This window comes from Chiloscyllium plagiosum, unplaced genomic scaffold (genome assembly GCF_037043375.1).
Source record: "Chiloscyllium plagiosum isolate Xiang-an unplaced genomic scaffold, Cpla_swu_hap1 HiC_scaffold_21, whole genome shotgun sequence".
Classification (NCBI taxonomy): Eukaryota; Metazoa; Chordata; class Chondrichthyes; order Orectolobiformes; family Hemiscylliidae; genus Chiloscyllium; species Chiloscyllium plagiosum.
This window is the reverse complement of record NW_028270159.1, coordinates 6,577,775-6,789,905: the sequence shown is the minus strand read 5'-3', so window position 1 is coordinate 6,789,905 and position 212,131 is coordinate 6,577,775. Positions and strand designations below refer to the sequence as shown.

The 212,131-nt window shown below is 46.3% G+C and overlaps 6 protein-coding genes across 13 annotated transcripts in view; 3 read left to right on the top strand and 3 right to left on the bottom strand.

The window, feature by feature from the left end:
• Window positions 1–6,610: 6,610 nt before the first annotated feature.
• On the bottom strand, window positions 6,611–35,343 carry zer1 (zyg-11 related, cell cycle regulator). Of its 3 annotated transcripts, none has more exons than XM_087998193.1 (16): window positions 35,232–35,343; window positions 28,471–28,704; window positions 26,956–27,115; window positions 23,360–23,802; window positions 21,782–21,958; window positions 20,686–20,800; window positions 20,239–20,385; window positions 18,448–18,621; window positions 17,576–17,791; window positions 14,315–14,356; window positions 13,190–13,309; window positions 12,849–12,964; window positions 10,405–10,593; window positions 10,048–10,145; window positions 8,218–8,320; window positions 6,611–7,261 (listed from the first exon to the last, which is right to left on the bottom strand). In XM_087998193.1, exons 2-16 carry the CDS (start codon window positions 28,626–28,628, stop codon window positions 7,204–7,206), a joined length of 2,316 nt encoding a protein of 771 aa, XP_087854319.1. In that variant the 5' UTR covers window positions 28,629–28,704; window positions 35,232–35,343; the 3' UTR covers window positions 6,611–7,203. The 3 variants fall into 3 exon arrangements, 2 of the variants coding, with proteins under 2 accessions (XP_087854319.1, XP_043576533.1); XM_043720598.2 differs by lacking the exon at window positions 35,232–35,343 and adding an exon at window positions 33,251–33,510; XR_015760675.1 differs by lacking the exon at window positions 10,048–10,145 and having other exon boundaries at window positions 7,245–7,261.
• Window positions 35,344–35,763: 420 nt separating this feature from the next.
• tbc1d13 (TBC1 domain family, member 13) lies at window positions 35,764–82,750 on the top strand. 3 transcript variants are annotated; one of them, XM_087998192.1, is made up of 13 exons: window positions 35,764–35,805; window positions 38,694–38,767; window positions 40,071–40,111; window positions 44,351–44,412; window positions 45,325–45,424; window positions 48,029–48,111; window positions 50,912–51,071; window positions 52,205–52,406; window positions 53,381–53,544; window positions 55,394–55,554; window positions 58,126–58,183; window positions 68,513–68,614; window positions 76,760–82,750. In XM_087998192.1, the coding sequence occupies exons 1-13, from the start codon at window positions 35,783–35,785 to the stop codon at window positions 76,823–76,825; spliced, it is 1,296 nt and encodes a 431-aa protein (XP_087854318.1). In that variant the 5' UTR covers window positions 35,764–35,782; the 3' UTR covers window positions 76,826–82,750. The 3 variants fall into 3 exon arrangements, with proteins under 3 accessions (XP_087854318.1, XP_087854316.1, XP_087854317.1); XM_087998190.1 differs by lacking the exon at window positions 68,513–68,614; XM_087998191.1 differs by lacking the exons at window positions 35,764–35,805; window positions 68,513–68,614 and adding an exon at window positions 38,457–38,496.
• A 6,925-nt stretch (window positions 82,751–89,675) lies between these two features.
• endog (endonuclease G) lies at window positions 89,676–96,074 on the top strand. Its single transcript, XM_043720599.2, has 3 exons — window positions 89,676–90,269; window positions 92,419–92,528; window positions 93,919–96,074. Exons 1-3 carry the CDS (start codon window positions 89,778–89,780, stop codon window positions 94,199–94,201), a joined length of 885 nt encoding a protein of 294 aa, XP_043576534.2. The 5' UTR covers window positions 89,676–89,777; the 3' UTR covers window positions 94,202–96,074.
• Window positions 96,075–97,051: 977 nt separating this feature from the next.
• Window positions 97,052–136,788, top strand: spout1 (SPOUT domain containing methyltransferase 1). 3 transcript variants are annotated; one of them, XM_043720603.2, is made up of 12 exons: window positions 97,052–97,093; window positions 100,880–100,922; window positions 104,438–104,551; window positions 106,168–106,327; window positions 107,644–107,733; window positions 109,537–109,586; window positions 111,005–111,135; window positions 111,518–111,590; window positions 116,369–116,467; window positions 116,591–116,693; window positions 121,393–121,540; window positions 136,576–136,788. In XM_043720603.2, the coding sequence occupies exons 1-12, from the start codon at window positions 97,058–97,060 to the stop codon at window positions 136,633–136,635; spliced, it is 1,107 nt and encodes a 368-aa protein (XP_043576538.2). In that variant the 5' UTR covers window positions 97,052–97,057; the 3' UTR covers window positions 136,636–136,788. The 3 variants fall into 3 exon arrangements, with proteins under 3 accessions (XP_043576538.2, XP_087854314.1, XP_043576537.1); XM_087998188.1 differs by lacking the exon at window positions 136,576–136,788 and adding an exon at window positions 124,123–124,203; XM_043720602.2 differs by lacking the exon at window positions 136,576–136,788 and adding an exon at window positions 123,267–124,203.
• On the bottom strand, window positions 127,075–154,291 carry LOC122564997 (bile salt-activated lipase-like). 2 transcript variants are annotated; one of them, XM_043720604.2, is made up of 11 exons: window positions 154,136–154,291; window positions 152,713–152,860; window positions 150,256–150,375; window positions 142,491–142,688; window positions 141,987–142,117; window positions 140,729–140,836; window positions 138,805–138,922; window positions 135,713–135,902; window positions 132,829–133,032; window positions 130,924–131,121; window positions 127,075–127,315 (listed from the first exon to the last, which is right to left on the bottom strand). In XM_043720604.2, exons 1-11 carry the CDS (start codon window positions 154,202–154,204, stop codon window positions 127,144–127,146), a joined length of 1,656 nt encoding a protein of 551 aa, XP_043576539.2. In that variant the 5' UTR covers window positions 154,205–154,291; the 3' UTR covers window positions 127,075–127,143. The 2 variants fall into 2 exon arrangements, with proteins under 2 accessions (XP_043576539.2, XP_087854313.1); XM_087998187.1 differs by having other exon boundaries at window positions 154,026–154,160.
• An 11,933-nt stretch (window positions 154,292–166,224) lies between these two features.
• Window positions 166,225–212,131, bottom strand: part of gtf3c5 (general transcription factor IIIC, polypeptide 5) — a 50,332-nt gene continuing 4,425 nt past the window's right edge. The window contains exons 2-11 of the mRNA XM_043720600.2: window positions 187,632–187,860; window positions 186,080–186,278; window positions 179,527–179,722; window positions 178,802–178,906; window positions 175,374–175,488; window positions 173,810–173,890; window positions 172,298–172,395; window positions 171,856–171,938; window positions 169,569–169,711; window positions 166,225–168,901 (exon numbers count right to left, since the gene is read on the bottom strand). Coding sequence (XP_043576535.2) covers window positions 168,753–168,901; window positions 169,569–169,711; window positions 171,856–171,938; window positions 172,298–172,395; window positions 173,810–173,890; window positions 175,374–175,488; window positions 178,802–178,906; window positions 179,527–179,722; window positions 186,080–186,278; window positions 187,632–187,860 — 1,398 coding nt within the window. The 3' untranslated portion in view covers window positions 166,225–168,752. The remainder of the gene's footprint in view (window positions 168,902–169,568; window positions 169,712–171,855; window positions 171,939–172,297; window positions 172,396–173,809; window positions 173,891–175,373; window positions 175,489–178,801; window positions 178,907–179,526; window positions 179,723–186,079; window positions 186,279–187,631; window positions 187,861–212,131) is intronic.

The window sequence follows — 212,131 nt, the reverse complement described above, 5'->3', positions numbered from 1 at the left end:
TCCCTTACATTCTTTCCTCTGCAGTCTGGACACAAATAAACTGAAAATGCTTGTACCTTTAGAACAAAAACTCTTCTGTTGTAATTATTTCCTTCATCAACTCAGAAATGTTTCAGTTTGAGCACTTCCCACAGCTGCTAGATGACCCAGTGAATTATGGCATTGCCCAATGTGTCAAGTTACACAAGTTGGCATTCTCTTTAATAGGTTTCAGTTCGTCTGGGTGAGGAGTGGAGAGGCAAGAAAGTAAATGAGATAAAATGGAAGGAAAGAGGGGAGGGACAGAGAATACAAAGAGGGAATTAAGCCATGGTTCAAGTCTATGGAAAGCTTCCTCTTGTAGAGTAAGTGACAACAATTAGGCCATTAGGTTCTCCACAGCTAAACATCCGGCAGACTTCCACTCTTAATTGAAGATTGGCCATCAGGTATGTTGGGGTACAATGGTGTTAACATCCCCATAAGTCTATCAAGTAAGAGCCAGAGTCTCCAGAGGAGTAGAGAAGTGATATTACATGTCACTTTTTTGTCCAATGCATGCAGGAGGGTTTCCTGACACAGGCCAACAAGGGGCGAGGCCACATTAGATTTGGTACTGAGTTATGAACCCAGCCAGGTGTTAGATTTGGAGGGAGATGAGCACTTTGGTGATAGTGGCCACGATTCAGTTATATTTAGTGATGAAAAGGGATAGGTATATGCTGCAGGGCAAAAGTTATAACTGGGGGAAAGGCAATTACAATGTGATTAGACAAGATTTAGGATGCATAGGATGAGGGAGGAAACTGCAGGGCATGGGCACAATTTAAATGTGGAGCTTATTCAAGGAACGGCTACCATGGGTCCTTGGTAAGTCTGTACCAGTCAGGCAGGGAGGAAGTTGTCGAGCACAGGAGCCATGGTTTACAAAGCAAGTTGAATCTCTTGTCAAGAGGAATAAGAAGGCTTATGTTAAGATAAGATGTGAAGGCTCAGTTAGGGCACTTGAGAGTTACAAGGTAGCCAGCAAAGATCTAAAGAGAGAGCTGAGAAGAGCCAGGAGGGAACATGAGAAGTCATTGCCAGATAGGATCAAGGTAAACCCTAAGGCTCTCTATAAGTATATCAGGAATAAAAGAATAACTAGAGTAAGATTAGGGCCAATCAAATATAGTAGTGGGAAGTTGTGCGTGGAGTCAGAGGAGATGAGGAAGTGCTAAATGAATACTTTTTGTCAGTATTCACACTAGAAAAAGATAATTTGGTTGAGGAGAATACTGAGATACAGGCTACTAGACTACAAGGGATTGAGGTGCATAAGGAGGAGGTGTTAGCAATTCTGGAAAGTGTAAAAATAGATAAGTGCCCTGGGCCAGATGGGATTTATCCCAGGATTCTGTGGGAAGCCAGGGAGGAGATTGCTAAGCCTCTGGCTTTGACCTTTATGTCATAATTGTCTACGGGAACAGTGCCAAAAGACTGGAGGATAGCAAATGTTGTCCCATTGTTCAAGAAGGGGAATAGAGACAATCAGTGACCCTTACTTCGGTTGTGGGAAAAGTGTTGGAAAAGGTTATAAGAAGTAGAATTTATAATCAACTTGATAGGAATAAGTTGATTAGGGATAGTCAACATGGTTTTATGAAGGGTATGTTGTGCCTCACAAACCTTATTGAGTTTTTTGAGAAGGTGACCAAATAGGTGGATGAATGTAAAGCAGTTGATGTGGTGTATATGGATTTCAGTAAAGCATTTGATAAGGTTCCCCATGGTAGGCTACTGCACAAAATATGGAGGCATGGTATTGAGGGTGGTTTAGCGGTTTGAATCAGGAATTGGCCAGTTGAAAGAAGACAGAGGGTGGTGGTTGATGGGATATATTAATCCTGGAGTTCAGTTACTAGTGGTGTACTGCAAGGACCTGTTTTGGGTCCACTGCTGTTTGTCATTTTTATAAACGACCTGGATGAGGGCGTAGAAGGATGGGTTAGTAAATTTGCAGACAACACTAAGGTCGGTACAGTTTTGGATTGTGCCGAAGGATGTTGTAGTTTACAGAGGGACACAGATAAGCTGCAGAGCTGGGCTGAGAGGTGGCAAATGGAGTTTAATGCGTAAAGGTGTGAAGTGATTCACTTTGGAAGGAGTAACAGGAATGCAGAGTACTGGGCGAATGGAAAGATTTTTGTTAGTGTAGATGAGCAGAGAGATCTCAGTGTCCATGTACATAGATACCTGAAAGTTGCCACCCAGGTTGATAGGGCTGTTAAGAAGGCACACGGTGTGTTAGCTTTTATTGGTAGAGAGATTGATTTTCGGAATCATGAGGTCATGCTACAGCTGTACAAAACTCTGGTGTGGCCGCAATTGGAGTATTGTGTACAGTTCTGGTCACCGTATTATAGGAAGGATGTGGAAGCTCTGGAAATGGTTCAGTGGAGATTTACTGGGATGTTGCCTGGTCTGGAGGGAAGGTCTTAGGAGGAAAAGCTAAGGGACTTGAGGCTGCTTTTGTTAGAGAAAAGGTTGAGAGGTGACTTAATTGAGTCATATAAGATAATCAGAGGGTTAGATAGGTTGGACAGTGAGAGCCTTTTTCCCTAGATGGTGATGCTAACATGAGGGAACATAGCATTAAATTGAGGGGTGATAGATATAGGACAGATATCAGAGATAGTTTCTTTACTCAGAGAGTATAAGGGGCGTGGAACGCACTGCTTGCAACAGTAGTAGCCTTGCCAACTTTAAGGGTATTTAAATGATCATTGGATAGGCATACAGACAATGGAATAGTGCAGGTTAGATGGGCTTCAGATTGGCTCCCCAGGTCAGTGCAACATCAAGGGCTGAAGGGCTTGTACTGCATTGTAATGTTCTGTGTGTTATAATTGCAAGATTCTTTGTCACAAAACACTTTCAAACCTTTTTGTCTTCAACCACTATCATGCTTGACACTGACAGTAACCCTCCTATTCCTGGAGCCTCATTTTATTAACTAGCTTTTTGTGTGGCACTTATAAATGGCTTTCTTAAAACCATGTGGACAAAATCCATTCCTTCCTTTCATCTATCTGAACCGTGGCATTGAGCCCCTTCACATTGTCCATGAACTGTACCCCATAGATTTCTGCTCTACAGCCCTGACTTCCCAATGACCACATTATCAAGGCATTCTGATCCATTTCATTCTCATGTCATTTCTTTGCCTATGACGGAAGAACTGTATTGCAGTATGTTTCCGAAACTCAGGGTTTCCCAGAGTGCTTCATTATTAATGAAGTAGATAATGTTATAGTCAAGGCACTAAGGTTCTAGGTACCCACAACGCTCCCTTCACCCTGGGGAATTTAACAAGATGGGTTAGAGGGCTGAGTACTAGTCAAATTCCCCATTCATTTCCCCAGGCCTCCAATCTAACTGAAAGCCATGACAATGGTCTATCCTGTCAGCCTAAGTTCTGGTCTGGAAATGGTCCATTGCATTTGTTACTTCAGCAAATGGAATTTGAATAGGATTTCTTCACTTTAAAAAAGGGGTGCCTGGGACCTGCCATTAGTGTGAGGTGCCCAAATCCCTCAGTGCGGTGTGACTACCATTCTGACAACAGCAGTCTCCATCAGTGGGACACTGGTTCCCCCCAGAATTTGAAGGCGGTCAGTCAGTAGTTTCATGCCTGGATCCTCAGACTGCAACAGTTCGTCTCTTCCCTGTGGACAATAGCCTTCTCAGTGTGCTTAGAACTTGTTATCAAAGGATGCAGTTCACAGAAACCAAGCAAGCCTTAGATAAGAAACTAGGAGAAAGTGAGGAAGAAACTAGGCAATGATTGGTGAATTCCTGATGAAGGGCTCTTGCCCAAAACATCAATTCCCCTGCTCCTCGGATGCTGCCTGACCTGCTGTGCTTTTTCAGCACCCCACTCTCAACTTAGATAAGAAACTGCCAGGCCACTCAGTTAGAAAATGTATTGCTGACTTAATGACTTGGCACTGAAAAAGTGTACAAGAAGGGCCGTTTTGAGGTTGGTATCTGGCTGATATAAACAGGAACCATAACAAGGGGCACAGGCTCTGTACCAACCATGACCTCATGAATGGTGCCACAGATGTGATGGACTAAATAGCTTATTTCTGCTTTTCTTGTGATCTTATGGTCTCTACTTGGTGGACAATGTACAAAACACAGAAGTGATGACTCTGGAGTGGGTGAAGTAGCACTGCAGCAGGAACACCTGCCCAAGCAAGTGAAGGAAACACAAGCCCTACTCAGGCTGAACCTACCCTTGTGTTGTCAGACTTAACAACTGGTTGATCAAACAGGTACAGTATAATAGAACATAAAACATTACAGCGCAGTTCAAACCCTTCAGCCCTCAATGTTGCGCCCCCCTGTGAAATCAATTTGAAGCCCATCTAACCTACACTATTCCATTCTCATCCATATGCCTATCCAATGACCATTTAAATGCCCATAAAGTTGGCAAGTGTACTACTGTTACAGGCCTCAACCCTTGTTGGCCTGCTACATACTGTGTCAGAAAACCCTCCTACACACAGTGGACAAAAACTGACCCATCTAAAGTACCTGAACTATAATATTCCCAGTCAATATTTGGAAAGTTGAAGCCCCCATAACAACTACCCTGTCACTCTCGCTCCTATCGAGAATCATCTTTTCTATCCTTTTCTCTAAATCTCTGGAACTATTTGGAGGCCTATAGAAAACTGCCAACAAGGTGACCTCTCCTTTCCTGTTTCTAATCACAGCCCATACTACCTCAGCTAACAAGTCCTCAAATGTCCTTTCTGCAGCCGTGACATTGTCCTTGAGTAACAATGCCACACTCCCACCTCTTTTATCATCTTATCTGTTCTAAACTCCAGAACCTGCAACACCTATTCCCATCCCTGCTCTACCCATGTCTCTGAAATGGCCACAACATCAAAATCCCAGTTACTGACCCATGCTGCAAGTTCACCCACCTTATTCTGGATGCTCCTGGCGTTGAAGTAGACACACTTCAAACCAACGTCTTGCTTGCCGGTGCCCTCTTGCAACCCTGAAATCTTATTTTGGACCTCCCTACTCTCAACCTCCTCTAAACTTGAACTACAATTTAGGTTCCCATGCCTCTGCTGAATTAGTTTAAACCCACATGAAGAGCATTAGCAAATTTCCCCCTCCAGGATCCTGGTACCCCTCTAGTTCAGGTGAAGACCATTCTGTTTGTAAAAGTCCCACCTACCCACAAAGAACCCCAATTATCCAGGAATCCGTCCTGCACCGTCTGTGTAGCCACGTTTTCAACTCCTCTCTCTCCCTATTCCTCGCCTTGCTAGCACATGGCGCGGGCAACAAACCAGCAATAACAACTCTGTTTGTCCTAGCTCTAAGCTTCCACCCTAGCTCCCTGAATTTCTGCCTTACATCCCTGAGGAAGGGATTTAATGAAAAACTCTCAGGACGTGTAGAGGATAGAGAAATTGTGCGTTGTGGCGAGGGTAAAGTAGGTGGTTAGGGTCAGACATAAAGCATAAAATAGCAAAAATAAACATTTTCTTAGGTCATTTAGCTATGTATTGGCAGAACCTGAGTCAGTAAATTACAAATCTAAACCAGGTCATTGACTATTAAATGTCATAGCATCAACCAACACTGCCTGAACCCACAGCAGTGAGATGATCACGGTATGGGCAGTTCTTTAATTCTTATGCCGAATTACTCAGCTCCTTTTAGGCTGTGCCAATGTATTATTTCTGAAATCAAATATATTGAATCAATTTAGCAGAAAATTTTAGAGTCGGGGTGCTTTCATTGAGGTGTTGGTCTAGGTAGTAAGTTTGCTCCGAGATGGAAGGTTTGTTTTCAGACGTTTCATCACCATGCTAGCTAACATCATCATTGAGCCTCTGGTGAAACACTGGTATTATGTCCCACTTCCTATGAAAAAGCAGCTGATGAACCTAAAGGAGCCTGTACAAACAACCATCAAAACGAATGTCATTTACAAAATACCATGCTAGTACTGTAACAAACACTACATCAGACAAACAGGCAGAAAACTAGCCACCAGGATACACGAACACCAACTATCATGGTCCACTATCACTAGTATCCTTACATACAGACAAGGAAGGACACCACATCCATCCTAGGACAGGCTAAACAGAGACACGCATGGGAATTCCTAGAAGCCTGGCATTCAAACTGGAACCGCATCAATAAATACATCAATCTGGACCCCATTTACCAACCTCTGAGAAAAAGAATCAGGAATGATATCACCCACCTTAAGAGACCAAGACACAAATAGAAAGCGAGACATAACACCAGCACTTCACCAGAGGCTCACTGATGATATTACCCAGCATGGTGATGAAATGTCTGGAAACAAACCTACCAGTTCAGCGAGCAAACTTACAACCTGAACCTCAACCTGAGCTACAAATCTCAAAAATCGCAGATGTTGATCTGTAATTAACATACATTCTAACCAAGGAATCAGACACTTCATATATCTTCAGCTGCTCTGCAAATGGAGACCACTTGCTGGGCTTGTTATCTCATCACCAACAGCACGTCAAGAACTAAATTACCAACACCCCTTCCCCAGTATGTGTACAGTAACAAGTGCCTCAACAACAAGTAATTTATTATTCTGTTTGTTTTTTTCCCTAAAAGTTTATAACCGTTGACATTTGAGTAACTGGCACAGCCCGAGGGGTTTCACAATCAAAAAGATTCAAGACAAATCATGGAAGCACAATTTACAGAGAGATAAGATGATGGGAAGGAGATCATAGAAAGGGGAGAGAGAGAGAGAGAGAGAGAGACATAACAATAACAGAGGTGGTGAGAACACCACAGAGTGCAATCAAACACAAAGTGGGGAAAGTGAGAAAAGAAGAAAGAGATTTGAGAAAGCATGGAGGGAATAAGAATACAATAGAGAATGAGGGACAGAGGAAATGAGAGAAAAAAAAGGAGTATGAGAGAAAACGCTAATGTCTCATTCTATAAAAATGATGTGAATTAACATTTTCTTGTGCAACACCAAATGTTTCCCCTGCGTGTCATCTGAAACAGTGTGTCATGCACAGAGGCTCCTCCCTACAATGCATTTGATGCATTGTTGTGTAGCGGAACAGAAGATTCCTCAGTATTTACACTGATGCCACGCATGACAGGAAGTAGTGAGGGTAAGTGACAACTTGTCCTCAGCCTTTATCTGGATGTGTCCATCCGCTCCTCTTTAAAAATCTCGCAGAAACAGATGACCTCGCTGTTGGAAGAAACAGAAATAATGCTTGGCTTAAAAGGATTTAGGAAACAGCATTCACTGTGCATTGATTTTCTTTTGTGTTCTGCGAATATATAAAAAGCTGAATAATGTTCGGCAAGCATGTTAGAATCTGAAACTCAATGGGAATTTCAGACCCTTTCCACTTACAGTGAGCATTAACCAGGAACTGTTTTTTGCTGATTCAACTTTAGAAGAGCTCCCCTGACTCATAGGCAACTTTCCCTTTTTTCTCATCAGTTATCAATTCCAATGATATTAAGGCTTAACAAGTATATATGATGGAGCTTTTGATTGGGGGCAAACGGTGGTGCACACCTTTAAATCTAAATCCTTGACTCTATTAATCTGCAGGTAACTCAAACGATAACGTTCACACATTTGTGTGTTCGGATGTAGGTTTCAGCTGATAATAGGTCAACAATAATAAATGCAGCCCATTTCCAAATTCAAACATCCAGTAAACCCAATCGTTCACGCTAGTGAGTGATGAAACATTAAACACAAACTGAACGGAGTTGCCTGGGCAGCAAAGGTAGGATTTCTAGGAATGGGGAGGCTGCTGTAGGATGCAGCTTCAACTGATTTTTAGTGTAAATTGAACTATCAATTTGGAGACAATTTATGAACTTCTTCCCACAATAGGTTGGATGTGATTCAAACTCATTTGAGTTAGATGTGATTTGTCTTGCGAATCAGGGTTGGCTTGAAACCCAGGCACCAGCAGTTAAGGGGCTGGACTGAACCACATTTGTCTTACATCTGGCTTAACATTTCTTAGATGGAACAGATATACAAAGTTCGGAAGAAAATTCAAATTATATTTGATATGTAAACAATATTTCGCTCTCCACAGATGCTGTTAGACCTGCTTCATTTCTCCAGCATTTTCTGTTTTCATCATGTATGCACAGTCATGGTGTAAGTCCTTCATGTACCTTGCCATCGCTTTGGTCTCTGGTCTAGCTGCATCACTCTCAATCACTCCCTTCAGCAGTTCAATTCCATTCTCTTTGATCAGCAATGGACAGTACTTCTCAGCTAAGGATTTAAACCATTAAACAGCAGCTTCAGCTCACAAGTAACACGTAGCATTGAACTTTAAAATGCGATATTTTATCCCCATCCGCAATTTCATTCATTCTGCAAACCTGGTGCTTGAAATTCAATACTGTGCAATGAAATATTTTCTCCTCTTTCTCACAGGGACATATCATTGAAACAGAGATGCTGTACAGCACAACAGGAGGTGTTCTAGTCATTGTGTCAATGTCAGGATTGGCCAAAATGTCGACTGAAATTCCCCTGCACAGTGTAATCTAGTGCTAGTGGTTGTACTGCAGAGCATATGATCCAAAGGTTAAGAGTTTAAAGCAAGTTACATAACTGTCATGAAAACCCAATTAATTCAAGAATGCAAACACAGGCACAATGGGCCGAATAACCTCCTTCAGTGCTGTTTCATTCTACGAATGACTTTTAGGGTAGGGCTTCTGCCAACCAAACTTGGTTTAGCTTGATTGAAAAACACAGAGAATGCTAGAGAAACTCAGTAGGTCTAGTAGCATCTGTGGAGAGAGAAACAGACTTAACATATTGAGTTCAGTATAAGTTGTCTTCAGACCTCTTCAGAACTCAAAATGTTAACTCTATTTCTCTCTCCACAGATGCTGCCAGACTTGCTGAGTTTCTCCAGCATTCTCTGTTTGTTTCAGATTTCCAGCATCCACAGTATTTTGCTTTTACAGCTTGTGTTACTGTTGTCCAGACTGTATGGTGAAGTCTGAAACAACAACTTGCATTTATTTAATGCTTTTAAAACACCAAAATGTCTCTTATTGGTTTGTAGGAGCACAAATCAGACAAAATTTCACACTAAGCTCTATAAGATGTTGAGACAGTTGACCCAATGTTTGGTCAAAGAGTTAGGGTTTAAAGGTTTATCCGAGAGTACGAATGTGAAAGGAAATTTCAGAGTGCAGAGTCCAGGCAGGTGAAGGCATCGCTGCCAATAGCAGAGCAATCAAGGATGTGGGAGAGACCAGAATTGGAGGATTTTAGCCATATCACAACAGTAGGGCCAGAGAAAGTTGCAGCAAATGGGAAGTGGGGTGAGGAGACCACAAAGTTTTCAAAAGCAAAGATGTGAATTTATGCTGTCTGAGGTGAATTTCCTAAACTAGTAACCCATAGGCCTGTAAAAACAGTGCCAAAAATATACTTTAAATCCAACCAAGACTGAGTGTTTAAGGAGATGAATTCTGTGAAAAAATTGGAAATAAACAAACAGCGATCAATGAAAGTGAATAACTGTCTGCTTTTCCAGCAGGGTCAGGTGTGGGAATTGTGGCTGCATGTTTCCACCATTACCCAGCCTAAAGGTACTGACACCAATTATACAGCCCTTAACACAACCTGGACGAAAGACAGAGCCAATTCGGCCCCAGTAGGGGCACTGAATCTGTGATCATCCATGTTCATACGACTCCTAAACACTCAATTAGCCCCTGGAAAACTGTTAGTTAGACACTCATGAAGTGATACACAGGTTTAATAAGCAGAGAGGGAAATCAAGAAAATTGAAATGGCAAACTTTGAAGGCACTGGGATTGGGCTAAAGGCTGATATAATCGAATAGGGTGAGCAGAATGATGTGCTGCCCTGTCAGTCACAGAAACACACAAACATTGACAGGCTTGGCCAATCTGTCCTCTATGTGCCATGACTCAATGCTACAGATTAAGAGGTACATCACTATCAGTACTTACGATAAACAGATGTAAGGTTAAACAGAGCCCATGTTGCCCAATGCTGGCTGACTGGAGCCACTTGCTGAGGGAGAAGGCGTAGGATTGGCTCAAAAGACCTGCAAGGAGGAAGGAATCTGCAGCTCACAACTGTCCTTAGTGTTCAGAATACTCTATCCTGGCCAAAACACCCTTGCACTGGACTACACATGCTCCTCCACTTGAAAAGATACACATATTCCCCTGGACAAGAGACCCCCCCCCCACGCTCCACTGGCCTTCTCTCTCCACCAGCCCTGGATAATCTCCCCACCACTGGCCAAATCAAATTTCAAGACCCAAACTAAACCTCTCACAGAACATTATGCCTGTTCCCACCTGTAATTTATGTTTCTTCTTGAATTTTCATCCCAGCTAGAGATTGCTCGCCACATTCTATCCATCACTTCCACGCGCCGCGGTTCTGTGATAGTCCAGGCCTCATCTCCATCGAATATGATGTGAGACAGAACTCCGCATGCATTATACGACACCTCAATTCCATCTGCGTTACTTTCTAAGAGACGGCTGCAATGGAAATGAGAGATAAAAATGAGATATGAGGTGGGGTTGGTGTGAGACCGGCGAATTCTCCAGTATAAATCTGGGCATATTACTTCACTAATGATTGCAAAAATATAGTCAAAAAGAGATGACATTTGCAGATTCATGATCAAATGTAAGAGAGAGCATTTTCACTGTATTTTATAATGGAAGAAAATGTTGCAGAACCCATCCAAAAGCTAACAGATGGGGATTGGATTGGCAATAGGAAGTCAAATGGGGCATAGTATGAAATGGGAGAGTAAATTCCTCCCTTGATTGCTCGCAAAACACTGAAAAGGTATTAGGCTGATTATAACTTTCTCTGCATATTTTACAAAATGAGGCCATTTACATAGAATAAAAGACCCAGGGTGAAGGGTCAGAGCACTTACATCACTGCAGTACTGAATGGGTAGGGCAAGGCCCATTCCTAACTATTTCTACGGATACCAGATCCAGGAACATGTCACTGGTTGTGCGAAGTATCAATTCCAACACCTCTCACGCCAAAGATGAATTTGAATGTATGTTGTCCGAAGCAATTGTCCGGAGTCCGTTCTCTTTAGAGCAGAGAAAGTGAACTAATAGAGGGGTTAAAACTTATGAAAGATTTTGATAGAATAAATGAAGAGAAGCTGGCAGGAGAGTTGGTAAGCAGCAGAATTAAAGAGATGGCAGATAAAACCAGAGGGGGAGAAGAGAATTTGTTTATGCAGTGCACTATTATGGTCTGAAATGTGCTTCATTAAAAGGGCCATGGTAGCAAATTCATTAGTATCTTTTAAAGGGAATTGACTAAATATTTGAACAGGAAAACTTTCAGGTCTAAAGGGAATCAGCAGGAAACGGGAACTAAATAAAAATAAAAACCAGGTCAAAAACTCAGCAGGTCTGGCAGCATCTGTGGAGAGGGAAACAGCTGACATTTCAAATCACTATGACTCTTCTTCCAAACAGTCATTTTGAACTTGAAACGCTAACTCCTTTTCTGTCTCCACAGACACAATTTAGAAATTTGGCCCCTCAATCTTGCTGCAACATTCAGTAAGATAACGGTTGACCCATTTGTATTTCAAATCCACTTTCCCATCTACACTTGATAACCTTTGATTCCCTTCCCTAACCAGAAGCTATCTTCCTCTATCCTAAAAAATATTTAAAGTTCCAGTCACACGATCCTCAAGAAAAACTCCCTTAATCTCTGTCCCAAAAGGATGAAATCTCATTTTTAAGCAGTGCTCCTAGTTCTGGATTCACCCACAACAGGAAACATCTTTTCCTCATCCACCTTGTCAAAACCACCTTATACGCTTTGATCAAATAATTCCTCACTCCTTAACAATCCAGTGGAAACAGTCTGCCCAACCTTTCCTCATGAGACAACTCACTCATTCCAGGCGTCAATCTAGTAAATCTCATTTAATATCTCCATTAAACAAGGAGACCAAATCTGAACACACAATTCAAGATTTGGTCTCACCAATGCTCTGTATAACTGAAGCATTACCTTCCTTTTATGTTCAGTTCCCCTCATAATAATGGATAGCATTCCATTAGCCTTCTTAATTATTTGTTTACCTGTCTACAGCACCTTTGACAACCTCTGCTGTTGAAATGTAGTCACTGTTGCAGTACAGATAAACATGGCAATAAGTCCACTTTCAGCACTTTATTTCTAATGCAGATTTCAAGCATCAGCAGTAGTCTGATTTTATTATATACAAAAGTGGATCTAATTGGACAGAGATAAAGCACAAGCACAATGGATCAAATGGCCTCCCTTGGGCTTTAATATTTTGTCACTTAGCTAGAAGTAGACTAGTTGAGAGTTTCATTGTGTGGGGACTGATGTGTGGAATGTGCAGGGGTGAAGAAGAAACTATGTTTAATGCAACTGGATACAATATAATGAAATCAATAGTTTGATGATAATCTGACTCCAATATAAACAGTGATCGGAACAGTGTGAGGGGGTAGTGTGGGATAAAAGGCCAAATCATTATATAACCTTTTATATCAATGACAGGTAAATTACAGGTAAAACACAACAGCAACGTTTAAGAGGTATCCTGACAAATACCTGAGTGGGCAGGGAATACAGGGATATGGACCACGTGGAGGCAAAGTAGTTTTAGTTTAGAAAGGTATCATGTGTCGGCGCAGGTTTGGTGTTCCTGTGCTGTATTGTTCTTTGATCTTGTTCTAGATTGTTCCAGTAGGATTTTAAAAACACCAACCTGAAGACACTGATGAACTGTGTGGTCATCAGGTGCGGTCGCAGATGTTTGACCTCAGCGACGTTTCCCAGCAGACCCAACATGTTCCTGTGTAATTCTTGTTTTCCTTGGAACTCCTAAAATTAAAGAATGATTTTAAAAAAATGTTAGGAGCAAACTGAAAAACAGTATGTAAAATACAGGGCCTCACAGTTAATCATGTCTGGGCTCCTACAGCTGTGCTAACATATCCTGCACCAATCATTGAAGTGGCCAGGACAAAACAGAGACAACGATTAATATTTTTCATGCCCCATTTATACATGTAAAATCAGGGTCACTTTCTCCAGAGAGAAACTTACATTCAAACATTCGAGGAACAGCTTCATTCCATTGCAGTTCAGGAACATCTCACAGTTATCAGGAGTCTCGTCGGTAATATTCCATAGTGCACTCCATGAAAACTCCATTACTTGGTCACACTGTCCAAAGAAAGAAAGAAGGCGACAGGGAAAATGTTAGAAATGTTTCTCAATCAAGCTCTATCACACTGATGCCCTGAATGTGTTAGATGGACTGACCTAAAGCAGGAATGAAAGCAAAATACTCAGTGGATACTGGAAATCTTCAAAAAGAATGTGGGATACTGGAAACAATATGCATGTTAGGTAGCATCTATGGAGAGAGAAATAAAGTTAATATTCCAGGCCGATGACTTTTCATTAGAGCCACAGTTGAAACATTAACTCTGTTTCTCTCTGTATGGACACTATCAGACCGACTCAAGCTCAGATCAGCTGACACCTTACAATCTGAGGAATGAACCTACAGCATTCAGGCTGCCTGGCTTCCAGCTGAGCTTAATGAAGCATTTAACTGTGTGCTCAGCACTGGGTAAGCTGCCCACATACAGACGCACAACCGCTGGGCTCTCAGCTGAAGTAAAGCCACTTGGATGCAAGATAGTGAAGGAGTAGCACCACACACAGAATGCCAAGTTAATTAGCAGCACCTTCAGGAGAGAAAGTGGGAGGTGGGAACATAGTGGGGAAAGGAAACACAACTTTCAGCCATCACTCAGGGGATAACACTCTCTGGCCTTACCAGTCAGATGGTCGTGGGTTCAAACCTTACTCCAGATACAAAGCACAAAATCCAGACTGACATTTCAATACAGTAATGGGGAGGACTGCATTGTAAGAGGTAATTTTTGCAGATGAAACAATAAAGCAAGATTGACATTAAAAATTCTATGGTCATTATTGCAAAGAGCAGAGGTGTTCCCTCTAGTGTTCTGTCCAATACCGATCCTGGAGGTAATATGTTGGCGTGACCTTCCTAATGTGCAAGGTGATGTCTGTATTTCCTACTTTTACAGCATTGGTTAGTTTTATGTTTCATAAATGCTCATTAACAGTGAAGTGCTTCAAAATAGCCTGAGGTTATAAAAGGCGCTACATAAAGGCAGGTTCTTTTCTTTAACTTACCACTTTGTCCGTCAATTTTTTCTGAATCAACTTCAACATTGTCTGAAAGAAGATACAGATTAAACAGGTCAGCAGTAAAGACCAGGTCATCTCTTGAAAGCAGGCCCATTTCATTTCATCAAGGGAGCACTTATAATACAATACAGCACAGGAACAAGCCCTTTGGTCCACCAAGCCTGCACTGATTTCTAATCCTTATTTCGACCCACTACTCATTGCCCATATATGATTTCTAACCCTCTGTTTGCCTCCTGTCCGTGTGTCACCAAGATATGCCGTAAATGTTACTAATGTGTCTGCTTCCACCACCTCCACTAGCAGTGTATTCCAGGCACCCATCACCCTCTGTGTGAAAGTTTCTCCCCACACTTGTGCTCTAAATCTTCCCCCTCTCACCTTGAACCTGTACCCTCTTGTAGTCAACCTTTCCACCCTGGGAAGAAGCCTCTGACTATCCACCCTAACTATCCCTCTCATAATTTTGTAGCTCTCTTACAGATCACCCCTCAGCCTCAGTCTTTCTAGTGAAAACAATCTGAGTTTATCCAAACTCTTCTCATAACTAAAACCCTCCAGATCAGGCAATATCCTGGTAAACCTTCTCTGCACCCTCTCTAAATCTGGTAATGTGGCAGACAGAACTGCACACAATATTCCAAATGTGGTCTAAATAAAGTTTTGTACAGATGTAATATAACTTGCCAACTTTTATATTCAATGCCTCGGCCGATGAAGGCAAGTATGCTATGTGCCTACTTGACTAGTGTATCCTCCTGTGTGGACCTGTACGCCCAGATCCTTCTATATGTCAATGCTCCTAAGGGTTCTGCAATTTATTTATTAATTCGCACCTGCATTTGATTTTCCAAAATGAACCATCTCGCATTTGTCCAAATTAACCTCCATCTGCCATTTCTCTGCCCAAATCCATGATCCATCTATATCCTACTGTATCCTTTGACAATCGTCATCACAATCTGCAAATCTGCCAACTTTGGTGTCATCCACAAACTTATTAATCAGACCGTTTACATTTCCCCCCAGATCATTTATATATATTATAAACAAAAGAGGTCCCAGCACTGATCCCTGCAGAACACCACTAATTACTGATCTCCATTCTGAAAAGCACTCTTTTACTGCTACTTGCTGTTTTCTATGACCAAACTGGATATTTATCCATTAAGCATACCCCGGGTCTACCTATTGTACCAGCATGCCATAAAGTACCTTTCAAATGTCTTACTAAAGTCTACATATACAACATCCACTACCCTTCCCTCATCAAACATTCTTGTTGCCTCCTCAAAAAACACAATCAAGTTGGTGAGACATGACCTTCCCTACAGAAAGCCATGCTGCTTAACACTAACAAGCCCATTTGCTTTCAAGTGTGGATAAATTCTGTCTCTCAGTATCTTCTTCAACAGCTTCCCCACCACTTCAGGTCTGCAAAGATTCTACAATAAAACCTACTATGCATGTACCCAACACTTACCACCACGCTCTTCCCAACTTTTCAACAAATCTGACTACTGGCAGCAGCCAGTAAAATTACTGCGCAAACAGTGTGAGGATGAAAGACAGAAAATGATGAAATGCTGCTTCTAAGCAGGTTGATCCTTAATGAGTGAGACATAGAGATGTATGGAAAATCTACTAATGTTCATGGCTATTTCAAACAACAAACATACAAAAAGAGAGGGGAGAAGAAACCAACATAGCCATCCACATTTGCCCTTGCATTAAGGTTAATGGGTACATTTAAAAAAAATTTGTTTATGGGATATGGGTGCCATTGGCTAAGCCACATTTATTGCCCATCCTAATTGCACAGACGATAATTAAGAGTCAACCGTATTCCTATGAGTCTGAAGTCACATGCAGGTAAGGGTATAAAATTTCCTTCCTTAAAGGACATTCATTAGATTTTTTTAAAAATGAGAATCAACAGTGGTTACACAGTCATCATTAGCTTTTAAATTCCAGTTTTTACATGAATACAGTACTGAATCCCACGGTAGGATTTGAACTGATGTCCCCAGAACATTAGCCTTCGGTTCTGGATTCCAGTCTGATGACACTATCAGTATGCCACCACATCCCCAGCCATTAGCAATATTAAGTAAGCTCCAACAAGGGACATCAGGGAAGACATGTAAGGGAGTACTTAACACTACACATCAGTTAAATTGTGATTGCATGTCCTCCTTCAGAAGAGGATACAAGTTGAGAATTGTAAAAGACAAAAGCACGTTTCATGTCAGAAGAGTGATCATCATGCAGGACAGACTCTGGACAGGAGGCTGAGTGAAAAACAACTTGACCTCATTTCTGGGACAGTTGAGTGATGTGTAATCTTTCAGAATGAATGGACTAGGATTGGCCAATTAACTTTCTTATCCAGGTCGAGATTCATCTCACACAGGGTCTTGAACACAAAATCCATATTCCATTGAGAGGGCTATGTGCTGTCAGAGGTCACACTCTTCGAAGGAGATGTTCAACAAGGCTCCATTTTCCCACTTGTAAAATATCCTATCCAGTTGCAGAACTGGAGCAGGCGTGTTATCCCTTATCTGGCAGCCAAGATTTAACCTCCAACTGGTCTTATTAATCTCTATATCTGAACTGCAATGCTATGTATGACATTGCTGTTGGTAAATTAGCTGCTGCAGTTCCTAATACAGTAACTACAGTTCATAGCTGTAATTTTTAAAATTCATTCATGGGATGTAAGCATTACTGGCAAGGCTGGCATTTATTGCCCATCGCTAATTGCCCAGAGGGCAGTTCAGAGTCAACCACATTGCTATGGGTCTGGAGTCATGTATAGATCAGGCAAGAACAGCAGATTTCCTTCCATAAAAGACATTAGTGAACTAATGGATGGATTTTTACAGCAATTGGCAGTGGTTACATGGTCATCATCAGGCCATCATTTTGCTCAACATTTGACTCAATTTAAGTTTCACCATCTGCCCTGGAGGGACTTGAACCCATGTCCACAGAACATTAGATTGGTATTTACCGATTGACGTAACCACCACACCACCAGAATCTCCCCTTGAGCTTTGGAAGGTCAAGAGGTGATTACATGTCCTCCTTCAGAAGATAATTGAGTGAATTAATGAAGAAACCACTTTGGAATGTGCTACTTGGATTTATGTTTCCACATTAACTTCATGACAGGTGTTTGAAGGAATGACAACAATATAATAGTAGAACGATCTGCCCAGTCCTCAGCAACACAACACTTACCGTGACGAAGCCCATTTTCCCCACTGCTTCCTTGTGATCATTGTCAACTTGGCAGACCAGCGCATTGCAAAGGTGCACAGCTATACGTTGAATAGACTCATCTTGTCGAGTCTGGTTCAGGATACTGAGAAGCAGCTCATTGACCCGCCGGTACTGGAACTCCAACTCCTCCGGAATACTGAAGTTGCAGAGTGTCAAGCAGCAATTCCGTTGTACCTATGTTGCCAGGAAGCAAACGAGAGCGAGATTTGTGGTAAGTGCATACTAAGCACACAAGGAAAATCAAATGATGCAAAATAATCAGCAAAAGTGAAAAGCTGGGAGTAAGGGGGATGAGTGAGCACGAGAGAGAGAAAGAGTGCATGGGGAAAGGAAGAGGGGAGGGTGAAAGAACAGGCTGGGGGGAGGGGAGGTGAGAGAGAGTGAGGTGGTGTTGGATGGGGCAAGAGTAAGGAAATGCATTGGGAATGGGGGTTGAAGAGTGAGCGAGGAGGAGGATCATGTTGGAAGGTGTGAAGCAAGAGATCATTGATGTATGGTAATCAGGAAACAGACAAGAATATTGATTTTGTTGGTTTTGTGTTGCGAGGACATGGCAATCGGATGTAGTGAGGATAATCCTGAATGCAGCTTGAAACAGCAGAAGCTGAAGAGTGTGGGAGTGGGGTGGATGCAGCAGGGAAGAGGTGCTGAGGCAGGGATCTCAATAGAAAAACAGCCACCAATCTGCCCTATAAGCCTTACATAAACCAAAACATGTAAATGTACTTATGGTGAATACAGTAGAGATATCTGGCTTTTAATAAACTAACTGTTGAAACAGACCACGGTTTTAAGGCAGACACTTATGGATTGAAAGGGTAAGTTCATACCGTCACCTCCTGATAGGACTCCATACCATTCAGCACCACCTGAATGACCTGGCGGCGAAGTTTGATGTTCTGTTCGTGCCGGTAATCCGAGCCAGTCAGATAGAAGAGAGCTGCACTTCCTGTCACCTGAACACTTTTATCAAATTTGTGGTACTTCAATGCAGAGATCACCAGCTGCAATGAAGAAACAGGAAAGTTTTTAAAGACTCTCCCTCTGCCTTTTTTATCAATATATGTTATGGTCAGAAAATCTGAAAGCACTACTTTTTGCAAATTACCATCCCTTTACCTCTTCCTCCCTCGACCATATTAATCCACCCATTATCATTCTTCTCTTTATGCTATTATGCTATGTCTGTGCAAAGATCCAGCCTTAGCATATTATCCTTAATGTCTCTTGGAGTCTGTCAGGGTTGTGAGTGTGTGTGTGTAAATAATTCTCTCTCTAGATTTCAAACACCGATAATACTTTACTTTCCTTCCTCCATCCTTCCTGTATCCACCTACATCTTCTATAGCATCTTTAACAGAGTAAAATTTGTTCAGTGCTTCACTGGCTGATTACTAAATAAAAATGGACACACTTTAGGGCAGGTAACACAAAAGGAAGGAGGAGAGGGCTATGGAGAAATTTAGGGAGGGAATTTCAGAATATTTTAATTCATACAAATATAATTTGCTTCATGACTTCTGAGATCAATTCATATATTTTCAGGCCAATAATCTTTGACATTTGGAAACCATTTCATTAATTAAGTCAAATTACGGGTGGTCTCAAGCTTCGCTGTGTTTCACCCATTCACTCCTTCCCCATTCATTACACTTTATCTTCTTTCTATTTTCAAGGGGAGGCAAAGGCGTAACAATAATGTCACTGGACTGGTAATTCTGAGCCCCAGGCTAATGTTTTAAGGACGTGTTCAAATCCTACCACAGCAGAGAGTGAAATTTGAATTAAATTAAAAGAAAGCCTAACTTTAAAATTCAAAAACAAAGCTAGTTTGCAGTGAGTGACCTTACAATGATATCACAAAAATCTATCTGGTTCACTAATGCCCTTTAGAAATGGATCCTGGTTGTCCTACATATGACTCCTGGCCTAAAGAGCCTACCTCTTCTTGGGCAATTAGGAAAGGCCAACAAATGCTGGACTCACAAGCAACATTCACATCCCACAAAAGAATAAAGAAAAAGCTTGATAAATCCAGGCAGTTATGGTATCAACAAAAAACTACTTTCTTTATAAGGCGATCATAAAGCTGGAAGATTTGTTCACTTCCTTCCAGAACCTTCATTATACTGAATTCCCATTAACCATCAGCTTCTTTTTTAATTTGATCTTTCTTGTATTTTCTTTCAGAATGGGGTGAGTTTTCACTTGTTTACTATTATTGCTTCATCTGACTAAGGTTTTCTTTGCAACCAGCTTGTGTTTTATTGGAAACCATGTAGATGTAATAGTAGCTCATTTAAGGAAGTATCTAAAACATAAATTATAAAATTATAATGTAAAGAAGTCAACGTTCTCATTATTTGCACAAACAGCTGGTTCCGAGGAGGCCCAAGTTGGACAGGGCAATGGCAGCATATACTGAAATCATTGCACAAAGGAAAGTTCGCAATGACCTTGGTGCTAAAAAAGGAAATGTCATAAAGTGGATCCAGTAACAGGGTTTAGTACTGCGCCTGGAGGAGCAGTGACTACTTTACATTGGCACTATTAAAGCAGCGTTTGGTACCATTCTAAAATTGTCAGATCCCAGTCAACTGGACTTAATGTTCAAAGCTTACCTGTAGAGCACGCAATGGTTGGTCACACTGTTCAATCCGTGCGATATCAAAGAGATGGTTTATTGCACGCGATGCAATCTCTGGCCGGTATTCAGTGTAAGCTTCTATGGCATTCAGGATTTGATCCTCATTTGCTTCACCAGTTATCTAGAAACAGAAACACAATCTGGAGTTCAATCTGCAGGTCAACCAGTTACAACCCAAACCCTGAATGCAAACTCTAAGATTCTTACTGTGGTCCTCTTCTAGTTTCAAGCAATTACAGCAGATCACAAATACATGGACATGTGTGCATCGGAACCACTAGCAGAGATGCACATGTGTGTAAGACATATTCACATATGGAAACAGGCACACATTCATGCACAAGCACAGACACATATGTGTATCCCAAAATGACTTTTTAAAAAAAAAGAGTAACCATGAGAACTAGCTTGCTTTGCTTACCTTGTGGGCAGGAATATGAGTTAGGTTACAAAGTGTGGTGTCAAACAGTCCCAAAAACTGAAAGGATCTCCTCAGTGCACGGAATGGTTCAATGCTGCTCTTCTGTGGCTCATTGCTGAAAACAAAAGTGTGAAGCAAATTAGTTTAGTAACTGGTCCAGAGTCCTATCACATTTCTCAGAAACATTTCCAGGCACTTGCCACACAATGATGTACTTTGTCCCATGATCAGTAGCCATGTCTTCAGCCTTCTAGGTCTTCAACTCTGAAATTCCTTCCTTAAAACTGCTCTTTAACCTCTCTCCTGCATTAAGACCCACCTCCAAACCTATCTTCAGTCATCTGTCCTAATATCCCTTTCATTGGGGTGATGTCAATTTGTCTTTGAATATCACATCTGTGAAATGCTTTGAGACAGTTTATAAGGTAAAGGTGCTATATAATGTAAATTATTGTCTTAAATTCCCAGAGAGATGGATGATTGGTTAATTGGTTTTATTGATTAGAAGATTAATATTGTCTGCAAAACGGACTGAAATTCCCTTGCTTTTCTTTCAAGACTACCATGGAATCTTAAATATCTACCTAAACCACTATACAAGGCTATTACAGCTTCAGTTGAACCTTGCATCCAAAGGGCAGCATTTCTATTAATAAAACAATGTCTCAGAACCAGACTAGAATGCAATCCTAGATTAAGTACTCACATTCTGGAATGGCCTTGAACCCAGGACCTTCTGATTCAGAGATGGGAGTGTTTGTATATTTTATTCAAAGAGAAGCTGGGAGTTTGTCCTGGGCCAAATGACTCCCTAAACAAACGACACTAAAAGCCAATCAACTGATCAATCACCTCAATGCTGTCTGAGGGACATGGCATTGCATACAATGGCCAATAGGCTGTGACTACATCATCGCAGTGATTGCATACAATTTCAAATGATTCAAAGACTGGGAAACATTCTGAATATCTGATCAAAACACAAAATGAATGAAAGCAACATTATTTTGTCAAAGATTTGAAAACGGCCTGGGAAAATATTATCAGTAACAGTACTTTGATATTTAAATATTTGGCTGTATGCTTCAGGCCTTACCTCGCAGGGCCCAGCGCCTCATCATGGCATGAGATTGCAGAGTTATCCAGCATCAGGTGTCCTGAGATGTCCAATGAGACAAGGTTTTTAAGGCTCTGTGCGAAGGCAGTGAGAACTTTCCGGGTCAGCTTGAATTTGTAAAAACTAGACGTTCTGTCACGAGAAATGTCCAAATGTCTATAGAACAGAAACAACATATGGTGTACAAGATTTTGAGCTGGATGCATTCAGGTTACAATTAAAACAACAGTAAATTTGTTCATTCACCACTACCCATTCTGGGACATGGTTTTTTCCACCTTGCTAGGACTTTCCCTGGTGTCCCACTAAAATGTATCCCCATCCACAAAAGATATCACAAAACAGTTTGAGCTATGAACACATTGGTTGCTCTGTTTCACTCTATCCATTGTAGAAGCACAATAAATGTGGGAAGTTCTGAAATTGTGCAACAGAATGCAAGTCTTTATTTCTCTCAAAAACATATACTTACTTAAACTGCGAGCATTTGATAGTCATGTTATAAATCCTATTACCATGAGGAACAAATTACCTCCATCTCTAATAATCCTTTACAAGGGAGTGTAGAAGCTCCTGGCGATGTCATTGTTACAGCGAACCTGGAACTTTCTGAGGGAATGTTTCTTTTTTATCCGCTCATGGGATGTGGGTGTCGCTGGCTAGCCTGACGAAGGAGCAGCGCTCTGAAAGCTTGAGCTTCCAAATAAACCTAGGAGAAAGTGAGGACTGCAGATGCTGGAGATCAGAGCTGAAAATGTGTTGCTGGAAAAGCGCAGCAGGTCAGGCAGCATCCAAGGAGCAGGAGAATCGACGTTTCTCTTCCTGAAGAAGGGCTCATGCCCAAAACGTCGATTCTCCTGCTCCTTGGATGCTGCCTGACCTGCTGCACCTTTCAAGCAACACATTTTCAGTTCCTGTTGGACTATAACCTGGGGTTGTGTGATTTTAACTTTGGACACCCCAGTCCAACACCAGCACCTCCAAATCACAGGCCTGCATTCTCATCCTTGGTCTCAAATCCCTCCACGGCCTTATCCCTTCCTATCTCTGTAATCTGTGCTTCTCTGAGCTCTCTGTCTTCCTCCAGTTGTGGCTCTTTGAGCATCCCCTGCTGTTAAACAATCTATCATTAGTATCCTGGCCATCAGCTGCCTAGCTCTTAAGCTCAGAAATTCCCTCCATAAACATTTCTTGCATTTAAGATGCTCCTTATAACTGACCTCCTTGACTAAGCTCTTGGTCAATAAAAATAAAAACAGAAAATGCTGGAGAAACACAGCAAGTCTGGCAGCTTCTGTGGAGAGAGAAACAGAATTAATATTTTGAGTCTAGTACAACTCTTCTTTAGAACGTTTGGTATCTTGTCTCAGTGGCAAATGTTGTCTGATAATGCTCCTGAGAAGCATGGATGGATGCTTAACTATGTTAAAAGATGCTATACAAGCTATTCCACTGTCATACGGTGCTGAGAGTGGGAATGAGCTTGGGGAAGGAGGAATTAAGATTCAGAACCTCAATTTGCCACTTGACCCTGACCCAGAAGCATATTCCTCTTACCTGAGGTTAGTGAGTTGCAAGAGGACCCAGATGTGCTCCTCAGAGAGGTCCATGTTGTACAGAACCAGCGATGCCAGCCGCTTCTGCCACTGAAGCAGAAACTGGATGTCATTGAGTTGAATGCCAGAGAGGTCAAGCGAGGTGAGGGAGGTCAGCGGCCGCAGGAGTCGGTCCACGTCCACTCCATCTGTCAGGTGACCCAGGTTGAGGAAGCAGAGCCTGTGGAAACCAGCGAAGGTGAAGTCTCTGACCAGGACCTGCCGTGTGGGGTTCACCAGGCTTTCGTTATCTCCCTCGCAGCCACCAGGGTTCTCCTCCTCGTAAAAAATGTTCTTGCAGCCAAACAGGCTGAGGGAAACCAATGTGCTACGAAAGTTATTTAGAGTCTGCAGGCTCTTGGCTGACAGCTTCTCACAGTTAACCAGGCGGAGTTCAACCAGGTCCTGACGAATAAAAGCAGAACTGGTCATCACCTTAGAAACAGTATTAAAGGTTTGCTGATTATGTTACTAAAGATAGAGAGGTGATGGAAATGGTTTGATAAAGGACTGGGGTGCCTACTGTTTCTCAGTAAATGTAAACCACATTAGGGCAGAGGGAAAGGTGGCAAAGGCAAAGCCTGAGTGAAACGGAACCACAAAAACTCTCATGATAATAGCTAGGGTATCACTAAGCTGCATGGCTTGCTATGAGGGAATTAAACACACCTCCAGCACCACGTAATTCTGAAAGCCTTTTTCCCCTAGTAGGGAATCGATCACTGATACTGAGCACAAGATCATAACAGCTGTGGAGTGCATGGTTGAAGTACCAGAGACGGACACAGTATACATTTGGTGGTTTAAGATCATTTCTACAATGTCTGCCTCTGACAATCAGTTTGTGGTTATATTTGCGCTCAGTGATCCCTGAGGCCTTCCACAACCAGGGGCTGGAGTGGAAATCAATCCTAGAAATAACATTTTAATTTAACTTAATAACTTTCCTTTAAAATTTTGTTTTGCAACAATGCTCCTTTAAGGTGGTTGTTTATTAGTTCATTTGTTTAGGCATTTGTCTTCAAAAGGAATAAGAGGAAAGTCAGACTACTCCAGGTGTTATTCTACAGGACTAGATTGCGAGTCATAAACCAATGAATGGTCACTGTATTGTAGGACTTTGATCTCTCACTTGCAGCTTGTAACTAAGATAAAGAAAATGCTCATTGTCATATTCTAGGACAAAAGGTAGCATTTGGTCACTGCTGAAAAATAGAGTAATTTAACATAGTTGCCACACCTTTGCAATTGAAAACATTCAAAGACAAGTATTTTTGGAAGTACCTAACAAGATAAATGATATAGAAGTGAAGCTGAGGAAATTAAACAAATGTTGCTGGATTAAATGATATGTCAAGGGTATTGTGATTCTCAGTTAGATCAGTCTTTCTGAAAGTAAACTTCTATACATGAGATTACCTCCACCTGCAAGTACACCTTGAAGCCACATCCAGCCTGTTTTGGTGCTGCAGAGTCAAAGTCCTGGAACTTGCTTCCTAACATTATTGTGGGTATGCCTACACCACATGGACTGTAGCAGTTTAAGACAGCTCACCATTCTCTTTTAACAGGAAATTAGGTTTTGGTAATAAATGCTGGCTCAGCCAGAGATACTCACGTTCCGTGAAGGAATAAAAAAGACAAAAATACTTACTTGAGGAAATTATTGGATGTCTTAGAGGATTATGATTATGATTGTGTTATGATTAGTTCATAAGAATTATGAAAATCATATTTTTCCTTTAATTACTTTATATGTTAACTTTATTTTGTCATGACATCGTTTCTTAAATAGAATGAGCAAAAGGAATCTGTTAATAGTTTGTTAATTACATTGTTAAAAGATACCCAGGTGATGGGCATTGTTTTATTAAGGACAGAGTGTCTCATAAGGCTCTTGTGGCATGGTGGTAGCGACCCTACCTCTACAACAGAAGACCTGGGTTCCAATCTTACCTATTCCAGAGGTCTATAATAACATCCCTGAACAGGCTGATTAGAAATATCCAGGAGACCACATTGTATTAAAGGCTGTTGTATGCAGTGGTACTGTCCCTGCCTCTGAGCCTGAAGACCTGAAAGTCCCACCTACCTAGAGATGATAACATCTCTGAACAGATTGATTAAGAATAATCAGGCTTTGAATTTGAAGGAAAAGGCTATTGTGGGGAAGGTTGGGGAAGAGTAGGAAAGTTGGGGAGAAGGAGGGGGTTTGGGGAGGAGTGAAGTTGTGAGAGAGGGAGGAACAATTGGAAGATGAGAGGGGAATTGAGGTAGGGTGTAGGGGTTAGAGGAGGGTGACTGTCAAACATTGCATTTCAGATCTAAACAAAGACGTGAAGGTAGATTCAATTATGGCTTTTAAGAAACACAGAAATGTAGAAAACAGGTGCAGGAGTAGGCCATTCAGCCCTTCAAGCCTGCCTCACCATTCATGGCTGATCATGCAATCTCAGTATCCCATTCACATTTTCTCTGAATACCCCTTGATCCCTTTAGCTGCAAAGGCATGTCCAGCTCCCTCTTGAATATATATTCATCTAAGATAAATATCAATTGCACTATTATGACAAAGGACAGGATAATGCAGAGTAACTCTTGCAGAGGCTCCCAGATATGACATGTTGAATGACTACCTTTTATGCTGTAATTATCTGTGATTCTATGAGTGGAGAAAGCGTGGATATTGTTGCCACATGGAGTGTGTGAAGCAGACAGTATTGATGCGGACATAAGGGGTTAAATATTATAGAAAGATATTGCAGACAGAGTGTTTTGCTAGTACATGATCATTCACATCCAAAACCTACTCCATTCTCAGCTTCCTATTTACAATGTTGAAACTTTATTGCTGGAACAGCACAGCAGGTCAGGCAGCATCCAGGGAACAGGAGATTCGACGTTTCGGGCACAGGCCCTTCTTCAGGAAACGTCGAATCTCCTGTTCCCTGGATGCTGCCTGACCTGCTGTGCTGTTCCAGCAATAAAGTTTCAACTTTGATCTCCAGCATCTGCAGACCTCACTTTCTCCTTCCTATTTACAATTACTTACAACGGCCTGTCTCAAGCAGAGCCATCAAAACAGGAATGTGACAGGTTTGATATTTGCTCAGTGCTGGTCTCAAACAAAGATACATGAGGAATATAATAGTTGGCCCCAGTGACTCTTAGGGAGAGGAGAGTTGGAAACAGTCCTGACTGCACTGGGAAATGAGATTAGTAGAGTTGTGAGTTCTCACTCCCATTGCTGAATAGCTTGTCAGCATTCACCGTCCAGCTACTGAGGCTGCAGAACAGCTCAGTGAGCAGGATTACAGGGACCTGGTTAAATCGTACCCTCAACAAGGGATCAGTATCTTCAGGAGGGGGGAAGCTGACTGATGAAAGAAAACATGCCCAGTTTATCCTGCTCTGATGCCAACTCATGGTCTCTCAGTTCACACTTACTAGTTCAAGCATCAGACTTCAACAGAACGTACTGGGAAATAGAAATCCAGGGAGTAAGCTTCACAATGAAACAATGGAAGGCTGTTTAAAAAATGTAAAAGGCGCTCATACCTGCTTAGAAAAGGCCACCAAGTCCTGATCCTGCACAATGTCCTCCTGAATGCCCCTCAGGTGTATGTGAGTTAGTCGAGTACTCCGATGGTCTGAGAACAAGCTGAAGAAGCTTTCGTGTGGCTGGAAGTTATTGTCTGTGTTTACCAGGTCCATGTACCTAGAGTATGCACACAAGGATCTACTTAAACTGACATTGATTGAGAGTGTGTGGCCAAGGTGGATGGGGGGTAACAGAAAAACATGAAAACAAAGACTTTCAGATTTCCACCACCTTTTGGGTAAGTAACTGCTTTCTGATTATACTTCCTGAATGCATAAGTTCTTTGTTTCTGGACTCCCTGCACTAAAGGAAATAGTACTTTCTACTTCCCTATCAAATTATTACATAATTTCAAAAAAGCCTGATCAGATCACTCCCCGTTCTTTCAAAACTTGAAGGAATACAAACCAACTACAGCCCTCCGTTTCTATCATTATCCTGTGTACCCTCAGTCAATTGAACCGTTGAACCATTTGCAATAACTGAAGCTATTTTAACATAGACACAAAGAAACTCGGAGCTGGAGTAGGCCACTCGGCCCTTTTGAGTCTGCTCTATCATTCAATATGATCATGACTGATCGTCCAACTCAGTCCCCAGTTCCCGCTTTTGCACCACCTCTTTGATCTCTGTAGCCCTAAAAACTGTATCAATCCCCTTCTTAGAAAAACTCAATGTTTTAGTCTCAACAATTTTCTGTGGCAGAGAATTCCACAGGTTCACTACTCTCTGGGTGAAGAAATGTCTCCTTATCTCTGTCTGAAATGGCCTCTGTGTCCTTAAAATGTGACCCTTTATTCTGTAGGAGGACATTATTCAGCCCCTCAATTCTGTTCTGTTAACATTCAGGTAGATTGTGGCTCCCTTGAGCTGTCTTGGTTCCTTTACTCTTTATGTCCTTTCCTAAACAAATTCTACAAATCTTCAGTTTTATAACTAACAATTGACCCCTCACATCAACAGCTTTTTGGAAAGAAAGGCTTGCAATTATACAGCACTTTTAACAACTTCAAGACATCCCAAGATATTTGACAGCCTGTGAAGTGGTTTTGAAGTGCCAAGACTGTTTCAAGGTGGAAACGGCCAATTTACACATTGCAAGCTTCCTGTGCATGAAGAAATGCTTTTTCACGTCATCATCTGAAGGACCTTTCTATCATTGTCGAAGTTTGTGGTGCTGGAAAAGCACAGCTGGTCAGGCAGCATCCGAGGAGCAGTAGAGTTGACCTTTCGAGCATAAGCTCTTCATCCTGACGACAGGCTTATGCTCAAAACATCGACTCGCCTTTTCCTTGGATGCTGCCTGACCAGCTGTGCTTTTCCAGCATCACAATGTTTGACTCTGATCTCCAACATATGCAGTCCTCATTTTCTCCTTTCTGTCATTGTGCCTTCCACTCCTTCTCCTGCACATCCCCTGTCCGATATACACGTATGTACGTACTTACACACACACACAGCTTGGGACTCACATGTTGACGAGGCGGTCACAGATCTCACTGGGCAGGAAGACGTCAGGGTGGAGTCTCAGCGTCTCATTGTCTTGCATGTAGCACAGGGTTCCCTCCAGGTTATGCAGACAGTACTTAGTGCATAGAGTCATCAATGATTCGGGACTGTATGACGCCATGTCTGGCAGTCCCCTTTGCTTCCTTCACAGCTGGCTGTGAGACGCCACCTGGAGCTACATGGATATTGGGAGAGAGCTGCGAAAATGAGGTGAAACTAGGAGTCAGCCGAAAGTTTCAGTACAGTGGATACAGGTGCAATTTGCCTAACTTTTCCTCATAAGACAACCCCTTCAATCCAGGAATCAGCCAACTGATTGTTGTTCTCTGCGCAACATCCAAGGCTATGGGAACCTTTTTTTGTTAAAATCAGGAAACCAAAACTGTACGTATTACTCCAGGTGTTATCAGGATAATGCCTTATAATTCTCTATTTTTATACTCCAACCTCTTGCTAAAAGCAATAAAGAATCCTGTGTATAAAAAAAAATTGTCCTAATCTCTCCACTGATCTTTTAGGAATTATTTTAAACCTATGTAACATACAGTCCACCCGCAGTCAGTGGAAAGTTTCTCCTTAACTGATCCAGCATAATTTTGTACTGCTACTACATCAGCCCTTGAACACCTATGCTGTAAAGTGAACAATCTCAGTATATCTAGCAGTATTTATCAAAATATGGCTCCAATATGTAGCAAGTGTTGTTGAGAGACACTTAGTATTGGACAGTACTGGGCAGCACAGTGTGTCCTGGAACCTGGAGTTTTTGCTTGCTCAGTTTGTCCGTTACAGCTCAAATAGTGGTTTGAAGTTGTTCTAAATGTAAATAACAAAACACAATTAAACCAAAACCATCTAAATGAATAACTGGTAAATGAATACCCAGAACAAACATATTAAATGTTGCAAATAATTACTCAATATTCTCCATATTGTTTCAATGAATGAATTCAATTGACCAAGCATGGATTCAGATTGAGAGAGGCAGGGCAGCGGCAGTTCAGAAAACCGAAAGAACTATAGATGTGGAAATCAGAAACAAAAACAGAAATTGCTCATAAAACTCAGCAGCTCTGGCATCTGTGGAGAGAAAGCAGAGTTAAACTTTTTGATCCAGTGATCCATCTTAAGAACTGATGCTAGCTAGGAAAAAGTTGGTATTTATGCAGAAGATGGGATTTTTTGGGGGGGGTGGGGGGAGGGTAGGAGTAAACGATAAGTGGTGATAGAGCCCAAAGACACAGTAAACCAGTTGGACAGATAAATGACTGGGTAAAGGTCTGCCTGGGTTCAAAAAAAGTGCAGAAAAGTTTTGTTTTATTATTTTATTGGATGCAATACATTGTTGATAAGGCCAATATTTGTTGTCCATCCCTAATTGCCTTTGATTGCTAGATCATTTCAGAGGGCTTTAAAAGTCACATTTCTGTGACTCTGGATTCACAGGTAGGTAGGTAGTTAGGTAGGTAAGAACATTTGCTTTCCTACCTATAGGACATTAGTGAACTAGGTAGATTTTATGACAACTGACAAAGGCTTCATGGTCACTGTCACTGAAACTAGTTGCTTACTAAATTTAAATTCCATCAGACGCTGTGGTTGGATTTGAAATTATGGGCTTTGGGTTACTTGTCCAGTGACATTAAGTTTTTTTTAAAATTCAGTCACAAGGTGTGAATGTCACTGGCTAAGCAAATACTGTATTTATTGTCCAAACCTAATAACATTCAAGAGGGTGGTGGTGAATTGCATTCTTGAAACTCTGCAATCCACATGGTATGCCCACAGTCATGGTGCTTTTCAGGCAGGAGTTCCAGGATCTTAACCCGGCAGCATAGAAGAAACAACAATATATTTCCATATCAGGATAGTGTGAGACTTGGAAAGGAGCTTGCAGATGGTGGTATTCATGTGCATCTGCCGCCTTTCTGAAAGGTGGATTTGAGCTATAGGGAGAGGTTGAATAGGTTGGGGCAGTTTTCCCTGGAGTGTCGGAGACTGAAGAGTGACTTTATAGAGGTTTAGAAAATCATGAGTGGCATGGATAGGGTAAATAGACAAGGTCTTTTCCCTGGGGTGGGGGAGTCCAGAACTAGAGAGCATACGTTTAGGGTGAGAGGGGAAAGATATAAAAGAGACTTTTTCACGCAGAGGGTGGTATGTGTATGGAATGAGCTGCCAGAGGAAATGGTGGAGGCTGGTACAATTGCAACATTTAAAAGGCATCTGGACGGGTATATGAATAGGAAGAGTTTGGAGGGATATGGCCGGGTGCTGGCAAGTGGGACTAGATTAGGTTGAGATATCTAGTTGGCATGGACGAGCTGGACCAAAGGGTCTGTTTCCGTGCTATACATCTCTATGATTCTATGACCTTCTGTGGTGTATATTGTAGACAGTATATATTGCTGCCAGTATGTGTTAGTGACAGAGGGAGCTGCTGTTGAATGTGATGGATGTGGTGGCAAACAAATGGCCTACTTTTTCCTGTACGGTATCACAGTTATTATATTTCACATGTGGAACGAACTTCCTGATGAAGTGGTGGATGCAGATACAATTACAATGTTTAAATGACATTTGGATGGTACATGAATAGGAAAGGTTTGCAGAGATACAGGCAGGAGCAGGCAGGTGGGAATATGTTCAACATGGACTAGTTGGACTGAAGGGAGTCAAGATTAGAGTGGTGCTGGAAAAGCACAGCAGGTCAGGCAGCATCCGAGGAGCAGGGAAATCAACATTTCAGGCAAAAGCCCTTCATCAGGAACCGGTTGGACTAAAGGGTCTATTTCAGTGCTGTATGACTCTATGACTCTAAGAGCAGTTGTACAGACAAAGAAGTGAATAATAAACTGGTTAGAACCGAGAATAGCTATTAATTAGATTAGATTAGATTACATTACAGTGTGGAAACAGGCCCTTCGGCCCAACAAGTCCACACCGACCCGCCGAAGCGAAACCCACCCATACCCCTACATTTACCCCTTACCTAACACTACGGGCAATTTAGCATGGCCAATTCACCTGACCCTGCACATCTTTTGGACTGTGGGAGGAAACCGGAGCACCCGGAGGAAACCCACGCAGACACGGGGAGAACGTGCAAACTCCACACAGTCAGTCGCCTGAGGCGGGAATTGAACCTGGGTCTCAGGCGCTGTGAGGCAGCAGTGCTAACCACTATGCCACCGTGCCGCCCACTAATGGGGACTATTAGTGGCTAACAATGGGTGGTGTGTAATAGCAGACAATTTGATAACAAGACCTGGTTCGTGGGCTGGCATGATGGCTCAGTGGTGAGCACTGCTGCCCCACAGTGCCAGGGACCTGGGTTCGATTCCATCCTTGGGTGACTGTCTGTGTGGAGTTTCCTCTGGGTGACCCAGTTTACTCCCACACTCCAAGAAGTGTGTAGGTTAAACTGCTCTTAGTGTCCAGGGATGTGGAGGCAAGGTGGTTTAGCCATGGGAAATGCAACATTACCGGATTGGGTAGGGGATTGGGTTGCTCTTCAAAGAGTCGGTTTGGGCTCAAATGGCCTGCTTCCAGACTGTAGGGATTCTATGAATCACAACTATCTTCCTTTGTGAGATATGCCTCTGACCAGAGGACAGATTTCATACCGTTGGCTCCTTGATGCCACACTTGGTCATTTCTGCAGGAGCTCCTCAGGATAGTGCCCTAGATTTGCCCATCTTCAGCTGCTTCTTCAATGACCTTCCCTCCATCATAAGAATATCGGGTCAGCATGGACGAGTTGGACCGAAGGGCCTGATTCTGTGCTGTACATCCCTATGACCCTAAGTGGGGACGTTCGCTGACGATTGCACAACGTTGAGTACCATTCATGGCTCCTCAGCTACTGAAGCAGTCCATGTTCGCAACAAGATCCGGACAATATCCAGGGTTGGGCTGACGAGTGGCAAGCAATAATCGCACCACACAAATGCCAGACAATGACCATCACCAATAAGAGACAACCTAACCAGGACATTCAATGGTGTTACCATCATTGAATCCCCCACTATCAACATCCTGGGGTCACCAGTGATCAGAAATTCAAACGGATTCGCTATATAAACATAGTGGCTACAAGAGCAGGTCAGAGGCTGGGAAACTGCAGCAAGTAAGTCACCTCCTGGCCCTCACCCAAAAACCTGTCCACCATCTACAAAGCACAAGTCAGGAGTGTGATGGATTATTGGCCACTTGCCTGGATTGTGCAGTTTCAACAACAGTCAAGAAGCTTGACACCATCTGATGGAGGAGGGGTGATGGTGTCAGCCCGCTTGATTGGCACCACATCCACAAGCATCCACTCCTTCTACCACCGACACTCAGTGTATACTATCTGCAAGGTGCTCCACAGAGATTCTCAAACCAAGGATCCTCAAACAGACCTTCCAAACCCATAACTGCTTCCTTCTAGAAGGACAAGGGCAACAGAGCCCTGGGAACACCACCCTCTTCAAGTTCCCCTCCTAGACACGTATCAACCTGACTTGGACATATATCGCTGTTCCTTCACTGTCACTGGGTCAAAATCTTGTAATTTAATTCCTATGGCTTTGTGGGTAAATACACAGCACAAAGACTGCAGTGGTTCAAAGAAGGCAGCTCACCACCACCTTCTCAAAGGCAACTAGGGATGAGCAATACATGCTGGCCAGCCAGGAACATCCACAAAAATACATTTTTAAAAATGCAGCCTTGATGTAAATAAAGGGCAGTCACTCTCACCTCATGTCTGGAACTCAGCTCTTTTGTCCATGTTTGGATCAAGACTGTAATGAGGTCAGGAGCTGAGTGGCCCTGGCAGAATCCAAATATTAGGTAAACACACAAGGCAGAGAAGACTCAAAGGTAAGAGTTGAAAAATGTGTTGCTGGAAAAGCGCAGCATCCAAGGAGCAGGAGAATCGACGTTTTGGGGATAAGCCCTTCTTCAGGTAAGAATGTTAGGATAAAACAGGGTAGAAGAGGCCCATGCAGAACATGTCCAGGTCAGTTGGACAGAGCCCATGCTGTATGCTCTGTTAATTCTTAAGATCTGAGGTGTGCTGCCTAAAAGTGCAGTGGAAGCAAATCCATTATGAACAAGGAGCTTGTAAATCTATACAAAAAGGAAACTTTACAGAGTTATGTGGAAAGGGAGGGATGAAGGTAGAATAATTGGAAACCTGAATAATTTCAAAAAGCCAGCACGGGTATGAGGAGATGAATACCGTGTTTCTGTGCTGTTTAATTCTATGTTAAACCAAAATCAAAGGCTAGCCTTGCCTTCTTGCTGGTTCAATTCTCCAGCCAGCACTGTAACCACAGCTGCTCTAACAACAGGAGGGGACACAACATAGAGAGAGACAGTCATCTGGCAGGTGGGAAGAGGAAATGGGGGTAAGGGAGGAGGACAGGGATAAGGGAAGGGGGGGAGATGGGGGTAAAGGAGTAGGGGAGATAGGGTAAGGTAGGGGTAATGGGGGAAAATGGGGGTAAGGGGTGGGGTGATGGAGATGGGTGTGTGGGGGGAGGGGAAAATAATAGGGGTAAGAGGGGATGGGGCAGTTAGGGGTGGTGGGGGGGATGGGGATAAGGGAGGAGGGGGGATGGGGATAAGGGAGGAGGGGGTGTGTGGGGGTGAGTGGGGATGGGGGAGGGGTGATGGGGGAGGGGTGATGGGGGAGGGGTGTGTGGGGATGGGGAGGGGGGATGGGGGAGGGGTGATGGAGGAGGGGTGTGTGGGGATGGGGGAGGGGGGATGGGGGAGGGGTGTGTGGGGATGGGGGAGGGGGGATGGGGGAGGGGTGATGGGGGAGGGGTGTGTGGGGATGGGGGAGGGGTGATGGGGGAGGGGTGATGGAGGAGGGGTGAGTGGGGATGGGGGAGGGGTGATGGAGGAGGGGTGAGTGGGGATGGGGGAGGGGGGATGGGGGAGGGGTGTGTGGGGATGGGGGAGGGGTGATGGGGGAGGGGTGATGGAGGAGGGGTGATGGAGGAGGGGTGAGTGGGGATGGGGGAGGGGTGATGGGGGAGGGGTGTGTGGGGATGGGGGAGGGGTGATGGGGGAGGGGTGATGGGGGAGGGGTGATGGAGGAGGGGTGAGTGGGGATGGGGGAGGGGTGATGGAGGAGGGGTGAGTGGGGATGGGGGAGGGGGGATGGGGGAGGGGTGATGGGGGAGGGGTGTGTGGGGATGGGGGAGGGGTGATGGGGGAGGGGTGATGGAGGAGGGGTGAGTGGGGATGGGGGAGGGGTGATGGAGGAGGGGTGAGTGGGGATGGGGGAGGGGTGATGGAGGAGGGGTGAGTGGGGATGGGGGAGGGGTGATGGAGGAGGGGTGAGTGGGGATGGGGGAGGGGTGATGGGGGAGGGGTGTGTGGGGATGGGGGAGGGGTGATGGGGGAGGGGTGATGGAGGAGGGGTGAGTGGGGATGGGGGAGGGGTGATGGAGGAGGGGTGTGTGGGGATGGGGGAGGGGTGATGGGGGAGGGGTGTGTGGGGATGGGGGAGGGGTGATGGGGGAGGGGTGAGTGGGGATGGGGGAGGGGTGATGGGGGAGGGGTGTGTGGGGATGGGGTGTGTGGGGGGGATGTGGTAATTAGGGATGTAATGGGTGAAGGGGGGGGAATGGGATCAGGTGCTGATGGTCCCCACAGGCCAATGTGCCTTTGACACACACGGTGTTCCCCCTCTCCCTCCACCCGGGGAGGTGCCAACAGCCCCCACCTGATCCTCCGGATCCCGCCGCCGACCCGATTCTTTCAAAATTAAAATTTTCCCGAAAATGGAACTCGCTCGCGGCTGTCAACAAACCACAACTCCACATCCGGGTCAGTGCAGCCGGACTGTCAATCAACAACTACTTCCGGGGGTGAACTCGGTCCGACCACTAGACAACATCCGGGAGAAACACAAACCTATAGGAAATATAAATTAATAGCCGCAACACAGTCCCTCTGATTAATGGTTTATCCGCGTAATTAGTAAATATTGTGATTTATTCAAACTTTTATTGTGCTTATCTGTGACTAATATTGACAGCGCTGATCAAGATTTAAATTCACAAAAGTCACTCCCATTCAGTCAGATGAATTGCTCTAATAAAAAGACATACATAATATAATGAAAATCAGGACATAAGTACTAATTTATTTTTAAAAGGTGACTTCGGTACACTGAGGTTGGCCAATAATTTGAAACGGAGCTTCCGGTCGGATTCAAATCCCGTCGCATCTGTTTCCGGTGGCGCGCGGTTCGCCGGGAAATAGGAAGTCAACATGTCGACTCTTTACAAGAACAGGTGAGGGCTTCCCCCTCAAAAAACCCACCACCCAAACGACCCCACCCCCACCCTCACCCCCGTCCACTACACGGACAGTTCCCTAGAGAGAGACAGGCACAGGCAGAGGATGGGAGATGAGTGGGCACTGAGGGAGACGGGCAGAGGGTGGGAGATGAGTGGGCACTGAGGGAGACGGGCGGAGGATGGGAGATGAGTGGGCACTGAGGGAGACGGGCAGAGGATGGGAGATGAGTGGGCACTGAGGGAGACGGACAGAGGATGGGAGATGAGTGGGCACTGAGGGAGACGGGCAGAGGATGGGAGATGAGTGGGCACTGAGGGAGATGGGCAGAGGATGGGAGATGAGTGGCACTGAGGGAGACGGGCAGAGGATGGGAGATGAGTGGGCACTGAGGGAGACGGGCAGAGGATGGGAGATGAGTGGGCACTGAGGGAGACGGGCAGAGGGTGGGAGATGAGTGGGCACTGAGGGAGACGGGCAGAGGGTGGGAGATGAGTGGGCACTGAGGGAGACGGGCAGAGGATGGGAGATGAGTGGGCACTGAGGGAGACGGGCAGAGGATGGGAGATGAGTGGCACTGAGGGAGACGGGCAGAGGATGGGAGATGAGTGGGCACTGAGGGAGACGGGCAGAGGATGGGAGATGAGTGGGCACTGAGGGAGATGGACAGAGGATGGGAGATGATTGGGCACTGAGGGAGACGGGCAGAGGATGGGAGATGAGTGGGCACTGAGGGAGACGGGCAGAGGATGGGAGATGAGTGGGCACTGAGGGGGACGGGCAGAGGATGGGAGATGAGTGGCACTGAGGGAGACGGGCAAAGGATGGGAGATGAGTGGGCACTGAGGGAGACGGGCAGAGGATGGGAGATGAGTGGGCACTGAGGGAGACGGGCAGAGGGTGGGAGATGAGTGGGCATTGAGGGAGACGGGCAGAGGATGGGAGATGAGTGGCACTGAGGGAGACGGGCAGAGGATGGGAGATGAGTGGGCACTGAGGGAGACGGGCAGAGGATGGGAGATGAGTGGCACTGAGGGAGACGGGCAGAGGATGGGAGATGAGTGGGCACTGAGGGAGACGGGCAAAGGATGGGAGATGAGTGGGCACTGAGGGAGACGGGCAGAGGATGGGAGATGAGTGGGCACTGAGGGAGACGGGCAGAGGATGGGAGATGAGTGGGCACTGAGGGAGACGGGCAGAGGATGGGAGATGAGTGGGCACTGAGGGAGACGGGCAGAGGATGGGAGATGAGTGGGCACTGAGGGAGACGGGCAGAGGATGGGAGATGAGTGGGCACTGAGGGAGACGGGCAGAGGATGGGAGATGAGTGGGCACTGAGGGAGACGGGCAGAGGATGGGAGATGAGTTGGTACTGAGGGAGACGGGCAGAGGATGGGAGATGAGTGGGCACTGAGGGAGACGGGCAGAGGATGGGAGATGAGTGGGCACTGAGGGAGACGGGCAGAGGATGGGAGATGAGTGGGCACTGAGGGAGATGGGCAGAGGATGGGAGATGAGTTGGTACTGAGGGAGACGGGCAGAGGATGGGAGATGAGTGGGCACTGAGGGAGACGGGCAGAGAGTGGGAGATGATTGGGCACTGAGGGAGACGGACAGAGGGTGGGAGATGAGTGGGCACTGAGGGAGACGGGCAGAGGATGGGAGATGATTGGGCACTGAGGGAGACGGGCAGAGGATGGGAGATGAGTGGGCACTGAGGGAGACGGGCAGAGGATGGGAGATGAGTTGGTACTGAGGGAGACGGGCAGAGGATGGGAGATGAGTGGGCACTGAGGGAGACGGGCAGAGTATGGGAGATGAGTGGGCACTGAGGGAGACGGGCAGAGGATGGGAGATGAGTGGGCACTGAGGGAGATGGGCAGAGGATGGGAGATGAGTGGGCACTGAGGGAGACGGGCAGAGGATGGGAGATGAGTGGGCACTGAGGGAGACGGGCAGAGGATGGGAGATGAGTGGGCACTGAGGGAGACGGGCAGAGGATGGGAGATGAGTGGGCACTGAGGGAGACGGGCAGAGGATGGGAGATGAGTTGGTACTGAGGGAGATGGGCAGAGGATGGGAGATGAGTGGGCACTGAGGGAGATGGGCAGAGGATGGGAGATGAGTGGGCACTGAGGGAGATGGGCAGAGGATGGGAGGTGAGTGGGCACTGAGGGTGATGGGCAGAGGATGGGAGATGAGTGGGCACTGAGGGAGACGGGCAGAGGATGGGAGATGAGTGGGCACTGAGGGAGACGGGCAGAGGATGGGAGATTAGTGGCACTGAGGGAGACAGGCAGAGGATGGGAGGTGAGTGGGCACTGAGGGAGACGGGCAGAGGATGGGAGATGAGTGGGCACTGAGGGAGACGGGCAAAGGATGGGAGAAGAGTGGCACTGAGGGAGATGGGCAGAGGATGGGAGGTGAGTGGGCACTGAGGGAGACGGGCAGAGGATGGGAGATGAGTGGGCACTGAGGGAGACGGGCAGAGGCTGGGAGATGAGTGGCACTGAGGGAGACGGGCAGAGGATGGGAGATGAGTGGCACTGGGAGAGACAACCTGGCAGGCGGAAAGTAGGAGATAGAGAGTAGAGTTCTGATGTCGGGGTCAGAAGGTGAATTTGGGAGTTAGTCGGACATGGAAAACTTTGCCAGCAATGTTGTGTGATTTGGAAGATTCCTCCACTGTGAGTTAAGCAGCTGTTTCAGATGTTGAACTTTATCCTTTTGTGCTCGTTTTTCATGAGCTAGATGCAAAGTACTGTCTGTCCATTGAGAATATGTTTTTAATCAGCTGAGTGGTTTTGGTCTTAAACTCCATGTGAATCACAGTGCAGACAGTACTAAATAGAGCTTTCTTATAGAATGTAGTCTTTTGTTGCAGGATTGCAGAGTTCAGAGTTGCTCTGACTGAACCAAAGATCAGCCTCCCCAAACTACAGGAACTTTGCTTCAATGGTAAGGAGAACCTTCCCTTGTTCTGATATCAGATTTTGTAAAGTGGGTAGCAAGTTCCACAAACACATGTGTATCATGTTCCTGCTGCAGACATGGGACCAACAGTTACGAATTGGTATGCATTTTGAAATTGAACTCCTTTCAATTCCTGACATTTCTGATGCTGTAAGGGGTTGAGTCATGTTGAATCGTGAAAAATCTCAATGACTGTTAGAGTGTAGCAGGAGGCCGTTCAGCACATCACTGACTGCACCAGCTCCCTGCTTGAGCATTTCATTTGGTTCCTTTCTCCTGCCTTCTTGCTGTAACTCTTGCATTTCTTATATTTTAAATAAAACACCTTACTCCCTTTTGAAAACTTCTACCACATTCTGCAGTGCATTCTAGACTTACTGTGTGAGGATGCAAACATAAAGCTCCCCAACTCCCTCACTACTGGTCATCCATTTACAATATGTGTACATTTTTTTCTGTCTTGGAGGGAAATTAATCTCTGGCATACTTCCTGAAAAGATGGCTAAAGCAGAGTCCTTGAATTAAGGCAGAGGTAGTTAGATTCTTATTAAGTGAAGGGTGGGAAAGTTATTAGAGGTCACATGAACATGAATTTGATGTTGCGATCAGCTTAGTATGACCTTATAAAATGCCTGAGCAGGCTTGGGAGGCTGAATGACGTACTCCTCCTTATCTATGTGTTCATATGACCTTGTCTGATCTTCCTGTAATTAGATAGCAATAAAAATAACTTTTATTGGAAACTACTGTCTCTAACAGTCGATCAAGTGCACAATGGATTAGACATCACCTGAAAGAAATTGGGATCTTAACAGGAATGTTTTATCTCTTGTGTAATTTTTAATGTGTTTTGTTTTATGTTTCGCATTGCAATTTGATCCCCACTCAAGATTAAAGGTGTTATGTGTCTGCCTGAGAATTGTCATATTGGAAGGTCTGTAATTTCTGGAATGTAGAGGACATGGGAGGGTGTATGATCTGTAACAAACCCATTGTGTATACAGACAATTCATCAGGCTGAATATCAAGGCAAATGCCATGGTGTGATCATGGAATAAAAGTAGCAATTATTTTTGTGGTTCATAAATATATGCCTTGCAAGTCTGATACTCGGAGTGCTGAAGAAGAGTCATGTCAGACTCAAAATATTAACTCTGTTTTTGTCTCTATCTCTGTCTCCTTTCATTTTCTGTCGCTCTCTCCTTTCTTCTTTCTCTGTCTCTGTCTCTGTCTCTCTCTCACTTCACAGTACTTTGCTTTTATCTGATATTCTCATTTCTACCCACAGGGATCCCATTTGAAGGGGGACTGCGTTCACTTTGTTGGAAGGTGGGTTTTCATATGAGTTGCCAACTCTGGGCATTGCCCTGGAAGCTTCATCACATGATCCGACATTGAATAGATCAAATTCTTTTGATTTCTTGATATTTTTGTAACTGTATAGGCTGGAGGCTTCAAATTAAATAAATAAATAAAACATTTAGTGATTTCTCTGCCAAATATTATTCACAACAGTTTCTGAGAGATTAATCCTTCACTGGAGGCTCCAGGACAATCCCGGAGGGTTGACAGCTTGAGACTAAATTGAGTTCCCTGCTGTAATACCATTACTGAGTTCTGAGTGTGGAAAAGCTGTATCAGCAAGAACGGAACTGTGTATAACCCGTTTCTCAGGAATTTGACATGTTTTGGCAGCGTTCTGAGCTGTAGAGAGTCTTGCCAGTTTACCTGGGTCAGACACCTGTGATGTGAAACCAGGTGACTATCTTGAAGTAATGTTTTATACAACCCCTTTCTAAAATACATGGTACATTTTAAATTGTTTTCTTTTTATTCATTCATGAGATGAGACCACCGCCAGCAAGGCCAACATTTATCGTCCGTTCCCCCAGAGGGCAATTATATGTGGAATAGGGACCTAGGCATTTAAAGAAACACATTTCGTGGCTGTAGAAGTTAAGAAGATTGTTTTTTTAAAAAAAAAGGCAGGTATGATCCTTTTCACTTGAGAGTCGAGACAAAGTGTACCAAAACAAAGAAATGATTTTCAATCGTTTGTAGGTCACTGGCTAGGTCTTGGCTCTGTGTGGTTGAGGGGACCTGAAGCAGAGTCATGAGTTGTGAGGGAGACATGGCAGCTGTGGAGCTCTGACCTGCTCTGTCTGTGTTCCCAGGCTAACAAACGAGCCTTCCCTCTCCCAGTTCCTCTTCTGCTTCTCCCCCGGCCCCACCAACCCATTCCAGAGGAAACTAAATGCATCCTCTGCTCATTTGGAGCTATTGCAAAGCTGGGCTGGAGGGTGAGCTGTGAACCGAATGCAGAGATGCTTTGGTGTGCTTCGTGGAATCATTGAATCCCTACAGTGTGGAAACAGGCCTTTCAGCCCAACAATCCACACTGACCAACCGAAGAGTAACCCACTCAGACCCATTCTCCTAACCTATTACTCTACATTTACCCCTGAAGAATGCACTTCACCTACATATCCCTGAACACAATGGGCAATTTAGCTTGGCCAACCCACCTAAACTACACATCTTTGGACTTTGGAAGGAAACAGGAACACCCGGTCAAAACCTATGCAGACACGAGGAGAATGTACAAACTCCACACAGCCCGAGACTGGAAGTGAACCCAGGCCCCTGGCACTGTGAGGCAGCAGTGCTAACCACTGAGCCACTCTGCCACTCCAGATTTAGACAAGATGAGTGTGTGGGCAGATGCATGGGAGATGCAGTTTAATGTGGATAAATGAGTAGTGTAAACAAAAGGAAGATTATCATCTTGCTATCAATAGAGAGAGAGAGAAATGCCCAATGAGACCTGGGTTCCTTGTGCACCAGTCACTGAAGTTAAGCATGCAGGCAGTGAAGAAGGCAAATGGTATATTGGCCTTCATAGCAAAAGGATTTGAGTGCAGGAGCAGGGACATCTTGCTGCAATTTTCAGGGCCTTGGTGAGGCCGCACCTGGGATTATTGTGGTTGTTTACCTGAGGAAGGATGTTCTTCTATAGATCGAGTACATTGAAGGTTTACCAGCCTGATTCCTGGGATGGATGTGCTGACATGAGGAGAAGTTGAATTGGGTAAGATTATAGAGCATAGAAGCAGACATTTTGGTCCAACTAATCCAAGCCAACTATAAACCCAAACTAAACTGGCTAAGGGTTCAGAAGAAATGAGGGCTACAGAAGTTAGATCATACCATAGAAGTGCATCAGGGTAACAGACCAGAATGCAAGATACAATGCGACAGCTGCCAAGAAGGTGCAGAGAGAAATCAACATTAAAGAGGTTGGTTCAAAAGTCTGATAATAGCTGAGAAGAAACTGTTCTTGAATATTGGAAAAAGGTGAATTGCAAAGGTCTTTTCCCAAAGGTGGGGATTTTAAAACTAGAGGGCATATCTTTAAGGTGAGAGGAGAAAGATTTAGAAAGGACATGAAGAGCAACTTTTTTTTAAAAAGAGTGGTTTGTGTGTGGGATGAACTGCAGAGGCAATGGTGGATGCAGGTAAAATTACAACATTTGGATGTTTGACAAGGTTCCCCACGGGAGACTGGTTAGCAAGGTTAGATCTCATGGAATACAGGGAGAACTAGCCATTTGGATACAGAACTGGCTCAAAGGTAGAAGACAGAGGGTGGTGGTGGAGGGTTGTTTTCAGACTGGAGGCCTGTGACCAGTGAAGGATTGGCACTGGGTCCACTACTTTTCATCGTTTATATAAATGATTTTGTTGTGAACATAGGAGATATAGTTAGTAAGTTTGCAGTTGACACCAAAATTGGAGGTGTAGTGGACAGCGAAGAAAGTTACCTCTAATTACAATGAGATCTTGATCAGATGGGCCAATGGGCTGAGGAGTGGCAGATGGAGTTTAATTTGGATAAGTATGAGGTGTTGTGTTTTGGAAAAGCAAATATTAGCAAGACTTCTACACTTAATGGTAAGGTCCTATGGAGTGTTGCTGAACAAAGAGACCTTGGAGTGCAGGTACATAACTCCTTGAAAGTAGAGTTGCAGGTGGATAGGATAGTAAAGAAGGCATTTGGTATGCTTTCCTTTATTGGTCAGAGTATTGAGTACAGGAGTTGGGAGATCATATTGCGGTTGAACAGGACATTGGTTAGGCCACTGTTGGAATATTGCATGCAATTCTGGTCTCCTTCCTATTGGAAGATGTTGTGAAACTTGAAAGGGTTCAGAAAAGATTTACAAGAACGTTGCCAGTGTTGGAGGATTTGAGCTATAGGGAGAGGCTGAACAGGCTGGAGTTTTCCCTGGAGTGTCGGAGGCTGAGGTGTGACCTTATAGAGGTTTACAAAATCATGAGGGGCATGGATAGGGTAAATAGACATGGTCTTTTTTGCCTGGCGTGGAGGAATCCAGAACTAGAGGGCATAGATTTAAGGTGAGAGGGGAAAGATATAAAAGAGACCTAAGGGGCAACGTTTTCACACAGAGGGTGGTGCATATATGGAATGAGCTGCCAGAGGAAGTGGTGGAGGCTAGTACAATTGTAACATTTAAAAGGCATCTGGATGAGTATATGAATAGTTTGGGTTTGGAGGGATATGGACTAAGCTCAGGCAGGGGGGGGGGGGGGGACCAGTTTAGTTTGGGATTACAGTTGGTGTGGATTGGTTGGACGGAAAAGCCTGCTTCCATGCTGTATGACTCTATAAACCTATAAACTTCTAACATGACTGGACAGGGTAGATGAATCTTCCTGATGGTGGTGGAGTCCACACCTGGATCACAGTGTAAATAATGGGGTAAGTCATTTAGGACAGATGAGAAATTTCTTCACCCAGAGGGTGGTGAGCCTGTGGACCACAGAAAGCAATTGAGGCCAAGATGTCTGACCTCGAGGAGGAGTTGGATATAGCATTTGAGACTAAAGAGATCAAAGGATATAATTGGAGAGCAACAGCAGATAATCAATGATAAAAGTTACAAGGATACCAGAGTTTCGGGTCTACAGCTGTAATGTAAAACTGAACAGCATGGTGATTACTCTACTAAAGAGAAAGCTGAGGGGCAGTGTGGGAGAGACTTTTAATTATGAAGGGAGTTGATAGGATTAAAAGATATTTCCACTTTTGGGAAAAATTAAAACATGGATCATTGATATGAGATGGTTGGGAATCAATCCAGTAGGAAGTATCTTTACCTAGGCAGTAGTGAGAATGTGGAGGAGAAAGTGAGGTCTGCAGATGCTGGAAATCAAAGTTGAAACTTTATTGCTGGAACAGCACAGCAGGTCAGGCAGCATCCAGGGAACAGGAGGTTCGACGTTTCGGGCACAGGCCCTTCTGGAATGTGGACCTTGCTACCAAAGGAAGTAGTTAAGTGAACGCTGTAAACGTATTGAAGGGTGTGCAGCATAAATGTGGATGAAAGGATGAGATGAAGAAGATTGGGATTTGGCTGGTGTGGGATGTAAACACTCCATGGGATGGTTAGGCCTGATGATTTGTTGACAGTGCATTAGGCAGTAATGAGTCATTGCTTTGCTCTGTTTCAACTTTTTTAAAATCCACGGTTTCTTGTCTTCTCCCAGATCCTTCTCAATTACCTTCCTGTTGAACAGGCCCAGTGGAGCTCTTTCCTGAAGAAGCAGAGGTAAGGAACCAAATCTGTCAGTGTCTGTGAGTGACTTCATTGTTTGGGCCAACCGTATGATTTGGTGATGGGGACACGGGGAGATTAACAGCCTAAAGGCTGAACTTTTCAGAGGTTTCGTTCTGTCGTGTAAGGGCGACGAAGAGTGCAAGAAACTTAAACCCTCTTCCAAAAGCCACATGCAACTCTGCACCCACTTTCATCATCTCCACCCCAACTGTTATTAGACTTTCCACAACACATGACCCAAATGGGTTGGTGTCCACACTAGGATTTTTTTTAAACATCTTGTTATGACGCACCTCTGGAATTGGTGAGAAATGAACCCAGCCTTCTGGTTCAGTGGTAGGGCTGCTACCACTGCACCACAAGACCCCCAAATATTATTAGAGATTTTCACTTTATTCCCAATGTATATCAGTGTCAGTGTACTAATCTCCATAGTTCCCTATAAGACCGACACTGTCTCACAGTGAAGCAGATTACTTTTTGAGGAGTCTGCTTGCATGTACTATAAGAATATAAAATATTGGTTCCTAATTATTCATCATCTAGTAAAAAGGTCGTTTGAGCTTTTGTCTGCCAATTCCTAGATATTTGCAATGAGCCTTTGACTAATTGAGCAAGATTTATTAAATAGACTGATTGGGTTGTGAGACCTCCTTCCATGTTGTAGGTATGGTGGGTAGAACACAGTATTAAAGTGCAAATTCTGACCTATATTACAATTTTCTCTATGTACCTTCTCCACAGAATGAAGCAGGATGGGAGGCAGAGTGGCCATTGGGTTTTTTTTTGTTGGTGTCAGGACTCTCTAGGAAGTGTGTTCTGTCAGAGCTCCTAGACTTTGGACCTGCCTGGGCTTGACATTCCTGGGCTTAACTTGACCCCAAGTGGTTTATTTCCTTGCAGGGAGATATACGCACAATTCTTGAAGGAGATGATTATTCAGCCTGGAATTGCCAAAGCAAATCTGGGCTTTATCCGAGAGGATGTCACGCTAGAAGATCATGTGAGTTTCCTTCCTCCTTTCTGTCTCTCAATTTCAGTAGCGACAAGCTTTAGACATATTGGCTGAAAGTGCTGAACCTGTTGTGTTAGTTTCAGTTGGATTGCCAGGATTACTTAAAATTCCGGCCGAACATCCATCCCACATTTCGTAAATTTATCTTCCCCATTCCTTCCTTTCCACATTCAGGCCCAGTAACAGGGTGGATAGCGACATGTACTTATTGCTCAAAGTGTGATCCCACCAGCAGTGGTGATTTAATACACTGGATGACATTCCTGAATAAATCCATCTTTTTAAAGTGCCTTTCACAGTGGTTAAAACAAAAGCAAGATCCTGGAAATCTGACACAAAACCAGCCAGCTCTGGGATGGACTCAGCAGCATCTGTAGAAGAAGCCAGTATTTTAAGGTTCCAGGGCTTAGACCTTTTAACGACAAAGGCCTTGCCAATCATCAAGCACCTTCTTTTTTAATCCCATTCTCCAGCACGTGGCCTGTAGCCTTGTATGCTCGTTTAAATATTGTGATGATTCCTGCTCTAAAATCCTTTCAGACAGAGTTTCAGATACCCACATCCATCTGGTTGAACGCATTCTTTCTTAATCTCCTCTAAAACTCCCTTTACCTAAAACTATGCATTTTGCTTATGGATCTCTCTCCTAAGATGAAAGGTTTGTGTCAACTATCCAACCTGTGCCCTTCAAACTTTGAACACCACAGTCAGCACCACCTTCACCCTGCCCTTCTGCTGTAAGGATAAGAGCCCCAGCCAACCTGGCTATACTGAATTACCCCAGTCTGAGCAACATCCTGGTAAATGAGGAGGCACTGGCCTAGTAGTATTGTTGCTGGACTATTAATCCAGAGATCCAGATAATGTTCTGGGTACCCTGGTGTAAGCTGTCCTTACAAGTCTGACCTACATGTGACTCTGGACCCACAGAATTGGGATGACTTTTGGGCAATTAGGGATGGGCAATAAATGCGGCCTAGTCAGTGACGTCTTCATCCCATGAATGATTAATTTTTAAAAATCCTCTGCAGCCTCTCAAGTGCAAAATCTCCTCTGTACTCTATCTAGCATGATCTTTGCTTGGAGCTCAATAAATGTCTGGAATTAAGAGTTTAATGATACCATGAAACCCTTGTGAATTGTTGTTTTAAAAAAAACCATCTAGTTCACTAATGTCTCTTAGGAAAGGAAGCTGTTGTCCTTATCTGGTCTGACTCCAGATCCACAGCAACGTGGCTGACTCTCAACTGCCCTCTGGGCAATTAGGGATAGGCAATAAATGCTGGGCCTAGCCAGTGATTCCACGTTCTGCAAGTGAATTTTAAAAAGAAAAACTGAAAAATATCAGATATTTAGTATACACAACCAGGGGAAAATGAGTCTTCAGGATACAAGGGAGGGAAAAGACCTGTGATGGGTGGAGGGCAGGTGATCGAAAGTAAGAAGGGAAGCAGAAAGTAATAAATGTGAATAATATGTCACTAAAACTTTATTGTGCAATCATCCTAACTCCAGTCCTAAATCCTGTTCACTCTCTGACCACCACTGACGTTCAGTCTAATGATAATTCAATAACTGAGGTTGTGTCTTTGTTTTTAAAGGTTTACATGACCTTGGTGCACGTCCAGCAGCATCTGAGTTCTCTGCACTGAAATATCAGCGTCTTCTGGCTGTTTGTGTATTTATGCATTTGTTTTGTATTCTTTTGAGACATGTCACTGGCAAAGTCGGTGATCTGTTGCTCTTCAGTAATTAGCCTTTAACTGAGGGGATTGCTTGGCCATTTCAGAGGATGTGTGTATCAGTCCCTTTGCTGCAGGTCTGGAGGGGCGGGTAAGGTTGATTCCCTAAAGGACATTAGTGAACAGAGACTGGCTTTTAATTCCAGATTTATTGGTTAATCATATTTAAATATCACCAGTTGCTGTGGTGGATTTGAGCCCAAGTCCCCATAGCATTAGCCTTTCCCACTTCTCCTTAAAAGTCAGAAGTCACACGCCACCACGTTATAGTCCCAACAGGTTTATTTGAGCAGCGCTCCAAAAGCTTGTGATTTCAGAGAAACCAGTTGGACTATGATGGTGGTGTGACTTCGGACTTTGTCCATCCCAGTCTAACACCACCACATCATACTTCTCCTTAAAACCTAGCTTTCTGACCAAATTCTCTTCAGTCACCATTCTAATACAATACTTCCTTATGTGTCTGTCATGGTTTGCTTGAAGTTGCTCTGTCAAAGCACTCTAAACACTATAAAATGCCCCAAGGTGCCTGGCAAATGCAGGTTGTTATTATTTTGGGTGGATTATTAATCATAGGGACAGGAGGAGGCCATTTAACCCTTCAAGTCTTGACTGTAATCAGTGACATCATAGCTGATCTGTGTCTTAACGTCATGTACCCATATTCCTTAATATTTTTTGTTAATAAAAATATATCAATCTTTGTTTTAAAATTAGTAATTGATCTAGCTCGATTGAGTAGTGGAAATTGCTTCTATGAGAATGGTGATTAATTTCTGGCAAAGGTTCCCTTGTACCCTTTCCACTGTGTATTTCCTTTGCAATGTAAACTCTGCTTTTCCCCGAATAGCCATTGAATCCAAACCCTGACAGTCGATGGAACACGTACTTCAAGGACAACGAGGTTCTCCTGCAGGTGGATAAAGACGTCCGGTAAGCAGAATGACGTGACAAAAGCAAATAATTACGTAACATCTTTCATGTGCATGGGACATCCTCCAAAGCATCTTCGCAGCTGTTAAGTCACTTTAGCGTTTGTGTGTTTGTTGGTATAACTTTGTAGTCCGTTTGTGTAGAGCAAGGTCACTCATTTAACAATTGTTGTGGAATGTGGGATGAGGATGGAGCCTGTTCCACAATAGTTTATATCCTGGCTTCTCTGTGCCTCCACTGTGTCTGAACCGCTGCTGCCTAATCCTTCTGACCTTTACCAGTGAAACAAAGTATGATGATTCCAGCTGATGTTACTACTGGACAAATTGGTTTCCAGAATAAAGTTTGGCTTGATATATCATATTTTGGATTTTTAAAAAGTTAACATTGGCTTTTTCCTGAAACATAAGCAGATGAGGCTGCAGATTTTTAACAATAAAATAGAAGTTGATTACACAAAAGAAGAAATAAAATAAACCAGACAAAGGTATCTAAATACAGTATCATTTGAAAGATTTCAAAATACAGGCAAAACAATATCTCCTCTGCTCCCAGCACCTTACATTTGATCAAAATGAGAAATTTGTGTTTCCTGTCTTCCAGTATATAACCTGATGGAATGGTTTCCTGTGAGCTGAAAAACCTATTCTTTGAATTTTATTTGAAATTTGAACAAAGAAGTTAGCCCTTAGACTTTCTCAGCTTGAATAACCAATGCAAGTTTCAAACGAACACTCCTGATCTGAAGATTTTCCAAACTGCTCTTTTTCATGGAGGTAACTTACCTTCGTAACTGCTCTGAACAATCCCTTTTCTCTTTCTAGTAGAGATTATACTTGCATCTGACCTCAGTCAGGTCCCTTTTGAACTGAACCCAAAGGTTTTTGAACTAAATTTATTTTTTTTTTAAAACTTGCTAATCCTAGATTTTGCTAAAGTTAATGGTCTAAAGCTTATTCTCTTGTGTTGTAAAACACGGTGGTATCAGCAAACATTCATTAACGCTCCAGAGTTTAGCTCTCAAGTGTTATCTAATACATACTAGTTTAAAACGTCATGGTTTGAAATGACTGACCTAATTAATATTTAAATCTCTTCACAAATGTAAACCAGCACCCATATGCCACTGGTTTGAAATCCAAAATTTTAAAGATTTTATTTTTATCTGTACATGTATAGATCTCTCACCATTAATCACAATATTAACTTCCATCTTGATGGCTGCAATTGTCTCCCAGTATTCACAACTTTTTGCAGAAGAGAATTTCGCATTTTTTTAAATGTGAGAAAGTTTGCTTTCCAATTTTCCTTCTAAATGATTAAGCTCTAATTTAAAACTCCCTTCATTCTTGATTTCTCACCACACACCCCCAATATGTACCTGCATGCACCCACCCCACCCGAACCAGAGCAAATCACTTCTCTATATTGACCCTGTTGGATCCTTCAAACATTATAACTATCTTTTTCTGTTATTGGGATGTGGGCATTGACTTCTCCAACATTTGAGATAAGGGCCTGGGAAAGAGTGAAGCATTTGCTTGTAAGATTTGTCCTTGTTTTAGTTATTCATTATCTGGATGTGGGTGGCATTATCAATGCTGATATTTCCTGGTTTACCCAGGAAAGTGATGGAAATGCACCTTGAGCCATTGCAGGCTGTGGTAACTTGCCAAAGGAGGGGTTGTGATATCTTGAGTTACAGAATTGTACAATGCAGAAGGAGGTGATTGGACTCCATACTTAGGCTAACCAGTTCAGTTCCTCTGTACTTGCTACAGAGTCGATGATTTTTTCCTGTCATGTCCTGCATGTACATTTCTTATGTATTCATAATTATTGCTCCTTACTTCATGGGATCTGGGCATCACCTGACTAGACCAACATTTATTGCCCATCCCTAATCTCCTAGATGGAAGCTGTACTGGGTCTGGAGTTGCATGTAGGTCAGACTGGTAAGGATGGCAGATTTACATCCCTGAATTTGTTAACCAGGCTGGGTTTTTGACTGTGGTTACATGGTCACTGTTAGGCTGGGTTTTTATTGAATTCAGATTTCACAATTTACCCGTGACGGGATCCAAACCTGTGTCCCCAGAACTTTAGCCTGAGTTCTCCAATTATTAGTCCAGTGACGTTGCCATTACGCCACTGCTCCCCATTCACACTGCCAATACTAGACCCGGAGCCATCAGTACCTCACCCAAGTGTTACCTCGCCAGTTTTGGATGGTTGGAAGCATATGCTCCCCGACGCATGGGAACAGAGTCTGTAAAATTCAATCTGTTTGTCATTTGATATTAAGGAAATTACATTGAAGAGCTGCAAGTCTTGAAATAGCTGGATTTTATTGAAATGCCAGTGACAACTCCAAATAACCTCCTTATTCTGATAAACATTGAGTTTTGCTTGGAGGAAAGGGAGGATAGTGAAAATAAATAGGGGGTAAAATTGAAAATTTCTATCTCTCATAACTGCCCTCTTGTCTATTGTCGACAGGCAGGGGGCTGAAAGAACACCGTTAAGCCAGACAGCATCAGGAGGCGGACAAGTCGACGTTTTGGGTGGAACCCTTCTTCAGGACTCCACCCCCAGTCCTGAAGAAGGGTTGCACCCGAAAAGTCGACTTCACCTTGATGCTGCCTGGCTTGCTGTGTTCTTCCAGCCTCCTGCCTGTCTACTTTGATTCCAGCATCTGCAGTGTTTTTGTTTCCTGTCTGTTGTCCCTGCATTGTGCTCCAATTTGTACATGGTTAGCTGTACCCTTACCTGCAACCCTAACTTGTTTTCTCTCTCCTAGACGCCTATACCCAGACATGGCATTTTTTCAGCGTCCCACTGATTACCCGTGCCTTTTGATCATGGACCCTCAGAATGAGTTTGAAACACTTCGCAGGCGGGTAGAGCAGACCACCCTGAAGTCTCAGACTGTTGCGCACAATCGGAGCGGCGTTACAAACGTAAGGTCCTCATTGTAGGGCAATCCTACTTTTAATAACCAAATAGCAACAATTTGCCTGTCTCCCTCCTCCCCTATTTGCATGTCTATGCTACTGACCTCAGAGGCTCCATGTGAAAGGAAGTTCACTTTCTCACTGATTTCTGGGAAAAAACATTTCCCCTCATTCCCTTTTGGATTAATTGGTGTCTATTTTATAATTATGCCCCTTCCAAATTTTGGTTTCCTTTTCAGTGAAAGCACTTTGTCCACATCTAATCTGTCTTAACTTTTAAAGCCTTTGGGTTATCCCGCCACCTTTAATGGAGACAAAACAAGGCTTAACCTGTTTAGTGCCCTTGTTAATTATACCTTCTTAGTATTTATATCAAACTTGTAAATCTTTTTGCCTCTTCATCGGTATTTCTGTAACCATTTTAGTCATATGGAGGTCAGAACTTTTCCAAGTGCTTTCTAGTGTGGTCTAACTAAAGTTTTACAAAGTTTAACATAACTTCTGAGCTTTTGTAATCCCTCTGGAAAACAATCAAAGTGCTAAATTTCTTTTTATTGCCCAATTTATTTGTGTTCCTACCTAGTTTCTTGTGTATCTATATCCCCAGATCCCTCCACTCATTTCATTGGCCTCTGGATCATTAGTCCAATGATATTCCCATATCACCACTTGATATAACTTCATTCACATTAACACAGAAAACAGAATGTAAAACAGAACTATATTCTTACACTGAAAAATGTGTTGCTGGAAAAGCGCAGCGGATCAGGCAACATCCAAGGAGCAGGAGAATCGACGTTTCGGGCATAAGCCCTTCTTCAGGAAGAAGAGCTTATGCCCGAAACTTCGATTCTCTTGCTCCTTGGATGCTGCCTGACCTGCTGCGCTTTTCCAGCAACACATTTTTCAGCTCTGATCTCCAGCATCTGCAGTCCTCACTTTCTCCTATATTCTTACACTGAGCATTAAGTCTGATTTAAAATTGTAATTCCAACTATCTGATGGGAGCTACACTGCTGTTGTCAAATTTTGTTACAGTTACTTTCAGGGGATCTCCCATTCTGCACTCTCCTACCATAGCTTTTATTCCATTTTCCCCCCTGTTGCTGATTCCCTCCCCATCTCCTTTCTTTGAACAGGTTTCCTCCCCTCGCAAGACAACCTCGGCTAATGAGTACGAAGTGCTTCCCAATGGTTGTGAGGCTCACTGGGAGGTGGTTGAAAGAATCCTTTTCATCTACGCCAAGCTGAACCCAGGAATTGCTTATGTTCAGGGCATGAATGAGATTGTGGGGCCGGTTTATTATACCTTTGCAACAGACCCTAACACTGACTGGAAAGGTGAGGTTCTGTTAAATAACAAAAACGTCTAGCCAGCAAGGGGCCTCACAAGCTCAGAATGATGACCAATTCTCCTTCATTTCTCGCCTGCCACCTCTTTTTTGCATTCTCCCCATTCCCACATCAGCCTTTCCTTCAATCCCTTCCCCCCCCCTCATATGTTTTTGTAGCTTTCCCCTAGATGCATCTAAACTATTAGCATCTCTCTCTCTCTCTCTCTCTCTCTCTGGTATCACATGGCACCTTTTCGCCACTCTCTGGGTAAAGATTTTTTTTACTTTAGGGATTATTCATGGTACATTACAGCTCCTTGTTCTTAGCTTCCCCATACCTTCCAACAAGACCTGGTTTCGATTCCAACCTTGGGCAACTGTCAGTGTGGAGTTTGCACATTCTCCCCATGTCTGCGTGGGTTTCCTCCAGGTGCTCCGGTTTCCTCCCACAGTCCAAAGATATGCAGGTTAGGTGGATTGGCCATGGGAAATATGGGGTTACAGGGATAGGGCAGGGGCGTGGGTCTGGCTAGGATGCTGTTCAGAAGGTTGCTGTGGACTCGATGGGCTAAATGGTCTGCTTCCACACTGTAGGGGTTCTCAGACTGTGAAGTTTATTGGTGTGTTTTAGGACACTAAGTATTGCAGACTGTTTGAGTCCAAATCCTGTCCTCATTGGCATGCCCACATTGATGTTGTCCTTATCAGGGTATCCCTGGATCACCGCCATCAGCAGCCCCAACTCCTACACCAACTATGGCCGCTAAGGTCAATTCATCTTAGCCCCGAATGAAAGTTACAATCCATTACAGTCTGTGTCTGTATTCCCACTCCAGGAAGGGATTACATAAATAGTTTTCCAATCCTTTGACAAGTTGAACTGCGCTTAATATTATCCAGTAGTTTTTGTTTCATTGAGAAATTTTAAGGGGGAGAAAGTGCTTCGTTTTTAATATTTGTTTCTTTTCATGAACTGTCCAGAACATGCAGAGGCAGACACGTTTTTCTGTTTCACAAACCTGATGTCAGAAATCAGGGACAATTTCATAAAGAGCCTGGATGACTCTCAGTGCGGGATCAGTTATAAAATGGAGAAGGTTTATTCAACGCTGAAGGAGAAAGACATGGATCTTTACCTCAAACTGGTAAGAAATTATGCAATGAGAGAGGAGTGAAATCTGGGGAGTCCCATTCAATCATCACCCCTTAAGCTCGCTGACTCACACATGCTACTGACTGTCACATCTTTATAATTATATAATTTTTTTAAAAATCTCCATCGCTTTGGTCTTCCCTGTCTCCATAATCTCCTCCAATTCTGGCCCAATATTAACAGTGCTCTCTTTGATGATTATACCTTCAGTTATTTTGCCCAGAACTCTGTAATTCTTTCCCTTAACTCCGTCTGTCCACCTGCTTCCTGAAATGTATATCTTTGGCCAAATTTCATAATGCTTCATGTAGCTCAGTCAAATTTTGTTTGATATTCCTCTGAAGTAGCTTGGAAATGTTTTACTATGCTAATAGGGCTACATAATGCAGGTCATTCTGCAAAGGGACCAAAAAGGGGAGACACCAATTTGTTGAGGGTTACTACAAACTGAATGTGAGCTCAAGCTTAGAAAAGAGAAGGGTCCTTGTGACACAATGCCCTACCTCTGAGCCAGAGGCCTGGGTTCAGGTTCCACCTGTTTTAGAAGTGAGTAATACCATCTCTGTGCAGGTTGGTTAGAAAATATCTTAAAAAAAAAAGATGCCTTTACTCTGTTAACTATGCAGGGCTGGTTCGGATATAAAATTGGCTATTTGGAGAACTGAATGAACATTTGAGGGAGTGAATGATTGAAGGCATCTGCTTTTCTATGCTAAAACAATTCAATAAGTACTTTACTGACTTGAAAATGTTTTTCATGACATCTACTGTTTTGTGAAAATTGCTATATAAATGCAATTCTTCTTTAAGTTTCTAGGGTCACAATATCTGAGCTAGAAATAGCTGCCACGGAGCTCAGAGTGTTTATAGCTGCAACGTCCCTTTATGAACACTTTTTTTTTAAAATGTGCATAGCCTAACCAAAGTTTTTGATTTCAAGTTCTAATCCCTTTTCCCACAAAAGTTAGTGACAATCCCTGAAGATTAAACAGTTTGTGATTTTCCCTGGTCACCAGATTAAGCACAAATACCGAATCCGCCCAAATACCCAAGACATGTAAACAGAATAATATGGCCATCATTGGACGTGATCCTGCTAATCAGCTTTTTATTAATTAATCCAGACTGTGCTGAGAGCTTCACCAGAAACCAATTTGAGATCATCACTGCACCTTGTGGTGCAATGCAGTTGTGTACGCTAGAATCTACAATGTTTTAGACCCTGTTTTATGGATGTAAGTCTGCTGGTTGAGTTGGAACCTTCCAGCTCAGTGACCAAACTTACATCCAGAACCTCAACCTGAGCTACAAATCTTCTCAAAACTCGCTAACCCTGTTTAATGTCGATGAAAGGAATTTAGATATACATTGCACCTTTTTTAATTGGAGCAAAAAGATATTATGAGACTGCCAATCCCTGTTGCATTCCCATGGCAACACCCTGACCATTCAGAGTCTATTCACCTGGTCTGCAGTTAACTGTTCCTGCTGCATCTTTATGCCAGTGATGGCTCAACCAGTCAGTACACTCTTCTGATGTTGTGCATGCTTTGTCCCATTTTCCAAATCCATTTCTTGCATAAGTGTTAGATGTAGAGCTTCAACCTGTTTCTCCTCCTATTGATGTTATGTTGCTAAATAAATCTAAGGGCCAAGGCAATAGAAGGATATCTCAATACTGTTGGGTTTAAGTAAAATTGGAAGAAGCTTGTCTTGAACATAAACATCAGACTGGCCCAAACAACCTGTTGCTGCTATACCATGAAATGAGTATTGTTTTATGATGAATAATTCAGCTGAGTGTCTTGTGCTGATGAGGGTCTGTACATTTTATGCTTCAGCAAGAGCAGAACATCAAGCCACAGTTTTTCGCCTTCCGTTGGCTCACGTTATTATTGTCACAAGAGTTCCTCCTCCCAGACGTCATTCGAATATGGGATTCCCTCTTTTCAGACATCCACAGGTTCGATTTCCTCATCCTGGTCTGCTGCGCTATGCTGATGTAAGTAACAAAACCTGTGGTTTCAGTTGTTGGTGAAAGATCAAGGGCAACTCTTGCCCCTTCGAGGGTGTAGACTACCCTTTTCTAACCAGCAAACCACCAGCTTTTGGGTGGGGTTGGTGGTGGTGCCAGGTTTGTCTGTCGATCAAATTCATTAGTGGGTTGCATGCTTGACCAGCAAGGCTGGAATTTGCCATTTATTTCCCCAGAACTGAGTGGCTTGTTAGGTCATTTCGGAGGGCAGGTAAGAGTCAACGACATTCCTGTGTCTCGGGGATCATGTCTAGGCCAGACTGGGCACGGGAACCATGGAACTGTTGTCAATTGTTGTGAAAAACCCAACTGGTTCACTAATGCCTTTCAGAGGGGGACATCTGCCACCCTCACCTGGTCTGGCCTACATGTGACTGCAGTCCCAGAGCCAAGGTGACTGACTCTCAACTGCCCTCTGAAATGGCCTTGGACGTCACTCAGTTGTACCAACAAAGAAATGAAATTGGACAGACCATCTGGCATTTACCTAGGCATCGGGAAGATAACAGCAAAACAGTCCTGTCGACTCTGGAGAGTGATCCCAGAACTGGGAGAGCTGTCTCACAGAATCGTCAAGCCGCAGCCTGACATAGTATACTCATGGAATCATACCTGACAAACAATGTCCCAGAAACCACCATCACCACCACCATCCCTGAATGTGTCCTGTCCCATTGGCAGGACAGACCCAGCAGAAATGGCAGCACAGTGTTGCCTTGGGAGTCCACCAACTGGTGTGATGGGATTTGAATTCATGGCCTTGGGGCATTATCCTCAGGTTTGTTATTGCAGTGACATTACCATGGCGCCACCCAGTCTCACCTGTTTCAGCAGAAGCTCCACATGTCACCTATCTGGCTCGGAGAATCCTTTGGCATGAATTGACTGGCAGGTTCACTGAGAGGTGAAAGTGACATTTATCTCACCACCCCCTCAGCTCACCGCCTCATTCCTGATGAATTACTTTTGCCCGAAACGTCGACTCTCCTGCTGTTCGAATGCTGCCTGACCTGCTGTGCTTTTCCAGCACCACACTCTCAACTCTGGTTCATTGAGGTTAATGGCACCTCATGGAGAACCCCTTTAGCAACTGCTTCACTCTCATGCGGGTCGAAGCACAGAATGTGGTCTTATCAGTATGTGCTGGCCTGGAGAAAGGGAATTTTCCACCTCGCCCCATTCCCCTTCTCTTTCCATGTAGCCCTGAATAATACCCCTTTTGAGTTTATATCCAACCCAATTTGTCTGCTGTGGGTAACACATTTCCCTCTGAAATGGACCATGTGGGTTCACGTCCCATTCTTGCCCACATCCCATGAGTGAGTTAAAAAACCATCGGAGATGTTAAACCAGGACTTTGTCTCTGGATTACTAGTCTCCAACTGACAGTGTCACTAATTCAAAGAAGAGCTGGGGTGTTCTGCCTGGTGTTCAGGCCAAAGTGCTATTGCCTCGCTTCATGTGGAATCTTGCTATGTACATATTGATTGGCTGTTTCCTCCATTGCAGTGGGGTTTGTCATTGGCTGTAAAACACTTTGGCGTGTTTTGTCTTGGTGAAAGTTGTTAATGAAATGCAAGCACTTCAATTTCTGGGGTCATTTCATTGAGATCAATTAATGGGTGCTTCCTCCTATAATTTAGAGAATTATATATTTGAAGTGTGTGTCAGATTTGCACATCTGAGATTGGTCTCCTGTTTTGTGAGCAGGATTCTCCTTTGCTGACCGTCCCAGGTTGTAATTTGTGCTTTTAAGATGAGAATAGTCAGTCAGTTACGGAGTTGAACTAAATATGATTCTTAGGCAGCAGAGTTTTGTTGTTTTGTCTTTATCAGATTTGACCTGAAATGAAGTTACACAGACAGAGTGCAGTTGAGTGTGTCCTAATCTCTTCAGATTCAGGTATTCTTGAGCTGTTGCACAACAGACCTGGGGATTGCCAATGAAAGTTCCCCCACCCTTCAGTCTCTTGTTATTATACTGATTCCCTATTGGAAACTTTTTGCCTGTAAAATGTAATTGATCCAATCAACTGTTGGAATTTATGATTTTGTACTGCAGTTCATTTAATCAGATGTTGCTGTATCTCATTGGTTATGTTTCAACAATGCAAGAAAGCAAATTGCTTTAAAACTGGGTGCATTCAAATGGAAAACAGTGTAGAACTGGTACATTCTTGGAGTGACGGAATTGCAGCAGAGTTATTTTTTCTAAAAGAAATGAGGGCAGGATGTGGAGAGAGGAAATGTAAACAATCCTAACCTTCAGAATCCACGTTTGTGAAGGTTCAGACTTCGTAAGTTCTTCATTTGCTTGGAGCTGCTCAATTTATCTCATTTACTATTTTTTTGAGAAAGTGGAGACTAGAATTCAATTAAATGGAACCAGTGGTAAATAAATTTGATTGTTTTAAATAATTTTGGACATGTTTATGATAAATTTGACTGTCAATGAGAATGATGGGAGGAGCATGTCGGATCCAGAGTTTCCTTAATGGATTTATCACACCTTGATACCGTGACCTGTTTTTCTTGCAGTTTGATCCGGGATCAGCTGCTTGCTGGGGACTTCACTACAAACATGAGGTTGCTACAGGTGAGTCCATTTGTTCCTGTTATAAGTATAACCATATTCTACAACTGCATTTGAAGTTCTCTAGACTTGAAGTATCCTGTTACTTTAATTGTCTTATCTTCACACTGCTTTCTAAGAGAGCAGTGTAAACAATCTGCAGGGTGGTTTAAAACGTCTGAGCCGTAATATGAATGCTTCATTCATGCCTGTAACCATTTCTTTATACTAGCTGATATGAGAGGTGTGGCTTCAGGCTTATTGGGTAGAAGGTTTTACAGGTTCTGTTGGCCTCCATGATGCAATGGGGTGTGTAACCCACATTCCCTGAACACAAGTCTCGATGTCGACTCAAAGCAGTTGTTATTGCAGATCTGTGATTTTGAAAAAATTAGTTCATGGGGTGTAGCAGTCCCTGGCTGCGCCGATATGTTGTCTATCTCATCTGTTGAGAAGATGGTTGTGAGTTTGCTTCTCAAACCTCATGGTGTGCTGCAGTACGAGCACCTGCAATGCTGCTGTTGACCCAGCGACAGTTAAGAAATGGCGATTATACTTCCAAGACTTGGAGGGGTGGGGAGCTTGCAGGTGGTGTGTCCCATATGTCTGCTGCCTTTGTCCTCCTCAATGCTCAGGGTCTTGGGTTTGGAAGGTGCTACCAAAGGAAGCTGGGGAGTTGCTGCAGTGGATCTTGTAAATAGTGTGCACTGCTCCAGTGGTGAAGTGAGTGAATGTTAAACATGGGTTCTGTGGTGCCAATTACATGGGCTGCTTTATCCTGGATAATGCTGAGCTTCTGGAGTGATGTTCAAGCTGAAGTCATCCAGGCAAATGGGGAATATTCTATCACACCCTGACTTGTAGCTGGAGATGGACAGATTTTGGGAAGACTGGGTGAGTTGTATGCTGCTGAAATCCCTGGCCTCTGATCTGTTCTTGTTGCTGTTTATATAAGTTGTCTTTATACAGGCTGGTCCAGTTCAGTTTCCACTTACTGGCACTGTCTGGGGCCGGATTCTCAGGTGAGGATGCTGCCTCTGAGCTGGAAGCTTACTTCACTGCTTTAGTGCAGAGGGCGTGAGCTATGCCAGCACAAAGACCTGCCACTTTTTTTTGTTAAAGAGTTTAATGTGCTGCTACAGCTGACATTCCAGAATTTGAAGGCAGAGTTTCCGGTCCTCTGCAAAGGCTCAAATTAGCCTGCGGAGGGAGTTTCTACACATGGAAGAAACCTGCTCCTTCTAGTCTGGAGACCGTAAGGGAGATCCTCACCTGTTTTTATATTGCTGTTCCCCAGGCTTTGGGAACAGAGTGAACTGTTGATGAGTTTTGACATACACGAGAATTCCTAGAAGCAAGGCATTCCAACCAGAAAGCTATAAACAAACGCATTGACTTGGATTCCATTTACCAACCCCTGAGAAAAAGAACAGGAAATGAGATCACTATATGAAATGATGTTACCACAGGAAATGACACCACCAATCCAAGGAAACCCAAACATATAAATAGAAAGCGGGCTACACCACCAGTGCTTCATCCGGAGGCTCACTGAAGATGCTACCTAGTATGGTGACGAAACATCTGAGAATGAACGTTCCAGCTCAGTGAGCAAATCTACATCCAGAGTGAAATGTGTTAATACTCTGTTGGTGCAGAGTGTTTTCACTGTATTGGAGGCAGATTCAATGGTAACTTTCAAATGGACTAATTGACTCTACCACCTCAGCCCTGCTGATGAGGTGTTTGCTTCTGGTTACCTCATTTACCATTACCAGACTGCCCCTTGTCTGTAGCTAGTACAGCAGGACTTCCTTCAAGAGGCCAAAACATTATATGGGGGAAGTCCAAGGACTGTACCACTTTTCACAGATATACCAATTTCTGTGCAGGGATGGTCGTGCTAGTAACCTCCTTCCCACCCCCCCAAACAAAATTGCTTGATTTGATTGATTTTTGTCACACATATCAAGATTCAGTGAAAAGTATTGGAAAAATCATATCTTACTGTATTAGATCAGGGTAATAGAACAGAATGCAGAATATAGTGTTGGAGCTGCAGAGAAGGTACAGAGAAACATCAACTCTAATATATAAGAGATCCATTCGTAAGTCTGATAACAACGGGAAGTAAGTTGTTGGTATGTGTTTTCAAACTTCTGTATCTTCTGGAAGTGTGTATGACTGGGGTGGGAGATGTCTTTGATGTTGGTTGCTTTCCTGAGACAGCGGTAAGTATAGACCGTGGAAGCAAGGCTGGTTTTCATGATGGACTTGGCTGAGTTCACAACTCTCTAATTTCTTGTGGTCTTGGCCAGAGCAGTTGCCAAACCAAGCTGTGATGTATCTGGATAGGATGCTTCCTATGGTGCATCTATAAAAATTGTGAAGAGCCATTCTGGACATGCTGAATTTCCTTAGCCTCATGAGGAAGTAGAGGCTTTGGTGTGCCTCTTTGACTGTAAGGTTGCCATAGATGGACCAGGACAGATTAGTGAACTGGTGACAGGTTGATTACTCTGTGGAACTCGCCTGCCCAGCAAGGGAAACAAACAAGGTGATGGGTGCATTCGATGAGAATTGAACCCACAGTTTTTTCTCAGACGTGGTGTCCTTCCGTCCAACTCTGAAACCACTTTGAGCTACAAAATCTGTCAAATCATGGAGTCTGTTCTTGACAGGGAGCTGGACCAGTAACTGTTCAATGGAGCATTTTCTGATTGTACAGCTGTTATACAGAAACAATTTCTTCCTATTTATAATTTTGAACACCACTTACAGTACCGCTGAGATATAGGGGCTCTGTATGCTATAGACTCAGAATGTAACAAACAGCATGCCCCTTTAGCCATTTGGAGCAGACACATTGAGGACCAGCCAGCACGTGCAAATTCAAAATCGTGTCCAACATTAGATGTACTTCAGAAACTGGGTAACATTTGTAAAGTAATCCCAAGTCTGGTAAGAATTAAGCTGACAACCAGTTTAAGATTGTTAGGTTCACAGTGTGGTGCATTTGTGTATATTGGATGCAGTAGATGACTGTGTATATTGGAAGCAGTAGATGACTGTGTATATGAGTACATGAGACCCTGCTCTTTGCAGACAGAACATGAGCACACACTGCACCTCTCCCTTTAGAATGAAATTTCTTGCAGATATCCTGATGAGTGTAAGATAATAAAGCTTTAACAAAATGTGTTTTCCTGCAATATCACATCTTCCGTTAACCACCAACTGTCTCTAAGGAGAACGATCTTAAATAGATTCTGGAGAAAGAGTCAAAATGTGTGGTGCTGGAAAAGCACAGCCGGTCAGGCAGCATCCGAGAAGCAGGAGAGTCGACGTTTTGAGCATAAGCTCTTCGTCAACATCTGCAGTCCTCACTTTCTTTTAGGGTCTGGAGAAAGTCAGGTCTGGCAGCATCTGTGGAGAGAAACTGAGTTAACGTTTCAAGTCCAGTGACCCTTTTTCAGTTAAGACTTGAAATGTTAACTTTGCTTCTCCTTCACAAATGCTACCTGCTGAGTTTCTCCTGAAATTTCGGGATTTTGTTTCAGATTTCCAGCATCCACAGTTCTTTGTTTTATTTCTAGAGAGCAATACCATATTTTTTGGTCTTGCCACATTACCAGATTCCTTTCTCCTCAGTAACATTCTAGCCTGCACCCTCTCCAAGGCCTTGACGTTGTCTCCAGTTCCTGAAGCTTTCAGAACAACATTCCAGCTGATGTCCAAGGTGGTGATTTGGTAAACGTTGAGCAGATCTTTCTTGATTTTGCACACTGTCTGTTTATAAAGCCAAGCGTTTCTACATGTTTTTAAAACAACTTTATCAACTTTATTAGGTTCTTTTTTTCCTGAGATTCTTACACTCTTGATGCAAATGCAACATGCCAACTTCTGTGAACAAGTAAAATTTATTAAGCACAGTACAAACCAAGCTTTGGAGAACCCCTCTTTGCCATGCTTGCAAGGTGTGTCCAGGGAAGCGCTCTGAACAAAAGAAATAGACCTTCCTTTATGCAAAATCTTTGTCACAGTCAGTAATGTTCACAAGACAACCCCCAGTCACTCCCTCACAGTCACATGTCACTCAAGACAATACAGTGACCACATCACCTCCACAAACAATGTAATGTAAATCATCCCTTACTGGCCAGATCTGGTGTGAATTGTATTTTTTTAACTGTAGGGAATAGTCAAATTCCAACTGTAATGTTCTTATCCCTTTCTGAATAGGGGATGAAAATGTAAATAGGCTTTTGAATGGCATGGAAATGACCACGTAAATGGTTCTGAATAATAGGAGATGTCAATGTAATTTCTTGCAATCTATCTGTACGTCAGAGGCATCCCACCCTAGCTTTGGGACATCCAATTTCCTAAAGGTCAGCAGAGCCAGTTAACTCTTTAATATCACAACTTGGTCTGTTGCTTTTGGAAATTTGTTTGAGATGCTGGGGTTGCTTTTCCTCCTTCTCCCCTTCCTAGAAGAATTTAAGAAAAGGAATATGTTGATATTTTGTTTGAAGGAGCACCAGGTGTTTGTTTTTTTTTTGCAAGATTGGAGAGAGGGTGTAGTCTGCAATGTAAGAGTCATTGGAATTGCTAAATGTGAAAGAGCAAGGTTTATCTTTATCGCATTCTGCCCTCCTGCTAGCAACTTGGATTGCTAATGGATTACTGACTAATCATGTTAATCTTATTCAAACATTTCATTTGAAAAATTAATTCAGATTCTCACAATGCCATTGTGTGACTTGAATGTGTTTTCTGGCTTATTAATCCAGGCCTCTGAATTACTGATTCGAAAGTGCACTAATAAATCGCAAAGGTTTAATGCGTGCATGTGCCGAATGGTCTTGCTTTGGTGTGTAAAATGACAGTTAATTTCAGTGAGTGGCTGTGCAAACCAGTGAATTCCAGGATTTATTTCCTGGTTATGGTGATTTAGCTGTTAGTCAGGATGTGACAGAGGCTTCTGAGCTCCTGGGGGCAAGCTGTTTGATAGCATTCTCTATTTTCTGGCTGTCTGAGCTCCACGGTCTTTCTCCCACCAAGTGTAACAGTTGAACCAATTGTGGATGAACATGAAATGGTTGGTATCTTTCCTCTGTGTCACGTGGCATCATCTCTTTAATTCCTGTTTAGTTGTGTTCCTTTTCGCCATTTCAAATGCGATTCAGTGAAGTAGTATTCTACAATAATACAACTGCAGCTGGCGTTTGTTTTAAATCCATAAACGTCTAGAAATGTCATTTGCTTGGGTGCAGTAGAAGATGGAGCTCTCCAAGGTCCTGCTGTAAACCTGGCTCACTGAAGCATTTGCTTTTGTCTTTGTTTACTGATGAAAATTGTTTTGTCTTGAGTAACTTCAGTATTGATGTAGGTGTAAAAAGGTTGGAAATTTCTGCCACTGGATATGAGTGGTGACTGAATTTCCATCTCTCTTTTCTGGAGAGCTTTAGGGCCAATGAAATTGCTAGTTGTGTAGTACTGCTGGCAAAGTAGTGACCAAAGTTCAAAATTACCAGTACCAGACTGTAGATTTGTACTTTAATTATAGGCAAGATAACTAGCCCACTGCATTTGTCAGACACTGGAGAAATCCAGCATTGATAGCAGCATCTATGGAGAGGAATAGTTAACATTTTAAAGTCTGATGTGATTCTTCTTCAGCATTGACACAGATGCAGCCAAACCTGCTGAGTATCTCCAACATTCTAGCATCCACTGTATTTTGCTGTGGTTCAACTTTTGGATGATTGACAAAGTAGCAGTTGATCATAAATGAGAGGTAATCGATAGCCAGAAGGCTCTAAAGAGTGTGAGGGGCTCAAGAGACCCAGAGATGCATGTGCTTAATGTTTGAAAATGATGAGACAATATTGAGTGGAAATACCAAGCCTGTGGACTCCTGGACTTCCATAAATGGAGCTACTGAGAACAAACGTAAGGAGATTCTGTTGAACCTTCATTAAAATCCTGGTTAGGCTGCTTCTAGAATATTGCTTCCAGTTCCAGTCACCACAGTTTGACAAGGAAGTCAGACATACACAAGAGATGTGCCGAATGGTCCCAGAAATGAGGGATTTTAGCTTTGAGGTTAGGTTGAAGAAGTTAGTGTTCTTTGGAGGAAAGGAGGGTTAGACAAGACCTAATGAGGGGTGTGCAAGGTTATAATGGCTTAGATAAGGTCGGTAAAAGCTGTTCCCATTAGTTTATAGTGCAAGGACTAGGTATCACAGATTCAAGGATTTTGTTAAAGGGAAATGAAAAAGATGAGAGATGGTGTCTTGAAAAATGTCCATACTACAGAGGAGGAAGTGCTGCTTGTCGTGAAACACATAAAAGTGGATAAATCCCCAGAACCTGATCAGATGGAACCTAGATCTCTGTGGGAAGCTAGGGAAGTGATTGCTGGGCCTCTTGCTGAGATATTTGTACCATCGATAGTCACGGGTGAGGTGCCGGAAGACTGGAGGTTGGCAAACATGGTGCCACTGTTTAAGAAGGGCGGTAAGGACGAGCCAGAGAACTATAGACCAGTGAGCCAAACCTCAGTCTTGGGCAAGTTGGTGGAGGGAATCCTGAGGGACAAAATGTATATGTATTTGGAAAGGCAATGACTGATTAGGGATAGTCAACATGGCTTTGTGTGGGAAATCATGTCTCACAAACTTGATTGAGTTTTTTGAAGAAGTAGCAAAGAGGATTGAGGGCAAAACGGTGGACGTGATCTATATGGACTTCAGTAAGGCATTTGACAAGGTTCCCCATGGGAGATTGGTTAGCAAGGTTAGATCTCACTGAATACAGGGAGAAGTAGCCATTTGGATACAGAACTGGCTCAAAGGTAGAAGACAGAGGGTGGTGGTGGAGGATTGTTTTTCACATTGGAGGCCCGTGACCAGTGGAGTGCTACAACGATCAGTCCTGGGTCCACTACTTTTCATCATTTATATAAATGATTTGGATGTGAGCATAAGAGGGATAGTTAGTAAGTTTGCAGATGACACCAAAATTGGAGGTGTAGTGGACAGCGAAGAAGGTTACCTCGGATTACAACAGGATCTTGACCAAATGGGCCAATGGGCTGAGGAGTGGCAGATAGAGTTTAATTCAGATAAATGCGAGGTGCTATATTTTGGGAAAGCAAATCTTAGCAGGACGTATACATTTAATGGTAAGGTCCTAGGGAGTGTTGCTGAACAAAGAGACCTTGGAGTGCAGGTTCATAACTCCTTGAAAGTGGAGTCGCAGGTAGATAGGATAGTGAAGGCGGCGTTTGGTATGCTTTCCTTTATTGGTCAGAGTATTGAGTACAGGAGTTGGGAGGTCATGTTGCGGCTGTATAGGACATTGGTTAGGCCACTGTTGAAATAGTGCATGCAATTCTGGTCTCCTTCCTATTGGAAAGATGTTGTGAAACTTGAAAGTTTTTCAAGAATGTTGCCAGTGTTGGAAGATTTGAGCTATGGGGAGAGGTTGAATAGGCTAGGGCTGTTTTCACTGGAGTATTGGAGGCTGAGGGATGACCTTATAGAGGGGCATGGATAGGATAAATAGACAAAATCTTTTCCCTGGGGCGGGTGAGTCCAGAACTAGAGGGCATAGGTTTAGGGTGAGAGGGGAAAGATATAAAAGAGACCTAAGGGACAACATTTTCACCCAGAGAGTGGTGCGTGTATGGAATGAGCTGCCAGAGGAAGTGGTGGAAGCTGGTACAATTGCAACATTTAAAAGGCATCTGGATGGGTATATGAATAGGAAGGGTTTGGAGGGATATGGGCCGGGTGCTGGCAGGTGGGACTAGATTGGGTTGGGATATCTGGTCGGCGTGGATGAGTTGGACAGAAGGGTCTGTTTCCGTTCTGTACATCTCTATGGCCTGAACGTTCTCCCTGCAAGTGTGGTGGTAACGGAAAGGAAATCAGGTGTGCTCTTGAAGGAAATGAATTCACGGGGGCTATGTGGCTAGAGCTGGGGGATGGTAGGAGCTGGTGTGAATTCAGTGGCTGCATGGCCGTCTTGCTGTAACGCCGTTGACTATGATGCATTTTTGAGCAGGGAGGGAATTGGCAGGAATTGAGGTTGGAGCCATAAGCATTGAATAAGCTAGCAGCCTTCAAGGGCTAAATGGCCCCTTCTAATGGTCTTCGATTTCACAATGTACTGTTACGGTCAATGGAAATAACTTGCACTTCAGATTGTTTTAGGTTTATATATAGTTGTTTACCTCAATGTTGGTATGCTCCAGTTATAATAATAGTAACCTTCTTGTACTGCGTGTGATCCTTAAACCCATGAGAATATTGCAGCATCCTTTGCACAAGTCAAATAACCAGACTGGTTCCCTGGCAGTGTTTTCCCAGTTGTCTGCCCTACTCACAGACATCGACAGTAGCTCCGAATTCCCAGTAATAGTCTTTGTAATCCAGAAATAGTGTGTACAAACAGGCTCAAACAAAACAGAAATTGCTGGAAAAGCTCAGCAGGTCTGGCAGCATCTTGGAGAGAAATCGGAGTTAACATTTCAGGGTCCTGTGACCCTTCCTCAGAACTGTTAACTCTGATTTCCCTCCACAGATGCTGCCAGACCTGCTGAGCTTTTTCAGCAATTTGTTTTGTTTGATTTCCAGAATCCGCAGGTCTTTCGGTTTTTATTTAGTATGAACAGATCGTTGGAGACTGTTGTAGGATCATGTGTTTTTGGCTCCACTGGAAAGAGGGATGGGGAGGGTGGTTTGAAATTTTTACAGGACCTCGTCATCTTTACAACTGATGTAGAAAATAGGCAAGTGGCCCGTTCAAGTCAATTCAAGAAACACATTCACACTTTACAACAAACAGGTAATAGTTGGAAAAGTTGGCAGTTACTTCCCTTTTTTTTAATATTCTGTTTTCTCTGCATTTCATCTGCTTCAAATGAATCCTATTTGCCCGCAGGAGATTTTTTTATGTGGAACTGAACCTGTCATATACCTTTTTCAACTGTCACCTCAATAGTTGAATTACATGTTTAGTTGGATATGGAATAACAGTTGTCCTCAGCCCAGTTTACTGTCAATGGACCAAGATCTCTGACTTGTTTCACGATGGGTTAATGTTATACTGGATTTTTTTTTCTAAGCCTCTGCTTCGAATTGCTCTGTAGCAAGAGCAGACCTTATTTGTACTGGAGGTCAGATAATTCAACAGCACAGAAGAAGCACTTTGGCCCATCAAGTCTGCACCAACCTTTCTTCAAAAATCCCACTTTCCAGCACTTGGCCCACAGCCTTAATAGTTATGACATTTCAAGTGCCCATCCATGTACCTTTTTTCTTTTTAAAAGGTTGTGAGATTTCCCACCTTCACTACCCTCCCAGGCAACAGATTCCAATTCCCACCAAATTCTGGCTGAAGAAGCCTTTTCTCAAATCCACTCTAAACCTGCAGTTTTTCATCTTATAATTATGCACACACCCCATTTCGATATTGACCCTTCAACTACCGGGAGCAGCTCCTTCCCATCCACCCTTCTTAATCTTATACACCTCCATCAGGACCCACTCAGTTTTTTCTCTTCTAAAAAGAGCAACGCTAGGCTATCCAGCCTCTCGTCATAGCTAAAATACTTTTTCTCCGGCAATATCCTGGTAAAGTTAGAAGGATGAGGTGGGATCTAATTGAAACTTACAGAATACTGAATGACCTGGACAGACTGGATGTTGGAAGATATTTCCATTGGTAGGAGAGACTAGGACCCAAGAGTACAGCACTAGAGTAATTGGAAGACCTTTTAAAAATGAAATAAGGAGAAACTTCTTCAGCCAGAGGGAGGTGAATCTATGGAATTTATTCTTAGAGACTGTGGAGGCCACGTCATTGAGTATATGTAAGACTGAGATAGATGGGTTTTTCATTGTTAAGAGATTGAGGGTTATGGCGAGAAAGCAGGTGAATGGAATTGAGAAACTTATCAACCTTGATTGAGCAGACTTGATGGGCTGAATGGCCTAATTTCTGCTCCTAAGTCTTATGGCCTTAATCTCCTGTGCACCCCATCCAGTGTCTATGCCTCTGCTTTCATCAGCCAGTCTGCTTGTGTTTGTGTCCGAGTTCTTGACTCTATCACTTTTCCTACACTATGTCCCTGCCTCTTAGGGAGGGTGTGTGGGTGTGTCTGCCTCAGTTTTCAGTATGAGTGTATGTGTGTGCATGTGCCCAAGTCTGCCACTGACCTTGTCTGCCCAATATCTCTGCATAATCCTGTTTCTAAATATCCGACTTGTAACCTCAGCAAGTTCTCATGAACAACATGCTTCTATATTCATCCAACTTGATAAGTTGACTTCCTCTTATCAGACAGTGGGTTCCTTTCGAAAAGCAGCACGCTGGCAAGCATCTTTGTGCCCCATCTCCAAAGATCAGGTTGGGGCTGTCACTGTCCAGAAGCACCAGTGTTTGGTGAGTATTCGCAATCTGTATGACATGTCTTTTGAAAAGGGGCATGGGAGAGATCTTGAGCATTTTACAATTGATGAAGATGACAAAATGGTGTACCTCTCAAAAAATTTCAGTTCAAGGAAGTATCTCTATATTGTTTCTTACTGTGATGCTCACCCATTTTCTCTTTCTGTCTGTCTGGCACTCACTCACTCTCTCTCTCTCTCTCTCTCTCTCTCTCTCTCTCTCGCTATACTTTGCATAGGTCATCATAGTACAGTCATGAATCAAAGGCAAAAGCTGGGAAGGAAATAAGTAAGACTATCTAGAAAGTAAAATGTTCTAGGTAAACTAATGGGCCTAATACATTACTAAGGCCCCTAATGGATTACATCCCAGGATATAGAGGGAGAGAGACTTTGACACAGCTGATGCATATATAATAATCTTCCAAGAGTCTGAACAACTCCCAGAGGATTAGGAAGCTGCCAATGTAACTCCTTTATTCAAAAAGGGTAAGAGACAAAAAAATGTTAACTGTAGTCATTGGGAAAATGTTAATTTATAATTAAGGCTGTAATAGCACATTTAGAAATATGTTATATGATCAGCACAGTCAGTGTGGCTTTATGAAGGGGATATAATGGCTAACAAATGTATTGGACTTTCATGTGCTCTTAACAAACCGGATAGATAAAGGAGAGCCAATCAATGTAATAGATTTGGGTTCAATCAGGAACTTATGGAAGTTTATAAAATCATGAGGAGCATGGATAGGGTGAACAGCCAAGGTCTTTTCCCTGGAGTAGGGGAGTCAAAACTATGGGGCATAAGTTTAAGGTGAGAGGAGAAAGATTTCAAAGGGACCTAAGGGACAACTACTTGTAGAGGGTGGTATGTGTATGGAATGAGCTGCCAAAGGAGGTGGTGGAGGCTGGTACAGTTACAACATTTAAAAGGCATCTAGATGGGTATATGAATAGGAAGGGTTTAGAGGGATATGGGGCAAGTGCTGGCAAATGGGACTAGATTAGATTAGGATATCTGGTCGGCATGGATGAGTAAGACCAAAGGGTCTGTGTCCATGCTGCACATCTCTATGACTCTATGATTCTATAAACCACATGTACAGCCATTCAAAATGAGTCCATGGTCATAGTCATACAGCATAGGCCCTTCAGCCCATTAAGTCTGTGCTGTCCTGTCTACACTAATCTCACCAGCACTTGGCCCAGAGTCTTGAATGTTGTGACATTTCAAGTGCTAATCTGTATACTTTTTAAAAGTTGTGAAGTTTCCTGCCCTTACTCGCCTCCCACTATTATATTCCACACTCCCACCATGATCTGGGTGAAAACATTTTCCTCCAATCCCTATAACTTCTTGATTGCCATCTTAAAAATTATGTTCCCTCATTATCAACTCATCATCTAGGTGGCTTCTCCTTTCTACTCTGTCCATGTCTCTCAATCTGATGCACCTCAATCAGCCTTTTCTACTTTAAAGAAAACAACCCAAGCTTGTCCAGCCTCTTTTCATAGATGAAATGTTCCATTTCAGGCAATATCCTGGGAATCTCCTTTGAACTCTTCCAGTGGAATCCCATCTTCCGATCGTGTGGCAACCACATTGTCCTTCCAGCTCTGGCCTAATCAAAGTTTTTTACAGCTCCAGTATAGCCTTCCTACTCTTATAATCTATGCCCTAATTGATAAAAAGCAAAGAACATTTATGCCACCTTAATCACACTGTTCACTTGTCCAGTCCCCTTCCAGGATCTGTAAACATTCTCCTCAAGGTTCCTCTGAGCTTCCTAGTGTCCTACCACTCATTGAGGGTTCCTTGTTACATCTTCCAAAGTGTATCACCTGAGCCCTATCTGGGTTAAATTCCATCTCCCCTAATCTGCCCATCTGACCAATCTGTCTATATCTAAGGCTGGGCGGGGGAGAACCTTATAGAGGTGTGTAACATTTTGAAAGTGAGCAGCTATCCCTCTTAGTTTGAAGTGCCAGTAATGAGGATATTTAAAGTTAACCACTTGGCCAACTATCGTGTCATCCACAAGCTAACTTCTCATCCTCCCACCCACATTCTCACCTATATAGTATATATATTTCACAAACAGTAAGGGACCCATCACTGATCCCTGTGCTACACCACTACACGCTGTCCTCCGGTAACACACCTTCCTACCACAAAGCCAGTTTTGGATCCAACGTGCCAAGTTACCCTGGACGTATATGCTTTTAGCTTCTTTATTGTTCTCTCATGGGGGACCTTGACAAAGGCTTTGCTGAAATCAATATAAATTACATCAGCTACACTACCCTCCTCTATACACTTGATCGCATCCTCACATTTAATCAAGTTCACCCAGAGTGAAAAATTCAACCAGATTTGTTAGGCATGACCTCCCTCTGACAAAGGCATGCTGACTATCCCTGATCACCAAGCAGAGATTAATTCTGTCCTTCAGAACAGTCTTCAATAGATTCCCAACCGCCAATGTGAGACTATCTAATCTGCCTTTTCCCTGGTTTATCTCTACTATCTTTCCTGTAAAGTGAAACCACATTAGCTGTCCTCCAGTCCTCTGGTACCTTCCCTGTGGCCAGAGAGGAATTGAAAGTTTGAATCAAGCCCCTGTAATTTCCTCCTTCACCTCCCATGCAACCTGGGATGCATCACATCCTGACATGAGAATTTGTCCTTTTGTTTTTAAGTCTGCCAAAACCTCCAATACCACTTCACTCCCTATGTCAATCTATCTTTGAGAATCTCTGTCCTTCTCCCCAAATTCTGTATACATCTCCTACTCATGAGTAAAGACAGAGGTGTGTTATGCTTTTAACATAAAGTCCTCTGTCCCCACACGCAGATTGTCCCTAACGAGTCCCACTCTCTTCCCTTACTTAGGATATCTTGAGATTCTCTCTAATCTTACCTGTGAGTGTTTGTCGTGCCCTCTCTCTCCTCTCCACATTGCATTCTTAGATTTCCCTCTTGCACTTCCTACCCTTCACCAGGACTTCCATTGACTTGTCATTGAGTCGTAAAGATGTACAGCACGGAAACAGACCCTTCGGTCCAACCCATCCATGCTGACCAGATATCCCAACGCAGTCTAGTCCCACCTGCCAGCACCCGGCCCAGGTGAAGTCTAGTCCCACCTGCCAGCACCTGGCCCATATCCCTCCAAAGTCTTCCTATTCATATACTCATCCAAATGTCTCTTAAATGTTGCAATTGTACTAGCCTCCACCACTTCCTCTGGCAGCTCATTCCATATCTGTACCACTCTCTGCGTGAAAAAGTTGCCCCTTAGGTCTCTCTTATATCTTTACCCTCTCACCCTAAACCTATGCCCTCTAGTTGTGAGCTCCCCAATCCCAGGTAAAAGACTTTGCCTATTTACCCGATCCATGCCCCTCATAAGAAGGTTACCTCAGATTACAACAGGATCTTGACCAAATGGGCCAATGGGCTGAGGAGTGGCAGATGGAGTTTAATTCAGATAAATGCGAGGTGCTACATTTTGGGAAAGGAAATCTTAGCAGGACGTATACACTTAATGGTAAGGTCCTAGGGAGTGTAGCTGAACAAAGAGAGTTTGGAGTGCAGGTTCATAGCTCCTTGAAAGTGGACCTCTATAAGGTCACCCCTCAGCCTCCGACACTTCAGGGAAAACAGCCCCAGCCTGTTCAGCCTCTCCCTGTAGCTCAAATCCTCCAACCCTAGCAGCATCCTTGTAAATCTTTTCTGAATCCTTTTCAAGTTTCACAACATCTTTCCGATAGGAAGGAGACCAGAATTGCATGCACTATTCCAACAGTGGCCTAACCAAAGTCATGTACAGCTGCAACATGACCTCCCAACTCCTGTACTCAATACTCTGATCAATAAAGGAAAGCATACCAAATGCTGCCTTCACTATCCTATCTACCTGCGACTCCACTTTCAAGGAGCTATGAACCTGCACTCCAAACTCTCTTTGTTCAGCTACACTCCCTAGGACCTTACCATTAAGTGTATACGTCTTGCTAAGATTTCCTTTCCCAAAATGTAGCACCTCGCATTTATCTGAATTAAACTCCATCTGCCACTCCTCAGCCCATTGGCCCATTTGGTCAAGATCCTGTTGTAATCTGAGGTAACCTTCTTCACTGTCCATGACACCTCCAATTTTGGTGTCATCTGCAAACTTACCAACTGTACCTCTTATGCTCGCATCCAAATCATTTATGTGAATAACAAAATGTAGAGGGCCCAGCACCGATCCTTGTGGCACTCCACTGGTCACAGTCCTCCAGTCTGAAAAACAACCCTCCACCACCACCCTCTGTCTTCTACCTTTGAGCCAGTTCTGTATCCAAATGGCTAGTTCTCCCTGTGTTCCATGAGATCTGACCTTGCCATGAGATCTGACCCAGTCTCCCAAGGGGAACCTTGTCAAACGCCTTACTGAAGTCCATATAGATCATATCTACCGCTCTGCCCTCATCAATCATCTTTGTTACTTCTTCAAAAAACTCAATCAAGTTTGTGAGACATGATTTCCCACACACAAAGCCATGTTGACTATCCTTAATCAGTCCTTGCCTTTCCAAATACACGTACATCCTGTCCCTCAGTATTCTCTCCAACATCTTGTCCACCACCGAGGTCAGGCTCACTGGTCTATAGTTCCCTGGCTGTTGTGTTGGCTGCAGTGTATTAGCAGGGATAGAGAATGGGCTAACCAGTAGAAATCTAGGGGTAAAAGGGGGCATTTTCAGCCTGAGGGGGCCTTAGTGCCAGGGTCAATGTTCCCTCTAAACAACACCCACATGTAGCTGATGTGATGTTCCACGCTCTGTGTCAGCACATGGATTTTGGTAGTGACTTCCAGCTCCAGAAGTTGCTGCTACACATGGACTTCAGAGACCTGTACAGCCAATAGGAATTTTAGATGGAATTCTTGCTGGAGCCACAATAATTATAATGAATGTTAATGAGCTTGTTGATGGAAGTGAATGGTCGTAACCAAATTTGCATATGACACAAATGGGTGGGAAGACACGTGGTGAGGATGATGCACAGTCTCTGAGGCAGGTTAACTCAGTGGGTACAAACTTGGTAAATGGGATATAATGTGGGCAAGGTGAAGTTACGCACTTGGTAGGAAGGATAGAAGCAGCTGAATATTATTTAAGTGGACAAAGACTGCAGAAAGTTGCGGCATAGTGGGATTTGAGAGTCATTGTGTGTCAATCACTGAAATGTAGCATCAACATTCAGTGTATAATAGGGAAGGCAAGTGGATTCTAGGCTTTTATTTCAAAGGGAATGGTGTATAACTGGGTCACCACTCAGTCAAAGCAGAGATGAGGAGGGATTAGTTCTGAGGGTAGTGAATCTGTGGAATTCTTTACTGCTAGGTTGTTTAAGTATATTCAAGGCTGAGAGATTTTTAATCAGTAAAGGAATTGAAGTTGTGGGGTAAGGGCAGGAAAGTGGAGTTGAAGATTATGAGATCAGCCATGAAACTGGTGAAACTCATTTCCCCTCCCCCCACCTTACCCCAGTTCTAACCTTCCAGCTCAGCACCATCCTCATGACCTGTCCTACCTGTCAATCTCCCTTCCCACCTATCCATTTCACCCTCCTCTCTGACCTATCACCCCCATTTACCTATTGTACTCTTTGCTACCTTCTCCCCAGGACCCCCTCCCCTCCACCCCCCCCTCCCCATTTATCTCACCACCCTGGAGGCTCCCTGCCTCTATTCCTGATGAAGGGCTTTTGCCCGAAACGTCGATTTTCCTGCTCCTCAGATGCTGCCTGACCTGCTGTGTTTTTCCAGCACCACTCTGATCTAAACTCTGGTTACCAGCATTTGCAGTCCTCACTTTTGCCTTTCTCCCTTATGTTTGTCCAGCTTCCCCATAAATGCATCCACGAAATACCATTGCCATCAGCTACTCTCCATGACAATGAGTTCCATGTTCTAACTTGTTACTACTGGTAGCTAACCTTGCCAGGTAATCTGCCGTTATGCCATGCCACACTTGCCTGCCTTTTGCCATCTTCACATTGTAGTTTGTCCACAAGCGCTCTGTGACGTCCACAGGCGGACTCCTGTTTAGTGGTAATCTCTTTAGCTTTCTAATTCTGATCAAATGGTCGAAATTTTCTTTTTAGGATGTCACTTTTTTTTTAAAAGAGTTCCTCTTGCTCTTGCAATTGCAAACTTTCCTTTATTTGGCTTATGGTCTGAATTTGGAATTTTTAGCACATGCATAGTACCAGCATTTCTAAAGATTCTTCTTTCTACTGATTGATCAGGTTTTTGGAGTGTGTAGGAAAAGTGGATAGAATGCAGCACCTTGAGCTTTTCCAATGTTACCAGGTCAAGTTTTCTTCTTCAAGTATTTCCTGAATTTCTTCAATTCGTCAGTGAACATCTTATCATCTAGTTTTGTCTAAATCCCACCTCTGCACATGGAAGCGTTTTCTTGGTCCACCCTATCGATTCACGTGATACTGATGGCCTTCAAGGTTGATTTGTATTTGATCCTGTCTGAATAATTGGGAATTGTGGTGAATCCACATTGACTTAGAGTTGAGAACCAGGAAAGCGAATGCTGCCACCAATCGCTAAAAGGAAAGTTAATCAGCTCTGAAATCCTCTTCTGAACATGTTGTTTTAATCAGTGAAAAGCTTTTTTCTTTGGAGGCTGATGCCACCAACTAATCTCTCCGTTGTGTGAGAGATGGAGAATTTATTTTGTGTGTTAGAGATCGCGTGAGAAGTCGTGCAGCACACGAGACAGCATGTGAGAGACGAGATAAGAATTTTGTTTATACACTGAGTAAGGTGGATCTGGAACATGCCGCCCTTTAGAGGACTCGGTAATTTTAAATTGGGGAACTGGATAAATACTTGAAATGGAAAAGAGAGCAGCACCATGGGGAAAGGACTGGGGAGGGGGCATTGGGACGAATTGGATAGCTCTTCCAAAGAGCTGGCACAGCCCTGATTGGCCACCTCTTATGCTGGATGATTCTGTGATCCAGACAGATCCAATTATGCACCAAGTGCTGGAGCAGCCATCCAGCAGCTGCACCTGGGCTGCAGGAAGCATTGGTTGTAACCAAAGTGATTTCACATGCACTTAACTACAACACGATACAGGCAAAGGAAACCTGGTCACATGGAGCAGAGGAGCGCCAGAGCTCAAGGGTTATTGAAACCTGGCAGCAGGAAATGAAAAAAAAACACACACAATGCTGGAAAAACTCAGCAGGTCTGGCAGTATCTCCGGACTCCAAAGCGGTCTTACTCGACTCAGAATGTTGCCTGTTTCTCCCCACAGATGCTGCCAGATCATAGAGTCCCTATGGTGTGGAAGCAGGCCACACCAAGTCACCTCAAGTCCACAACATCCCTCTCGTGCATGTCACCTAGACCCACCCCTCTACCCTATCCCTGTAACCCCTGCATTCCCCATGGCTAATCCACCTCGACTGCACAGCCCTGGACACGACGGGCAATTTAGCATGGCCAATCCACCTGACCCAGATATGCAGAATCTCTCCAGAATTTTTGTTTGTATTTCAGTATCCACAATTCTTTGCTTTCAGCAGAAAATGTGGTTGGACCAGTAACAATATACGTAAATGCAGTTGTTCAAATTAATGCCTGTTTGACGCAGGATGGTTCACTTGCAATGGTGTGATGTTTGTAGGTTAAATGTTTGTGTCAGTTGTTGATCAGTGGGGAGCAGCCTTAACTTTGAGATTCTAGGTTTGAGACCCACTCCAGAGATTTGAATCCAGAAAACTGCCACTGCAGTATTGTGCTGCATAGAAGCCTTGCTCTCCACAGGTGAGTACAGAGTACACTGTGGCCATTATATTGAAGACCAGGGGCTTTGTCTCCAGAATCCATTTAAACAATGCTACAAAAGTGATCTGGTTATTATCATCTTGGTGTTTATGGGAGCTTGCTGAGTACAAAATGGCTGCATCTCAAAAGAATTACATAAGTGATTTTGCATGTGTTGAAAATAAAATACAAATTTGAAGGTATTGACATGGCCTCTATCATATTTTGATAAATGCAGATGTCCAAGTGTCACTTGCTTGTTATCACTGACTGTGTTCTCTTTTATTCAATGACAGGATTATCCAATTTCTGATGTTGACCTGATTCTAAAGAAAGCAAAAGAACTCCAGGATTCTGCATAGCGGCAGTGGAAAACTGCTCAGTATTCCAGGAAGCTACCGCCCCCCCTCCCCCACTGACATCTTCACATTCTTTGACAGACATACACGTGTGGACCCACAGGCACACACGTGACAATATGGTGGGAAAGTGACCAAACCTGCCTTTGCAGTGCCTTCTGGGAAAATGTCTCCACACCCACAGGGAAGTGTGTGGCTAAAGTTGTCTTTAACTTTGTACTGTGCAATCCTGTGACTCCTTACCCCACCTCTTCCCCAACCAAATCTTTCCATCTCCCTTCCTCCCTCCACTATCAAGGGATATGCACTAAAGGTGCTGAGCAAGACATGAGTAATTGCACTCTGAATGATGACAATGGCATTTACTACAATGATAGAGTACAGTAGCAAGATAAATTAATAATTATGTGTCACTGAGCTAAAGAAGGAGAAGCCCAGTTCTGCCATGCTATCTTGGTTGTTTTCTGTTGTGCTACCTGTGTTAGAGTGGTCTAGTCCAACTTAACTTAACCTTAAAACAGTAGCTGAGAGCTCAATCATTTCAAATTGAATGATCCAGTCCAAACCCAAACTGCAGTCCACCTTCCATTACTTTGAGATACTGTAAACTCCTCACTATATCCTGAGATACAGTGAGGTTTCCTGGATCTTCAGTATCACAGCATTATGACCTCCTGAAAGTTATGGTGGTGGTGTTGGAGACTGGGAAGTGACTGACCAAAATTATCTCTGGGACTGAGGGAAACATTTTGCAGGTTACTTGCTTTTTAGTACTGGCATCTCCACCCAGCGCCATAGGGATAAATGCAGAAACCTTTTTCAATTGCAGCAATATTCAAATAACTGGCCAGGCTTTCAGACTCGTTGCTGCTGATTCGAGCAAAGTGCAGAACACCTTGTTTCTTTAAAGTTTGAGGTGTTGCATCACAGCCTATGATTGATATTCAGTGCAGAAACTGAGAATCAGTATGCCTTGTTGAGTCAGAATCGATATCACTATTGTTAAATTTGTATTTAAGCTTTCTACAGTACTCCAGTCTCCCGTATGAAATCCCTTTTTTAATGTTGTAGGGAAACATTGTCTGAAATGATCACATCTGATCTTTAAAGATGCCTCTTAACTGCTGGTGATTTGTTCAGGAGTTCATACCAACATTAGTCCATCACATAGGCTAAAAATAATTCAGCTGTCTTCAACCACCAGGACTCTTGCGTGTTTAGTGCTAAACCTTAATCTGTCCCCATATTTAATACTAAACCATCCCAGCATTTCTCTAAAGAGACAACTTTTCTTTGTAGCAATAATGGTAGGACTAATGAGAAGACAACAGTTCAAATCTTTGTGTAGCCACTCTGTTACCTACTTGCACCCCTTGTGTTTAACACCTTTTGTTTTAATTGGGTTATCAAGCTAAACATCAACTAAATGTGCTCAGCATTCGCAACACTGTGGTCAGCAGTGATTTCAAGACTTGGTCAGGGTCATTCCAAATTTTGGAATTTATCACAACACTTATTACCCACATGTTTTTTTTTGGAAAGCTCATTAAACTTTAACATTATAACTGGGCAGGACCAACCCTTCAGTAATTCCTGTTCCTGTTATTCCCAGTGAAGCTGCATCCCCGAAGATCACATTCTATAATTGAGTTTATCACACAATAGGCTGTTGATAATTAGCTGTTTGTGATAAAGAGTGCAGAAATGTCCCCACTTATATTTTCCCTGCATTCCAACAGAATTGTCTGAAGGTTGAATCCGTATCCAGTGTGTATAATTTGTTTTTGATAATTGGGTAAGTGATTTGTTGTATTGCAAAATGCTGGAAGCTGGGTTTTGTTGGGTCTGATAGTGCAACTTGGTTATGTGCTTTCCCCTGTACATTGCCAGTCATGTGTTTTAAAGTGTGAATTTCTTTCCTCCTCTTCACCCACCAAACATTGAAAGGTCTGCCTTTCTGGTCACTGAAGCTCTTGATCTGCTTGCATTCGGCCCATTGCAGTGCTAGTCCCTTGTGGCACTGTTCAAGTTTAAGAGAATCTGAGTGAAGCAGAGAGCTGCAAGTTCAGTCGAGCATTTTCTTCAGTGCGAGGTCAAGACAAAGAGGAACGTTGGTAATTAAACGTATAGTGTTAATTGGAATTAAAGTTGTACTGACCGGGAGAAGCCATCCACATTCCTGCAGTGAAAATACCCATTGCTATAACTGCCCAGTGTCTTGGTGACTCACTTTTCTTACTGGTTATAGGTTCCCAGTCTGGCTTTGTGATGTGACGTCCAAGGTTTGAAGCTTTCTATGACACAGTTACTCTTCCTTTCTGCATTTAACCCCCAATGCACCTTTTTCTGACAATTTCACCTCAGTTCCTAACAAAGGGAACTGTTGTTTGTCTTCTCATGGAGGAGGTGGATAATGGTAATTCCACTTTGTTCTGCCAAAAGTTAAGAAAAAGGCCTTTTTGCTTATTGCTGGTACTTCATACAGGCTATCCCAACACAAAGTAATTTTCCTGGGGAGGCCTGCGAACTGGGGAATCAAATAGTTCCCTCCAGACCTGTCCTGCAATTTTGGGTGTGGGGTATAGAGTTTAAATCTCCATTCCAACCAATGTTCATTTCTGATACCAACGGGTCAGGATTCTTCCACTAATGAGGGGGCAGCACTTAGAAACAAAACCACAATGTCCCAACCTCCCATAAGTCAAAGGAACACAGGAAGGCCATACAGCCCCTCGAGCCCTGACTTCAGGCCGTTTTTTTTTGGGGGGGGGGGAATTTCTGCTTCCATTTACGTAAATATTTTCTGAACCTGACACTTGAATTTCCAGTTGTTCCAGTTTTAAAATTAGCTCCCCCACCTCTGCTCTCTGAGTTGGATTGCTTTGAACTCGGGCAGTGTCCTCTGCCAATAACAAAGTGGAATTTTGGGCTCCGGGACTGAGCTATCATTCTCTCCGCACACCCATCCCACACATAAAGGGAACATTTCAATTTATTCTTTAAGTATCATTTTGAGTCACCACAATTTCTGTTCTTAGTGTGTCCTTTTTCTTTTCATGTTAGCCCAGCTTTTGCAGGACCCAACCTTATCCTTGCTTTCCCATTTGCTCCATTTACCCTGACCATGTGTGCCTTGGCATCTGACACCTCTCATTGTGTGTGGGGTGGGGTGGGAAGGGAAGCTTGGAATAAGATTGGATGCCATTAAGGAGTCCCAGTTAGTTGGGAGATGGTTAAGGAGCAGTATCACACTGCAGTGGCTGGATGGTTTTAGGGACCACCTTTGTCCCACATCACTCATGCAAAGGTTACTCACCATTACCACGCCACAGATTCTGTTCCCTAATGCTCCTAATTGTTGCTCGGTTGTGTATTCGCGTCTGCCATGTGACAAGATTGTATCAAAGATGAAAACCCTCCAGATTATGGACTGAGAAGTTGATTGTTTATTAGACTAAATTTTTCAAAATATTGATGTTTTGAGGGGGTTACATTGTTTCAGATAAGTGTTGATTCAGCTTATTATCATTGTATATGGAAATACTTTGGAATGACATTATCAATGGATAAGTAGTATATAAGACAAATCAATGCAACTGATTAGGATCTAATGAATGGAATATTTTTTTCTGAACTAAAACAAATCCTACTTCTAATGTGGCTCTCCAATATTGGTTTCAAAAGTTTTTTTATAAATTAGTGGATCCTCCCAATTCTGGTAAACAGTCAACAGCAAAACTCTAGGGTTTGCTATAATGCTCTTGCAAAGGAAACACTGCAGTAAAATGACAGTATTGATCCCAGATTTAGACCATTTCCCTTGGACTTTTATGCATGCACACACACACTTGCCTCCTGTGTATCTATCTCTTGTACCTTTCCCTCTCACACTCCATTTAGCCTTCTCCCATCTTCTATGAAAGATAATAAATTGATTGTCTCTCTTCTACAATATCTGTTGGCATCTGCCAGCTTCTCATTTGTTGACAATCACAATCTATCTCTCTTTCTTTCTTCTCTGTCTCTATTATGCACATTCCTTACATTTGTTCTACGTCTCCCTTTCCACCCCATCAACAAGACATAACAAATAGACTATCTTGTGCACAGTCTGTCTGTTTGTACACTGTCACGTGTTCTCTCTCTCTCTCACACTGCCCAACAATACCTGTTGGGAGAAGGATGCTTGGTAGAAAGCCAAGTATTAAAATAAGCGTGCAGCTGAAGGTGCTGTTTTTGACAATATTCAGTGTTATTTTAGAATTGATTTAATATAAATTGCGAATGCTTAGAACTATGGTGTTTATAACTAGATGTGGTGATCAGTGTTTTAATTGATATGACAGAACCCTGAAGGTCACAATGATACTATAGAGAGACTGAATAAATGCCTCCTATTTTCCCAATAATAGTTATTCTTATGTTATATATTTGCCTTATGATGAACTTTAATTGCTTTTCTTAAATGTTGTAATAGATTTCTTTTTGATATTGGGATTGGAGTGCAAAAGTCTTAAAACGTGGTGCATCTGAGTATAGCTCAGTTGCACTTATCCCAGTTTATGGGCAGATGGGGATTAGACTCTTGAATTGGAAGACTTTATTTGAAAGCCTTCCTTTCCCATGACATTTACAACCAGTGGCAGAGAGGTACAAGGACGTGGCTAGTCTCTGATTGGCAGGCCAGTGATCCAACTGGGCAGTATTACATATCTGCCTGGCTCAGATAAGATTGTCCAGGCTCATGGAGAGGTAATGTACTTCTGTGCAAAGAGCAAATAGCAGCCTTAACGTGTTCTGCACAGCTTGATCCTTTGCAGATAGGGATGTGTGTGACCAAGAGGTGGTAGTTCAGAGAGGGAAAGGAACGAGACAGCAAATGATTGATTTTCCTTGCCAGCATTTGTGGCTGAAGTGGGGATGACATTTAGTGATCAGTACAAGAGCTAATCCCTTTGAAGCATGAATGACCAAAGCTAATGATGTTATTTCAACTGCCATAGGATCCTAATACGATGAAACTATATTGTTTGTGACTGTTGCTGCATATAAACTGTAGCACATTATGTGCCATCTGACAGCAGGACCGTGAGGGACAGATTGCCTGTTGTGGCTCTTTAGACATGGTTATGTCTCTCTAACTTATTCAGGAAAGGGTATGAAGGTAGCAACAAAACAGATCTCAACACTAAATTATAGTGCAGGAGGGATCGAATGATTACGAATGCATGATGTTGATCAACTGGAATGTATTGCATGTGAGAGCCAGTGCAACTTATTTTTGCATTATGGTTTAGGCTCTTGTTTCATGACTGAGGCTGGCTGTTTAATCTGTGACTGGTTTATTGTATTTTCATCAAAAACTAAACCTCAATCAACTCTGTGTCAGAAATGCAACAAAACTTGGAAAAGACATATTTATCTGCTACAGCACAATTTTATTTTTGCTGGCCAGAAACAAGAGTAAATTATTTAATTCTTTTTGCTGTTGATTGTGATGTTTGATTTGAAATTTCTTACTAACACCTCCCCAGGTCATTGCCTGAATAATGGTATTCAATTACAGTAAAGAAAAGTGAGGTGCATTAGCCAAATTCCACCAAACTTTACCTGAAACCTCTGCATCTTCTACGAATTATAAGTCTCAAGCTCTTTATGAAGGTTTTTGGGGCCAACTCATTTAGGCTCCTTCTGTGATAAGCTTCTGATTGTGTGAATGTTTCAATAAAGGTTTACTAACTCTGTGTGACATTTTGACTGTTAGTACTGTTTTCCAAAGGAAAATGTGCACTTGTATTTAAAATAATTTTACAAATTGCGCTCAATGTTGACACCTGAATTTTAGAATTAAAAAAATTTGATAGCATATTCTGTTCAAAGCGCATATTGTTGTTTATGTTTCAAAATAAAATTAATTTTAAAACTGTATGTACTAATTGTTTTTACTCATCTGTTTCCTATGTTTGTCATCTTGAGCTGAGCTTCTGACAGTTTTTGACAAATCAATCGACTTCCACCAATATCCTTCCCTCAGTTCATCTCTTAAACATCTCTGTTTCTTTTTAGATTTATCTGCTGTAAATCTCTCCCTGTTGCCCTGCATTTTACAGTCCTCCATAAACTTGTGCTTGTTCAAAACTCGAGGAGAAAGTGAGGGCTGCAGATGCTGGAGATCAGAGCTGAAAATGTGTTGCTGGAAAAGCGCAGCAGGTCAGGCAGCATCCAAGGAACAGGAGAATCGACGTTTCGGGCATAAACCCTTCTTCAGGAAGCCCTTATTCAAAACTCTGTATCCTCATTCTTATCAAGTCCCATCACAATTGCCCCTTGTTTGTGCTGATGTACATTGATTGATTCCTTTTGGCAATCCCTGTTATAAAATTCTCATCCCATTGTGAAATCCCTGCCTGGTCTTTTCTCATCAATTCCCCCCTTGCTCCCCACCTCCTCTAATCCTTTGACCTTTGTGCTTCATATTTGACCAATTTTGCATCCCTCAGTTTTTCACCCTTCACCAGCAATACTTTAAGCTGCCTGGACTCTAAGCCCTAAATCCCACTTCCTTTAAGATACTGCTTTAAAACCCCCACAATAGTGACCAAGTTTACAGTCATCTGTCCCAATATCTCCTTGGTGAGATTTTTAAACATTTGCCAACACGTGTGAAATGCTTCAGGTTGTTTTGCTAAGTCCTAGATGCTATATAAATGCAAGTTGTCTCTTGTCATAGACATGAGGTTTAACATGGAAAGAGGTTCATTGTGTGCACACCAGTCTGGAATGCTGCTGACCTGCTGTGCTTTTCCAGCACCACACTCTCAACTCTGATCTCCAGCGTTTGCAGTCCTCACTTTCTCCTATCCAACCATTCAATGTGTCTTCCCTTGCCTTGAGAGTGCTCCTGGAATGCATCACTTCTCATTTTTAAGGATTAAAATCCATTTGCTACTGACCAGTCCATCTGAGGGTTTCTTTGTCACTGTTTACCACACCACCAATTTTCATGTCATTTGTGAATTTACTGATCAAAACTCCTACCTTCTTATTTATGTCATTAATGTATACAACAAACAGCAAGGGACCCACCATTAAACCCTGTGGTGCACCACCGGACATGGGCTTCCAGTCACCAAGAACACCCTTCCACCATCAGCCTTTGCTTCCTGCCACTAAGCCAAATTGCACCAGATCCCATGGGCTCTTTGCTGCTTAATCAGTCTGCCATGTGAGACCTTGTCAATGGTCTCAGTGAAGTCCATGTAGACTATAGCCCCTGCATTACCCTCATCTATTCACATCCTCACCACCTCCCAAAAAAAACCTGTCAGACATGATCTTCCCTTACAAAGCTATGTTGACTATTCTGAATTTATCCTTATTTCTCCAAGTGGAGATTTAATTATGCCCATTCTAATTGTTTCCCTTCCACAGAAGTTAGGTTCACTGGCCTGTATTTCTTGATTTATCCTTACCAGTCGTTTTGAATAATGGAACCATGTTAGCTGTTCTCCCATCTGCTGTACTCCTCCAATGGCAAGCGACGATTTGGAAATTAACATGCCATCTCCTCCCTTCATTCCTGTAGCAGCCTTGAATAAGTTTTCATCTGGCCCTGGAGATATATTCACTTTTATTGCTGTTAGAACTGCTGAGACTTCTCTGTTAATTTTCTAAGTGTACCACAGCCCCCTTCCTGATTTCTATACTTAGATCATCATCCTCCACAATGAGTACAGACGCAAAGTACTCCTTTAAAATTTGTCTTCTGACTCAAAATACAGATTGCCATTTTAGTCCCTAATGGGTCCTGCTTTTTTTCTCCCCTGGTTATCCTCTTACCCCTAATATGCATTAAAAAAAATCTTTGGGATTCCCCCTAATGTTTCATGTTTTTTTCTTGCCTCCCATATGTTGTAATTTCTTTTTTTTGAAGAAAACTCCTGAGTTTTCTATACTCGAGGGCATCAACTAGTTTTGCACTGGTGTAACCTGATCTGGAGGTTTTGTGAATGTTGTGCATAATTGCACTTGACTGATAAAACATTGGATTGCAATTACCATTAAATAAAGTAATTCTGCTAGGCTCTTCCTTTTGCTTAGGAGGCACAACTTATGGAATTATTATATCAGTTCAGTTTGAGCTAAACAAATGGAGTTGAAGAGTATGGCACTAGAAAAACACAGCCGGTCAGGCAGCATCCAAGAAGCAGGAGAATCGACATTTTGGGTATAAGCCCGATTTCTGATGGAGAGTTTATGTCCAAAGCATCGATTCTCCCTCTCCTCAGATGCTGCCTGACCTGCTGTGCTTCTCTAGCGCCACAGTCTTCGCCTCTGATCTCCAGCATCTGCAGTCCGCACTTTCTCCTAGCTAAACAAATGGAAATTTGTACAGCCAGTCACTGGCCTACAAATGGGTTTGTAACTTGATTTGAGTCTGATCGTAACTTGATTTGTATGCAAAGCAGGGCAATATAAAGCACAGGAAATTTCGATATGTCGAATCTTAATTACACCCCTGTATGCGATTGGATTCATAAGTACGAGAACTCGTAAGTCAGATATTTGTAAATCGGGGATCCCTGTAATCTAAATCCTAATATTACAAATAACATCGAACATGGGAACACAGGAGCAGGCTCTCTGGCTCCTCAAGCTTCTGTCATTCAATAATTTCATGGCTGATCTGGTTGTTCTCTCCATGTTCCTGCCTGCTCTTGAACAGGTCACTGCCTAAGGATAAGATGTAGGCCATTTAAGACTCAGATCAGGAGAAATGTCTTCACCCAGAGAATGATGAGCCTGTGGAATTCTCTTAACACACAAAGCAGTTGAGGCTAAAGCATTGAATGTTTTCAGGTAGGATATAGATGCAGTTGCTAGGGCTAAAGTGATCAAAGGATGTGGGAAGAAAGCAGGAACAAGGACTGAGTGAACAATCAGCCATGATCACGTTGAATAGTACAGCTGACTCCAAGAATTGAACGTTTCCCGATGAAGGGCTCTGGTCCGAAACATTGATTTTCCTGCTCCTTGGATGCGACCTGACCTGCTGTGCTTTTCCCAGCAACACACTCTCAACTCTGATCTCCAGCGTCTCCACTGTCTCCAAGAACTGAATGGTCTACTCCCTCCTAGCTGTTGTGTTGACCAATATTACCAAACCCTCTGTTCAGCTGCAGAGCCCAATGAGTCACTGCTTTGCACTTTGAGCAAGTTAATGTTTGTTTAACTTAATTTAACTTCATTCTCAATAAGGTGATCAGCACTTGGGGCTTATCGACCTCTCCCCATAGCTCTCCTGCTTAACCAAAATGTCGAAAAAAGATTTTCAGTTAGCTCTGCTCCTTGAAATTTTTAATGGTCATTTTTATTTGTTATCTACTTAAATTGTCAATTTATTTCTTTGGATTTTCCTAATTCCTGTGTACTGTTATACCAAACCTTGCATGACTTGAAATTGCTCATCAACTCTGAAGTGAGAAAAATTGAAAATTGGTAATAAGACTGGACAGCCTTGTTATAAAAAGTACTTTTTTTTAACAGTTAACATTTTAAGTTCATAGACTTTTTCCCCCAGAGTTCCACAATCTGCACCTTGCTCCCTTCTCTGTCTATTAAAAAAATCCATTTACCAACACCATTCAGTTCTGAAGAGTCCTACCAGACGACATTAATTCTGTTTCTCTCTCCACAGACGCTGACAGACCTGCTGAGTTTCTACATTCTTCTCTGCATTTGTTTCGGATTTCCATAATTCACAGTATTTTGCCTTTTGCAGATGGTGGAGAGGCTCAGCGCAAAAGTCAAAGGGCTTGTTAAAGGCTCTGAAGGGGTGTGGTGGGGAGAAAAAGATGTAAAATGTGTGTGAATGAAGGCAGTGTCTATCAATTTCTGAAGGCCCAGTTGATTCTGCACAGCTGTGAGGCTCAAGCTGAAATAAAGAACAGATTATGATGTGGTCAGTTTCTGAAATTACGGAATTTGATGTTGAGACCTTAAGGTTGTAAATTGCCTAAACAGAAAATGATGTGTTGCTGAGTTTCTCTAGCATTTAAAATAGACATAGAAAATAGGAGCTTAGGCCATTCAGCCCTTTGAGCTGCCTCTGCCACTCATTATGATCGTAGCTGATCATCCAACTCAATAGTATATTTTCTGCTTTTTGCCCATATAATGGGATCAGGATCCAACCCTTTGAGCCTGTTCCTCCATTCAATGAGATAATGGCTCATCTGTGCCTAACTTCATATATTTGCTTTTGGCCCATATCCCTTAATACCTTCGATAATTTTTTGTTAAGCAATCTCAGATTTAAAACCAATAACTGATCCAGAACAACTGGCATTTGTGGAAGGGAGTTCCAAACCTCTCCCACCCTTTGTGTGTAAAATTGCTTCCTAACATCTCGCCTGAACGGTCTGGTCTTAATTTTCAGACTATGCCTCCAGTTCAAAAATCTCCAACTAGTGGAAATTATTTATCAACTCAGTCTTTTTGTTAATATCTTGAAAACTTTGAACAGATCACCCCTAAACCTTCTAAGTTAGAAAACAAAAAGGCCATATTTGTCGAATTGATACCAGTGGTGGTTGCTTTGGTAGTGGTCTGGTCGGCCCAGTGTGGAGACTCCTGGAATAGACTGCGTGGGGAAAGCATGGCAAAGAGGAGGAGATCGAGCCCTTGCAGGAAGTGTGGTCACAGCATGGCTAAGCACTTTCAAAAGTCTGCAATGTTTGAATTTTAGCTTTATTTCTTTATTTTTCAACTTAAACATTGCAGTAATTCTTAATATTAACTTTTAACTTTGTTCTTTCTTCCTACTCTGTTCTTGTGATTCTGTACCTAGGTAATTGTAGCTAAGATGGTGGTTGTGTGACTATCTAGAAAGTACCCTGATCTATCCTTTCTTTGTCCAAAATGGATACATTGAACTCCATCTGCACAGTTTTACCCATTCACTAAGTCTATCAATATCTCTTAGTAATTTTACGCTAAGATCTACGCTGTCTACAAAACTGTTTAACTGTGCCATTTAGATACATGACTTTCTATGCCATTATCTGAATCATTTTAATAAATAATGTGAATAAGTGAGGCTTTAACACAGACCCTTACTCATTACCCCTACTTTCTCTCACTTACTGCACCACCAATCAGCCAATTCCATAGTCTGCAACACTGAACTCTAAAGACTAATTCTGCTTTCTTTCCTAGGTGCTGCCAGAGTTTCTCCAGAAATTTCCAGAGTTTATGATCCATACACCAGATTATTGTCCAACAGATTTATTTGAAATCACAAGCTCTCAGAGTGCTGCCCCTTGATAAACCACTTCACCTGATGAAGGAGCAGTGCTCTGAAAGCTTGTGATTTTAAAATAAATCTGTCGGGACTACAACCCTTGAGGTGTGACTTCTGACCTTGTCCACCTCAGTCCAACCACCTCTGTTTGTGATCTGTCTCAGTTGCCTGTTCCATAACACGTTTGTGTGATTTCTTTAGCCCTCTCAGCTATTACAAGGGGGCATAGCTTTAAATTAAGGGGGGGTAGGTATAGGACAGATGTTAGGGGTAGATTCTTTACTCAGCGAGTCGTGAGTTCATGGAATGCCCTGCCAGTAGCAGTGGTGGACTCTCCCTCTTTATGGGCATTTAAGCGGGCATTGGATAGGCATATGGAGGATAGTGGGCTAGTGTAGGTTAGGTGGGCTTGGATCGGCGCAACATCGAGGGCCGAAGGGCCTGTACTGCGCTGTATTCTTCTATGTTCTATAATACAACTCCCTGAAATCATACAATATTTTAGTATCAAAGCAAGCAAAACAAAAATCAGCAGTTATTTATTTTGGCATCTGATTTTTTTTGTAAATATATTTATTAGCAATTTCTTTAACTTTACAACCATATGAAATTATTGAAAAATAAAATCAATAACAAATATCAGTATAACAAAAGGAAAAAACACAAATTACAATGCAACTACTGTCTACAAATTATGAACCTACCCTATAATACAAAACAAACCCTAACACTGTGCAAAGCAACACCAATAAATAAGTAATAACTAATAGATAAAAAAGAAAGAAAAGCAAAAGAAAACACAAAAAACAAAACAGCTATGCTCGGAACAAAGCTCCCATACAAAAGAACTGATTTGGAGATGCCTGTGTTGGACTGGGATGTACAAAGTTAAAAATCACACAACACCTCTTTTCCCTGGGGTCGGGGAGTCCAGAACTAGAGGGCATAGGTTTAGGATGAGGGGAAAGAAATAAAAGAGGTCTACAGGGCAACTTTTTCACGCAGACGGTGGTATGTGTATGGAATGAGCTGCTAGAGGAAGTTGGAGGCTGATATAATTGCAACATTTAAGAGGCATTTGGATGAGTATATGAATACGAAGGGCTTGGAGGGATATGGGCCGGGTGCTGGCAGGTGGGACGAGACTGGGTTGGGATATCTGGTCGGCGTGGACGGGCTGGACCAAAGGGGCTGTTTCCACGCTGTACATCCCTATGACTATGACCAGGTTGTAGTCCAACAGGGTTGAAAAGTGTGTTGCTGGAAATGCGCAGCAGGCCAGGCAGCATCCGGGGAGCAGGAGAATCGACGTTTCGGGCATGAGCCCTTCTTCGGAAATGAAGAACCACCACCGGAAGAAGGAGCAGCACCCTGAAAGCTAGTGCTTCCATTTAACCCTGTTGGACTATAACCTGGTGTTGTGTGATTTTTAACTTTAAACAAAAGAACGGGTGCATTGTAGATGTACTAACTGGCATCTGATTTCTAGCATCCATGCACTGTTTTGGTATTGATCTCCGAGCTGAGGTTTCCGGGTGCCCGGGGCACGCGAGCGCCTGCCCTAGTTACATTTTGGAGGGAAGCTTTAGCAACAAAGTAACAAGTTTCCATTGATACAGACAGAGGAAGTTACATTTGTCCCCGGGCTCGGGAATGTGGAAGCTGCTGAGCTCCCGCTGTCTTCTGGCCGGAGTCTCCCTGGCCGCCGGCACTGGCCTGGGTCTCACCCTCGGGATCCACCGGGATCCAGTGGATCGGCTGAGCGGCTTCCCGGTGATCGCGGCCGAGAGCGGCCCCCCGGCGCTGTACCCGCCGGCGCCCGCCACCGAGATAGTGAAGTTCGGCTTCCCCGCCGTGCCCCAGCTCCGGAGCCGGGAGTCCTACGTGTTGGCCTACGACCCCCGGACCAGGAACGCGGCCTGGGTGCTGGAGCAGCTGGATGCCGGCCGCCTGCAGCACAAAGGCTCGGAGCGAGGCCGCTGCGAGTTCCGGGAGGACCCCTCGGTTCACGAGTACCACCGCGCCCGCAACAGCGACTTCAAGGGCAGCGGCTTCGACCGGGGTCACCTCGCCGCCGCCGCCAACCACCGCCACAGCCAGAAATGCATGGACGAAACCTTCTACCTGAGCAACGTGGTGCCACAGGTTTAAAAAAGAAAGACCATTCAGGCCATCGTACCCTCTGATTCAGGCCATTCAAGCCCCCTTGAAACAATCGGGTTCTGAACTAGAGGCATATGCCACTGGTACACTTGATGTGAACAGGGGTTTTGTCAGAAATGTCAAGGGAGAGATAGCGAGGACTGCAGATGCTGGAAAGACAGTGTAGATAGACTGTGGTACTGGAAAAGCACAGCAGTTCCAAGTTTGTGAAAAGATTTGTAGCTCGGGTGCTCGTTGTTGTGGTTCTGTTTGCCGAGCTGGGAATTTGTGTTGCAGACGTTTCATCCCCTGACTAGGTGACATCCTCAGTGCTTGGGAGCCTCCTGTGAAGCGCTTCTGTGATCTTTCCTCCGGCATTTGTAGTGGTTTGAATCTGCCGCTTCCGGTTGTCAGTTCCAGCTGTCCGTTGCAGTGGCCGGTATATTGGGTCCAGGTCAATCTGTGGATGAGTGCCATGCCTCTAGGAATTCCCTGGCTATTCTCTGTTTGGCTTGTCCTATAATAGTAGTGTTGTCCCAGTCAAATTCATGTTGCTTCTCATCTGTGTGTGTGGCTACTAAGGATAGCTGATTGTGTTGTTTCGTGGCTAGTTGGTGTTTATGGATGCGGATCGTTAGCTGTCTTCCTGTTTGTCCTATGTAGTGTTTTGTGCCGTCCTTGCATGGGATGTTGTACACTACATTGGTTTTGCTCATGCTGGGTATCGGGTCCTTCGTTCTGGTGAGTTGTTGTCTGAGAGTGGCAATTTCATCAACAGATGCCTAAGGGAAAGACAACGGAACGAGGACATGCCACAACCCAAAGGACTAGCCACACTACCATACATCAAGAGCATTTCCGAACTGACGGCCAGATTACTGCAACCACTAGGACTCATAACAGCACACAAACCAACGGCCACTCTCAGACAACAACTCACCAGGACGAAGGACCCGACACCCAGCATGAGTGTATAGTGTACAAAATCCCATGCAAGGACTGCACAAAACACTACATAGGACAAACAGGAAGACAGCTAACGATCTGCATCCATGAACACCAACTAGCCACGAAACGACACGACTAGCCACACACACAGATGACAAGCAACATGAATTCGACTGGGACAACACTACTACTATAGGACAAGCCAAACAACCAGGGAATTCCTAGAGGTATAAGGATTTGTTGGTTTATCCTTAGCTATTCTGATTCTATAATGATTAATTGTCCTTTTAAAATTTGTTCATGAGATGTGCTTTGGTGGTGAAAGCAGAAAATGTTGAAGCTGGTGAATGGGATACCAGTCAAGCTGGCTGCTTTGTCCTGGATAGTGTTGAGTTTATTGAGTGTTGTTGGAGCTGCACACATCCAGACAAGTGGGGAAGTACTCCATCACACTCCTGACTTGTGATTTGTGGACAGGCTTTGGGAGACCGGAGGGGAGTTACTCGCTTCAGAATTCCCAGCTTCTGACTTGTTCTCGTAGTCAAAGTATTTTATGTAGATGGTCCTGTTAAACTTCTGAGCAATGGTAACATCCCCAAGCTGTTGATAGTGGGGATTCAGTGATGGTAATGTCATTGAATGCCAAGGGGTGAAGATTAAATTCTCTCTTTTTTTTAAGATTACTTACAGTGTGGAAATAGGCCCTTCGGCCCAACAAGTCCACACCGACCCACCAAAGCGCGACCCACCAAAGCGCAACCCACCCAGACCCATTCCCCTACATTCACCCCTACCCCTAGCACTACGGGCAATTTAGCATGGGCAACTCACCTAACCTGCACATTTTTGGACTGTGGGAGGAAACCGGAGCAAACCCACGCAGACACGGAGAGAATGTGCAAACTCTACACAGTCAGTCACCTGGGCGGTAATTGAACCCAGGTCTGTGGCACTGTGAGGCAGCAGTGCTAACCACTGTACCACCGTGCCGCTCTTATTGGAGATGGTCATTGCTTGACATTTGTGTGGCATCTTTGTGTCAATTGTCATCCTTAGCCTGGATATTGTCTCAATGTTTTTGGCTTCATGTTATGGTAGAATGATATCCTATTTTTATACTGTAAGGCAATGTATGTCCATAAATCATGTTTCCTTCAGGACTAATTTGTATTTATTTTGCTTTATTTTTGATAATCCCCCGTAGAATCCTAACTTAAATCAAAACGCCTGGAACAACTTGGAGAAATACTGTCGGAGCCTGACCAAGTACAACAAGAATGTGTACATCTGCACTGGACCCCTGTACCTGCCGAGGTATGACCCATCTATCTGTCGGGTTAAGTAGAAACAGTGACTAAAATACAGCTTTAATTCAGACGATTTCAACACACATCTTCATATGGCTGAGAAATGAAGCTGTTTCTTTGGGCTACACGGGCTGGGTAAGTCCCAGTGTCATTTGTTGGTTTATCCTGCGTTAGCTGATCACAGGCAGAGCAGCACATTGCTCCATCGCCTAAGGAAGATTTTCTTTAAAAAGTAAGTTAGCAGGAGCCATTGCAGCAGAGATTCACCCATTCATAATGGGACACAGCCACGTTCTTTTGCAATCATAACACAAAAAGCTGTTTCAACACCTACAGCAAGAGCAGGCAGTTAGAAACAAGGGAGACATGAATGAAGATTTCCAAGAATAGGGTGACAAGGCTAAGAAGTCTTGCTCCAGTTGTACAGGGACCACACCTGGTGTTCTGAGTACAATTTGATCTCCATATTTCAGAAAGGATATACTGGTGTTGGAAGCATTGAGGACACAGCTCACTAGGTTAGTGCCTGGGATGCGAACGGTGAGGGGTGTGTACAATTGAGGTGGGGAATAATCTCAGGATAAGGAGTTGATCATTTAACACAGAGATGAGGAGCAATGTCATCTCTCAGAGAGTGGTGAATCCTTAGAATGCTCCACCTAACAGCAAGATGCATGCTCCATCACTGAATACATTTAGGGTTGGGATAGACAGATTTTCAGTGTTTCAGGGAATCGAGGGATAAGGGCACTTTTGGGAAACTGGAGTTGAGGCAGCAGGTCGGCCATAATTATGCTGAATGTCAGGACACATTCAAGGGGCTGAATGGCCATAACTTGATCCTGTTTCTCATGTTCTTATAAAAAATGTCTTCTTGTAAATTTATTCCCGGATGTGGACATCACTGACTAGGCCACCATTTAATGCCCATCCCAGTTGCCCTGTTGAGAATCAACCACATCTCTGTAATGTGGAGTCACATATAGACCAGAGCAGAGATGGAAATGTGTTGCTGGAAAAGCGCAGCAGGTCAGGCAGCATCTAGGGAACAGGAGAATCGACGTTTCGGGCATTAGCCCTTCTTCAGGAATCCAGAGCAGGTAAGGACAGCAGTTTCCTTCCCAATGGATATAGTAAACCAGATGGAATTTTTCCAATAATTGACAATAGTTTCAAGGTCATCATTAGGCTCTTCATTCCCATTTTTTATTGAACTTAAATTCCATTATCTGCCATGGTGGGATTTGAACCCAGGTTCTCAGAACTTTACCTTGGTGTCTGGATTAATAGTCTAGTGATAATACCACTACCATTGCCTCCCTGGCTCTCCTCAGGATGTGAAGAATGCTTTAAGAATTAAAGTTATTTTAAAATTGGCATTTATTTTTTTAAAATAGGTTGGAACCGGATGGGAAGGTTTACGTGAAGTATGAGGTCATAGGGAAGAATCATGTTGCAGTGCCAACACACATTTTCAAAGTGGTGATACTGGAGAAGCACAGCGGAGAAATCGAATTGCAGTCATACGTGATGCCCAATCAGCCAGTGCAGGAGAACATCCCCCTCGAACGCTTCCTGGTGCCAATTGAAAGCATTGAGCGGGCATCGGGGCTGCTCTTTGTCAGTAATATTCTAAAAAGAACCAATAATCTAAAGACCATAACTGCTGGTAGTAAGTAACAGCACTTTGAACTGTGACTTAGTTCTGAATTGTTCAGGGGAAGAGTGTAAATCTGTTGTTGCTCAGTGAGATGCTCAAAATTGTTTTTTCCTAATTCCTTTGAATGTTTTTCAGCATTAAATATCCCCATAGACATATGATGTAATATATGTGTGATATATATTACATCCACCTTAGCTAATTCACATTCATTTTTGAATAATTGAATGCTTTTAATTCCCAATGTATTATGGGAATGAACTATTATCAGAATATGTTAAGATTTCTCCTTAAAGTAACTTCAGGCTATCTTGCTGCAGCTTCGACAAAACAGAAAGCTCTGATTTTTAAAAAATTTGTATGTGAGATGTGGGTATCATTGGGATAAGACTGGCTTTAGTTTTCATCCCTCATTAACAAGTTGGTGGGGGTTTACCTTGCCTGACTCCTGCAGTCAACACACGGTGTGTTTGCTGCTGTTTCCTACAACAAAGGCAAGTTCCAGAATTTTGATCAAGGATGAGGATGAGGAACCTATTTTTTAAGTTAGGGTGATGTGTGATTGGAAATGTCTTCAAGTTACTGGAGGTTGTAAAAGCCTTGGCAAGTGGATGTGCACTATCAGGACGTGATGGCCAAAAGCAAAGGATTTCATCTGAAGGACGCATGTCTTGCTAGTGCTACCTTCCCCGAAGTGGAGAAAAGCCTCATCTGGCTCTCTGATTCCAGTTTCAGATCTTTGATGCAACTGAAATGAACTATGTTCCACAGGATCTTGATTGATGGTATCAGCACAACCTATTTACTGTTAATGTCTCATTGCCTGGGTTTGAACTATGAGACAATTATCACCATCCACACCCACTCAGTAAGAATGCAGTTCCTGTGGATCATGGGCAGGACACGAGTTTACATCAGGTGTCTTGCTACAGTGCTACGTTTGGAGAAAATACATGTGACAAATTCTCAAACTAACTTTTCTGTGGAATGGGGACATGATAATGTTTGTAACAAACTTCTAACTTAATATTGGTTCTGGGTAAGCCAAATTGAATTTGGCAATATTTTAAGATTGTACTTAAGTAATGCACTTTCTGTATGTTAATGGGGCAGGATCATAGGACACAGAATTTATGGTAAAAGATCAATGTATCATACAACTGATGCGATGTGTTGAACAAACCTAGATTGCTGTTAAGTCTTTAATCACTTAGAATGGGGTTGCAGGCTTTGATTGATTAATATGTAAATCCTGGAACTTCTTGGATGATCTCTCAGCTCATCTGGTTCTTATTTCCAAAGTAGGAATTTTTAAAACGTTACATAGACTGACTGCCGATAGATTGTGTGCATCTTGAACAAAATAGAATGTATCTGCAGATTTGTTTAACCTGGTGTTGTGTGATTTTTAAATTTGTCTACCCCAGTCCAACACTGGAACCTCCACATCATGTGTATTAATGGTTTATCCATCAGACTCGATCAAAATTGAAACTTAGCATAATGTATTAAAAACAAAATAGTGGAAACACTCAACAGGTCTGGTAGTTTTTGTAGAGAGTTATCATTTCAGGTCAGTAATCTTTCATCAGAACAATGATCAGGTGTCAAACAATAGAAGGATTCAGAGGATGGTCGAACAAGATTGATTTTGGAAGCTTTAAATGAAAACATGCAGAGCTAGCAACAAAGGGAACTTTGTAATCCATTAGTCATTGAGTCTTCTTGCTGCTGGTCAACCTACTGAAGGTAAATACACTGAAATCTTGTTGAGAAAAATATTTTACGTTTTGAAAGTATATTTTACAAAAGATTGTTAATTATGATGTAAAATCCCCAGCATCATTACTGTTTATTTTAGTATTTATAAAATAAACAAAGTTTAATCATAAATGTGTAACTCTATCATTTTGCCTTGTGAAGCATCGTCCGTGAGTGTAAATATTTTAACTTGAACTCCATGAAGGCACTTATGGGTGATATACCAGAATATGCTTTATTCAAAGAATAATCTGCAATTTTAAAACAATTGCGTTGTATTTACTGGGATGCAGGGAAAGGGGTATTTGCTGGGCAGACCCAGGTGGGTGGATTTGCTGAGACACTTGGAGAGGAAGTTATTTACAGGATCTCAGGGAGATGGGTATTTATAGGGAGGGGATTTTCCAGGGATAGGGTATTACAAAGAGGGGGTATTTGGGGTGTGTATAGAGGGAGGGGTTTTTTACAGGGAGGATGCTTTTTGGGGGTATATATAGAGAGGAGGGTATTTTGATAGGTATATAGAGGGAGGGGGTGTTTCCAGAGTGGGTGGTATTTGGGGGTATATATAGAGAGGAGGGTATTTTGATAGGTATATAGAGGGAGGGGGTGTTTCCAGAGTGGGTGGTATTTGGGGGTATATATAGAGAGGAGGGTATTTTGATAGGTATATAGAGGGAGGGGGTGTTTCCAGAGTGGGTGGTATTTGGGGGTATATATAGAGAGGAGGGTATTTTGATAGGTATATAGAGGGAGGGGGTGTTTCCAGAGTGGGTGGTATTTGGGGGAGAGGTTTTTTATAGGAAGGGGATTTTCTAGAGGGGGTATTTGGGGTGTATATAGAACGAGGGGGATTTTACAGGGAGGGTGCATTTTGGGGGTATATACAGAGGAGGGTATTTGGGGTTAGATACAGAGAGTGTGGTATTTTGATAGGTCTACAGAGGGAGGGGGGTAATTAGGGGGATGGGATTATTTATGGGAGGGGGTTTTCCAGGGACAGCGCCACCAGCTGGTTCCAAATGTTACAGCGGATGGACCAATAGGAGCGGAGCTTGTGGCTCTCGCCCAGCGGCCAATTGGAGCGGCCGTTACTGTGAGGTGGTGCGGCCAACATGGCGGAGAGGGAGAATGTGTGGACAGAGCGGAAGGTGAGTGCGGCCGAGAGCCTGGGGCTCTCTCCCCTGCCCCCCTCCCCCCTCAGTCGGTCCGGGCTACAGGGAGAAGCTGTTTCCTTTCCGTCTCCCTCTCCCGGGGCCGGGATCACCCTGAAGCTGCTTTCCGAGAGAGTTTGATCCAGCGGCGCCTTGAGGGCAGCAGTGAGCCGGGGGGGGGAAGGGAAGGAAAGGGGGGGGGGGGAGTGAGGGGGTGCTCACATTGAGATATTCAGTAATACTCTGCTCAGAGGTTAAAAAAAACCACACAGCACCAGGTTATAGTCCAACAGGTTTATTTGGAAACACCATCCTTCGGAGTGCTGCCAGGTCGTCAACCACCTGAAGGAGCAGCGCTTCCAAATAAACCTGTTGGACTATAACCTGGTGTTGTGTCTTTTTTTTAGACTTTGTCCACCTCAGTCCAACACTGGCACCTCCACATCATGTTCAGAGATTGTATTGCATCTTGAAGCTGGACCCCCTGGCTCAGAGGTAGGGACATTACCACTAGATTCTGGATCAATGCCTTTATTCCTGATGAAGGGCTTTTGCCCGAAACGTTGATTTTGCTGAAGCTCCTCGGATGCTGCCTGAATTGCTGTGCTCTCCCAGCACCATTGATCCAGAATCTGGTTTCCAGCATCTGCAGTCATTGTTTTTACATTACCACTAGAGCCACTCCCAGCCTCACGTTTGCAGATACAGCAAATGCAAGGCTTCTTTAAAGGTTAAACATGAAATACTTTCTAATCAACCTTCAGCTGGAGCAGGTGGGATTTAAACCCAGGCCTCCTGCTCAGTGGTGGGTATCTATCACCATGCCGTAAGAACCTGGCCAAGGTAATTTTGCCATAGTCTTACCAAACCATACAGGTGTTATCTCCTGAGAGATGACTGGTGGTATTTTAACCTAATGGTCACCACGTCTCGGGTAAGAACTAGGAGCAGGAGTAGCCCATCTGGATCTTCAAGCCTGCTCCACCGTTCAATAAGATCATGGCTGATCTTCTTGTGGCCTCAGCTCCACTTACCTGCCCTCTCACCATAACCCTTAATTCCTTTATTGTTTAAAAAAATCATCTATTTTAGCTTATAAAAACATTTACTGAGGAAACCTCAAGCACTTCACTGGGCAGGGAATTCCATCGATTCACAACTCTCTGGGTGAAGAAATTCCTTTTCAATTCAATTGTAAATCTGTTCCCTCTAATTTTGAGACTATGCCCTTTTGATTTAGTTTCACCTGCCAGTGGAAACATGCTTTCTACTTCTGTTTTGTCTATACCCTTCATAATTTTATGTATTTCTGTAAGATCCTCCCTCATTCTTCTAAATTCCAATGAATATAATCCCAGTCTATTTAGACTCTCCTTATAAGCCATCCCCCTCAACTTCAAAGTCAACCTGTGAACCACCTCTGCAGCCCTTGTAGTGCTGTTACATCCTTTCTCAAAGGGTGGGGTTAAGAAGGAGAGTCCTTCCTGGTGACCCCAGCCAGTGCAAGAATTGAATCCACACCATACGTATCACTCTGCATTGCAACTAGTCGTCCAGACAACTGAGTGCTGGTGAGTTTCATCCTTGGCAGACCCTCCCTCCGACAGCAGCAGAGGGATGCTCAATTTCACCAGGAAAATGAGAGCCATGGATTTCTATAGCAGTTGTTACAGCTCCTGAGATTTTGATCTTCGGTTGGTGGGGTTGTCTTTTGGATAAGAGGAGAAAGTGAGGTCTGCAGACGCTGGAGATCAAAGCTGAAACTTTATTGCTGGAACAGCACAGCAGGTCAGGCAGCATCTAGGGAACAGAAGATTTGACGTTTCGGGCACATGCCCTTCTTTTGGATAAGACCTTAAGTCCTGCCTGCTTGGGTGGATGGAATGTTCCCATGGCATGTATTTTGAAGAGTAGGGGCCTGGTTCTATCCTGACCAATGTTTATCCATCAATCAAAGCACTAAAAGCAAGGTGCTGAAGAATTTCAGCAGGTCTTGTAGCATTAGTGGAGAAAGAAATAATCCTACTCTCAGTGCAGTACTGAAAGAACGCTGCACTGTCATCTGTATAAGTTGTTAAGCAGGATCCTGTTCACCCCTTCAAATGGATGTATAAGATCCCATTGTCATTCCTGTCAATTCTGACTCCCCTCAACCAACATTATCAGTTTGCTGTCAGCTCAACCTTCCTGTGCACAAGTTGGTGATGCATTTCTGTGCAGTACAGTACAGTAACTGTACTTCAAAAGTATATTCTGAAGCTGTGAAAAATACTTCATAAATATGAGTTATTTTCTTTGGAATTTGAAACCTTTTGTCCTATTCTTACACTTTCTTGTTTCTCCCTCTAATACATTCACTGTTTATTAACCTGGAAAATATGTTTGGTGTGATTGTGTATATCATAAATTTGATAGATATGTACCTCCCTCCCTTATCCCTTGCCCCTGTTTAGATCTTTATTGTTGAGAACCTCCAGTGTGACTTCATTTCTCTCAATTTCCTTGCTCCTCTCTTGCACTCTAGCCTGTCTGCCTCTGAACTTGCAGCACTCTTACGTTGGCTCAGATCCTAACATTTTCATCAAATGTGCTGACAAGAGGATGCTGTTGTAATCTAGCAACTGAACATAACTTGACAGAAGCCAAGCACCATCTCTGATACTTTCTACCATCTCCTCACCCCCAGACCATGCCTCCTATATCAAAAGACAACCCCACCAGCGAGCATCTCACTGACTGTCACTGATCGCTTCTCTCCTGCAATTATTGCAAGCCTTGGTTTTGCTGTTACCCTTACTTTGCTTTCAGACAGCAGCTGTTCATTTTTCCCTTTTTGCCTCCTGTAAACATGTGTTTTGTTTCCTTTACTTGTTCTGTTGCCACTCCCTTTGTTATCAAATCAGTCCTGTCGTCCTCTCTGTCATAGTCCTTCCCCTTTGATCCCGCTGCTGTCTTGTTTACGGTCTATTAAGTTTCTACCTTTTCTCACTTCTGATGAAAGGCCCTTGATATGAATCATTACCATTTCTCTCTTCACAGATTTGGAGATGCCGGTGTTGGACTGGGGTGTACAAAGTTAAAAATCACACAACACCAGGTTATAGTCCAACAGGTTTAATTAGAAGTACGCTAGCTTTCGGAACAACGCTCCTTCATCAGGTGATTGCCTGATGAAGGAGCGTCGCTCCGAAAGCTAGTGTACTTCCAATTAAACCTGTTGGACTATAACCTGGTGTTGTGTGATTTTTAACTCTCTTCACAGATGCTGCTAGCCAGCCAATTATTTCCAGCATTTTCCATTGTGAACATTGTTAATTTTAAACACATTAAGGATTTGGTTAACATTGTGAGTGGCAGAATTCCATCTGAATTCCTATGCAATTAAACTGATTGTTCACTAATACAACAACAAATAAATGTTCAGAATTGACTGAGACAAGTCATTGAAGCCCTGATGTGGTCACTTTCCATTGCTGTCAATAATCCTTACATTTGATGTTGTGTTATTTGCATGTTCAGAAAGTTTTTCTTGGTTTGTAGTTTTTTTAACAAAGTTATATTTGAGTGTCTTTAATTGTCAGTACTCAGCTTTTCTTTAATACAGTATTGTGACACAAATAGAATTATCAATTTATTCTTTGGAATAAACTAAAAACATTGCAGCTGAAGAATGTACATGTATCCTTCTCTGCATCATGTGTTTCAGTAAATTGCGTGCTTAAATTTGTTTTGAAGTTCCATTGTTCAACATTGTAAAAATCACTGACTTGGTCCTCTTTTAAGGATGGAATGACCAGAATTGACTGGAGGAAATCGAAAGAAGCCAGTGAGTGTTTAATTTTTCTGTTATATTTTACATTTCTACTGATCCTGCCTTCATTCTAATTTTAACTGATGTTTCCCTCTTGTGTTTTGATATGTCTATATCCTGCCATTCACCTGTAGCTGAGAGAATAGGATGGGTTCTATCTTTGGTTTCCTGCCTTATAGCAATGTACCTCATCGCCCCCTTTTCTTCGGCAGTCCCTTGAAATCGAGGGATAATTTTCTTCCATTCTAGGGTTGTGGATCATGAGATGACTAACAGTTCCATATTGGATACACACACCCCATCACATATGTGGCACTATGTTTAAAGAGGTGTATGGGTGGGACGTCATTGCCTATGCTGTTTGCACTTGGCCTCTGTGTGGACCGGTCAGAGTTGTTTGAAATGGCTGGCACCTTCATGAATGATGCCTCTCCAGTTTGGACAGTTCTGAGCAAGTGATTCCCAAGAATTTGAGGACATTGAGTTTTCTCCCACAGTCGTTGAGGTGGCCTTGAAGCGTTTTTTCTGGCCTCCAAAAATCCCTGGCCATGCAGTTAAGTGCAGGAGGCCTTAAGAAAAGACTGGCCAAATAGAAGGGGAAGAAAAAGGGTCTGATGGAACCACCTTTCAAGGTGGTTTTACACATCTCCTTCCTGACTCAGGCGACTGTGTGGAGTTTGCACATTCTCCCCGTGTCTGCGTGGGTTTCCTCCGGGTGCTCCGGTTTCCTCCCACAGTCCAGAGATGTGCAGGTCAGGTGAATTGGCCATGCTAAATTGCCCATAGTGTTAGGTAAGGGGTAAATGTAGGGGTATGGGTGGGTTGGCCTTTGGCAGGTCAGTGTGGACTTGTTAGGCCAAAGGGCCTGTTGCCACACTGTAAGTAATCTAATCTAAAAAATGCTGCCGCTGGGTGACAGGTAAGCAACCTGTCAGGAGGTTACCTGTTTAGATTCAGGCTGCAACACTGTAAACCATTAGCAAGAAAATATTGGAGGAGTGAGTGCTCATTTACACAATGGTGTTGGAGGCATAATGTCATTGTAGAAAATCACAAAACAACAGGTAGCAAAAATCTGAAATAAATGTAGAGTATGCTAGAAATATTCAGCAGTTAAAAAGAATAAAGAAGCACATGTAAGGTTTAGGAAACTGAAATCATACAAGCCTCTTGAGGAATATAAAGAAAGCAGGAAAGAATTTAAATGAGGAACGTTGTAGGCTAAACAGGGCCATGAAATGTCCTTAGCAAGGAGGAATAAGGAGAATCCCAAGGTGTTTTATTCATATTTTGGGAGCAAGAAGGTAGCTAGGGAAATGACTCAATTTTGATTTAAATTATTATTGTCACATGTACTGAGATAGTGAAAAGTATTGTTTTGTGTGCTACCAATGCCTTACATAGGTACATCAGGGTAATAGAACAGAATGCAGAATCTGGTGTTAAAGCTGCAGAGAAGGTGGAGAGAAAGATGAACTCTAATATGGGAGGACCGTTCAGAAGTCTGATAACAGCGGGGAAGCAGCTGTTTTTAAATCTGTCGGTAAATGTTTTCAAGCTTTTGTACCTTCCGCCTAATGGAAGAGAGAATAACTGAGGTGGGAGATATCTTTGATTATGTTGGCTACTTTCCTGAGGCTGCAGGACATGTAGATGAGTCAATGGTTTTCATGATGGCTGGGCTGTGTTCACAAGGACAAAGAAGGAAATTTACACATGGAGCCAGAGAAAGTGTGTGAGGTCCTTAATGAGTATTTTGCATTGTATTCACCAATGAGAAGCTGTGGAGAAACTGGAGAAATCTGAGTTCATCCCTTGTGGTTGGAGGGTTCCTAGGCGGAAGATGAGGCACTCTTCCTCCAACCGTCGTGTTGCTATGGTCTGGCGATGGAGGAGTCCAAGGACCTGCATGTCCTTGGTGGAGTGGGAGGGGGAGTTGAAGTGTTGAGCCACGGGATGGTTGGGTTGGTTGGTCCGGGTGTCCAGAGGTGTTCTCTGAAACATTCCGCAAGTAGCCGGCCTGTCTCCCCAATATAGAGGAGGCCACATCGGGTGCAGCGGATGCAATAGATGATGTGTGTGGAGGTGCAGGTGAATTTGTGGCGGATATGGAAGTATCCCTTGGGGCCTTGGAGGGAAGTAAGGGGGGAGGTGTGGGCGCAAGTTTTGCATTTCTTGCGGTTGCAGGGGAAGGTGCCGGGAGTGGAGGTTGGGTTGGTGGGGGGGTGTGGACCTGACGAGGGAATCACGGAGGGAGTGGTCTTTTTGGAACGCTGATAGGGGAGGGGAGGGAAATATATGCCTGGTGGTGGGGTCTGTTTGGAGGTGGCGGAAATGACGGCTGATATGCTGTACATGGAGGTTGGTGGGGTGGTAGGTGAGGACCAGTGGGGTTCTGTCCTGGTGGGGGTTGGAGGGGCGGGGCTCAAGGGCAGAGGAGCGGGAAATGGAAGAGATGCGGTGGAGGGCATCGTCGACCACGTCTGAGGGGAAATTGCGATCCTTGAAGAAGGAGGCCATCTGGGTTGTACGGATTTGGAACTGGTCCTCCTGGGAGCAGATGCGGCGGAGACGAAGGAATTAATATGGGATGGCGTTTTTACAGGGGGCAGGGTGGGAGGAGTGTAGTCTAGGTAGCTGTGGGAGTCGGTCAGTTTATAGTAAATGTCCGTGTTGATTTGGTTGCCCGAGATAGAAATGGAAAGGTCTAGGAAGGGGAGGGAGGAGTCTGAGACGGTCCAGGTGAATTTGAGGTCGGGGTGGAAGGTGTTGATAAATTGGATGAACTGTTCAACCTCCTCGTGGGAGCACGAGGCAGCGCCGATACAGTCATCGATGTAGCGGAGGAAAAGGTGGCGGGTGGTGCTAGTATAGCTGCGGAAGATGGACTGTTCCACATATCCTACGAAGAGGCAGGCATAGCTGGGGCCCATGCGGGTGTCCATGGCTACTCCTTTGGTTTGGAGGAAGTGGGAGGATTGGAAAGAGAAGTTGTTCAGGGTGAGGACCAGTTCAGTCAGTCAAAGGAGGGTGTCAGAGGAAGAGCGCCTCATCTTCCGCCTAGGAACCCTCCAACCACAAGGGATGAACTCAGATTTCTCCAGTTTTCTCATTTCCCCTCCCCCCACCTTGTCTCAGTCAAATCCCTCGAACTCCGCACCGCCTTCCTAACCTGCAATCTTCTTCCTGACCTCTCCGCCCCCACCCCACTCCGGCCTATCACCCTCACCTTGACCTCCCTCCACCTATCGCATTTCCAACGCCCCTCCCCCAAGTCCCTCCTCCCTACCTTTTATCTTAGCCTGCTGGACACACTTTCCTCATTCCTGAAGAAGGGCTTATGCCCGAAACGTCGATTCTCCTGCTCCTTGGATGCTGCCTGACCTGCTGCGCTTTTCCAGCAACACATTTTCAGCTCTGATCTCCAGCATCTGCAGTCCTCACTTTCCCCCCTCTTGTATGATGAGTTGAACAGTGCAATCTGTGGTGTAAAAAGATATGTTAATTGTACATTTTCTTTTTGCCTCCAGGAAAGCAGAAGATAAAGCAGCTGAAAGAATTTAAACTCTTGAAGAAACTTGAGAAACAGAGGGCAGAGAAAGAGAAAGCACAGGAAGTTTTGGAGGAAAAGACAGACCAAAAAGGTTCATCTCCAAAATATCACAAAACCTGCCCGTATTTTGCATTGTTCTTTCCTTGCTAGGTGAGACATCCGGTGTCTCTCACCATATCCAGGCTGAGTGGATGGGCAGGGAACTTGATTCTTCACCTTGTCCCAACAAATGCCTACGTCTTGTGGGGTTCAGCTCTTAGAGACATCTGTGCATGGACTAGTGTCTCATCTTCCAGCGCTTTCTGCTGCTGCATCACTAGTGTTTATGCCAATAATGTAATCCTTAAAGGTCAGTACAATGTGGTTTAAAAAAGACCACAAGACATGGGAGTGGAAGTAGGCCTTTCAGCCTGTAGTGTCTGCTCCACTGTTCAGTGAGATCATGTCTGATCTGATCATCTTCAACTCCACTTCCCTGCCGCCTTCCCATCAGCCTTGGTTCCCTTATTAATTAAAAATCTGTCTATCTCAATCTTGAAAATATTAATGACCCAGCCTCTGCAGCATAGAATTCCACTGATTCACTACTGTCTGAAAGAAGAAATTCCTTCTCTCTGTCTCTCTCTCTCTCTGTCTCTCTCTCTCTCTCTCTCTCTCTGTGTCTCTCTCTCTCTCTCTCTCTGTCTCTCTCTCTCTGTCTCTCTCTCTCTCTCTGTCTCTCTCTCTCTGTCTCTCTCTCTCTCTCTGTCTCTCTCTCTCTCTCTGTCTCTCTCTCTCTCTCTGTCTCTCTCTCTCTCTCTGTCTCTCTCTCTCTCTCTGTCTCTCTCTCTCTCTCTGTCTCTCTCTCTCTCTCTGTCTCTCTCTCTCTCTCTGTCTCTCTCTCTCTCTCTCTGTCTCTCTCTCTCTCTCTGTCTCTCTCTCTCTCTGTCTCTCTCTCTCTGTCTCTCTCTCTCTCTCTCTCTGTCTGTCTCTCTCTCTCTCTCTGTCTCTCTCTCTCTCTCTCTGTCTGTCTCTCAAAAATGGGCATCCCCTGATTCTGGAGTTTATGCCCTCTTGTCCTGGACTATCCCACATGAAGAAATAACTTTTCCACATCTACCCTGTAAAGTCCTCTGAGAATATTTGTACTTTTCACTGAGGTCATCTTTCATTCTTCTAAACTTCAATGAGTGCATACCAGGGTCAACTTCTCTGGACAGTCTCTAATGCTAGTTTGTTTCCTTGGGTAAGGTGTGCAAAGCTGTTTACAGTATTTCAAGTCCCTTTGTTCATTTTTAAGCTTATCACTTAAAAGCGCCATCGACTGATGCTGCATGATGTTCTGTGAGGAGGCCAGGTACATGTTTTATTGCTTAGTGGTTCAATCTTGTTTTCAGCATGACAACAGAAAATCCCTGCAGTAGAGACATTAAACAAAGACCCTGTTTCCCTGCCCTTGTGTTTCAAGTAGCTGTTAAAGATTCTTGGCCACTTTCAGAGGTGAACAAGGACTTCTATTGTTGTCCTGATCAGTCTCCCTTCCTCAGCACCTCCATCATGTAGCATGGCTTTCAGAATTGTTGCTTGAGGCATGTTTGTTTGCGACAGGCTAGTTGCCTACTTTACACAAGTACGTTTTCAATGTAGTTATCTGAGTGAAGATGTGTTAAAATGTTTTATACGTTGATCCACTTTGAAGGCACTGACTGTATCCTTTATATTTTCCAGGTCGCCTGTATACTGTTAGTGTGGCATTACCAGGGTCAGTTCTGGACAATGCCCAATCTCCAGAGCTCAGGACATACTTAGCTGGTCAGATAGCGCGTGCCTGCACTGTGTTCTGTGTGGATGAAATTGTCGTCTTTGGTGAACAGGGAGATGATGAAAAGTAAGACCATTCATTGGTGTTAGTTACCAAACAAATGTGGCATTTCCTTCTATCAAATACTTCAATTTCTTGGAGCATCAAATATTCAAAAGTTCCTACTTTAACTAGCACTATCTTGGAGCTCAGGGCCAGCTGTGAGCTCCACTCGTGTTTCTTGCATGCTTGGGAGAATGGCGCTGATAGCCCTGGTTGTTCCACCCCTTCTCCTGTACACATGAACAAAGAAGATTAGGAGGCCACTCAGTTCTTCAAGCTTGTCCTACCGTTCAGTAAGAGCTGTACCTCAGCTTTGCGTCCTGTCCTTAACTCATTTTGTTCCAGACAGATACATAACACCATCTCAACTTTGAAATATTCAGTTGTCTCAGCTTCCACACCCTTTTGGTGGAGTGAATTTCTAAATTTGTGTGTGAAGCACGTAGTGTAGATTCAGAGTTTACTTTGCTGTCCGAGGATGAGAATTCCACAGAGTAATGACTCCCTAAGACAAAACAAAATTCTCATCTCAAAATGGGAGATCCTTGACTGTGTTCCCAAGTTTGAGACTCTCCCACAGGTGTCCACTTGGTTGCAATCAGATCTCCCCTTGTTCTGTGAAATTTCAGTGGGTAAGAGGTCAGACCCTATCAGATTATAACACTGACATCTTCATCTCGGGAGTCTGTTGAGTGAACCTTCTCTAAATTGCTTCTAATACAGTTATGTTCATTCCTACGTAAGGAAAGCAAAACTGGACATAATACCCCAAATGCAGTCTCATCAGGCCCTCCACAGCTGCAGCAATGCTTCCCTACTTTTAAACTTGATTCCCTTCTGAAAGAACAGCTTCCCAATTTCTCTTCCTCATTGCTTAAGTTAATTTTAGTCCTCGCTCTAGGCTCCTGTACTGGTGGGTGTAGTGTTTATATCCATTCTGTGTAATCCTTTTCATAGTTTAAACAAGTCAATCAGACCATCTATGCTTGACAAGGTCCCCTGGGAGTCTCCCACATCTTGTGGCAATGGGGGTGTGTGAGGAGTCGTCATTGTCCGGGAGAGAGCTTGCGTATAGAATTGAGAAACTTGGCAAGGAGGAATGATATGGGAGGAAAGAATTTACTGTGTGTTCCCCTGGGCTAAAGATATTTTAGGTGGGTTGAGATCCAAAGCAGGTTCCAAAAACAATGAAAGTTTTCACATTTCCACTATTGAGAGCCATATTTAATAATTTGCATTTATATAGTGCCTTTACCAATGATAGTCATTTGAATGGAATATAGAAAGTTGGGATTTATTTACAGTGCTGGATTGAAATTTGTTTTTCTGTTTGACTACAGGAGTGTAGAAGGTGAATTTCGAGGAATTGGGAGAAAAGGACATGCCAGTGTGCAGCTTGCACGAATTCTGCAGTACCTCGAATGTCCACAGTGAGTCTCTTGGGAGCAAAAATGAAGCATTGGTTTTCTTAAAAATTGAGCACAGAATTCGTGTAGTTCCTCTCATTACAAATCAACGCTGGACATTTTTCAGAAGCAGAATCTGTAAATGGTACAGCTGGAGGAGGGGCTATATGGAGAAGAGGTGTGTCTAAAAGGATGTAGAGAGACAGACAGACATTTAAGAATGAGATTTTATTGCCACATGTACTCCGTTTTAAGAATACAGGGAAAAGTGTACAAAGTTGCCATTCTCCCACGCCATCTTGGTTAGGCACTTGATTTCAAAACTGGAATTTTTAAAAAAACCAGCAGAAATAAAGGAAACAAGGCCAAGTTGTGGTTCTGTTCGCCGAGCTGGAAGTTTTTGTTGCAAACGTTTCGTCCCCTGGCTAGGCGACATCATCAGTGCTTGGGAGCCTCCTGCGAAGCACTTCTTTGATGTTTCCTCCGGTGTTTATAGTGGTCTGTCCCTGCCGCTTCCGGTTGTCCGTTTCAGCTGTCCGCTGTAGTGGTTGGTATATTGGGTCCAGGTCGATGTGTTTGTTGATGGAGTTTGTGGAGAAGCGCTTCACAGGAGGCTCCCAAGCACTGATGATATCGCCTAGCCAGGGGACGAAACGTTTGCAACAAAAACTTCCAGCTCGGCGAACAGAACCACAACAACGAGCACCCGAGCTACAAATCTTCGCACAAACTCTGAACAAGGCCAAGAACCGTTCGGATATTAAAGTTTTATTTCCAGGCAAACACCAGCGCCTGGAGTCTCAGGAGGAGCTGAGTGCTTGCTGCCTCTGATTCTTTAACAGCCAGTGCTGCAGCCAGGTCCTGTAACGTGCTTGGCTAGGGCCTGTCACCAATGCCTCATCAAAGCAAAAGACTTTAAAGAAAAGAGGAAAAAGAAGAAAAAGCAAAAAGAAAGAAAAAAGGCAAGCTGACAGAAGCAAATGAACTCAGGAGTTTGAATGCGATGCTGCTATTCTGCCTCCATCTATATCTTTAGGAAATACTTATACTAATTTGCAGAACCTGGGCCCAAGCAGCTGCTTGGAGTGGCCTAGACAGAGGTCAAAGCTTAGTTAACTAAAGGTAGTTATTGCCAGCAATTAGATTACTTAGTGTGGAAACTGACCCTTTGGCCCAACAAGTCCACACCGACCCTCCGAAGAGCAACCCATCCAGACCCATTCCCCTACATTTACCGCTTCACCTAACACTACGGGCAATTTAGCATGGCCAATTCACCTAACCTGCATATCTTTAGACTGTGGGAGGAAACCGGAGCACCTGGAGGAAACCCACGCAGACACAGGGAGAATGTGCAAACTCCACACAGACAGTTGCCTGAGGCAGGAATTGAACCCGGGTCTCTGGTGCTGTGAGGCAGCAGTGCTAACCACTGTGCCACTGTGCTGCCCATAAATGGAGACTTCTGCATCATAGAAGTGATTGTCCAAATCCTGTTCTTTATATGGCATTAGGATTGTTTTTTCCCAGTGGATCTCCCTGCCATAGCTCTTCACTCACTGGTAAAAACCAACCATTCGTTGCATTTCAGTGAACTTACCATTGGGTGAAACACAATAGTAGAGTACACATTTGGAGTATCCATTCTTGTCCCAGTGTTGCCCCTTACCTTGCATTGCTTGGTTTACTTGTAAAATACGCAGAAGCACTAGTTTGGTTATTTTTTTTTAAAAACCTGAGAAGTGATTTCTAATATAGTTGATCATTTTCAGCATCTGTATGATTAAGACTCAACTGTAAAGTGATCTTTCCATTGTATGTAACCAGGTACCTTAGGAAATCCTTTTTTCCAAAACATCAGGATCTGCAGTTTGCAGGTAAGTTGATCTGGAAAACCAAACACACAAATAACGGGAGACTTATTCACTTCAACACATTGTTGTTCTGACTAATGTTTAAAGTGATTGCACATACATTATTTATGACAATAACACTTTAAACACGGTGACTGAACATTGTGGGCCAGTGGAGGCAGGTGCATTATTAACTTGCAAGAAGAAAATTGGATAAATTCTTGAAGAAAAGGATTTGTAGGACTGTGGGAGACAGCAGAGTAGAGCTAACTGGATGGCTTTCATAGAATGGGTGCACTAGCCTTTTTCGGTGATGTATAATTTGATCTCTACAAAGCTATTCATAATTGTACTTCAGATGGCACTGAATGTTTGTAACTGGTTAGCATTTCCTTTGTTCCTGTACCAGCATCGAATGACAGTTGAATGTCAGAGCTGTGAATTTCCACTTAACTGTGAGGATTATTGTTGATGAGGAGCAGTGACCAAACTCTGCAACTGAAGGGTTAAGATCTGTCCAGTTTTTGAGCACATGTCTCTATCTGAACTTGGATGCCTTGCTTCACCTGAAGTGAATAGAGCCAATTAAAAATGGAACAGCAGAGTAGTGATTTGAAGTATAGACTGACTTAAATCCATGAACGCAGGAATGTAAAGTGAAAGATCAGGTTTCTGTGCTACTGCTATGTCTTCCTACTTTGTGTTCAAACTTCTTAAGTTATTGGCTTTGGCTTGCTGTTAGCATTCTCTCCTCAGAATCAAAACATTGTGATTCAAGCCCAACGCCAGAGTTTGAGCATCAAATCCAGGATAACATTTCATTGTTGGTCTGAGGGAGTGCTACACCGTTAAGAGGTGTGTTCTTTTAAATGAGATGTCCCCTCAGGTGGAAGTATAAGATCCAATGGCACTGTTCCAAGAGGAAGGAAGTTCTACCCATGCTCTGATCTATGTTCCCTCTATTTTTGTCCTGCCATTATGTGGACCTGCAAGGTGTATGTGTGGCAGTGACCTCTGGAACTGGATGTCGCTGTGTCTGCACCCGATTGCTGTGCAGCTTAGAGGGAACATTGATCAACTCAGCGCTCTCAAAACCAGATTAGTTGGTCTTTTATTTTCTCACTGTTATTGACTGTCACATGGCTGGAGTAACAACAAAAGTGCTTTGGTAGAGTCTCTGAATTCAAAGGGTACTTTGTATATTGTTAATGTACTGAACATGGAATTTGGAAGAAGCCTCTTTACTGAGAGAGTGTTCAGAACATAAACTTGTTACCACGGGGACTAGTTAGGACAAATAGTGTAGATGCGTTCTAAGGGGGAAGCTAGGTAAGAGCATGAAGGAGAAAAGCACAGAAGGACAAGTTGATTTGGTTAGGATGAAGCGTGTTAGGTTGCATAAACTTGCTGGGCTAAATGGTCTGTGGTTGTGCTTGTTCCAGGCCTCCTGAATCCACTCGATAGTCCACACCACATGAGGATGGATGAGCAATCTGAATACCGTGAGGGAGTGGTTGTTGATCGGCCCAGTAAACTCCAGAAAGGATCATTTGTAAACTGTGGCATGAGAAAGGTTTGTGCAGAGCAATCTAGGCCTGTTACAAAGGATGGCATGGAATTTGAATTCTTGAAAAACTTTCAGTAAAAACTTAATTGTTTGCTTTTTAGCTCTTGCTTTCAGTATATGTCTGTCATGCTGTTAGGATTTTCACTGACCGGAGAGTTGTATGTGTTCCTGAACCAAATGTAAATCCAGTCGCAGTTCAATAATTCTATGAAAGCTTCTTGTATTATAGAATTCCAAAGTCATTTAGCTCATTCTGTGCAATGAATGGACTGGCAAATTTATCCAACTCTAGCCGCTCTACAAGTTTTTTTTCTCTTGTACATTTTACTAAGTGGGACTCTTCCACCTCCCTTTTCTTACTCACTTCTGTTTTATTAATTGGAATTAGGAGGTACAGATCGACCGACAGCTCCAACCTGGTTTACGGGTTACCGTCCGACTACACAAGAATGAGAAGCCAGGTAAAAAAGGATCAGAATCCATTTGTTAAGTTCATGGTTATTATAGTGTGACAATAGTTTCTAAAGCAAGTGTGGGAAGAGTGTGATATTTGTGGCGTATGATCTCTATAGGATCTGCACTAGGATCACTCCAGTCTTTCCCGAACTATAAAATTGTAGCGAGGTGCAAAAAGATGACTTAAGCTTTTTTTTTCATTTGTTCATCGGATTTGAGAATGACTTGAAGCCACCAGCTGTTTCCCACCCCTAAGTGCTTTGGAGAAAATGCTGGTGAGTTGCCACCATGAACCACTATAGCCCTTGGGGAGTAGGTAACCCTAAGTGGAGGGGTGTTTCAGGACTTGGACCGATTGATGGGAAAGGAATGGCAATTTTGGATGAAATGTGTCTGGAAGAGAGCTTGCAGGTAGGCAGTGGTGTTTCGATGTATCTACTGCCTTTGTCCTCTGGATGGTAAAGGTCACATCTGAAAGGGAGTGGACTATGTTTTATACAGGTAGCCCCCACTATTTGAAAGTAGATAGGTTTACTGGGAACCATCATAAGCTGGAAATTGCATAAAGCAAAGGTGTGTGATTTATATGGGGAAAAATTATCACCTTTTCTCGTAAAAGCAAAAATCCTCTTCAGATTCATGAAAACAGGTACTAACGTAGGTCTTTTGTAAAAGCGAAATTGCGTAAAGCAAATGTTTGAAAAGCAGGGGATACCTGTATAATAAGAAAGCCAGAATATAATGGAAAGTAAGTTTTCCTACAACAATATAAAGTACTCCGAAGATTAGATCTTGAAGAACAATTACATGAAATAGATGTGTCATCTCTCGAATATAGAAGTTGACCGGGGGTTTACAGGATTTTGAAAGGAGTTGATAAGATATTTTCTTCGTGAGAGTACAGGATAATGGGATATAACCTTAAGAGCTGAGAAGGCCATTCAGGAGAGAAATTAGGAAGCAGTTTCTCACTTGAGGGAGTGGGGGATTTGGGGAGGGTGGAGGAGCGAACGTAGAGGGGTGAAATAGCCTTCTTCAAAAAGCAGTAGGTGCTAGTTCAAATAATAATTTTAAATCAAAAGGTGATAAATTTTTGCTACACAAGGATTTGAAAAGTGTGCAAAAGCTCCATATTGGGAGGAGAGAGTGGTAATGTCACTGGATGATGAAGCTGGGGGTCCAGGCTAATACTGCGGGGTCGTAGGTACACATCATACCACTGTCCTTATGGGAAGGAAACCTGCTGTGGTTCTGTTCGCCGAGCTGGAAGTTTTTGTTGCAAACGTTTCGTCCCCTGTCTTGGTGACATCCTCAGTGCTTGGGAGCCTCCTGTGAAGCGCTTCTGTGGTGTTTCCTCCGGCATTTATAGTGGCCTGTCCCTGCCGCTTCCGGTTGTCAGTTTCAGCTGTCCGCTGTAGTGGCCGGTATATTGGGTCCAGGTCGATGTGTTTGTTGATGGAGTTTGTGGATGAGTGCCATGCTTCTAGGAATTCCCTGGCTGTTCTTTGTTTCGCTTGCCTTATAATGGTAGTGTTGTCCCAGTCAAATTCATGTTGCTTGTCGTCTGCGTGTGTGGCTACTAGGGATAGCTGGCCGTGTCGTTTCGTGGCTAGTTGATGTTCGTGGATGTGGATCGTTAGCTGTCTATATAGTGTTTTGTGCAGTCCTTGCATGGGATTTTGTACACTACATTAGTTTTGCTCATGCTGGGTATCGGGTCCTTCGTTCTGGTGAGTTGTTGTCTGAGTGTGGCTGTTGGTTTGTGTGCTGTTATAAGTCCTAGTGGTCGCAGTAGTCTGGCTGTCATTTCAGAGATGTTCTTGATGTATGGTAGTGTGCTGGTGTGCTGCAGTGTGTTGTGGCCCTTTTGAATAGTGTCTTGATGCAACTTCGTTTGTGTGTATTGGGGTGGTTGCTTTCATAGTTCAGGACTTGGTCTGTGTGTGTGGCTTTCCTGTGTACCTTGGTGGTGAATTCTCTGTTTGGTGTTCTCTGTACCCTCACGTCTAGGAATGGGAGTTGGTTGTCCTTTTCTTCCTCTCTCGTGAATCGGATTCCTGTGACCATCGGATTCCTGTGACCGGGCTGTCACCATAGGACAGAACAGGACTACACACCACAAAAAAACAGCACTAAAAGAAAAAAATGGCCAAACTAACACACAACAAACACACCTGGGTTAAAAACCTCTCCCACAGACAGCTCACAGACACGGAAAGAACAATACTGGCCAAGGGACTCAACTACAACCACAGGGATGCCAAGACAGCAGACTTCCTAGCAGCACTAGAATGCACACTCAGGAACAATGGACTGACAGAAGAGACACACCAAACAGTGAGACAAAGTATCGTACCCCTGATAACAAGGAAAAGACAAACACATAACCTCAACACCAAGGAGAGGGAAGCACTAAAATCACTAAGAAACGATAAGAACATAATCATCCTACCAGCAGACAAAGGCAGAATGACGGTCATCCTGGACAAAGCAGAGTACATCCAAAAAGCACAAGAACTACTCGCAGATACCAACACCTACCAAAAGAGGGAGTTTGACCCCACCCCACAGCTCACCAATAGGATAAACAACACACTGAGGAACCTACAAAAAAAACGGACAGATAACCAGGTCTGACCTACAAAGAATGAAACCTGAAAGCAACAACACCCCCAGATTCTATGGACTACCTAAAGTGCACAAACCAGACCTCCCACTCAGACCCATAGTATCACTACCAGGGACACCATCGCACAAACTGGCTAAAGAACTACAGCAGAAACTGAAACACCTGATCAGCGGATCCAGACACTCTATACAATCAACACAGGAATTCTTGGACATCATCAGAAATATACACATAGACAAGGAAGAAACCATGGTCTCATTCGACGTAACGGCACTGTTCACCTCTATTGACAAAGCCCTAGCCAGAGAAACAATAGCCAACCTGCTGAACAGACATAACAGACAACAGGACGTTGAACCCATCAACAAAGACGGCATACTTAAACTACTGGACTTGTGCCTCACAACACATTTCACATTCAACAACCAGATATACGAACAAATCAACGGAACACCCATGGGCTCACCGATCTCTGGACTCATAGCAGAAGCAGTAATGCAAAGGTTAGAACAAAGTCTTACCACAAATTCAACCCAAACTCTGGGTCAGATACGTTGATGACACCTTTGTAATCATTAAAAACACGGAAATAGAGAAAACATACCGGATCATCAACTCCACACTCACAGGAATCCGATTCACGAGAGAGGAAGAAAAGGACAACCAACTCCCATTCCTCGACGTGAGGGTACAGAGAACACCGAATGGAGAATTCGCCACCAAGGTACACAGGAAAGCCACACACACAGACCAAGTCCTGAACTAAGAAAGCAACCTCCCCAACACACACAAATGAAGTTGCATCAAGACACTATTCAAAAGGGCCACAACACACTGCAGCACACCAGAACTGCAAAAAGAGGAAGAGGAACACCTATACAAGGTATTCGCCAAAAACGGATATCCTCGCAATTGCATCAACAGATGCCAAGAGAAAGACAATGGAACGAGGACATGCCGCAACCCAAAGGACTGGCCACACTATCATACATCAAGAACATCTCTGAAATGACAGCCAGACTACTGCGATCACTAGGACTTATAACAGCACACAAACCCAACAGCCACACTCAGACAACAACTCACCAGAATGAAGGACCCGATACCCAGCATGAGCAAAACTAATGTAGTGTACAAAATCCCATGCAAGGACTGCACAAAACACTATATAGGACAAACAGGAAGACAGCTAACGATCCGCATCCACGAACATCAACTAGCCACGAAACGACATGGCCAGCTATCCCTAGTAGCCACACACGCAGACGACAGGCAACATGAATTTGACTGGGACAACACTACCATTATAGGGCAAGCGAAACAAAGAACAGCCAGGGAATTCCTAGAAGCATGGCACTCATCCGCAAACTCCATCAACAAACACAGACCTGGACCCAATATACCGGCCACTACAGTGGACAGCTGAAACTGACAACCGGAAGCGGCAGGGACAGGCCACTATAAAGGCCGGAGGAAACACCACAGAAGCGCTTCACAGGAGGCTCCCAAGCACTGAGGATGTCACCTAGACAGGGGACGAAACGTTTGCAACAAAAACTTCCAGCTCGGCGAACAGAACCACAGAACAAGCACCTGAGCTACAAATCTTCTCATGAAATCTGCCTTCACACTTGGTCTGGCCTACAGTAACTCCAGCTCCTTATCTATGTGGTTGTCACTTAACTGCCCCCTGAAATGCCATTCAGTTCAAGGGTAATTAGGGATGGGGAACAAATGCTGGCCTGCCATTAATACACTCAACCCATGCAAGAGTAAAGAAAAGAAGGCAGGTGGGTAGGGTTGAGATATAAAACAGCCATTATCTCATAAAATAATGGAACAGTCTGGAGGGGCAGAATGGCCGCCTATTCTTATGTTAAATTGCTTTACTGTTGGTGTATTTTAGATCTGGTGCATCGTGAGACCATTCAGCTCAAATGCAATTATTTATTTCCCTTGAGAGAATTTGTTCAGTTTTGATGTCTTGGAAACAGTTAAACCTTTTGAGTTTGCATTTGAGGACATACCTGCAACTGAATAACATTAGGTTCTACTATTAACTTAACATGTGCCCCTTTGTCTGGCTTCACTAATGTCCAGCAAACAAAGTGCCACTAACACTGCCCATAATCCTTCTGTGTGTTGTGCTTTCAGAGAGCAAAGCTTTGAAGGGCACAGTTGTTGCACCACACACCCCGCGCACAGAATCTGGCCTGTACTGGGGTTACACGGTGCGACTTGCTTCATGCCTCAGTGAGTTCCATGTCATCCTCTTACTCTTGTAACACGATTTAAATTAAAAGATTAGGGTAAAGGTTAAATGGGGGAATTAAAAATCTGTTTTCAAACTTAAACCTTCCTGTCTGTGTATTATAGGTGCTGTGTTCACAGAGTGCCCATTAAAGGATGGCTATGATCTCTCAATTGGCACATCTGAGCGAGGGTCAAATGTTGACAGTGTTACATTTCCCTCATTCAAGTAAGGCTCATTTTCGGTGTACCTTCTGTAAGGATAATTGCTTTACTATCTCAATTACCTCTTGAGATTTACAAATATTCAGTAAGAAGTAAAGATTTTTCAGTGAGTTTTTTGATCACCAGTCACACCCAAACCTGAAGAAAGTTATTTTGTGATCATGTTTTTGTTATCATTAATTTAAACTCAATAGAACAGCAAAAAAAATTATCTATTCCTTTGGTTGTGCTTTTCTCTTGACTAGATTTCCCCCTCCCCATAAAACTATTGAACTATAGACTGGACAGTACATCAGTAGTGGATAAGTTGTTGAAGCGGATTTTGAGAGATAGGAGTTACATACATTTGGACAGACCAGGGATAGTCAGCACAGTTTTGAGGACGTGACCAATAAGGTTGATGAGGGTAATGCTGTAGACATTGTCTGTGTGGACTTTAGTAAAGTCTTTGACAAGATTCCACATGGTAGAATGGTTAGTAAAGTTAAGATCACATGGGATTCAGGGAGAGTTTGCCAATTGGATACAAAATTGACTTGACGGTAGGAGACAGAGGGTGATGGCGGAGAGTTGTTATTTGGACTGGAGGCCTGTGACTAGCGGTGTGCCATAGGGATCAGTGCTGGGTCCACTGCTTTTGTCTTTTATATACACAATTTGGATGAGAATTTAGGAGGCATAGTTAGTAAAGTTGCGGATGCCACTAAAATTGGTGGGATAGTTGAGAGTAAAGGAGGTTAACAAAGATTACAAAGAGATCTTGATCAATTGGGTCAAAGGACTGAGAAGTGGCAGATAGAGCTTAGTTTGTATAAATGCGAGGTATTGCATTTTGTTAAAACAAACAAGGGCAGTACATATACAATTAATGGTAGGGCCCTGGGTAATGTTGTAGAACAGAGACACTTAGGGGTTCCGGTACGTAATTCTTTGAAATTTGTGTCACATATAGATGAGGCAGTTAAGGCATTTAGCACACTTGCCTTCATCCTTCAGACCTTTTGAGTATAGGAGTTGGGATAACATGTTGAGGTTGTATAGGACTCTTCTGGAGTACAGTGTACAGTTCTGGTTGTCCTGCTATAGGAAGGATATTATTAAATTAGAGAGGGTTCAGAAAAGATTTACCAGGATATTACTGGGAATGGAAGTTTTGAGTTATAAAAATAGGCTGGGAATTTTTTTTCCATGGGTAACTTAATAGAGATTTATAAAATCATGAGAAGCATAGATAAGGTCAGTAGTAAAGATCTGTTCGCTGTGGTAGGGGAGTTCAAAATTAGAGGGCATATTTTTCAGGTGAGAGGAGAAAGATTTAAAAAGGACCTGAGGGACAACTTTTCACACAGAGGGTGGTTTGTATGTGGAATAAACTACCACAGATGCAGGAACAGTTACAGATTTAAACGATGTTTGGAGAGATACATGATTAGAAAAGGTTTAAAAGGGTATGGGCCAAACGCAGCCAAGTGGGACTAGTTTAGTTTGGGAAACTTGGTCGGTATTAAAGAGTTGGACCAAATAATCTGTTTCCATGTTGTATGATTCTGTGACTCTGTAAGCATCTTCTGAGATACATTGTCATATTCTTAAATTCTGATAATCACCTTATCAGCCCATTCACCACATTGCTGGTTCCTCACGTTGTTTGGAGAAAAAAAAAGTGACTGATATCTAAAACTGACTGAACGTTCCCAATCTGCAAGATTCCCTGACGTGATAATGCACATTAGCCATGGATGAGGTCCCAGAAGACTGGAGGGTAGCGAACTTTGTGCCTTTATTCACGAAGGGTTGTAAAGAAAAACCTGGGAACTATAGACCAGTAAGCCTATCATCTGTGGTGGGTAAGTTACTTGGGAAGATGCAGAGAGAAAGGATATATATGCATTTGGAAAGACACAGAAGCAGTCAGCACAGCTTTGTGTATGGGAGATCCTGCCTCACAAATTTAAGAGTTCTTTGATGAAGGAACCAGCAAGGTTGATGAGGCAGGGCAATAGATGTAGTCTGTATGAATTTTAGTAAGGCTTTTGATAAGGTTCCATGTGGTAGGCTGCTTTGTAAGGTTAGATCGCATGGAATCCAGGGGGGAGCTGGCAAATTGGATGCACAATTGGCTTGATGGTAGGAAGCAGAGGTTAATAGTGGAAGGGTGCTTGTTGGATTTTAGAAAGTCAAATCAAGGTAGGAGTTTCATGGTGAATGGTAGGGCCTTAAAAGAGTGTAGTGGGACAGAGGGATCTTGGAGTTCATGTGCACAGTTCTCTGAAAGTGGAGTCACAGGGAGACAGGACAATGAAGAAGGTTTTCGGCACACTGACCTTTATTAGTCAGGGCATTGAGTATTGAAGTTGGGAAGTTACGTTGCAGTTGTACAGGACATTGGTGAGGCTGCACTTGGAGTATCGTGTTCAATATTGGTCACCTTGCTATAGGAAGGATGTTATTAAGCTGGAAAGAGTGCAGAAGAAATTGACAAGAATGTGTGCTAGGGCTGAACAATCTGAGTTATAGAAGGCGTTAGGACAAGCTAGGACCTTTAGTGTAGGAGACTGAGGGGAGTTCTTGAAGTGTATAAGATCATGAGAGGCATGGGTGGGGTGAATGCACTCAATCATTTCCCCAGGTTGTGGAATCGTGGACTAGATGACATCAGTTTAAGGTTGGAGAGGAAAGAATAAAAGGGTATGTGAGGAGCAACATTTTTATAGAGGGTGGTACGCATATGGAATGAGCTGCCTGTGGAAGTTGTTGAGGCGCGTACATTAACAACATTTAAAAGGCATTCGGACAAATACATGGATAGGAAAGATTTTAGAAGGATATGAGCCAAGTGCAGGGAAATGGGGTTAGTGTAAGTGGACATTTTGGTCGGCAGGGACAGTGTGGGCCAAAGGGCCTGTCTCGGTGGTGTAGGACTCCACAACTTTAATTAAATGCTCTTAGTTCCCCAGCCTTGATATTAGACTTTGGCTGCCAGCTTCCTCTTTTTAAGATTGCAATCACTTCCAATCTGTAGGGAAGCATCCATAACAGCAAACAAAGTAATTCTACTTGCAAATTAATTAGTAAGATACCTTAAGAACCCCGAAATAGGAGTAGGCCATTCAGCCCCTTAAGAAGCTGTGCTGTTCAATAAGGTAATATTGATCTGATTATAGTCTCAACTCTACTTCCTTGTCAACCCCATAGCCCTTGAATGTCAAAATCTGTCTAACTTGATTTTGAATAAATTCAATGACCCAGTTTCCACTATTTTCTGAGCAAGAGAATTCCAGACTAATAATCCTGAGTGGGAGAAAAAAACATAAAACCTAATCTCTCTCAAAAGCGAGATCTCTTAATCTTAAAATTGTGACTCCTAGGTCCAGTCTTCCCCACAAGGGAAACATCTTTTCAGCACCTGTCAAGCCTTCTCAGAAATTTATAAGTTTCATATCATCTCTCATTCTTCTAAACGAAAGTGTGTATTGGCCCAACTTTTTTGACCTTCATCTTATTGCCAGCCAGCAGCAGCAATTTACTTTTGTAATATTTGGTATGGTCCTCACATCCTTACAGAAAAACTATAATTTAATTGTCAGTAATGTTGGCAGTTTATGCATCGTTTGTAAAATTGGACAACCTCCATATGTCAGGAAGATGTCTATTGCCATTCAGAAACAGTTCATAGTTTTCTGTTTAAACTCCTTACATGATAGCATTGCTTTCAGGGTGGAAATCACAGCCTGCCCATCCAGCCTGAGGATGCCTGTAAATGGGTAAAATATCAAAACATAGAAAATAGCAGGAGGTGTGAGCCATTTGGCTCTTTGAGCTTACTTTGCTATTCATTATGATCATCCAATTCTGTGACCTGTTCCCACTTTTCCACCATATCCTTTGATCTCATTCGTCCTAAGTACTATATCCAACTCCACCTTAAAATCATACAATGTTTTGGCCTTGACTGCTTTCTATGGTAACAATTGTCACAGACTCTTTTGGGTGAAGAAATTTCTCTTTCATTTCATCTCTTTTCCAAGCTACAGTGCCTTACGTTTGCAATACTCATTCTTGTGTCCAAGTCCGTCCATGGTCTCACCTCCTTGCCTTTGCAACTACCTCAGACCTGACAACCCTCTGAGATTGTGGTATTCTTTTAGTTTTGGCCTTTTGATCCCCCCCCCCCACCTTGAATTCTGTCATTCCCATTAAATGGCTTTGCCATCGCTGTCTTGATAGTTTACTCCCCGGCCTTCTCAGTGTCCTTAAACTTGTCCATGCTCTCGGATTTCTGATACTCCTTAAAACCTGGTTGACTGAGCTTTTGATCATCATCTTCCTAATATCTCCTTGTGCAATTCGTGGCATAACCTTTATTGAACAGAAGAAGAACATAGAGATGTTTGGCAATGTTAAAGATATTGCATAAATTTGATTTCCTTTAAATGGCACTCATCCTAGAAATTCTGTTTCTGTTTCTTCCGACCTTGTACGTAACCACAAATGCAGCTGCGTCTAATGGAGTTCAGAGCCAACCCAATAAGCCACTGTTTAATATTTTCTGTTAAATTTTGATAATGTTTGAGTTTTTTTGAAGGGTTGCTCACTTTTACCATCAGTAATTTAATAATACCGATTTGTTGCATCTTCCCACACTCCTTCATTTTACACATGCTGTGAAGAAGATGCCATAATATTTTTCCTCCCTGCTTTAGGAATTTGTTGGTGGTGTTTGGTGGCCTTCATGGACTTGAGGCCAGTGTAGACGCTGATCAAAACCTCAATTTTACGGATCCCAGTGTCCTTTTTCACCAGTATCTCAACACCTGCCCTGGTCAGGGCAGCCGTACCATCCGCACTGAGGTATGTAACTAAGGGAACTTATTGTGCCAGAGACTGTAAGGAGGTATAAAGCTTCAGATTTAAAGGCACTTGTCATCTACTCAGCAACTAAAGCAACATTTTCCCAGTCTCCTTTTCCCTTCCTTCCAGCCTTGTGTACTCATAGGCAAGTGCAGTGGTCCAGTACATGACCATGAACTGCTTCACAGATTCCAGCAACATTACACTGGGAAATTATTGCACTTTAATGCATTTAGCGCAAGTTATTCTTGTCTTTCTCTGTGACTTAAAGTGCTTTGGACATGTTCTGAATCACCAATTCAATTCAAACCTGACTCTCTCGTCTTGGTCAGCACACTGTTGTAATAATTCATGTAGTCCTCTTATGTTCTTTCCTCACTCATTATAGAAGTGAACAATTATGCAAAACACAGCACTGTGTACCTTCGAGTGCTGTTTGGCTGTTGCCCTCCTGCAGCAATAGGTATTTAGGTTTCCTAAACACAGTGAACATTAGAGAATCACAGCAGTTCAGACAGGAAGAGTGGAGAGACAAACAAACCTACCTTTTGAGTCTGTTAAGACTCTTGTTTGGTCTGAAGTTTCTCCAGCATTCTGTGTTTGTTCAAGATTTCCACCCTCTGCAATATTTTTGCATCTAATTTGGTTTCTCAGGCTGGTGTCTTCTGTGGCTGTGGCATGGATACTGCATCCAGAATCCCCTCAAATCCTCTCCTCATAAGAACCCCTCAGATTGTGACCAAAAAACTAATTTCATAGAAGAACAGCCACACAAAATACAAATTCTGGTATTTACCTTGATTCAGTCAATTGCTGGGCCAATTTGGTGCTTATATGGGTAATTTCTACTACTGAAATTAAGATCAGTGTTTGAATTTATGGTGTTGTGACTTCATACAAAATATGATTTTGTTTTTAAATAAGAGCATACAATGCTGGAGAAACTCAGCATCTGTGGAAAGAGAAATGAGTTTGAAGTTTTCAAGTCCGATATGATCCTTCTGCCAATTGTTTTGCTTTCTGAAGAGTGTAACCTTTACTGAAACAAAAACCAAAAATTGCTGAACAAACTCAGCCAGTCTGATGACCTCTGTGGAGAGAAAGCAAAGTCGCCATTTCAGGTCCAGTGACCCTTCTTCAAAGCTAACATTTACTGAGCTGATTGTACTGAATCAGAGAATGGTCACTTTAGAATGTTGATGATTTGATTTCTTCTGTTGTTTTTCAATCGAAAGAATCTCTCACTGTCCACAGTTTCACATCAAATTTTCCTGTAGGAAAGGGCCCATTGTTCCCTTCAGTCAGACCAGCATCAGTAGTTGTCGTAATATCACTGAATTTATAATACAGAGATCCAGTTTGAAACTCTAGAGATATGAGTTCAAATGTACCCACAGCAGCTGGTGTGATTTATATTCATTATATATATATTTTGAAATGCCTCCGTTTCAAGTCACCATTATTATCATCAATTGCTATAAAATCACATCTAGTTCACTCATACCTTTTTAGTGAAGTAGATCTGCCATCCTTACCTGGTCTGGACTTTGCACAATGATGCAGTTGAGTCACCAATGGCTGAGCAAGCCACTCAGTTCAAGGACAATTAATGATGGGTAACAAATGTCTGCAACACCCACATCTCCTGAAAGAATGTGCTTTTGTAAACAACGTATTCTTTTGGTGGTTAAGGTTTACCGTGGTTGGTGTTTTTGTCATCTTCCAGGAAGCTATTCTCATTACCCTATCCACGTTACGACCAAAGATTGACATGGCAGTCGGAAATTCTGCTTCAGATTGAAAGTGTAAATATTTTGCAGCGTGCCACACCTGCAATCTGCTAACATCATGACGGACCAGCATTCACCGGCAATTATTCATCTTCCTGACTGACCCCAGAGCCTGATTGCAGATGGGTTGTGATGCAATGGGAGAGTGCATATGTTGAAATTCTGCAGTGTATTCCTGCAACATGTGCTTTCCAACAGTGAAACGGTGATGAAGATTTTATCATAACTTGATTCATCCTCAAGCAATGCATCAACTCGATGAGGACAGGAATAAATGATGAATGTTGCTGGCTTTAGTCTGGCTCAGATATCACTTCTGTGGTTTTCTGTCAGACTCCTACTGAATGGAGTAAATCAAACATGTTTGCTGATTGCAGCTCTTCTGGATGTATGACCAGAACTGTTCCTCCAGTGCTTTTCTTGGGATCATCACACAGTGTTACAATTCAGAAGTGTAGGCTGGTTATTTACTTAAGAACTAAGAGCAGGAGTGAGACACTTGGCCTCTCAAGCCCGCTCTGCCATTCAATAAGATCATGGCCCTGACTGCTCCGTATTCCTACCTGCCCCCGATAATCTTTCATCTTCTCTTTTTAAAAAAAAAAATTCAAGAACTCTGCTCGCACCACCTATTTGAGGAAGAGAATTCTGACAACTTGCGACTCGCTGTCAGAAAGTAATTCTCTGTCTCTTAAGTAGGCAGCCCTTTATTTTGAAAGGTGTATTATTGATGAATTATGTCACTTCGGTTTTGAATAAAAATTTATTTTTAAAACATTTGTTTTTTTTAAGGTGTACAAGAAGCTGGCAAACACATTTTTCAGACCTTTGTAACTGTTCACTTAAAGGATTATTAAAACACTTTACGTGCAATGCGCTTGGTGAAGTTTTATACAGTAGAATTTAAATTGCAGGAGTGTCGGTATTAATCCTTTTCAAAAGGGATCCTTCAGCTAAGAAATTTTGAGAGCAACTGACAAAAAATTGCTGCAAACGCTTCAGTGTCCCAGTACTGTGATGGCCAGACATACTGATCATCTTTAATTTTCAAGGAGCATCTGGAGGCACGTTTCATTTTCTGCACTCGTTATTTTGCACAGTTGCCCAACTACTGAAACTAACATATCTATTCTGAATTAGAGGCAGTCTTTGACACTACAGTTAAGGAATACAAGCATAAAGAGGGTGGGATCAGGTCTCTGTGTTGGACTTCCAATATTCCTGGTTCTAGGGTTAGGAGTTAGAAGGGGTGTCCTAAAGACCTAAAAAGAGAGCTCAGAAGGAAAGACATAAAAAAAAAAGAGCTCAGAAGAGCCAGGAGGAGACATGAGAAGTTGTTGGCGAACAGGATCAGGGTTAACCCTAAGGCTTTCCATAGGTATGTCAGGAATAAAAGAATGACGAGAGTTAAATTAGGGCCAATCAAGGATGATAGTAGGAAGTTGTGTGTGGAGTCAGAGGAGATAGGGGAAGCACTAAACAAATATTGTTTGACAGTGTTCACTTTTGAAAATGTTGGCGAGGAAGATAGAGATACTTGCACCTAGACTAGAAGAGGTTGAGGTTCACAAGGAAGAGGTATTAGAAATACTGCAGAGTGTGAAAATAGACAAGTACCCTGGGCCGGGTGGGATCTATCCTAGGATCCTCTGGGAAGCAAGGGAAGAGATTGCTGAGCCTTTGGCATTGATCTTCAAATCATCATCGTCTACAGGAATAGTGCCTGAAGACTGGAGGATAGCAAATGTGGTTCCCTTGTTCAAAAAGGGTAGTAGAGACAACGCTGGTAATTACAGACCAGTGAGTCTCACTTCAGTTGTTGATAAAATGTTGGAAAAGGTTATAAGAGAGAGGATTTATAACCATCTAGCAAAGAATATTCTGATCAGGTACAGTCAGCACAGTTTTGAGAAGGGTAGATCGTGCCTAACGAATCTTATTGAGTTTTTTGACAAAGTGACCAAGCAGGTAGATGAGAGTAAACCGGTTGATGTGGTGTATATGGATTTCAGTATGGCGTTCGATAAGGTTCTCACAGTAGGCTATTATACAAAATGTGGAGGAATGGGATTGTGGGAGACAGCAGTTTTGATCAGTAATTGGCTTGCTGAAAGAAAACAGGGTTGTAGTTGATGGAATATGTTCATCTTGGTGTCCAATTACTAGCGACATACTGCAAGGGTCGGTGTTGCGTCCATTGCTGTTCGTCATTTTTATAAATGTCCTGGATGAGGGCTCAGAAGGGTAGGTTAGTAAATTTGCGGATGACACTAAGGTCGGTGGAGTTGTGGATAGTGACGAAGGATGTAGTAGGTTGAGGTGGCAAATGGAGTTTAATGTGGACAAGTGTGAGGTGAGACACTTTGGACAGAGTAAACGGAATGCAAAGTACTGGGCTAATGGTAAGATTCTTGGGAGTGCAGATGAGCAGAGAGATCTCGGTGTACATGTACACAGATCCCTGAAAGTTGCCACCCAGATTGACAGGGTTGTTAAGCAGGCATACAGTGTTATGGCCTTTATAAATAGAGGGATTGAGTTCCGGAACCAGGAGGTTATGCTGCAGCTGTACAAAACTCTGGTGCGGCCACACTTGGAGTTTTGTGTACAGTTCTGGTCACCGCATTATAAGAAGGATGTGGAAGCTTTGGAAAGGGTGCAGAGGTTACTAGGATGTTACCTGGTATGGAAGGAATGTCTTATGAGGAAAGGCTGAGGGCCTTGAGGCTGTACTCGTTAGAGGTGACTTAATAGAGACATACAAGATAATCAGAGGGTTAGATAGGGGGGACAGGGAGAGCCTTTCCCCAAGTATGGGGACGGCAAACACGAAGGGACACAATTTTAAAGTGAGGGGAGATAGGTATAAGACAGATGTCGGTGGTAGTTTCTTTAATCAGAGTAGTAAGGGTATGGAATGCTTTGACTGCAACGGTAGTAGATTCACCAAGTTTAAGTGCATTTAAGTCATTGGACAGGCATATGGATGTACATGGAATAGTGTAGGTGGGATGGGCTTCAGATTGGTATGACAGGGCGGTGCAACATCGAGAGCCACAGGGCCTGTACTGCGCTGTAATGTTCTATGTTCTATCTCTAGGTGTAAGTATGGTTTTATATTGTGTATACTGCACCTACTCATGCTTCTATCAATGTCAGTCCTCTTAACAGTACCTTGTTTTAATGCACACTTTGGATCGCTGGAGACTCCAACTCATCCATCAGCAATCTCCTTGGCTGCTTGATCATTGAGACTGATTTGTGTCATGGAGTGAAGGTTATATGGAGTCAGACTCAGGGCAAAACTAGCAAGACTGTACTTTTGGGGTGTAACATGAGATAGTGGCAGTGTCACTTGACTACAAATCCAGAGGTCACAGGTTTAAGTGTCATTGTGACAGCTTGTGCAACTTAAATTCTCTCTATTTTGTTTGCTCGACTGAAAAGTATATGAACATTCTTTATTGGGGACAGATGGTAGCCATATGGTATTGACTGGATAGTAATCCAGTGGCTCAGGCTAATGCTATGAGAACAAGGTTTCAAAGCCCACGATAGTTGGTGCAGTTTAGATTCAACCAATAAAATCTAGAATTGGAAGCTAGTCTCCGTCTTGGGGACCATGAGGGCAAAGCAAGAAAACCTCTGATTCCACACACCTATTAACACCCAATTCCATCAAGAATGCAGTCAACTCAACCGAACTAAACAGACTGATGTAAAGATCCACAAGAGCAGCACAGCTTTTTTTTTACAAAAAGGTTTATTTCAGATTAACGTGCTGATTAAACCTATCTGTGCAGGGTGAGGGTATCACTGCTGTATAGCAGTAAAGGTCTGGTTCCAGAAGGTGACTGTATCATAGCGAAGCCTTTGCTTGACAGAGCTCATGTCGATGTCCTTGTTAATTTCCAGATACTGGGTGTACATCGATGTGTAAGGGGTCCAAGGGGTGGGCACATCCGAGTCACCCCGACTAGGATCGCTGCAAGAGAAAAGCATAGTCTTTGCTGGTTATGTTCTCTTTGAACTGCATAGAGCACTTTGCTACAGCTGTAAAGCAGGGATTGCTTTACATGGTTATGTGGGTGCATGCACTTAACATTCTGGGAACAGTAAGATCTCACAGTTACTGTTTGTGATGGAGGTTGGAGCATTGGTCAAAAGAATGCCCTTTATTTGGTGGTAAAATGTTGTAACCTTGTTACAGGTGGCCATTACTTGTTGGATCTGAAGGTAAGTTCAACAGTGCAGCATTCCTTCTATACTGTGTTGACATGTTCACCTCAGTCTTGGAACTGCAATCTCCTGATTCCAGCTAAAGAAAAACAATTCGGACAAGCTGAAACTCAAACTAAGAAGAAAGGTTTTCTTGGGCCGGCCCCACAAAGTTCTCAGTGGTCAATGACTGAATGCCTGGCAACTATCCTCACTGCTGCCAATGGTGCATTAGAGAAGGCTTGTAAAACAAGAGGACATCATTTTAAAAGCAAAATATTTTGTGAGCTGTAAGCATTGTTGGAGATTGCCAGCACGTGCTCTCCTTGAAGGTGATAGTGTGCCTTTGCTTGAAATGCTGTAGTCCATCTAGTATGGCTGCGCCAACAGCCTTATTGGGAAATTTCCAGGTATTTGAGGTGCAGTAGGGAAGGAACAGCAAAATAGATACTTCCAAGTCAAAATGATGTGCAGTTAGAAGTGTTTTCATTCAGTGGCTGCCCTCATCTGTCTAGATTGTAGAAGACACAGTTTGGGAAGGTACTTTCGAAGGAGCCTTAGCAAGTTGCTACAGTGTGTCTTGTCAATAGTACTCACATGCCACTGCGAGTTGAGCACAACAATCCAGGCTGGCACTCCCAGTTCAGAGACTGATAGAGACTGTCTTTTGAATTAGATAGCAAATTGAGGTCCTATCTGCCCCCCTCAAAGATCCCATTGCTAAGAGCAGGGTTGTTTCCCTGTGTATCTTGGACTAATATCCATTAAGCAATTTAAGAATAGCATTCGGATTCACAGTGATTCATTTGTGAATGCTGGAAGTCACATATAATACAGCAATTATGTACTTTATAAGCAAATGGAACATGTCCTTCCATTGCACCTTTCTGAGTTACAAAGAACTGCCAATCCTTGCTGAGTTCCCCATGGCAATGCATTCTGGTTAGAGTCTGCCTGCTTGGTTTAACTACATAAAATATGGAGCAAGAGGAGGCATCATTCAATACAATTACGGCTGATTTCATCTTGGCCTTCAATGGAGTTCACTGCCACGGAGTGCAGTGGAGGCCGGGACGTTAAATGTCTTCGAGGTAGGCATTGATAAATTCTTAATCTCGCAAGGAATTAAGGGCTATGGGGAGAGTGTGGGTAAGTGGAGTTGAAATGCCCATCAGCCATGATTGAATGGCGGAGAGGACTCGATGGGCTGAATGGCCTTACGTCCACTCTTATTCCTTATGGCCTCAACTATACTTTCCTGCCCGCTCTCAATAACCTTTCAAGCCGCTATTAATTAAAAATCTGTCTTTTTTTCTTAAAATTACTCCATGTCCAGCATCCACCGTACTGAGAGGTAGTGAATCCCACAGGTTCATGACGTTTGAGAGAAATATTTCCTCTTCATCTCTCTTTTAAATCTGCTATCCCTTACTCTAAAACAATGATCTCTCGTTCTAGAGCTAAGATTGACAATTTACCAGTTCTTGCTTCATCTCCACACCAACCATGGCCTTAGCAATCTGAACACTCTTCTCATTCTGTCTAAACTGATGCCTTGTTTTTATTCAATCATGGGATGTGGGAGTCACTGGCCAGTCCAGCACTTATTGCCTAGACAGCTGAGCATTGCTGTGGGTCTGGAGTCACATTTACGCCAGACCAGTAAAGATGACAGTTTCCTACCCTAAAGAACATTTGTTCATTCGGATAATTGACGATGGTTTCATGGGATCCATTGGGCTCTTAATTCCAGAATTTTACTGAATTCACATTCCACTATCTGCTATGGCAGGATTTGAATTCAGGTCCCCAGAACATTACCTGGGTTTCTGGATTAATGTTCTCATGATTAATACCACTAGGCCATCTCTCTTTTCTAAATTTGGTTTCTCCTATACTAGTCCTGATGAGATGAGGGCTTTGCCTTCAAATGTTCAAATTCTATGTAGTGATTGTCACCAAACCAAAACAATTGGATCATTATCACAGTGTTGTTTTATGGGATCCTGCTGTGCATAACGTGGCTGCTGTATCACTTAAGTTACAACCTTCAGAAGTACTTCACCGGCTGTCAGAACATAGAACATAGAAAAGTACAGCACAGAAGAGGCCCTTTGGCCCACAATGTTGTGCCGAGATTTAATCCTAATGTAAAATATAATAACTTAACCTACGTACCTCTCAGCTCACTGCTATCCATGTGCATGTCCAGCAGTCGCTTAAATGTCCCCAATGACTCTGCTTCCACCACCACAGCTGGCAACGCATTCCATGCATTCACAACTCTCTGCGTAAAGAACCTACCTCTGACGTCTTCTTTATACCTTCCTCCTAATATCTTCAAACTGTGACTTTTCATACCAGTCTATCTTGCCCTGGGGAAAAGTCTCTGGCTATTGACTCTATCTATTCATCTCATTGTTTTGTACACCTCGATCAGGTCTCCTCTCTTCCTCCTTCTCTCCAGAGAGAAAAGTCCAAGCTTATTCAACCTTTCTTCATACGGCAAGCCCTCCAGTCCAGACAGCATCCTGGTAAACCTTCTTTGCACCCTCTCCAAAGCCTCCACATCTTTCCTATAGTAGGATGACCAGAACCGGACCTAATATTCCAAGTGTGGACTCACCAGGGCCTTGTAGAGCTGCAGCAAAACCTCGCGGCTCTTAAACCCGATCCCCCTGTTGATGGAAGCCAAAATACCATATGCTTTCTTAACAACTCTATCCATTTGGGTGGCAACTTTGAGGGAATCTATGTATTTGCACACCCAGATCCCTCTGTTCCACCACACTGCCAAGAATCCTGCATTTAATCCTATGTTCAGCATTCAAGTTCGACCTTCCAAAATGCATCACTTCGCATTTATCCAGGTTGAACTCCATCTGCCATTTCTCAGCCCAGCTCTGCATCCTGTCTATGTGGTGCTGCAGCCTGCAACAGCCCTCGATACTATCGACGGCACCGCCAACCTTTGTGTCATCTGCAAATTTACTAACCCACCCCTCAACCTCCTCATCCAAGTCATTTATAAAAACTTCAAAGAGCAGAGGCCCAAGAACAGAGTCCTGTGGGAGTCCACTCAACACTCTCCTCCAGGCAGAATGTTTTCCATCTACAACCACCTTCTGTCAGCCAGCCAATTCTGAATCCAGACAGCCAAATCTCCCTGTATCCCAACTTCCTGACTTTATGAATGAGCCTACCATGGGGAACCCTATCAAATGGCTTGCTGAAGTCCATATACACCACATTCATTGCTCAACCGTCGCCGACCCGTCTTGACACCTTCTCAAAGAACTTGGGTGGGTTTCGGACATCCTGAGGCTGAGAATGGTGTCATATAAATGCAGCTCTTTATTTATTCTACTTTTGTACCCTGTGTGAGCAAAGTTGGTCCAGTAGGCGATCATATATCTCGAAACGTCTCTATCCCTTGGCCGGTACCCGAGCGGAGTGGCAAACGGTTTTCCAAAGACGTATTGGAGGTCGTCGGCGTGATCAGCTCCCATCCATTTGGGGTATATGGGAGCCCGAGAGGGGTAGGAAAACAGGTAGCTGAATGTCTGTGCTCCCCTGTGAAAAAACGACGATATAAAGAAAAGAATAACACAACATTATAAAGGATTTATATAGAAACAGTGTGCTCAGTCTGCTGCTGTTTATGCTTCACGTGAGCTTCCTCCTATCTTGTTCATCTCAACCCTCCTGTTCCTGTATCCCTCATCCACTAATCTAGCATCCTCTGGAATTACAGCTGATGTGCAGGTTACAAGAGTTAACCACTCCTATCTCCTATTTCCTGATGTAAACTATAGGAAGGCATCCAGCATTGGCCAGACGCCTCTTGGACAATGAGAGAAAAATGTTGAAGAGACTGCTCTCGCTTTGTGCTGTGTATAACAGCAATATTGCTGGGCAACTGGAATTTATCAAACCCTGTCTATTCCACTCAATAGCTGAAAATGTGTTGCTGGAAAAGCGCAGCAGGTCAGGCAGCATCCAAGGAGCAGGAGAATCGACGTTTCGGGCATGAGCCCTTCTTCAGGAATGAGGAAAGTGTGCCAAGCAGGCTAAGATAAAAGGTAGGGAGGAAGGACTGAGCCACCCTGTGGCTCAACACTTCAACTCCCCCTCCCACACCACCAAGGACATGCAGGTCCTTGGACTCCTCCATTGCCAGACCATAGCAACACGACGGCTGGAGGAAGAGCGCCTCATCTTCCACCTAGGAACCCTCCAACCACAAGGGATGAACTCAGACTTCTCCAGTTTCCTCATTTCCCCTCCCCCCACTTTGTCTCAGTCCCAACCCTCGAACTCAGCACCACCTTTCTAACCTGCAATCTTCTTCCTGACCTCTCTGCCCCCACCCCCACTCCGGCCTATCACCCTCACCTTATCACCCTCACCTTAACCTCCTTCCACCTATTGCATTTCCAACGCCCCTCCCCCAAGTCCCTCCTCCCTACCTTTTATCTTAGCCTGCTGGACACACTTTCCTCATTCCTGAAGAAGGGCTCATGCCCGAAACATCGATTCTCCTGCTCCTTCGATGCTGCTTGACCTGCTGCGCTTTTCCAGCAACACATTTTCAGCTCTGATCTCCAGCATCTGCAGTCCTCACTTTCTCCTATTCCCCTCAATAGTCCAGGAAGACCACAGGCTAGAGAGAAACAGACAAGGACCTTCTCCGAAAAAGAATTTAAAGTAACCTAAAAAGATTTTTAAAAAGTGTGTGATGTGTTACTGGACCAAAGTGGATCACATGGTGGCATAGTGTGAATGTCACCAGTCTAGTAATGCAGAGACACTGACTAATGTTCTGGGGAATCCCATTACAGCAGAGGATGAAATTTAAATTCAAAGCTAGTCTAATGACAACTGTGTAACCATTGCCAATTGTTGTTAAAATCCATCTGGTTCACTAATTTCTTTGAAGGAATGAAATCTGCCATCTTTTCTTGATCTGACCTACATGTAACTCCAGACCTACAATAATGTGGTTGACTCTTAACTGCCCTCCGAAATGGCCCTAGCAAGCCACTCTATGCAAGTGAAACCTGGGATGGGCAGTTAATGCTCGCCCTGTCTGCAAATCCCACATCAGTTACAAGAATATTTATAAAGTGATTGGTCGTAGAGGCAAAAGCAGTGGGTTACATCCTCTGCTCCTTCACATATGGGGATTATTAGATTGTACCACTTCCTACCCAATGGTTCACCACTTGCTTAGCCACACAAGGTGTGGCACTGGATGGAAATGTCTGTCAGTTGACTTACTGAGCATGTCGGTAATGAAGATCCAGAGCCAGTTGTGTCGGGACCAAGAACAGAACATCTGTCTCCAAGTTCACTACTGTCCTTTTAATGAGCTCTTGACTCGGATCGGCAGGCCAGTTCTTGGTGTATTGGTCATAAGTTAGGTTGGCAGCTTTTTCACCTTTGTCTATGGTCAGACCTCGAATGAGATTATACAGGTCACTCCTGCAAATACCAACAAACGTCCAGCTCACAAGATAATAATACAGGTACTTATTTCCACAACCTGTGCAGATAGATTAGTCATCACAACAGGATCTTGATCAGATGGGCCAATGGGCTGAGAAGTGACAGATGGAGTTTAATTCAGATAAATGCGAGGTGCTGCATTTTGGGATGGCAAATCTTAGCAGGACTTATACATTTAATGGTAAGGTCCTAGAGAGTATTGCTGAACAAAGAGACTTTGGAGTGCAGGTTCATAGCTCCTTGAAAGTGGAGTCGCAAGTAGATAGGATAGTGAAGAAGGCATTTGGTATGTTTTCCTTTATTGTCAGAGTATTGAGTACAGGAGTTGGGAGGTCATGTTGCGGCTGTACAGGGCATTGGTTAGGCCACTGTTGGAATATTGCATGCAATTTTGGTCTCCTTTCTATCAGAAAGGTGTTGTGAAACTTGAAAGGGTTCAGAAAAGATTTACAAGGATGTTGCCAGGGTTGGAGGATTTGAGCTAAAGCGAGAGGCTGAACAGGCTGGGGCTGTTTTCCCTGGAGTGTCCCTGAGGAGTGACCTTATAGAGGTTTACAAAATTATGAGGGGCATAGATAGGGTAACTAGACAAAGTCTTTAGGGTGAGAGGGGAAAGATATAAAAGAGACCTTTGGGGCAACTTTTTCACACAGAGGGTGGTACGTGTATGGATTGAGTTGCTGGAGGAAGTGGTGGAGGCTGGTATAATTACAACATTTAAGAGGCATTTGGATGGGTATATGAATAGGAAGGGTTTGGAGGGATATGGGCTGGGTGCTGGCAGGTGGGACTAGATTGGGTTGGGATATCTGGTCGGCATGGACAGGTTGGACCAAAGGGTCTGTTTCCATGCTGTACATCTCCATGACTCTATTTTTGATGGTTGGATTAGCAATTCTAGAATAGGTTTTTATTTTTAAAAAATCCAAAATTTTGGGACAAACACACAGAACCTTGGAGAAACTCAGCAAGTCTGGCAGCATTTGTGGAGAGAGAAACTGATTTAACATTTTACATCATGCTGTTTTTATCAAAATATTGTCCATGCAGTGCATGACACAATCTTGTACAGCCACCTGACCAATCTCTCTCTGCATTCTTTGGTTCCAAGAGATGTGTGTAACAAATTTGTTTGGCCTAGTCTCTGAGGCTTCATGCCATTCAGGTTAGTGTTTATTTTCTTTTAAATTAATAGTTTTTGACTGCAGTATTGCTAAAAAAAAAATGTTGTTGGAGCTTCTCATCTTGCTCTCATCATTAGAGAGCGGCACGGTGGCACAGTGGTTAGCACTGCTCACAGCACCAGAGACCCGGGTTTAATTCCCGCCTCAGGCGACTCTCTGTGTGGAGTTTGCATGTTCTCCCCGTGTCTGCGTGGGCTTCCTCCGGGTGCTCCGGTTTCCTCCCACAGTCCAAAAATGTGCAGGTTAATTGAATTGGCCAAGTTAAATTGTCCGTAGTGTTAGGTGAAGGGGTAAATGTAGGGGAATGGGTCTGGGTGGGTTGCACTTCGGCGGGTCGGTGTGGACTTGTTGGGCCGAAGGGCCTGTTTTCACACTGTAAGTAATCTAATCTAATCTAGAACAATTCATACAGTGTGTACAGGGAGTGCTGATTGGTTGACAAGTGGATTCTGAAGCATTGTCATGGAGAATGCACCCATTCGATGGTGATTGACAATTAATTGTAAATCTTTAACTTCTGCCAATTTGATATTTTATCCCTTGTTCTTTGTCTCAGGTGAACCCATCGTCAACTACATTCCCATTCATGACCCTTCCCCCTCCTGAGAGATGCTGTCGTGTCCTCTCTATTTCCTTAGTTGTCCAAAGTTGGCAGCTGAAAGGGGCCAGGATATAAACGCATTCCCAATCTCCTCACTATAGCAACTTCTTATAGAGCCATGAGCAGTTTTCCATTGAAGACAGCTGAGAACATTTTTCTCTGATTCATTGGTTTATGGAATTTCTTTCTCCAGAGAACAGTGGAGGCTGGCTCATTAAAAGTACTTATAAGTATTCAGTCAACAAGGGAGACAAAGGATGTGGGGATAGACAGGAAGCAAAGTTGAGATTATCAAATTTATCAAATGACAGAGCAGGCTCGTGGGGTTAAATGGGCCTTTCCTGCTTCTAATTTATTTGTTTATATGTTTTTTATGGCACAGAGGGGAGCCATTTGGATCCCATCGAGTCTATTTTGGATTTTAGTGGAGCAATCCAGCCAACTGAGCTAACCAGCCTCCCAAAGATTTTGCTCTCCCGCGGAAACATGCTCTTTTCTGGGCATTTTTGTAGTTTACAGCTACGGATAATGATGGGGGGATGTTTCATTTCTCTCCTTCGCATGGCTGAACTCTTACCCACTCTTACCACCTGCAATTGGCAGGTGTCAAAAGGATTCAAGTAGCTATTCAAGCTGTTTGGGCTTGATATGGACATAATTTCCTTGGCCATCAAGTCTTGAAGTGGGACCTGAGCTTAGAGCTTCTGGCTTAGAGGTAGGGACACTATCCACAAGATCTCCCCAGCGTCTAGCCAGTCTGGGAGCAATCTGAGCAAGAATTGTTTATGATGCAAGATACCTACAGAAGGAAAAGAAATGTCTCAGTAACAGGATTCGGAAGTAACACAATTAAAGAAATCATGTTCCATACGGATAGGTCTTTCCTAGCCCAGCCTGATTGATTGAGTGAACGTCCAAGCCAGCAAAAATATGACCATCCATATTGTTAACCCCGGCGATGTAATCGACACCAGCAGCATTGTGATAGAGCTTCTTTGGTTCATCAGGAAGGAAGTCCCCATCAATGACTGGAGCCCATATCAGGTAGAATACAAGTGGAGCTGAAAGAGTGGAAAGTAAAGGATTCAATCCATTGTCCCCTCCATCTTTTGCACAAAATAATAAAGTGAACACGTTCTATACTTAATGGAGAACTCATATTATTCAGGCATTGTTTCCAGTCCTTATAACCTGCTTCAAAAGGCACTATGTTGGTTGTCAGAGGAAACCCAACCACATCCTGCCTTTCCCTCTCCTAGGCAAAGTGGCTTCTCAGGACATTTTATCAGGCAGTGGTAACAAACCATCACTGACTGAGCAGGAGAGAAGACAAGCAGGTCGAGGGGACACAGGTCAAAGCAATATTTTACCTGTGAAGTAATGAGAATGTGCAACTCTTATCATGTGGAATTACTGAGGTGAATAAAATGGATAAACTGGATTGATTCATAAAAAACAATGGTAATTCTGATAAATTGAAATGTAGTAGATTGAGACAAGGCTTCTTTAGAACGTAAACAGTGGCTGAGGTTGGTTGGGTCACATGTGCTGTTATAATGTATAAATCAAACTGATCTAAGGGAAGCTTTTGAAGACAATGTTACCATAGCTGGCAGTTTCCACAGAAGTGAGGCAATACTTACATTGCAGGAATTCTAAGGAGCTGCTCAATTATAATGGATAGAGAAGATCTCAATGAGTGACCAATCCGATTACTTTTTCCAATCTCTTTAGGCCACCAGCAACCCTCAACATAACTCACACTGGGGCTTTCAACATGGCTGTCCATGCTAGAATGAGGTCAGTATATTCACAGTTTATTTCATAGATATCAAGCAGTTTGTAATTTTAGTCAAATAAAAGCAAATTATTGCGGATGCTGGAATCTGAAACCAAAAGAGAAAGTGCTGGAAAATCTCAGTAGGTCTGGCAGCATCTGTAAGGAGAGAAAAGAGCTGACGTTTCGAGTTTAACTGATCCTTTGTCAAAGCTTTGACAAAGGATCAGTTAGACTCGAAACGTCAGCTCTTTTCTCTCCTTATAGATGCTGCCAGACCTGCTGAGATTTTCCAGCATTTTCTCTTTTGGTTTGTAATTTTAGTCAGTTATGTTCTCCATTTTAATGGCACAGAGACTGTGTACAAACAGACTGTGCATACTCACACAACGTTGCTTAAGAGAGATAGTGGGACAGTCGTACAGCTGTTCCAACAGATACGGGTATCCCCTGCTTTTCAAACATTCAGTTTACGCCAATTTACTTTTATGAAAGACCTACATTAGTACCTGTTTCATTAACCAAAAGTGGATTTTCGCTTTTACGAAAAAGTGCGCCCAGTGAGAGTGGCACCACCAAGTGCCTTCCTTGGAAGTGTTAATAGATGACCCTCTTCCTCTTTCTCCTACACCCCAGTCTCCTGTACCTCTCACCACCCCAAACTCTGATTCTGCCTAACATACCATCATCACCACCACCTCTGAGCCTTCCAGTGTGCTCACTGTCTTCCTGAATGGAAGAGCCTTGGGAAAAGTTGATGGACAGAGAGATCTGGGAGTGCAGGTCCATTGTACCCTGAATGTTGCTGCATAGGTGGATAGAGTGGTCAAGAAGGCATATGGTATGCTTGCCTTCATTGGACGGGGTATTGAGTATAAGAGCTGGCAAGTCATGTTAACAGTGTACAAGACATTGGTTCAGCCATATTTAGAATACTGTGTACAGTTCTGGTCACCACATTACCAAAAGGATGTGGACACTTTGGAGGGAGTGCAGAGAAGACTTACGAGGATGTTGCCTGCTATGGAAGGTGCTAGCTATGAAGAGAGGTTGAGTAGGTTAGATTTATTTTCATTAGAAAAAAGGAGAATGATGGGGGACCGGATTGAGGTTTATAAAATCATGAAGGGTATAGACAGGTGGATAGAGACAAGCTTTCTCCCAGGGTGAAGGATTCAATAACGAGAGGTCACGCTTTCAAGGTGAGAGGTGGAAGGTTTAAGGAGGATACACGCGGTAAGTACTTTATAGAGGGTGGTGGGCATTTGGAACGCGTTGCCAGAAGAGGTGGTAGAGGCAGGCACGGTAGATTCATTTAAGATGCGTCTGGATAAATGCATGAGTAGGTGGGGAGTAGAGGGATATAGATGCTTAGGAATTGACCGACAGGTTTAGACGGTACATTTGGATCGGCTCAGGCTTGGAGGGCCGAAGGGCATGTTCCTGGGCTGTAAATTTTCTTTGTTCTTTGTTCCACTGCTTATATATTATTGCTAATGTATATATCATATCATTCCTGCTTTTACAAAATGTTAGTGTTATTTTAGGCTTTGTGTGTTATTTGGTAGGTTATTTTTTATTTTCCCAGGTAAATGAATGGTAATTACTTCTTCACTTTAGGCCATTTCTGCTTACGAGAGGTTTCATAGGAACATTCTACTTTCGGATAGCGGGGGACACCTGTACAACATTTCTTCAAATACTAAATATTTATCACTTCCCAACATCAGTGGGCTATCTTGCTTGACTCGAACAAAATAACTTTCACTTGTGTTTATGAATTCTAATTTTGTGTCCGATGAATGCTTCCCTGTCACAACTATCCATTTTTAAAAAAACCCTGCCCCTCTGTGACCATTTCTAACTCCCTGAGGAGGAGGACAACCTGTACACTGTGCTTAGTGCCCAGGATCACTCAGTGGGTGCCAGATACTTACAGATTACTGAGACAGGTTAATGATTTGCTTCTACTTCTCAGTCTTGGGAGAAACAACTTCAACACCCAGCCAATTCCAGTTTAACCCATTTCTGCCTCAAACTGTATTCGTTTATGAATGTGGTGAAAACATTTTGCTTTTTAGGGTCCAAAGGTTTTAGAAAGCAGTGCATTTCCAAATCATTTTTGTGGAAATATGTTCAAACGTTCTTGAGCAGAAACATTGACATCATCCTTTCCTGTGTCTTACTTTCCAAATTTATAAGCTTCAGGGGAATAGCCAGAGTGACAGCTTTGGGGTCAGTGATCTTCAGACAGGCCACCATGGCAGCAGGGTCATCTCTGGGACAGCCAACCTTCTGAGCAAGCTGCAAGATACCAGATTGGCCGTTAGTACATTCACCTCACAATCAGTGTCACTCCCAATAGCATATCGAAAGCCATGAACAAACTATCCCAGATCAAGTACCGTCCATTCAAGCTGAGAATGTAACTTAGAGACAAACTCAGAAACTGTGGGCCCCTGTGAATTGTTTTCATCTCCAGCACCATACATCCAGGGAGGGTGTGCAAGATTTCCACTTTGTGTGGTGCTTTGGGAATTTCTGTGATTCCGGGCACCCTTCTGCACCAACAACAATTTTTATAACCATGACACACCCTGTGGTGGGGCATGAGAAGATTATTGGAAACCTTTCCAATTTACTATCCAAACCGCCCTTGCCTGACTGAACTTCTTTTTGTCAAACACCATCTGCTGCTTGAAAGGACAGATGCACAGGAACAATTCTGGGCTGATTCTCCTGATACCTCCCTCCTTTCATTTAGAGATTCTGAGGGTCTGAAACCAGGCCCACTTCCCCAGGTCCAGCCATGTCAAGAGTCTCCCTTGGAAAGCTGCAAACACGAGGCCATGTTTGCCTTTACCATATTAACCAAATGTGATATTTTAACATTGGATCAGGCGAGGTTAATATTCCATCAACTTGCATCAATTTACTATGGATCCAGATTACTCTATGCAATATTTTTTTTTAATCAAAGGAAGAATGCAACAATGCTGGAAGCAGTTCAGAGAAGTGCTAAGGGGTGCCCTTCTAAAGGCTTATAAAATGGATAGGGTAAGTAGACAAGGTCTTTTCCCTGGGGTGGGGAGTCCAAAACTAGAGGGCATAGGTTTCGGGTGAGAGGGTAAAGATGTGGAAGGCACCTAAGGGGCAACCATTTCACACAGGGGGTGGTACTTGTATGGAATGAGCTGCCAGAGGAAGTGGTAGAGGCTGGTACAATTACAATATTTAAAAGGCAGCTGGATGAGTATATGAATAGGAAGGGTTTATGGGGATATGGGCCAAATGTTAGCAAATGGGATTAGATTAATTTAGGATATCTGTTCAGCATGGACAAGTTGGACCGAAGGGTCTGTTTCTGTGCTGTATATCTGTGTGACTTTATGACTCTAAGGTTTACTCGGCTAATCCCTGCAATGGGTTGTCTTATGAGAAACCGTTGGTCATGCTAGACTTCAAGTCGAGTAAACTTTTCTCTGATCTGTTTTCAATGTTAGATCTGATGGAGTTTAGAAGGATAAAAATCAACTTGATCAAAACATGCAAGATCCTGAGTGATCTTGACAAGTTGGATGTGAAGATGTTTCTTGTTCTTTGGAGAATTTAGATAGGGGTCACTGTTTAAAAACCAGGGGTTACCCATTTAAGAAGGAGATGAAGAGAAACAACTTATCTTCGGGTGATGAGTCTTTGGAATTCCCTCACAAGGCAACGGAAGTTGACGCCTTCAATCGTTTTAAGTTGGAGGTAGATAAACCGTTGATGGGCAAGGACATGAGAAGTTATAGCGGCTAGACAGGCATGAACGTTTCCCCCTTTGGAGCCACTCCGGAGTTTCTGTGCAGGCTGAACAGCGTGCTGACACATTGACTTCTTGGAATTTGCAGGCACCCTCCTCAGAGGTCCATGTAGAAGTAAAATAAATGAGAGGGAGTGTAGATGGGAATGTGGAGTAATCAGATCAGTCTTACTGAATGGTAGAGCAGGCTCGAGGGGCAGCATGGCCCGCACCTGCTTATAATTCACAGATTTCTACAGACTCAGTTCTTAACTTCTGAAGGAGGACTTACCAAGTGTGATCTCTGTTTGTGCAACTGTACTGACCTGCTGGGCCCAGTGCATGGGATTTCTCTGAACTGCCCAGGCACATGTCGCTACCCCACTCTGTGAAATTGCTCGCTTTATTAGTCCTTTGTTGTATGGTGTCAAGGTCTGTGAAAGAAAGTGGAAACATCATCAGAAAGATAATATTTGGTATCAAATTGTAGAATACATTAATTGAAGATGTTTTTTCAGATCTGGTAGAGAATTTGGAGTGTTTCCTTGCAATATGTGCACACAGGATTCACATTAAGCTTGTCTAATGTAGTACAGGAGCTTAAAGTGTTACAGTAGCAATGTGAGATTTCTTGTTTATTGTGTTTTCATATCCAACCCATGAGCTTGTGTTTTCAAGTTTCAATCCAGGGCTTGAGCATAAAGGTGAAGTCTCCCACAGGGATTGCTGCACTGTCCGAGATGCACATGTTTCAGGGTCAATGTTAAACCAAGGGCCACAACTGCCATTCTTAAGTGGATGTAAAAAATCTCACAGGACTATTTGGAAGAAGAGCAGGGGAGTTGCTCATATTTATCCTTCAATCAACATAACATTTACACTATTATATACCATTGCTGCCTGTGGGATTTGCGCAAACAGGGTACTCCATTACAATAGTGACTACACTTCAAAAATATTTCAATGATTGGGAGAGCTCTGTAAAAGGACATATAAAAATGTTTTCTTCTAGGTTTTGTGAGGTGTGGGTATCGCTAGTTGGTGTTCCAAGAGCAGTTGAAAGTCAGCCACATTGCTACAGGTCTGGGGTCACATACCTTGCCGAATTAGCCTTCAACCTTAGCTGTGAAAGTCAATTAACTATGTAACTGTGTGGATCATCACAGATCCTATCATTAATTTTAGCCCGGATAATGATGCTGTCAAGCTATCCTGACTGATGTTACTTCCCCTCTGTAGCACAGGGTCACTGAACCTAATTGTAACAGTCTCACTGCTGCTCCATTTCAGACAAACTAATCACTGAGACTACAACTGAATATGTAGCTTGCACTAACCTGCCACATCCCCCATTTCATACTTGAGTTACAGGTAGCTCTTGTATAATCCGATGGTTGTGTTCTTGTGCAACCCCGTATTATAGAAAAGTTGTACATTAGAGAAACGGAATTTAACGTGTCGGCGATGTTACAGCCAACAAACGTTTTAAACATTTGCACTTAAGAAACAGTGTCCCCATTTCGTCAATTGTGTTACAGCGAATTCACGTTAACGAAAGGCATGTTACAGCGAAACCACCTGTACCTGTAAGGAGACACTCGCACCTCCTGCTGATTCTCCAAAAATGGTGATTTTATCTGGGTCCCCACCAAAAGCAGCAATATTCCTCTTTACCCAACTGATGGCCATGTGCTGGTCCCATAGACCTTGGTTACCTGTTTATGACAATAACACAGCCCACAAAAAGACTATTATGATGGGGAGAGCACAGAGAATGCAGTGTGGCACACAGAATGCTATTTTTCAAATGGTGGAACAGTGTAAATCAACCAGCAATTTCTGAAGATTCAGAATGCATTGTATACCTCTTAATCCCCTGAACCTGCTGGCCACCCTGCACATTAACAACAGAATGCACTGGTTAACAGAAGATCATGTTAGCTGTGTTCAAGCAAGTTTGAGGGGCATGAATCAAAAGCATAATGACTACTATGACCCGTAACTAAGCATTCTTTATTCAGTCATTTACTTAATTTCTTTTAATGCATTGCATCAAAACCATTGACTTTCAGGGAATTGTCCACTAACCTGGGGCATTGGTATCTCCTGTGCTCAGGAAGCCCAGTGGGCCAACCCGATAATTCAAGGTGACAACAATCACTTTGCCACGCGAGGCGATCTCATGCCCATCATACAGGTAGTTGTTCAGGAAGTTGGCTCCATGCCCTGCTCCCATCAGGAAGCCCCCTCCAAATATCCAGACCATGACAGGCAGGTTAGTGGACACTAGGGAGGGCGAGAAGGAGACCATCGTTTAGTCATTGTCACGAAAGCAAAATACTGCAGTTGCCAGAAAGCTGAAATAAAAACAGAACAGGCTAGAGATGCTCAGCAGGTCTGGCAGCATCTATGCAGAGAGAAACAGAGTTACTAAAGTTATCAGACAAAACGTCATCAATGTGAAACATTAACTCTTCTCTCCCCACAAATATTCCCAAACACGTTGTGTGTTTCTAGCACTTTCAGTTTTAATTTTAGTTTATTCACTAAATCAGAATGATCAGATTAAAACCAATGGGGCAACAGATAATTTAAAACATTCAGGTTATAAGCAGTGGTGTTTACAAATAAACTCCAAGGTTCCTGTTAATATCATTTGTACTCTGAATATCTTTTAGATAAAAACAATGACTGCAGATGCTGGAAACCCACCGACTCCCACAGCTACCTGGACTACACCTCTTCCCACCCTACCTCTTGCAAAAATGCCATCCCGTATTCCTAATTCCTCCGCCGTATCTGCTCCCAGGAGGACCAGTTCCACCACAGAACACATCAGATGGCCTCCTTCTTTAGAGACCGCAATTTCCCTTCCCATGTGATTAAAGATGCCCTCCAACGCATCTCGTCCACATCCTGCACCTCCGCCCTCAGACTCCACCTCTCCAACCGTAACAAGGACAGAATGCCCCTGGTGCTCACATAGAACATAGAACAATACAGCACAGAACAGGCCCTTCGGCCCACGATGTTGTGCCGAACTTCTAACCTAGATTAAGTACCCATCCATGTACCTATCCAAATGCCGCTTAAAGGTCGCCAATGATTCCGACTCTACCACTCCCACGGGCAGCGCATTCCATGCCCCCACCACTCTCTGGGTAAAGAACCCACCCCTGACATCTCCCCTATACCTTCCACCCTTCACCTTAAATTTATGTCCCCTTGTAACACTCTGTTGTACCCGGGGAAAAAGTTTCTGACTGTTTACTCTATCTATTCCTCTGATCATCTTATAAACCTCTATCAAGTCACCCCTCATCCTTCGCCGTTCCAACGAGAAAAGGCCGAGAACTCTCAACCTATCCTCGTATGACTTCCTCTCCATTCCAGGCAACATCCTGGTAAATCTTCTCTGCACCCTCTCCAAAGCTTCCACATGTTTCCTAAAGTGAGGTGACCAGAACTGCACACAGTACTCCAACTGTGGCCTAACCAAAGTCCTGTACAGCTGCAACATCACTTCACGACTCTTGAATTCAATCCCTCTGCTAATGAACGATAATACTCCATAGGCCTTCTTACAAACTCTATCCACCTGAGTGGCAACCTTCAAAGATCTATGTACATAGACCCCAAGATCCCTCTGTTCCTCCACCTGACTAAGAACCCTACCATTAACCCTGTATTCCGCATTCTTATTTGTTCTTCCAAAATGGACAACCTCACACTTGGCAGGGTTGAACTCCATCTGCCACTCCTCAGCCCAGCTCTGCATCATATCTAAGTCCCTCTGCAGCCGACAACAGCCCTCCTCACTGTCCACAACTCCACCTATCTTCGTATCATCTGCAAATTTACTGACCCACCCTTCGACTCCCTCATCTAAGTCATTAATAAAAATTACAAACAGCAGAGGACCCAGAACTGATCCCTGCGGAACTCCACTTGTAACTGGGCTCCAGGCTGAATATTTACCATCTACCACCACTCTCTGCCTTCGACCGGTTAGCCAGTTTTCTATCCAATTGGCCAAATTTCCCTCTATCCCATGCCTCCTGACTTTCCGCATAAGCCTACCATGGGGAACCTTATCAAATGCCTTACTAAAATCCATGTACACTACATCCACTGCTCTACCCTCATCCACATGCTTGGTCACCTCCTCGAAGAATTCAATAAGACTTGTAAGGCAAGACCTACCCTTCACAAATCCGTGCTGGCTGTCCCTAATCAAGCAGTGTCTTTCCAGATACTCATAAATCCTATCCCTCAGTACCCTTTCCATTACTTTGCCTACCACAGAAGTAAGACTAACAGGCCTGTAATTCCCGGGGTTATCCCTATTCCCTTTTTTAAACAGGGGCACAACATTCGCTACTCTCCAGTCCCCTAGTACCACCCCCGTTGCCAGTGAAGACGAGAAGATCATTGCCAACGGTACTGCAATTTCCTCTCTTGCTTCCCACATAATCCTAGGATATATCCCGTCAGGCCCGGGGGACTTGTCTATCCTCAAGTTGTTCAAAATGTCCAACACATCTTCCTTCCTAACAGGTATCTCTTCTAGCTTACCAGTCCATTTCACACTCTCCTCTTCTACAATACGGTCCCTCTCGTTCGTAAATACTGAAGAGAAGTACTTGTTCAAGACCTCTCCTATCTCTTCCGACTCAATACACAGTCTCCCACTACTGTCCTTGATCGGACCTACCCTCGTTCTCGTCATTCTCAGGTTTCTCACATACGCATAAAATGCCTTGGGGTTATCCTTGATCCTATCCGCCAATGATTTTTCATGCCCTCTCTTAGCTCTCCTAATCCCTTTCTTCAGGTCCCTTCTGGCTATCCTGTATCCCTCCACTGCTCTGTCTGAATCCTGTTTCCTCAACCTTATGTAAGCCTCCTTCTTCCTCTTTACTAGACATTCAACCTCTCTCGTCAACCAAGGCTCCCTCACACGACCATTTCTTTCCTGCCTGATAGGTACATACATATCATGGACACGTCGTATCTGCTCTTTGAAAAAGTTCCACATTTCCACGACATCCTTCCCTGACAGCCTATGCTCCCAACGTATGCTCCTCAAATCCTGCCTTACAGCATCGTAATTTCCCTTCCCCCAATTATAAAATCTACCTTGTTGTGCGCACCTATCTCTCTCCATAACCAAGGTGAAAGTCACAGAATTGTGGTCACCATCACCAAAATGTTCACCCACTAACAAGCCCACCACTTGTCCCGGTTCATTACCGAGTACCAAATCCAATATGGCCTCCCCTCTGGTTGGACAATCTACATACTGCGTTAGAAAAGCTTCCTGGACACACTGCACAAACACCGCCCCATCCAATCTACTTGATCTAAAGAGCTTCCAATCAATATTTGGGAAGTTGAAGTCGCCCATGACTACGACCCTGTGGCTTCTGCACCTTTCCAAAATCTGTTTCCCAATCTGTTTCTCCACATCTCTGCTGCTATTGGGGGGCCTATAGTAAACACCCAACAAGGTGACTGCACCTTTCCTATTTCTGACTTCAGCCCATACTACCTCCAGAGGCAGATCCCCCTCAAACTTCCTTTCTGCAGCCGTTATACCATGTCTAATTAGCAATGCCACCCCCCCTCCTTTTTTCCCACCCTCCCTAATCTTACTGAAACACCTGTAACCAGGAACCTCCAACAGCCATTCCTGTCCCTCATCTATCCACGTTTCCTTGATGGCCACAACATCGTAGTCCCAGGTACCGATCCACGCCTTAAGTTCACCCACCTTATTTCTGATACTCCTTGCGTTGAAGTATACGCACTTGAGCCCATCTCTGTGTCCGCAAGTAGTCCCTGTCAGTGCTACCTTCTCCACAGCCTCCCTACAGTCTTGGGCATCCTGACACACAGCTAGCTTACTTGCTGGACTACAAGTCCGGATCCCATCCCCCTGCCAAATTAGTTTAAACCCCCCTGAAGAGTGCTAGCAAACCTACCCCCCAGGATATTGGTGCCCTTCTGGTTCAGGTGCAACCCGTCCTGTTTGTACAGGTCCCACCTTCCCCAGAATGCAGTCCAATTGTCCAAATATCTGAAGCCCTCCCTCCTACACCAGCCTTGCAGCCACGTGTTCAACTGCACTCTCTCCCTATTCTTTGCCTCACTGTTACGTGGCACCGGCAACAACCCAGAGATGACGACTCTGTCTGTCCTAGCTTTTAGCTTCCAGCCTAACTCCTTGAGCTCTTGAATGACCTCCCCACCCCTCTTCCTACCTATGTCGTTGGTGCCAATGTGTACCACGACTTCTGGCTGCACACCCTCCCCCTTAAGGATTCTGAAGACACGGTCTGAGACGTCTCGGACCCTAGCACCCGGGAGGCAACAAACCATCCGTGAGTCTCGCCCATGTCCACAGAACCGCCTGTCCGTCCCTCTAACTAGAGAGTCCCCTATAACTAGCGCTCTCCTCCTCTCCCCCTTTCCCTTCTGAGTCTCAGAGCCACAGACCCCTTCCATGCAGCTTACACCTGCAACGCTGTCCCCCCCAACAGTTTCCAAAGCTGTATACTTATTTTTTAGGGGAACGACCACAGGGGAACCCTGCACTGCCTGCTTCTTCCCCTTCCCACCTCTAACTGTTACCCAGCTACCTCTGTTCTCCGGCGTAACTATGTCCCTGTAGCTTCTATCAATCACCCTCTCAGCCTCTCGAATAATCCTCAGTTCATCCAACTCCAGTTCCAGTTCCCTAACTCGTTCGGTGAGGATCAGGATCTGACTGCATTTCCTGCAGACGAAGTCGGCAGGAGTATCGGTGGTCACCCCTACCTCAAACATCCTGCAGGAGGAACATTCCACCGCCTGCGCTGCCATGACTGTACACTTTCTCCAAAAACAAGAACACTGAGTCAATAACACTGAGTCACTTACCTGGGGTCTAGAACACACCCACTCAAATACTAATCACTTACCTTCCCGCCCAGCTATGCGCTCCAACCTCACTTCCGCTGCTCCCACTCAAATGACCGTTGGTGATTAAAGGGTGAGTATTTATACTCACAGTTCTCCTTCCCGGCTGCCCCTCTGTTTGCCGTCACTTCCTCTGCTGCTCCCGCTCTTTTTGTGAAGAGAGAAAAAAAAAACACCGCTGCCCGCTACAGGTAAGTAATTTTGAAACAAACTGTCTTACCTTAGCTGTAGTCTCCCGAGTTCGCCTTTACTCGGCCGCTGCTCCCACTCACCTTCCACCCTACCAACCTTCGCATAAACCAAATCATCCGCCGACATTTCCGCCACCTCCAAAAAGACCCCACCACCGGGGATATATTTCCCTCCCCACCCCTTTCTGCCTTCCGCAAAGACCGTTCCCTCCGTGACTACCTGGTCAGGTCCACGCCCCCCTACAACCCACCCTCCCATCCTGGCACCTTCCCCTGCCACCGCAGGAACTGCAAAACCTGTCCCCACACCTCCTCCCTCACCTCCATCCAAGGCCCTAAAGGAGCCTTCCACATCCATCAAAGTTTTACCTGCACATCCACTAATATCATTTATTGTATCCGTTGCTCCCGATGCGGTCTCCTCTACATTGGGGAGACAGGAAGCCTCCTAACAGAGCGCTTTAGGGAACATCTCCGGGACACCCGCACCAATCAACCACGCCACCCCGTGGCCCAACATTTCAACTCCCCCTCCCACTCTGCTGAGGACATGGAGGTCCTGGGCCTCCTTCACCGCCACTCCCTCACCACCAGACGCCTGGAGGAAGAACATCTCATCTTCCGCCTCGGAACACTTCAACCCCAGGGCTTCAATGTGGACTTCAACAGTTTCCTCATTTCCCCTTCCCCCACCTCACCCTACTTCCAGCTCAGCACTGTCCCCATGACTTGTCCTACCTGCCTATCTTCTTTTCCACCTATCCACTCCACCCTCCTCCCTGACTTATCACCTTCATCCCCTCCCCCACTCACCTATTGTACTCCATGCCACTTTCTCCCCACCCCCACCCTCCTCTAGCTTATCTCTCCACGCTTCAGGCTCTCTGCCTTTATTCCTGATGAAGAGCTTTTGCCTGAAACGTCGATTTTGCTGCTCCTCGGATGCTGCCTGAACTGCTGTGCTCTTCCAGCACCACTAATCCAAAATCTGAATATTTTTTCACTGACGTGTGCTGATTAGGATGAGAATTATTAGTGGCACACAGTCTTACACAAGCCTCTATCAATATCAAACACTCCCAGGACGGATACGACATAGAATTAGTTACAGAGTAAAGCTCACTCTACACTGTCCCCATCAAACACTGCCAGGATAGGGACAGCGCGGGGTTAGATACAGAGTAAAGCTCTCTCTACACTGTCCCCATCAAACACTCTCAGGGACAGGGACAGCGCGGGGTTAGATGAAACTGAACGTTGAAAAGGAGTTGTGACACAATAGCTTCAAAATCTTCAGAATTAATCTGGTATCAGTGAGGCAGATGGGATTCAGTAGATGACAGGCCACTAGATAACTAGAAATTGTTCTAAAATACGTGTTCTCTGCAGATATGGAGAGAGGAATTTGTGATGTGAGAGGAGCAACTGTAGGAGAGTTACGACTAGGTTAGAGACACAATATTGTGATGGTGCAGAAGATCCTTAACTCTTACCATGGAATCCAGTACATGACAACTGATACAGTTTCATCCTGAACAGTGGGAAATGTAAAAGGCAATTCTTCTTAACCATCTAGTTTGTATTTTCAAGCACAACATTTAACAAACTATACATTTTTGAAAAGAACAGGATGAACAAAATACAGGGAAGCATATTCCTAAAATTGATACAAATATTTATGTAAATAATTTGGATGTGAAGATAGGAGGATAGTTAGTAAGTTTGCAGATAACAACAAAATTGGAGGTGTCGTGGACAGCAGAGAAGATTACCTCAGATTACACAGGATCTCGATCAGATGGGCCAATGAGCTAAGGAATGGCAGAGGGAGTTTAATTTAGATAAATGAAAGTGTTGCATTTTGGAAATGCAAATCAGAGCAGGACTTATACACTTAATGGTAAGGTTCTGGGGGGTGTTGCTGAACAAAGAGACCTTGGAGTGCAGGTTCACAGCTCCTTGAAAGGGGAGTCGCAGGTAGATAGGATAGTGAAGAAGGCATTTGGAATGCTTTCATTTATTGGTCAGAATATTGAGTACAGGAGTAAGGAGGTCATGTTGCCGCTGTACAGGACATTGGTTAAGCCACTTTCGGAATATTGCGAGCAATTCTGGTCTCCTTCCTGTTGGAAGGATGTTGTGAAACTTGAAAGGGTTCAGATAAGATTTACAAGGGTGTTGCCAGGGTTGGAGAATTTGAGCTATAGGGAGAGGCTGAACAGGCTGAGGCTGTTTTCCCTGGATCTTCAGAGGCTGAGGGGTGACCTTATAGAGGTTTATAAAATCATGAGGGGCATGGTTAGGATAAATAGACAAGGTCTTTTTCCTGGGGTGGAGGAGTCCAGGACTAGAGGGCATAGGTTTAGGGTGAGAGGGGAAAAATATAAAAGGGACCTAAGAGGCAACTTTTTCACACAGAGGATGGTACGTCTATGGAATGAGCTGCCAGAGGAAGTGGTGGAGGCTGGTACAATTACAACATTTAAAAGGCATCAGGATGGGTATAAGAATAGGAAGGGTTTAGAGGGATATGGGCCAAATGCTGGTAAATGGGAAGAGATTAGGTTAGGATATCTGGTTGGCATGGACAAGTTGGACTGAAGGGTCTATCTCTGTGCTGTACATCTCTATGACTCTGTGGCGCCATTACTCAGGTGGGTACATTTCAAAGGTGTGTTTTAGTTTGGAGGTTTTGTTTTTACCTTTTCTGCCATGAGGGACCCAAATGTTCAGGTAGAGACAATCCTCGCTCCCAAAGACAGCTTTCTGTGACAGGGTTGTCTGCAAACATCTGGGTTTAAAATCTTTGGCCTTCAGAACATCTGGTAATGGACATGAGGTGTTAGTACAAATAAAGATATGTTTTTATAAAGCACTTCTTAGGAGTCTCAGGTCATTGCAGCCAGTTTACAGACAACAAAGTACTTCTAAATTACTGTTACTGTTGTATTAGAGGGAAATGTAAGTGGAAACAGCATTAAACTGACACAGTACAGGTATATAACCAGCAGGGGAAGACCGCACGTAATAGTGGGTTTGATTCAAGGAATGCAGGAAAGGTCTCATACACACACATACATACACACACACACACACACAAATACACTTTCACACATACACACTTCCTGCATCTACCCTGTGGAGCTCTGTGAGAATTTTCTATGACTGAGATTATTTCTCATTTTTCTAAACTCAACAGACAAAGAACAGTCATTCGACCCAAAGTTTCTCTCTCTCTCTCTCTCCACAGATCCTGCTAGACCTGTTGAGTTTCTCCAGCAATTTCTGTTTTTGTTTCTGATTTCCAGCCACATTTGTACCACACAAATGCCAGGCAATGACCATCTCCAATTAGAAACAGTCTAATCACCATCCCTTTACAGTCAATGCTGTACCATCACTGAATCCTCCACTATCAACATCCTTGGGTTTATCATTGACCAGAAATTCAACTGGACTCATTTTATAAACACAGTGGCTACAAGAACAGATCAGAGGCTAGGAATATTGTGGCGAGTAACTCACTTTCTGATTCCCCAAAGCTTGTCCACAAGACACAAGTCAGGAGTGTGATGGAATACTCCCCACTTACCTGGATAGGTGCAGCTCCAACAACACTCAACACCCTCCAGGACAAAGCAACCTGTTTAATCAGCACCACATCCTCGGGCTTCCGCTCCCTCCATCACCGACGCTCAGCAGCAGCAATGTGTACTATGTACAAGAGGCACTGCAGAAACTCACTAAAGATCCTCAGACAGCACCTTCCAAACTCACACTCACTTCCATCCAGCAGGACAAGGGCAGCAGATACATGAGAACACACCTCCTGCAAGTTCCTCTCCAAGCAACTCACCATCCTGACTTGGAAATATATCGCTGTTCCTTCAATGTCGCTGGGTCAAAATCCTGGAACTGCCTCCCTCAGGGCATTGTGGGCCAACCCACAGCACATGGACTGCAGCGGTTCAAGAAGGCAGCTCACCCCTGCATTGCACTGTCTCTGCAGCAGGCATATCTCTCCATGGTCGAAGAGTGTGGTGCTGGAAAAGCACAGCCGGTCAGGCAACATCCGAGGAGCAGGAGAATCGACGTTTCGGGCATAAGCCCTTCATCAGGAATCCTGATCAAGGGTTTATACCCGAACGTCAACTCCCTTGCTCCTCGGATGCTGCCTGACCAGCTGTGCTTTTCCAGCACCACACTGTTGAACTCTGATCTCCAGCATCTACCGTCCTCACTTTCTCCTAAGTCTTTCCATGGGTAAGGAGACCAAAACCGCACACAATGCTACTGCTGTGGACCAAGTCTGTATTTGCTGATCCAGCTCCTCCCTCAGTCTAACCTAAAATTGATTATAAACTTTGGTTCCTTCCCCTTGCATTTCTTGCTCACAGAAATCTCTTGGAATTCTGCAGGTGAGCTTGGTTGAGCAATCTTCGTTCTCCTCCAGCACAGATCGCTGCACCGTAATCAGGGGCTCTTTCTAGGCCAATGGACATCTGCTTAACTTGGTCACAAGATGGTCCTTGAGACTGGGTCCAGTCAGCTCTGCAAGGCTCAACCAGTGCTCTGGGTCAATGTAGGCAGGCACCGTACAGAAGGTGTTTTGCCACTTAGCCAGAGAGAACTTGTATCTCTGTAGCTCCTTTCACAACTTCAAGATGAACCAAAGCATTTAACAGTTAATTACATTTGAAGAGTAGACTCTGTGGTAATGTAGGTAACGATGTGGTATCTCAAATTACAGAAACAGATCCTGTGGTCTTTTGCAAAACATTGACTCATTATCAACTTGAGGACAGATGGCATTGTGTTTTAATATCTCATCCAAAAGGTGGCATCTATAGCAGTACTGCAGTTCCTCAAAACTGCACCAGGACAGTCATCCAGAGTTGGTACTCGGGAGTCTGGTGTGGGTACTTTACTGAACTTTGTGTTCAAGTCTCTAGAGTGGGAGTTGGACTGAGTGAAAATGCTGGGAAGTTAAGTTACAGGTTATTCAGTTGAGTTTAAGAGCATTCAAGGTAATTCTGCATTTTCTAAGTTCCCTGGCCTCTACTCCGCAACTCCCTAACCTGCTGCAACCAGACTCTTCAGGGTATTATCCATTTGTTTTTTTTAAAACAAAGAAAAAGGCAAACAAGGAAATGAGTTACCAGTCCATCCTAGATGAGGTTCAGCTTTTTCAAATCGCTTTGGTGTTGCAGCGAAAGGAATTCCTTTAAAAACGTCCATGGAGGCGAAAAGCCCATCCCTTTTATTAATTCCTTCCACACGGCCACCTTCGGTTTCCACCACCCCCAGCTGCAGGGAAGGAGACAAAACAAGAGTTAACCAGTGAAGAGAGGGAGAGAAAATCAGAAAAAGGAATATCAGGGAAGGAGAGATTGAACTAGACAGATACAACATGACAAGAGATACAGAATAAAGTTCTCTCTACACTGTCCCTATGAAACACTTCCAGGACAGGGACAGCACGGAGTTAGATACAGAGTAAAGATCTCTCTACTTTGTCCCCATGAAACACTCTCAGAACAAGGTCAGCACGGGGTTAGATACAGAGTAAAGCTACCTCTACACTGTTCCCATGAAACACACCCAGGACAGGGACAGCACTGTATTAGATACGGAGTAAAGTTCCCTCTACACTATTCCCATCAAACACTCACAGGACAGGCACAGCATGAGTTTAGATACAGAGCAAAACTCTCCCTACTCTATCCCCATGAAACACTCCCAGGGCAGGGACAGCACAGAGGTAGATACTGAGTAAAGATCCATCTACACTGTCCCCATCAAACACTCCCAGGACTGGGACAGCACGGGGTTAGATACAGAGTAAAGTTCTCTCTACACTGACCCCATCAAATGCTCCCAGGACAGGTATAGCATGTTATTTCATGCCACTCTCCTGCTTTTGTCCCTGCAGTCCTGCACATTTTCCATTTCTAATCATGCATTTCCTTTGTTAAATGTACCTCAACCACACTCTCATTGAAAGTGTTCCAGCTTCTAATCACCTGAAAAATATGTTTCTCCTCATGTTATTGTCATTTTTTTTTGCCAGTCTAAATCTGGCTCTCTGATCCATGACCTTTTGTGAACAGTTCCTTTCCGTTAACTCTGACCAGACGTCTCATGGTTTTGAGTGTATCTCTGACATCTCTTCTCAACCTTCTCTTCAAGGGAAACAGTCCCAAATTCTCCAATTAATCTTCGTAATTGTATTTCCTTATCCCCAGAACCATTCCTATGATCCAGAGGGAAGCTGCCCCTAAAATGTCGGAACATTTTCAAACACACAGAAGAGACTCTCTATAGCAGCAAGCATGTCATGGAGATTTTCCAGTAATTCACTGTATCTTCCCATAATGTTAATTCGTGCTAACCCCTAGTAAAATGGATTTATAATCAGACTGAAGCTTCTCCAATCCCTTGACAGTACATCTTTAGTTATTGGAGGACTTACATTAATTGCTCTGAATTGAAACTGAAGTCATCTTGGGGAAAGGACAATGCACCAAATGACCCAGCCCCGCCCCGAAATCACTGAATAGCGGAGTGTGTGCTGTATCTCACCGTGGCTCTCGCTGTGACACTGAGGAGACAATTACTGAGCAAAAGGTACAGTAACGGCCAGCTAGCCATCTTGAAGTCCAACTTCACCACGATCCAAGCTGCAGATGTATATATCTATAACTTGCAGCTAAACTCCGTCAAGGTCAGTCTGTTTATTCTGGTCGACAGGCATATCTTAATAAGTTATTATTTAATGTGGGTAGACAGTTGTTTCATCACAAGGCAAGGCTGGCTTCTTTCAAGGTCACCTCAGCAACACATGGCCAATAAATCGATGTTCAGTAAACAGTGTGCTCCTTTCAGGAACATGTTTCAGATGGTTTCCTCCCCCTGGTGATTTAGTCCAGAAAGTAGTGAAACTTGTAGAAAATTATCACGTGCTGGGTGTATCTAATCCGAGTAATGGTGAAGACAAGATGCAAAGAAACAAATGCTTTGGCTTTCTTAGCAATGCAGTGAGGAAATCCTGTGAGGCTCTGAGTAGTATCCTGGCCTTTAAGCTATAAGATGATAATCATGGCGCAGGAAAAAGCACAGCGGGTCAGGCAGCATCCAAGGAGCAAGAGAGTCGACTTTTCGGGCTGGACTCTTTTTCAGGATGCTGCCTGACCTGCCGTGCTTGCCCATCAACTCTGACTCTGCAGCATCTGCCATCCTCACTTTCTCCTTTAAGCCAGAAGCTCAGGGTTCAAGTCCCACTCCCAGTTTCTCTGGTCGAGGAAGATGTGCCAATAGCAAGCAGGAAGAGTGAGATAGATTCCTGGCCAGTTGTGTGATGGGAAGAAATTAGAGCCTCTACCATTATCATCCATAGCTCCGGCTTAGAACAGCATCAAAAGTAGATGTTGCCAGAGCCACTGGGGGCAAGTGGGCTGGTATGGATTAGATTTGTGGCAACAGCACCGGGTTTAACCACCATTCGGTCTGGGTGAATGTGGGACCAGCTCCTGAATCTGCCCATGATGGAGGGTGTGATGCTTGGACTGCGCTGGGTAGAAAACACAAGAAGGAGCCCATAAATGCACCAGAAGAATCAGCATAGACCTCAGATGTGGGCGGCACGGTGGCACAGTGGTTAGCACTGCTGCCTCACAGCGCCAGAGACCCGGGTTCAATTCCCGACTCAGGCGACTGACTGTGTGGAGTTTGCACATTCTCCCCGTGTCTGCATGGGTTTCCTCTGGGTACTCCGGTTTCCTCCCACAGTCCAAAGATGTGCAGGTCAGGTGAATTGGCCATGCTAAATTGCCCATAGTGTAAGGTAAGGGGTAAATGTAGAGGAATGGGTGGGTTGTGCTTCGGCGTGTCGGTGTGGACTTGGGCCGAAGGGCCTGTTTCAACACTGTAATGTAATCTAATCTAATCTAATGTACATGGCTGAGAAAAATCTGATCAATGCTAGGACATTCTAGACAGTAAATAGAATGGGAGACAGAGAACAGAAAAATGAATTCAAATTGTCTTAAAAGTTAAGGACAAGGGAGAGCACCTGGACAAAATCGTACAAGGTGATGTTCCTCCTCAGATACCAGGTTGATCAGGAAATGTATGCCCAGAGTTGAAGTGAAACATTGGAATCAATTAGAAACCAGGCTTTTAACGATGAGGTCAGATTGAAAAGGCTGGGTTCATTTCACTAGAACAAAAGATTAAGAGTTGGCCTCAGAGTGGTCTTCAAAATTATGGAAGGGGAGACCACAAATTGTGTGAGCAGAAATCTCATTAGGAAGTCTGAAGCCACTGTCTTTAATTCCTCATTTCTAAACCCTTGATTGCAATCCCCTCCCTGGCCATTGCCTGAGACTGAACCAGATTATCCATAGCTTTGGGATTCTATTTGGTCCCGAACTGAGCTTCTGACCCCATGCATTCCTGTATCTCGTTTGGCAATTGTAACATTGCCCTTCCCTCCTCAAAAATTAAAATTTCTTCCTGGTGCTCAGATTTGTGTAAATGCAAGCGGGAGGTATGTGTACTGGAAGTAGAAGGTTAGTTTTTTTTTAATTTAAAAGTTATCTGATTTAGCAGTTTATGAATTTTGCTATTTAAAGTATTTCAACAGATAAGTTATAATACTTTAATGGTTATTATGAAAAGCAAGTCCTTGCAAGTCCTAATATAGTACTAGCTTCAACATTGATTTCTACGGGAAATAATGATTCACTTAAAGTTGTGATTTTCATTAGTGCATCCACAACTTCAGGTGAAGACTTATTGGTATATTGAGAATTGCAGCAGTATAGTTGTATCTTTACATGTTCATTAAGCCATACAGTGCAGTCTCCAGCATCTGCAGTCCTCACTTTCTCCTAGTGAATTGATAAGACTGCATCTAGAGATCTGTGTACAGTACTGTTCACTATAGTTACAAAATGACGCTAATCTGTTGGAAGCAGTTCAGAGATTTATGAGACTAGTACCAGGAATGAGTGGATAGCCTTGTAAGAAAAGGCGAGACAGACCAGGCTTGTATTCTCTGGATTAGTGGTGCCTCAACCTGTCTACCCCCCCCTCCCCCACTCCGATCTCTCACCTTCACAACGCACAGCCCTCCAATCCCTCTGCTCCAATCCCAACCTCACCATCAAGCCAGCAGATAAAGGGGGTGCAGTGGTAGTCTGGCGCACTGATCTCTACACCGCTGAAGCCAAACGCCAACTCGAGGACACCTCTTCCTACTGCCCCCTCGACCATGACCCCACCCCCCCATCACCAAACCATCATCTCCCAGACCATACAGAACCTCATCACCTCAGGAGATCTCCCACCCACAGCTCCAACCTCATAGTCCGGGAACCCCGCACTGCCCGGTTCTACCTCCTTCCCAAGATCCACAAGCCTGACCACCCTGGCCGACCCATTGTCTCAGCATGCTCCTGCCCCACTGAACTCATCTCTACCTACCTCGACACTGTCCTATCCCCCCTAGTCCAGGAACTCCCCACATACGTTCGAGACACTACCCATGCCCTCCACCTCCTCCAAGACTTCCGTTTACCCGGCCCCCAACACCTCATCTTCACCATGAATATCCAATCCCTCTACACCTCCATCCGCCATGACCAGGGCCTCCAAGCCCTCCGTTTTTTCCTCACCAGACGTCCCCAACAGTACCCTTCAACTGACACTCTCATTTGTTTGGCCGAACTGGTCCTCACCCTTAACAATTTCTCCTTTGAATCCTCCCACTTCCTCCAGACCAAAGGGGTAGCCATGGGCACACGTATGGGCCCCAGCTATGCCTGTCTCTTTATTGGCTACGAAGAGCAGTTGATCTTCCGTAATTACACCGGCACCACTCCCCACCTCTTCCTCCGCTACATTGATGACTGCATCGGCGCCACCTCGTGCTCCCGCGAGGAGGTTGAGCAATTCATCAAATTCACCAACACATTCCACCCTGACCTTAAATTTACCTGGACCATCTCTGACACCTCCCACCCCTTCCTGGACCTCTCCATCTCCATCTCCATTAATGACGACCGACTTGACACTGACATTTTTTACAAACCCACCGACTCCCACAGCTACCTGGATTACACCTCTTCCCACCCTACCTCTTGCAAAAATGCCCTCCTGTATTCCCAATTCCTCCGCTTCCGCCGTATCTGCTCCCAGGAGGACCAGTTCCACCACAGAACACACCAGGTGGCCTCCTTCTTTAGAGACCGCAATTTCCCTTCCCACTTGGTTAAAGATGCCCTCCAACGCATCTCGTCCACATCCCGCACCTCCGCCCTCAGACTCCACCCCTCCAACCGCAACAAGGACAGAATGCCCCTGGTGCTCACCTTCCACCCTACCAACCTTCGCATAAACCAAATCATCCGCCGACATTTCCGCCACCTCCAAAAAGACCCCACTACCAGGGATATATTTCCTTCCCCACCCCTTTCTGCCTTCCGCAAAGACCGTTCCCTCCGTGACTACCTGGTCAGGTCCACGCCCCCCTACAACCCACCCTTCCATCCTGGCACTTTCCCCTGCCACCGCAGGAACTGTAAAACCTGTGCCCACACCTCCTCCCTCACCTCTATCCAAGGCCCTAAAGGAGCCTTCCACATCCATCAAAGTTTTACCTGCACATCCACTAATATCATTTATTGCATCTGTTGCTCCCGATGCGGTCTCCTCTACATTGGGGACTTCAACAGTTTCCTCATTTCCCATTCCCCCACCTCACCCTAGTTCCAAACTTCCAGCTCAGCACTGTCCCCATGACTTGTCTGGACTTGTCCTATCCGCCTATCTCCTTTTCCACCTATCCACTCCACCCTCTCCTCCCTGACCCATCACCTTCATCTCCTCCCCCACTCACCCATTGTACTCTATGCTACCTTCTCCCCACCCCCACCCCCACCCCCACCCTCCTCTAGCTTATCTTTCCACGCTCCAGGCTCTCTGCCTTTATTCCTGATGAAGGGCTTTTGCCCGAAACGTCGATTTCGAAGCTCCTTGGATGCTGCCTGAACCGCTGTGCTCTGCCAGCACCACTAATCCAGAATCTGGTTTCCAGCGTCGCAGTCATTGTTTTTACCTTGTATTCTCTGGAGTTTAGAAGAGTCAGAGTGATTTAATTGAAATGTATAACGCCATGAGGGGACTTGACTGGGTGGATGTGGAAAGGATGTTTTCTCTTGTGGGAGAATCTAGAACTGAGGTCTTGGTTTAAAAACAAGTGGTCACTCATTTAAAACAGATCTTTTTTTCTCTCAGAGGGTTGGAATTCCCTTCCTCCAAAGGCAGTGGATGCAGAATCTTTAAATATTTTTAAGGCCGAGAGATAGCTTCTTGATGACCAACCAGATGAATTATTGTCGAGGGAAGGCAGGAATGGAGAGATGTGCTTACAACCAGGTCAGCCATGATCTTATTGAATGGGGGAGCAGGCCGGAAGGGCCGAGTGGCCTCTGTTTGCTCCTTGCTCGTACATAGGCTGCATCAGAGTCCATAATAGTAACAGTAAAGGTTCTATCAGGCTAACATTATAGATTCCCTAAGTGCAGGTACAAACTGGTCGGCCAATTGAGTTTGCAATAACACTCTGAAAAGAATCCCACCCAATCCCTGTAACCCTACAGCTAATGCACCGAGCCTGCACATCCCTGAACACCATATGCAATTTAGAATGGCCAATCCACGCTAACCTGCACATCTTTGGACTGTGGGAGGAAATCCATAAAGACATAGTGAAAACATGCAAACTCCCCACAGACAGTTGAAGGTGGAATTGAACCTGTGTCCCTGGCACTGTGAGGCAGTAGTGCTAACCACTGAGCCATCCTGTCTAGGCAATTAAATACGTCTAACATGAAGAAAATTATTCTAACAGGAATTATCCTCTATCTCCAGGAAATAGTAATGTCACCATTTAACGTAGGAGTTGGGTTTATCAAGTCATTTCCCACAACCTGGCTACATTGCCCACAGCCCCAACTCCTGTCATAGAGTCATAGAGATGTACAGCACAGAAACAGACCTTCGGTCCAACTCATCCACACCAACCAGATATCCTAACCTAATCTAGACCCATTTGCCAGTACTTGGCCCAGATCCCTCTAAATCCTTCCTATTCATATACCCATCCAGATGCCTTTTAAATGTTGCAATTGTACTAGCCTCCTCCACTTCCTCTGGCAGCCCATTCCACAGATGTACCACCCTCTACATGAAAAAACTGCCCCTTACGTTCTTTTTTAATCTTTCCCCTCTCACCCTAAACCTATACCCTCTAGTTCTGGACACCCCCAACCCAGGGAAAATGTCCTGTACAGCCGTAACATGACCTCCCAACTCCTGTCCTCAATACTCTGACCAATAAACGAAAGCATACCAAACGCCTTCTTCAATATCTTGTCTATCTGTGACTTCTCTTTCAAGGAGCTATGAACCTGCACTCCAAGGTCTCTTTGTTCAGCAACACTCCCTAGGACCTTACCATTAAGTGTATAAGTCTTACTAAGATTTGCTTTTCCAAAATGCAGCACCTCACATTGATCTAAATTAAACTCCATCTGTCACTCCTCGGTCCATTGGCCCATCTGATCAAGAACCCATTGTACTCTGAGGTAAGCATCTTTGCTGTCCAGTACACCTCCAATTTTGGTGTCATCTGCAAACTTACTAACTGTACCTTCTATGATCACATCCAAATCAAGGACCCGGCACTGATCCTTGTGGTACACCACTGGTCACAGGCCTCCAGTCTGAAAGGCAACTCCTCACCACCACCCTCTGTCTTCTACCTTGAGCCAGTTCTGTAACCAAATGGCTAGTTCTCCCTGTATCCCATGTGATCTAACCTTGCTAACCAGTCCACCAATGAAGAACCTTGTCAAATGCCTTACTGAAGTTTGTATAGATCACGTCCACCGCTCTGCCCTCATCAATCCTCTTCATTTTTCTTCAAAAACCTCAATCAAGTTCGTGAGACATGATTTCCCATGTGCAAAGCCATGTTGACTCTCCCTAATCAGCCCTTGCCTTTACAAATACATGTACATTGTGTCCCTCAGAATTCCTTCCAACAACCAATATCAGGTTCACTGGTCTGAAGTTCCTTGGATTGTCCTTACTACCTTTCTTAAATAGTGGCACCACATTAACCAACCTTCAGTCTTCCAGCACCTCACCTATAACCATCAGTAATAGAAATATCTCAGCAAGGGACCCAGCAATCACTTCTCTTAGCATCCCACAGAGTTCTGGAGTACACCCGATAAGGAGCTAAGGATTTGTCACCCCAAGGGTAACAGCTTCCTCTGATCCCCACACAGTTTCCAGCTGTGATTTCTGGACAGTGATCAGGGTCTGATGTCATTTTTCAGTCCCTCCCCAGGATCACAGAGGCTTTCGTTGCTACCCAGACCAGATCAGGAAACTGGGCATGTGGATCACCATCACCCAGTCACAGCTCCTTGTGGAGTTGACCACAGCACTGTGTGAATGATCTCATCATTTCCCTGTGCACAAAGTTGCAGATAAGACAGCGATGGGGAGAATTTTTGGTGAGGTGCTACATGGGAGGCTGCTAAGTAAGTTAAGAGCCCATGGAATTAAGGGCCTGGGATAAAGGATTGGCTGACTGGCAGAAGGCAGAGAGTGGCAAGAAAGGGGTCTTTCTCAGAATGGCAGCTGGTGACAAGTGGGGTTCCACAGGGTCACAAAGGAACTTGGGAATTGCAAGGTTTGTGAAGGTTTGTAGCTCAGGTTGAGGTTTAGAGTGTAGGTTTGCTCGCTGAGCTGGAGGTTTGAGCAAACCCACACCCTGAACTTGGGAATCCTGAACTGGGTCACACAGGAACATGGGAATTCTAGTTCAGGATTCTCTTCAGGATAACATGCAGGTTCATTTAGCAGTTAGGAAGGCAAATGCAATGTTAGCATTCATTTCGAGAAGGTTAGAATACAAGAGCAGAGATGTACTCCTGAGGCTGTATAAGGCTTCTGATCAGACCGCATTTGAGACATTGTGAGCAATTTTGGGCCCTGTATTTGATTTGATTTGATTTATTTATTGTCACGTGTATCCTGTTACAAAATACAGTGAAAAGTGTTGTATTATATTGCCATACCCTCTGACACCACCTTAAACCACAGAAGAATAAACCAAAACCACAGAATATAAAGGTAGAAAAATGGTCGCCATGCACGAGTCCCCTTTGTCACACTGTTGCTGGCAGAATGAAGGTCACTACTCTTCAATACCATCTCGTATCCACCAACCTGTATCTAAGGAAGGATGGGTTGATGTTGGAGGGGGTCCAGAGGAGGTTTACAACAATGAGTCCAGGGATGAAAGGCTTGTCATAAGAGGAGCAGTTGAGGACTCTGAGTCTGTACTCAGAGTTTGAAAGGTTAAGGGGGAAATCTGAATGAAATTTGTGGAATATTGAGAGACTTGAATAGAATAGTTGGAGAGAAGATGTTTCCACCAGTAGGAGAGACTAGGACGCAAGGACACAGCCTCAGAATGAAGGGATGACTCTTTAGAACTGAGATGAGGAGGAATCTCTTCAGCCAGAGGGTGGTGACTTTGTGGAGCTCATTGTTGCAGAGGGCTGTGGAGGCCAAGTCATTGAGTGTCTTTCAGACAGAGATAGACAGGCTCTTGATTAGTAAGGGGATCAAGGGTTACGGGGAAAAGGCAGGAGAATGAGATTGAGAAATGTACCAGCCATGATCGAATGGCAGAATAGACTAGAAGGGCTGAATGGCCTAATTCTGCTCCTATATTACAGGGAAAATGACTAAACACATCTTAATGTCTCCTGCTCACTCACAGAGAAATGCAAACCAATTGAATCAGATTTTCTTTCTTCACTCTTGAGACAGCTGCCTCTTGTCAATGTCGCTCATCTCCAGAACCTCATTCAAATTGGACCTCTGACATCAAATCAAACAGGTAAGAAGACAAAAACGACAGGCTGTCTAGCACAGGCAGGTGTCAAAAGATACATTAAAATTTACCTTGCAAAGCTCAGGAAGACAACAGGCCCCATTAACCCATTGACATTAAAGCAAAATGACATTTAAATGAGGCAATTTACTGCCTAAGTGGCCAGTATTAACCGTCAGCTCCAACCATGGTGAATCCAACAGGCTTTCTGCTATAAATCACAGCTTGAAGATGTGCCTTGCTCATGTACACACAAGATGGCAGTGAAAGAGCTAAAAGATTGGAACGGAATGAGCTGTACCCTGGGACACACTTGAGAAAAAAAGCCTTTGTGGCATCTTTCACTGGTTACTAGATACATTGAACTGTCGGGAAATGTTGCTTTTTCAGGTTTGGCTCAGTGTGTGATTCTCACTTCCATCTAAGACCATAGACATAGGAGCAGAAATTAGGCCATTCAGCCCATCGAGTCTGCTCTGCCATTCAATCATGGCTGATGTGTTTCTCAATCCCATTCTCCTGCTTTCTCCCCATAACCTTGATATATTTTTGTGTACTGTCTATACTTTATAGAGCTAACTTCCGGAAGGTATTATGGACAGCACTTTTAGACTTACTATGCACCATCCCATTTCCCAATGACCGAAGAGGTGGTGGTGAGTTCCGAACCGGTGTTGTTCCACTACTTGCTAACAGATTCTGTTTCAGCAATCAATATTGTAAGTAGGAGTCTGTCTTCTTTACAACTTTTATACAGGTTAACAAATATTGGGAAATGCTGAACTGGTAACTGAACTGGTAAGTGCTTTTATCTCTAGGAAAGGGAGTTCAAGGTGTTAGCACATAGAGGTCTTTAAAATTATGAAATTAATTTGATAAGAGTAGACATACAAATGTTTTCACTTGACAGGAAGCCAAAACCAGGGGCTGTAAATCTGAAGCAAAACAGAAAATGGCAGAGACTGGCAGTGTCTATGAGGAGAGAGACAGAGTTAATGCTTAAGAGTCCAATATGACTTCTTTAGAACTCCTGACCTGTTGACCTTTTCTAGCGCTTTGTTTTATTTCAGATTTCCAGCATCTGCAGTATTTCACTTTTATTTAAGGTCATAAGTTGAAGTGTTCCAAATATATCCAAAGGGGGATTCAGGAAAAACATCTTCACCAGAGTATGGGAGAAGGTGCTACACTCTCTGAAATAAAATGCTTTTTAAAAAAAATTCACTCATGGAACATGGGCAATGCTGGCTGGGCCCAGCATTTATTACCCATCTCTAATTGCCCCTTGAGAAGGTGGGGGTGAACTGCCTTCTTGAACCATCGCAGTCAACATGCTGTTGGCTAACCCTCAATGCCCTTCGAAAGGGAATTCCAGGATTTTTACCGAGTGACAGTGAAGGATCGGTGATATATTTCCAAGTCAGGATGGTGAGTGGCTTGGAGGGGAACTTGCAGGGGCGGCATTTAGAAAGACAGATTTCTCTTTGTGTAAGGTGCAGATTTCTCTTTGTGTAAGGTGTCTCCAAAGTGGCCACTGAAGCCACTTATTTGTTGTCAGCAAGCCTCAGGGCCAGATGTAGCATTTGTTGTCCAGGGAGTGAACTGCCAGAGCAGCCAGTAACAGGCCAGACTACTATTCCCATGAAATAGTGGAAACAGAGGAAGGTGAAATGATGACACAAGGAACAGGTCCTTTGAAATAAGTCCGACAGCCTCCACAGTGTGTGCAAGTTATTTAAATTAGCACGTACACACAAATCAGGAACACCCCACACAGACCCTTCCTTGCTATCCAATGCTGATCTGATTACTCCACATTCCCCACCTACTCCGATAACCTTTCACCTCCTCATGTAACAAGAATTGCCCTACTTTTGCCTTAAAAATAATCAGGGGGGTGTGAGATATTGGTTGCTGCCCACTGGAAGTAGCCAGCATCATTTAACCCAGTGAATGCTTCCTGTCGGCAAAGAATTTGTGCAGTAGATGTGGGGACAAAACAATTTTGGTTGTCCTTATAGAGGTTTACAAAATTATGAGAGGCATGGATAGGGTAAATAGGCAAAGTTTTTTCCCTGGGGTCGGGGAGTCCAGAACTGGAGGGCATAGGTTTAGGGTGAGAGGGGAAAAATATAAAAGACACCTAAGGGGCAACATTTTCACACAAGAGTGTGGTGCATGTTTGGAATGAGCTGCCAGAGGAAGTGGTGGAGGCTGGTACAATTACAACATTTAAGAGGCATTTGGATGGGTATATGAATAGGAAGGGTTTGGAGGGATATGGGCCAGGTGGGACTAGATTGGATTGGGATATCTTGTCGGCATGGACAGGTTGGACCGAAGGGTCTGTTTCCATGCTGTACATCTCTATGACTGGAATTTGGTTTCAGTAAGGACTGAAGTGACAGCAAGCACCTTGCTTTTCTCTGTTTAAATAGTGTTCCCGGGGGAAAAGTAGAGCATCAAATGTTCTCGATGGAATCTATAATTTTGAGAATGCTCAACAGGAGTATTGTCTCACAACAGTAATTGGCAATAGCGTTCACAACTAGTCGAGGTGTTCAACCTGTCTGCCAGGTTATGGCAGTGTTAAGGATATGCACAAGAAAATATTGGGGTTCTGCCTGATCACTTGGGTAAAGAGGCACAAATTAACCAGCATTGCTAAATACAGATTAAAACCAAATAAGAACCCTAATAGAACTGCAAATGAGGGAAATCTGAAACAAAAACAGGAATCACTGGAAAATCTCAGCAGGTCTGGCAGCAATTGTGGAGAGAAATCAAAGTTAATGTTTCAGTTCCAGTGACCCTTCTTCAGAACTGAGGGTAACTAGGAAAAAGATTTTTTTTATACAGAAGATAGGATGGGGAATAGGAGTAAACCGGAGATATAGCCCAAAAACAGAAAACAGTTGAACAAAGGAGTAGGTAAAGACAGTCTGGGTGAATGAATAGCTGCCAGTGGAATCTATTAGCTGTCAATGGGCTGTATTTAGTAGCAGCCCATGTGAATGACAAGGCCTGGGGTGTGGGGTGTGTGCGGATTGAAAGCACTTATTTCTGATGTTTACAAAAGCTTGCTGTGTCTAAGTGCCTTATTGCAGTTCCCTTTACAACAGAGGCTGCACTTGGAAAGTAATTCTTTATTCATTCGTGGGAATATGAGTCAACACTGGGTGAACCCAGCATTTATTGCCCATCCCTAGTTGCCCCTTGAGAAGGTGGGGGTAAGATGCCTTCTTGAACTGCTGCAGTCTGTGGGCTGTAGCCCACAGTACCCTTAAGGAGGGAATTCCAGGATTTTGACCCAGCGACACTGAGGGAATGGCGATATATTTCCAAGTTGGAATGGTGAATGGCTTGGAGGAGGAGTTGCAGGAGGTGGTGTTCCCATTGGTTGTGCAGGTGATTAACAGGATTATAGAATCTTACAGTCCTAGAGGAGGATGTTTATAACTTGTCCCATGTGTGCCAACTCCAAAAAAAGCTACCCCAAAACCATCAGTGCAGATATGATGGGCCAAATGGCCTTCTTCCACACTAATAATTCTGCAAAGTTAGTCCACAAACCCGGAAAATTAAATTTAGAGGTGTGTCATATTTGCCTCTTTCGAAGCTGTCCTGAATTTAAGTTAATTAATCAGGGTGTGACTGAGGGTGAAGTTAATCCATCACTTCAACAAGCACAGCTGGTACAACATGTTCATTTTATTCTGTTCAGTTTATGAGGTAGGTACAGCTGCAGATCTCGATGGAATTGCTGACAGTTCTCATTTGAGGTTGGAAAAACACTCCAATTACATGAAAGCAGCATGAAAAAAATCATGCTACATAACCTTGTATAAGAAAAGCATCTCCCTTTCCCTGCAGTCCACGTCTGCTGCAAATAAACAGCTCCACAAATAACTCTCATTTGTCCAAGTAACCGTTTTAACAGCTGAGTGTTTCTCAGGCTTGAGATTAGTTTGAGTTCGGAGGTGCAGTCACCTGCTGCTTGCATGTTCCCTATTTCTCTTCAGTTGTCAGGTGCCCTTGGAATGCATTTGCCATCTTAGAACAGCAACACGTCCAGGGGAGGAGGTGGAAGAACGACAGAGTGAATTTAAATTTGATGAGAGTGTATCTCCCCTCTCATTATGTGTTGCTACTTCTGCACCCATCCAATCCCAGATCACACCACTTACTCACCCAGCTTCCCCCTTCCCTCGCCTCCCATCAGTCTCACAACTTGTCCTTAAAGTGTTGGCATTTAAAGCCTTTCCTCCCTATATTGACCTGAGCTCCAAGACAGTACTGTAATCCTGACCTGACACACTCAGAAACAGACCCAGTCAGTCCAGATACATCAACAAAGATGCAATCACACATCAAGGTCAAGGCCAGTCTTATTTCAAGGATAAAAAAACTGCTCAAAGCTTGCAGTCTCCTGGCACAGGGTGACCTCTACCTGCACAGGACAGCTGAGCTATCTGAGTCACACATAGTCCATGCAGTCAACAATCTCCAAATCAAACTACTGAGAGCTTCACCATCTGTGGACGTCTTTACGGGCATGTCAGGGGTATTATTGTGCAGAGTGTCTGCAATGCTCCAGACATTATGAATTTGGCAGGCTGATGGACCAGTTTATGTTTTCCTGCCCAGCACATTGATATATTTGTACGTAATGTCTTCCAGCAACAGGGTTTGCAAAGCGAAGACCAATGAAACATCAGCTACAAACAGGAGCACTACTGACGTTCTAACCAGTGAAGACTGTACAGAGGACTAAGAGGCTTCCCAGGACTGCCCCACCTACTGGTTTGCAGCATTACTGCAGGTGAATGGCAACAATCTCTGTTCCCAGAGTTTTTTTTAGATTAGATTAGATTACTTACAGTGTGGAAACAGGCCCTTCAGCCCAACAAGTCCACACCGACCCTCCGAAGCACAACCCATCCATACCCCTACAGTTACCCCTTTACCTAACACTGTGGGCAATTTAGCATGGCCAATTCACCTGACCTGCATATCTTTGGACTGTGGGAGGAAACCGGAGCACCCGGAGGAAACCCACACAGACACGGGGAGAACGTGCAAACTCCACACAGTCAGTCGCCTGAGTCGGGAATTGAACCCGGGTCTCTGGCGCTGTGAGGCAGCAGTGCTAACCACTGTGCCACCGTGCCGCCCAAACAGAGTTAGCTCTATTATCGCAGGCTCTTAAAGACAATCCTATGCAAGGCCCCAGAACTAGGTCAAGGTGGGAGAGGTGAGGACAAGGTGAGTTTGTAAATCTCTCATCACCAGGCAGACATACCCTCATTTCACCCCAAATGTAAATATAATCACAACACCATTTGAAAGCAAAACTATATTTAACAAGAGAAAACAATGTTTTAAATGCCATCCTTTCAGAGGTTAGAGGCGAAAAGAGGTTTAATGGAAATGGCGCTCTCAGAGCAATAACCTGATGGTAATCACCCCTCTATCCTGGGAAGTCACCATCGCATCCCTTTTGGGATCAGGGTTTGAAGTGAGTCCAGGCTAAGGAGTTGGGTAGCTCATCTGTTGCATGGTAGAGTGGTCCCTACTGGAGTGTAATTGGCAATCCATCTGTTGTAGAACATACATGAGATACAGTAAAGGCCTCAAAATACATCAGAAATACTGGAACCAACGCTATGGACATCAGCTGGAGGCTGGTTCTGAGGTTGTTTGCAGAAAGGCAACAGGAATTCACAGCTGGAAGATTCAGATAATAATAACAGACAAAAGTTAATAACCTGCGCTCATTAGCCCTAACACCATGTGACAGGACCTGTTTGACACCCCATATTGAGACTGGGAAAAGTCTAATAAACTGCTGCACCAAGGAGTCAAAGAAATCACAAACCCTCCCAATGAATGTAACAGAGAGACAGACAATGCTACAATACAGCACAGTGACTCCACATCCCATCCCCAGTCAGTGGCACAACCGTGGAAAGTTTTTGGCTGTCAAGGTGAAAGGCAAACAGGAGGCATGTGAATTTGTTGGCTGAACACCAGTAACCAACATGATCAGCAGCCTCTTTGCTCACTGGTTCCCCAACTGCAGGAGTCCCAGGCGGCTGTACACAGTGGCTGCAGGAATACCACCTTACTCCTCCAGGAAAGCAGAACAATCTGTCTAACAGAATCACCACCACTCCACTCTCCCTCCACGTCTCCAACGGCAGCTCCCGGTCACTCACGTCACAGGTAATCGAGAATTTCAGTCTCCATTTCATTTTCACTTCCTTCTGACGGTGGATACTCTTCCTCTTCATCCTCCTCATCCTCCGCAGATTCAGAGTCTTCTCTCCCCTGTGTGACCAGTGGCTTCTTTTTTGAAGAGGATGAAACTAAACCCAAAATAAAGGAAAATCCCGTTATCAGGAATATGGAGTCAGTCAGTCAGTCTCACACAGTGGCTCCGGTGACAAACTATAACCTGTTCTTCTGACCACCCCACCGTGTTAACGGAGAGTGACCATTATCCAGGTCATTCACAAACACAGCTGTATGTAAAAGACCTTCACACAGGAATACTGACTCCCCTGCATCATGACCTGGGTGTGCAGTGAGAGAGGGACTCACTGAAATCCTTGTAGAGGGAGGAAGAGCATCATGCCCAGGTTACAGCCAAACTCAGACAGTGTGTTTCTGACAGTGTCAAAACTGAACAGATCTCACCGAACCCCGAAGGGTTTAGAGGGATATGGGGCAAATGAGACTAAATTAATTTAGTATATCAGGTCAGCATGGATGATTTGGACCAAAGGGTCTGTTTCCGTACTGTACATCTCTTTGACCGAAGGTATGGCACTGCAAGGGCAGGGGAACAATGCGCTGAGAAAGGTGCTGTCACTCTGGGAGGACAGGCACCATGCAACACACACAGGAGGTTTCGAGGAGTTGGTCACAGTTAGAGGGAAAATGGAGAAGGGCAACCAAGTGAACTAACCCCTTACTGGTGGTTAAACTGCACAGATTTCAGTACCCCTTTTTCAGCATGCTCACTGGCTTCACCTGCTTTGTTCTTGTGCCAGATTTCTTTAATCATGTTAGACATCCGGTCGCGGAGCTCATCGTTGGTTTTGGGCAGACACCATCCGTCCCGCTCAGTACATGTCGTCTCTCTGCCTTCATTGCGATGAATTATTTTTCTTAAACTGAAATGCCAGAAGGGAACAATTAGAACTGTTTCAAAAACAAAACAAACAGCTGGAAAAGCTCAGCAGGTCTGGCAGCATCTGTGGAGAGAAATCAGAGTTAATGTTTTGGGTCCAGTGACTCTTCCTCAGTTCTGATTTCTGACAGGTGTCTCACTGGAATTGCTGGCATTTGTTGCTTCCAATCCCTAACTGCCCCTGAACAAGCCCTTGCCCTTGGTTTGTTTGGCCATTTCAGAGGGCAGTTAAGAATGGATCACATTGCTGGAGTTACATGATGAGCAGACCCGTAAGGACGGCAGATTTCCAACCCTAAAGGATATTAGTGAACCAGATGAGATATTGAGACAATCAATGTGAAGTTTCTGGTCCCTGTCCCTGAGACTAGCTTTATATTCCAGATTTAATTCACGGACTATATATTCCACGAGCTGTCTTGATGAGATCTGAACACATGTCCTGGCTCATTGGCTTACCAGTCCAGCAATATTATCACTATGCCATCATCTCCCTGCAACTCTTAAGATACACTCAGAATATGAAAAGGCGCTATATCAATTAAAGTTCTTTATTTTGCAGCAACCACTTTATTTCTACTGAGAAAGTTCACTGGAGGGTACAGTACAGATAGAGTTATCCAGACCTGAATGTGCAAACTGCAACCAGCAGAGCACATCTGATCCAGGTTCTGCAATTCAGCAACGGTGTTGCAGCTGTTACACGACACTGGTTAGGCCACTTTGGAACACTGCGTTCACTTCTGCTCTCCCTGCTATAGGAAGGATGCTGTGAAACTTGAAAGGGTTCAGAAAAGGTTTACAAGGATGTTGCCAGGGTTGGAGGGTGAGTGATAGAGAGAAGCTGAATAGGCTGCAGGGCGCAGGCTGAGGTTTATAAAATAATGAGGGACACGGATTGAGTAAATAAACAAGGTCTTTTTCCCAAGGGAGAGGAGTCCAAAACGAGAGGGCATACATTTAGGGCGAGAAGGATAAGATTTAAAAGGGACCTAAGGGGCAGCTTTTTCACGCAGAGGGTGATACGTGTATGGGATGAGCTGCCAGAGGAAGTGAAGGAGACTGGTACAATTACAGCATTTAAAAGGCATCTGGATGGGGACATGAATAAAAAGGGTTTAGAGGGATATAGGCCAAATGCCGGCAAATGAGACTAAATTAATTTAGGATATCAGGTCAGCATGGATGATTTAGACCAAAGGGTCTGTCTCCGTACTGTACATCTCTGACTCTCGTTTTCAAGTCGAGTCACGTCCGCACATTCCATCTATCTCTGCTAATACAGTATTGAAGTAGCACCGCACTGTCAGAGGATCAGTACTGAGGGAGTGCCGCACTGTCAAAGGATCAGTACTGAGAGAGCGCCGCACTGTCAGAGGGTCAGTGCTGAGAGAGCGCCGCACTGTCAGAGGGTCAGTGCTGAGGGAGTCCCGCACTGTCGCAGGGTCAGTGCGGAGGGAGCGCTGCACTGTCGGCTGGTCAGTACTGAGGGAGCACCGCACTGTTGGAGGGTCAGTGCTGAGGGAACACCGCAGTATCAGAGGGTCAGTGTTGAGGGAGCGCCGCACTGTCGGAGGGTCAGTACTGAGGGAGCGCCGCACTGTGGGAGGGTCAGTGCTGAGGGAGCGCTGCACTGTCAGAGGGTCAGCGCTGAGGGAACACCGCAGTATCAGAGGGTCAGTGTTGAGGGAGCGCCGCACTGTCGGAGGGTCAGTACTGAGGGAGCGCCGCACTGTGGGAGGGTCAGTGCTGAGGGAGTGCCGCACTGTCGGAGGGTCAGTGCTGAGGGAGCACCGCACTGTTGGTGAATCAGTGCTGTGTAGTCAGACAGCAAGTACTGTGGGAGTCTCACATTATCAGAGGTGCCACCTTTCAAATGGAACTTTAAGCTGAAAATCTCCCTTTTTCTCAGATAGAGGTGAAGAGAAGTAGTATGTGAAGAGAAACTGGGTCTTTCTCCATTGTGTGATGGTCAATATTTATTCTTCAACCAGCTTAGCTGCACAACACTGAATGAGACCAAGCCTTTGAAACAAATGTGCTCAGTTTTTACCCTTCTCAATACATCCACAGTGCAGCAACTCCCAAAACTCTGCTCCCATTCCCCAGTTACTACCGAGTCATTACCTCTCTGCGTCCAGGTCACACAGCTGGTAAAACATCTGACGATAAGGAGGCAAAGTGTCCTCCCGGAATATGTAGGCCGACGGCTGGAATGACAAAAACAGCAGCAACAGGTCATCGACAGATTCACATTTTATAAAGTCCAGATTGGTTTAAATCGAGTCCTTGCTGAGACCGGGATTTTGGATTATTCAGACTAACACCCGAGTAGAGGGACTACCGGGGCCTCAAAGATATTGTGGCAGGAATAGCTAAAACATTGATAAAGGGACAGCAACAACAGGGGAAGGAGGAACAATTCAACCCATTATCAATAAGCCAGTGGTATTTACACGGAGCCGCCCCCTGACTTGCTTTAGCCCATGAACTCCCACCTCTGTAAGGTTTGTTCTGATAAAAGCACCCTTGTTACCCCAACAATAATAGACCTGTGTTGGAAACTTACTTTGAGTTTGTATCCAGATGATGTGAGTTTCTTCCTCTCTGGGACATTGGGAACTACTGAAGCTTTTCCCAAATCCTGAATACTCACAACCTGGGGGGCTAAGAGGTGGAGAAAGAGCATCAATTCTACACTCAGTCTGACTTAAATCATACAATTAATTCACACAAATATAGTCTCCACACCCTTTACACTACTCATGTTTGACAATGCAGCTACCTAGATCGGCCACACAGTCTTTTGGGTCTGTCAACAAGTCTGAACACATTCTTAATGATTCAGCCAAGTCAACTCTTCAAACAATCTCAATCAGCTGGTTGCAGTGTCTTACTGAGGAGATTCAGAGCGTAGCAGCTTTTAAAGAAATAGAAATGCTAGTTTACTTGGCTTTTTGTTTTTGACAAGTATTGCCCAAAGCTGGCAAATCCCACTAAACCCCAAATCTGTGAGGAGAGGGGACGGTTTCTCCCTGCAGGTCGTGTATCCCCGTGAGCCAAGGGGACTGGTTCCTTCCCAGATCCCTGAAACCATCCTATGGGACACATGTACCAGCCCAGACTGAGGGGTATCCAGCCTGTTTACAGTGTGTATGGCCTCCTCAGTGAGCAAAGCGCTAGCCAGAACCTGGGAAATCATGGAGTGCCTTCTCCTCAACACCAAACCCGTCTTTAAAATTCAAATGTACAAACATTGTTCATCTCTACATCGATGGTTGTCGGTGGTGACAGAGATGGGGAGGGACAATGTCACTGACGCATTTGAACAAATTTCCACATCCCACTCTCTCTTTCCAATTCAACTATTTACACAGAGGGGGCTGTGACAGCAGTGACTGATCAGTTGACCAAGAACCTGATGATCTCAGCTCTCTGCCTGGGCAGCACCTCCATTGTCCAAACTGAAATGGCAGCAACTACGCAGCATGAAAGAACTCCTCAGAGAACAATGGGTCTTCAGCATGGGCAGTGGACACTGATTCACTCCACGTGAATCCAGACCCACAGTAATATGGCTGCCTCAAAAGTGCCGTCTGAAATGGCCAAGCAAACCGCTCAGTTCAAGGGGAGTGAAGGATGGGCTATAAATGCTTGTCAGTGGCAACCAAAGCCTATCAAATCATTTGTAAAATGTTCGGGGGTTGGAGAAGGATTTCCATGAGGTACAGTGAAAGTATCCCTACCCTGGGCCAGAAACTACAGGCTCAGCAGAGATTTCTTAGATCCTCGACAAGCCCGGAGTGATTTGGGCTTTTGATTGAATTGTGTGGCCATTCCAAATAAGTCGGGACACACAAAGTATCACAAGTTGTGTGGATCACATTGTTTGGATAACAGGGTCTATCACAAAGTAACCTTCTGTTCTAAGTTCTGACCCTGTGTCTAAGTTCTGAAGAAGGGTCACTGGACCCGAAACGTTAACTCTGCTATCTCTCCACAGGTGGTGCCGGACCTGCTGAGTTTTCCCAGCAATTTCTGTGTGTTTCTATCAGCGCCGAGGCTTGTCTGTGTTCAGTACCTGGCTTGCTGATGGTGATGGGGAGACTGTAATTAAACGTGCTGCGCTTTGCCTTCACTGGCATGTCTGAGGGCATGTAACCTGCAAAAAAAAAAGATATTACATCAGCATTATTGTTGTTATATAAAAACAGTTCCAGATTCCAGTTCGATTGTTCTCCTCTACGCTATCACACAGTTCAGGACTCATCTCTGGTTCATGGCTAAGAGAGTGCCGCACTGTTGGGAGGGTCAGTGCTGAGGGAGTGCCACGCTTTCGGAGGGTCAGCGCTGAGGGACTGCTGCACTGTCGGAGGGTCAGTGCTGAGCAAGCTCCACACTGTCGGAGGGTCAGCACTGAGGGAGTGCTACACTGTCGGAGGGTCAGTGATGAGCAAGCTCCACACTGTCGTAGGGTCAGTGCTGAGCAAGTTCCACACTGTCGGAGGGTCAGCGCTGAGGGGGCGCCGCACTGTTGGAGGGTCGGTGCTGAGGGAGCGCCGCACTGTCGGAGGGTCAGCGCTGAGGGGGCACCGCACTGTCGGAGCATGATTGCTGCACTGTTGGAACATCAGCGCTGAGGGAGTGCTGCACTGTTGGAGGGTCAGTGCCAAGGGAGTGGGGCACTGTTGGATGGTCAGTGCTGAGGGAGTGCCGCACTGTTGGAGGGTCAGTACTGAGGGAGCACCACACTGTTGGAGGGTCAGTGCTGAGGGAGCGCCGCACTGTCGGAGGGTCAGTGCTGAGAGAGTGCCGCACTGTCGGAGGGTCAGTGCTGAGAGAGTGCCTCACTGTCGGAGGGTCAGTGCTGAGAGAGTGCCGCACTGTCGAAGGGTCAGTGCTGAGAGAGTGCCGCACTGTCGGAGGGTCAGTGCTGAGAGAGTGCCGCACTGTCGGAGGGTCAGTGCTGAGAGAGTGCCGCACTGTCGGAGGGTCAGTGCTGAGAGAGTGCCGCACTGTCGGAGGGTCAGTGCTGAGAGAGTGCCGCACTGTCGGAGGGTCAGTGCTGAGAGAGTGCCGCACTGTCGGAGGGTCAGTGCTGAGAGAGTGCCGCACTGTCGGAGGGTCAGTGCTGAGAGAGTGCCGCACTGTCGGAGGGTCAGTGCTGAGAGAGTGCCGCACTGTCGGAGGGTCAGTGCTGAGGGAGTGGGCACAGTTGGAGGGTCAGTGCTGAGAGACTGCCGCACAGTTGGAGGGTCAGTGCTGAGGGAGTGCCGCACAGTTGGAGGGTCAGTGCTGAGGGAGTGCCGCACTGTTGGAGGGTCATTGCTGAAGGAGTGCTGCACTGTTGGAGGGTCAGTGCTGAGGGAGAGGGCATTGTCAGAGGGTCAGTGCTGAGGGAGTGCCGCACTGTCAGAGGGTCAGTGCTGAGGGAGTGCTGCACTGTTGGAGGGTCAGTGCTGAGGGAGAGGGCATTGTCAGAGGGTCAGTGCTGAGAGAGTGCTGCACTGTCGGAGGGTCAGTGCTGAGAGGGTGCCGCTGTGTGAGAGGGTCAGTGCTCAGGGAGAGGGCATTGTCGGAGGGTCGACTGGATTGTTCTGCCGTTATTGCTGGATACAATCGAATCACTTCTTGCTGCCAGTTACCGTGCTTGGTGCTGCATCGTAGCCTGAAATCCAACACTTGGTAAATCTTTGCTTTGGGATCTTTTCGTGGATCGTACCCAAACCTGACCCAGAGACTCCGCCAGGGCCCTGTAAGCTGTGGCAAAGAGGGGAGGGTGAGGGGAGACACAACAAAAATAGTATGATGCAGTTGGTGTCCCTCCCTGAGGGCAGTATGTTCAAGTCCCATCTGCCGTGAAGATTTAACCTAACATGTCCAAACAGGTTGATTAACAATAGTTTTTATAAAGAGGGAAGAACTGGGGCTGGGGGGAAAACTGTGGGACTTATATAAGCAATAAACAGTCTTCATAAATAAAATCGATTATCTTAGTTTGATTATCCTGGTTAGAATCTACTAACAGCTGCAGAGTTGCATTTTTGATGTACCTTAGGACAGGCAAAATCGACGTTTCGGGCAAAAGCCCCGAAGGGCTTTTGCCCGAAACGTCGATTTTGCCTGTCCTCGGATGCTGCCTGAATTGCTGTGCTCTTCCAGCACCACTGATCCAGAATCTGGTTTCCAGCATCTGCAGTCATTGTTTTTACCTTTTTGATGTACCTGTCAGTCTGCTCCAAAGCTGAAACATGACATCTAGTCTCAGTTCTACAAGAAAGCACTGTGGGGAAGAAGCCGTCTTTGAGTGATTTCATAGACAGACTCTGTAAGAGTCCAGTATTACATGATGCAATGGGCCAGTACAGCATTAGAAAGGAGTGGGAGGGTGCATCTTCTACTCAGAGAAGCAAAGGAAATAGGAGGAGTGGGCCATTCAGTCCTTTGAGCCTGCTCTTCCATTTAATATGCCCGTGGCTGGTTATCCACTCAGTACCCTGTACCCACATTCCTCGATCCCAATATCTAACTCCTTGAAAACATTCAATGTTTTAGCCTTAACTGCTTATTGTGGCAGAAAGTTCCACAGTCTCACCATTCTCTGTGTGAAGACATTTCTCCTCATTTCAGTCCTAAACAAGTCCTACTGATATCCTCAGACTGTGATCCCTGATCATCAGGAATATCCTTCCTCCATGTACTGTCTAGCCATACAGTCATACACCCTGTTAGAACAGGGTGTCCCCCAGCCAGCTGGAAATACCTTCAAACCTCAAGAAGTTTCAGCCTGATCAAAGCTCATCATCCACCCTGTGTTAACCCATTCCTTTCCCATCTACCCAACCATCTCTCACAGCAACACATCTATCCTCAGCAATCAAGCCTGAAAATGGTACCAAATGGAAACTGTAATTAGCCAGACGCTACAGAAACAAGTGTCTGAATTCAGTAAAACCTTCATTACAGACTGAGTTCACCTCTCTTCCACCACACCAGATCCAACTTCTTTCATCTTTGCTCTTGATGATGGGGCCCGTACTGAGAAGGAATGACAGCAGTCCACAAACAACCCCCCCAACACACACACACATTTTCTCATGTTGCTTCCAATTCTTCGTGAGTGAACTCGAAATTTTTCAAAATTCTTTGAATAGGTTGTGGATGTTGCTGACAAGGCCAGCATCTGTTGCCCATCCCTAATTGCCCTTGGACTGACTGGCCTGCTAGCACTATTTCAGAAGGCAGTTAAGAGTCAGCCACATTACTGTAGGTCTGGAAGAAGAATAAGAGAATGACCTTATTGAAATAAGCACAATTCTTAGGGACCTTGATAGGACTGGATGTGGAGAGGTTGTTTCCTCTTGTGGGCCAGTCTAGAACCAGAGGGCATAATCTCAGAATAAGTGACTCTGGAATTTTTATTTTCACCTCAGAGAGCTGTCAAGACTGGATCATTAAGTATATTCAAGCCTGAATGAGGCAGGCTTCTAATCAGTAAAGGGAAGCGGGATTATGGGGATAAGGCAGGAAAATGGAGTTGAGGATTATCAGATCAGCCACTGAATGACGGAGCAGACTCAAATGAGCTGAGTGGGCCACTTCTGTTATGTGTTATGAAAATGTGGGGTGTACTGTACCTTTAACAGAGTTAAAAGATGGCAGAACTACCTGACAGCACCAAGTGTTCTGAACAAGATATAGTGTAACCTTTTGGTCCAGCAGCTAGTGTAGCTGGTTGCCTGGAGACAAAAAAAAAGCAAATTTGAATTAGGCCAATCTGTTTAAATTATACCCCGAAAAATACCAAATTCCAATCAAGTTTGAATTTAGTATTAAATATTAAAAGCCAATGACATAATCCGATGCTTTAGGGGTATAAGACTGGGAAAAATTGAACAGTTGAGAAGAGAACTGCCAAGCCAGTAGCATGTACAGGCTGCCCAAAAATAGTTCTCTTAAAGGTACCTTTATTGATCAGTGACCTATGAAACAGAAATCCATAAGAAAAAGAAAAGAAGACAGATGAAGATATATAAAGAAGATGTGACAACTGGTGGTTTTGAAATTTGAATTTTGGTAAATCTCAATCAGGGGTTTATCAAACTAGTATTATAGAAGGGAAAGTAAAAGATAGATTAGAGGAAGGAGTTGTAAATAGTTGTTAGTTAATTACTCTCTGTTATACTTTTAAGAAATAAAGTTGTTCAATTCAACTTAATAGTTCTTGGCCTCTTGAATTTTCACAGATTACTGCACGGGATAAATCTTTTCTGTGTTGCTGGTTTAAATTAAGCAGGAGGGTTTACCCCGTGACATAACACCTGACATCTTGTGGTCTTATGGAGTCACATTTTGGCCAGACTGAATAAGAGTGGCAGATTTCCCTCTCTAAATTTGTTCACAAATCAGACAGGGTTTTATAACAAGATTAGAGTGGTGCTGGAAAAGCGCAGCAGGTCAGGTAGCATACAAGGAGCAGGAAAATCGACCTTTTGTACAAAAGCCTTTCATCAGGAATGAAGGGTTTTTGCCTGAAACATTGACTTTCCTGCTCCTCGGTTGCTGTTGACCTGCTGCGCTTTTCCAGCACCACTCTAATCTTGAATCTAATCTCCAGCATCTGCAGTCCTCACTTTCGCCTAGGGTTTTATAACAATGACAGTTCTCATGCTCACCATTACCGAGATGAATTCCAGACTTGTTTTTTTAAATTAACTGTATTTAAATTCGATATGTGCCATGTGGGATTTGAACCTGTGACCCCCTCCCGCCCCGAAGTCTGGGATTGTTGGATTACTCATCCAGTGACATTACCACACACCATCCTCCCTGGTGCTGTCAACTATTCAACTCCTTGGGGAAGGAGCCACAGTTCCTGCTTTAGCAGGGGTGACAAGCCTGTGATAGGACCAGTACCTGGGCAGATGCACAGACCCAGGGAGACACACCCACAGCTCTGACCTAGTCTATTCACCTTAGTGTTAACGAGGCATACACAGTTCACCTTCACACACAGGATGATGCATTCATGAACTGAACCAATCAGTGAAGCAGAGTTAAAGCAGCAACCCACCATGTAGTATGCCACGAAAGGCAAAAGCAGCTTCAGTTTGTCTGGGTGAATGTCAATATTCGACTTCACTGCATTCCGGGACCAAATGGGCCGGATTTCGAAAAGCTGTGAAAACAGAGACAGACGTGAACAATCAAATCTCTGGGTTGCAGTGATCCCAATTAAACTCCTGTATCTTTAAAAGATTATGGAAACACAACTAATTCTTCACTAGGAAAAGGACATAACAGTCACCCAGGTTTTGTACTGAGGGAGAAATGGCTCCATGTCAGAAAAAGTCCATTCCTCAGGCAGCTGAGGAATTTAATTTTAAATATATTAATACTCTGCAGCACTGCACACAGAGAGCCAAACCCAAGGATAGGCCTCAGCTAGTTGGCTTCAAACTGCTCTGTGAAGTGGCCCACCAAGCCACTTAGTTTGTATCAAATACAGCCAAGCTCCAATTTAAGTAAATCCCTCCACTGGGAAAGACCTTCATTTTACAACCTCAAGTTTCAAATGAAGCAATTTTGAAAATGTCACTGTTGCAATGTAAGAAACCCAGCAGCCAATGTAGACTGTAGTGTACAAACACGCAGATAATTTGTTTTACAACCTGATAAATAGTGGCAGAATACTGTGCAAAACTGCCCTGTTCTTTAAAACTTCAGTTTGAAAGTGATGCTGTTCTGAAGAAATACCGGGGGAGATGTAGACAGAGCAGAGACACCTTCAGCACTCACCCTCTTCAGCTCCTCTTCGGCTCTCCGGTCTGGGGTCTGTGAGTTGAATTTCCTCCAGTTCTGAACAGCAGCTTCAAGGGGCTGGGATGGCACCTCTGCATCATCAAAATTCACAAATATGGCGTTGTGAGGACGGCGAGCACGCCCCAGGCCTATCAGGTTCTCGTTGGATACTTTTGGAGGATGGTAACCATCCCTGCAAACAAGGAAAGCCACAAATAAAGAAAACAAACTTCACTGGAATGCTTTCACAGAAACTGGATATTTGACTGTTCTCTCATTAGGTAAAGTTACCAGAGTCTTACTGGACCATAGAGCTGATCTCCCTTAGAATAATACAGCGCAGTACAGCCCTTGATGTTGCACTAACCTGAGAAACCAATCTGAAGCCTATCTAACTTACACTATTCCACTATCATCCATATGTTTATCCAATGACCATTTAAATGCCCTTAAAGTTGGCGAATCTACTACTGTTGTAGGCAGTGCATTTCACGTCCCTACTACTCTCTGAGTAAAGAAACTACCTCTGACATCTGTCCTATATCTATCATCCCTCAATTTAAAGCTACGTCCCCTTGTGCTAGCCATCGCCATCCGAGGAGAAAGGCTCTCACTGTCCACCCTATCTGCCCCTCTGATCATCTTGTATGTTTCAATTAAGTCACCTCTTAACCTCCTTCTTTCGAACGAAAACAGCCTCAAGTCCCTCAGCCTTTTCTCAAAAGACCAGGCAACATCCTAGTAAATCGCCTCTGCACCCTTTCCGATGCTTCCACATCCTTCCTATAATGCGGTGACCAGAACTGTACGCAATATTCCAAATGCAGCCGCACCAGACCTCATGTCCCCGAAACTCAATCCCTCTACCAATAAAGGCTAACACACCAAATGCCTCCTTTACAACCCTATCAACATGGATGGCAACTTTCAGGGATCTATGCACATGGACACTGCGATCTCTCTGCTCATTTACACTACCAAGAATTTTACCATTTGCCCAGTACACTGCATTCCTGTTACTCCGTCCAAAGTGAATCACCTCACACCTTTCTGCATTAAACTCCATTTGCCACATCTCAGCCCAGCTCTGCAGCTTATCTATGTCCCTCTGTAACCTGCAACATCCTACTGCACTATCCACAACTCCACCGACCTTAGCATTATCCGCAATTTACTAACTCATTCTTCTTTGCCCTCATCCAGGTCATTTATAAAAATGACAAACAGCAGTGGTCTCAAAACAGATCCTTAGTACACCACTGGTAACTGAGCTCCAAGATGAATATTTCCCATCAACCACCACCCTCTGTCTTCTTTCAGCTAGTCAATTTCTGATCAAACTGCTAAATCACCCTCAATCCCATGCCTCCATATTTTCTACAATAGCCTACCGTGGAGAACCTTATCAAACACTTTATTGAAAACCATATACACTACATCAACTACTCTAACCTCTCCAACTGTTTGGTCACCTTCTGAAAGAACTCAAGAAGGTTTGTGAGGCATGACCTACCCTTCACAAAATCATGTTGACTATCCCTAATCAAATTACTCATTTTTAGATGATTATAAATCCTATCTCTTATAATTCTTTCCAAAACTTTGCCCACAACAGAAGTAAAGCTCACTGGTCTATAATTATCAGGGTTGCCTCCACTCCCCTTCTCAAACAAGGGGACAACATTTGCCATCTTCTTTTTCCTGTGAATACTGACGAAAAATATTCAATTAGAGTCTCTCCTATCACTTCAAACTCCATGCACAGATTCCCATTACTGTCCTTGATTGGCCCTAATCTTACTCTAGTCATTCTTTTGTTCCTGACATACCTACAGAAAACTTTAGGGTTTTATTGATCCTATCTGCCAAAGACGTCTCCTGTCCCCTCCTTGCTCTTCTTAACTCTCTCTTTAGGTCCTTCGTGGCTAACTTGTAACTCTCAGGTGCCCAAACTGAGTCTTCACGCCTCATTTTTACGTAAGCCTCCTTCTTCCTCTTGACAAAGGTTTCAACTTCTTTAGTAAACCATGGTTCCCTCGCTCAACCACTTCCTCCCTGCCTGGCAGGTACATACTTATCAAGGACACGCAGTAGCTGTTCTTTGAACAAGCTCCAAATTTCCATGGTGCCTATCCTTGCCTCATTGCATCATAATTGCCTTTGCCCCACCGTAATACTTGCCCTGCAGTATATATCCATCCCTTTCCATCGCTAAAGTAAACATAACCGAATTGTGGGCACTATCACCAAAGTGTTCACCTAACTTGAAATCTAACACCTGGCCGGGTTCATTACCCAGTAGAAATGGATAGATGGATACCACTGGGCAAGAGTTACAGCTGGGGGAAAGGCAGTTACAATGCGATTAGGCAAGATTTAGGAAGCATAGGATGGGGAAGGAAACTGCAGGGGATAGGCACATTAGAAATGTGGAGCTTATTCAAAGAAAAGCTACTGTGTGTCCCAGATAAGTATGTACCTGTCAGGTAGGGAGGAAGCTGTAGGGCGCGGGAGCCGTGGTTCACGAAGGAAGTGGAATCTCTGGTCAAGAGGAAGAAGAAGGCTTATGTTAGGATGAGATGTGAAGGCTCAGTTAGGGCACTTGAAGGTTATAAGGTAGCCAGGAAAGACCTGAAGAGAGAGCTCAGAAGAGCCAGGAGACATGAGAAGTTGTTGGCGGATAGGGTCAGGGTAAACCCTAAGGCTTTCTATAGGTATTTAAGGAATAAAAGAATGACAAGAGTAAGATTAGGGCCAGTCAAGGATAGTAGTGGGAAGTTGTGTGTGGAGTCAGAGGAGATAGGGGAAGCACTAAAAGAATATTTTTCAACAGTATTCACTCCAGAAAATGACAATGTTGTCGAGGAGAATACTGAGAGACTAGGTGTGATTGAGGTTCACATTTCGAAGCTCCTTGGATGCTGCCTGAACTGCTGTGCTCTTCCAACACCACTAATCCAGAATCTGGTTTCCAGCATCTGTAGTCATTGTTTTTACCTCATATTAGAAGTCCTGCCGAGTTTGAAAATAGATAAGTCCCCTGGGCCGGATGGGATTTATCCGAGGATCCTCTGGGAAGCCAGGAAGGAGATTGCCGAGCCTTTGGCATTGATCTTTAAATCGTCATTGTCTACAGGAATAGTGCCAGAAGACTGGAGGATAGCAAATGTGGCTTCCCTGTTCAAGAAGGGGAGTAGAGACAATCCTGGTAATTATAGACCAGTGAGCCTTACTTCAGTTGTTGGTAAAGTGTTGGAAAAGGTTATAAGAGATAGGCTTTATAATCATCTAGAAAAGAATAATTTGATTAGGGATAGTCAGCACGGTTTTGTGAAGGGTAGGTCGTGGCTCACAAACCTTTTTGAGTTCTTTGAGAAGGTGACCAAACAGGTAGATGAGAGTAAACCGGCTGATGTGGTGTATTTGGATTTCAGCAAGGCGTTCCACAAGGTTCCCCACAGTAGGCTATTGTACAAAATGCAGAGGAATGGGATTGTGGGAGATATAGCAGTTTGGATCAGTAATTGGCTTGCTGAAAGAAGACAGAGGGTGGTAGTTGATGGGAAATGTTCATCCTGGAGTCCAGTTACCAGTGGTGTACCACAAGGGTCGGTGTTGGGTCCACTGCTGTTCATCATTTTTATAAACGAAACTGGATGAGGGCGTAGAAGGGTGGGTTAGTAAATTGCAGACGACACTAAGGTCGGTGGAATTGTGGATAGTGGCGAAAGATGTTGTAGGTTACAGAGAGACATAGATAAGCTGCAGAGCTGGGCTGAGAGGTGGAAAATGGAGTTTAATGCGGACAAATATGAGGTGATTCACTTTGGTCGGAGTAACTGGAATGCAAAGTACTGGGCTCATGGTAAGATTCTTGGTAGTGTAGATGAGCAGAGAGATCTGTGTCCAGGTACACAGATCTTTGAAAGTTGCCACCCAGGTTGACAGGGTTGTTAAGAAGGCATACAGTGTTTTAGCTTTTATTAATAGAGGGATCGAGTTCCAGAATCATGAGGTTATGCTACAGCTATACAAAACTCTGGTGCGGCCGCACATGGAGTACTGTGTACAGTTCTGGTCACCACTTTATAAGAAGGATGTGGAAACTTTGGAAAGGGTGCAGAGGAGATTTACTAGGGTGTTGTCTGGTATGAAGGGAAGGTCTTACGAGGAAAGGCTGAGGGACTTGAGGCTGTTTGTTCGAGAGAAGAAGGTCGAGAGTTGGCATAGTAGAAGCATACAAGACGATCAGAGGATTAGATGGGGTGGTCAGTGAGAGTCTTTTTACAAGAATGGCGACAGCGAGCACGAGGGGGCATAGCTTTAAATTGAGGGGTGATAGATATAGGACAGATGTCAGAGGTAGTTTCTTTACTTAAGAGTAGTAAGGGTATGGAATGCTTTGCCTGCAACGGTAGTAGATTCGCCAACTTTAAGTACATTTAAGTCGTCATTGGACAAGCATATGGACGTACATGGAATAGTGTAGGTTAGATGGGCTTCAGATTGGTATGACAGGTCGGCGCAACATCGAGGGCCGAAGGGCCTGTACTGCGCTGTAATGTTCTATGTTCTATGTACTGAATCTAATATGGCCTTGCCTATTGTTGGCCTGTCTACATACTGTGTCAGGAAACCCTCCTGCACACACTGGACAAGCTGACTCAAACTATAGCGTTTCCAATCAACAGCTGGAAAGTTCAAGATCCCCCATAACAACTACCCTGTTACTTTCGCTTCTATCAAGTATCATCTTTGCAATCCTTTCCTCTACATCTCTGGAACTATTTGGAGGCCTATAGAACACTGCCAACAGGGCGACCTCTCCTTTCCTGTTTCTAACCTGAGCCCAAACTACCTCAGTAGACGAGTCCTCATCAAATGTCCTTTCTGCCACTGTAATACGGTCCTTAACTAACAATGCCACATCGCCCCCTCTTTTACCATCTTCTCTGTTCTTACTGAAACATCTAAATCACTGAACCTCCAACAACAAAAAATTCCTGTCCCTGCTCTATCCATGCCTCCGAAATGGCCACAACAAAGTCCCAGGTACCAACCCATGCTGCAAGTTCATCCACCTGATTCTGGATGCTCTTGGCATTGAAGTAGACACATTTAATACCACCTTCCTGCCTGTTGATACAGTCCTGCGACCTTGAAACCTTATTCATAATCTCAGTTCTCTCAACCTCCTGTACACTGGATCCACAATTCAGGTTCCCATCCCACTGGTGAATTAGTTTAAACCCTCCTGAAGAACATTAGCAAATTTCACCCCAGGATATTGGCACCCGTCTGGTTCAGATATAGACCACCCTGTTTGTAGAGGTCCCACCTACGCCAGAATGAGCCCCAATTATCCAGGTATCTGAAACCCTCCCACCTGCACCATCCCTGTAGCCACGTGTTCAACTGCTCTCTCTCCTTATTCCTCTCTTCGCTCGCACATGGCATGGGTAACAAATCAGAGATAACAACTCTGTTTGTTCTCGCTCTAAGCTTCCACCCTAGCTCCCTGAATTTCTGCCTTAAATCCCCACCCCTTTTCCTACCTATGTCGCTGGTGCCTATGTGAACTATGACTTGGGGTTGCTCCCCCTTCCCCTTAAGACATCATGGACCCTGGGAAGCAACACACTAACCATGAATCTCTCTCGTTCCCACAAAATCTCCTATCTGTCCCCCGAACTATGAAGTCCCCAACGATTAATGCTCTGCTCCTCTCCCCCCATCCCTTCTGAGCAACAGGGACAGACTATGCCAGAGACCTATACCCCATGGCTTACCCCTGTAAGTCGCTCCCCCCAAGCAGTATCCAAAATGGTATACTTGTTATACCAGGGGAACAGTCCCAGGGGATCCCCGCACTGACTGCTTCTTACCCCTTTCTAACAGTCACCCAACTATCTTCAATTCTAAGAGTAACCACCTCCCTGTAGCTTTTATCTATAACTGTCTCTGTCCCTGGAATGATCTTGAGTTCAGACAGTTCCAGCTCCAGTACCCTAACATGGTCTTCAAGGAGCTGGAGTTGGGTGCACTTCCTGCAGGTGTACTCAGCTGGGATACTAATGGTGCCTCGCAACTCTAACATCCCACAGGAGGAACCTTGCACCAACTGCTCTGCCATCCCTGCTAACGCCCATTACTAAGAAACAAAAGAGAAAAAAAAAGTCCCAGAAGCCTTAGAGATTCAACTGGTAGTGGATTATTGTGAAAGTCACCACACCTCAGGAAAAGATGATCCTGCCCCACTAGCTACCTGATGAAGGAGCAGTGCTCTGAAAGCTAGTGCTTCCAAATAAACCTGTTGGACTATAACCTGGTGTTGTGTGATTTTTAATTTTGTCCACCCCAGTCCAACACTAGCACCTCCACATCAAAGAGACATATCAGACTCAAAACATTAACCCTGTTTCTCCCTCCCTAGATGCTACCAGACCTGATGAGTTTCTCCAGCACTTCCAGTGTTTAATTCAGATTTCCGACATGTGCACTATTTTATGTTTAATGAGTTGATACTCTGGCACTGAATGCTTCCACTGACCTGTGCTGGACTTCTGGCCGGTAGTAATAATCCACGGGGTTATCCACGCGGGAAAATATTGGTGGAGGAATGTAAAGCGGCAATTCCTGGTCAAAAAACTCTCTGTGTTCGGGCTTGTGGAGAATGACCTTGTCGTACATGGAAACTTGTGAGCCACTTGCTGTCGTGTGCATGACCAGAAACTGGAAATCGGACATTCCTATCAGACATAATCAGAAGACCACATTCATTAACTGTAGACATATAGTGAGGAGAGGTGTCAGTGAATCAGGAGGCCATGGTGGGCTTGTACCCATTAGAGTTTAGAAGAACGAGAGAAGCCCTCTCAGAGTGCAGCATGGTCACACAGTGGTCAGCACTGCTGCCTCACAGTGCCAAGGATGCAGCTTCAGGTGACTGTCTGTGTCAAGTTTTGCACATTCTCCCCGTATCTGCGTAGGTTTCCACCAGATGCTCCAGTTTCCTCCCACCAAAGATGTGCAGGTTAGGCATGCTAAATTTCCCTATCGTGTCCAAGGATGTGCAGGTAGGTGGGTTAGTCATGGGAAATGTGGGTTTATGCAGATAGGGTGAGAAACTGGATTTGGGAGGGATGCTCTTCGGAGGGTCAGTGCAGACTCTATGGGCCTCTTTCTGCACTGTAGGGATTTATGATTCTATGAGAATAGACAATTTGTCAAATTCCATCTCCAGAGGGCTGTCGAGGCTGGGTTGTTAAATACATCTTAGGCTGAGTCAGACAGATTTTAATCAATAAAGGAGTCGAGTATTATAGAATAAGGCAGGAAGGTGGAGTTGAGGATTATCAGAATAGACATGATTGCATCAAATGACTGAGCATACTCAACGGGCCGAATGGTCCACTTTTGCTCCTACATTTTACAGACACCTTACTGTAATGTTCACTGGTTACATTTATAGTCATAGAGATGCACAGCACGGAAACAGACCTTTCGGTTCAACCCATCCACGCCGACCAGATATCCCAACCCAATCTAGTCCCACCTGCCACCTCCCAGGTCATATCCCTCCAAACCCTTCCTCTATTCATATACCCATCCAAATGCCTCTTAAATGTTGCAAATGTACCAGCTTCTACCACTTCCTTTGGCAGCCCATTCCATATGCATACCACCCTCTGTGTGAAAAAGTTGCCCCTTAGGTCTCTTTTATATCTTTCCCCTCTCACTCTAAACCTATGCCCTCTAGTTCTGGACTCCCCCACCCCAGGGAAAAGACCTTGTCTATTTATCCTATCCATGCCCCTCATGATTTTATAAACCTCTATAAAGGTCACCCCTCATCCTTCGACGCTCCGGGGAAAACAGCTCCAGCCTGTTCAGCCTCTCCCTATAGCTCAAATCCTCTAACCTTCTACAGTTTCATTCCCAGCGTCTCTCCTCAATTGGCACCAAAAATCCCTGACTCAGTAGAAGCTTTTTACATCGACCACCCCCAAACTCAGGCTGTCATTGAGTCAACACGAATAGTTATTTCCTCAATTCTTCAGAGGTACTAAACAGCATTCACACACAATCCAAGAATGCATTACCCTGGAATTTGTAAGTGGTCCCAATAAGTCCCAGGATTTCCATTTTGAATTTAACCTCTTCTCCTTTGCGTTCCTCCACAGGAGAAGCTCCAGCTCTCAGTTTTCTCTGCATCCTCTTTACCCTGAGCAACATGCTGGTCGATGGGAAACGGTTGGCACACACTGGGTGGCAGTAAGGGTCATTTGGGCGGAAGTGCAGTTCCAGCCTCCGGGATGGGTCAGCGTAGGTCTATACCAAAGTAAACAGGTTTAGAAATATTATTGTGAGAATAATGGCTGTACAGCAGAGTGAAAGAGAATAAACAAGACTTGCAATAATATAGCACTATTACAGCAACCAGATATCTCCTGGTAATTTATAAGCAATAACATATTTAAGTGTTGTAATGTAGGATATGTAATATCCACCCAGCAAGAGCCCACACACTGCCATGTTAAATGGCCAGCTTAAACAGTTCAAAAATCAAAACAAAGTTTGGTGTGGTGAGAGATTTAGTGTGTATCTTACCCCATACTGTCGCTAACCTGTGAGCATTTGATAGAAAAAGTTTTACTTCATATCTAATATAGTTCTGTCCCTATTCTGTAGCTGTGGTGAGGACAGCTTTACTCTGTTTCTAACCACGTGCAGTCCTTGTCCTGGGAGTGTCTGATAGGAGCAGGCTGTATATTGGGGTCAGGTGGGGGGTGCATGCCTTTTGGGGATGGGGATGAGGGGGTGTTTATTTGAGGTAAGGGGTATTTGATGAGGTGGGGATGTATATTGGGGTGGGAGGTGTTTATGGGGGGGTGGGGAGTGTTTGATAGGGTAGGGGTGTGTATTGGGAGTTGGGCGGTGATTATTTGAGGTGGGGGGGAGGTACATTGGGAGGTGGGGGGGAGGTACATTGGGAGGTGGGGGGGGAGGTACATTGGGAGGTGGGGGGGGGAGGTACATTGGGAGGTGGGGGGGGAAGGTACATTGGGAGGTGGGGGGGGAAGGTACATTGGGAGGTGGGGGGGAGGTACATTGGGAGGTGGTGGGGGGGGGAGATACATTGGGAGGTGGGGGGGAGGTACATTGGGAGGTGGGGGGGAGGTACATTGGGAGGTGGGGGGGGGGAGGTACATTGGGAGGTGGGGGGGGGAGGTACATTGGGAGGTGGGGGGGGAGGTACATTGGGAGGTGGGGGGGGAGGTACATTGGGAGGTGGGGGGGAGGTACATTGGGAGGTGGGGGGGAGGTACATTGGGAGGTGGGGGGGGAGGTACATTGGGAGGTGGGGGGGGGAGGTACATTGGGAGGTGGGGGGGGAGGTACATTGGGAGGTGGGGGGGAGGTACATTGGGAGGTGGGGGGGGGAGGTACATGGGGGGGAGGTACATTGGGAGGGGGAGGAGGTACATTGGGAGGGGGAGGAGGTACATTGGGAGGGGGGGAGGTACATTGGGGGGGGAGGTACATTGGGGGGGGAGGCACATTGGGGGGGGGAGGTACATTGGGAGGGGGGGGTACATTGGGAGGGGGGGGAGGTACATTGGGAGGGGGGGAGGTACATTGGGAGGGGGGGGGAGGTACATTGGGAGGGGGGGGGAGGTACATTGGGAGGGGGGGGAGGTACATTGGGAGGGGGGGAGGTACATTGGGAGGGGGGGGGAGGTACATTGGGAGGGGGGGGGGAGGTACATTGGGAGGGGGGGAGGGGAGGTACATTGGGGGGAGGTACATTGGGAGGGGGGGAGGGGAGGTACATTGGGGGGAGGTACATTGGGGGGGGGAGGTACATTGTGGGGGAGGTACATTGGGGGGGGAGGTACATTGGGAGGGGGTGGAGGTACATTGGGAGGGGGGGAGGGGAGGTACATTGGGGGGAGGTACATTGGGGGGAGGTACATTGGGAGTGGGGGGAGGTACATTGGGAGGGGGGGAGGTACATTGTGGGGGAGGTACATTGGGGGGGGGAGGTACATTGGGAGGGGGGGGAGGTACATTGGGAGGGGGGGGGAGGTACATTGGGAGGGGGGGGAGGTACATTGGGGGGGGGGTACATTGGGAGGGGGGGAGGTACATTGGGAGGGGGGGAGGTACATTGGGAGGGGGGGGAGGTACATTGGGAGGGGGGGGAGGTACATTGGGAGGGGGGGGAGGTACATTGGGAGGGGGGGAGGTACATTGGGAGGGGGGGAGGTACATTGGGGGGAGGTACATGGGGGGGAGGTACATTGGAAGGGGGGAGGTACATTGGGAGGGAGGTACATTGGGAGTTGGGGGGGGAGGTACATTGGGAGGTGGGGGGGGAGGTACATTGGGAGGTGGGGGGGAGGTACATTGGGAGGGGGCGGAGGTACATTGGGAGGGGGGCGGGAGGTACATTGGGGGGGGGGAGGTACATTGGGAGGGGGGGGAGGTACATTGGGAGGGGGGGGAGGTACATTGGGAGGGGGGGGAGGTACATTGGGAGGGGGGGGAGGTACATTGGGAGGGGGGGGAGGTACATTGGGAGGGGGGCGGGAGGTACATTGGGAGGGGGGCGGGAGGTACATTGGGAGGGGGGGAGGTACATTGGGAGGGGGGGGGAGGTACATTGGGAGGTGGGGGGGGAGGTACATTGGGAGGTGGGGGGGGAGGTACATTGGGAGGAGGGGGGAGGTACATTGGGAGGGGGGGGAGGTACATTGGGAGGGGGGGGAGGTACATTGGGAGGGGGGGCGGAGGTACATTGGGGGGGTACATTGGGATGGGGGGGTACATTGGGATGGGGGGGTACATTGGGAGGGGGGGGTACATTGGGAGGGGGGTACATTGGGAGGGGGGGGGTACATTGGGAGGGGGGTACATTGGGAGGGGGGGTTACATTGGGAGGGGGGGGAGTTACATTGGGGGGGGGGGAGGTACATTGGGAGGTGGGGGGGAGGTACATTGGGAGGTGGGGGGGGAGGTACATTGGGAGGTGGGGGGGGAGGTACATTGGGAGGTGGGGGGGGAGGTACATTGGGAGGTGGGGGGGAGGTACATTGGGAGGTGGGGGGGAGGTACATTGGGAGGTGGAGGGGGAGGTACATTGGGAGGTGGGGGGGGAGGTACATTGGGAGGTGGGGGGGGAGGTACATTGGGAGGTGGGGGGAGGTACATTGGGAGGTGGGGGGGGGAGGTACATTGGGAGGTGGGGGGGGAGGTACATTGGGAGGTTGGGGGGGGAGGTACATTGGGAGGTGGGGGGGGAGGTACATTGGGAGGTGGGGGGGGAGGTACATTGGGAGGTGGGGGGAGGTACATTGGGAGGTGGGGGGGGGAGGTACATTGGGAGGTGGGGGGGGAGGTACATTGGGAGGTTGGGGGGGGAGGTACATTGGGAGGTGGGGGGGAGGTACATTGGGAGGTGGGGGGAGAGGTACATTGGGAGGTGGGGGGGAGGTACATTGGGAGGTGGGGGGGGGGAGGTACATTGGGAGTTGGGGGGGGAGGTACATTGGGAGTTGGGGGAGGAGGTACATTGGGAGGTGGGGGGGGAGGTACATTGGGAGGGGGGGGGAGGTACATTGGGAGGGGGGGAGGGGAGGTACACTGGGAGAGGGGGAGGGGAGGTACATTGGGGGGAGGTACATTGGGGGGGAGGTACATTGGGAGGGGGGGAGGTACATTGTGGGGGAGGTACATTGGGAGGTGGGGGGGAGGTACATTGGGAGGGGGGGGAGGTACATTGGGAGGGGGGGGTACATTGGGAGGGGGTGTACATTGGGAGGGTGGTGTACATTGGGAGGGGGGGAGGTACAATGGGAGGGGGGGGAGGTACAATGGGAGGGGGGGGAGGTACATTGGGAGGGGGGAGATACATTGGGGGGGGGAGATACATTGGGGGGGGGAGATACATTGGGGGGGGGAGGTACATTGGGAGGGGGGGGAGGTACATTGGGAGGGGGGGAGGTACATTGGAGGGGGGGGAGGTACATTGGGAGGGGGGGAGGTACATTGGGAGGGGGGGAGGTACATTGGGAGGGGGGGAGGTACATTGGGAGGGGGGGAGGTACATTGGGTGGGGGAGGTACATTGGGGGGGGAGGTACATTGGGGGGGGGAGGTACATTGGGAGGGGGGGGGAGGTACATTGGGTGGGGGGGGGAGGTACATTGGGAGGGGGGGGAGGTACATTGGGAGGGGGGGAGGTACATTGGGGGGGAGGAGGTACATTGGGAGGGGGGGGAGGTACATTGGGTGGGGGGGGGAGGTACATTGGGTGGGGGGGAGGTACATTGGGTGGGGGGGGGGGAGGTACATTAGGAGGGGGGCGGAGGTACATTGGGAGGGGGGCGGAGGTACATTGGGAGGGGGGCGGAGGTACATTGGGAGGGGGGGGGAGGTACATGGGGGGGGGAGGTACATTGGGAAGGGGGCGGAGGTACATTGGGAGGGGGGGGAGGTACATTGGGAGGGGGGGAGGTACATTGGGGGGGAGGTACATTTGGTGGGGAGGTACATTGGGGGGGGAGGTACATTGGGGGGGAGGTAATTTGGGGGGGGGGAGGTACATTGGGGGGGGAGGTACATTGGGGGGGAGGTACATTGGTAAGTGGGAGGGGAGGTACATTGGTAAGTGGGAGGGGAGGTACATTGGGAGGTGGGGGGGGAGGTACATTGGAGGTGGGGGGGGAGGTACATTGGGAGGTGGGAGGGAGGTACATTGGGAGGTGGGGGGGAGGTACATTGGGAGGTGGGGGGGAGGTACATTGGGAGGTGGGGGGGAGGTACATTGGTAAGTGGGAGGGGAGGTACATTGGTAAGTGGGAGGGGAGGTACATTGGGAGGTGGGGGGGAGGTACATTGGGAGGTGGGGGGGAGGTACATTGGGAGGTGGGGGGGAGGTACATTGGTAAGTGGGAGGGGAGGTACATTGGTAAGTGGGAGGGGAGGTACATTGGGAGGTGGGGGGGAGGTACATTGGTAAGTGGGAGGGGAGGTACATTGGTAAGTGGGGGGGGAGGTACATTGGGAGGTGGGGGGGGAGGTACATTGGGAGGTGGGGGGGGAGGTACATTGGGAGGTGGGAGGGAGGTACATTGGGAGGTGGGGGGGAGGTACATTGGGAGGTGGGGGGGAGGTACATTGGGAGGTGGGGGGGAGGTACATTGGGAGGTGGGGGGGAGGGACATTGGGAGGTGGGGGGGGAGGTACATTAGGAGGTGGGGGGGAGGTACATTGGGAGGGGGGGGAGGTACATTGGGAGGGGGGGAGGTACATTGGGAGGTAGGGGGCGAGGTACATTGGGAGGTGGGGGGGAGGTACATTGGGAGGTGGGGGGGAGGTACATTGGGAGGTGGGGGGGAGGTACATTGGGAGGTGGGGGGGAGGGACATTGGGAGGTGGGGGGGAGGGACATTGGGAGGTGGGGGGGGAGGTACATTAGGAGGTGGGGGGGAGGTACATTGGGAGGGGGGGGAGGTACATTGGGAGGTAGGGGGGGAGGTACATTGGGAGGTGGGGGGGAGGTACATTGGGAGGTGGGGGGGAGGTACATTGGGAGGTGGGGGGGAGGTACATTGGGAGGGGGGGGGAGGTACATTGGGAGGGGGGGGGAGGTACATTGGGAGGTGGGGGGGAGGTACATTGGGAGGGGGGGGAGGTACATTGGGGGGGGTGAGGTACATTGGGAGGGGGGGGGGAGGTACATTGGGAGGTGGGGGGGAGGTACATTGGGAGGTAGGGGGAGGTACATTGGGAGGTGGGGGGGAGGTACATTGGGAGGTGGGGGGGGGAGGTACATTGGGAGGTGGGGGGGGGAGGTACATTGGGAGGTGGGGGGGGGAGGTACATTGGGAGGTGGGGGGGGGAGGTACATTGGGAGGTGGGGGGGGAGGTACATTGGGAGGTGGGGGGGGAGGTACATTGGGAGGTGGGGGGGAGGTACATTGGGGGGGGGGGAGGTACATTGGGAGGGGGGGGGAGGTACATTGGGAGGGGGGGAGGTACATTGGGAGGGGGGGAGGGGAGGTACATTGGGAGGGGGGGAGGGGAGGTAGATTGGGGGGGAGGTACATTGGGAGGGGGGGAGGTACATTGGGAGGGGGGGAGGTACATTGTGGGGGGGGGAGGTACATTGTGGGGGGGGTGGAGGTACATTGTGTGGGGGGAGAGGTACATTGGGAGGGGGGAGAGGTACATTGGGAGGGGGGGAGGTACATTGGGGGGGGGGGGAGGTACATTGGGAGGGGGGGGGAGGTACATTGGGAGGGGGGGAGGTACATTGGGAGGGGGGTGAGGTACATTGGGAGGGGGGTGAGGTACATTGGGAAGGGGGGGGAGGTTCATTGGGAGGGGGGGGAGGTACATTGGGGGGGGAGGTACATTGGGAGGGGGGGAGGTACATGGGGGGGAGGTACATTGGGGGGGGGGGAGGTACATTGGGGGGGGAGGTACATTAGGGGGGGAGGTACATTGGGGGGGAGGTACATTGGGAGGTGGGGGGGAGGTACATTGGGAGGTGGGGGGGAGGTACATTGGGAGGTGGGGGGGGAGGTACATTGGGAGGTGGGGGGGGAGGTACATTGGGAGGTGGGGGGGAGGTACATTGGGAGGTGGGGGGGAGGTACATTGGGGGGGGGAGGTACATTGGGAGGTGGGGGGGAGGTACATTGGGAGGGGGGCGGAGGTACATTGGGGGGGTACATTGGGAGGGGGGTACATTGGGAGGGGGGTTACATTGGGAGGGGGGGTTACATTGGGAGGGGGGGTTACATTGGGAGGGGGGGTTACATTGGGAGGGGGGTACATTGGGAGGGGTACATTGAGGGGGGGTACATTGGGGGGGGTACATTGGGGGGAGGGGGGTACATTGGGGGGAACTGGGTACATTGGGGTAGGGTACATTGGGGGAGGGTACATTGGGGGGGGTACATTGGGGAGGGGGGTACATTGGGGAGGGGGGGGTACATTGGGGAGGGGGGTACATTGGGGAGGGGGTACATTGGGGAGGGGGTGTTACATTGGGAGGGGGGGTTACATTGGGAGGGGGGGTGCATTGGGAGGGGGGTACATTGGGGGGAGGGGGGTTACATTGGGGGGAGGGGGGTACATTGGGGGGAGGGGGGTACATTGGGGGGAGGGGGGTACATTGGGGGGAGGGGGGGTACATTGGAGGGAGGGAGGGTACATTGGGGGGAGGGAGGGTACATTGGGGGGAGGGAGGGTACATTGGGGGGAAGGAGGGTACATTGGGGGAGGGGGGGTACATTGGGGGGAGCGAGGGTACATTGGGGGGAGGTGGGTACATTGGGGGGAGGTGGGTACATTGGGGGGAGGGGGGTACATTGGGGGGAGGGGGGTACATTGGGGGGAGGGGGGTACATTGGGGGGAGGGGGTACATTGGGGGGAGGGTGGTACATTGGGGGGAGGGGGGTACATTGGGGGGAGGGGGTACATTGGGGGGAGGGGGGTACATTGGGGGGAGGGGGGTACATTGGGGGGAGGGGGGTACATTGGGGGGAGGGGGAGTACATGCGGGGGGGAGGTACATTGGGAGGTGGGGGGGAGGTACATTGGAAGGTGGGGGGGGAGATACATTGGGAGGTGGGGGGGAGGTACATTGGGAGGTGGGGGGGAGGTACATTGGGAGGTGGGGGGGAGGTACATTGGGAGGTGGGGGGGAGGTACATTGGGAGGGGGGCGGAGGTACATTGGGGGGATACATTGGGAGGGGGGTTACATTGGGAGGGGGGTTACATTGGGAGGTGGGGGGGAGGTACATTGGGAGGTGGGGGGGTAAGTACATTGGGAGGGGGGGGAGGTACATTGGGAGGTGGGGGGGAGGTACATTGGGAGGGGGGGAGGGGAGGTACATTGGGAGGGGGGGAGGGGAGGTACATTGGGAGAGGGGGAGGGGAGGTACATTGGGGGGAGGTACATTGGGGGGGAGGTACATTGGGAGGTGGTGGGAAGGTACATTGGGAGGGGGGGAGGTACATTGGGAGGGGGGTGTACATTGGGAGGGGGGTGTACATTGGGAGGGGGGGGAGGCACCATGGGAGGCGGGGGGAGGTACATTGGGAGGGGGGGAGATACATTGGGGGGGGGGAGGTACATTGGGAGGGGGGGGAGGTACATTGGGAGGGGGGGAGGTACATTGGGAGGGGGGGGAGGTACATTGGAGGGGGGGGGAGGTACATTGGGAGGGGGGGAGGTACATTGGGAGGGGGGGAGGTACATTGGGTGGGTGGGGAGGTACATTGGGGGGGAGGTACATTGGGGGGGAGGTACATTGGGAGGGGGGGGAGGTACATTGGGTGGGGGGGGAGGTACATTGGGAGGGGGGGGAGGTACATTGGGAGGGGGGGGAGGTACATTGGGAGGGGGGGAGGTACATTGGGAGGGGGGAGGTACATTGGGAGGGAGGAGGTACATTGGGAGGGGGGGAGGTACATTGGGTGGGGGGGGGAGGTACATTGGGTGGGGGGGGGGAGGTACATTGGGTGGGGGGGGGGGAGGTACATTGGGTGGGGGGGGAGGTACATTGGGGGAGGGGGGGAGGTACATTGGGAGGGGGGGAGGTACATTGGGAGGGGGGGAGGTACATTGGGAGGGGGGAGGTACATTGGGGGGGAGGAGGTACATTGGGAGGGGGGGAGGTACATTGGGTGGGGGGGGGGAGGTACATTGGGTGGGGGGGGGAGGTACATTGGGTGGGGGGGGGGAGGTACATTGGGGGAGGGGGGGAGGTACATTGGGAGGGGGGGGAGGTACATTAGGAGGGGGGCGGAGGTTACATTGGGAGGGGGGCGGAGGTTCATTGGGAGGGGGGCGGAGGTACATTGGGGGGGGAGGTACATTGGGAAGGGGGCGGAGGTACATTGGGAGGGGGGGGAGGTACATTGGGAGGGGGGGAGGTACATTGGGGGGGAGGTACATTGGGGGGGGAGGTACATTGGGGGGGGAGGTACATTGGGGGGGAGGTACATTTGGGGGGGAGGTACATTTGGGGGGGAGGTACATTGGGGGGGGAGATAATTTGGGGGGGGAGGTACATTGGGGGGGGGAGGTACATTGGTAAGTGGGAGGGGAGGTACATTGGTAAGTGGGAGGGGAGGTACATTGGGAGGTGGGAGGGAGGTACATTGGGAGGTGGGGGGGAGGTACATTGGGAGGTGGGGGGGAGGTACATTGGGAGGTGGGGGGGAGGTACATTGGGAGGTGGGGGGGAGGTACATTGGGAGGTGGGGGGGAGGTACATTGGGAGGTGGGGGGAGGTACATTGGGAGGGGGGGAGGTACATTGGGAGGTGGGGGGGAGGTACATTGGGAGGTGGGGGGGAGGTACATTGGGAGGGGGGGCGGAGGTACATTGGGAGGGGGGCGGAGGTACATTGGGAGGGGGGCGGAGGTACATTGGGAGGGGGGCGGAGGTACATTGGGAGGGGGGGCGGAGGTACATTGGGAGGGGGGGCGGAGGTACATTGGGGGGGTACATTGGGAGGGGGGGGGTTCATTGGGAGGGGGGGTACATTGGGGGGGGTACATTGGGAGGGGGGGGTACATTGGGAGGGGGGGGTACATTGGGAGGGGGGGTACATTGGGAGGGGGGGTACATTGGGAGGGGGGGTACATTGGGAGGGGGGGTACATTAGGAGGGGGGTACATTAGGAGGGGGGGGTATATTGGGAGGGGGGGTTACATTGGGAGGGGGGGTTACATTGGGAGGGGGGCTACATTGGGAGGGGGGCTACATTGGGAGGGGGGGTACATTGGGAGGGGGGCTACATTGGGAGGGGGGGGCACATTGGGAGGGGGGGCACATTGGGAGGGGGGGCACATTGGGAGGGGGGGCACATTGGGAGGGGGGGTACATTGGGAGGGGGGGTACATTGGGGGGGGTACATTGGGGGGGGTACATTGGGGGGGGTACATTGGGGGGGGTACATTGGGGGGGGTACATTGGGGGGAGGGGGGTACATTGGGGGGAGGGTACATTGGGGGGGGTACATTGGGGAGGGGGGTACATGGGGGGGGTACATGGGGGGGTACATTGGGGAGGGGGGGTTACATTGGGAGGGGGGTTACATTGGGAGGGGGGGTTACATTGGGAGGGGGGTGCATTGGGAGGGGGGGTACATTGGGGGGAGGGGGGTACATTGGGGGGAGGGGGGTACATTGGGGGGAGGGGGGTACATTGGGGGGAGGGGGGGGTACATTGGGGGGAGGGAGGGTACATTGGGGGAGGTGGGTACATTGGGTGGAGGTGGGTACATTGGGGGGTGGGGGGTACATTGGGGGGAGGGGGGTACATTGGGGGGAGGGGGGTACATTGGGGGGAGGGGGGTACATTGGGGGGAGGGGGGTACATTGGGGGGAGGGGGGTACATTGGGGGGAGGGGGGTACATTGGGGGGAGGGGGTACATTAGGGGGAGGGGGTACATTGGGGGGAGGGGGGTACATTGGGGGGAGGGGGGTACATTGGGGGGGGAAGGTACATTGGGGGGGAGGTACATTGGGGGGGAGGTACATTGGGGGGGGAGGTACATTGGGGGGGAGGTACATTCGGGGGGAGGTACATTCGGGGGGGGAGGTACATTGGGGGGGGGAGGTACATTGGGGGGGGAGGTACATTGGGAGGGGGGTTACATTGGGAGGGGGGGTACATTGGGGGGGGTACATTGGGGGGGGAGGTGCATTCGGGGGGGAGGTACATTGGGGGGGGAGGTACATTCGGAGGGGGGGTACATTGGGGGGGGTACATTGGGGGGGGATACATTGGGGGGGATACATTGGGGGGGATACATTGGGAGGGGGGGTACATTGGATGGGGGGGTACATTGGGAGGGGGGGTACATTGGGAGAGGGATACATTGGGAGAGGGGTACATTGGGGGGAGGGGGGTACATTGGGGGAGGGGGGTACTTTGGGGGGAGGGGGGTACATTGGGGGGAGGGGGGTACATTGGGGGGAGGGGGGTACATTGGGGGGAGGGGGGTACATTGGGGGGGGTACATTGGGGGGAGGGGGGGTACATTGGGGGTGGGGAAGGTACTTTGGGGGGGGAAGGTACATTGGGGGGGAGGTACATTGGGGGGGAGGTACATTGGGGGGGAGGTACATTGGGGGGGAGGTACATTGGGAGGGTGGGGTACATTGGGAGGGGGGGGTACATTGGGAGGGGGGGGTACATTGGGAGGGGGGGGTACATTGGGAGGGGGGGCACATTGGGAGGGGGGTTACATTGGGAGGGGGGTTACATTGGGAGGGGGGGTACATTGGGAGGGGGGGTACATTGGGAGGGGGGGTACATTGGGAGGGGCGGGTACATTGGGAGGGGGGGTACATTGGGAGGGGGGGTACATTGGGAAGGGGTTACATTGGGAGGGGTGGTACATTGGGAGGGGGGGTACATTGGGAGGAGGGTACATTGGGAGGAGGGTACATTGGGAGGAGGGTACATTGGGAGGAGGGTACATTGGGAGGGGGGTACATTGGGAGGGGGGTACATTGGGAGGGGGGTACATTGGGAGGGGGGTACATTGGGAGGGGGGTACATTGGGAGGGGGGGTTACATTGGGGGGGGTTACATTGGGAGGAGGGGTTACATTGGGAGGAGGGGTGCATTGGGGGGAGGGGGGTACATTGGGAGGAGGGGTGCATTGGGGGGAGGGGGGTACATTGGGGGGAGGGGGATACATTGGGGGGAGGGGGGTACATTGGGGGGAGGGGGGTACATTGGGGGGAGGGGGGGTACATTGGGGGGAGGGGGGGTACATTGGGGGGAGGGAGGGTACATTGGGGGGAGGGGGGTACATTGGGGAGGGGGGTTACATTGGGAGGGGGGGTTACATTGGGAGGGGGGGTTACATTGGGAGGGGGGGTTACATTGGGAGGGGGGTACATTGGGGGGAGGGGGGTACATTGGGGGGAGGGGGGTACATTGGGGGGAGGGGGGTACATTGGGGGGAGGGGGAGTACATGGGGGGGAAGGTACATTGGGGGGGGAAGGTACATTGGGAGGAGGGTACATTGGGAGGAGGGTACATTGGGAGGAGGGTACATTGGGAGGGGGGGTTACATTGGGGGGGGTTACATTGGGAGGAGGGGTTACATTGGGAGGAGGGTTGCATTGGGGGGAGGGGGGTACATTGGGAGGAGGGGTGCATTGGGGGTAGGGGGGTACATTGGGGGGAGGGGGGTATATTGGGGGGAGGGGGGTACATTGGGGGGAGGGGGGGTACATTGGGGGGAGGGGGGAGGTACATTGGGAGGGGGGGGAGGTACATTGGGAGGGGGGGGAGGTACATTGGGAGGGGGGGGAGGTACATTGGGAGGGGGAGGTACATTGGGAGGGGGGGGGAGGTACATTGGGAGGGGGGGGAGGTACATTGGGAGGGGGGGAGGTACATTGGGAGGGGGGGGGAGGTACATTGGGAGGGGGGGGAGGTACATTGGGAGGGGGGGAGGTACATTGGGAGGGGGGCGGAGGTACATTGGGAGGGGGGTGAGGTACATTGGGAGGGGGGTGAGGTACATTGGGAGGGGGGGGAGGTTCATTGGGAGGGGGGGGAGGTTCATTGGGAGGGGGGGGAGGTACATGGGGGGGAGGTACATTGGGGGGGGAGGTACATTGGGGGGGGAGGTACATTGGGGGGGGAGGTACATTGGGGGGGGAGGTACATTGGGGGGGGAGGTACATTGGGAGGTGGGGGGGGAGGTACATTGGGAGGTGGGGGGGAGGTACATTGGGAGGTGGGGGGGAGGTACATTGGGAGGTGGGGGGGAGGTACATTGGGAGGGGGGCGGAGGTACATTGGGGGGGTACATTGGGAGGGGGGTACATTGGGAGGGGGGTTACATTGGGAGGGGGGTTACATTGGGAGGGGGGGTACATTGAGGGGGGGTACATTGGGGGGGGTACATTGGGGGGGGTACATTGGGGGGGGTACATTGGGGGGGGTACATTGGGGGGGGTACATTGGGGGGGGTACATTGGGGGGGGTACATTGGGGGGAGGGGGGTACATTGGGGGGAACTGGGTACATTGGGGGGGAGGGTACATTGGGGGAGGGTACATTGGGGGGGTACATTGGGGAGGGGGGTACATTGGGGAGGGGGTACATTGGGGAGGGGGTGGTACATTGGGAGGGGGGGTTACATTGGGAGGGGGGGTTACATTGGGAGGGGGGGTTACATTGGGAGGGGGGGTTACATTGGGAGGGGGGTACATTGGGGGGAGGGGGGTTACATTGGGGGGAGGGGGGTACATTGGGGGGGTACATTGGGGGGAGGGGGGTACATTGGGGGGAGGGGGGGTACATTGGTGGGAGGGAGGGTACATTGGGGGGAGGGAGGGTACATTGGGGGGAAGGAGGGTACATTGGGGGAGGGGGGGTACATTGTGGGGAGCGAGGGTACATTGGGGGGAGGTGGGTACATTGGGGGGAGGGGGGTACATTGGGGGGAGGGGGTACATTGGGGGGAGGGGGTACATTGGGGGGAGGGGGGTACATTGGGGGGAGGGGGAGTACATGCGGGGGGGAGGTACATTGGGAGGTGGGGGGGAGGTACATTGGAAGGTGGGGGGGGAGATACATTGGGAGGTGGGGGGGAGGTACATTGGGAGGTGGGGGGGGAGGTACATTGGGAGGTGGGGGGGAGGTACATTGGGAGGTGGGGGGGAGGTACATTGGGAGGGGGGCGGAGGTACATTGGGGGGATACATTGGGAGGGGGGTTACATTGGGAGGGGGGTTACATTGGGAGGGGGATTACATTGGGAGGTGGGGGGGAGGTACATTGGGAGGTGGGGGGGTAGGTACATTGGGAGGGGTGGGAGGTACATTGGGAGGTGGGGGGGAGGTACATTGGGAGGGGGGGAGGTACATTGGGAGGGGGGGAGGGGAGGTACATTGGGAGGGGGGGAGGGGAGGTACATTGGGAGAGGGGGAGGGGAGTTACATTGGGGGGAGGTACATTGGGGGGGAGGTACATTGGGAGGGGGGGAGGTACATTGTGGGGGAGGTACATTGGGAGGTGGTGGGAAGGTACATTGGGAGGGGGGGAGGTACATTGGGAGGGGGGGTACATTGGGAGGGGGGTGTACATTGGGAGGGGGGTGTACATTGGGAGGGGGGGGAGGCACCATGGGAGGCGGGGGGAGGTACATTGGGAGGGGGGGAGATACATTGGGGGGGGGAGGTACATTGGGAGGGGGGGGAGGTACATTGGGAGGGGGGGGGGAGGTACATTGGAGGGGGGGGAGGTACATTGGGAGGGGGGGAGGTACATTGGGTGGGTGGGGAGGTACATTGGGGGGGAGGTACATTGGGGGGGGAGGTACATTGGGGGGGGAGGTACATTGGGAGGGGGGGGAGGTACATTGGGTGGGGGGGGAGGTACATTGGGAGGGGGGGGAGGTACATTGGGAGGGGGGGGAGGTACATTGGGAGGGGGGGGAGGTACATTGGGAGGGGGGGGAGGTACATTGGGAGGGGGGGAGGTACATTGGGAGGGGGGAGGTACATTGGGGGGGAGGAGGTACATTGGGAGGGGGGGAGGTACATTGGGTGGGGGGCGGAGGTACATTGGGTGGGGGGGGGAGGTACATTGGGGGGGGGGGGAGGTACATTGGGGGAGGGGGGGAGGTACATTGGGAGGGGGGGGAGGTACATTAGGAGGGGGGCGGAGGTTACATTGGGAGGGGGGCGGAGGTTCATTGGGAGGGGGGCGGAGGTACATTGGGGGGGGAGGTACATTGGGAAGGGGGCGGAGGTACATTGGGAGGGGGGGGAGGTACATTGGGAGGGGGGGAGGTACATTGGGGGGGGAGGTACATGGGGGGGGAGGTACATTGGGGGGGAGGTACATTTGGGGGGGAGGTACATTGGGGGGGAGGTACATTGGGGGGGGAGATAATTTGGGGGGGGGAGGTACATTGGGGGGGGAGGTACATTGGTAAGTGGGAGGGGAGGTACATTGGTAAGTGGGAGGGGAGGTACATTGGGAGGTGGGGGGGAGGTATATTGGGAGGTGGGGGGGAGGTACATTGGGAGGTGGGGGGGAGGTACATTGGGAGGTGGGGGGGAGGTACATTGGGAGGTGGGGGGGAGGTACATTGGGAGGTGGGGGGGAGGTACATTGGGAGGTGGGGGGAGGTACATTGGGAGGGGGGGAGGTACATTGGGAGGGGGGGGGGAGGTACATTGGGAGGTGGGGGGGAGGTACATTGGGAGGGGGGGCGGAGGTACATTGGGAGGGGGGGCGGAGGTACATTGGGAGGGGGGGCGGAGGTACATTGGGGGGGTACATTGGGAGGGGGGGGTACATTGGGAGGGGGGGGTACATTGGGAGGGGGGGTACATTAGGAGGGGGGGTACATTAGGAGGGGGGGTACATTAGGAGGGGGGGTACATTAGGAGGGGGGGTATATTGGGAGGGGGGGTTACATTGGGAGAGGGGCTACATTGGGAGGGGGGCTACATTGGGAGGGGGGGTACATTGGGAGGGGGGCTACATTGGGAGGGGGGGCACATTGGGAGGGGGGGTACATTGGGAGGGGGGGTACATTGGGGGGGTACATTGGGGGGGGTACATTGGGGGGAGGGGGGTACATTGGGGGGAGGGTACATGGGGGGGGTACATGGGGGGGGTACATGGGGGGGGTACATTGGGGGGGGGGGGTTACATTGGGAGGGGGGTTACATTGGGAGGGGGGGTTACATTGGGAGGGGGGTGCATTGGGAGGGGGGGTACATTGGGGGGAGGGGGGTACATTGGGGGGAGGGGGGTATATTGGGGGGAGGGGGGTACATTGGGGGAGGGGGGGTACATTGGGGGGAGGGAGGGTACATTGGGGGAGGTGGGTACATTGGGTGGAGGTGGGTACATTGGGGGGTGGGGGGTACATTGGGGGGAGGGGGGTACATTGGGGGGAGGGGGGTACATTGGGGGGAGGGGGGTACATTGGGGGGAGGGGGGTACATTGGGGGGAGGGGGGTACATTGGGGGGAGGGGGTACATTAGGGGGAGGGGGGTACATTGGGGGGAGGGGGGTACATTGGGGGGAGGGGGGTACATTGGGGGGAGGGGGGTACATTGGGGGGAGGGGGGTACATTGGGGGGGGAAGGTACATTGGGGGTGGTACATTGGGGGGGAGGTACATTGGGGGGGAGGTACATTGGGGGGGAGGTACATTGGGGGGGAGGTACATTCGGGGGGGGAGGTACATTGGGGGGGAGGTACATTGGGGGGGGAGGTACATTGGGGGGGGGTTACATTGGGAGGGGGGTACATTGGGGGAGGTACATTCGGGGGGGAGGTACATTCGGGGGGGAGGTACATTCGGGGGGGAGGTACATTGGGGGGGGAGGTACATTCGGAGGGGGGGTACATTGGGGGGGGGGTACATTGGGGGGGGGATACATTGGGGGGGATACATTGGGGGGGATACATTGGGAGGGGGGGTACATTGGATGGGGGGGTACATTGGGAGGGGGTGTACATTGGGAGGGGGGGTACATTGGGAGAGGGATACATTGGGAGAGGGGTACATTGGGGGGAGGGGGGTACATTGGGGGAGAGGGGTACTTTGGGGGGAGGGGGGTACATTGGGGGGGTACATTGGGGGGGTACATTGGGGGGGGGTACATTGGGGGGGGTACATTGGGGGGAGGGGGGGTACATTGGGGGTGGGGAAGGTACTTTGGGGGGGGGAAGGTACATTGGGGGGGAGGTACATTGGGGGGGAGGTACATTGGGAGGGGGGGTACATTGGGAGGGGGGTACATTGGGAGGGGGGGGCACATTGGGAGGGGGGGTTACATTGGGAGGGGGGGTACATTGGGAGGGGGGGGTACATTGGGAGGGGCGGGTACATTGGGGTGAGGGGGGTACATTGGGGGGAGGGGGGTACATTGGGGGGAGGGGGAGTACATGGGGGGGAAGGTACATTGGGGGGGGAAGGTACATTGGGAGGAGGGTACATTGGGAGGAGGGTACATTGGGAGGAGGGTACATTGGGAGGAGGGTACATTGGGAGGGGGGGTTACATTGGGGGGGTTACATTGGGAGGAGGGGTTACATTGGGAGGAGGGGTGCATTGGGGGGAGGGGGGTACATTGGGAGGAGGGGTGCATTGGGGGAAGGGGGTACATTGGGGGGAGGGGGGTATATTGGGGGGAGGGGGGTATATTGGGGGGAGGGGGGTACATTGGGGGGAGGGGGGTACATTGGGGGGAGGGGGGTACATTGGGGGGAGGGGGGGTACATTGGGGGGAGGGAGGGTACATTGGGGGGAGGGAGGGTACATTGGGGGGAGGGAGGGTACATTGGGGGGGGAGGTTACATTGGGAGGGGAGGTTACATTGGGAGGGGGGGTACATTGGGAGGGGGGGTACATTGGGAGGGGGGGTACATTGGGAGGGGGGGTACATGGGGGGGCGGTACATTGGGGGGGCACATTGGGGGGGTACATTGGGGGGGGTACATTGGGGGAGGGGGGTACATTGGGGGGGTACATTGGGGGGGGTACATTGGGGGGGTACATTGGGGGGGGTACATTGGGGGGAGGGGGGTACATTGGGGGGAGTACATTGGGGAGCGGGGTACATTGGGGGGGGTACATTGGGGAGGGGGGTACATTGGGGAGGGGGGGTTACATTGGGAGGGGGGGTGCATTGGGGGGGGGTGCATTGGGAGGGGGGTGCATTGGGAGGGGGTGTGCAATGGGAGGGGAGTACATTGGGGGGAGGGGGGTACATTGGGGGGAGGGGGTTACATTGGGGGGAGGGGGGGTACATTGCGGGGAGGGGGGGTACATTGGGGGAGGGGGGGTACATTGGGGGGAGGGAGGGTACATTGGGGGAGGTGGGTACATTGGGTGGAGGTGGGTACATTGGGGGGTGGGGGGTACATTGGGGGGAGGGGGGTACATTGGGGGGAGGGGGGTACATTGGGGGGAGGGGGGTACATTGGGGGGAGGGGGGTACATTGGGGGGAGGGGGTACATTAGGGGGAGGGGGGTACATTGGGGGGAGGGGGGTACATTGGGGGGAGGGGGGTACATTGGGGGGAGGGGGAGTACATGGGGGGGAAGGTACATTGGGGGGAGGTACATTGGGGGGAGGTACATTGGGGGGGAGGTACATTGGGGGGGGAGGTACATTGGGGGGGGAGGTACATTCGGGGGGGGAGGTACATTCGGGGGGGGAGGTACATTGGGAGGGGAGGTACATTGGGAGTGGGGTTACATTGGGAGTGGGGGTACATTGGGGGGGGTACATTGGGGGGGGATACATTGGGAGGGGGGGTACATTGGGAGGGGGGGTACATTGGGAGAGGGATACATTGGGAGGGGGGTACATTGGGGGGAGGGGGTACATTGGGGGAGGGGGGTACTTTGGGGGGAGGGGGGTACATTGGGGGGAGGGGGGTACATTGGGGGGGGGTACATGGGGGGGGTACATTGGGGGGGGTACATTGGGGGTGGGGAAGGTACTTTGGGGGGGGGGGGAAGGTACATTGGGGGGGAGGTACATTGGGGGGGGAGGTACATTGGGGGGGAGGTGCATTGGGAGGGGGGGTACATTGGGGGGGGGTTACATTGGGAGGGGGGGTACATTGAGAGGGGGGGTTACATTGGGAGGGGGGGTACATTGGGAGGGGGGGGTACATTGGGAGGGGGGGTACATTGGGAGGGGCGGGTACATTGGGAGGGGGTTAGATTGGGAGGGGTGGTACATTGGGGGGGGTACATTGGGAGGAGGGTACATTGGGAGGAGGGTACATTGGGAGGAGGGGTTACATTGGGGGGGGTTACATTGGGAGGAGGGGTTACATTGGGAGGAGGGGTGCATTGGGGGGAGGGGGGTACATTGGGGGGAGGGGGGTACATTGGGGGGAGGGGGGTACATTGGGGGGAGGGGGGGTACATTGGGGGAAGGAGGGGTACATTGGGGGAAGGAGGGGTACATTGGGGGGAGGGGGGGTACATTGGGGGGAGGGGGGGTACATTGGGGGGAGGGGGGGTACATTGGGGGGAGGGGGGGTACATTGGGGGGAGGGGGGGTACATTGGGGGGGAGGGGGGTACATTGGGGGGAGGGGGGGTACATTGGGGGGAGGGGGGGTACATTGGGGGGAGGGGGGGTACATTGGGGGGAGGGGGGGTACATTGGGGGGAGGGGGGGTACATTGGGGGGAGGGAGGGTACATTGGGGGGAGGGAGGGTACATTGGGGGGAGGGAGGGTACATTGGGGGGAGGGAGGGTACATTGGGGGGAGGGAGGGTACATTGGGGGAGGGAGGGTACATTGGGGGAGAGAGGGTACATTGGAGGGAGGGGGGTACATTGGGGGGAGGGTACATTGGGGAGGGGGGGGTACATTGGGGAGGGGGGGTTACATTGGGAGGGGGGGTTACATTGGGAGGGGGGGTTGCATTGGGAGGGGGGGTTGCATTGGGAGGGGGGGTGCATTGGGAGGGGGGGTGCATTGGGAGGGGGGGTACATTGAGAGGGGGGGTTACATTGGGAGGGGGGGTACATTGGGGGGGGGGGTACATTGGGAGGGGGGGTACATTGGGAGGGGCGGGTACATTGGGAGGGGCGGGTACATTGGGAGGGGCGGGTACATTGGGAGGGGCGGGTACATTGGGAGGGGGTTAGATTGGGAGGGGTGGTACATTGGGAGGGGGGGTACATTGGGAGGGGGGGTACATTGGGAGGAGGGTACATTGGGAGGAGGGTACATTGGGAGGAGGGGTTACATTGGGGGGGGTTACATTGGGAGGAGGGGTTACATTGGGAGGAGGGGTGCATTGGGGGGAGGGGGGTACATTGGGGGGAGGGGGGGTACATTGGGGGGAGGGGGGGTACATTGGGGGGAGGGGGGTACATTGGGGGGAGGGGGGGTACATTGGGGGGGGTGGTACATTGGGGGGAGGGGGGGTACATTGGGGGGAGGGGGGGTACATTGGGGGGGAGGGGGGTACATTGGGGGGAGGGGGGGTACATTGGGGGGAGGGGGGGTACATTGGGGGGAGGGGGGGTACATTGGGGGGAGGGGGTACATTGGGGGGAGGGAGGGTACATTGGGGGGAGGGAGGGTACATTGGGGGGAGGGAGGGTACATTGGGGGAGGGAGGGTACATTGGGGGAGGGAGGGTACATTGGAGGGAGGGGGGTACATTGGGGGGAGGGTACATTGGGGAGGGGGGGGTACATTGGGGAGGGGGGGGTACATTGGGGAGGGGGGGTTACATTGGGAGGGGGGGTTACATTGGGAGGGGGGGTTGCATTGGGAGGGGGGGTGCATTGGGAGGGGGGGTGCATTGGGAGGGGGGGTGCATTGGGAGGGGGGGTACATTGGGAGGAGGGTACATTGGGAGGAGGGTACATTGGGAGGGGGGTACATTGGGAGGAGGGTACATTGGGGAGGGGGGTACATTGGGGAGGGGGGTACATTGGGGAGGGGGGTACATTGGGGAGGGGGGGTTACATTGGGAGGGGGGGTTACATTGGGAGGGGGGTTACATTTGGGGGGGGTGCATTGGGAGGGGGGGTGCATTGGGAGGGGGGGTGCATTGGGAGGGGGGGTACATTGGGAGGGGGGTACATTGGGAGGGGGGTACATTGGGAGGGGGGTACATTGGGAGGGGGGTACATTGGGGGGAGGGGGGGTACATTGGGGGGAGGGCGGTACATTGGGGGGAGGGGGGGTACATTGGGGGGAGGGGGGTACATTGGGGGGAGGGGGGTACATTGGGGGGAGGGGGGGTACATTGGGGGGAGGGGGGGTACATTGGGGGGAGGGAGGGTACATTGGGGGGAGGGGGGATAAATTGGGGGGAGGGGGGGTACATTGGGGGGAGGGGGGTACATTGGGGGGAGGGGGGGGTACATTGGGGGGAGGGGGGTACATTGGGGGGAGGCGGGTACATTGGGGGGAGGGGGGTACATTGGGGGGAGGGGGGGTACATTGGGGGGAGGGGGGGTACATTGGGGGAGGGGGGTACATTGGGGGGAGGGGGGTACATTGGGGGGAGGGGGGGTACATTGGGGGGAGGGGGGTACATTGGGGGGAGGGGGGTACATTGGGGGGAGGGGGGTACATTGGGGGGAGGGGGGGTACATTGGGGGGAGGGGGGGGGTACATTGGGGAGGGGGGGTACATTGGGGGGGAGGGGGGGTACATTGGGGGGAGGGGGGGTACATTGGGGGGGGGTACATTGGGGGGGGGTACATTGGGGGGGGTACATTGGGGGGGGTACATTGGGGGGGAGGGGGGGTACATTGGGGGGGAGGGGGGAGGTACATTGGGGGGGAGGGGGGAGGTACATTGGGGGGGGAGGGGGGAGGTACATTGGGGGGGAGGGGGGGAGGTACATTGGGGGGGAGGGGGGGAGGTACATTGGGGGGGGGGGGAGGTACATTGGGGGGGGATGGGGGGAGGTACATTGGGGGGGAGGGGGGGGGAGGTACATTGGGGGGGAGGGGGGGGGAGGTACATTGGGGGGGGATGGGGGGAGGTACATTGGGGGGAGGGGGGGAGGGGGGAGGTACATTGGGGGGGAGGGGGGAAGGGGGGGAAGGAACATTGGGGGGGAGGGGGGGAGGTAAATTGGGGGGGAGGGGGGGAGGTAAATTGGGGGGGAGGGGGGGAGGTACATTGGTAAGTGGGAGGGGAGGTACATTGGGAGGTGGGGGGGAGGTACATGGGGAGGTGGGGGGGAGGTACATTGGGAGGTGGGGGGGGAGGTACATGGGGAGGTGGGGGGGAGGTACATGGGGAGGTGGGGGGGAGGTACATGGGGAGGTGGGGGGGGAGGTACATTGGGAGGTGGGGGGGAGGTACATTGGGAGGTGGGGCGGAGGTACATTGGGAGGGGGGCGGAGGTACATTGGGGGGGTACATTGGGAGGGGGGGGTACATTGGGAGGGGGGTACATTGGGAGGGGGGGTACATTGGGAGGGGGGGTTACATTGGGAGGGGGGGTTACATTGGGGAGGGGGTTACATTGGGAGGGGGGTTACATTGGGAGGGGGTACATTGCGGGGGGGGGTACATTGGGGGGGGTACATTGGGGGTGGGTACATTGGGAGGTGGGTACATTGGGGAGGGGGTACATTGGGGAGGGGGGTACATTGGGGAGGGGGGTACATTGGGAGGAGGGTACTTTGGGGAGGGGGTACTTTGGGGAGGGGGTACATTGGGGAGGGGGGTACATTGGGGAGGGGGGTACATTGGGGAGGGGGGTACATTGGGGAGGGGGGTACATTGGGGAGGGGGGTACATTGGGGAGGGGGGGTTACATTGGGAGGGGGGTTACATTGGGAGGGGGGGTTACATTGGGAGGGGGGGTACATTGGGAGGGGGGTACATTGGGAGGGGGGTACATTGGGAGGGGGGTACATTGGGAGGAGGATACATTGGGAGGAGGATACATTGGAGGGGGGTACATTGGGGGGAGGGGGGGTACATTGCGGGGAGGGGGGTACATTGGGGGAGGGGGGTACATTGGGGGGAGGGGGGTACATTGGGGGGAGGGGGTACATTGGGGGAAGGGGGGTACATTGGGGGGAGGAGGGGTACATTGGGGGGAGGGGGGTACATTGGGGGAGGGGGGTACATTGGGGGGAGGGGTTACATTGGGGGGGGGGTACATTGGGGGTGGGGGGTACATTGGGGGAGGGGGGTACATTGGGGGAGGGGGGTACATTGGGGGGAGGTGGGTACATTGGGGGGAGGGGGGTACATTGGGGGGAGGGGGAGTACATGGGGGGGAAGGTCCATTGGGGGGGAAGGTACATTGGGGGGGAAGGTACATTGGGAGGGGGGTACATTGGGAGGGGGATACATTGGGAGGGGGGTACATTGGGAGGGGGGTACATTGGGAGGAGGGTACATTGGGAGGGGGGTACATTGGGGAGGGGGTACATTGGGGAGGGGGGTACATTGGGGAGGGGTGTACATTGGGGAGGGGTGTACATTGGGGAGGGGGGGTTACATTGGGAGGGGGGGTTACATTGGGAGGGGGGTTACATTGGGAGGGGGGTTACATTGGGAGGGGGGGGTGCATTGGGAGGGGGGTACATTGGGAGGGGGGGTACATTGAGAGGAGGGTACATTGGGAGGAGGGTACATTGGGAGGGGGGTACATTGGGGGGAGGGGGGTACATTGGGGGGAGGGGGGTACATTGGGGGGAGGGGGGTACATTGGTGGGAGGGGGGGTACATTGGGGGGGGGTACATTGGGGGTGGGGGGGTACATTGGGGGAGGGGGGGTACATTGGGGGAGGGGGGGTACATTGGGGGGGAGGGGGGGTACATTGGGGTGAGGGGGGTACATTGGGGGGAGGGGGGTACATTGGGGGGAGGGGGGGAGTACATTGGGGGGAGGGGGGAGTACATTGGGGGGAGGGGGAGTACATGGGGGGGAAGGTACATTGGGGGGGAAGGTACATTGGGAGAGGGGTACATTGGGAGGGGGGTACATTGGGGAGGGGGGGTACATTGGGAGGAGGGTACATTGGGGAGGGGGTACATTGGGGAGGGGGGTACATTGGGGGAGGGGGGGTACATTGGGGAGGGGGGGTACATTGGGGAGGGGTGTACATTGGGGAGGGGTGTACATTGGGGAGGGGGGGTTACATTGGAGGGGGGGTTACATTGGGAGGGGGGGTTACATTGGGAGGGGGGGTTACATTGGGAGGGGGGTTACATTGGGAGGGGGGGTGCATTGGGAGGGGGGGTACATTGGGAGGGGGGTACATTGAGAGGAGGGTACATTGGGAGGAGGATACATTGGGAGGGGGGTACATTGGGGGGAGGGGGGGTACATTGGGGGAGGGGGGTACATTGGGGGGAGGGGGGTACATTGGGGGCAGGGGGGTACATTGGGGGCAGGGGGGTACATTGGGGGGAGGGGGGTACATTGGGGGGAGGGGGGTACATTGGGGGGAGGGGGGTACATTGGGGGGAGGGGGGGTACATTGGGGGGAGGGGGGGTACATTGGGGGGAGGGGGGTACAATTGGGGGAGGGGGGGTACATTGGGGGGAGGGGGGTACATTGGGGGGAGGGGGGGTACATTGGGGGAGGGGGGTACATTGGGGGGGAGGGGGGTACATTGGGGGGAGGGGGGTACATTGGGGGGAGGGGGGTACATTGGGGGGAGGGGGGGTACATTGGGGGGAGGGGGGGTACATTGGGGGAGGAGGGTACGTTGGGGGGAGGGGGGTACATTGGGGGGAGGGGGGTACATTTGGGGGAGGGGGGTACATTTGGGGGGAGGGGGGTACATTTGGGGGAGGGGGGGTACATTGGGGGGAGGGGGGTACATTTGGGGGAGGGGGGTACATTTGGGGGAGGGGGGTACATTGGGGGGAGGGGGGTACATTGGGGGGAGGGGGGTACATTGGGGGGAGGGGGGGTACATTGGGGGGAGGGGGATACATTGGGGGGAGGGGGAGTACATGGGGGGAAGGTACATTGGGGGGGGAAGGTACATTGGGGGGGGAGGTACATTGGGGGGGGGAGGTACATTGGGGGGGGAGGTACATTT

Coding starts and splice junctions, on each gene's coding strand:
- zer1 (XM_087998193.1), bottom strand. CDS start 28,628: ATGGCGTCATACAGTCCCGAATCATTGATGACTCTATGCACTAAGTAC. Junction 23,803..26,955: donor TGGTGGCCTTTTCTAAGCAG/GTATGAGCGCCT, acceptor TTTATTCGTCAG/GACCTGGTTGAACTCCGCCT. Junction 21,959..23,359: donor TTGCAACTCACTAACCTCAG/GTAAGAGGAATA, acceptor TCTGTTCTATAG/ACATTTGGACATTTCTCGTG.
- LOC122564997 (XM_043720604.2), bottom strand. CDS start 154,204: ATGGCTAGCTGGCCGTTACTGTACCTTTTGCTCAGTAATTGTCTCCTC. Junction 142,118..142,490: donor AGGAGATACCAATGCCCCAG/GTTAGTGGACAA, acceptor TGTCATAAACAG/GTAACCAAGGTCTATGGGAC. Junction 133,033..135,712: donor GGGCTAGGAAAGACCTATCC/GTATGGAACATG, acceptor TGGTATTTGCAG/GAGTGACCTGTATAATCTCA.
- tbc1d13 (XM_087998192.1), top strand. CDS start 35,783: ATGTCGACTCTTTACAAGAACAG. Junction 51,072..52,204: donor ATCGGAGCGGCGTTACAAAC/GTAAGGTCCTCA, acceptor TTCTTTGAACAG/GTTTCCTCCCCTCGCAAGAC. Junction 58,184..68,512: donor CAAACATGAGGTTGCTACAG/GTGAGTCCATTT, acceptor TCCTCTTATCAG/ACAGTGGGTTCCTTTCGAAA.
- spout1 (XM_043720602.2), top strand. CDS start 97,058: ATGGCGGAGAGGGAGAATGTGTGGACAGAGCGGAAG. Junction 100,923..104,437: donor GAGGAAATCGAAAGAAGCCA/GTGAGTGTTTAA, acceptor TTTTGCCTCCAG/GAAAGCAGAAGATAAAGCAG. Junction 116,694..121,392: donor GTTACATTTCCCTCATTCAA/GTAAGGCTCATT, acceptor TCCCTGCTTTAG/GAATTTGTTGGTGGTGTTTG.
- endog (XM_043720599.2), top strand. CDS start 89,778: ATGTGGAAGCTGCTGAGCTCCCGCTGTCTTCTGGCCGGAGTCTCCCTG. Junction 90,270..92,418: donor TGAGCAACGTGGTGCCACAG/GTTTAAAAAAGA, acceptor AATCCCCCGTAG/AATCCTAACTTAAATCAAAA. Junction 92,529..93,918: donor GGACCCCTGTACCTGCCGAG/GTATGACCCATC, acceptor TTTTTAAAATAG/GTTGGAACCGGATGGGAAGG.